Source organism: Thalassophryne amazonica, chromosome 19 (genome assembly GCF_902500255.1).
Source record: "Thalassophryne amazonica chromosome 19, fThaAma1.1, whole genome shotgun sequence".
In the NCBI taxonomy this organism is placed as follows: Eukaryota; Metazoa; Chordata; class Actinopteri; order Batrachoidiformes; family Batrachoididae; genus Thalassophryne; species Thalassophryne amazonica.
In genome coordinates, this window is record NC_047121.1 from 50,582,939 (window position 1) to 50,857,071 (window position 274,133).

The following is a 274,133-nucleotide window of genomic DNA, read 5'->3' on the forward strand; positions in this document are numbered from 1 at the left end:
CAGACGACCATAAAAGGTGCTGCAGACTGCCCGATCTCCAAATGTCTGGATGGCAGCCTGGAGCGCTGTTTTCCTCACGCACACGTGCTCGTATGTCTATGGTGCACGTGCGCTCAGCACACATGCGTGGGGCTGTAATTATCACTCAGCTGTGTGTGTGTGTGTGTGTGTGTGTGTGTATGCATAACACTGCATGGGCCACTAAGCATGCGTGCAGGGCACACGTGCGCGTGCCTGCCACAGCACAGCTTCGCTCTAAAGATTGCTGGCATTGGGCCATGCTGTTCCTCAGACAGCCTTTCCAGGGAACTTTCTTTTTTGCTGACTTCAGCAGCACAATGTAACTCTGGACACCGCGATGGTTGGATTATCACATGAAATTAATTTATTTCTTTTGGGTAAGAGGATTCTAACCGCAGGCTGCTCTCCAGGCTTTATGTCCCTGTCCTGTGAAACACTCCTGGACCGTTGTTGGAGGTAAGATGCATGTTTATTAATGGTGTAATGGCCTGGCACAAGCTCCATGTTATATCTCCTCCAGAGTTAGAAGGTGAACATTTATCGCTACGTGAGATCCGTCCAGCTCCGAGCCTGACGCGCACAATGAGGCATTACTGCACAGCACAAAGAGAGACAGCTGCCTGTGTTATGATGGAGACAATAGTTCACACTATTTACGTCGCCCATGGGAAGGAATGGACAAAAATATCTGTACTGGAAGGTCTATTATGGATGTAACAGCCTGTTCAGATTTGCGGCACCGTACATAATAATAATTAATAATTATTATCATGATGAAGCGTGCCACATACATTTCAACAGTTCCTTGCGCTCCGGGGGGTGGTGGACATTATTATACGTGGCACTGCAGGTCATACCAGCAGGCATACCGTGCCAGATGTATCTTGAGGTTCCCTCGTTTGTGCTCAAATTGTTTCGGATCCTGTTTTGCCGCCATCAGAATATGTAAATTGCAGTTAGATGTTCCTCAGATTACACATAGACTGCCATCGGATAGGTGTCCCATCTTGATGGCGCCCGGAGAATTATGAACACACTTGGGGCCACCGGCCGATTTTGACCAACTGTGTGGACGTCTGCAGATGGCTGTCAGAATGTTTTGGAACTGAAATCCAATACCTTTCGGATATAAATCCGACGCCACTCTGCGTGATTCCGGCTATGTATCACAGGGGAATTAGTGTTTACTGAGCTGCCCATGCTCCTGCTGTAAATAAAGAGAGAAATCTGAAAAGACAAAATTCTCTGTCTGAGGTCAAATACAAAATAAATAAATAAATCCTGACAACACGTTTGAGGCTGTGAGAGATGGAGGTGAGCCGGGTGGAGGAGGGGTGGCACCTCTGAGGCTTTGGAGATAATTTGAGGACCTTGTGATGCAAAACCAGTCCTTGGCAACAGACAGTTCCCATGGCAACTGCAGGCTGCCAAAGTTCCTTGTTGACAAATGATAGCTCCCCTCTCCTCACCAGGGAGAAGCAAGAGGTGAAGGGACAGATGCTGGAATTTTGTGTCTTTGTGAGGACCCAAATTCAAATGATGCATTCATTGTCATCTACATTACTGTGACAGTGACATGAATAACATCACCCTCATCTTAAACCTTAAGGACTAAAAACAGGCTCATTTAAATGATAACTTCACTTTTTATAATCTCAGCCATCAAGGCTCAGAGTGCGCTACACATCTTTGAAAATGGCTTTCTTTGTTACAAATCCTTCTTTGTATCTTTTTATCGAGTAGGTAGTTCAGTGGAATAAGGAGGTGGGCTAAAAATATGTAGAGCTAGGCTTGATTCCCAGTCATGATATCTGTGTTCAGGGGAAGTAACCCGCTATGGACTGGGTTAGCAGTCCATAGACAGTGACCATGCATAGATGGGCAGCCGGCTCTAGGTAGGGTCCTGATGGATCTGAACTTCTTCCATTTACAAATGATGGAGGCCACTGTGCTCATTGGGACCTTCAAAGCAGCAGAAATGTTTCTGTACCCTTCCCCAGATTTGTGCCTCCAGACCATCCTGTCTCAGAGGTCTACAGACAATACCATTGAATTCATGCTTGGTTTGTGCTCTGACTGTCAACTGTGGGACCTTATATGTAGACAGGTGTGTGTCTTTCCAAATCATGTCCAATCAACTGAATTTACCCCAGGTGGACTCCAATTAAGCTGCAGAAACATCTCAAGGATGAATAGTGGAAACAGGAGGCACATGAGCTCAATTTTGAGCTTCATGACAAAGACTATGAATAAGTATACGAGGGCTGTCAATAAAGTAACGGTCCTTTTTATTTTTTTCAAAAACTATATGGATTTCATTCATATGTTTTTACGTCAGACATGCTTGAACCCTCGTGCGCATGCGTGAGTTTTTCCACGCCTGTCGGTGACGTCATTCGCCTGTGAGCACTCCTTGTGGGAGGAGTCGTCCAGCCCCTCGTCGGAATTCCTCACTATGGACATTGTGCTGCAATGAACCATGAGAGTACAGGGTTTTGAGGTTTTAAATGTTACTATTGTGGTTCATGTTAGTTTAACAGTGTTGTTTGTGTTATTGTGTTTTTGTAGTTCAGTTGGTTTAGTCAGTTTAATTGTTATACTGCTGTTATCACGAGTGACTTAAGTGTCATGCTCCGGGTACCATCTGTGAAAAGGGTAGTGGTTTTAATGTCATCTGCCGCAGTCTCTGTTCGTCAAATCAAAAGCACCTGCTTACAGCAGAATGCACAAAAGGAAAAAAAAGCTGTGTGTGTGTGTGTGTGTGTGTGTGTGCAATTTTGATCACGCACAAACAGGAGAGAGTTGCCATTTGGTATGCTTATGTATTTTGGGTCAAGGATGAATGGTGCCAAAACTGAAAGTTGATGGGAGTAATATTTTTAGAGAAGCTACATATATTAGCTAACAACACTGAACAATGGGCACTGATATTTACATTCTGGACTCACACGCTAATCTAGCAAGGGGCAGTAAATCATCTATATACGAGGGCTGTCAATAAAGTAACGGTCCTTTTTATTTTTTTCAAGAACTATATGGATTTCATTCATATGTTTTTACGTCAGACATGCTTGAACCCTTGTGCACATGCGTGAGTTTTTCCACGCCTGTCGGTGACGTCATTCGCCTGTGAGCACTCCTTGTGGGAGGAGTCGTCCAGCCCCTCGTCGGAATTCCTTTGTCTGAGACGTTGCTGAGAGACTGGCGCGTTGTTTGATCAAAATTTTTTCTAAACCTGTGAGACACATCGAAGTGGACACGGTTCGAAAAATTAAGCTGGTTTTCAGTGAAAATTTTAACGGCTGATGAGAGATTTTGAGGTGATTCTGTCGCTTTAAGGACTTCCCACGGTGCGAGACGTCGAGCAGCGCTCTCAGGCGCCGTCATCAGCCTGTTCAAGCTGAAAACCTCCACATTTCAGGTTCTATTGATCCAGGATGTCATGAGAGAACAGAGAAGTTTCAGAAGAAGTCGGTTTCAGCATTTTATCCGGATATTCCACTGTTAAAGATTTTTTTAATGAAAGACGTGCGGACGGGTCCGCGCGTCGGGACGCAGCCGCCGCGACGCTCCGCCACAGGAAAAACACCTCTGTTGAAAGCCTTAAGGACAAGTTGGAACATGTCCTGCCTGTTAAACAATTTCTCATATACTCACTCCACTGAAAGCCATCAAAAGCCGCCTGGATTTTACAAATGGTTATCAACACGGAGGTGTTTTTCCTGTGCCACCGCACCGCGTCGGCTGCGTCCCGACGCGTGGATCCGTCCGCACGTCTTTCATTAAAAAAATCTCCTTTAACAGTGGAATATCCGGATAAAATGCTGAAACCGACTTCTTCTGAAACTTCTCTGTTCTCTCACGACGTCCTGGATCAATAGAGCCTGAAATGTGGAGGTTTTCAGCTTGAACAGGCTGACGACGGCGGCTGAGAGCGCTGAGCGACGTCTCGCACCGTGGGAAGTCCTTAAAGCGACAGAATCACCTCAAAATCTCTCATCAGCCGTTAAAATTTTCACTGAAAACCAGCTTAATTTTTCGAACCGTGTCCACTTCGATGTGTCTCACATGTTTAGAAAACATTTTGATCAAACAACGCGCCAGTCTCTCAGCAACTTCTCAGACAAAGGAATTCCGACGAGGGGCTGGACGACTCCTCCCACAAGGAGTGCTCACAGGCAAATGACGTCACCGACAGGCGTGGAAAAACTCACGCATGCGCACGAGGGTTCAAGCATGTCTGACGTAAAAACATATGAATGAAATCCATATAGTTTTTGAAAAAAATAAAAAGGACCGTTACTTTATTGACAGCCCTCGTATTAAAAGCATGTTAGTGATTGTGTGATTTTATGTAGCAAGTACATAATATAATTGTAAATACGTAAAAAAAACACACACACACACACACACACACACACACACACACACACACACACACACACACACACACACACACACACACACACACACACCCCCGAGAGGAGGTGATGGTCTAGTGGTTAAAGTGTTGGGCTTGAGACCAGAGGATCCTAAGTTCAAATCCCAGCCTGACCGGAAAATCACTAAGGGCCCTTGGGCAAGGTAATCCCCTAGCTGCTCCCGGTGTGTAGTGGCCTCACACTGGGTTGAATATGAGGCATTATTTGTAAAGTGCTTTGAGCATGAGATGGAAAAGCGCTATATGGACCAAACTGCCCAAAGTACAGTGCAGTCCATTTACCCAAGCATTTGTGCTATGAAATTAATAATTTGGGCACAATAGATACTCAAAGTACAGAAAGGAATGAGGAGGTGGGAGATCTGAGCAAAATGTCAAAAAGATGAACAAGAACGGAGGGACAAAGTGACAGCAGCATCCTGGAAATAAAGACAGTGAGGACAGATTCAAAGACACCTGTCATTCCGCCATCTCCTTAAAGCTGCAAGAATTGACAAATAAAAACTGACTCAATATTTTTTGAAGCATTTCTTTTACTGATACTTGTCACAGAACAACACATAAAATCACCAGCGCACACGTGCTCCTGTCTTGTTTTGAATAACATCCGGATTTTTGTCACAAACAGATTTTGCTTCATCAAATTCTTCCATTTGGACAATATCACCGATGATCATGGGGCCTTGTCGTTTCGGGTTCGCAGAACTGAGATCAAATATACTGTTTGTGGATCAGTGACACCGGCAGCAAAACAGTCATTATAGAAACAAGATTTAATTCAGCAGCTGAGAAAAAGGTAAAATGAGTAACAGCACAGCAGTAACAACCCATTGTAGCTGACGACACATCACAAAGCACTAACCTTACAATCTGCTGGCATTTAAATAGTTTTAAAAACTTTGGTTTGAGTTTGTGCAGTGGGGCAAATAAGTATTTGACCCCTTGTCAATTTTGCAGGTTTTCCCACCTACAAAGAATGGAGAGGTATGTAATTTTTATCCTAGGTACACTTCAACTGTGAGAGACAGAATCTAACAAAACTATTCAGAAAATTATATGGTATGATTTTTAAATAATTAATTTGCTCTTTATTGCATGAAATAAGTATTTGATCACCTACCAACCAGCAAGAATTCTGTCTCTCACAGACCTGTTAGTTCTTCTTTAAGAAGCCCTCTTATTCTGCACTCTTTACCTGTATTAATTGCACCTGTTTGAACTCGTTACCTGTATAAAAGACGCCTGTTCACACACTCAATCAGTCACACTCTGGCGCTCCATGCAAGATCTCACTTTGTGGGGTAAGGATGATTCTGAGAAAGCCCAGAACTACACGGGAGGACCTGGTCAATGACCTGAAGAGAGCTGGGACCACAGTCACAAAGATTACATTAGTAACACATGATGCTGTCATGGTTTAAAATCCTGCAGGGCAGCAAGGTCCCCCTGCTCAAGCCAGCACATGTCCAGGCCCGTTTGAAGTTCACCAGTGACCATCTGGATGATCCAGAGGAGGCATGGGAGAAGCTCATGTCGTCAGATGAGACCAGAATCGAGCTTTTTGGAATCAACTCCACTCGCTGTGTTTGGAGGATGAGAACAACCCCAAGAAAACCATCCAAACCGTGAAGCATGTGGGTGGAAACACCATTTTTGGGGTGCTTTCCTGCAAAGGGGACAGGACGACTGCACCGTATTGAAGGGAGGATGGATGGGGTCACGTATGGTGAGATTTTGGCAAACAACCTCCTTCCCTCAGTAAGAGCATTGAAGATGGGTCGGTCGTGACTGACAATGACCCTAAACACACAGCCAGAGCAACTAATGAAAGATTTCAAGGTCCTGGAGTGGCCTGGCCAGTCTTCAGACCTGAACTCAAGGGAGCTGAAACTGGAAACCTAAAAGATCTGGAGAAGATCTGTATGGAGGAGTGGACCAAAATCCCTGCTGCAGTGTGTGAAAACTTGGTCAAGAACTACAGGAAACGTCTGAGCTCTGTAGCTGCAAACAAATGTTTCTGTACCAAATATTAAGGTCTGTTTTTCTTTTGGATCAAATACTTATTTCATGCAAATAAATGCAGATTAACTATTTAAAAATCATACAATGTGATTTTCTGATTTTTTTTTTTTTTTCTTTTTGATTCTGTCTTTCACAGTTGAAGTGTATCGACGATGAAAATTACAGACCTCTCCATTCTTTGTAGGTGGGAAAACCTGCAAAATCGACAGTGGATGAAATACTTATTTGCCTCACTGTAGTTAGTAACTCAATATGCATGCCCGTATATAGAGGGGGTTCAGGTGGTTCAACCGAACGCCCCCCCCCGAGAATTCTGCTGATTTTTTTCTGATCTGGATATCAACGTTATGTATTTTCTTTTCATTGATAATAAGCAACAAGCACTGACTGTTACACAGCTATTATCACACACCCTCAAGTTTCAATTTCCTCTGCCAGAGTAATCCCTTAAGTGATGAAAGGGGAAACTGCTATATAAACTTTTCCCATGGGGGTTGAGAATTTTTGCTCCCTGGTCCCTATCCTCCTCTGATATCAAACAGATTAGTAGGCTTGTAAATACCCATGTAGACACACAATTACACTTGTCTGGTTTGTAAAAACATGTTTGTTGTATAAGCTGACAAAATAAAGGGAGCTTCTCCTTCCTGTTGCAAATACTGTAAAGGTGCAAATATTCGCGTGGGATTTATTATGGGAATTTCGCGAGTTAAACAAGGTCGCCAAATTAAATACCGCTGTTTTAATACATAACGTACATATACGTACATATTCATAATGTAAACGCAAATATTAATACTGCTAAATACGAGGTCTGTTAGAAAACTATCCAACCTTTTTATTTTTTGCAAAAACTATATGGATTTGAATCATGTGCGCTTGCATCAGCCAAACTTGAACCTTCATGCGCATGCGTGAGTTTTTTCACGCCTGTCGGTTGCGTCATTCGCAGCTGACAGGCAGGTATAAAGTTTGCATTAATGTTATCTTGGTTCTTCCTGGGTGATTCTTATGGCAACTGATCCAATCCCAAGCAAGGACTATTTGTATATAAAAATGTATTTCCTAAAATGATACATTTTGGGTTTCAAATGAAATTTATGTAGCTTTTTACCCCTCGAAATCCTCAAAAAGCTTCTGCCCCTTGTTGCCCCTCGACCCCACCGGGGGCCCTGCGGCCCACTGGACCCCCAACTCAAGGATTTGAACCCTCCCTTTCACATTCCTATATACAGCCCTGATATGCACAAGGGCCCTGATTTTAAAACCTTTTCCACATGCACGTTATGCATGAGTAAAGTGAATAAAACACTTTGAAGGTTCTTTTAATACTTGTTACTGCTGGCTGGGGTCAGTAAGCATTAATCATGTGGAATCTGTGACAATTAATTTCAGACTCACATCGCTTTTTCAAAGTCATCTTATTGGTTTCAAGCGTATGCAAAGTAAAGACATTAAGTGATACAAATCATGCATTTTGAAATAATAAAATGAAAAGTGTGTTTGCTTTCAAATTGTGTGATTTAAAGGGGACATACTGTGATTCTGAATTTTTCTTTGGTTTTAAAATGCAATATATCAGCTGTACGCAAAACACAACATCACAATTTGATGTTTACAAAAGAAATGTGTTCTGTTTGTACATATAGTTAATGAATAAATGATGCATCTTTCACCATTACACAGACACCAGCATGCTGTGAACAAAGTGTTTTGCCTACATATGGTAATCACATCCACATGTTGGTGTTGCCACCTGGTTTTCTCCTGTTTATCATCAAGACACATTTAGTTGCCATTATTTATATTGGTCTTTAATTTGGATTAACATGACTTTGTCTGGGAAACACAGTGGCTTAGTGGTTAGCACTGTTGCCTCACAGCAGGAATGGGATTGATACCCACCTGTGGCCTTTCTGTGTAGAGTTTGTATTTTCTCCCTGTGTTTGTGTGGGTTCCCGCTGGGTGCTCCGGCTTCCTCCCACATCCAAAGAAATGCAGATTAGGTAAATTCAAATCTTTAAATTATCCACAGGTGTGCGTGCGGGTGTGAATGTGTTTGTTTGTCTATAGACCCCTTGCAGTCATGTGACCTGGTCGCACCGTCGCCATGTTGCCGGGCTTGCGCAGTGCTTCCAGGATTATTTATACGAGAAACAGTGTATGTACTGCGAAGTGTGGGGAAAGCTTAGAGAGAAACTCATCAAGTCTGAACCTGATAATGTAGTAAGAGAACATACCACGCATCGTTCTGGTGCTTAATTGCAGCGGTACAAGGAGCAAATTACCGTTTTGTGCACTTGTGACCCCCACACAGCACCGGGTGTGTTGTTTTCTTTGTTGACTGCACCTGGAGCAACAAAGCCGGTCAGCGACATCATAGTGTACCTTGTGAAGAATCCTTCACCGTACACACATGCTTCTGTGGGATTGTGGAGCAAAACCCAGCAGTCTGTGTCCACTGGAATCCTGTAGAAGCTCACATTCTCCTTCTGTAAACATCTGTTGTGACAGTGAACTGCACAAGTCTCTGGCCTGATGTAATAGAGGAAAAAAACAATGAAAACAGAAGAAAAATGAGTTGAAATGGCTTGTTTACACAGCTAAATGTACTGTGACTGGCTAAACTTGACCTTCAGCCGTGCATGGCACCCCTTGCATGTGACCTGTGACGTCACGTGCAAAGCCTCTATATGTGTCCCTGTGACAGATTGGCGTCCTCTCCAGTGTGAACCCCACCTCACGCCCTGTGACTGCTGGAACAGGGTCCAGCCCCCCGTGACCCTTCACTGGGGATGCAGATGAGTGAGTGAGTGATGACTTTGCGCGAGTTATTACATGCTGCTGGTTATTAGTATGTCTGGGTAACAGTGGTGTCAAAAGTACACACATTTGTTACTTAAGTAGAAGTATAGATACTGCAGTTTAAAAACACTCTGGTAAAAGTTGAAGTATCAACTTGACCTCTTTACTCAAGTAAAAGTGAAAAAGTATGTGCTCCAAAACCTACTTAAAGTATAAAAGTATAAAGTAACCTTTAAAAAAAAAAAAAAAAAAAGGTAGATGCCACTATATGAATTGAAAGCTTAATTTAAAAACTGATTCGTTCTACATTTGGCCCCCCAACACCACCTGCACGAAAATGTTTCAATTCTAGAAGCTCTGAAATGCAATCTGGGACTATTCCAGACAATAAACTGGAGTGAGTGCAGCATCCATTTAGTGAAGGAAAAAAAACTTTCCTTATTCAAATTCATTCCGGTAGTATTCTGCTCTTATAAGGATGCAGCAGTTTTCTAGTTTGGCAGAAATTAACACATTGAAAATATGGTTTGTGTTGTGTGTTGGGGGGTTTGGCTGGACATTTTAGTGTTCTTTTCTTTTCTTTGCTCTCCAGGTGGTATGCAAACTGATTTATTGTCTGTGGAGAGGGTGCTGGCAGAGGAGTCCTTCACCCTCATCGGCGTGGTGTGCGGCACCTGCGGATGATGCTCACGTGCGGCCTTGGAGACTTTCAGCTGGGGCGGATGGTGGGATGGCGTTCTGCATTTGGGCCATGTGTGATTCGGGCAGAACTGCTGGGAACTCGACCTTGTGATGTTCGTTTGTGAGACGCTGAGGACCGCGCCTGGGTTTGACACGTCGTGCCTGTGAGGGAGGACGGGTGGGGGACACATGCTGTCGGCACGCATCGGAGGTGATTTGATTGTCTGAATGATTGTTAACAGTAGTTTGGTGTTTTGTTGCGCAGTGTATGTGAATATTGATGAGAGTTGTGCAGCTCGCTTCTCACGGCCGTGGCGTGAGGACAGATGATCCTCCGCCTGTTGTGGGAAGCTGCTCATTTACATGAAGCTTGAGTTCAGACCTGAATGTGTTGCTGATGGTGTGTGCCTTTGAAGGATGTTGGTTGTAGCTGCTGGCTTGCCTCGCCTTTTCTATCCTTCACAGGGTCGGTTTGTCGTGTCCACCTGGGGGGTGTTTGGCGGTGGGCGTGGGTCCAGGGGCGCCGGGCTTCGATCCCTTTGAGCGCTGGGGAGCGCGCCGTCCTTCACTCCGCCAGACAGATGCGTTTTATGTTTGTACACCGAGTATTGCACAAAAGGGGGAAAATAAATTGTTTTGTTATTGGAACCGCTTTCTGGTTATTTTAGCGCTGGGTTCAGTCAGACGCAGGTCCGCTCCTCAACCCGCGTCGACACATAACAGTTTGACTGAAACAAACTGTCATTAAATAAGACAGGGATGAAGTGGAGATTAAGAGTCACTAGGTGTTCACAGGAAACACTTATGTATGTATTTATTTATGTATGTTCATTGTTAGTTGCTTTTATATTTTCTGTTGTGTTTCTATTCAGGTTCTTTTTGCCTCTTTCTCTAAAACTGTATATAATAATCATTATTCATATATAAACAAAAATAGATTTAAGAAATATTACAATTTGAAAACAAATGCACCAGAACGTGATGAGAGCTGCTTAATGCTAACTTTTAACATTGAAAATGCCATAGACATGCTAATGCGTTAGCGTCGCTCCTGTTTTTAAGTTATAAAATACATCTATCAACTGTTTCAGAAGACCATAACAGGTCGGTTTAACATAGAAAAGATAAATAATACTCACAGACGTATGCTCTTTAGGGTTTTAGCGGGGGAAAATTAAGCAAAAGAAAGAAAGAATAAACGAAGCAATAGGTCGAAGCATTGCTTCAATCTGCGAACCACTGCTTGGATTTGTTCACGGTTCAAAGCAAAGCCGCGCTGCAGAAAAGTTGATTACAGGCGCACATGACGTGAAATATATATATATATATATATATATACATACATTAAACTGAAGCCAAGAGTAACGAGGCTGTTTGTTTTAAAAATGTAAGGAATAGAAAGTACAGATACTTGTGTGAAAATGTAATGAGTAGAAGTCAGAAGTAGGCAGAAAAATAAGTAAAGTATAGATACCTAAAAAGTGTACTTAAGTACAGTAACCAAGTATTTGTACTTCGTTACTTGACACCTCTGCTGGGTAACGTGGCTATAATGGTGGCCATCTTATGAGCTAGCTACTTCCATTCCATTTAAAATAATCAATGTTCACCCCAAACCCAAACAAACATAAAATTGTGGCAATTTCTTATACAAGATGGCAGTTGAAGATAGTGCCTCTGTTTTCATCTTCATTCTCATTATTGAGTAGTTCAGCAAATTAAAATGTCCACTCTGGGGTTTTTGTCCACTTCTATGGTATAGTCAAGAGGTGAGCGGTCATTGTCTGACAGCATCTGTGCTCACAGTAAAGGTAGCAGAACAAATTTCTAGAGACCAACAGCAGCTAACCAGTATGTGTTCATAATCAATGTATCTGAACGAAAGTGTTCTATTTCTAAATCATACAGTGCATGTGGAAAGTATTCACAGCACTTCACTTTGTTCACGTTTTATGTTACAGCCTTAATATGCATATGTCACAGACATGAATGAGCGAAGCTTTTTCAGCATCTCACCATGTCATTGAGGTCCTTCAGACTGTATTTTGAGCAAATGCTTCAAGGGAGCAATAGCATGGCTAAAACCTTTCAGGTTCTCCCCCAGATGTGAATTAATATTCCAACTAATATTCAGCTAGTTGACAGTAGGGCTGTACAATACGGCCAGATTATCTTATCTCAATAGTCATATCAATATGATATATGACTATGATTTGACACAAAGTGCAGCAACAGTGAAAATGAAACATTCTTAAACAAAACAATAATACCACACTCATTTTGCACTCATCATAAGGTTAGGATACTGTGCCCTCCAAAAGTATTGGAACACTTGGCATTTCACACATGTTAATTTGTTTATGCCATTTCAAATTCAAAAAAAAAAAAAAAAAAAAATCTCAAATTTTCTTCCATAAACTCAAAGTGAAAGCAAATCTCTCAAACTTGATAATACCTGTAAATAATCAGTTTTACCGCCAGTTTTCTTTAGACAAGTCAGGTGATGGAAACACGAACATTTCCAAGTCACTGAATATTTCTTGGACTTTATTTACATCAATTATGAAGAAACACAAGTTTCTTTCATCAAAACATCAAATCTAGTCTCATCTGAAATGTACTTTCTGTCAAATCGTAGCTGAACTTTCAGGTCTTCTTTTTAAGAAAATCCTCCTCTACACCACTTCATCAAGAAGCTGGATTTTAGATTTTTAATTAATTCATATCAATTTGAAGAGATTTGCTTTTAGTTTGACTTTAAGGAAGATAACTTTAGATTTATTTATCTAAAGTTGTGTCACTGGTGTGTCACTCAGCCAGCAAAATTAAGAGGTTATTGAATTGACAGCTGCCTGCTCGTTTAACAATCACTGGAAAAACACGTGTGTGTATATATATAAGTCAATCCGAATTGAAAGAGAAATGCCGCTTTTAACAACCTGGACCTCATTTCTGGCATAAAATATGGTAATTGACTCACCAATATAACTTTGGTGTCATTATTAGTCCACAGTTCAAACGATGTGTTCAGTTCAAATCTGAGTCAAACATTTTTCTTTTCCACTAAGGTGGATTAGAACGTTTTGTGGTACACAGCACCAACTACTGGGCAGGAGGATCCTAGCAGTTAACATGATTCACTGATTTCAAAATGCAGCTCTTTTCAACCAGACGTGCTCTGCCGTGACATGTCAATCATCTGTGTCCAATTAGATTCCAGGGGAGTCAAGTGCATCCCTGGCCTCCGCTCTGGCTCCACGCATGCCAGGAAGTGTTTAACATTTAACCTCACAACATCCCATAATGACAACATGAATTTTTTTTTTTTTTTTTTGGCAAATTTATTAAAAAACAAAACTCACATGTACATAAATATTCACAGCATTTGCTCAATATTTTGTTGATGCACCTTTGGCAGCAATTCCAGCCTCAAGTCTTCTTGAATATGATGCCACAAGCTTGGTGCACCTATCTTTGGGCAGTTTGGTCCATTCCTCTTTGCAGCACCTCTCAAGGTCCATCAGGTTGGATGGGGAGTGTCGGTGCACAGAGATTTTCAGATCTCTCCAGAGATGTTCAATCAGATTCAGGTCTGGGCTCTGGCTGGGCCACTCAAGGACATTCAGAGTTGTCCTGAAGCTGCTCCTTTGATATCTTGGCTGTGTGTTTAGGGTCACCGTCCTTCTGAAAGATGAACCGTCGCTCCAGTCTGAGGTCAAGAGTGCTCTGGAGCAGGTTTTCATCCAGGATGTCTCTGTACATTGCTGCATTCATCTTTATCTCATTCCTAACTAGTCTGCTGAAAAACATCCCCACAGCATGATGCTGCCACCACCATGCTCGACTGTAGGGATGGTGCCTGGTTTCCTCCAAACATGATGCTCAGCTCTACGAAGAGTCCTGGTGGATCTGAATGTCTTCCATTTACAGATGATGGCGGCCACTGTGCTCACTGGGACCTTCAAAGCAACAGAAATGTTTCTGTCCCCTTCCCCAGATTTGTGCCTCCAGACAATCCTGTCTCAGAGATACACAGACAATTCCTTTGACTTCATGCTTGGTTTGTGCTGACTGTCAACTGTGGGACCTTATATGTAGACAGGTGTGTGTCTTTCCAAATCATGTCCAATCAACTGAATTTACCCCAGGTGGACTCCAATTAAGCTGTAGAAACATCTCAAGGATGATCAGTGGAAATAGGAGGCACCTGAGCTCAACTCTGAGCTTCATGGCAAAGACTGAATACTTATATATACGTGATTTCTTTTTCTTTTTAAATAAATTTGCAAAAATCTCAGAAAAATTTTTTTTCACATTGTCATTGTGGTGTATTGTGTGTAGAATTTTGAAGAAAAAAATTAAAATAATTAAATGGAATAAGGCTGTAACATAAAATGTGGAAAAAGTGAAGCGCTGTGAATACTATCTGAATGCACCGTAATTATAAAACCAAAGATGTACAAATATGTCCCCTTTAAGGAATCCCCTTTTTTTGTATGCCTATGTCTTGCTTTCCTGAAATATACCAATTCGGAATGAAAAATAGCAACAAGCACAATTATATTAACACACAATATCCTATATTTGTAAAATCACCAAGGCACTTAACAGTTTCTTAGCAGAAACTGAATTTTAACAATTAAACATTTATGATTGTTGTCAGTTAAAATAATTTCAACAATACATATTCTGCCACCAGGCTGCTGCAGCACAATCACTCTCAGTTGCCTGATACAGGATGTAAAAATAATAGATGGATTTTTTTTTTTTTTTTTAAACCACTATTTATACTGGACATTGTTTGTCTGTGACCAAACTCGACAGGCACACATCATGTCTACCAATGGAAAAGCAACTGTTACAGTTTAGCTTTAATATGCACCCATAAGCACACCCTCAGGAGTATGTGCTGAATCCTTCCTTTCAAACGATAGTTTAGGGTCCTGAAAATAAGACCTCAAACCAGTGTTATTTGGTACCTTCAGTTTTGTGCTTAAGAGGTTTGAAAATGGTCTTACAGACAGTGCAACAGGGAACTTTAGTGTCTTAAGATCACAACACATGCAACCTCAATATGCGTTCACATCATAGCAAAACAACTTCACTCATGCAAGAGCAAATTCTCAGTCTCAGTGGGACCATAATACACTTGTAATTCTGCATGCATCTGAGCATTAGCTAAAGTGCATTAGCTGCTCTCAGTCCAGATTATTAAATGCTGTTTCCTAATGCAACAATTACTCCTGGCCAAATCTGATGCTGAGTTTTTTTTTTTCCGAGCAGTGCCTTGGCACAGTTATGTGCGTCCCGGAGGGAAGCTATGCTGCTAATCTATGCTGCTCAGCATAGATCAGCACAACTTGGGAAAGATTGGATAAACTCATGCCGGCTTTGAACATGTTTCAAGTTTCATAAATTCACAGCCCTATTGCACTCAGCCGACCTCTGGTTCATCTTCCAAGTTAACTCAGCCACTCAGCACGGTGCAGAATTGGTGCAATTCCACAACCAGTTTTCACATCAACACACAAAAAAACTACCCCAAGATATCACGAGTGGAGGACAAAGTGTACACCAACTTTAAATGGTGTTAAATCTAATTGCGCAGAGCCTGCCCTGTGTCATCCTGAACTAAGGACACATGGCGCCATAGTGACAGGATGCCCACAAAGTTAAAGCAGAAAAAAAAAAAAGATTTCTCCAGATTATTGCCAAGCAGTGTGCCTGGTTGAGAGGACTCTGCACCAAACAAAGCCAAGAGAGAGCTGCTTGGGGAAATCAGTCCAAGTATGTTGAATTGTAGTTTGCTCAGTTACGGCACAAAATGGTGCCAAACTTGGGCAGGTGTGAGAGCAGCTGAACAAACTTGGTAGCTACATCTGAAGGCTGCCATTTTATGATGCTGTTAACTGTGATGTGTGAACAATTGTGGGAACGCTAAACTACTAGTTTTTTGAGAATAGTCACTTCCTTGCAACATTTTCTGTGGGCACAATCATCAGTGTCATTCAGGCAAACTTTAAACAAATATGAACATTTAACGTGGTGCACATCATTGTGTAGTAATGTACAAGACTAGTACTACACACGACATACACAATAATGAAGGATGCATTTTACTGCGACATTATAAGCTCATGTCTTAATTGAGACATTTCAGTGCTAAAAGTGGCCAGCAATGTTCCATTTTCAATTCTACGCTGCAGATTCTGTACTTTAGGGGTTTCATGTCTAAGGAGAATTATTCTTGACATTAACTCTCAAAACAACTTCAAATGTAACAAAATTCTCAAACAATCACTGTCTGTGATCCCTGTGGTGACACATGCTGGCCTTGGGCAGCTGTCTTTGTGTAACCGTAGAGTCCCAAAGACAAGGTTTTATAGTTTGCTCCTCTTCCTCTTCCTCTCCATTCTCTTCTTCCTCCACCCTGTCCACCACACAACAGTCCTCCTTTGTCATGTCTTCCGGCTTCTGGTCAGGCAAGGTCCGAGTCCTACTTTTCCAGTTAAATTTTTCCCTACACACATAAAGGGAAGATCCAGCCATTCTTCTTTCATCATCATCTTCATTTTCTTCCTTTTCGTCATCTTCTTCATTCTCCTCCTCCTCACCATCTTCATCCTCGTCATCATGCTCTTCTATGGAGACTGTCAATCCCAATTTACTGTGGTTAGTTAGATGGAACAAGGGGGAGGAGTGTGGCGTTGATGTGCAGGAAGAAATTGCTGCATCATACATTGAAAACGGCAGGTGGAGGTAATGTCCTGCAGCTGCATAGATGCAGCAACATCTCTGAGAACAGTCAGGCCGAAGCTCCCCTTGATCTCCACGGACCATTCGAAAGCGCTTACGGAAAGGTGGCCCCGGTTGGGGCAGTAAACAGATCCGGGAGGGAACTGCCCTGTGGAATCCTTGGTGACCAGGGCTTGTGCTGGATGGCAGGACACAGTTGCTGGTGAATGCTAGGTTGGGTGGGAAGCACCAATCAGCACTCTGGAGCAGGATCTCAGCTCGGAGACGCCGAAGAAGATTGTTAACAAGGACAGAACGTCTGAGAAAGGTCTCAGGGTCATCTATGAATTGCATCTTCTCCAGGGATAGGCGCAGCACATGGGTACGCTCTTCCAAAACGGGTGCAACCTGAAAGGAATTATCCCATTAGACCTACAGAGCACCACTCAAGTAGTTAGAGAGCACAGAGATCAAGTATGAAGAAGACCAAGGCTACTGTTGAGATGAATCATCTTCAAACAACTGGGAGAGGTTATAAAAGGGTCCAAATGAGGACTACAGGTCAGTAATAATGTTGGGGGGTGATACTTATTCATTGAGGGGAATACAGGAGAAGAAGCTGGATGTAGCAGAAACACAAATGCTGAGATGGATGTGTGGAATTACAGTTCGGCACAATAACAAATGAGAAAACCGGGGGACCAACAAAAGTTGGAAAACTCTAAGAAAGTACATGAAAGTAGGTTGAGCAGGTCAAAGAATGTTGACAGTGGAACTATGGGAAAAAGAAAGAAGCATAGACAATGGACAACCTGAAGAACAGGGACTGCAGGGAAGAAGCACATGTATAAATTCTGTAAATAATTAAATGTGCCACAGGCATCACATTAATCTGCCATAAGTCAGTTTACATTACACCATAAAATTATGCATAATTAGGGGCATGATTGATCTGATTGGCACTTCAATATGGGTGTCTGCCATCCAAGTGCCCAGCCACTAGCACGTCGCTAGCTCCTTTCTGAACATTAATTATTACAAATATCTGAGATATGGCTTTGTGTGCAGATAATTGTTCTGAGTCATTCTATGAAGGCTGTGCTTCAGCATTTTCAGTAAATGAAATTTATTTCTTTGGCATGCTAGCACCATTAGTACTAATTTTCAAGAATTGACAGCTCAGTAACATTAGCAACACTGATGGTGCCACTGCCATACTCGCACCTAAGGCACGTGTTATATTGGAGCCACCACCCACAACACAAAATTATGCCATAATCAGGCCATACATATGAAAGAAGGCGCTGGTTCTACAAGTAAATACCTAAATGCCGCCAAAAGCTCCACATTTGACATCAAATTAGCATTTTACAAGTAATTCCATTGGTGTTTGGAATCTTCTGGAATGTTTTGTAATTTTTAAAGTGGCATTAAAATTATAGTCAAAGGTATCACAAACAACATGCGGGTCATCATCAAGTCCCAAGGTTCTTGAGAGTTTCAACCAAGGTGTATGCAAACTTATGCATGACTGTGGATTGCGAGTGTCAATTCTTACAGTCTGACAGTAACTCCTGATACTGAAGCGAGGGTCATCGTCATCATCGACAAACTTCCTCTTGAAGTACGCAATCCGTGACAGCGAAACATTATCAGGAACTCGTATACAGTGTGGTTCTGCACAGATGGAAAAAAGACACTGCAAATCAACAATTCCTGAACAGGGATGGGTATTGATAAGTTTTTATCTATATCGATGCAATTATCGATTCCGCTTATCGATCCGATTCCTATCAAATCCCTTATCAATACCCCTTGTGAATTTTCTGTGTACTAAAAGTAGGCTTTACAGGTTTTCTATGTCAACAACATTTTAAATTGGTCACTGGATCCTTGATCTCTGGACATAAATAAAAATAAATAAAATCTGTAGTTTTTGTCAAAAGCATTTCCTTTCAGACATTTTGGCATGAATGTCACTCCATACCCTCAGCCGGCTGCTGCACGACAGCGCAGGACGTTTCGTTTTTGGAGGAAAAAACATTTTGATTGATTGGAGTTTGTTTGTATTACAATGTTTGGAAAGATGTGTCATTTGATTGAAACAGCGTTTCGCTTTAAATTTATTCATTCTGACTGGACTCTCGTTCTAACTTGACTCGGCAGAGAGCCGCGCAGCGTTTGGAGCTGTGTGAACAAAACGGAGGAGTGACTCACGGTTGACATATTCAGGGATGAAAGTGGTGAAAAACAAAAAAAAAGCTGAAACCCAAAATTACTCCCAACATCACCCACAGGAAAATGTTTGAATTCTAGAAGCTCTGAAATGCAATCTGGGACTGTTCCATACAATAAACTGGAGTGAGTGCAGCATCCATTTAGTGAGAAAAAAAAACAACTTTCCTTATTCAAATTCATTCCAGTAGTATTCTGCTCTTAGTAGGATGCAGCAGTTTTCTAGCTTGGCAGATAGTTCTGGAGGAAATCACTGAAGAAATTAATACATTGAAAATATGGTTTGACTGAAACAAACTGTCATTAAACTTAATAAAACAGGGATGAAGTGGAGGTGTAAGTGTCACTAGGTGTTCACAGGAAACATTTATTTCTATATGTATTTATTTATTTTCATTGTTAGTTGGTTTTATTTTTCTGTTGTGTTTTGTTGCATCAGGTTCTTTTTGTCTCTTTCTCTAAAATTGTATTGTAACATTATTAGTCTATTATTATTGACTATTACTGTCTATTATGTAGACTATTAGTTGTTGCTGTTATTATCAATATATGAATAAAAAAAAAAATAAAAAAAATACAATTTGACTCTTTTATGACAGCGAAGGCTGAGCCATTAATTATACAGAAAACAAATCAACACAAACATGCTGATGCGAACAGCTTAATGCTAACTTTAACATTGAAAACGCTGTAGACATGCTAACGCATTAGCATCGGTCCCATTTTTAAGTTATAAAATACATCTATCAACTGTTTCAGAAGACCATAACAGGTCGGTTTAACATAAAAAATATTAAATATTACGCACAGACATATGGTCTTCAGGGTTTTAGCAGGTAAAAATTAGGATAAGGCAAATCCATGCAAATCATTGCTTCGATTGGTTCAAGGTTCAAAGCAAAGCTGCGCTGCAGAAAAGTTGATTACAGACCCACTGCAGGTCTGTAATCAATGTAGAGAAATTATCATTTTCCTGACAAACACCCCCAAAAACAACAGCCACTCTGAAGGACCAATAAGGGAATCGTTAAGGAAAAAGCTTATTGATGTCGGTGGATCGAATCATTTCTTAACGATATCCGAAAGGAACCGGTTCTTGATACCCATCCCTATTCCTGAATGTGTTTCACAATAAAAGCCACAAAGTGGCCTTTACTCTCAAACTGCTAACGCTGGAATTAGCTCACTACCAAACCCACATCTGAAAATTTGACGTTGTCCAGCTACTCGAGTTGTAGAGAAAATGGCAAGAGCCAGGATATGGTCCAAAATACCCCAAACTATTCGAGTAACTAATCTGATTTTTTTTTTTTTGAGTAATGTTGGGGATTTTCCTGCCCCCATTAGTTTAATGTGGGGAGCGAACTGAGAAGATTCAAAGACTGACAGGAAACGGACTTCAAATTCAGTTGTCATATTAAAGATGATGCCTTCACTGAACAAAGAGTTGCTATGACAGCTTGCAAGCCGTTGTTGGGCAGTGTGACCCATAACGCCGACAGTGTGTCTCATGACCATGTTCTTGGCCTAGCTTCATATCTCCTCTGGAAGGCCATAATGCGTACTGTTCTTTTGCTTACCACACTACACAGACAAAACAGTTTTACTTTTAGACATACCGTTTCAGATAATACAGTGCGAGCAGTCACCGCATATGAATGTCAAACGCAACACCTTTCACCCAATCACATAGATCCACTGATTTCAATTCAATTTCGATTTAATCAGCTTATAATGCGCCAAATCACAACAAAAGCCGTCTCAAGGCACCTCACACACAACAGTTCAACATCAAAATTTAAATAAATAAATCAAGTACATAATTATAAACAGAAGTAAAAGAATAAAACAGAAAAAAAAAATTAAAACTTCATAAGAAAGAGAATAAAAATAGGTTTTAAGTCTTGACTTAAAAAATGTCCACGGACTCCGACTGCTTCACGGTCGCAGGAAGACCGTTCCACAGAGCGGGTGCATGATTAAAAAAAAAAACCTCTGACCTGCTGACTTGTTCTTCACCCTGGGAACACAGAGAAGTCCCACATCCTGTGGCCGCAAAGCCTGGGCCGAGACGTAGGGTTAAACCGGATTGGCCAGATAAGACGGCACCAGTACATGAACAACCTTATAAATCAATAATAAAACCTTGAAATCTGCTCTCACAGAGACAGGGAGCCAGTGTAAAGATGCCAAAATGGGTGTGATATGTTCTGTTCAAACCTTCTGCTTCTTGTCAAAAGTCTGTCAGCAGTGTTCTGAACCAGCTCAAGACCCTAATGCTGGACTGCGGTAACCCTGAAAATAGGACATTACAATAATCTAGTCTAGAAGAAACAAAAGCATGAATCAGGGTCTCAGCATCAGCTATAGACAGGATGGGCTGGATCCTCGCTATATATCGCAGATGGAAAAAAGCAGTCCTAATAACAACCCTGATGTGGAGGTCAAAGGACAATGTGGGATCAAAAATCACCCAAAGGTTCCTAACTTTGTCCGTGTGATGCACAACCCCAATTCCAATGACGTTGGGACGTTGTGTAAAATGTAAATTAAAACAGAATACAGCTTTGCAGGTGGAATTCTTTCCCATTCTTGCTTGATGTACGACTTCAGTTGTTCAACAGTCCGGGGTCTCCGTTGTCGTATTTTGCGCTTCATAATGCGCCACACATTTTCAATGGGCGACAGGTCTGGACTGCAGGTAGGCCAGTCTAGTACCCGCGCTCTTTTACTATGAAGCCACGCTGTTGTAACACGTGCAACATGTGGCTTGGCATTGTCTTGCTGAAATAAGCAGGGGCGTCCCTGAAAAAGACGTTGTTTGGATGGCAGCATGTGTTGCTCCAAAACCTGGATGTAGCTTTCAGAATTGATGGTGCCATCACAGATGTGTAAATTGTCCATGCCATGGGCACTAACACACCCCCATACCATCACAGATGCTGGCTTTTGAACTTTGCGCTGGTAACAATCTGGATGATCTTTTTCCTCTTTTGTCCAGAGGACACGACGTCCATGATTTCCAAAAACAATTTGAAATGTGGACTCATCAGACCACAGCACACTTTTCCACTTTGCGTCTGTCCATTTCAAATGAGCTCGGGCCCAGAGAAGGCGGCGGCGTTTCTGGATGTTGTTGATGTATGGCTTTCACTTTGCATGGTAGAGTTTTAACTTGCATTTGTAGATGTAGTGACAAACTGTGTTAACTGACAATGGTTTTCTGAAGTGTTCCTGAGCCCATGCGGTAAAATTCTTTACCCAATGACATCAGTTTTTAATGCAGTGCCGCCTGAGGGATCAAAGGTCACGGGCATTCAATGTTGGTTTTCGGCCTTGCTGCTTACGTGTAGAAAGTTCTCCAGATTTTCTGAATCTTCTTATTATATTATGGACTGTAGATGATGGAATCCCTAAATTCCTTGCAACTGAACATTGAGAAACATTGTTCTTAAACTGTTGGATTATTTTTTTCATGCAGTTGTTCACAAAGTGGTGATCCTCACCCCATCTTTGCTTGTGAATGCCTGAGACTTTTGGGGATGCTCCTTTTATACCCAAACATGACACTCACAATTAGTGTCCTCAGTTCCCAAACGCTTATTGAATGTTGTTAGAAGGAAAGGTGATGTAACACAGTGGTAAACACTGTCCCAGCTTTTTTGAAACGTGTTGCAGGCATCCATTTCAAAATGAGCAAATATTTGCACAAAAACAATAAATATCAGTTTGAACATTAAATATCTTGTCTTTGTGGTGTATTCAATTGAATATAGGTTGAAGAGGATTTGTAAATCATTGTATTCTATTTTTATTTGCATTTCACACAATGTGCCACCTTCATTGGAATTGGGGTTGTATGACACACGAACCCAGGCTGAGCACCAGCTGGTCAAATGGATCCAGATGTCTCGCTGGACCAAGAGCCATCATTTCAGTCTTATCAGAGTTTAAAAGTAGGAGGTTTCTAGACAGTAGGAAGTTACTGTTCCACCTGGGTCGGCCCAGGACAGGCTTAAGGGCAGCTATAGCAAGGAAGTCGGGGAGCTTGGCCTCAGTGATGCATGAGACGTCTGTTGTCAAGCTCCCAGCGCTGTAAATGGTGACTCTCTTGTTCAGTGTGGGCATCTTTTAATACAGCATCTGGTTTTTAAGTCCATCTCCTGTCAATCTTTGAGTCTTTTGAGTTAATTCCCCACAACTTAAACATTCTGACCTTACACTGCCCTCCCACAGTGCTCTACCTACGTCTTCCAGCTGCTCTCAACCCACACCGAGCTAGGCGGGCCGTTGCCCTGTGGGTGGATCAGTAGAGCTATGTGATTGGTTGAAGTGTTGTATTTGACATTTATTTGCGGGTGACCTGCTCATGTTGTTTATCTGAAACGGTATGTGTAAAAGCAAAACTGTGTTCTGTCTGTGTGGCGTGATAAGTCAAAAGGCAATGCATCATGGCATCCGCCGCCCCAGAGGAGATATGAAGTTATCAAATAGACCAAGGACAGGGACATGAGACATACTGTTCAACAGTAACTTGGGGTTAAATTGAGTTTGAAGGAACAAGCAAAAAAAGGGAGTGTGCTTTTTTGTTTTTACTTTGTGTAAACTGCAATTCAGAGGTGTGTGGTGGGTCGGAGCTGGACAGGCAGATCTTAGTGCAGTGCTCCAGTTCCCATATGGTCTGATAGGCAGAGAGCGGAGGGTCTCCCTCTGGGTCCAAGAATGGATTCATGGACAAAACAAGGGTCATCTCTTGCGCTGATTCAGATCTGCAAACCAAGAAAAACAAAGTCCAAACAATCACCTGAAAGGCAAGGTTGGTCCATCACTGCTTCAGTCACAATTTTATCATCAAACCTCCAAAAGGTTGATAAAGTTAGCTGAGTTATATAAGTTAAATGATTACCTGTGACAAGGTGTTTGTATCATCACTCAGATTGGTTTGGTGGTTGGCAGGATTACACAAAAATTAGCCAGTATTTATTGCACTGGCTGGAAAAGAAGCATGGACCTTTGTGTCCCTATGGTGAATAAAAAGTCTGCAGGCCACAGAGCCTTCTCTTATCATGCACCTATGGAATGATCTCCCTGCTTCAATAAAACAGTCACTGTGTGGAGACTTCCAAGTCTAGATTTAGGATGCCTCTATACTCCCTTTCATATGGTTAGCATACTGGCATAGTATGTTACTATGCTTCTTGTCCCTTTAAAGTCATTTTATTTGCAGTAGAACAGGTCTCGGCCTCAACTTTATCTAAATTCTGGGTCTGTTAGTGAAGCTTAGGGTTAGCGGCCACAATCACCTTAGTAATTTCTCTGTTTTCCTGTCGACTTACTGCTGATGAATTAAATCTTGGGTGTAGTTTTTTCCAGCTGACTGATTCTGCTCTTTTTCTCTCTGTACAAGGTAGGGGTGATGTCACAAAGGATTGCAGTAATGACAGATCCCAACCGCAAGGAGCCGGACTGATTGTGAGAAACAAGGCCTGAAGCAGGTGCTGCATGCTGCTGTCACGAGAACAGGCCCACTCACGGCATGAGGAATGCTGGATGATCCCTGCCTGTGGTGCCAAAGCCTGAGTGGATTTCTAATCTTTTTTTTATATTATTATGTTGTTTGATTTCCTGTTTTCTGTTTCTTCAGCTTTGTAGAATTTTGCAAATCCTTGCAATTGTTAGAATGGCCTAAGCAGTGGGCCACCCCTTTCTGTCTGGTCTGCTTGAGGTTTCTTCTTCAATATCAACAGAAGGTTTTTTCTTTACCACTGTCAACTGTGTGCTTGCTCTAGGGGTTGGTAAGGTTAGACCTTGTGTGAAGCGTCATGAGGTATGAATGAAATTAACTGAGAACTGAAATGAAATCGAAACCAAGATCCAAAGTCAGGATCCTGTTTTGTGTCCCTGTACTCTGTATTTGGTACTGTGCAGACCAGAGTGTCATCACCTCCATTGAGCAAGCAGTATTTTTACACAGGTTTATCAGTCCACCTTCAGTTTGTTCTCTCTCCTTGTACACTTTGGCTCCTAGTGCAGCATTCTAAGTAACTGCTTGTTCTGACGTATTCCATCAACTAACATTTTTGTCCTGTATATATAGAACCTCTGTGCACACTGCCACTCCACTGGCAACTATCTGGACCCACCTGGCCTCCAAGAACTTCCAGTGCTTTCAACTCCATGCCACAGCCAAGACCACTCTCTGCCATTGCAAATTCAGCAATCTTCATTAAAATAAACCACTGTTGGTTTTATTCTCCACCTTTCACATTTGCATCCTAATCTAGGTTTTGCCTACTTTAAGAAATCCAAGGTTAGCAATTAGGATTATCAGTCAGTGTTAAGGTTCAAAGATTAGTGATCAGGATGAAAAATGAATGGTCACAATCAAAGCTCAGCAATCAGGCACAACGGTCAGGGTTCAGGAGCCCAAGATTCTCTATCCGCATATTTTCTTAAGTCCAGATGCAGTTAGTAATCCACATCTGGTGGACAGAAATATGTTAGGTGAGGGGTGGTCCACTGGAGTAGACTAAGTATTGGAATTTCGTTTGGGCCTTGTCCTAAATTAAAGCAGGCCCTGGGTAGCCCATTCAATTGATTGGTGGCTGTCTTAGATTTCCATCTGCAGTGTGGCCTTGTCAGTGTTTTGTCAGTTTCTCTTTTGATTTTGGTGGTACCCCTTAAAATTGTCATGGGGCAGAAATTCCCTGTTACAAGATTAGTAATTTTATACATTTTTATTGGTATGAATCTTCTGAGATTCATATTAGCGTGGTTATATACATACAAGGGAAAGAAGACATCAGCAGTCAGACGTCTTTGTCAGAGTCTCCTCCACTTAGTGGGGTGAACAGATGCCATCACCCACAACCACTCCTGACAGACTAAAACGAGGCAACACCATGTCAGCCTCACTCCTGTTGGGTGGCTGATTAAAACGCCTGCTTCAATAAGCTTCCCGCATCGCTTAGATGAACAGTTTTATTTCAACCATTGGCTTTTAACAGACTAATCCAACACATGTAGCTTGAGGAACACCACCGCCTGATGTTGTATAGCTATCGGGACCAACAGTATGATAAACTGAATCTAAGCTTATATTTACATAAGGTTATATTTTTAATCATTTAGCTGACATGCAAAGCCACTTATGACGTGAGCAGCAGAAGAACCATTAATTCCTTGTTCGGTACCATTCAAGCAACCACATATAACCCAGTGAGCACAAAACATAATTTCAACATTGATTTTTGGTTGAAAACAGGTTGATATCCATCTGAACGTATTTTCACTCACTTTTAAACCAATAAAAATATGGCTACATTATGAATGTCACAAAATGCAAATATCTTTCATCAAATGGGTGATTCATACAGTTGAAGGTTTAAACTGAGGTGATACGGATTATTGTGGTGAAATTTCTCCAAATTCCTTTTTCACTGGTCATTCAAATCTGGTTTACAAAACTACATGTTTTCAACGCATTTAATGTTTGACATAAAACACCATAAATACAGAGCTGTGTCAACTGCGTGCTTTCAAAAGGAAGTGTCTAGAAGACAATAATGTGAACAGATTCAGGGATTATTTTTAAATAAAAAATTACGCTTATGGTTATGATGCTAATGCATTGGTGGGCACAGATAACCAAAAAATTAACTTCGATAACAGATAATCAGATAACTGAAAAGTTATCTCTGATAAAGATAAACCGATGAACCACCCAAAAATGTATCGGAAGTTACAGATAACCAATAAATTCCACTATTGTCTCTGGTACATTTGCAACTGCTAACAAACTGAATTTGAGTTTAAACACCATGATCACTTTCGGAAGGATAAAATGCGACAAAAGACCCAATGAGTCAGTACTTCTATGTTTGAACATGCTGCCACCTTCTGGAAGCTACACGGCTACGGCACTGAGGTGCCCTGAGAGCAGCCACAAAGCCAGCTCTCTACCAATCACAATGCTCCGGTCAGGCGGAGGTCTTGAAAAATAAAGTCATACTGACGTATGGTTTTGTGTGAATACTGATAGAATAACTCCAGTAATGTCAATTCTGTCATTTGTACAAAGTTAAAATATAACATATATCTTTTAATGTTGAATAATGCACTAATTCTGAGGTTTTGTAACAAACACAGACAGATCGCAAAAGTAAAAGTGGGTAAAAGTGCCTCTGCTAAACACTGATTGGTTCAGTCATTCATTATGTAAACCAACACTTTAATGTGACGTGTGTCGTGTGTTGGTGTTTACAGATAAATGTGCTTTTTAAAAATATTACATTTTTTATTTGTAAAAACAGGCATTTTTATGGAGCCCTGGAAGTGTCATCGCAAAATGTTTTGCATGTGGAGAGAATGTGCGCACGTTTTATGTTGTAAAACGTGCACTCAATATTGTGTTGACACATAAATGTTGGCTTTACACTGTGCAAGTTTTGGTCCTTTTTCAGATGATTTTTCATTCGTGTGAGAAATTTCAGGTTAATCACACATCCTGCATCGTGTAGTGTACATGGAGTAACAAGCTGCATTCAACATCTCACGATCACCTCCTGATTGCCAATCGTATGGTCGAATGAAAATCAAACCTGTTTGATATTATTCTGGTCGGCAGTGTATCCTGAGTGAGTGTATCCTGCGCCTGAAGAGCTACAAGAGCTACATCCAACCGCTCGCACTGTGCCTGTGCAAACACCGCAGAGCTGTCTTGTAATGTTTTTTGCTGTTGTTGTTGTTTTGTTTTTAAACTTAATTTGTAAAAAAAAAAAAAAAAATTAGCACATTACTTTAAAACTAAAACATATATCTGATGTTTTCACTTTATAAAACTTCAGGCATGACAGTAATTTTAAATAACTTGTCCAAAATTAGTTTGGTTAAAATTTAAACCATAAGTTAAAAATGTATGCCTCTGGATGACTTGGGTGATATTGCCAGCATATCAGCATGATATTAAAGAAAATGACTTTTTTTGTGACCAGTTCTTCTTTGTCTGCAGAGGGTAGAGTGGTTTCTCCTGAAACTAGCTGACTTTTGTTTGCAGAGAACAGAACTATACATCTCTTAGGAAACTTTCAAGAGGTAGGTCTCAACTGATTTTAAATTTTAAAAATGTTTGCTGTTGTTCAGCTTGGTTTACTACCTTAACGGTCTAAAAGTTATCGGACGACAATTCATCGGAAGATAATTAGTCTGATAATGGTTTTTAAAGTTATCTAAAAAGATAATCCGATAATGAAAACATTATCTTCGCTAATTATGTTATCGGATTATCGGAAATGTGCCCACCACTGTGCTAATGCACGAACACAGAGTTGTTCATATTTTTGGTTGGTGTGCTCGCTGCACAGTGGTTGTGGGAGCCCAGTTTGGCGCTGCAATGTGGATGACTCAGAGAAATGTGAGACTTTTATGACTGTCTCTCAACACAACAAACCATAAATGTGTGCTGTTGCTTTTATTTTATGCCGTTCATGGTGGGAGCACCTGCTAAACTAAGGCTATCATGCTAATGTTAACTGAGCATAAATTATTAATCAAAAATGCCCTAAAACTACAACCCCTGGCAAAAATGATGGAATCACCGGCCTCGGAGGATGTTCATTCAGTTGTTTAATTTTGTAGAAAAAAAGCAGATCACAGACATGACACAAAACTAAAGTCATTTCAAATGGCAACTATCTGGCTTTAAGAAACACTATAAGAAATCAGGAAAAAAAATTGTGGCAGTCAGTAACGGTTACTTTTTTAGACCAAGCAGAGGGAAAAAAAAAATATGGACTCACTCAATTCTGAGGAATAAATTATGGAATCACCCTGTAAATTTTCATCCCCAAAACTAACACCTGCATCAAATCAGATCTGCTCGTTAGTCTGCATCTAAAAAGGAGTGATCACACCTTGGAGAGCTGTTGCACCAAGTGGACTGACATGAATCATGGCTCTAACATGAGAGATGTCAATTGAAACAAAGGAGAGGATTATCAAACTCTTAAAAGAGGGTAAATCATCATGCAATGTTGCAAAAGATGTTGGTTGTTCACAGTCAGCTGTGTCTAAACTCTGGACCAAATACAACATGGGAAGGTTGTTAAAGGCAAACATACTGGTAGACCAAGGAAGACATCAAAGCGTCAAGACAGAAAACGTAAAGCAATATGTCTCAAAAATCGAAAATGCACAACAAAACAAATGAGGAACGAATGGGAGGAAACTGGAGTCAATGTCTGTGACCGAACTGTAAGAAACCGCCTAAAGGAAATGGGATTTACATACAGAAAAGCTAAACGAAAGCCATCATTAACACCTAAACAGAAAAAACAAGGTTACAATGGGCTAAGGAAAAGCAATCGTGGACTGTGGATGACTGGATGAAAGTCATATTCAGTGATGAATCTCGAATCTGCATTGGGCAAGGTGATGATGCTGGAACTTTTGTTTGGTGCCGTTCCAATGAGATTTATAAAGATGACTGCCTGAAGAGAACATGTAAATTTCCACAGTCATTGATGATATGGGGCTGCATGTCAGGTAAAGGCACTGGGGAGATGGCTGTCATTACATCATCAATAAATGCACAAGTTTATGTTGATATTTTGGACACTTTTCTTATCCCATCAATTGGAAGGATGTTTGGGGATGATGAAATCATTTCTCAAGATGATAACGCATCTTGCCATAGAGCAAAAACTGTGAAAACATTCCTTGCAAAAAGACACATAGGGTCAATGTCACGGCCTGCAAATAGTCTGGATCTTAATCCAATTGAAAATCTTTGGTGGAAGTTGAAGAAAATGGTCCATGACAAGGCTCCAACCTGCAAAGCTGATCTGGCAACAGCAATCAGAGAAAGTTGGAGCCAGATTGATGAAGAGTAGTTTGTCACTCATTAAGTCCATGCCTCAGAGACTGCAAGCTGTTATAAAAGCCAGAGGTGGTGCAACAAAATACTAGTGATGTGTTGGAGCGTTCTTTTGTTTTTCATGATTCCATAATTTTTTCCTCAGAATTGAGTGATTCCATATTTTTTTCCCTCTGCTTGGTCTAAAAAAGTAACTGTTACTGACTGCCACAATTATTTTTCCTGATTTCTTATAGTGTTTCTTAAAGCCAGAAAGTTGCCATTTGAAATCACTTTAATTTTGTGTCATGTCTGTGATCTGCTTTTTTTCTACAAAATTAAACAACTGAATGAACATCCTCTGAGGCCGGTGATTCCATAATTTTTGCCAGGGGTTGTATTTTCACCACACATTTGTGTGCATTGTTTGGCGGCTAGTGAAACTGGCATTAAAACTAGCTATTTGTGTAAAAATGCCATTTTTAGGCCATTTCACCCCACAAATACAAGAAGGTCATGAGGAAGCTAACTGATGTGCTAACATCGTCATAATGCAGAAACTCTCTGATTAAATGTGCTGTATTTTTGCCCGAGGCCATCAAATATGGCCATTGGGTATTGTGAAGACTCTCCGTCCGTCCGTCTGTCTGTGCTCAGCAAAAATCTAGCAAAAATGGTGGCTGTACGAACTCTTTCCTGAAATTCAGGATCTGGACAATATTTTTTCTGAGGAAAGACTTCCCAGCTGGGTTAAGCACCCTGAGGAACACCTGCTGTCTGAACACCTGCGTGCTGATTAAGGATGGGTATTGATAAGATTTTATTGATATTGATGCCATCATTGATTCTGCTTATTGATCCAATTCCTTATCGATTCCCTTATTGATACATCTTATGAATTTTGTACTAAAAGTAGGCTTTACAGGTTTTCTATTTATTTCATTGAGTCTTAAAGTAAATAACTATGAAATTGGTCACTGTATCCTTGATCTCTGGACAAATAAAAATAAACAAAACGGTGTTTCTCTTTGAAGTTATTAATTCCAACTGGATTCTATCATTCTAACTTGACTCGGCAGAGAGCCGCGCAGTGTTTGGAGCTGCGTGAACAGAACAGAGGAAGATTCTCGTTTCTTTCTCGCAACAAGACAGGAGTCCCAGTTAGTAACTTTAATCTGCACAAAAGTGACTCACGATTGACATATTCAGGGATGAAAGTGGTGAAAAACAAAAAAAGCTGAAACCCCAAATTACCCCCAACACCACCCGCACGAAAATATTTGAATTCTAGAAGCTCTGAAATGCAGTCTGGGACTATTCCAGACAAACTGCAGTGAGTGCAGCATCCATTTAGTGAGGTAAAAAACCCAACTTTTCTTATTCAAATTCATTCCAGTAGTATTCTGCTCTTACTAGGATGCAGCAGTTTTCTAGTTTGACAGATAGTTCTGGAGGAAAATCACTGAAGAAATTAACACATTGAAAATATGGTTTGACGGAAACAAACTTTCATTAAACTTAAGACAGGGATGAAATGGAGGTGTAAGAGTCACTAGGTGTTCACAACAACAACATTTATTTCTGTATGTATGTATGTATTTATTTATGTATGTTCATTGTTAGTTGGTTTTATATTTTCTGTTGTGTTTTTATTCAGGTTCTTTTTGTCTCTTTCTCTAAAATTGTATATAATCATTAGATTAGTTATTATTACTATTATTGTTGTGCTTGCTATTATTAATATATAAACAAAAATAAATTAAAAAAATATTACAATTTGTAATACATTTGACTCTTTTACGACAACAAACGCTTGACAGCTTCAACTGCTTAATGCTAATTTTAACAATTGAAAATGCCATAGACATGCTAACGTGTTAGCATCGGTCCCGTTTTTAAGTTATAAAATACATCTATGAACTGTTTTAGAAGACCATAACAGGTCAGTTTAACATAAAAAAGGTAAATAATACTCACAGCCATATGCTCTTTAGGGTTTTAGCGGGGGAAAGCGAAAGAAGAAAATTTATCAACGAAGCAATGATCGAATCACTGCTTCGATTGGTTCAAGGTTCAAAGCAAAGCCGCGCTGCAGAAAAGTTGATTACAGACTCACTGCAGGGTCTGTAATCAGAGAAATTAGAATTTTCCTGACAAACACCCCCCAAAAACAACGGCCACTCTGAAGGACCAATAAGGGAATCGTTAAGTAAAAAGCTTATTGATATTGGTGGATCACATCATTTCTTAACGATACCCGAAAGGAAACGGTTCTCAATACCCATCCCTAGCGCTGATAGCGATTCTGACTAAAGCGACCTTGAAGATGATGACTTATCAGAGGCAGAGCAGTCAGCGCTCCAGAACACGGCTATGCTGCTGTTTAAAATTCAGGACTTATTTTTTGAGTACCAGGACGTCAGAGCAGACAGCAAGTTTTGTCGATAGTCGGTCAGCTCCGACAAACTGAGCCAGATGTTGTGACCGCAATTCCAGAGCTGGTAAACTTAAAGGTGTATTTCAAGCAGGACCAGGTTCCTCTGTACATTGAAGATCCCATCAATTTTTTTAAATCTGACATTTACACCGCCTGTTCAGAAGAACCACATTCTATCACTCTGTCTAATGCAGCAGTCACACTTCCTTGGTGGGCATCAGCACTGAAGCCGACCACACCTACTCAGCCTGAAAGACTGGAATCACATCCGTGCTCAGCACCAAGTCCGGCCTTATCCCAGATGCCTCCAAAGCCCACTCCACGGAAGCCTCGAGTGGCACCAGCATGCCCGCCACAGGCCCAAGCGGAGTCACTCACCACAGCTGAGACAGCTGTCTCAACCTCTCCGGAGCGTCCTCGTCAAGGTCTAGCATCTGCGTCGGCCCAGTAGATGACCAGTAAGGACATTAGCTGTGGGACGGTTAGTGGTTTTTCATTTCATGTGTAGGTTATGTTGTCCTGTTTTTTGCTCTCAGCATCTGGTTCATGTAGAAACCTGTTTGAGGGTGGTTTCCTCTAAAGTTTCACAAGGAATTAATGATGACCTTGTGTCTGATAATATGTTACAGATGAGATTTGTTTTTCATGTCCTCTCTGGGGTATGCCAGTATGGCTAGCATACTGGCATAGTATGGAACCGTGCTTCCTATCCTTTTAAATCTATACTGTAATAGCCACGTGTCCTCTGTGTGTGTGTATATGGCCTTGATCACGCAAAAACCAGGGAGAACTGACATTTGCCATTTGGTATGGTTAAGTATTGTGGGTCAAGGATGAACGCCACACACATTGAAAGTTGATAGGACAAATATTTTTGGAGAAATGAGCAATTGTAGCTAACCAATAAACAATGGATGTTGTGCTGCAATGTACCATGGGAGCTTTAGGTTTTAAATGTTATTGTGGTTCATGTTATTTTAACAGTGTTGTTAGTGTTATTGATTTATTGAGATTTGTAGTTTGTAGGTTTAGCCACTTTAGTTATGTTGCTGACACCATGAGTGAAACATGTACTGTATTGTGTTTGATCTCGATCCTGTTTGTGTCAACAGCTGTGCGTGCGTGCATGTGCGTACGTGTGTGCAACTTCAATCAGGGACAAACAGATCACAGCTGACATTTGCTGTTTGGCATGTTTATGTATTTTGGGTCAAGGATGAACGGCGGCAAAACGGAACACTGATAGCACTAATATTTTTGAAGAAGCTATGAATATTAGCTCACATAGCTAATTACATTTTGAACTTGTGCCTTTCCAGCAGGAGGCAGTAAATCATCTTTATAAAGGAAAAAAGCAGTTGGTGCAACACAGAAATAAGTGCTGAAAAATTTATTAAGGTGCTGAACAAACAAGAGGGACTAACGTTTCGATGTGAGCATCACATCTTCATCAGAGTGATTTGTGCATTTGGTAAGGATACCCCCTAGACGCCTCCCTAGGGAGGTGTTCCAGGTGCGTCCTTTGGGAGGAGACCCTGGGGAAGACCCAGGACTAAGTGGAGAGATTATATCTCCACACTGGCCTGGGAATACCTCAGGATCCCCCAGTCAGAGGTGGTCAATGTGGCCCGGGAAAGGGAAGTCTGGGGTCCCCCTGCGACCTGATCCCGGGTAAGTGGTTGAAGATGAGTGTGACAATTTCTAAATACATTAAGACAGTAAATTAACATTATATATATATATATATATATATATATATATATATATATATATATATATATATATATATATATATATATAATTAACGTGTTTTAAAAACATTCTGGACTCACACATCATTCCAACGCATTGCTTAATTTATTACCACCCTTGAAAAATGTCAGCAACCTATTTTATAAACACTACAATTCAATTTTTAATTTCAATTTTCATTTACATAGTGCCAAATCACAACAGAGTTGCCTGAACGTGCTTCGCACAAGTAAGGTCTAACCTTACTAACCCCCAGAGCAGCAGTAAGAAAAAACTCCCTCTGAGGAAGAAACCTCAAACAGACCAGACTCAAAGGGGTGACCCTCTGCTTGGGCCATGACACAGACACAAATGACAGAACAATTCACAAAATGAATATACAGGAAATGCTGTTGGTGCACAGGACAGGAGGGTCTCCAGCACAAATACCACACCCATCTCTGGATGGAGCTGCACCTTAAACAGAGAGAAAAAAAAAAAAAAAACAGAATCAGGCATCAGAAAGACAACAAATACAGTATAATTTGTCAGCATTAAACAACAAGAAAAACTGAAGAAATACTAAGATGATCGCCGGCCACTATCCCTAAGCTTCACTAAAAGACACAGACTTTAGGTAAAGTTGAGGCCGTGGCACGCTGTTTACTAATAAAATGAATTAAAAGAGTAAAAAGCGTAGAACTATACTATGCCAGAATGCGAGCCATACGAAAGGGAAAATAAGTGCGTCTTAAGTCTGGACTTGAAAGTCTCTACAGAATCTGACTTTTATTGACGCAGGGAGATCATTCCACAGAATAGGGGCACGATAAGAGAAACCTCTGTGACCCACAGACTTTTTATTCACCCTAGGGACACTAAGTAGTCCTGCACCTTGAGAATGCAAAGCCTGGGCCAGTACATAAGGTTTAATTAAGCCAGCTAGGTGGGGAGGTGCCAGTCCATGAACAAATTATAGATGAGTAGCAGAACCTTAAAATCTAATCGCACTGGGACAGGAAGCCAGTGAAGAGATGCCAAAATGGGTGTAATGTGATCGAACTTTCTCCTTCGTATCAAAAGTCTGGCTGCAGCATTTTGAACCAGTTGGAGAGCCCTAATGCTGGACTGCGGTAAACCAGAAAATAGAACATTGCAGTAGTCCAATCCAGAAGAGATAAACACATGAATCAGGGTCTCGGCATCAGCCATAGCCAGGATGGGATGAATCTTCGCTATAATTCGGAGGTGGAAGAAAGCAGTCCTAGTAATATTTCTAATGTGAAGGTCAAAGGACAATGTAGGATCAAAAATTACCCCAAGGTTCTTCACTTTGTCAGTGTGATATATAACACACAAGCCTAGGCTAAACGTTAACTGGTCAAATTGATGCCAATGTCTCAATGGACCAAGAACCATCATTTCAGTCTTATCAGAGTTTAAAAGTAGGAAGTTTCTTGACATCCAACTTCTCACTGATGCAAGGGAATCTTCTAAGGATTTTATATGAACTATATTACCAGCAGTTATCGGCATGTATAACTGAGTATCATCATCACAGCAGTGAAACGTAATCCCAAAACGCCACAATATGTGCCCAAGGGGTGCTATATAAAGGGAGAAAAGCAGGGGGCCTAAGACGGACCCCTGTGGAACCACAAATTTCATGTCATTAAGGTTAGAGGTAGTGTTACTATACAAAACACAGTGAGAACGATTGGTCAAGTATGACAGCAGCCATGCAAGGGCACTCCCAGTAATCCCAAAATGATTTTCCAACCTATCAAGTAGAATATGATGATCCACGGTTTCAAATACAGCACTGAGATCTAACAGCACCAAACCCGTAGTGGTGTCCGAATCCATTGCAAGCAGAAGATCATTCACCACTTTAGTGAGAGCTGTCTCTGTGGAATGACATTTTCTAAAAGCAGACTGCAGTGGCTCAAAGAGATTATTCTCAGTAAGATAGTCCACATGCTGCCGTGACACCACTCTTTCCAGAATTTTAGAGCAAAATGATAGATTTGATATCGACCGATAGTTTTTCAATACACTAGGGTCAAGATTAGGTTTCTTAAGTAATGGTGTAATCACTGCAGATATGAAACATTTAGGAACAGATCCAGAAGTTAAAGAAAGATTAATCATTTCCAGCACAGTCGGCCTAAGAGTGGGCCACAGGTCCTTAAACAGTTTTGTTGGTATAGAATCAAATAAATAGGTTGTGCTTTTTGTTGATGTTATGAGTTTCATCAACATGCCTAGAGAGATACTCTCAAATTCTGTAAATCTAGGTCAGGGTGGCCAAGTTCGACCCTTGAGATCTACCTTCATGACATTCTTAGTTGTCTCCCTGCTCCAACACACCTGAATTAAATTAAAGGCTCATTATAAGCCTGGTAGTCTTTCATTGGATTCAGGTGTGTTGGTGCAGGGAGACAACTAAGAGTATCAGGAAGGTAGCTCTCGAAGACCGAAGTTGGGCACCCCTGATCTAGGTAATACCTCACTACCAAGCAGGGTGTAGTGGCTGGCTGGAGCCATACTGGGATATGTTTAACCTAATGTCTTCTATTTTATTCTCAGTCCTGTGAAAAGCAGTTTATTGGCTTTGTGAGATAAGAAACAGCCAATGCTCCCCAGGCCGAAAAAAATCCCTCTGGAGGAAAAACAGTCGGGCAATTTGACCTTCAGGCTTGATAAGCCAGTAATGTTATGGTTTGAGCAGTGAAAAACACTTTTTAACAGTTCCACTTGCACAACCAAATCCCAATTATGAATTAAGAATATTCCCAATTATGAATTAAGAATATTCACTGGCCTCTGAAATCTTCAGCTTCAACTGCAAGGCACACATCTGCTCCAAGATGTCATCCAATTTGCGTCTGAGGTCAAGAGTCATCGCAGTCTGAGGATGCACTGCATTGCCAACCTCGTTAATCATGACGGACAAGCGAGAGGCCGTGGTTCTTGATGCCGCCGTCTTGCCAATTTTCTAGTAGATCAGGGCAGCACATAAGCCAAAAAGTACCTGCCCTGCTACCATGAGACCAAAAATGAAAAAATCCTTGACGTCCTCAACGGAGAAAGGCGCCAAGCATGCCACACGCCAGGAACTCCAGGAGTCAAGAACATAGCCCGCAGGATACGTTCCATCTGAGCAGGTAGGATCCTTGGTCCTGACCTTCTTGTAGAAAAAATGGTGACAACAGCGTTCAGAGACCAGCTGATCAATTCCATGGTTAAGCCAATAGTAGTCCAATAGATCCAGAATCAAATATAATTTGAGGAATTCACAGTCTTGTGAAGTAGGGACTTGAAGGTTAAAGGCAGAGAACAGAGATAAGGGAGAGTGGAGGATATGCGACCGCCCTCGTCGGAGTCCAAAATGAATGTCATATGATAGTCTAAGATAGCATCACACCACGCAAGGTGGAATACTTCTAATTTTGAACTACATCATTTCCGTTCTAGACCTCTAGCCTTATGCTTGAGGTCACACAGGTAGTCACTGAACCAAGGTGACTGTGTTTTGGGGGAGCATGGTTTCAACACAGGTGGCACAATCATGTTGACTGTAGTTTTGAGCACTGAGTTTAAACTATCCACAAGACTGTCTACTGATTGGGTATTTGCCAAATGTGATGCTAAGACATCAGGCAGTCTAGCTTCGAGTTCAGTCTTAGTTGAGGAGTTGTTGCATCGCTGTAGTGATGAATAAGGTTGTTGTTCCACAAAACACGGCAGCGAAACTGTAAACTTAATAAGTGATCAGAAACCACTGATGTAAGAGACATGATGTCAATATTCATGACAGAAATACCATGTGCGAGAACCAAATCCAGGGTATTTCCACTAATGTGCGTCAAGTCCCGAATGTACTGCCAAAATCCTAATGCATCCACAATTTCCATAAATGATTTGCAGAGGGGATCAGAAGACTTATTTATATGAATATTAAAGTCACCAATGATCAGAATGTTATCTGCACTAGTTGAGAAGTTAGAGATGAACGCACCAAATTAATCTAAGAATTCAGAATATAGGCCAGGAGGCCTATTAAAAGTGACAAAGTAATACAGTTGATTTTTTTCTTCTGACCTAGGCAATGCATAATATCCTGAGCAGAGCAGAGAATCAGATGTTCAAACAAGTTATATTTGTGACCCCTAACAGCTAATAAACTAAACCTGGATTTATAAACCTGATTTATAAATAAGAGCAACACCCCCACCTTGCTTTGCATCATGAGGGACGTCACTAAATGTATATGCTGGTGGGCAGGCCTCATTTAAGGGGATGACAGTTGTAGGTTTAAGCCAGGTTTCACATAACCCAATCATATCTAAGTGATGATCAATTATTAGATCATTAATCAACAATGATTTTGAGGATCGTGTTCTTATGTTAATGAGACCCAGACTAAAGACCTCAGTGGGGTTGACAGTTGAACTGTTTGGGATTAGGGGTGGTTCCAGAGTAGCATATATAAGATGCCTAGAAGGAGGTTTAGGTTTGAGACATTCCACACGCATTGTAGGTAGCAGACACAAAATATCTGCTATTGCTGGAACAACCACTGGGCCATCCTCAATTTCAATATCATCCAATGTAGTAATGGGTATTAAGTTTGCAAAGCATATCCCTCTGTGATTTTTATGGACACGTCTATGGAAGCAGTTCACAGTCTCAACTTGTTGAATTTTCCTCCCTGGCAGATAACCTGCACTTTCACCATAGTGGATTTTCTGCATTCATTTCCCCAGTAAGATAATGGATTCCACATCCACATTTGTCATAAGCCTTGCAGGGTCTCTAATCACCCAACAGTACCCAATCTAGATCCTGTGGATCCTCACAGACAACACGCTAGTTCATTTTATTAGCAATGGAACAGGTCTCTGCCTCAACATTATCTAAATTCTGGGTCTGTTAGTGAAGCTTATACTCCCATCATACATAGCCAGAATGAGGCCAAATGGCATCAGAATGATGATTTGGTGTACATCCGAAAAGTGTCCAGTTGCAGTTCGAAAATGGTCTGACAGCCATCTGCGATAGTTGGTCCCAAATGGCCAGCAGCCCCAAGTGTGTTGCACATGTTCAAAACCCTCCGGGCGCTATCAAGATGGGACACTTATCCGGCGGCAGTCCATTTGCAATCTGAGCACCATCTGACCGCAATTTACATATTCTGATGGCGGCAAAACAAGATCGGAAATGATTTGAGCACATACGAGGGAACTTCGAGATGGATCTGGCAAGGCAAAGCTTGCCGGTATGACCTGCATGTGCCAGGTATAATAATTCCACCTCCAATGCTGCCCTCTCCCCAGCGCTCCCTCCCACTCCGGTCTCGTGTTTGCCATCCAGACATTTGGACATCAGGCAGTCTTTTGCACCTTTTATGGCCATCTGACAGCAGTCTGTGTCATCTACCTGCTGTCCACATGTGCTTTGGATGCCATCTTGCAGGTGTGGACAATTAATCTGGATGCATTCTGACACTGCTGACCACACCTCTTTTCCTCCCGACTGTGTCGGATTATGGCACAGTCGGGAGGGTTGGGTTGGTTCCTGCACATTCTTGCAACGTGTGATGGGGGCTTTAGGACTAGCAGCCGGCAATCATCTTCATATTTTCTCTGCTTTCCTGTTAATTTACTGCTGATGAATTATACTTTTTTGGCCGACCAATTGTTTGACCGATTGATTGATTGATTGACCGATTGTTCTTTTTCCTCTCTGTCCGAACCATGAATAGCGGGATGACTGCTAAAGACAGGGTGCCGTTTTGGAATGGACACTGCCATGGGAACAGGCCCACTGACGGCATGAGAATTCTGGATGACCCCTGCCTGTGGTGTAACCACCTACGTGGACTTCTCATCAAATACATATTCTTTTGTTATGTTTTTTTGATTTCCTGTTTTCTGTTTCTTCAGCTTTGTAAAAACTTTGTAAAAACCTTGTAACTGTTAAAATGGCCTAAGCAGTGGGTCACCCCTCTAAGTCTGGTCTTCTTGAAGTTTCTTCCTCATTATCATCAGAGGGAGTTTTTCCTTACCACTGTCGATTGTGTTTTTGCTCTAGGGGTTAGTAAGGTTAGACCTTACTTGTGTGAAGCACCTTGAAGGAACTTTGTTGTGATTTGGTGCTGTATAAAACTAAATAAATTGAAAGTTCACTCTCCCCTGAAAAAGGGGACAGCAAATTGCTGCTGCAATATTAAAATTGTATATATTTTTAATGCTTGAAGACAGCGATGAGACATACCACAGGGATATATACAGATGGGGGGACAAAATAAACCAAACGTAGTGTTTGCAATGTGTGAGAACACGTTTTCTGTTGTGAAGATTCTCCAGACATCGTCGAGTTGATATGAGAAAGCAGCTCTACCATCCTCCCCCTCTCTGCTACATTTGTTTGGCCACAAAGAAACCAGCAAGAAACCACCACTTCTCATGTCCTCCACAGGGTCCTCCATCTTGACAGCCCCCCACATCCCCTTTACTGTCTCTTTCTTTTCCATCTCTGTCCTCATCAGCGGTCACAGTCGCTTCTCTAAACCAGGGGTTTAAGAAATGAGTGTCAACAGAGTGACTTTCTTACAGACAGAGAGGAGGAACAGAATAGGAGATGGTCTAGAGAAGGTTGTGAAAGAGAAGCAGGAAAACAGGGCAGAGGCTTCAGAAATAAAACAAGGAATGAGGAGAGAAAATCCTCCCAGGGGGGATAACGGCTCTCTACTTCTGCACTTGTGTCTGCAACTCTCAGGAATGTGGGAACGATTGAGAGCGTCCTGTGTGTGAGGCAGAGGAGAAAAATAAAATGTGCAAGCATGTTTGTGAGACACTTCAGTTCTATCGCACCTTCTGTTTTTGTTTAAATTTCACTCTTTGATAATGAAGTAATTGCAGCGCCGTCACTGTGGGAGGATGTTGAGATGTAGGGATGGATGGATGTAGCCGAGAAAGAAAAGTTAAGTGCCGTAGGAGCCTTGTCATGAGTGGAGGCAGATCACCCGCAGGGATGATTTCTGCTGCAATGATTGACTCGCTCCCTCCAGCACTGACGAATACTCAAACACTCTCAGTTTACAGAGTTCTCAATTATTGTATGAATCAAAAGTAGGCGCACAGATGCATCGGAAACACCAGTTTTAGGAGAATCACAATGGATGTACGAGGTCTATTAGAAAAGTATCCGACCTTATTATTTTTTTCAAAAACCATATGGATTTGAATCTCGTGTGATTACATCAGACATGCTTGAACCCTCGTGGGCATGTGAGAGTTTTTTCACGCCTGTCGGTTACGTCATTCGCCTGTGGGCAGTCTTTGAGTGAGGAGTGGCCCACCCTCTCGTCAATTTTTTCATTGTTTAGGAATGGCTCCGAGACTGCTGCTTTGTTTGATAAAAATTTTTTCAAAACTGTAAGGCACAACTGAGTGGACACCATTCGATAAATTCAGCTGGTTTTCTGTAAAAATTTTAACGGCTGATGAGAGATTTTGGTCTGGTAGTGTCGCCGTAAGGACGGCCCACAGTGCCTGACGGCGATCTGCGCTTCGAGGCGGCAGCGTCTCGCCGTTTCAAGTTGAAAACTTCCACATTTCAGGCTCTGTTGACCCAGGAAGTCGTCAGAGAACAGAGAACTTTCAGAAGAAGTCGGCATGAGGAGTTTATTCGGACATTCCATTGTTAACGGACATTTTGTAATGAAAGAACGTGTGGGCAGAGTCGCATGTTGGGCCAGACCCGACCGCGGGGGGTCGCGACAGGAAAAACACCTCTGTTGGAAACCTTAACGGGCAAGTTGGAACATGCCCAAGCTGTTAAATAATTTCTCAGTTACTCACTTGTTGAAAGCCATCAAAAGCCGCCTGAATTTTACAAATGGTTTTCAACACGGAGGTGTTTTTCCTGTCGCGGCGCACACAGATTCACCGAGTCGTCACGGAAACGACTCGGCGAATTTGCACGCACGTCTTTCATTACAAAATGTCCTTAAACAGTGGAATGTCCGCATAAAGTCCTCATGCCGGCCTCTTCTGAATCTTCTCTGTTCTCTCACGACGTCCTGGGTGAATTAAGCCTTAAATTAGGATGTTTTCAGGTCAAAACAGGCCGACGACGGTGCCTGGAAGCGCTGCAGGACGTCCCGCTCCGTGGGAAGTCCTTACACCGACAGAAACACCCCATAATCTCTCATCAGCCATTAAACTTTTCACCAAAAACCAGCTTAATTTCTCGAATAGTGTCCACTCAGATATTCCTCACAGGTCCAGAAAATTTTTTGATAAAGCAACGTGCGCCGTCTCGAGCAGCGTGTGAAACAAAGGAATTCAGCCGAGAGGGCGGGACCACATCTCACTCAAGGCCTGCCCACAGGGAAATGACGTCACCGACACGCGTGAAAAAACTCACGCATGCGCACGAGGGTTCAAGCATGATTGGTGTAATCGCACATCATTCAAATCCATATAGTTTTTTAAAAAAATAAAAAGGTAGGATACTTTTCTGATAGACCTCGTATATAGTTGTATGATGAATGTGTAGCTGTGTTCAATAAACCTCAGACGTCCAACCTCAAAGTTATGGTGGAGTAATAAATGCTCATCTACAGACATGTAGATGAGTACTGAAGAAGCAGAAGAGTTAAAAAGACACGTTTGCTTCATGATTTATTAGCCCAAGAATTAAAAAAAAGCTCTGATTGCTCTGGCAGTGATGTTCTGGATAACAAAATCACTTGGTTTCTTGATAAACCAACTTAAAACGCAGAACTTGGACTGAGAATCTTTTACAGAGTACAACGTCTCCCTTCTGGTGATGTTTTGAGATTTCCGAGTCAGACATTGGAAATGGATGATTTTCAAGTTGTGACAGAGCAGCGTCTACGCGCTTGCGTGATGATGTCACAACTCTGTCCAGTTAGGGACAGAGTTTCGTTCAACAACAAGAATTGTCAAGTAACTTTCTCGTCGCTGTTTGGAGTTGTGTGTAGGTAGGAATCACTTTTTAACGATGTCAGTCACACAAAGAAATCAAATAATGGTGAAAACATGTTCATTGCACCCAGAATGTTGGTATTTTGGTCGTTGAACTTTCCTTGTAACGAATGTAAAGCCCTGGTCACATGGCACTTATGAAGGGCACTGATGCCAAAACGAAATAAGAAAAGTGGACTTGCATTGACTTTCGGAGACATCATTTCAGCTTTGATCTGTCAGCCGCTCCGTGAGGCGTCATAACATCCGAGGTCAGCCGCTCCGTGAGGCATCATAACAACGGATTGGTTAGCTGCTCCATGAAGCGTTATAACAGCCAATCAGTCAGCTGCTCCGACATAACGGATCGGTTAGCTGCTCCGTCATAAAATCCGATCGTCAGCCGCTCCGTGAGGCGTTATAACAACAGATCGGTTAGCTGCTCCATGAGGTATCATAACATCCGATCGGTCAGCCGCTCCATTTGGCGTTTTAACAACAGATCGGTTAGCTGCTCCATGAGGTATCATAACATCCGTTCGGTCAGCTGCTCCGACATAACAACGGATCAGTTAGCTGCTCCGTGAGGCAACATAACATCCGACCGGTCAGCTGCTCCGTTATAACAACGGATCGGTTAGCTGCTCTGTCATAACATCTGATCGGTAAGCCGCTCCGTGAGGCATCATAACAACGGACTGGTCAGCTGCTCCGACATAACGTATCGGTTAGCTGCTCCATGAGGTGTCATAACATCCGATCGGTCAGCTGCTCCGTCATAACAATGGATCGGTTAGCTGTTCTGTCATAACATCTGATCGGTAAGCCGCTCCGTGAGGCATCATAACAACAGATTGGTCAGCTGCTCCGACATAACATATCGGTTAGCTGCTCCATGAGGTGTCATAACATCCGATCGGTCAGCTGCTCCGTCATAACAATGGATCAGTTAGCTGCTCTGTCATAACATCTGATCGGTAAGCTGCTCCATGAGGCATCATAACAACGGATCGGTTAGCTGCTCTGTCATAACAATGGATCGGTTAGCTGCTCTGTCATAACATTTGATCGGTACGCCGCTCCGTGAAGCATCATAACAACGGATTGGTTAGCTGCTCCGTCATAACATCCGATCGGTCAGCTGCTCCGACATAACAACGGATTGGTTAGCTGCTCCATGAGGTGTCATAACATCCGATCGGTCAGCTGCTCCGTCATAACAATGGATCGGTTAGCCACTCCGTGAGGTGTCATAACATCCAGCCGGTCACCTGCTCTGTTATAACAATGGATCGGTTAGCCACTTCATGAGGCGTCATAACAAGGGATCGGTTAGCCACTACATGAGGCGTCATAACATCCGACCGGTCAGCCGCTCTGTGAGGCGTCATAACAATGGATTAGTTAGCCGCTCCGTGAGCAGTCATAACAACGGATCGGTTAGCCGCTCCATGAGGCGTCATAACAATGGATCGGTTAGCCACTCCGTGAGGCATCATAACAATGGATTGGTTAGCCACTCCGTCAGGCTTTATAACAACTGGGAGTGACTATTGGCCCAGCGGCTGGGCACCCATAGTCGAAATTTGCTATTCGCCCGGCTGCTGTCTCTCTCTGGCCAGTGTGAGGGGTTTAGCACTCCTCTCACACTGGGACCACACTGACGAACAGTCTCTGAAAGAAGCTCCGCTCAGCAGAAGTCTGTCACGCTTCTGTTTTTTGCTGAGATTCGCAGATTGAGTGTTTCGCTTTATAATTTTTGCTTTTTTGGAGAACACACAATGCTTCACAAACAGTAACTGGCCCATAACAACTGATCGGTTAGCCGCAAGGCGTCATAACAAGCTGTTGATTCTAATGATGCCAAACACGTGAGCGAGAGGCTCACTAACCAGAAATCTCTACAGCGCAACTTTAAAAGTTTCCATTAAGAATTCCCATTTGCAATTGAATGCAGCACTGAGCCAACATACCGTATTTCCTTGAATAAATGCCTGACTTTGAATCGAAATCTGCCTCATTTAATGGTCAAAACTTTGTCTGGGAAAAAATAAACACCTGCCTTAAATAAGCGTTGGGCATTAGTAAGACCCTTCGGCTGCTCCCTTGTTTGCACTCGGGGTCGCCACAGCAAATCCAAGGTGGATCTGCATGTTGAATTGGCACAGGTTTTATGCCGGATGCCCTTCCTGACACAACACCACATTACATGGAGAAATATGGCAGGGTTATGTTCATTAAAAAGATTACATTTAGTGAAATCACTCTTTCTTCCAAGGCCGCTGCGGTGGTATCTTAAAATCCTAAAGCCTGATTTATTATTCTCCAACTCCATAACTCTGTGGTCATGTAATGACGATGTGCATGTGTAACCCACATTAAAATATGACATGAGTGAATGAGTTTGAAAGCAGTTTAAACAATAATAGTTTAAAAGCAGCATAAATAAATAAATAAATAAATAATTTAAAAGCTCCATAAATGAGCTTGAAAGTTAAAAATGATCCATTTAATGTAAATTAATTCATCAGAGTTAATTAAAAAATGTTCATACAACAATGATTTAAGGTTTAAGATTAAAAGTATGTTGACAGAAAATTTGTGTCACTGCCCCTTTAAGGGATTAGCGATGCTGCGACACGGCACCTGAGTGAAGCTCAGTCAGCACCTGAGAGAGAGAGGAGACACGTCGGAGTGAATGACGTCTGGCATTTTGCCACATTGTGCTTTTTTTTTTTCTTCCTTTTTGGCGGGGAGCTAACGTTAAAAACTTAGTTGTTTACAAAGAAATACTCCGTCATTAACTGGTCACGGTTAATATTTTGAGTTTATGAAGACTGAACGCTCTGAAAGATGTGTACAGTAGTTAATGTGGGAAATAGAGCTGTGATTTCAACGAGGCCGCTCTGCCGCCATTTCGAGAAAAAAAAAAAACTCGCAGTAATGTTACAACTCAGACTGTGAAATAGTTATTTGTGTAATTTGAGGATTTAAACAGATTTATTGTGTTCATGACCTGTTACACAGGTCAGGTTTTTTTTTCCTTGCTGGTTCGAAGCTCTGTCAAAGCCAGGATTGATCTGCTACGTGCGGGCGTGCACGTGTCCAGACGGGATTCAAGATGGCAAGCCAGACCCAGACCTTCAGCCCATCATCTTCATCACACCAGAGGGGGAATCTCTGTGCATGGTGACTTCTTGCCAGGGAGATGAGAGTATCAGGAATTAATTTTTTGAACTGAACCAAGAACTGATTGAACTATTAATTTTGAACTGAAACTTTTCACTGAACACGTGAACATTTGAACCTGAATTGCAGGTGTAATCCTTTTCTTTTCCATGTTGGATTTATAATTTTGAATGTGATTTGAAAAGATTGTGTTCGCTTTGATTTGACTGTGATACTGAAGGTGTTATCTTACACACAAAATAAAGAGGAAGCGCCAACTCAAGAAACAAACTAGAAATTCTAACATAGGTGCAACCTAGGAAAAAAGAGACTGGTCTAACTAACCTAAACTAGATTGGCTAAAATAACCCAGGAACAAAAAGACTGGTCTAATTCAACTTATTTTAGTTTTACTAAAATAAATTGGCTGAACAAAAGGATACAAAGAGGGTGAAATTATTATTAAATTAAATTAATTTCTTTTCAATATTAAGAACCTTCAGAATATAGTTTTTGTTTTGTGCTTTTTGTTGTTCAGTGTACAGTATTTTGCATGTGTTTTTATATTCAGTAAACTGTCAGCTTTCTGAATTTAAAGCAACGGTCTCTGGTGTAATCATTCTGCTCCCCACTCCTTAGAACCTAGAACTGGTCCAATAGTGCAGTAAATGGTGTGATACCGGTGCTACACGTGACCCTTTTAAAGTTCTCTGTCACACTGGTGGGTGTCGTACTGTCGGAATAGTACAGTGTGTGTGTGTGTGTCAAGGATGAATGCCACCAAAATGGAACACTGATAGGACTAATAGTTATGGAGAAGCTACGAATATTAGCCAACATTGCCAATTACATTTAGGACTCACACACCTTTCCAGCAGGGTCTAGTAAATCATTTTTATATTAAAAGTGTGAGTGTAAGTGCATATAACTGTAAATACATTAAAAATACATGACACCAGAAAGTGAAAACACTTATTTCCATTGTGGCAAAATGGCAAAATAGAAGTAATAATACAACAGTAATGATAATGATAATAATGTGTATATGATAACAACCTAAGCAATTTATAAATACATTAAGACAGTAAATTAACATTAAAAATTACATAATTAACGGGAAACAAATGGGTTGAGTTCCTCTTCTAAAAACTGTTGAGGTCTAAGGTTCTAAAAAGATTCTGGACTGAAACACCATTCCAACTCATTGCTTAATTTATTGCCACCTTTGAAAAATGTCAGCTACCTATTTTATAAACACTACCAAATCTAGAGCCCGTGGATCCCCAAAGGACAACACACTCGTATTAAAGATAATGCTAACTACAATTAAGGCAAATATGCAAATGCTGTTTGAGGACAGCCATTGAGGACACAGTTTGCATCAACCACAATTATATAACAGCTGAATGGATCCTTGACATTTGATTGGTGCTTTGTATGTCACGTGACATGGATTATTTGTCCCATTTGTGTTGCATTGCATGGGCCGGTATGAGATTTGGACAGTATGATAACTGTGGACAAAAATACTGCGGTTTCGCGGTTTCATGCATAGCTTTAAAATGTGCTTTAACAACTTTATGGCTATTTGCATATGAAGCGCGCGATTCAGGTGCACTAATTGAAGCGATGTCTACTGCTACGAGCACTATACCACTGATAACTTTAGAGAAAATACCAAAATAACAGTCACTCTTTTAGACACGTAGCATCTGCCCCGTGGGAAACATGACTTATTTGCTTAGGGAGAAACGTGGCTGGAATAAGGTCCGGAACTCCGGATGCTCAATACTTGGCCCAGCTTCACCAACAAAGTGCTCGAAATAGATCTATTTGTCCTTCTTGACATGTTTGTGGGAGAAATTTCATCAACCATAAGCACGACTCAAATCCACTGCTTGTATTTCTCAGTGGTTTCAGAGATGGGATAAAGTTCACTCCTTCCATGTAATCATTTGCAGGTATCTTGACTTGCTCTGCGTCCGACACGGGCCATAGCTACGGTGCTTTGGTGCCACCGGTTTTGTCTTCAAAGGCGCAGAAAATAAGACGAAAAAGCCAACTTGGTCCTTTTAGATGGAGAGAAAAGTTCAGTGCAGGTTTCGCCTCCTTCAGCCACGATGCAGAGCTAGCTAAAGTTAGCTGCCTGTTTGTAAACAGAGACCGAGGTGCGCGCCAGGGGGAAGGGCAGCAGCGGCTGCCTCCGCTCTGCCTGTCAAGAATTCTCATAACCCGCTCATACCGTAGGGATGGTATAACAGAAAATTGTAGTGGTTTTGATACTGTGGCTTTTTTATCCCGTGGTATACCGTGAAATCAGTTATCGGCACATGTCTAAACCTTTAGACTGTGAGCCAGAGGGGTTGGTCGTTACCAATAAAGTGGCAAAGACTACCATACCCTTTCTGAAAGCCTGGAATCTCAGCTTTTCAATGATATATGATGGCCATGTGACAAGAGTAGCTGTTAGAAGTTATGGCTCATAACATAATCAAAATAGTGAAGTAGTTGAAAAACTAAAAATGGTATAACAAGTGAGACATGGATTCCTATGTTTCTGGGTATGACAAACCCAATTATGACATTAGCATTGCTGTAGAAGGTCAAGGTCATGACCTTCTGGCAAAGTCAATGACATTTTTTGACATTTTCCACAAATTTTGTATTATCTCTCAATTTTCTCATCCTTTATTTTGTGAACAACTAATGAGAAAGGGATTCCTAAGTTTTTGTTTGTTGAATATCCAATTACAAAAATAACTTTGCAGTGAAAGGTCAAGGTCACAACCTTTTTCTCAGGCTGGCAACATTTTTAAGGTTTACTGCAACATGTTATTTTGTACATTTTACATTTGTTTTCCCACTCAGGTTTCTGAAACATACTGTGATTATTATATATAATTATTTGTGAAATCCCCACCAGTATATTGCTGTTTGTAGTGAAAAATAGCATCTATGTTTATTGGAATAGCTTGTGCTTTGTTGCAAATGTTTGGTTTCTGTACATAGAATACAAAGAAAAGACTCATATGCCACAACCAGACAAGAATCAGTTTTGTATAGCATATGGGCAAAGAGTGAGCACAACCAGATAACCTTAAGCCAGTCAATAATAAACACACAGAAAACCTTAAACCTAAGTTGGACAACAATGAAGCATTAACAAACATGTCAAGGAGTGGAAACGCACTCAGAATATCTTAAAAATCTAAAACAGTCTTGGATGAAGTACGAGAACATTATTAAACACGTTAAAATTTGAAAATACCTCAGTCAGAGCCGTTACAACTTTTCAACAGACTAGATCGTTTAAAGCTTTAATAACCTTGGATAGCATTTCATCAAATTAAATCCAAATCACAAGCCAAATCACAACAAACAGTTGCCCCAAGGCGCTTTATATTGTAAGGCAAAGCCATACAATAATTACGGAAAAACCCCAACGGTCAAAACGACCCCCTGTGAGCAAGCACTTGGCGACAGTGGGAAGGAAAAACTCCCTTTTAACAGGAAGAAACCTCCAGCAGAACCAGGCTTAGGGTGGGGCAGTCTTCTGCTGGGACTGGTTGGGGCTGAGGGAGAGAACCAGGAAAAAGACATGCTGTGGAGGGGAGCAGAGATCAATCACTAATGATTAAATGCAGAGTGGTGCATACAGAGCAAAAAGAGAAAGAAACACTCAGTGCATCATGGGAAGCCCCCAGCAGTCTAACTCTATAGCAGCATAACTAAGGGATGGTTCAGGGTCACCTGATCCAGCCCTAACTATAAGCTTTAGCAAAAAGGAAAGTTTTAAGCCTAAGAGAGGGTGTCTGTCTCCATGATCCAAATTGGGAGCTGGTTCCAGAGGAGAGGAGCCTGAAAGCTGAAGGCTTAGCCTCCCATTCTATTCTTACAAACTCTAGGAACTACAAGTAAGCCTGCAGTCTGAGAGCGAAGCGCTCTATTGGGGTGATATGGTACTATGAGCTCCCTAAGATAAGATGGGACCTGATTATTCAAAACCTTATAAGTAAGAAGAATTTTAAATTCTATTCTACAATTAACAGGAAGCCAATGAAGAGAAGCCAATATGGGTGAAATATGCTCTCTCCTTCTAGTCCCTGTCAGTACTCTAGCTGCAGCATTTTGAATTAACTGAAGGCTTTTCAGGGAACTTTTAGGACAACCTGATAATAATGAATTACAACAGTCCAGCCTAGAGGAAATAAATGCATGAATTAGTTTTTCAGCATCACTCTGAGACAAGACCTTTCTAATTTTAGAGATATTGCGCAAATGCAAAAAAGCAGTCCTACATATTTGTTTAATATGCGCACTGAATGACATATCCTGATCAAAAATGACTCCAAGATTTCTCACAGTATTACTAGAGGTCAGGGTAATGCCATCCAGAGTAAGGATCTGGTTAGACACCATGTTTCTAAGATTTGTGGGGCCAAGTACAATAACTTCAGTTTTATCTGAGTTTAAAAGCAGGAAATTAGAGGTCATCCATGTCTTTATGTCTGTAAGACAATCCTGCAGTTTAGCTAATTGGTGTGTGTCCTCTGGCTTCATGGATAGATAAAGCTGGGTATCATCTGCGTAACAATGAAAATTTAAGCAATGCTGTCTAATAATACTGCCTAAGGGAAGCATGTATAAAGTGAATAAAATTGGTCCTAGCACAGAACCTTGTGGAACTCCATAATTAACCTTAGTCTGTGATTCCCCATTTACATGAACAAACTGTAATCTATTAGATAAATATGATTCAAACCACCGTAGCCCAGTGCCTTTAATACCTATGGCATGCTCTAATCTCTGTAATAAAATTTTATGGTCAACAGTATCAAAAGCAGCACTGAGATCTAACAGAACAAGCACAGAGATGAGTCCACTGTCTGAGGCCATAAGAAGATCATTTGTAACATTCACTAATGCTGTTTCTGTACTATGATGAATTCTAAACCCTGACTGAAACTCTTCAAATAGACCATTCCTCTGCAGATGATCAGTTAGCTGTTTTACAACTACCCTTTCAAGAATTTTTGAGAGAAAAGGAAGGTTGGAAATTGGCCTATAATTAGCTAAGATAGCTGGGTCAAGTGATGGCTTTTTAAGTAATGGTTTAATTACTGCCACCTTAAAAGCCTGTGGTACATAGCCAACTAATAAAGATAGATTGATCATATTTAAGATCGAAGCATTCATTAATGGTAGGGCTTCCTTGAGCAGCCTGGTAGGAATCGGGTCTAATAGACATGTTGATGGTTTGGAGGAAGTAACTAATGAACATAACTCAGACAGAACAATCGGAGAGAAAGAGTCTAACCAAATACCGGCATCACTGAAAGCAGCCAAAGAGAACGATATGTCTTTGGGATGGTTATGAGTAATTTTTTCTCTAATAGTTAAAATTTTATTAGCAAAGAAAGTCATGAAGTCATTACTAGTTAAAGTTAAAGGAATACTTGGCTCAATAGAGCTCTGACTCTGTCAGCCTGGCTACAGTGCTGAAAAGAAACCTGGGGTTGTTCTTATTTTCTTCAATTAGTGATGAGCAGTAAGATGTCCTAGCTTTACGGATGGCTTTTTTATAGAGCAACAGACTCTTCTTCCAGGCTAAGTGAAGATCTTCTAAATTAGTGAGACGCCATTTCCTCTCCAACTTACGGGTTATCTGCTTTAAGCTGCGAGTTGGTGAGTTATACCACGGAGTCAGGCACTTCTGATTTAAGGCTCTCTTTTTCAGAGGAGCTACAGCATGCAAAGTTGTCCTCAATGAGGATATAAAACTATTGACGAGATAATCTATCTCACTCACAGAGTTTAGGTAGCTACTCTGCCCTGTGTTGGTGAGAACATAAAGAAGGAATCATATCCTTAAACCTAGTTACAGCGCTTTCTGAAAGACTTCTACTGTAATGAAACTTATTCCCCACTGCTGGGTAGTCCATCAGAGTAAATGTAAATGTTATTAAGAAATGATCAGACAGAAGGGGGTTTTCAGGGAATACTGTTAAGTCTTCAATTTCCATACCATAAGTCAGAACAAGATCTAAGATATGATTAAAGTGGTGGGTGGACTCATTTACATTTTGAGCAAAGCCAATAGAGTCTAATAATAGATTAAATGCAGTGTTGAGGCTGTCATTCTCAGCATCTGTGTGGATATTAAAATCGCCCACTATAATTATCTTATCTGAGCTAAGCACTAAGTCAGACAAAAGGTCCGAAAATTCACAGAGAAACTCACAGTAACGACCAGGAGGACGATAGATAACAACAAATAAAACTGTTTTTTGGGACTTCCAATTTGGATGGACAAGACTAAGAGTCAAGCTTTCAAATGAATTAAAGCTCTGTCTGGGTTTTTGATTAATTAATAAGCTGGAGTGGAAGATTGCTGCTAATCCTCCGCCTCGGCCCGTGCTACGAGCGTTCTGGCAGTTAGTGTGACTCGGGGGTGCTGACTCATTTAAACTAACATATTCATCCTGCTGTAACCAGGTTTCTGTAAGGCAGAATAAATCAATATGTTGATCAATTATTATATCATTTACTAACAGGGACTTAGAAGAGAGAGATCTAATGTTTAATAGACCACATTTAACTGTTTTAGTCTGTGGTGCAGTTGAAGGTGCTATATTATTTTTTCTTTTTGAATTTTTATGCTTAAATAGATTTTTGCTGGTTATTGGTGGTCTGGGAGCAGGCACCGTCTCTACGGGGATGGGGTAATGAGGGGATGGCAGGGGGAGAGAAGCTGCAGAGAGGTGTGTAAGACTACAACTCTGCTTCCTGGTCCCAACCCTGGATAGTCACGGTTTGGAGGATTTAAGAAAATTGGCCAGATTTCTAGAAATGAGAGCTGCTCCATCCAAAGTGGGATGAATGCCATCTCTCCTAACAAGACTAGGTTTTCCCCAGAAGCTTTGCCAATTATCTATGAAGCCCACCTCATTTTTTGGACACCACTGAGACAGCCAGCAATTCAGGGAGAACATGCAGCTAAACATGTCACTCCCGGTCCGATTGGGACCGGGAGTGACATCATGCTTCATCTTATCAGTAACAGTTTGGAACTTGCACAGAACATTTACTGATTACAAAATGACTTGTTCATTAAGCAAAAATCTACATCAACAGTTCAACACTTAAATCTAGTTTCATTACTGGAATGTGGACCAGACTGACAACTAACAATTAAGATAGATCATCAAGATAAGCAAATAATTACTCAACCTTACTATACAATCACGTTTGAAAATACATGGCCATGCTTGTCTTTACATTCAATCAAGGCTATGAAACTAATCAAATTCATCATCATCATCAGAGGAGGAATAGGACTGATCCTCATCAGCAGTGTCATCCTTCTGATTTTTGCACTGTCTTGCATGGTATAGGTCAGTGCAGGACAAGTTACTGGCAACACACTGACATGATTGAGTAGCACAGTCCCTTCTGCATGAACAGGACAGAATCTCAAGTCCTGCTTGTGGACCAGTGGGGACACTGAACCAGTCTACAGAGAGGTGCAAGTCACCATCTTGACCAGCTCTAGATCAACCATGCTCAACTGGGGAAGGAACCTCAGGGTTGTTCTCGAGGCATCTCCTCCAGATAGCACTTTGATAGCTCTGAGACAGTGCTTCCTGAGAGAATCTGAGCAAGGAGGTAACTGCCAGGATTCTATGCCTTTCTTTGCACAGAAAAGTGCATACCTCATGTCACTGATGTTGGTGATTCTGGACTTGGAGCTGTACAGTTTATATGTAAATAATTCTTGTAACCCTTCATACAACTCCAGTGACAAGGTCCAGTCTCTCCCCATCTTCTTGAAGGTCTCACAGAAGGTTTCTTTCCTCTGAAGCAATTTTAAGACTGACATTTTTCCACGACCTGCAAATGCACTTACTGTGTCTTCGAACACAGACAAAACAAATCCACTGCACTGTAAGCAGTCTGGAGGCATGTATACAAGGCAAACCCTGACACAACTGTGATCCTATACCACTAGCAAGCTGAGAGTTAGTGCGATATTTTTGTCCCTGTCTTCAGGAACAGGTCACACATGAGTGAATCACTGGTAGCTAGACATAGTACCAAGACATCAGTATCATCAGACACAAGGATGACAGATTTGTGACCAGTCCTTGAGGCATGGCAAGCATGGAGCAGAATACGTGTGTCAGCCTTCTCGAGTGGATGACAGGTCTGCTACCTCTTGCACTCCGTTGGCTCAGCTTGTAACATTGATCTTTGGTTGTTGTAAAAAAAAAAAAAAAAAACCTGGTGTCTACCTCCTACTAGGCTAATATACAAATGCTATATACCATTTAAAAGAGCATTTTGTTGGGATATAAATAAAGACATCTATCTACATGTCTTCACAAAATTATGGATGGAGAAAACAGAAAGAAAAATTATATAATTTGTACAAAAATGTCAAAAAAATGTCATTGACCTTGCCAAAAGGTCATGACCTTGACCTTTTACAGCAAATGCTAATGTCATAATTGGGTTTGCCATACCCAAAAACATAGGAATCCTTGTCTCACTTGTTATACCATTTTTAGATTTTCATCTATCTCACTATCCTGCTTTGGTTCATCAACAAAATGTTTTTCAACCTTAGATTACGTTTTGTACCATAACTTCTAACAGCTACTCTTGTCAGATGGCCATCATATATGATTGAAACGCTGAGATTCTAGGCTTTCAGAAAAGGTATGGTAACCTTTGCCACTTTTTCGGTAACGCTCTACGTATTTTGAGGTCCTGGCTCACGGTCTACTTATCAGGTTCGACAGACAGGACAGGCTGTATGCAAATGCAGGATACAGGAACACAGCTCAGTGGAGCAAAAAATGTTTACTGGGTACACAGGCTGTGGTCAGTACAGAAAGGCAGTCCAAGCAGAGCAACAGTATCAAAAACATCAGGCAAAAAGGTGTTGTCGATGTACACAAGCAGGTAGTCAAAAATGATGAGGCAAACAGCAAGGCAGAAATACAGGAACTGAGCTGGAAGGAAGACACAAGGCACATCAATCTGGCGTAGAGCAAACGCAAACTGTGATGCTTATAAAGCACCCAGGTGATTAACTGCAAATCATGAACAGGTGTGCGGAGAAGCTCCCAGAACCAGGGTGTGGCCAGATAGAGAGAGACACCCACCACCAAGAGCCAAGAGAGAGAGACAAGAAAAAGCAGGACAGAGAAAACCCAAGCAGAAAGACAGAGCAAGAGACAGAACACAAAAACAACCCCACAATCCAAGAACCTGACAAACCTGGCCAACTCTAATTTCCTAATTAGAGCTCGTTGGTTTTTCTGATGTTTCCAGACACTCTCTTGCATGGCTTCCATGTCGCTTGTGCTCCTGGTTCCATGACTATCTGCACCACAGCATGTTGGAACTCTCCAGCTCTGTTACAGAGTGCATAGCTCTGCCACGCTTCAGTTAAGTTCCTTCATGCTCTGTGAGAGCCTGCTCTCACACTGTTCCTGTCAGTTACTGTCCTTGACTAAGGAGTGGCTCCAAGAACTAGTACCAAGAACTATTTCCAAGAACTGTTTTCTGAGAACTGTATGAACTCTGTATGACACCTCTGAAGATAACTCATTAACTGTGAACGATTCCTGAACAGCAAACCTTATTTCCTAGACTGTGATCATTATTTCCAGAACTGTGAACATTCCTGTTTTAAGCCTTCAGTGAACTGTCTGTTGTTAAAGGCTTCAGTGTTACGAGTGCAGTCACTCACCTCCTCTCTCCCCCGTTCTCCTAGTTCCTGTTCTTGGCTCTGTGTGTCCCACCTGGCCCCGGCTCCAGTACCATATACTCCAGGATTTCAGTTCTCTTACAAGACTGGCAAGGGAACCTGCAACTCCCTAATTTCCACTACTCCAAGTGGACTGACTCTCCACTCTGCAGGCACCCCCAGTGCAGCATTATTATTTATCCAGTTATAGTAAATAAATATCTTTTCATCACAACCAGTTCTGTTCCTTGCTCCCAGCATTTGAGTTCATCACCAGGTACCGGCCCGGTCCCAGACCTCTAACCATAATGCAATTTGGTTCCATTTTGAGTGAAATTTGGTTCCATATGTCTGGTACCACTGCACGCTGTGAACCCTGCCCACTAGTGGGGGCAGCGTTTAGCTAAACATGCAGCATTTGTTTTGCTGACGGACGACGATTTGAAGGAGCTAACTGACTGTGCGAATTCTTCGAACACAGACAAAACAAATCCACTGCACTGTAAGCAGTCTGGAGGCATGAAGAGCTGTTAGGAAGAAGTTAGAATGAAAAGCTGGACTAATTTCTGACGTGATTTTTTTCACTGCACTGAGCAGGTACACATTTTTTTTTTTTTTGGGAAGTACACAAAGTTGGCGCACGGCATCAGACTGCATTATTTTGGGACTCCTATTTAAAGTTTGTGTTGGATTGTTGATGTCAAAGCAGCAGTGATGCACAAAAGCTGGACAAATTTGTGATGTGATTTTTTTCACTGCACTGAGAAGATAGTTTTTTTTTTTTGGAAGTACATGAAGTTGGCGCACAGCATCAGACTGCGTTATTTTGGGACTCCTATTTAAAGTTTGTGTTGGATTGTTGATGTCAAAGCAGCAGTGATGCACAAAAGCTGGACAAATTTCTGACGTGACTTTTCGCTGGAGTGAGGAAGTACAGGTTTTTTTTGTAAGTACACAAAGTCAGTGCAGTGACGCACTAAAATGTAAGTCCCTTTTCTGTTGTTTGTAAATTAATATAATATCAAATGACAAGGATCTATTTTAGCCGTAAAACAAATAATGAATGTTTTTACATTCTTTCAATGGAACGAATTTTTAATTTGGTGAAAGCTGGAATGTACCTTTCAACTCAGCTTTGCCTCATTGAAGGATATGTTCCAGCTTTCACTGAATTAAATATTCATACCATTGAACTCATAAACATTCATTATTTGTATATTAATGCTTACCACAGTTAGAGTTACCACACACGATCAGGCTAAACAAGGTTAATGCTGCTTAGTATTGACACAAACCACTTCCCTAACAATTATCCTCAACCACGGTTAGTGTGCTGGCATATGCCACTGCTAGTTGTAATTAGCACACGGCTTGTCACTAGTCATACGGTCGTCAACATTTCACTACATGGCAACACCAAAGGCTCGAAAACGTATCTGCTAATCATCTTCATTCTTTTATATGAAGCCTGTTATGGATGTTTTCAGGCTCCATTTACTCACCCTCACTCAAAAATTTAACACAAAGTGAACACAAAGAAAAGCAGACACATAAGTCAGAAGTAGGAGCAGAATTCATCTGTTATTGTGGGGGAGGATTACAGTAAATGTGTCTCTAATAAACTTAGACCAATCTCAGAGTTTCTTCTCTGTGGCCTTAGAAATGCTAATTGATCCTGCATGTGTTTGACAAAATGTACTGTGTGTGTGTGTGTGTGTGTGTGTGTGTGTGTGTTACTGTTTACTGGCTCCGTCATCTGCAAGATTTTTGCATTTCCAAGCCGCAGGGCAACAGATAGCAGCGAGCGGAGGTCACGTCTGTGGTTTTCACATCAAAATAGATCCCAGACTGCCTGAGACCACGCAATGTGTCACAACTTTGTAACTCCACAGAAACAGGAAAATGTTTTTTGGAACAGAGGAGTCTGCAGAGGATGATATGAGGTTGTCATTGAGATTTCATCCTGTCATATTACATTAGCACAAACACATCCTTGATACACCAGGAACACCAAAAGCATAACTCCATTTTAACTGCACATTCACTGTAACATCTCATGCACATTAGTAATCCTGGCATCATAATGCACGCCTACAGTGGTGCGTCCAGAAAGTATTCACAGCACTCCACTTTTTCCACATTTTATAATGCACTTGGTTTCAGTGCAGAAGGTTCCCGGTTCGAATCCCACCCCTACCACATTTCTCCATGTAATGTGGAGTTGCATCAGGAAGGGCATCCGGCATAAAATTTGTGCCAATTCAACATGCAGATACACCTTGGATTTGCTGTGGCGACCCCGAGTGCAAAACAAGGGAGCAGCCGAAGGGACTTACTTACTATGTTAACAGCCTTATTCCAAAATGGAGTAAATTAATTTTTCTCCCCAAAATTCTACTCACAAAACTCCATAATGACAACATGAAAAAAGTTTTTGAAATTTTTGCAAATTTATAAAAACAACAGCAAAAACATGAAATCACATGTCCATAAGTATTCACAGCCTTTGTTCAATACTTTGTTGATGCACCTTTTGTCAGGATGTGAGGTTCTGCCTGGTTTTGTTTTCATGCCTTTACTGTGGTTGCTTCTGTGTAGTCTTATTCTCTTGTCAGGGTTTTTCCCTGCTTGGGTTTTACTGTCCCTGTCTCTCTTGGTTGTATCTCCTGTCTCTTGGTGGTGGGTGTTTCCCTCTCCCTGGCCACACCCTCATTCAGGTGAGTTCCACGCACACTTGCTCCCAATCAACACCTCATCACTTGGGTGTATTTAAGATTTAAGTATTTTTTTGCCCTGTTACTTCACCAGAATGATGCGCTCTATGCCTTCTCTCCAGCCTTCTTTGTCTCGCTCTCGACCTGCTTGCTTCCCGTGTTCTTTGACCTCTCGCTTGTTTTTTCGACCACGCACCTGCCTGATGTTCTTGTTCTTTGCCTTGTTGGATTGCCTACTCGTGTACCAGACCCTGTTTTTTACCCAAGTAAACTGCTTTTGTCTACTAAGCGTTGAGTCCGAGTCCAGCATTTGCATCCTGTCACACTCGTTTACCAGTCTTGATAGTTCAATCTGGCCAACGATGGATCTTGTTCCTCCCTCCAAACGTTCACTACAGCCTTGAAGCAGGTCTTCCAGCACACAGCTCCGGGACGCGAGGCGGCGCGCTCCCTTCTAAGACTGAAACAGGGCACTCGCCAGGTGGCAGACTACGCTGTTGACTTCTGGGTCCTAGCTACCAAGAATGAGTGGAATCCTGCCGCCCTCCTCGATGCCTTCTACCAGAGGCTGGCTCCCAACATCCAGGATCAGCTTATTTCTGTCGATCTGGCCCCGGAATTGGATGATCTGATCGCCCTCGCCATCCGGATTGACCGGCGCTTATCGGAGCACTCGCGCCGCGAGCCTCGTCATGCTCCTCAACGCTTCGTAACACCAAATCCCGGACCACCAAGCACCCACCGCGCAGACATCAAGGCAACTCGTCAGGGCCACGACGAACCCATGCAGCTGGGCCAAACACGGCTGTCTCAGGAGGAACGGTGCCGCCGACGGGATGAAGGACTTTGTTTTTATTGTGGACAATCGGGGCATGTGGTCACTCGTTGTCCAGTCAGGGGTGCCGCAATGAGGTCTCAGGCGTCTGTGCGGGTGAGTCACAGTTCAGTTTCCTCCTCAATATCTCAGAATGTGATTACAGCTACATTGGAATCTGATCATTGTTCCAAGGTTGTGCATGATTTTGTGGATTCTGGCTCGGCTGCCAATTTAATGTTATCCTCTCTCACCAGGTCCCTGCACCTTAAGTTGTTTCACATCGGTCGCCCTCTGGTGGTCAGGGCAGTGGACGGCCACGAATTAGGACACATAACACTTAAAACACAGCTTGTCCGTCTCACAATAAATAGCAACCATGTTGAAACCATTAGCCTCCATGTGTTTGATCAAATGACTCACTCTGTGATCTTGGGGCATCCCTGGCTGCAACAACACAGCCCCAATTTCGATTGGTCTAAGGGAATGATTAAGGAATGGAGTTCCTCCTGTTCTGAGAAATGTTTAATCAAATGCGATTCCCAGCAACAACCTGTTTTTTCGGACCTCCAGGAGGTTCCTATTTGCTATCATGATCTAGCACCTGTGTTTAGCAAAGCAAAAGATAAATCGCTCCCGCCTCACCGTCCATACGATTGTGCAATAGACTTACTGCCCGGAACCAGTCCACCACGTGGTAAATTGTATTCTCTGTCCGTCCCAGAATGCGCCGCCATGCGGGAGTATATCCAGGAGTCACTCAATGCCGGACTGATACGGCCATCCTCCTCACCAGCTGGGGCAGGATTTTTCTTTGTTGAAAAGAAGGACAAGACTCTGTGTCCGTGTATCGATTATCGGGGAATGAATTAAGTAACAGTTAAGAACCGCTACCCACTGCCACTGATGTTGTCCGCCTTTGAATCGTTAGAGGGGTCCAAAATATTTACCAAACTAGATTTACGAAACGCCTACCATTTAGTCAGGATCAAACAAAGGGATGAGTGGAAGACTGCCTTCAATACCCCCACTGGTCACTGAGTATCTTGTGATGCCTTTTGGGCTTACCAATGCGCCAGCAGTGTTCTAGAACCTAGTTAATGACGTGTTGCGTGAATACCTTAACAGGTTCGTTTTTGTTTATTTGGATGATATTCTGATCTTCTCGCTAGACCTTGAAACCCACACCCAACACGTGTGAACAGTATTACAGACCCTCCTACAAAATGATCTTTATGTCAAGGCGGAGAAATGCGACTTTCATAAGTCAACAATTTCCTTCCTCGGTTTTGTTATTTCCGAGGGAAGGCTCCAGATGGACCCCAACAAGGTGGAAGCAGTGCGGGATTGGGCGGTGCCCAGTAGCCGGAAAGAGGTGCAGAAGTTTTTAGGATTTGCTAACTTCTACCGTAAATTCATTTGTAACTTTAGCTCTGTTGCCGCACCCCTTTACGATGTGACCTCCTCCCTCCGGGCATTTAAATGGACCCCGGAATGCGATGAGGCCTTCAGGGTCCTAAAGCAGCGGTTCACAGCCGCCCCCATACTACTCCTTCCTGACCCTGCATGGCAGTCTGTGGTGGAGGTCGATGCTTCGGATATTGGTGTGGGTGCCATCTTGTCTCAAATGAGTCCCACAGACAGCCGGCTGCATCCATGCACCTATCTGTCCCGTAAGTTGTCTCCAGCGGAATGCAACTACAGTATCGGTGACCGCGAATTGCTGGCGGTCAAAGTGGCCTTGGAGGAGTGGCGACACTGGCTCGAGGGGGCACAAATACCATTTCTCGTGTATACCGAGCACAAGAACCTGGCGTATTTACGATCGGCAAAACGCTTGAACACTTGTCAAGCTCGGTGGGCAATTTTCTTTAGTAGGTTTAATTTCGTCCTTACTTTTCGACCCGGGACTAAGAATGGCAAACCGGATGCGTTATCCAGACAATTTGATGGCCCTGACCCTCCTACAGAACCTGGTAGTATCCTCCCGGCTTCTTGTTTTGTTTCAGCCCTTACATGGGACATTGTATCAAGGGTTAGAAATGCTCACGGTAATGATGTTACTCCGGCAGGCTGTCCGGTGGGGAAGCTATTTGTTCTGGTCGCATTAAGAGGAGAAGTTATTGAATGGGGTCACAGTAGCTGGTTTTCCTGCCACACAGCTATCAAGAAGACCTTATTTGTAGTTCAACAGCGATTTTGGTGGCCACGGATGGTTGCAGACATTACCGAGTTTGTTAACGCCTGTCATGTATGTGCCATGTTTAAGACCTCCACTCGACCTCCCGCCGGTTCATTATATCCACTGTCTGTTCCTCGGCAACCCTGGACTCATATCTCTCTAGATTTTGTCACCGGTCTGCCGCCCTCAAAGGGTTACACTGTGATTTTAACTGTTGTGGACCACCTCTCGAAGATGTGTCATTTTGTGCCCTTGTTGAAACTACCCTCTGCTAAAGAACTTGCCGAAATAATGCTTACACGTCTTTCGTCTCCATGGCTTTCCGCAGGATATAGTCTCTGACCGGGGTCCGCAGTTTATTTCTGGATTTTGGAGGGAGTTCTGCCATCTCCTCGGGGCCACCTCCAGCCTTACGTCCGGTTATCATCCCCAGGCAAACGGTAAGTCTGAACGGTTTAATCAAGAGTTGTAGAAGGGTCTCAGAATTCTATGTTGACAGGAGGACGTCAACCTGGTCCTCACAAATTTCTTGGATTGAACTAGCCCACAACAGTTTACCATCAGCTTCTTCTGGGTTTTCTCCTTTTCATGTGGTTTACGGTCATCAACATTCTCTCTTCTCTTCCTCTATCCTTCGTTCCTCTGTTCCGTCTGCCCTTAGTCTGATTGTCAGGTGCCGACGAAACTGGGAGCGGGCTCGTCGGGCCCTGGGTCGCTCTTCAGCCCTTTATAAGGTGGCCATTGACCGTAAACGGTCGGTTGCCCCGACTTACTCGGTGGGACAGAAGGTTTGGTTATCCACCCGTCACTTGCCACTCCGTGGGGTTTTGCGCAAGCTGGCTCCCAGGTTCATTGATCCTTCCCCATTTCTAAGATCATAAATCCTGTTTCCGTCCGTCTTCGGTTGCCTCTGTCTATGCGTATTCATCCCACATTTCATGTTAGTCACGTCAAGCCAGTGAGGTCTAGCCCTCTGTGCCTTTTACTAAGAAGTGGCTTCCGTCTGTTCACTCTACCATACAGGCCTGATTGGTGGATTGCTGCAGAGATGGTTGCCCTTCTGGAAAGTTCTCCTGTCTCCACAGAGGAATGCTGGGGCTCTGACAGAGTGACCATCAGGTTCTTGGTCACCATCCTGACTAAGGTCCTTCTCCCCTGATCCCTCAGTTTAGACAGGCGGCCAACTCTAGGAAGAGTCCCGGTGGATCTGAACTTCTTCCATTTACAGATGATGGAGGCCACTGTGCTCATTGGGACCTTCAAAGCAGCAGAAATGTTTCTGTGGCCTTCCCCAGATTTGTGCCTCCAGACAATCCTGTCTCTGACAATTCCTACAGACAATTCCTTTGACTTCATGCTTGGTTTGTGCTCTGACTGTCAACTGTGGGACCTTATATGTAGACAGGTATGTGTCTTTCCAAATCATGTCCAATCAACTGAATTTACCCCAGGTGGACTCCAATTAAGCTGTATAGTGCAGCGGATAACTGAAAAAAAAATGCTTCAAATGGTGATGCAAGCACCAAATTTGGCACACATACTCCTTAGACATTACTCTTTTAAAAATGCCGGGTACCCACGTGAACTTTCAATAGGCGGCCAAGAAGGGGTCAATTGAAGTATTACACAGGGGTCAAAATTTAAAAATGCTCCAATCATATTGAAAGGTATTCCATATTATTTGTCTGATCATAAAGATTCCAAAAAGGTATAGTTTGGACTATCTGTAAATGAATGGTCTGGAGTTATGGGGTAAAAACAGCAAGAACACAGAGAAAGGTCAATTTCAGTTTGTACAGGGGTCAAAAGTTAAAGTTGCACTTTGGTGCAGTCACGGTGCAGCCGCTCGGCACAAAGAAACGCCGTTATGAAGCCTCACAGGACATGTTCTGGCATGTCCAGCTCATGCACAATCACAATCGGATATTCACACGACTGGAAAGCAACCGGAATCCATCTGAAATCCACCTGAAAGCTGTCCTGAGAGACCAACACCGAGGTGGTTTTGTCCCGCTTAATGAACGGCTCCGTGGCGCCTCCCTCCGCTTTTCTTTCCATGAAAAAAAACTCCTGTAACGGTAGAATGTGCCGGAGAAAGTGCTGATGTCCACATCTTCTGCCTTTTTGTGAATGTCAGACGAGGTCCCGGATCAACAAAGCCTTCACGTTGGAAATAATCTGGTTGCTTCAGCGGGGTGTCAGCCTATCGATGGGGGCTGGGAGCGCGCTGCGCTCTCAGGAGTTGTGGGCCGTCCTTAAAGCGGCAGTAACACTCCTTAATCTGTTTAATCCCCATAAAATCGTCCCTGAAAGCCATATTAATTTTTCGAACGGTGTCCACCTGGAGGTCTCTCAAAGTTTCTGGAAAAAAATTGATGCAGCAAAGCTCCAAATCGTTCAGACATTTATTCGCAATAAAAATCCGCCGAGAGGGTGGACCAGTGCTCACACAAAGCCTGCTCACAGGCGAATGACGCAACCGACAGGCATGAAAAAACTCACTCATGCACACGAGGGTTCAAGCTTGTCTGACGCAATCACACGTGATTCAAATCCATATGGTTTTTTAAAAAAAAATAATAAAGTCGGATACTTTTCTAATAGACCTCGTATAAATGAAAATCATTTGAAATTGAATTGAAAATTGTGTCTCCTGCAGTGTTTGTTTCATCTCGCACCCTTGTCAGGAAGAATCAGTGTAACTTGTATTCTGTGGAGGGCCAATGCTGCCACAGCAGTGTGACTAAGATGGGTTTAGAGCCCTCTGGGTTTCGCCTTGTGCTCTTGGTGCTGACACATATGTTGTGACAAGGCAGCTGGATGTGGCTGCTTTACAGCCTGTCTGCAGAAGGCTGCCGTGGCTGTGAGGGTTAACAGGCCGGAGCGCTCTGGGAAAGTCACTGACATTCTCCCAAAAGTGGATGCATCACATTAAAGAGAAAACAGCATCGCTACACAGTGCCACACTGTGTAAATAAGTGTTTTTCTGACACCGGAGGAGATTTGAGGAAGTTTAACACAAAGCATATTTAACTGTAAAAGGTAAATGTAAAAACAGGTCAGGTCTGAGACCATGCGCTGGTGCTACATGCTATCGCGTCCACCACACCATCGAACTGCCCCAGATCCTTGACAGCCACCACCCAGAGATAAAACAAATCCACCCCAATTCTCCACAGTAATAATTTTTCTGCTGTAACCAGGTAAAATGTGGGCATATCCATGGATTTCTGCAGCAGCTGAGCCACCTGTGTGCTGGATCATGCACAGAGAAACATGCCGCATGGCCATCGTGTCATTGCTGATGAACCCAAGGATCCACCAAAGACACCTAGTACCAACACAACATCTAGTACTGTTGTAGCCGAGAATCTGGTCTTGGTCTCAAGACCACCCTTTCACATACTCGTTCTCATCTTGGAATTTAAACCAGTTCTACTCTATCTTTACTCGGTGTTGGACTAGAATACATATCCACATTAATTAAAAATGAAAATTAATTAAAATTGTTTTGAATTGCGCTTTATTTGATAAAACAGCCAACAGTCCAATTAGTTGGCCCCAGTAAGCGCCACGAATGAACAAGCAATCCACTTGCATTTTGTTTCATCAATCACAAAAACTTAATCTGCAGCAAGAATTTCCAAAAGTTGTGCAGAAAGCAAGTTCTCCAAGTTCTTACTTGTGGTTTTTAGATATCTGTCTCAACTCCATTTCTCCTCTTTCAAAGACATGGTCTTGATTCACACCCAACACTTTAAGGTCTTACTCTTGGCCTTGACCCGGATTCAATATAGGTGTTCTTGTCCCCATCAATGAGCATTTTTACGTGACAAAAATAAACAGACTGTTATGGATGCAACCCCAGAGGAATGAGGATTGGACCCCAGGATGCAGGCAGCAGGACACAAGAGGTTAAGTGCAAAGACAAGGTGTTTAATGACCCAAAGTGATGGTGATAATACAATGGTGACAAAACTCTCCCAAGTGGCAAAATCTAAAAATGCATTGACAGACAAAGTGAACAAACCAATAACCAAAATCAGCAGTCTGAGCGCAAAATCAAAATGAGGTGCTAACAAAAAACAACTGTCCCAAAAAACAACTGCGAGAAGTTCACTTACTGACCATGATAAGCAGGTGCAGAAGGTGTCCCTGCTCAGGTCTTGTTCATTATGTTCTGTCAGTCTGTCTTTATGATATCTTTTATTTGCTTTTTTGATCATCTGTCTATTTTGCTTTTGTCACAGGTTGTTGTTTCTGTTCTCCACTCACTATAGCCACATGTTGAGTTCCATTCTTGTTTAGTTTTTGATCCAATGTCTTTGATTTTTGTTCATGATTGCTTTAGTCACAGCTTGTTTTCTGTTCATCACACTTCAGCTACATGTGCCATTCTTGTTTAGTTTAGATCCACGTTTTTGATTGTTTCATGATTGCTTGTGGCACAAGTTTGTCTGGTTTACCATGTTAGTCTTCAGTTGCATTATTCATGTCAGTTCCATTCTAGTTTCAGCTTTTGATTTTCTTGTTGCTTTTGCTTCAGTCATTTCCATTTGTTGTCTAGTCTAATTCTGTTCATGTTTAGTTTCAATGGAGCCTTTGGTTTTTAGTTCTCTCTAGATATTTTAGTATTGATAGTTTCTTAGTCATGTCCATGTTGTCACTGCACTCCCTGGTCTGTCCATTCTCATGTTTTCACCGCCAGTTTCATTTGTATCACTGTCTCTCCCTCTGTTCACTTCACTCTCTTGCCCTTCACCAGTACATTCTCATCTCTGTTGGCCAAGCCCAATTTGTTTGTTACCACCTCACCCACTTGTCATAACACTCTCTTGTCTCACAGTTGTCTCTCATCTCTGTTTCGTCTGTTCACACCTCCTTCACATCACATCCTACTTATCCACTGTGTATTTAAGCCCTGTGTGTTTGTTGATATTGTTATCTTCGTCCTCGTCTTCTTGTCATAGTCTCTTGTTCCCACGTTGTGCTCGACCTCGCTTTATTTTCTGGATCTGGATTTTTGTCTTTGCCCCATGTTACATTGATTTTCCGTGCTCTTGAACCCCACCTGTTTTTGACAACGCCTCAGTTTATCACCTGCCTGCAATGCTGACTGCCATTCTGTGTACCAGATCACCTGCCTGAATCATCGATAAAGCCTTTTTACTCAACCAACTGCCTGTGAGTCTGCATTTTTCACCCTACCACCTTCTGTGCCCAGAACGGATGAGCCCATACCAGGGAGCAGCAGACTTATCCACCAGCCATGAATCCGGACATTGCTGTCATTAAGGACATTTTTCAGAATTTTTTTTTCTTCAATTGCTTTCATTCCTGCTATACTCCGAAGCAAAAATTAGATTTTTGGATAAAGCCTGCCACCTGGTCCACTGCTTGCAGATGACGAGGCAGAATGGATTGACCTTGACGATGACACCTCATCAGATATGGAAGGTTTGGATCTACAGAACACTGCCACCGTATTTTTTAAGATTCAGGACTTATTCTACGAATTTTGGACAGTCCAGATCAGAAGGACAGGCGTTAAATTTTTTCCTCATTCGACCAGATCCTGCAGGATGAGCCAGAGATCGTGTCAGATTACCCTGACCTGGGTAACATCAAAGCTCTGTTCAAGCGCAGTCAGATCCCTCCATACATTGAGGATCCAGTGGACTTTCTTTCAGAATATGAACTTTATGATTCCTGTCTTGATACTCCATGAGTGATCACATTTTCTGCCACAGCCATCACACTCCCTCAGCAGGTCACCCCGACCACGCCTTGTCAGCCGCCAGCAGTGGTTCCTCTGTGTTCGTCTACGTGGAAACAGGCCAAGCAGAGTCTACAGCCTAGAGAGCCCGCTCCATGGTCAAGTGCTGCTCCTACGCCATTTGGGCCCACACCGGTCCCACAGAAGCTTCTTACACCCGTTAAAGCCTGCAGCCTCTATATTCTCTCCACCTGCGATAACTGAGGCTTTTATGTTGCTTGAATCCCCTGCATCTGTCACATCCTCTGCAGGGCCATCAGGAAAGTACACACCCACACTGCAGCCAGTGACACCTGCTCCGTGCTCATCGCCGCATCAGCTCCGGGAAACTCCGGTCCTGACTCCTCGACGCCACTCTCTGCAGGCTTTAGCAGCTTCACGTCCGCCTCTTGCTGTGCGCACACCACAATCAGCAGCAGCCTCGGTATGCCCACCTCCACAGCCCATGGCTGCACCAGCTGAAGCAGAGCCGGCGCCGCTCACTCCGTCCGGCCTGTCAGCTGAACCGCTGGAGAAATTCCCGTAGCCTCAACTCACAGTGGCGCTACCTGCATCTGAAACTTCTGAGGAGAACACATTACCTACGCCGTCAGCAACGTCAGCTGCATCAGGACTTGTAAGCACATCCCAGAGATCATCTGCCACTCAAACACCATCTGCGCAGCCACAGCTCCCGGCGGTGCCTGATTACTTGGAAACAACAGCAGCGTGCCCCTTCAACCCTCCATGACCTCAGCACCACCAGAAAGACCTCCGGTAAGGGTCAACCCACCTCAGCTCCTCTCGGTGTGCATGCAGTGGGAAACACCGCCTGCCACGCCTCTTGAAATGCTTCCTCGCACACAATCATCAGAGAAGCTCCCGAAGGTGACCTTGGGTGTCTCAACCTGCAAAACTATCAGTCTTGCTCTGATTTGTTTCTCAATGATGCTCCTTTTCCCCCCCCTCCTCCTGTTGTGCCCTCCAGACAAGCAGATCTGTGTCTCTTATTATAATCGGTTTTTGTTCCATTATGTCTGTGCAACAACTTTGATGGTTAGTTCTTTGATTTTGTGTTTCTGGGTCATAGTATTTTTCTGGGCCCCTACCCTAGAGTGTTTTGGTTTGACGCATCTGTTCCTCAGTTCGGATTTTGTTTGATTTCCTTTTTATATCTAATATTAAGTTGTCTGCTTTTGGTTGTAACACAAGTATATTTTGTTGGGTCTGTCGTGGTTTGCGTCCTCTGATTAAACTTTTATTCCCCATGTAATTTTTCCCTCACTTTTTCTTATTTTCACGGTTCTCTTTACCATACACTCAGAGCGGTTCTTCAGTTCATTTGGCTGTTAATCAAGTTTTTTCTTCATGTTTCTCCTCTGTTTGCACTTCTGTTTATTATTGCCTTCTTTTTTGGTTCTGTTGGATTAGGTACCGTTGGCATTGTTTTGCTGAACACTTTTGCTCATTGTTTTATCTTTTGTTCTTTTGTCTTCCATGGCCCTCATAGTGCTTCTGTTTTTGGTTCTTTGGTTAAGTATGTTAGGTCCTCTAATCTGGTTCCCGTTTACTGTTCGGCTGCTGGGTTAGTAGTTTTACGTTTTGTCTGGCATACAGTTCTCTTTTGGTCCTTTCACACATTACTATTGGGTTTTGGCAGGTTTTTGTTCTCTGTGCCACTCTCCGGTCCACTACCTACTCTGTGGCTAGGTTGGTTACTCTGTTTTCTGATTTACTGGGCTCTACAAGTTGGTTGTTCCTTTTTTGCACATTCTCACACCGCTTTAAAATTGGCTGGATGGTTGTGCTCCACTGTGGGATCTGCCCCAGTCGCAGGCGGGACACTGTGAGCCGCCTCGGCCACAGGCAGGTAGCCTAAAGGCACGCTGAAGCCTGCCTCAGCTGCAGGCGGACTGCCAGACGGCCTCTGGAGTTCCACCCTCACTGAGGGGCAGATGGCTGGATGGCATACTGAAGCCCACCTCAGCCATGGGCAGACTGTCAGATGGCTTCTGGAGATCCAACTTCATCGTGGGCGGATAGCCAGGCGGTACTCTGATGTCTACCTCAGCTGCAGACGAACGGCCAGACGGCTCAATAAAATTCGCCTCTGCCGTCAGAAGATTGCCAGGCAGCTCCTCCTGGATGACATCCGCAACTGGGGCGGACGGCTCCCCTGGAGCGCATAGGCCCTCTGACTATATATACAAGTAGTTTACACACACACCCACACACTAGAAAACATTAACCACAAAATTTGTAAGCACTGAAATTATATTTAAACTAGGTTTTCATTTTTCAAAAACAAAAACGCATGTTCATTTTTAAGTGACTTGCACAACACATCTGTGAACCACTTTTGGCTCCCATTCAAACTACTGAAATTTGTATACAAGTATAGGCAGTGGACGTGAACTTTAAAGTATTTACATTAATTACATTTATAAAGCACCAAATCACAACAAAGCTGCCCCAAGGTGCTTCACCCAAGCGAAGCCCCTTTCACACTGAGCTTACATACAGTTGCGGTGTGATGTGTATGGAGTACGCTGGAAAATTGCACAGCTTTTGGTGTAGCCTCTGTGTAGGCTGGTGTGTGATTGCATGTGATTAAGTTCCTAGTCTTGCTTTCAGTTGTTTACTGCCATATATGTAGCCCTCGCCGCTATATTTTTCTGTCCACTCCTGCCTACTTTTGTTTTTTGACAATGTGGAAATGCATTCCATTCTCAAAAGAGTACATGAGCGGCACTCACGTTGCACACAGGGAGAGAGAGAGAGAAAAAAAAACCTTGCAGGTGGAGGGGAGAGTGCTGCAGACTGACACAATGGATTTGATACAATGGAAAAAGTCAGAAGACATTATTTCCAGGAGTTAATGGACTTTAACGTGCCACAATTGTGAGAGAACTTAAGAAGGTGAAAGTGCCTGGAACAGCCGCTGGCAACCGCATGCGCTGTCAGTGCATGATAAGTGGACATGGACATGTCCTCTAACTGGCCATCCATCTATGACAAATTAACCTGGATGTGGAAATGTCTTCCCACTGGCGATTTGTCCATGAGCAGGAGTTAACTGACTTTACTTAACTTGCTGCAGTCGTGAGAGAACTGGAGGAGGTGAAAGCAAAGCGAAGCTGCGGCTGGCGGTTGAGCACATGATCCACCGTAAGAAGTGAACAGTGAACGGTGGATGTGGAAATATCCTTCTGCTGTAGATCTGTTCGTGAGGACATGTCCTCTAAACATGGAAGCTTGGCTCGCCTCTTCTTCTTCTGTGGTTTTGAAGTTTCACTGCCAACAAAGTCCAGCGGGATGAATAAAATCTATCAATTCAGGTATGTACTGATAATAGGATTTTTCGCCCTGGCATGTAGAATTGTAGAAGCTTCATGTACAGTAGAACAGTGTTGTGTAGATTTACAAACAGTTGTGGAGTGTTGTGTAGACTTGCTTAAAACTGTGTTGTTTCTGTGTCCAGTGCTCTACGCAGAAAAAAATTAAACGTTTAATTTTTTTGCATCCACCTCACGTAGCCCTCTGCATACTGCTGGGTAAGGAGGCAAAAACTCGGCACAGAGCTGCTTAAACTTGGCATAGAGCTGCTTAAACTCGGCGTAGAGCTGCTTAACTCGGCGTAGTCAGTATGCCGCAAAACGCAACTCTACATTGGCCCCCATGTGAAAGGGGCTTAAGGTCTAACCTCTTACTAACCCCTAGAATAAGCCCACAGATGACAGAGGTAAGGAATAACTCCCTCTGATGATACTGAGAAAGAAACCTCAAGCAGACCAGACTCAGGGGGGTGACACACTGCTTCAGCCATTCCAACAGTTACAATGTTTTTACAAAGTTTAACAAAGTTTTATAAAGTTTGGAAAAAACAAAACCTCAGCTGCAACAATTTTAGGCATGGAATCTAGCCATCAGTGCAGAATCCTGCTGTCCACAGAAACCACCCTTTCGTATTTCCCGCCGTACCTCGGACAGAGAGAAAAAAGCAGAATCAGTTGGCCAGAAAAGCCACACCTAAGGTATAATTTAATAACATTAAATCAATAGGAAAGCAGAAAAAATACTATGGCGATTGCTGACTGCTAGCCCTAAGCTTCACTACCCCAAATTTGCATAAAGTTGAGGCAAAGACCTGTTCTGTTACTAATAAACAGTGTTGCCACTGCTACTATGTAAAAGTAATCCAATTACTAATTACATGTTGAAAAAGTAGCTCATTTACTTTACTGATTACTCAGTTTTAAAAGTAACTAAGTTAGATTAATAGTTACTTTCTTAGTTATTTTCAGCAGCTGCTGACAACACCCCCCTGCCACCTCAACATGAAAACAATAACCTGTTTTGCCAATACTCACTTTATAGTCACCCTTTCTTGACTTCAATGAACATGGTAAATGGACTGCATTTATATAGCGCGGACTGCATTTATATAGCGCTTTTCCATCTGCATCAGACGCTGAAAGTGCTTTACAAATAATGCCTCACATTCACCCCGATGTGGACATAGATACCTTTTATTAAAAGTAAAATAACATCTTTCTTGACCTCATATTTAAATGTCAACAGCACTGTAATGGTAAAACTTACAATTTCTAACCAACACTGTTTATAAATGTAATTATGAGTAGCTCCTTGTCATTTGATTGGTGCTTTGTATGTCACATGACATGGATTATTTGTCTGATGTGTGTTGCATTGCATTTGGAGTGCAGTTTGGCTCCATTTAGAGTGTGAATTTGGTTCCATACGCTTGATACCATTGCACTCTGCACAAACACGCACACACACCCTTTTCAACCTATATTCAATTGATTACACCACAAAGACAAGTCAAACTCGTAGACTTTTTTGTTTTTGTGCAAATATTTGCTCATTTTGAAATGGATGCCTGCAACACATTTCAAAAAAGCTGGGACAGGGGCAACAAAAGACTGGGAAAGTTGATGAATGTTCAAAGAACACCTGTTTGGAACATTCCACAGGTGAACAGGTTAATTGGAAACAGGTGAGTGTCATGACTGAGTGTCCATAAAAGGAGCATCCCCAAAAGGCTCAGCCATTCACAAGCAATGATGGGGCGAGGATCACCACTTTGTAAACAACTGCATGAAAAAATAGTCCAACAGTTTAAGAACAATGTTTCTCAATGTTCAATTGCAAGGAATTTAGGGATTCCATAATCTACAATCCATAATATAATAAGAAGATTCAGAGAATCTGGAGAACTTTCTACAAGTAAGTGGTAAGGCCAAAAACCAACACTGAATGCCCGTGACCTTCGATCCCTCAGGTGGCACTGCATTAAAAACCAACATCATTGTGTAAAGGATCTTACTGCGTGGGCTCAGGAACACTTCAGAAAACCATTGTCAGTTAACACAGTTCGTCGCTACATCTACAAGTGCAAGTAAAAACTCTACCATGCAAAGTGAAACCATACATCAACAACATCCAGAAACGTCACCGCCTTCTCTGGGCCCAAGCTCATTTGAAATGGACAGACGCAAAGTGGAAAAGTGTGCTGTGGTCTGATGAGTCCACATGTCAAAATTGTTTTTGAAAATCATGGACGTCGTGTCCTCAGGACAAAAGAGGAAAAAGACCATCCAGACTGTTACCAGTGCAAAGTTAAAAAGCCAGCATCTGTGATGGTATGGGGGTGTGTTAGTGCTCATGGCAAACATGTTGCAGGCATCCATTTCAAAATGAGCACATATTTGCACACAAAAAAATTAAAGTTTATCAGTTTGAACATTAAATATCTTGTCTTTGTGGTGTATTCAATTGAATATAAGTTGAAGAGGATTTGAAAATCACTGTATTCTGTTTTTATTTACATTTTACACAACATCCCAACTTCATTGGAACTGGGTTGTATTTGAGAGATTTGAGACATATTTGGCGTGTTTCAAGTGTGTATTATTTTGGTGGAGTATTTAGCGTGTGTGGTTAGTGTGGTGGTGTTTTTTATGTTTTGTAAAAATGAGGCTTTTTTTTTTTTTTTTTTAAATTGGAGCAAGACGGAGTGTGCAGTGCATCATCAGAGTCTGAACCAGACAGTGAGGATTCTGATGATGACAGAGATGATCCCTCTTTTGTTGTGGATGAGCAACCAGAGCAGGTGGATCCACCGATGTGCGCACAGATCTCCACAGTGGGTCAGATCATGAACTTCTCTTCGCAGCTTCTCCAGAACTCAGGAGGTACAGAGCTCTGTCCCACCACTGAGTCCTGGAATGCAGAGTAGGATGCAGACACACAGTGCTCTGGCAAAGGCTGTATGCACCACAATGGTGTGAATAATGGCTATCATGTTCTTATTTACACCACGGGGTGTAAATAATGCCGCGTCACATCCTTATATGCACCACGGTGGTGTATATAGCCAGTCTGCATTGCTCCAGCAGTGGCTCCAGGCGCTTTTCGTTTAAAGTGTTGAGATCAGCGTTAACTTCGGTTTCGTTTCATTCCTCTTTCGTGCTCGATTCACAGGCTATTCTGTGATGGGAAAAGTGAAAGCTCATTCATCCACCTTTTCTCGATGATTTGTGAGCTTGTGACTTTTTTCCCCTTCATTCAGGAATCGTCGTATGCCGTGTGAGCAGGGCATAGATTTTAGCCATCTAAAATCTTTAGTCCAATTTCAGTCAACTGAGATTTATTTAACCAAGTACTGCTGAAAGAAACTGCTGTAACAGCCAAGTTTGTCTGTCCATGGTGAAATCTTCAAAACGCAAAGAAGAATCTCAGTCAAATGGTGAATAATCTCACTGAACTGTCCTCTCAAAACTGACATTATGTCAAGGTTATAGGTCTAAGGTCAAGATAGAATAAGAGGTCATCGTCTAAAGTCAAGGTTAAATCATAGGTCATCTTCTACTTTCCACATTTATATCTTCAAACTGCAAATACCGAATTCAATCAAACTTGATGGATAAACTTGGTGAACTGTCCTCTTGAAACTCAGGCGATGTCAAGGTCATAGGTCTAAAGTCAAGACAGAATCAGAGGTCATCATCTAAAATTAATTACCCCAGGAACTAAATGCAACATTGAAGTGTTCCTTCTGCTTTCTTCTCAGTGAAAAAAGTATCAAGATCTCTGACATCAATTACATTACATTACTTTAACAAAATTGCTCGCCACTGCCATCACCTGGATGCTTTAGGACCTTATGTCACAAAAAAGTGATCAGTAAACAAGTCAGAATTCTAACCGCCCTCCACTGTTAGATGATGTAATAACGGAGCGCACAGCTCAATTACTTTTATTTTTCTAACACTAAATTTAAAAAAAAAAGCCAGGTTCAGCCAAAATAAGAACCATTAAGCACATTTCCTTTGGGCTTCGGGAAATTAAATTTTTTCCCCCTTTATTTCTTGAAGTAAATGATAATTGATTGTTATTTAATAAATAAATAGCAACCCAAATCATTTGGTTTCACTCTGAATCCTTCTGTTCGATCAGAATAACAAATTGTCAAACCTGAAATTCAGGATTAATCGAATAACTGGTCAAACTTTTGCAGGTTTTAATGAAGTAGTTTCTCTTTAGCCCTACCTGTTGTTGTTCTTGTCGTCGTCAGCTGCTCCTCGGTTCCACACAGAATAAAAACCTAAAACCTGCCGCCGCTACTTCTTCTGATCTGACCGCACGAAGGACCTAATTCGTCCACGCCCGCGCGTGCGTTCGGGTCATTGTGGCCAGAGAAAAGGTTGTTTGCGTCGCACGCGGACACGAGGAGCGTTCACGGAGCCGATGCTTCATGTGAGCGAGGGTCGGAGAAAACAACAACGACACTGCTGTTGAGGCGTTCAGGTGCAGCTCGGAATCTTTTACGATCGTCAGCAGCATTACTGAAAAACACCAAACTTGTTAGAAGAACAGTAAGAAGATATTAACTTTGTATTTTTTTTAATGATTTAAATCAAAAACGGCTGTTTCACGAAATACAAAAGAACAAAACAGTACAATAATTCAATACTAAAATAAAATTTACTCCTAAAAATAGAGCTGATTTCTAACCAGTTTTAGTAAAAAGCAACCCATTACGTTGTTATGTCAATCAAAAAGTGAGGTTTGTTTTGTTTTTAACTTCATTTTATAAAGCAAAGGTGTGGCATTACTCTTCAAAATTTAAAAACATCCAAAAAATGTTTCAGCCACTTTCCATAACAGTTGTGGAGGGTTGATTAAAAATAATAATTTTAGTTTTGATCAGGGTCTGCATGATTTTTTTTTTTTTTAAGTATTTTGGGCTATTTAATCAAAATTTGATCACTTGCTATAAAAGTTTGGAGGGCTCGCCACATAACTTAAAATGGATCAAATTTATTTCAAGAAATATCCCATAAAATTTTGTTATTGGATGTTGACAAAGCATTGCTATTTGTTCCATAAAACAAAAGAGTAATTACTATCACTGATCTTATCAATACTCTTACAAAGAGACCTACTTAAATTTTGGTGTTATTCATAAACTAGCATTTTATCCACTGTCTACTTTGACCATTTCCCCCTCTTCAAAGAATAAATGGACTGCAAATGGGCTGCATTTATATAGCACTTTTCCATCTGCATCAGATGCTCAAATCGCTTTACAATAATGCCTCACATTCACCCCAATGCGAGTGTGCTGCCACACAAGGCACTCACTACACACTGGGAGCAACTAGAGGACTAGGCCCTTAGTGATTTTCCGGACAGGCTGGGATTTGAACAGAGGCTCCTCTGGTCTCAAGCCCAATGCTTTAACCACTAGACCATCACCTCCCCAAAGAATGGAGAGGTCTGTAATTTTATTGTAGGTACACTTCAACTGTCAGAGACAGAATCGAAAAAAAAAATTCAGAAAATCACATTGTATGATTTTTAAATAAAGTTGCATTTTAAAGCACGAGATAAGCATTTGACACAATCGGAAAAAAAAAAAACAGACCTTAATATTTGGTACAGAAACCTTTGTTTGCAGTTCCAGAGGTCAGATGTTTCCTGTAGTTCTTGACCAAGTTTTCACACACTGCAGCAGTGATTTTGGTCCACTCCTCCATACAGATCTTCTCCAAATATTTCAGGTTTGGAGTTTCAGCTCCCTCCAAAGATTTTCTATTGAGGTCAGGTCTGGAGACTGGCCAGGCCACTCCAGGACCTTGAAATGCTTCTTACGGAGCCCCTCCTTAGTTGCCCTGACTGTGTTTGGGGTCATTGTCATGCTGGAAGACCCAGCCATGACCCATCTTCAATGCTCTTACTGAGGGAAGGAGGTTGTTTGCCAAAATCTCACCATACATGACCCCATCCATCCTCCCTTCAATACAGTGCAGTCGTCCTGTCCCCTTTGCAGAAGAGCACCCCCAGAGTATGATGTTTCTACCCCATGCTTCAAGGTTGGGATGGTTTTCTTGGGGTTGTTCTCATCCTCTAAACATGGTCAGTGGAGTTGATTCCAAAAAGCTCTATTTTGGTATCATCTGACCACATGAACTTCTCCCATGCCTCCTCTAGATTATCCAGATGGTCCCTGGTGAACTTCAAACGGGCCTGGACATGTGCTAGCTTGAGCAGGGGGACCTTGCTGCCCTGCAGGATTTTAAACCATGACAGCATCATGTGTTACTAATGTAATCTTTGTGACTGTGGTCCCAGCTCTCTTCAGGTCATTGACCAGGTCCTCCTGTGTAGTTCTGAGCTTTCTCAGAATCATCCTTACCCCACATAGTGAGATCTTGCATGGAATCCCAGACCGAGGGAGATTGACAGTCATCTTGTGTTTCTTCCACTTTCTAATAAATAATCATAACAGTTGTTGTCTTCTACCAAGCTGCTTGCCTGTTGTCCTGTAGTCCATCCCAGCCTTGTGCAGGTCTACAGTTTTGTCCCTGGTGTCCTTAGACAGCTCTTTGGTCTTGGCTATGGTGGACAGGTTGGAGTGTGATTGATTGTGTGAACAGGCATCTTTTATACAGGTAACAAGTTCAAACAGGTGCAATTAATACAGGTAAAGAGTGCAGAATAAGAGGGTTTCTTAAAGATAAATTAACAGGTCTGTGTGAGCCAGAATTCTTGCTGGTTGGTAGGTGTTCAAATACTTATTTCACCCTATAAAATGCAAATTAATTATATAAAAATCATACAATGTGATTTCTTTTTTTTTTTTTTTTTTTGCTGTCTCTCACAGTTGAAGTGTCCCTACGATAAAAATTACAGACCTCCACATTCTTTGTAGGCAGGAAAACTTGCAAAACTGACAGTGGATCAAATACTTATTTGCCTCATTGTAGATGTGAATTGTGAATCTTTAATTTTTGAAATAATTTTAATCTTTATAAACTCATTTAGGATGGGGCTCTTGATCAATTTTTCATCAAATATCTGATTTCCACAAAATTTGGTGCAATGATCAATCATAGCATTCTTTAATATATGGTAATATATTAATTTTTATGATATTTTCATGTCATCACCACAAAACCTCGATGAGTGATCAATCTTACCAAGAAGAACTCTAACCTTTGGTGTTGATATGTATTTTTTTTTTTAAACGGAGTGAGATGCTACAATTTTCAAGATATCAGTAATTTGATTTTCAAAAATGAATCTGTTCATTGAGAAATACCTGTAAACTTTTAATTTATGCAACAGAAATAATGTTTCAATAACATTAGTTTTTGAGAAATTTATCATAATGTAAAAACTAACAAAAACTCTTGCAAAACTTAAAATCACTATTTTCTCAATCTTTTTTGGAGGTTGGCTGAGGGTCTGCTAAATTTATTTATAAATTTGGGTGATTACCTCAGTGGTTGAGGCAATGTATCTTGAAATAAGGCAGTCCGCTACTAAAGATGTAAATTCAGACCAACATTTTGGGTCTACATTTTTGGATCTCAAAAATCACGCTGCTCTCTTGATTATTAAAAAAAAAAAAAGAAAAAAGATAGTTTTCTGTTTATTTACTTCCTAGTGTTCTTTTGTTCACAGCACTGTCATTCTTGCTGGCTTGCTTTACTGTTGTAATACTTCCGACGTATCATGAACGCATCGTGAGACTTCTCCTCGGGTTTTGTTCGAGATCTGCTCTGCAGGGATGTGACCGACAAATAGAGGAGGGGAGGGAGTAAAATCCCTCATCTGTTCTGCATTTTGGCTTTTGATTCAGCAGCAGCCACGTCGTCTCCTTTTTATTCTCACTTCAGCTGCAAAATGTGCTGCACATAATTCTAATCTTTTTTAACTCCTGCAATAAGAATCAGATTTGTGCCAATGTGTCTAAAAAAAAAAAGGGCACCCCCCCCCCCCCCCCCCCATACAAATAAGTCATTTTTACGCCTTTAAACAAATTATCACCATTTCTCTGCTCGCTGCAAGAAGAAACAAGGTCAGATTGTGCAAGATATGGTGGAATCTACACCTGACAACATTTAAATTACTTTGTTTCTAATATTGTGCAAAACCAGGAGAATATTGTTGGTTTTTGTTTTCATCCTGCAGAGCTGAATTCTATTTTGTTTCCAGTGAATTGAGCAAACACACTGAAGGAGGTTTGACTTTAAAATGCTGCACTTTTACAAATTCCAGCATTAAATGTAAGGCAGCTAATGCAACTGTTAATATAGAGATTAAATATGGAAAATGTTTAACAACAATAAGCAGTGAAATGTAACCTTTGCTCCACCCGTTGGCTGTTTTTGGGCTAAGGTACAGTTTTACGTGTTTTAGGTTATGTTTAGGATGCATTATGTTACTGGCACCATTTTCCAACATACATTGCATCCAGAAAGTATTCACAGCGCTTCACTTTTTCCACTTTTTTTTTTTTATATTTCAGCCGTATTCTAAAATGGAATCAATTCATTCCCCCCGCTCAAAATTCTACTCACAATACCCCATAATGACGTGAAAAAAAAAAAATTTAAATGGTAAATGGACTGCATTTATATAGTGCTTTTCCATCTGCATTAGATGCTCAAAGTGATTTACACAACAAATTAATGCCTCACATTCACTTCGATGTCAGGCTGCTGCCATACAAGGTGCCCACTACACACCGGGAACAACTAGGGGATTAAGGACCTTGCCCAAGGGCCGTTAGTGATTTTCCGGTCAGGCTGGGATTTGAACAGAGGATCCTCTGATATCAAACCCAACGCTTAACCATTAGATCATCACCTCCACTAAATTAAATGAATTTAATAAGTAGTAATATTTTTTTTAAGAAAAATGTATTTTAAGAAAAACAAAACTCACATGTTCATAAGTATTCACAGCCTTTGATCAATGCTCGGTTGATGCACCTTTGCCAGCAATTCCAGCCTCAAGTCTTCTTGAATATGATGCCACAAGCTTGGTGCACCTATCTTTTGGCAGTTTGGTCCATTCCTCTTTGCAGCACCTCTCAAGCTCCAGCAGGTGGGATGGGGAGTGTCAGTGCACAGACATTTTCAGACCTGAATCCGATTCTCCTCTCTCCACAGAGGAATGCTGGAACTCTGACAGAGTGACCATCGGGTTCTTGGTCACCTCCCTGACTAAGGTCCTTCTCCCCCGATCCCTCAGTTCAGACAGGCAGCCGGCTCTAGGAAGAGTCCTGGTGGATCTGAACTTCTTCCATTTACAGATGATGGAGGCCACTGTGCTCATTGGGACCTTCAAAGCAGTAGAAATGTTTCTGTACCCTTCCCCAGATTTGTGCTTCGAGACAATCCTGTCTCAGAGGTCTACAGACAATTCCTTTGACTGCTTGGTTTGTGCTCTGACTGTTAGCTGAGACCTTATATGTTGACAAGTGTGCATCTTTCCAAATCATGTCCAGTCAATTGAATTTACCCCAGATGGACTCTAGTTAAGCTGTCGAAACATCTCAAGGATGATCAGTGGAAACAGGAGGCACCTGAGCTCAATTTTGAGCTTCATGATAAAGGCTACAAATACTTATGTACGAGGTCTGTCCATAAAGTATAGGTCCTTTTTATTTTTTTCAAAAACTATCTGGATTTCATTCATATGTTTTTACGTCAGACATGCTTGAACCCTCGTGCGCATGCGTGAGTTTTTCCACGCCTGTCGGTGACGTCATTCGCCTGTGAGCATTTTATCTGGATATTCCACTGTTAAAGGAGATTTTTTTTAATGAAAGACGTGCGGACAGATTGCAGCGTCGGCTCGCAGCCGCTGCGACGCTCCGCCACAGGAAAAACACCTCTGTTGGAAGCCTTAAGGACAAGTTGGAACATGTCCAGCTGTTAAACAATTTCTCATATACTCACTCCACTGAAAGCCATCAAAAGCCGCCTGGATTTTACAAATGGTTATGAACACGGAGGTGTTTTTCCTGTGCCGCCGCTCCGCGCCGGCTGCGTCCCGACGCGCGGACCCGTCCGCACGTCTTTCATTAAAAAAATCTCCTTTAACAGTGGAATATCCGGATAAAATGCTGAAACCGACTTCTTCTGAAACTTCTCTGTTCTCTCACGACGTCCTGGATCAATAGAGCCTGAAATGTGGAGGTTTTCAGCTTGAAACAGGCTGATGACGCCGCCTGAGAGCGCAGCGCGACGTCTCGCACCGTGGGAAGTCCTTAAAGCGACAGTGTCACCTCAAAATCTCTCATCAGCCGTTAAAATTTTCACTGAAAACCAGCTTAATTTTTCGAACCGTGTCCACTTCGATGTGTCTCACAGGTTTAGAAAAAATTTAGATCAAACAAAGCGCCAGTCTCTCAGCAACTTCTCAGACAAAGGAATTCCGACGAGGGGCTGGACGGCTCCTCCCACAAGGAGTGCTCACAGGCGAGTGACGTCACCGACAGGCGTGGAAAAACTCACGCATGCGCACGAGGGTTCATGCATGTCTGACGTAAAAACATATGAATGAAATCCAGATAGTTTTTGAAAAAAATAAAAAGGACCTATACTTTATGGACAGCCCTCGTATATGTGATTTCTTAGTTTATGATGATGATGATGATTATTATTATTATCATCAATAATAAGAAATTTGCAAAAACCTAAAAAAAACCCCCACTTTATTCATGTTGTCATTAGGGGGTATTGTGTGTAAAAGTTAGAGGAAAAAAATAATTTCAGCCATTTTGTAATAAGGCTGCAATATAACAAAATGTGTAAAAAGTGAAGCCCCACGAATACTTTCCAGATGTTCTGTATACAACTGGATCACTACAGAATGAGAAATCTGAAAAATGCTCCTGGGTGGTGCGTTCAAGTATTGCAGTAAAGATCTGACAGTAGAGTTAACCATGATGTTAGGTGGAACACAGAACAACAATGGTTCAATGTGGATTTCAAAGCAAATAATATCATAATGGGTGTGTATTTATATATTTTACTGAATTGTTTTATTTTTCAGAAAACCTGCCCTATCGTTTTATTACGCAAAAAGTATAAAATATGACTGAAACTTTGAATACATGACGTATTACGTTTCCCCAAATATTTCACATATGGAAAAGTTGATTTTAAAGAGTCTTTCAATTTTGACAAACCGGACAAAAAATGGTTCCATTTTGAAATTAACAGACGTTACTTTTTGTTCGTATGATGCTCGTACATGGGACATGCACACTAACATCCATAAGATGTTATGGATGTGCAGATGTGCTATCTGGTTTCAACAAGAGTCATCAGTATTTCAATTTCAATTTATTTTCCATTTATATAGCATCAAATCACAACAGAGTGATCGGTAGATGACATATCCCTCCTGGTCCCCATAAATCAGTAATACAATGTGTCAGGGAATCACCCCAGTACACTCTTATGCTAAATATAAATTAAATTGGTCAACTGGTTCTTTAAATATCACACTAACAAAGGTGACAATGACAATATCTTCAATATCATGCTGTGATCTTGAAATTGACCCCAAGGTCACCATAATCGACTAGTGTTGGGGGATCACCCAAGTACTCCCTTATGTTAAATATGAATGAAATGGGTCAATTGGTTCTTGAGATATCGCGGTAACAACCAAAAATGGATGAACAGACGGATGGATTGCTGATCACTATATCCCCTGATTTCAAACAGGGAGTTTTTAGATTTAGAAGTGTTTATTTCTTGCTAGCTTTTACAAAATATATGAGAAGTGTTGTGTGTTGGGGGGTTTGGCTGGACATTTGGGTGTTCTTTTCTTTTCTTTGCTCTCCAGGTGGTATGCAAACTGATTTATTGTCTGTGGAGAAGGTGCTGGCAGAAGAGTCCTTCACCCTCATCAACGTGATGTGCAGCATCTGTGGATGGTGCTCACGTGCAACCTTAAAGACTTTCAGCTGAAGCAGATAATGAGATGGCGTTCTGCATTTAAGCCATGTGTGATTCAAGCAGAATTGCCGGGAACTTGACCTTGTGATGTTCGTTTGTGAGACGCTGAGGACCGCGCCTGGGTTTGACACATCGTGCCTGTGAAGGAGGACGGGTGAGGGACACATGCTGTCAGCACACATCAGAGGTGATTTGATTGTCTGAATAATTGTTAACAGTAATTTGGTATTTTGTTATGCAGTATATGTGAATATTGATGAGAATTGTGCAGCTCGCTTCTCACGGCCGTGGCATGCGGACTGATGATCCTCCACCTGTTCTGAGAAGCTGCTCATTTATATAAAGCTTAAATTCAGACCTGAATGTGTTGCTGATAGTGTGTGCCTTTGAAGGATATTAGTTGTAGCTGCTGACTTACCTCACCTTTTCTATCCTTCGCAGAGTCGGTTTGTCGTGTCCACCTGGGGGGTGTTTGGTGGTGAACGTGGGTCCAGAAGCGCCGGGCTTCAATCCTTTTGGGCGCTGGAGAGCGTGCCGTCCTTCACTCCGCCAGACAGACGCATTTTACGTTTGTACACTTTGTATTGCACAGAAGGGGGAAAATAAATTTTGTTATTGGAACCACTTTCTGGTTGTTTTGGCGCTGGGTTCCGTCAGACGCAGGTCCGCTCCTCAACCCGCGTCGACACATAACAAGAAGCATAATAAACTTGCATAAATAAGCTGTCTCTGAGCATATTCCTCTATTGCATAAGCGAGCAGTCAGCTGACGTCACCGTTCATCTCTACTGTCATTCCCCGTCATCGTGTGTTTCCCAACATCCCTTGCGCAAGTCAGGGGAAGCCCCCATGTGATCTACACTCAACAAAAATATAAACGCAACACTTTTGGTTTTGCTCCCATTTTGTATGAGATGAACTCAAAGATCTAAAACTTTTTCCACATACACAATATCACCATTTCCCTCAAATATTGTTCACAAACCAGTCTAAATCTGTGATAGTGAGCACTTCTCCTTTGCTGAGATAATCCATCCCACCTCACAGGTGTGCCATATCAAGATGCTGATTAGACACCGTGATTAGTGCACAGGTGTGCCTTAGACTGTCCACAATAAAAGGCCACTCTGAAAGGTGCAGTTTTATCACACAGCACAATGCCACAGATGTCGCAAGATTTGAGGGAGCATGCAGTTGGCATGCTGACGGCAGGAATGTCAACCAGAGCTGTTGCTCGTGTATTGAATGTTCATTTCTCTATCATAAGCCATCTCCAAAGTCGTTTCAGAGAATTTGGCAGTACATCCAACCAGCCTCACAACCGCAGACCACGTGTAACCACACCAGCCCAGGACCTCCACATCAAGCATGTTCACCTCCAAGATCGTCTGAGATCAGCCACTCAGACAGCTGCTGAAACAATCGGTTTGCATAACCAAAGAAATTCTGCACAAACTGTCAGAAACCGTCTCAGGGAAGCTCATCTGCATGCTCGTCGTCCTCATCGGGGTCTCGACATGACTCCAGTTCGTCGTCGTAACCGACTTGAGTGGGCAAATGCTCACATTCGCTGGCGTTTGGCACGTTGGAGAGGTGTTCTCTTCACGGATGATGCGAAGGAGATGTGTTGCACTGCGTGAGGCAAATGGTGGTCACACCAGATACTGACTGATATCCCCCCCCCAATAAAACAAAACTGTACCTTTCAGAGTGGCCTTTTATTGTGGACAGTCTAAGGCACACCTGTGCACTAATCACGGTGTCTAATCAGTATCTTGGTATGGCACACCTGTGAGGTGGGATGGATTATCTCAGCAAAGGAGAAGTGCTCACTATCACAGATTTCGACTGGTTTGTGAACAATATTTGAGGGAAATGGTGATATTGTGTATGTGGAAAAAGTTTTAGATCTTTGAGTTCATCTCATACAAAATGGGAGCAAAACCAAAAGTGTTGCGTTTATATTTCTGTTGAGTATATGATATCACTATGGTTGCTATCATAGACTGTACAGCTCACTACCATAAGTAGCTCAAGGCCGTCTGTTCTTTTGAAATTTTCCCATTCAGCGGAACAATTTGGCTAATAAATAAAATTATAGCGGTGCGAAAGAGAATTCGTTGTAGGAGTTAAATCTTAAAAAACACAAAGGTCGTACATCAGTGGTGGGCACAGCTAACCAAAAATGTTAGCTTGGATAACCAGTAATCTGCTAACTGAAAAGTTAACTAAGTTAACGCTAAACCGATAAACTCCTAAAACAAAATTAGCCCAAGTTACAGCTAACTTTCAGTACTGACTTAGCACACTGTCAGCAACTTTTAGTGCCGCAGAGGCTTCTGAGTAAATTCAATACAGCACTTGTGTCTTTAAACACTCTGTCGTCTGCTGCAAAGACGTCTCTTACCTTTCACGGTGGCAGTGTAGATCAGATGCAAGGCACTTTCACTCATGGTTTCATTTATAAACGGAATTCAGTGGAACTAAATTTAGCAGAAGCTAATTAATTTGCTGATGGTTTTCAAAATTTTCTGAAAAGATAATCCGCTAACGAAAAAATTTGTTTTGCTAATGAGTGATTAGCAGATGAAAGGAACTGTGCCCACCACTGCCGTACACCTTTAATAGGGCTTCAGAATGAACAAACCCCAAAAGGACACCTGAAACGGAGGAAAAAGTAGTTTTAATTTCAATGCAAATGTGTTCGGAAATGGTTGATGCTAAGTTAACGTGTATGCTAACTGAATAGTGTGGGTGCAAAACATAAAAAAAGTTAAACATAAAAACAGTTAAATATTTCATCAACATACAAACCGTATTCATGTTCACATCGACAGCAAATGAATGAAGTTGTTTAAAAAAAAAGTCCAACACAAGCTTTATTCATCTTTTTTCTTTTTTTATAGACAATAATAATATCACATAAATTCTGTCTAATTTGAAAGTCATTTTACAAATCAAAGTTTAGCCTGGAATACAGAAGTACATCTAAGTGATGCTGAGTGAAGAACAGTAAGGCACCGATGCCCTCTGTGGCACAGGTTGGTCCTATTCTAACCCAGAAAAGAAATCAAACACCACTCAAATCTACAACTCAAAGCCAGCAGGTCTTTAAAACTCAAACTCAAAACTGCAAAAGCCTAAACCAGAGGTATTCAAGTGGTTCCAGAAAGGTCCAAGAGGGTGCAGGTTTTCTCCACCACTCCACCACGTGATTTCAATGATTAATATCAGTTTGAGCAGATGGAATCAGTTGAATACCTCTGGCCTAAACATTTGGTTTAAAGATAATCGGCGAGAACGCACCTTGTGAAAGATCAGCATAAGATTCTCTGGTTTTACATTTTAAAAGGTGTCATATTACAAACACACTGTATAAAGTGAGGGAAGCCACCAAGACAACTGTGACAACTCTAAAAGTGGAACACTTTTCAATGGGAGAAGCCAGTGTTGCCATCGTATTTTGTATTCAGAATGAATTCTGATTAATTTAAAAACAAAAATGGCAGGTTAAAAACTCACACTGGGGGAGGTGATGGTCTGGTGGTTAAGACGTTGGGCTTGAGACCAGAAGATCCTCAGTTCAAATCCAAGCCTGACTGGAAAATCACTAAGGGCCCTTGGGCAAGGTCTTTAATCCCCTATTGCTCCCAGTGTGTAGTGAGAGCCCTGTATGGCAGCTCCCTGACAATCGGGGTGAATGTGAAGCATAATTGTAAAGTGCTTTGAGCGTCTGATGCAGGTGGAAAAGCGCTATATAAATGCAGTCCATTTACCATTTAGACCACAAATGCACACTACAACGATGCAAACTGCACATTTTCACTAAAACGTGGATAAATGTATAATTCCATTCCACTGTAATGTGACTGTGGTGGGTATGCCCATCTGTCCTTTTGGTTATGGTTTTCTGTCCTGTATGGTTATATTATACGTTATGTTCTGTTTTCGGCTCGTGCCACCTATGTGGGTGTGTCTTCCCTTGTCGGCCGTGTTAGGCCTCTCCTTGCCTCGTGTGTGTGTGTGTGTGTGTGTCCTCTCTGGCCTGTCGTGTATGTACCGTCTGTCTCCTGGCCTCCTGTGTGTGTGTGTGTGTGTGTGTCCTCTCTGGCCTGTCGTGTATGTACCGTCTGTCTCCTGGCCTCCTGTGTGTGTGTGTGTGTGTGTGTGTGTGTGTGTGTGTGTGTGTGTGTGTGTGTGTGAATATACTGATCTTGTGTACTCATAGTTTCCATCACCTACAGTAGTGTGTTGTTGAGTAATTTGAATTTGAAACCACCGCTTTAAAAAGTTTACACCAAAGCTCCGAGACATCTTAATGTTGCTCAGTGTGATGACCCAAGGGTAAAGTTTATTTCCATTAGATGTTTTATTGTGCTTTTATTTTTGTACTTCCTTTCAACCCGGAAGTGTATCGAAAAGGATAGTGTCGGAAGGTAACTTGACACAAGGTAAAAAACGAGGAGGGTGAGCAAACGCAAGGAGAAACGTGATGGAGCTCAAATGGGGAGAGGAAGTTTAGTTTCAGTCGAAAGTGGCTACAAGGTACGGTAAATTTATCGAGGAATATGTTGTAAATAAGCATGTTATGTCTTTAGTAAAGAGTAGAATATTAAGTTAAAACCCATAAGTAGTCTGTGTTCTAATGTATTGTTTTATTTCTTTGCCCCTTTTTCATAGCTCTTACGTTGGTTTGAGAATGGCAAAAAATCAATAAAACCCTTAAACCATCAGTCCGGGCTAACTGATTTCGACTGGAAGCTACACTCAGTATCTTCAGCCACGTGCTCAACGAGATGGGGTGTGAAATAAGAATGTTGAGACCCTCCTGTCCTGTGCACCAACAGCATTTCCTGTATATTCGTTTTGTGAATTGTTCGATAATTTGTGTCTGTATCATGGCCCAATCAGAGGGTCACCCAACTACAGAAGCAGCAACCCAGGAAATGCTAGGTCTGACGCCTCGCTGGCAGAGGAGCTGAACCGCTTCTTTGCCCACTTCAAAGCAGACAGACCAGCAGCAAGTCTACACCTACCACGCTCCAGCACTAGTACGCTAACACTTCAGGAACACGAAGTGAGACGTGTGCTGAAGGCGGTGAACCCCAGTGGTGTACCTGGAAAGGTACTGAAAGCGTGTGCTGACCAACTGGCTGGAGTTTTCACCTGCATCTTCAACCTGTCCCTGTCGCAGGCCACCATTCCACCCTGCCTCAAATCCTTCATCATTCTAGTCCCAAAGAAGTCAGCAGTGGAGAGCATAAATGACTACAGGCCTGTTGCACTTACACCTGTGATCATGAAGTGCTTTGAAAGACTGGTCTCTCAGCACATCAGAGCCTGTCTGCCTCACACTCTGGACCCCCACCAGTTTGCCTGCAGGGCAAACCGCTCCACAGAGGATGCTATCACCACAGCTCTCCACACCGCGGTGAGCCACCTGGAGCACCAGGGGAGCCATGTGAGGATGCTCTTCCTGGACTTCAGCTCAGCCTTCAACCACATCATCCCGGAGATCCTGGTCCAGAAACTGACACATCTGGGCATCTCCACCCCCATCTGCCAGTGGATCAAGGACTTCCTCACAAACCATCCACAGTCCGTGAAACTTGGCCCCCACCTGTCCTCCACCATCATTCTCAGCACCGGTTCCCCTCAAGGCTGCGTACTGAGCCCCTCCTGTTCACCCTTTACACACACGACTGCTCTCCGACCCATCTCTCAAACACCATCATAAAGTTTGCGGATGATATCACCGTGATTGGGCTCATCTCAGGGAGGAATGAGACCGACTACAGAGACGAGGTAAATCGACTGACAGTGTGGTGTTCAGCTAACAACCTGCCGCTGAACACCACAAAAACAAAATAAATAATCCTGGACTTCAGGAAGGACAGGGCTGACCCAGCCCCGCTCTACATCCAAGGGGACTGTGTGGAAAGGGTCAGCTCCATCAGGTTCCTGGGAGTGCAGCTCTCTGACACACTCTCCTGGACTGCCAATACCACAATGGTGGTGAAGAAAGCCCAGCAGCGACTCCACTTCCTGAGGGTGCTCAGGAGAAACAATCTGGAGGAGAAGCTGCTGGTGTTCTACAGAGCCACCATCGAGAGCATCCTGACGTACTGCATCACAGCGTGGTACGGGGGGTGCTCAGCAGCAGACAGGAGAGCGCTGCAGAGGGTGATCAAAACGGCCCAGGGGATCACTGGTTGCTCTCTGCCCAGCCTGGAGGACATTGCCAGCTCTCGCTACCTCAGCAGAGCTGCCGGCATCAGCAAAGACACATCCCACCCCAGCAACCACCTGTTTGACCTGCTACCCTCCGGCCGACGGTATAGGTCAATCAAAACTAGGACAAACAGACTCAGGAACAGCTTTCTCCCCACAGCGATCACTGCTCTGAACAATAACAAATCACACTAAACCGCACATTCAAGTTTCTTGTGCAATATCTGTAAACCATGTGCAATATTCCCATGAAATATGATTTCACAGTTGTATATATTTCACGTTTTACATTACTTAGTCCACATTTCATTTTATTTTACCTTATGTTTATATTAGTTGTACATATACACTGAATAATTTACTGTTAAATTTCACTATCTTTTATTTGGCTAAAAATTACTCGCACCATGGAAAGCACCTTTTTGGAGTTGCACTCAAATCTCGTAATGCAAATTACAATGACAATAAAGGCGATTCTGATTCTTAAGTCTGGTCTGCTTGAGGTTTCTTCCTCAGAGGGAGTTTTTCCTTGCCACTGCTGCTCTGGGGTTGGAAACGTTAGACCTTACTTGTGTGAAGCACCTTGAGGCAACTCTGTTGTGATTTGGCGCTATATAAATGAAAACAAATTGAAAAGAAAAAAAAATCCTCCCTGGCCTGTGGTGTGTGTACCGTCCGTCTCCTGGCCTCCTTTGTGTGTGTGTGTGTCTCCTCCCTGGCCTGTTTTGTGTGTACTGTCCGTCTCCTGGCCTCCTGTATGTGTGTGTGTGTGTGTGTCTCCTCCCTGGCCTGTCATGTGTGCACCGTCCATCTCCTGGCCTCCTGTGTGTGTATATATGTGTGTGGGTGTGTGTGTGTCTCCTCCCTGGCCTGTCGTGTGTGCACCGTCCATCTCCTAGCCTCCTGTGTGTGTATGTGTGTGTGTGTCTCCTCCCTGGCCTGTTGTGTGTGTACCGTCCGTCTCCTGTGTGTGTGTGTGTGTCTCCTCCCTGGCCTGTTGTGTGTGTACCGTCCGTCTCCTGTGTGTGTGTGTGTGTGTCTCCTCCCTGGCCTGTTGTGTGTGTACCGTCCGTCTCCTGTGTGTGTGTGTGTGTGTCTCCTCCCTGGCCTGTTGTGTGTGTACCGTCCGTCTCCTGTGTGTGTGTGTGTGTGTGTGTGTGTGTGTGTCTCCTCCCTGGCCTGTTGTGTGTGTACCGTCCGTCTCCTGTGTGTGTGTGTGTGTCTCCTCCCTGGCCTGTTGTGTGTGTACCGTCCGTCTCCTGTGTGTGTGTGTGTGTCTCCTCCCTGGCCTGTTGTGTGTGTACCGTCCGCCTCCTGTGTGTGTGTGTGTCTCCTCCCTGGCCTGTTGTGTGTGTACCGTCCGTCTCCTGTGTGTGTGTGTGTCTCCTCCCTGGCCTGTTGTGTGTGTACCGTCCGTCTCCTGTGTGTGTGTGTGTGTGTGTGTGTCTCCTCCCTGGCCTGTTGTGTGTGTACCGTCCGTCTCCTGTGTGTGTGTGTGTGTGTGTGTGTGTCTCCTCCCTGGCTTGTCGTGTGTGTACCGTCCGCCTCCTGTGTGTGTGTGTGTGTCTCCTCCCTGGCCTGTCGTGTGTGTACCGTCCGCCTCCTGTGTGTGTGTGTGTCTCCTCCCTGGCCTGTCGTGTGTGTACCGTCCATCTCCTGGCCTCCTGTGTGTGTATATATGTGTGGGTGTGTGTGTGTCTCCTCCCTGGCCTGTCGTGTGTGCACCGTCCATCTCCTAGCCTCCTGTGTGTGTATGTGTGTGTGTGTCTCCTCCCTGGCCTGTTGTGTGTGTACCGTCCGTCTCCTGTGTGTGTGTGTGTGTGTCTCCTCCCTGGCCTGTTGTGTGTGTACCGTCCGTCTCCTGTGTGTGTGTGTGTGTGTGTGTGTGTGTCTCCTCCCTGGCCTGTTGTGTGTGTACCGTCCGTCTCCTGTGTGTGTGTGTGTGTCTCCTCCCTGGCCTGTTGTGTGTGTACCGTCCGTCTCCTGTGTGTGTGTGTGTGTGTGTCTCCTCCCTGGCCTGTTGTGTGTGTACCGTCCGTCTCCTGTGTGTGTGTGTGTGTGTCTCCTCCCTGGCCTGTTGTGTGTGTACCGTCCGCCTCCTGTGTGTGTGTGTGTGTCTCCTCCCTGGCCTGTTGTGTGTGTACCGTCCGTCTCCTGTGTGTGTGTGTGTCTCCTCCCTGGCCTGTTGTGTGTGTACCGTCCGTCTCCTGTGTGTGTGTGTGTGTGTGTCTCCTCCCTGGCCTGTTGTGTGTGTACCGTCCGTCTCCTGTGTGTGTGTGTGTGTGTGTCTCCTCCCTGGCCTGTCGTGTGTGTACCGTCCGCCTCCTGTGTGTGTGTGTGTGTCTCCTCCCTGGCCTGTCGTGTGTGTACCGTCCGCCTCCTGTGTGTGTGTGTGTCTCCTCCCTGGCCTGTCGTGTGTGTACCGTCCGCCTCCTGTATGTGTCCTCCCTGGCCTGTCGTGTGTGTACCATTCGTCTCCTGGCCTCCTGTGTGTATGTGTGTCTCCTCCCTGGCCTGTCGTGTGTGTATCGTCTGTCTCCTGGCCTCCTGTGTGTGGGTGTCTCCTCCCTGGCCTGTCGTGTGTGTACCGTCTGTCTCCTGGCCTCCTGTTTGTGTATGTGTGTGTGTCTCCTCCCTGGCCTGGCGTGTGTGTACCGTCTGTCTCCTGGCCTCCTGTGTGTGTGTGTGTGTGTGTGTGTGTGTGTCTCCTCCCTGGCCTGTCATGTGTGTACCATCCGTCTCCTGGCCTCTTGTGTCTGTGTGTGTCTCCTCCCTGGCCTGTCGTGTGTGTACCGTCCGCCTTCTGGCCTCCTGTATGTGTCCTCCCTGGCCTGTCGTGTGTGTACCATCCGCCTCCTGGCCTCCTGTATGTGTCTGTGTGTCCTCCCTGGCCTGTCATGTGTGCATACAGTCTGTCGCCTGGCCTCCTGTGTGTGTATGTGTGTGGGTCTCCTCCCTGGCCTGTCATGCGTGTACCGTCTGTCTCCTGGCCTGTGTGTGTGGGTGTGTGTGTGTGTGTGTCTCGTCCCTGGCCTGTCGTGTGTGTACCGTCCATCTCCTGGCCTCCTGTATGTGTCTGTGTGTGTCCTCCCTGGCCTCGCATGTGTGTACCGTTCACCTCCTGGCCTCCTGTATGTGTCTGTGTGTGTCCTCCCTGGCCTCGCGTGTGTGTACCGTTCACCTCCTGGCCTCCTGTATGTGTCTGTGTGTGTCCTCCCTGGCCTGTCGTGTTTGTACAGTCCGTCTCCTGGCCTGTGTGTGTGTGTGTGTGTCCTCCCTGGCCTGTCGTGTGTATACTGTCCGTCTCCTGGCCTCCTGTGTGTGTGTGTGTGTGTGAATATGCTGATCTTGTGGACTCATAGTTTCCATCACCTACAGTAGTGTGTTGTTGAGTCATTTGAATTTGAGACCACTGCTTTAAAAAGTTTACACCAAAGTTCAGAGACATCTTAATGTTGCTCAGTATCTTCAGCCACGTGCTCAACGAGATGGGGTGTGGAATAAGAAAGGAGGCAAATCGAGAATGGAAAAAGGACAATCAATCAATGCAAAAAGCATCTGAGGATTTTCACTTTTAGCCAGAATATAAATGAGGTAATGCATCTCTATAGTGGGGCCAAAAAGTATTTAGTCAGCCCTTGATTGTACAAGTTCTCCTACTTAGAAAGATGAGAGAGGTCTGTAATTTTCAACGTAGGTACACTTCAACTACGAGAGACAAAATGAGAAAAAAATTCCAGGAAATCACATTGTAGGATTTTTAAAGAATTTATTTGTAAATTATGGCGGAAAATAAGTGTTTGGTCACCCACAAACAAGCAAGATTTCTGGCTCTCACAGACCTGTAACTTCTTCTTTGAGAAGTTCTTCTGTCCTCCACCTGTTACCTGTATTGATGGCACCTGTTGGAACTCGTTATCTGTATAAAAGACACCTGTCCACAGCCTCAAACAGTCAGACTCCAAACTCAACCATGGCCAAGACCAAAGAGCTGTCGAAGGACACCAGGAAGAAAATTGTAGACCTGCACCAGGCTGGGAAGAGTGAATCTACAATAGTCAAGCAGGTTGGTGTGAATAAATCAACTGTGGGAGCAACTGTAACAAAATGGAAGACATACAAGACCATTGATAATCTCCCTCGATCTGGGGCTCCATGCAAGATGTCATCCCGTGGGGTCAAAATGATCATGAGAATGGTGAGCAAAAATCCCAGGACTACACGGAGGGACCTGATGAATGACCTGCAGAGAGCTGGGACCAAAGTAACAAAGGCTACACACTATGCAGAGAGGGACTCAAATCCTGCAGTGCCAGGCGTGTCCCCCTGCTTAAGTCAGTACGTGTCCAGGCCCATCTGAAGTTTGCCAGAGAGCATATGGATGATCCAGAAGAGGATTGGGAGAATATCATGTGGTCAGATGAAACCAAAATAGAACATTTTGGTAAAAACTCAACTTGTCATGTTTGGAGGAAGAAGAATGCTGAGTTGCATTCCAAGAACACCATATCTACTGTGAAGCATGAGGGTGGAAACATCATGCTTTGGGGCTGTTTTTCTGCAAAGGGGACAGGACGACTGATCCGTGTTAAGGGAAGAATGAACGGGGCCATGTATCGTGAAATTTTAAGCCAAAACCTCCTTCCATTAGTGAGAGCATTGAAGACGCAACGTGGCTGGGCCTTCCAGCATGACAATGATCCCAAACACACCACTCGGGCAACGAAGGAGTGGCTCCGTAAAAAGCATTTCAAGGCTCTGGAGTGGCCTAGCCAGTCTTCAGACATCAACCCCATAGAAAATTTGTTGAGGGATTGAAAGTCTGTGTTGCCCGGCGACAGCCCCAAAACATCACTGCTCTAGATGAGATCTGCATGGAGGAATGGACCAAAATACCAGCTACAGTGTGTGCAAACCTGGTGAAGACTTATGCCGCATTCACACCACATGACACGCAACGCCACAAATTCGCATCTCTCGCCTGGCGATGGATGCGCCACCATCGCCCGGTGTGTCGCTCTGCTTTCACTCCGAAAATTCGCCCCAATGCATCATCAAATAGGAGGAGATTCCATTCCACTCACTGTCAAGTCAACATGCCGAACCTTGATCACACGGAGTGAGTTGCTGTGCTCTATTTGTTGTGGAAAGCTGACAAACGTCGCCAGCGGCGCCGTCCCTGGGTTCATAGCATCCTCATGAGACGTTCCCAATTTGGGGAGTTTCATCATTTGCTGCAGGCGCTGCATCTGGATGACGGCCGTTTTCAGCGGTACTTCCACCTCTCCAGGACGCAATTTGAGGACCTCCTGTCCCGTTCGTGCGCGTATGTGAACAATAAAAAAAAAAAAAAAACTGGCTGCCGCTGCAGTTCCTCACTCTCCTCTCCAACTCTGTCATAATTGTGTTATAAACCAGTCACCATTTGTTTCATTATACATCTGTTTAGTTAATAAATAAAATAATTTTCACAGATGATATGTTCGCGTGCACGTGAAAAAAAAAAACAGCTGCTGCCGCTGCTGCTGCTTGTTCTCCCCTCAAGCTCTGTCATAATTGTGAAATAAAGGACAAAAAGGACATAAGTCCTGCTCACGGCTGGCTGCCAGAGACAGGACATGCCCACATGAAGTATAAACTCCAGACATCTCCACATCACTACATATCCAGTCCCTGATTGGTCATCGTGGTGCGACAAGATGAAAAACTTCAGATTTTTCAACTTGAGGAGGAGGGCAACGCGACGCAATATCGCGCCACAAATGCGCCAATTGCACAAAATCGCTTCATTCGTGTCACTTCATTTGCGTCCATCGCGTGGCTTGAATTTTTGGGCGCCACAACGCATCCTTCCATAGGGATTACATGGCAACCTGTCGCCGCCGTTGCTCGCGTGTTGTCCGGTGTGAACGCGGCATTGCAGGAAGCGTTTGACCTCTGTCATTGTCAACAAAGATTGTTACAAAGTATTGAGTTGAACTCTTGTTATTGAACAAATGCTTATTTTCCACCATAATATACAAATAAATTCTTTAATAATCCTACAATGTGATTTCCTGGATTTTTGTTCCTCATTTTGTCTCTCACAGTTGAAGTGTACCTATGATGAAAATTACAGACCTCTCTCATCTTTCTAAGTAGGAGAACTTGCCCAATCAAGGACTGACTCAATACTTTTTGTCCCCACTGTACATGCATATCAATGACAGATTTCCCCGGCGAGCAGAGGGCTGAAGCCTCCATATGATGTTCTCGCACTCAGCTGCTTCACCATGCAATAAACACACAGTTTACTATTGGACTTGTTTTTATTATTAATGCCATCTTTCACACGGCACGTGTCGCTGTTGTGCAAGAAACGATTCAAAGCTAACACTGAACCGCATAGATTCAGGGGTGGGCAACGAGGGCCGAGACACTGCAGGTTTTCCTTGCAACCAATTACATCAGCAGGTGGGTTGCTGATGAGCTTCTCCCTTGAACATAAACACCTGATCGTCAATGGAGCTGCTGCAGTGTCTCGGCCCTTCATGGCACATGACTGCCCAGCCCTGGATCAAGGGGAGATCTGTTAGTCTCGTCACATCATTTTCAGGCTCTGGGAGACAGAAAAAGCTGCTATGAGGACCACAGACATAACTGTGTTACATTCTCCTCTAAAACATATAAATATATAAAATAATGGAATGCAGTAGTAAGCTGGAGTAGTGTTGCTCACAGAGTGGATTAATAGTTGATCAACTGTTCTCTTCTGACACATTCTATCCCTATTATTGATACAAAAATAGATTGAAAAACAGTCACTGTATAGAAAGTTTATGTCAGACAATCAACAAGTAGTTACTTTTTTAATGTGTAAATTTAAAAACAACTACCTATATCACAGCCCCCTCACAGATATTTTCTACTGCACAAAGCTTTCACCACAACAACAGGAACAGCAAAGAGGACATGTAATTTCATGTCTATCAATTAAATGTGTCATAAATCAGATCTGCAGGTTTGTCAGCATAGATTGTGTGAAAACTTTACATCCTTGTGCTGCGTGTGCTTTAAGGAATTAATTGTCCAGGAATGTGTTCTCTGAAAATAAGTGACAATTTTTTAGATTAACACTGAAATATTTTTAGTGTTTGCTCTTCTAACATTGCACCATCATACTGTACTGCTTGGCTGCTTGACAGTTGTTTGATGACTGCCGCATTTATCACCATGATCTTAAATCTGCATCATAATTTCTCAGTTGCTCCAGTCCTGTGTTTGTATAGCACTTGTTTCCTGGCAGAAAAAGCACTGTCATGGCATTGTAACAGAATGCTTACAATTGATTTGGTTGTGATAAAAAAAAAAAAAAACACTCACCAGCAATATCCATCCAACTGCATCAACAGAAAATTAGAGGGACAGCTCACTTCAATCCTCTGGTACCCGTAATGCATATTTATTGCCACCTACTGTTGTGGATGTATTGATATGTAAAACTCTATACCCTGAATATAGGATGACAGTTTTTTCCAGATGTATTTCCAAGAGGGAAAAAAACATATTCAGAACAATACATTATTAAGTTACAAGATGAAAGCTGTATTATTTTCAGAATAAAACATAAAAAAATATTTTGAAAATCTATATTGTAGTCAAAAGTGAAATACAGATGAGCAGACAAGAAAACAAGCAGGTTGTGCATGAAAAACAGAAATATGAGAAATTTGTTAAAATACATTTTAGGTTCAACAGAGGAGGAAATATTTTTCTGGAACACAGCACTAGAGGGTGACACGAGAGTAGAATTTCACTCCTGTCCCGTCCCAATCCCAGGCAGAGTAAAAAAAAAAAGAAAAAAAAAAAATCCTGTCCTGTCCCACTACTCCTGGTAAAATGACTCCCACTCCCATTCAGAATGACTCCCACTCCTGTATAGCTCCCATTTTTTTTCCTTCTTTTAGTTTTTAGGCTTTAGTGTTCTGCAGTTTTATTTCCAATCCAAAAAAAAAAAAAAAAAAAAACTTCAGTAAAAGGCACAAAACATAATAAATAATGCATGGTCTGTGGTCTTATAGTTTTTCAAAATGTGGTGATGGACACGTAATGATCCTGACATTTACTTTGTCTTCTATTTCTGTAACTGCAGACTGTACGAAACCAACATTTTTCATGTTTTGTGAGATCAGCTTTATTTTTATTTAATTTCTGTTAATATATATCCATTCATATATTTAAGGCCTGCAGCATTTTCCAAGAAAAAAAAAAAGGTTGGGACAGGGCAGTTTATTCTAAATGTAAGAATTAATCATTTTTACAGCCAGTTTTCTTGAGAAATCAGAGGATGAATACATGAACATTTCCAAGATACTGAATATTTCTTAGACTTCATTTTGTTATGTGGGCCGCTGAAGAGGAGGTACTGCTGGCCCACCACCACCAGAGGGCGCCCTGCTTGGAGTGCGGGCTCCAAGCACGAGAGGGCGCCGGACCCTGAAGAAGTGACAGCTGTCATTCATCCCCTGCACCAGCTGTCACTCGTTCATCATCAGCATCACCATCTTAAAAGCCGGATCGGAACTCCACCTCCTCGCCGAGAAATCGACTACCGTAAGGTAATTTCTCTGCTGACTCATACGTTGAGTAATAACCTGAACTTTTGTTGCAGCCGGTATCCTGTGGTGTTCGCCCTTATCTGGGAAGTGGCGTGGAGCGTGACGACGACAACCGCGCTACAGATAAGTGGTCACACCAGGAGCTGCACGAGTGTGTGATTCGGAGGTGGAGGTTCTCCTCCTAACTGTGTACAGACTATAGACCACTGAGTGTAAGGAGTTACACTCATTCATCTTTTCTCTGCTTTCTGCCAGCAGTACCAGGGTCGACAGCCGAAGACAGAGGTCACCTGGGGATTCGGGACTTGGCGGCTCCGGTGTTCTTCAGACCGTTGGTGGTGGAGGCCGTGTGGGACGCGGTCTCTCTCTCGTCGGGGTCTTCTATCTTCGAGCCTGCCCACACGTCACCTGGTGTTAATTGACTTTGCAATTTCTGTACATTTCATTGTGTATTGTCACAACAGTAAATTGTTACCTTTTGGCTTACTCATTGTCCGTTCATTTTGCGCCCCCTGTTGTGGGTCCGTGCTACGACACCTTCCCAACACATTTATATCAATCATTCAGAAATACAAACAGTGTGGTACTTTATGATAAATCTGTGTCAGGTAGGCAGTTCTCAAAAACTAAATAGCCATGCCGGAAGAAGACAAGTGAGGGAAGCCACCAAGACAACTCTGGAAGAACTTTTGGCTTCTGTGGGTGTGAGTGGAGAAATTGGGAATATAACAATAGTTTTATTTTTATCTTCATTTTACATACAGTCCCTGCTGTTTTCATTTGTGGTTGTTTCTGTTCCATTTCTGAAATTAAAGAACTGCTATAAAGAAAAGTGTTAACATTTCAAACTTTGTAGAACAAACACAAACACCAAACTCTTATAAAGAAGGAAAAAAATACACAAATGTGCAGGGAAAACTGAACAATGCAGAGTGATTTGACTCATGATTTTTGAAAATAATAAGAGGTAACTTACTTTGAAATAAATGAAACTGCAGCCTAATAATTTTGTAAAATAACAAAAATCAGCAGCTAATATTTTTATTCAGACTGGAGTTCATTTCCTTTTTTTTCTCCTCCTCAGTCACATTTTGTACTTGAACATAAAACAACTACATTAAGTCATCTAAAATAAATATCTATGGAAAATAACAGCCTGTTAAAGTTCAGAGTTCTCAGCTGCTTTATGAGAAACCTTAAAAAAAAAAAAAAAAACGTGTGTGTGATTTTTATTCTGGCATTTTTATTATTGGCATTTTGACCATTTATTTCATCTCATAAATTCAGTATAACTGTCACCGACACACGCACATGGTGTGAACAGGACGTACTGTCAGAACACTCCGGGGTCTAATAAAGGCAGCACCACAGTTTTGTGTTGTTTTTCACTCTGTGCTCAGCGCGCACTCTCACTCTGCACTGACTGACATGGCCAGTGGTGGGCACAGATAACCAAAAAATTAACTTCGATAACAGATAATCAGATAACTGAAAAGTTATCTTTTATAAAACTAAATCGATAAACCACCCAAAAATGTATCGGACGCTACAGATAACCGATAAATTCCAGTATTGTCTCCGGTACACTTGCAACTATTAACAAGATGATTTGGAGTTTTAACACCACGATCGCTTCTGAAAGCATCAAAGGCGACGACAGACCCAAACAATGAGTCAGCACTTCTGTCTTTGAGCATCCTGCCCCCTGCTGGAAGCCCCTGTTTACAACATAACTTCCAGCACAGAAGCAAGCTGAGAGGAGCCACGAAGCTCAACTTTCTATTCAATCACAATGCTGCCGTGCTGAGTTATGGTTTGGTGTATAAATAAAATGAATACTCATAGAATAACTCCATTAATGTCAATTCTGTCATTTGTACCAAGTTAAAATATAACATATCTTTTATGTTGAAGAATGCACTAATTCTTAAGTTTTGTAACAAACAGACAGATCACAAAGGATTCTGGGTAAAATGTGCCTCCGCTAACACTGCTTAGTTCATTCATTATGTAAACCAACACGTTAATGTGACGTGTGTTGGTGTTTACAGATAAATGTGCTTTTGTGAAATATTCCAATTTTTTATTAGTAAAAAAAGTCATTTTCCAAAAAAAAAAAAAAAAAAGCCAAGTTGTAATTAGATAACCGTCTGCTATAACCGGTGTCAAAATAAATAGAACACTGCCATGATCTACTGGTGCCCAGATGTTCAGTACTTAAGCTGGGTTTACACTCTGCGAGTTTTGGCCCTTTTTCATCTGATTTTTCATTCGTGCGAGAATTTTTTGGATCGCACTGAGTTTCAGTTTAATCACGCGTCCTGCATCGTTTAGTATACATGGAGTAACGAGCTGCGTTTAACATCTCACGACCACCTCCTGATCGGCGATCATATGATCAGATGAAAATCAAACCTGTTTGATATTCTGGTCAGCCATCGTGAGGGTATCCCGCTGCTGAAGAGCTACAAGCGTCCAACCTCTCGCACTGTGCCTGTGCAAACACCTCAGACCTGTCTTGTAATGTTTTTTTGTTTGTTTGTTTGTTTTAACTTTGATGTTTCCCATTGAGAGTTTTTGTAAAAAAATAAGAAATGTAAATTAAATTTGAAAAAAAAAAGCTTCTGTTTACATTTTGCTTCTGGAAACACGAGTCTGACGTGTGGTTTTTGAACGTTCAATTGTGTGAGAACATAAATCGGGTGCTCTGAACTTTTACACTGCGCGGTTCTCTCGTACAGTTTGAGCTGGAACCGAGTACAGTGATTGAAAATATCATACAGTATCAGACCAGCTTCAGGGCCAATACTGCCATGAAAAATACTGGCCAGTAGATGGCAGTAGAGACCGTGAAAACTGCCAAAACAAAATTTCAAATAATCCGTGTCTGCTACATTTAAGATGCGTGGAATTTAATAAACTTCAGCTCTCCCTCACATCACAAAACATCAGGTGAGGAGGGAGCTGCAGAGGCTAAACATCAGAAAAGCAGCCGGTCCAAATCATGTGGGTCCCAGGCTGCTGAGAACTTGTGCAAACAAGCTGGGGAGTCCTCTCCAGTATCTCTTCAACGTGAGCCTACAGCTGGGACATGTTCCCTCCCTCTAGAAAACATCCTGTATTGTCCCACTACCTAAGGTCAGGCATCCCAGGGACAATAATGACTATCACCCTGTAGCACTGACCTCTCATATAATGAAGACCTTGGAGAGGTTAGTGCTGCAGTTGCTGAAGCCACAGGTACAACATGTCCAAGATCCTCTCCAGTTTGCATATAGGGAGAGAGTGGGGGTGGAGGATGCTGTCCTCTACCTTCTCCATCGCACCCTCTCACACCTAGATGAAGGAGGCTGCACTGTAAGGGTGCTATTTTTTGATTTCTCCTGCGCTTTTAATACCATTCAGCCTCACCTGCTGCAGGAGAAGTTCATTGGGATGGCTGTGGAGCCACTCCTGATGTGCTGGATCATGGACTATTTAAACAACAGACTGCAGCATGTCCGCATGGGACAAAACATCTCCAGCACCCTGAGCTGCAGCGTGAGAGCCCCCCAGGGGACTGTACTGGTTCCTGCTCTATTCACGTATACATCTGACTTCCGCCATAACACCGCAACCTGCCACATGCAGAGGTTTTCAGATGATACAGCTATTGTGGCCTGCATCAGAGAGGGAGAGGAGAGAGAGTACAGCCAGTTGGTGGAGGATTTTGTGGCTTGGTGCCAAAAGAACCACCTCCAGCTGAATGTCCAGAAAACTAAGGAAATGGTCCTGGACTTCAGAAGAAAGCTTCCAATGCCTCAGCTGGTAAGCATAGAGGGAAGTGATGTGGAGATGGTACCATCCTATAAGTACCTGGGAGTGGTGTTGGACAATAAGCTGGACTGGACAGCCAACACAGACCTTCTTTACAAGAAGAATCGGTCTCGGCTGTACTTTCTCTGAAAGCTGGGCTCATTTAACATCTGCTCTAAACTGCTGCACATGTTTTATCAGTCAGTGGTGGCGAGCACTCTCTTCTATGGTGTGGTCTGTTGGTGCAACACCAGTAAGAAGAACATCTCCCGCCTGAATAAGAGCATCAAAAAGGTTGGGTCAGTGGTGGGACTGAAGCTGGCTCCAGTGGAAGAGGTGGTTGAGCAGAGGACTCTGTCCCGGTTCAAGGCAATTCTGAACAATGCCTCACACCCTCTACACGAGGCTTTCAGAGAGAGGAGGAGTATGTTCAGCAGCAGACTGCTGTCCCACTGCTGCTCCACAGACAGACTGAGGACGTCCTTTGTGCCTCGTGCCATTAGATTGCACAATTCTCTGACCTAGCAAGAGAGTCCTTTGTCTTTATATGTTTGTATAACTTTATATGTTTTACAAACTGACAGACTGTTTTTAATGTAATGTTATTGTATTTTAGTAATTTATTTGTTGTGTGACTGATGTGTTTGTGAGCAGCGGGCCAAATGTAATTTCCTTCGGGATCAATAAAGTTCTTATCATCTATCTATCTATCTATCTATCTATCTATCTATCAATAACAACATATATAAACCCAGAGAATATATTCACGAGAGTTTAGGCACTAGAGTTTAATGCTGTTGTCTGTGGAGCCTGATCAGTGTCTGAAAGGCATTTCTCCTGTCGTGAACGTACTGAGATTACCCTATCCTACCCATAATGCACTTGGCACAGCATGTCCACACTAAAACCTTAAAAATTAGCGCATTACTTTAAAACTAAAACATATATCTGATATTTTCGTAAAACTTCAGATGTGATGTTAATTTAAATAACTTGTCCAAAATTAGTTTGGTTAAAATTTGAACCATAAGTTAAAAATGTATGCCTCTGGATGACTTGGGTGATATTGCCTGCGTATCAGTATGGTGTTAAAAGAAATTATTATTATTTTATTTTTTATTTTTTTTGGTAACCAGGTCTCCTTTGACTGCAAAGGATAGAGCGGTTTCTCCTAGAAACAGCTCGCCTCTGTTTGCAGAGGGTAGAACTACATATCTTTTAAGAAACATTTAACAGGTCGGTGCTCAACTGATTTTAAGTTTTATAAATGTTTGTAGCTGTTCAGCTTTGTTTACCACGTTAACGGTCTAAAAATTATCAGACAAAAATTTATCGGAAGATAATTAGTCCGAAAATGTTTTTTAAAGTTATCTGAAAAGATAATCCGATAATGAAAACATTAGCTTCAATAACTATCGGATTATTGGAACTGTGCCCACCACTGGATGTGGCTCATATAGCAAAATTGACTCCCATCCCGTGGTAATCCCGAAAGACCCGTGGGATTCCCGAAAAAATGTCAGCCTCTACATAGCACCACAGAAATATTGTGCAATAAACTGTCTATTTTGAAGGGGGAAAAGTTACTTTTTGCAACTGTGAAGGCTTAATGATTGTAACACAATATAATGCACGGATAATTACAAATTATTGTTTGCCCTGATTTTAGACTCAAGACTGCCTTAGTACTACCAAGATGAGTGCAAGCACATGTCCATGTTTTATTTAAGTCTTAGCCTTGGTCATTGTAAATGGGTTTTTTAGGGGTTTAAATTAGGGGTTATTCTGGGTTTTAAGGGATTAGGGTTTTTTACATGACCAGATCGACTCAGAAGCTTGTATCACTGGTCTTTTTAAAAATCTTTTTAACCAATTTTCGAATCACAGGTTAGTTAGCTGAGGATCCTTCTGGCTTGTACCTGCAAGCTCCCAGCTCATTTGCTGTTCATCATCCCTGTGGCGCTATTCAGGTTCCATCTGTGGACCTCTTGGGAGTTTTGGCTGCTGGTGTTTAAGGTCCGCTGCCTGATAAGACCCTCACTGTCAACCTCAGTGGCTGTTGACGGCTTAGGTCAGAGGAGGAGATCGGCTTAGACGGCTTAGGTCAGAGGAGGAGATCCTGCGGCCTGTTGCCTTGCTAACGGCCCGCTGTTGCCCTACTAATGGCCCGCTGGCTACCAGAGTTCCACTAGCTCACCAGCTGCTGAAGCCTGCTAGCCCACTTTCCCCTAGAGCCTAGTAATTGGAGCTACCGCAGCTCCTGAACCCGCTGCCATTGTAGCTGCTGCCGCCAAAGTCGTTGAGGCCCGCTGGTCCAGCTGCCGCTGGTGTAGTAAGGTACTGTTGTAGCTGCTAACGCTGGAGTTGTCAAGGCCCACTGGCCCACTCGCTGCTTAAGCCTGTCTGCTCCCATCAGTGTCAGCCACTGGTTAGTGGGGATGGTCCGAAACAGAGCTAACACAGCTGATTTAGTGGTTTCCCATCAATTGTTGTCCTACTACCTGTAGGGATCAAACCAACTGAACCTACTTTCTCTGATGTGTACCTCTATCCTACAGGGCAGTTTCACACACACATAAAATTCACTCACTGACGTGAAAATCTCCAACATCAACAACAAGGGCTCAATTCCTAATGTAAAGAGGACATGTTTTATTCTTATTCTATTGTCTGGCCATGCTCGGCCTAATCCAGGACCCTCACCCTCTCTGAAAACTATCGACACTCCTGATAGTTTCAGAGCCAGATCAGGCCTTGGCATCCTGCATTTGAATGTCACGGGTCTGCTCCCTAAAACTGATTTAGTATGAATCTGGGTGCAAACAACGGAACCTGACATCCTTGTGTTACCAGAGACTTGGTTGAGTAAATCATTCTCGGACTACGATATTGCTATCAATAGTTACAATGTTTTCTGCTGTGATCACCCCAGTAAAGGTGGAGGTGTAGCCATTTACATAAAAAAACCCCAAGTTTAATATGACTCTCCTTTCCTCTGTATATATTAGCAAACAGTTTGAATTTCTGGCATTGAAACTTGAATTCCAGCAGAGAGAATCTCTCACAGTCAGGGGCTGTTACAGGCCCCCCTCAGCCTGCTGCCAGGCACTAAGCTCCTTTAATAATTGTATCTCAGGGCTAAACTCTGGTGAGCTGGTGCTAGTGGGAGACCTAAACATTGATTGGTTGTCCTCAGACACAGACAGCCTATAATCCATCTGTGACTCACTGAATTTAAATCAGGTAATAGACAGTGTAACTTGGCGTAATGTCAAACGTCTCTCCGGATCGTCGCACCTCGACTTAATACAAGTTGGGACATTGTATAAAATGTAAAAAACAGAATACGATGATTTGAAAATCCTCTTCAACCTATATTCAATTGAATACACCACAAAGACAAGATATTTAATGTTCAAACTGATAAACTTTTTTGTTTTGCTTGGATGGCAGCATGTGTTGCTCCAAAACCTGGATGTACCTTTCAGCAACTTACCAAAACAAAATTCCAGATAATCCATGTCTGCTACGTTTAAGATGCGTGAAATTTAATAAACGCAAACTGAATTTCAAACATGTCATATATATATTACTATGGAACAAAGACGACAGACAGTGTTTGACATAAGCAGGACTCTAAAGAGCAAACAGGAATCAATTGCAATGATTCCAATTGAAAATAATGGAGTAGCAACCTGGGCTTCTTCTGGCATTTTTACATAAAAAACACAATAACGTCTATCAACCCAGAGAATATATTCACGAGAGGTTTAGGTACAATATACAAAGAGTTTAATGCTATTGTCCGCGTGGAGCCTGATCAGAGCATCTCAAATGCATTTCTTCTGTAGTGAATGTTCACACTAAAACTGTTGTGTGTTGGGGGGTTTGGCTGGACATTTGGGTGTTCTTTTCTTTTCTTTGCTCTCCAGGTGGTATGCAAACTGATTTATTGTCTGTGGAGAAGGTGCTGGCAGAAGAGTCCTTCACCCTTATCAACGTAATGTGCAGCACCTGTGGATGGTGCTCACGTGCAACCTTAAAGACTTTCAGCTGAAGCAGATAATGAGATGGCGTTCTGCATTTAAGCCATGTGTGATTCAAGCAGAATTGCCGGGAACTCGACCTTGTGATGTTCGTTTGTGAGACGCTGAGGACTGCGCCTGGGTTTGACACATCGTGCCTGTGAAGGAGGACGGGTGAGGGACACATGCTGTCAGCACACATCAGAGGTGATTGATTGTCTGAATAATTGTTAACAGTAACTTGGTATTTTGTTATGCAGTATATTTGAACATTGATGAGAATTGTGCAGCTCGCTTCTCACTGCCGTGGCGTGCGGACTGATGATCCTCCACCTGTTGTGAGAAGCTGCTCATTTACATAAAGTTTAAATTCAGACCTGAATGTGTTGCTGATAGTGTGTGTCTTTGAAGGATATTAGTTGTAGCTGCTGACTTACCTCACCTTTTCTATCCTTCGCAGAGTCGGCTTGTCGTGTCCACCTGGGGGGTGTTTGGCGGTAAACGTGGGTCCAGAAGCGCCGGGCTTCGATCCTTTTGGGAGCTGGAGAGCGTGCCGTCCTTCACTCCGCCAGACTGATGCAGTTTAAGTTTGTACACTTTGTATTTCACAAAAGGGGGAAAAAATAAAATTGTTTTGTTATTGGAACCGCTTTCTGGTTGTTTTAGCGCTGGGTTCTGTCAGATGCAGGTCCGCTCCTCAACCCGTGTTGACACATAACAAAAACCTTCAAAAGTAGTACATTACTTTAAAACTAAAACATATATCTGATATTTTCACTTTATAAAACTTCAGACGTAACGTTAATTTAAATAACTTGTCCGAAATTAGTTTGGTTAAAATTTTAACTATAAGTTAAATCTGTATGCCTCTGGATGACTTGGATGATATTGCCAGCATATCAGTATGGGGTCAAAAGAAATGAGCTTTTTTCTTTTCTGTGACCAGTTCTCCTTTGCCTGCAGAGGGTAGAGCGGTTTCTTCTGGACCCAGCTCTCATCTGTTTGCAGAGGATACAACTGCACATCTACTACAAAACATTTAACAGGTAGGTACTCAACTGATTTTAGACAACAAATGCTTGTAACTGTTAAGCTTTGTTCACCACGCCTGCAAAAATATGTAAGCGGTCTAAAAATTATCAGACCAAAACTTATCGGAAGACAACTGGTCTGATGATGGTTTTCAAAGTCATCTGAAAAGCTAATCTGATAATGAAAACATTAGCTTTGATAATTAGCGGAACTGTGCCCACCACTTTAGGCATAGGCATCCATTTCAAAATGGGCAAATACTTGCACAAACACAAAAAAGTCTATTAGTTTGAACATTAAATATCTTGTCTTTGTGGTGTATTCAACTGAATATAGGTTGAAGAGGATTTGCAAATCACTGTATTCTGTTTTTCACACGTCCCAACTTCATTGGCATTGGGGTTGTAATAACAAACACCCCCACAAGTACTCTGATGTTTTTGGGTAACAATTTGAGTGATCATTGTGTGACTGCAGTACTCAGGAATACCAAACTCCCCAAAACCAAACCATGCATCTTACTCAAAATAGATTTTAAACTTTTTTGTGAACAGGCTTTCTTGTATGATCTCTCTATTATCGATTGAAACCCAATATCTCTCCTTGCCGATATAGAGTTAGCCTGGCAGCTTTTCTATGATGAATTCCTGAAGCTAATCAATAATCATGCTCCATTCAATAAGCTCAGAATTAAGGGGCAGAACAACCCTTGGTTTTCCATCAAAATTGGTGACTTTTTTTAAAAGAAAGGAACTGGTCCAAGGCACGAAAAACTAAAATAGAGGCTGGTTGGTCAACTTTTCGTCAGCTCTGCAACAAATGCACCTTCCTAATTAAGAAGGCTAAATCTCAATATTATCTATCCAAAACCACAGAAAACTTAAAAGATCCCAAGAAGTTCTGGATGTCATGACTTGGCCCTGAGTGGGGCTTTGGTTCTGTTTTTCCCCTCTTTCGTTTCATCATCTGCTCCTGCTTTGTTTTATTAGTTATTTTAGTTATGGCGATGGGAGGGGAAGAGGTTAGTCCGTAGATATGGTTCTGTAATCATCGCTGTCCTCTGTCGATGTCGGTCACTCGATCCTCAATGCGGACATTGGTTCGTGCTCCAGCTGGCCGCATTCTTATACAATTTGGGTGTTGCAATGATGTTTTTAAGAAATGACATTTCTACCGTTACAAAAATGTATTACTGTGTGTTAGTATGAAACACAAACAAACTGACCAAATACAAGGTTATTTCTTTAACATTCATCTTTAAATGATAATGCTAAATATCAGTGTCACACAAAATGGATGAAAAAGTGCTATTTTGGGGGTAAATATTAGGGATGTCCTGATCCGATCACGTGATTGGAAATTGGGCCTGATCACGTAGTTTCAGACTTGATCAAAATCGGACTTTGCATCCCAATCAGGAATCCGATATAGATTTTATCCTTATTATTTTGACCAGTGCTATTTCAAGCTCATTATTGCAGATTAATGGGCCTTTCACGCGTCGGAAGCGTCAGAGGCGTCATGAATTGGTCCAAAAAGCATTATTTTCATTGAGACGCGTTGCTTTTTAGAGGCATCAAAAGCATTGCTTTAGCTCGACTTTTGACGCGACGCTTCTGGCGGGAGCGCGCAAGTTCAACCCACTTTTTTTTTTTTTTTTATTGAACAAAAGAAAAAAACAAGTTCAACCGGATATTCTCGCACAAGCGTGCGGCTGAAACCTATTCCAGAGGAGAAAAGGGAACAAGAGTTGCGCAGTGAATTTGGGAAGAAGAGATGGAATTGTAACCCGGACAGTGGTGGGGGGAGTTACACGCGCAAAGTTTCTTTCACAGAACTGCTGTTGGTGTGTTTACGCGCTCAGCCTGACGCCTCGATGGAATGACAAGAGGATGATGGACACTTTCCCACCGAAACTCTTGCTCAGTCATCCTTCCGTGCGCAGCAGGACCCAGTGCTGACCAAGTCCTCAGGACAACGATCTGTCATCTGATTACCAAAAAGAATAAAACAAATTGTCCTGTGATCGTTTGTCTGCAAAACGGAGTAAGAGATGGTGTGCGAACAAGCGACGTGTGCCCTCATCACATTTAGGAGCACTGAATTGCACTGAATTTGGTCTGACCACACTTGAGGGCTCAGTCAGAACATTCCAGGTGCAGTCGTTGCTTGGATGATTCTGGTGGCATTCGTGTTGCATTCAGGTACCACTTGGATGATTCTGGTGGCATTTGTGTCGCACTGGGGACTTTCTGGTCGCATTACAGGTACTTGCTTATTTTGCTGGCGGGATGGGGCTCGGCAGCACTCGGGCTGTGCTCCAGGTGCATTCCCGATCATTTGCAACATTCTGGGCATTCTGGCAGGTTCTGTGTTGGTTGCCCATTGTGGTATGTCACTTGAACCCCTTTAGATTGCTGTCAGACTGCACTCCAGCTGCCGTTTGATATTTTTCCACTTCGACTCCACCTCGGCTGTTTTGAACATGCAATATTCAGCATGGTCACACGACTATTCCCAACTGTTTAGACAGCTCTCCGAATGCTGTCCAACATTTTCAAATGCACCTCGACACTTCCGGAATGTGGGTTGAATTTTCATTCGGACTGGATTCGGGCTCATTCGGCCTCTAGTGTGACAGGGATATATGATCATTGTTGACAATTCCTCTAAGAAGCTTATGTTAAACTTGTATCAACTTTATGAATTTAATAACAGTTTGTTTGTTCAAGTCATAATACATAAAACAGTTTGGATTAATGCAATAGTTTTAGTTTAAGTACACTTAAGTGATCTAATTACATAATAAGTTTCACATCGCAATAAAATAATTTTAAAGCAACTAAACTTTTTCAAGTTTCACAATTTACAATTGTATTGCTTCATAAATGTGCAAGAGAGAGTGAGAGAGAACACCATCACCAATTTGGGGGGTGAAGATTCTGCCTTTATATTGCAAACTAGACAAAGAAATTATGTTTACACTTGTAGGCAAAAAAAACCCCTCAAAGAATTAAGGAAAGATTTTCATGACATTTAGTAGAGGGGCCAGCTTTAGGTCAAGAAATTACAATATTTATAAGTACAATATTTAGAGTCGACACAAACTAATTCTTGCTTAGTTCTAACAAGAGACTTGCATTGTTACTGGAAACAGCAGGAACCACGTCACCACATTGGTAGCACTGAAATGAATTGGGATGGTCCAAATTAACATTACAAGTAATATTTACACCAATTTGTTAACTTAATTTTTGACAAACAAATCAATGGAGTGTTATCAAGTGAAACAACTGAATTAGATTTTCCGCCGTCCCTATAGCAGCACCTATTTTCAGCAACCAGCTTTCTCAACGAGTGCATTTCTCTGGAGAATCCGGAGACGCAAAGCCTTTCTTCATGCAGTATGACCTCCTGCTCATCACACTGGGACCTCCTCCTCCAGCTCCGGTTCTAGTTCTTCTCGTCCATCTGCAGATAAACCTATGCAGCTGGGTCGCACCCGGCTGACCACTGAGGAGCGGCAGCACTGAAGAGACCAGGGTCTGTGCTTCTACTGTGGAATGCCAAGGAAGGGGTGCCCCCGTGCGGTCACAACCGGTACGATGGGTGAGTCAAAATTCCATTACTTCAGTTTCTCCCTAAAACGTGATCACGGCCAGCTTTATCGCCGATCATTCTTCCTGTTCCGTACTGGTATTTATTGATTTTGGTTCTGATGCTAATTTATTGCAATCCTCTCTCGCCAGGTCCCTACACTTTAAGCTGTACCGCATCTCACGTCCACTGGTTATGCATGGCGTCTATGGCCATGAACTTGGTCAGATCACTTACCACACCCAGTCGGTTCAGCTGATCATAGCCGGTACTCATTCTGAAACTATAAGTTTTCACGTATTCAATAAAATGACTCACTCCGCCATTTTGGGGCATCCCTGGTTAAAGAAACACTGTCTACAGATAAACTGATCCGAGGGACAAATCAGTTCTTGGGGCCCCTGTGCAGGGTGCTGTGTAGTCACATCCACAAAAATCACCAGTTCACCTAATCCTGATCTTACTGGGTGTTCCTCCGTGTTATCATGATCTCGCAGAGGTTTTCAGCAAAGCCAAGGCTAAATCGCTACCTCCACATCGGGCATATGGCTCAATGGCATCGACTGTGCCATTGAGCTACTTCCAGGTGCCAATCCCCCACGGGGAAAGCTGTTTTCTCTGACTGCCCCTAAATGCACTGCCATGAACGATTACATTCAGGAAACTTTAGAGGCTGGTTTTATTCGTCCTTCATCTTCTCCTGCAGGGGCAGGGTTTTTCTTTGTTGAAAAGAAAGATAAGTCACTCCACCCTTGTACTGACTATCGTGGACTTAAGGCCACCGAAACTCTTGCACAGTCATCCTTCCGTGCGCAGCAGGACCCGGTGCTGACCAAGTCCTCAGGACGACGATCTGTCATCTGATTAACAAAAAGAATAAAACAAATTGTCCTGTGATCGTTTGTCTGCAAAATGGAGCAAGAGATGGTGTGCGAACAAGCGACGTGCGCACTCATTACATTTAGGAGCGCATCTTAAAGAGCTTCCGTCTTCATTTACGTTCACTGTGCTGCTCTGAACTTGTTGAAAACTGATAAAGCATCAGAGGGGTACACTGAGAACTGTCAGGACGCAAATGTAAGTTTTTTTTCTTTTACTTTTCAAGTTGACTTTTGAACTTTCGACTCTCTGAGCTATGACATAGCTTCGTGCAGTCCAATAGGAACGATACGTCGGGCCAAAACACAGAAGACTAGTGGCAGAAACCACTGATCTATACAAAACAGATCGGTGCAGAAACCACTGATCTGTACAAAACATTAACGTGTCACAGGAGTGCTCATTTATAGAGCAGTTTTCTGAAGAAAAATCCTTGGAAATGTTTTTTGTTGTTTGTTACCTCAAAATTTCTGATTACTGTTTAAAAAAGTTTAGAACACTTGTAATTAAAATAGCTAAATCAATAAATGGTTCTTTAGAAACCTTTCATCTATAAATTAAAACCACCTGTTATTTCCGATTAGATAATTTCTTGTTTAACATAAGGAACCTTGGACATTTATTTTTAGACAAATAACATGGAAATTTGTACATTTTTTAAGTCTGGTAGATTGTTCAAGCTACCTCAAGGAGAAGTGCACTGTTTAAGTGATAAATAATAAAATAAGGTGATTAAAACGAAAATATTATATATTTAGCATTTGTTCATTGTTCATTCAGTTTTTTAAAGTATCGGATTGAGACTCGGTATAGGCAGATACAGATACTCAAAATCAGATGACTCGGAATCGGATCGGGGCCAAAAATACCTGATCGGGACATCCCTAGTAAATATCGTGCACATCTCTGGAACCGTGCGGAATTTTTCCATGAAATTTTCAGTACCTGTCAAACAGACGATAGGCAACTCACAGATACATCTGGATGGCGCTAAATAAAATAATGGCTTGTTCATGACAAATGCAATGCAAATCAGCAGTTAGACTTCATTATTTTTGAACTAGGCCTTAATGACGTTACTGTTAAGAACCATTATCCCCTGCCACTGATTGCTTCCGCTATTGAGCTACTAGAGGGCGCCACAATCTTTACAACACTTGATCTCCGCAATGCAGACCATTTAGTGTGGCTCAGACAAGGATATGAATAGAAAACTGCTTTCAATACTCCCACCGGCCATTATGAGTATCGAGTGATGCCCTTTGGCTTAACCAGTGCACCCGCTGTGTTTCAAAACCTGGTCAATGACGTTTTACATGATTTCCTGAATAAGTTAATGTTTGTGTACTTAGATGACATTCTGATCTTTTCCCCAGATGAAGGTGCTCACTCCCAACATGTGCGTTTAGTACTTGAGACTTTATTACGCAACCGTTTATTTGTCAAAGCAGAGAAATGTGAACTTCATAAATCTACTGTATCATTGTTAGGATTCGTTATTGCACCAGGGACAATCCAGAGGGACCCGGAGAAGGTAACCGCAGTGCATGATTGGGCAACCCCAAAAGACCATAGGGAGGTCCAAAGGTTCCTGGGCTTTGACAACTTTTACCGAAAGTTCATTCGAAATTTCAGCTCTGTGGCAGCTCCTCTGCATAACGTTACCTCATCCCTCCAGATCTTTCACTGGTTACCAGAGTGTGATGAGGCATTTCGGGTCCTAAAGAAATGCTTCACAGCAGTCCCCGTACTACTACTCCCTGACCTGCCCGACAGTTAGTAATTGAAGTGGACGCTTCTGATATGGGGGTCAGAGCCATTTTGTCCCAAACTGATCCTGATCATCAGACCCTGTGCTTTTTTGTCCAAAAAAATAATTCCAACTGAACATAATTACCATATCGGCGACTGAGAACTGTTGGCAGTCAAAGTGGCCTTGGAGGAGTGGCGCCACTGGCTCGGAAGGGACACAAGTACTGTTTTTAGTGTGGACTGATCATAAGAATCTCGAATACCTGCGCTCAGCTAAACAACTCAATTCCAGGCAAGCGTGGTGGTCAATCTTCTTTAGTTGTTTCAACTTTGTATTATCATACCAGCCCGGGTCTAAAAACAGCAAACCCGATGCCCTCTCCCGATGGGAAGACCCGTCGGAAGAACCGTCAGCACCTGCTACCATCTTGCCCACATCCTGCTTCCAATCCGCACTCACCTGGGACGTTGAGTGTTAAAGATTTTGTATATATGTTATCACTGTTAAACGTTTGTACATTTGTCTTCTTTCTCATGAGAACGGTGTTGTGCTGTTTTGCACTTCACCCTGAGAACGTACGTGTTATTCAACCTTGTTTAGCTTTGTCTTCTTTCTCATGAGAACGGAGATGTGCTGTTTTGCACCTGTCTTAATGCAATCCTGAGAATTCAATTTTTGTTTTGACGTTTGTGATGTGGTGTTTAGTGTGAAGGAGTGTGGAAGACAGGACACTTCAGGCAGATGCAGAACAGCTGATACCTGCAACAGACGAACGAGATGTGCTGACCTGAAGTGTTCTTCCTTACAGCTGCACTTATTGACGTATGCGTTTATGTTATGGGAAGAAACTTGTCTTGCGTCATTACCCCCACCCTTAGGACAAGTTTCTTGTTTATGTGATGAGGGCGTCTCTTAATAAAAAGAGCGGAAAAGCAGGCCAGACTTTAGTGTAGCCTTGGTGTACAGCCTGGCCGCACTCCGCGCGTAATATTTGACTTTCTGTCTCACTGGTGTTTCTTGACTCTGTTTGTCTTGTTAAAGGTTTTAAGAATGTTTGGAGGAGAAAATACCCAACATTGACTGGGGGCTGGTCCGGGATCTCAACAACACCGGAGGTGTCCGGCGGAGGTCGTCAAGTCCAGACGTAAATCCTTGGCCAAGATCTGATCGATCGATTGATCGTGTCTGCAATTGTCGACCACCGCTGGCATCGTCTGGCTGACGAGATTTTCCCGAAGAAGACAGACAGGAAGTCGAGTCAGTGAGTAAAATTTCTTTGTAAACAGTACTGAGTGAGTGGTGATCAGATCACATAAAACAGTTAAATTCCGCAAGCGATGATACAGAATCGCCTGTTAATGCAAAGCAGTTAAACTCTGTAAGGAGGGTGCGGACTCCTCTGTTTATATACGCGTACCGGTAGGGGATAAAAGTGATCACATAAAACAGTTAAACTCCATAAGCGATGATACAGAATCGTCTGTTAATGAAACACAGTTAAACTCTGTAAGGAGGGCGGACTCCTCTACGGTTGCGAGGGACGCAAGTAGTTAAATTCCGGAAGGAGGATACGGACTCCTCTGTTTTAATACGTACAGGAAATCCCGGGTAGAAATATGTGCACTGTAAAAAGGCAGTTAAATTTGGCAGGGACGGCGGAGTCCCCTAAGGCAGGACATTAGTTAAATTTCACGGGAGGGCGAGCTCCCCTGACATAAGAATACGCGTACGATTATTAGGAGTGTTTCTATGTGTAAATAGTGTTTTGCGCAAGTGTAAATAACTGTGTGAAAGTGTAATACTTTGGACAACGTTAGTGACAACCGTGCGTGTGGAAGCAGCAGGCAAGTGATTCCGCTTCCTACGGGGAGGTGAAAGGAATCAACCACACGACGGTAAATTAATTGTCACGTCCAAAGAAAGTGTGAAACTTCAGATTTAGAACACCCTAGGTGTGCCCCCGTCTGAAGTCCAAATTATAACAAGGGATAAAAAAAATATAATAAAAATGGGGGGTAAGACGTCTAAAAATAAGGAAAATTTATCAACTGACGACTGGAAAGTTATGGAGGCAAAAAATCCAAAAGCAACAAAGAAATTGGAGACCTGGATAACTAAACATGACTTTGACGGACGACTGAACCTGATCAGCATACAAAAGCTGAAGAAGGAGTTAGAACGGGAACATAAAGGTGATGAGAAAAAGATGCAGAAAGTAGGGGCAGATTTAGTGGCATTTTGGGAGGAAGAAGCAGAGAACAGACAGAAAGGAGCAGAGAAGCGACGATTAGAGAAAGCAAGGAAAAAGAAAGCTGTAGGTAAGGCAGAAGAAGATGTGATAATTCAGCACAGAGAGCCAGAACAGCCTCAACAATCACCGCCGGCTGGATCGTCGGTGACAAAGAGACCTTTATCTCCTCTACCAGAGGATGACGATGTACCGCCACCACAGTATGATTTGGCAGTAAAACCTAAGGTAAAAAGAGAAAAACCAGAAAAACCACAAACACGCAGTCAAGCGAAAGTGCCTACAGCCCCTCCCATGGTGGAACATAGTGATCAGGGAGGTGCCTATCCTATGATAGAAGTACCAAATCCTCGTGCAGGAACAGCAGGACAGCTACCAACCATGCTCGTTTATCGGACATGGAATGCTGATGATATCAAAGCAGCAGTCGACATGATACCATCGCCACATGTCGATATTGAGGGATTTATGCAGGATATAGAAAACATTAGAACATCTTACCACCTTAATGGACCTGAAGTCCAACAGGTGTGGATGAAAGCATGTGGCCCTAAATGGAGTCAGGTACGCGGAGACTGGAATCCTGCAGATCAACAAGGCGTACCACTGACACATGATGATCTAGTCTTGAAAACAAGAGTGGAAGCTATGATTACACGTGCAAAAGGAGTGTTAGGACCAAAGATAAATTATACTGAAATTACCAGGACAACTCAGAAAGAAGGAGAGCCATGGACAGAGTTTAGGTGCAGATTTGAGAATGTGTTTAGGGTCCATAGTGGCATATTGCCAGAAACACCTGTGTATGAACAACAATTGAAAAACGCTCTGATCCAACATTCCAATAAGGATATAAAAGCTTGGATACAGAAACATTGGATTGGATTGCCTACAGGCACATTGGAAGACACACATACACACTGCTGTCATGCAGAAGAAGTCTTAAAACAGAAAAAGACAAGAAACAGCGACAAAGGAGTGTATGTAGCACATGGAGATGATGAAATATATTACCAGCAGGGCAACTTAAGACAGCAGAAGCAGTGCAAACGCCCCAAAAAGCCATGGCAAAATAGACAAGGTGGACAGCCACAACGTCAAGGACCATGGCAACCACAACAGCAGGGAGGGCCACCACGTGGTCCCCTGATTTGTTGGAACTGTGGAAGAGAGGGACATATGTATAGAAATTGTCCAAATCCACCTACTGAGGGAGCAGCAGGGAGAATTCCACAACGGAATAATCCTCCGCAGCCACAGTATCCACAATGACTAGAATCCATAATCCATGATTCCATATCAGATAGGCAGTCTGAATCTGTATGTATGGATCTGTGTGCCTTGCTGGGAAATCCGGTACCAAAACCAGAAGTGACTTTGTTGGTAAATGGACGACCAGTGACATTCCTTTGTGATACAGGAGCATGTAGAACCACATGTAATGACAACATACCTGTCCATCAATTAAGCAACGAACTCTTTAGGGTTCGCTCTGCAAATGGACAAACATCAGACGTCCCTATCACCAAACCCATAACGTTGACAGATCCATTTGGCCTGACGTGTACTATGTCAGTGTTGAGCATGCCACAATGTCCAGTTAACCTCCTAGGACGAGACGGATTGACTGCATTGGGCTTGTCCATAATTGTGGAACAAGGGAAATTAGTTGTTGAACGCACAGGAGGCGTTAACATGGTAAGAGAAGAAAGCGCTGACCCCACATTCCACTATTACTATACATTTGACATCTCAGAAGAAGATGCTGCAGGATGGGGTAAAGATGTCGTCTTGCAAGCGACAGCCCTACTAAAAAATCCTGAACAACAGATGTCACCACCTGACCTGCATGTCACAATGTGGCATAAAGATCCTCCAGGTCCGGATGGTGACTATGAAACTAAATTGAAAAATGTTTCACCTGTGAAACTGACAATGACCGATTTGATTCATGATGGCAACTCAATAGCCGTCATAACAGTAACAGGCGCCACTGAAGATGTATCAAAATTGAAATTCACAGGTATGCCATTACATATGTCACTTTGTAAGCCATATTTGACAGAATGGCAAGAATTGGGACTGACAGTCATAACAGCTTTGTCAGCCTCTGATTGGAGTAGAGTTGGCCCACGAACGGAGTTCAGTCCATCAACCAAGTTGTATAAAGTGCTAGTTAATGTCTCATTGGTGCTGACAGCTGGAACACACATTGATGCGTCCACTTCACAATCCTGAGTGTTTCAGTTGAGTCCTGAAGAGGATGCTCTTCTCTCTTCAGTACCGTCAGGATTGTGGACAACAGGTCCTTCAGACGTAGGACTGATTAAAAATGCACAACCTGTAGTTATAAGGCCAAAAACAGAATACAGACCATGTGTAAGACAGTATCCATTGAAACCTGATGCAATTGAAGGAATCAGGCCAGTAATAGAGGATTTATTAGCAGCAGGAGTAATAGTGCCATGTCCAGATTCACCATGTAACACACCCATATTTCCTGTGAAAAAGGCTCCGCCCTCAGTGGGGTGGAGAATGATTCAAGATCTGCAGGCAGTAAATGCTGCTGTGATTAAAAGAGCACCATGTGTCCCAGATCCACACACCTTGTTAAATTCGCTGAGACCAAATTCTAATAGTTTCTCAGTAATTGACATAAGTAATGCATTTTTCTCTGTGCCAGTACATCCAGATAGTCAATTCTGGTTTGCTTTTACCTTTAAAGGACAACGATATACATTCACCAGATTACCGCAGGGTTACGCAGAGAGCCCAACTATTTATTCTCAAGTCATGTCAGCATGTTTAGCCAATTTCGTTCCACCGGCAGATAGCCAACTGTTAGTGTATGTTGATGACATTTTGATTGCCTCTGACACACGAGAAAACTGCATAACTGACACAGTAGCATTATTATGTTTCTTATTTGACAATGGCCACAGAGTGAGTAGAAACAAAGTTCAGTTGTGTAGGGATAAAGTAAAATATTTAGGACATGAGTTATCAGCCACAGGGCGCACGATCCTGTCTGACAGGAAGGAAGCAATTTTGCACGCTCCAAAACCACAAACCAAAAAGCAGATGATGTCATTTCTTGGATTGACAAATTACTGCAGGGCATGGATTCCTTGCTATGCAGAGTTGACTAGTCCACTTTCTGATTTGATGTACAAAGATGATATTTCAATGTCAACCGTGTTGGAATGGAACAAAGATGCTGAGGAAGCCTTTGTAAAAGTAAAACAAACATTAGTGTCATCCACAGTTTTGGCACTACCAGATTATAATAAACCATTCATTCAAACAGTTGATTGTAAGAATAAGTTCATGACTAGTGTTTTGGTTCAAGTGTATGGCTCAAAATTGAGGCCAGTTGCCTACTACTCATCTAAATTGGATGCAGTAGCAAGTGCTCTACCACCATGCGTACAGGCTGTTGTTGCAGCCTCTATGGCTGTTCAAAGTAGCAGTAATGTTGTTCTATTCCATCAGTTGACATTGAAAGTTCCACATGCAGTCTCTGCACTTTTGTTGCAGACAAACATGAGCCTTTTGTCCCCAGCAAGACATCTTTCGTGCATGTCCTTGCTATTATCACAGCCACACCTTACGATAGAGCGATGTACAACATTGAATCCCTCCACATTGATACCTTTACCTGAGGATGGTGAGCCGCACAATTGTCTTGATGTAGCAACAGTTTGTACAAAAGCACGCCCAGACCTCCGGGACACACCCATCCCAAACAGTACAATCGTGTATGTGGATGGTTCTTCCACCAAAAATGCTTATGGACAAGCGCAATCTGGATATGCTGTCGTCACAAATTCAGAAGTATTAGATTCTGCTTCATTGCCATCGTCATTTTCAGCACAAGCAGCTGAATTAGTTGCTTTAACTGCAGCTTGCTATCTGTTTAAAGGTACGGCTGTAACAATTTATACAGACAGCCAGTACGCTTTTAGCACAGTGCATGTGTTTGCAAAACTGTGGGAGGAGCGTGGAATGGTGACGTCGTCTGGAAAGCCAGTGACTCATGCCACTCTCCTAACTGCCCTACTGCAAGCTGTGAAGTTGCCTCAACAAATTGCTATATGCAAATGTGCGGCTCACACCAATGGCTCTGACAGTGTTTCAAAAGGAAATGATTTTGCTGACAGAGCAGCAAAAGAGGCAGCAGCAGCTTCTTCTATTTGTGTTGTACAGGAAACTACTCCAGATTTGCATTTAGGTCATACACTGCTTGCTGACATGCAACAGCAGGCAACTGACAGAGAGAAACAAATGTGGATAGCTAAAGGCGCTACGTATGCAAATGACTTGTACGTATGACCACAAAAGAAACCCATATTGCCAAAAAATATGTTTAAATGGGCAGCTATTATGAGCCATGGCGTGACGTATGTCTCATCAGGGGGTATGATATCGCAATTGCAATCTATTTTTTGTCTTTATGGGTTCGATGCATATGCAAAACAGCATTGTAGAGCATGCATGATATGTGCAAAACACAACTCACAAGGCAATTTGAGACCCCAAAGAGGTAAATTTCCAACACCACAATATCCCTTTCAAGTGATTCATATGGATTATATACAGCTGAGTAAACATGAAGGGAAGGAATTTTGTTTAGTCATAATTGATGCCTTCTCAAAATGGGTAGAATTGTTCCCTACAAAACATGCAGATTCACTTACAGTGGCTAAAGCATTATGCAAAGACATCATCCCACGATTTGGAATACCAGAAACAGTCTATTCAGATAACGGAGCGCATTTTGTTAATGCAATAGTGCAATACGTAGGAGAAGCACTACAGGTTAATCTAAAAAATCATTGTTCTTATCATCCACAAAGTGCCGGATTAGTGGAAAGGATGAATGGAACAGTAAAAAACAGACTTAGAAAGACAATGGAGGAAACAGGCAGACCATGGACGCATTGTGTAGATTTGGTAAAAATGTATATAAACATAACTAGTACCATGGGGTTGACACCGTATGAAACATTGTTTGGCAGAAAATATCGACTGCCATATTATGGACAAATTTGGAATGTACCTGAGGAAGCCAATTTGGCGGATTACATGAGAAAAATGTTAGAAGGACAACGAGGGAGAGTTCCAAACACTGATGATCCCATTTCTCCACAGGAGGACCCTAAAGTGGTACCTGGAGACTGGGTGTTGATAAGAAGCATCAAGAGAAAACACTGGCATTCACCTAAATGGGAAGGGCCCTATCAAGTACTACTCACAACACCCACAGCTTTGAAAATTGGGGAAAGAAGTACATGGATTCATTTAACTCACTGTAAGAAAGTCATTTCTGCAGACACAGACAAACAGTAAGAACAGTAGGACAAGACTAGTAATAGTGTGTGAGCTTGGTGTTAAGATCCAGGTTAGACACGAAAGCTAGCAGAAGACATTAAGAAGCCACTGTTCTGAACATAGGTGTGCTGTAGTGTGCAGAAATGGCGAAAGAAAAAAATAAAAAGAACGGGGGTTTCTGGACCCCACGGACAGTCCTTGTTATGCTACTTTTCTTTTTTGAATTGGGAGTATTATTAAAAGCCATGAGCACGGGACATGATAATAAGGATCACATCCGCAGATTGCAGAGACCAAAAAGAAGTAACAAAGACCCCAGTCCGATAATCAATGCCACAGTACATAGCTGTGATGGGAATAATGCATACCGATTTGGTGTACAGGCCTGCATTCCTAGAAATACTTCTGTGATCATCTCTGTACCATATAGTGCTCTTACCCATGGAATGCCGGATGGTGACAGAGGGACTAATTACGGCAATAGTTTCTCATGGTATATGACCAACGATCAACAAGATAGGAGATGGGAAACGTTGGTAGCCGATGAATGGAGTAGATGGACACCAAGATGGGCACAAACCGAGTGGGCTAAGTACCAGAGTCAAAGTCTCAAAATGTATCAAACAGATGATAAGCTGTCTATAGTGGTGAATACCACAGAAAAAGGAACCATATTCCCACCTGATATAGAGGGAGACTGTTGGTTGTTCCTCTTTTGGGTATACAAACAAGGAAAAGACCCGTATTTCCATTTCTTCCTCTGTGAGACAGATAGAGTACAGCAACCAATATTGACCGAATTAAGTACGTCAAAGGGGGTGTCTATACAAGCAAAGGGGGTGTCTGTACAAGGCACAAAAGACATGAAGGCAGATGACTGGTTCCTAGTAACTACAGGAATTAGTGGACAAAATAACAATTGGCTTTTAATGGCAGAACAAGCAGGACTAGCAGCAAAGAAGGACTGTGTTGTGTGTATGGGACCCAGACCTGTATTACAGGTAATACCGGCAGCATTACCCAAAGACTGTCTACTGACTGCTATGACACAGACATACATTACGGTAAACAACAAATGTTTTAAGTGGGACAAGATCTATCCAGTGACCAAATTAACTAAGATCAAACCTTTATTCTCAAGCAAAGTTGGGCATGCTAACCATACATGTGTACACTTGACAGGGACAAGTAAGACTTTGGGTAGCTTAAACCACACCGCCTGGTGTAAGAATGTGGTCCATAGTACTCCCACATTCAAACCTGTCGGGAGGAGTGACGTATGGTGGTGGTGTGGGGATAACAGAATCTTTGACAGACTGCCACGAAATGTGTCAGGTTATTGTGCATTAATATCATTATTGTTACCAGTTGAAGCCATACCCATGACCCCTGAAGACGTTACGACATATGCAGCCTCTCTTATTCCTGAAGATTGGCAGAAAGGCGTAGCCAGACATAGAGTGAAAAGAGATTGGAAAGGAGTGGGAAATCCAACATATATTGACGCAATAGGAGTCCCCAGGGGAGTGCCTGACGAGTATAAACTGGTTAATCAAATAGCAGCTGGATTCGAATCTTCCATCTGTTGGTGGTGCTCAAATAATAAAAACGTGGACAGAATAAACTACATCCACTACAATGTACAGAAATTAGGAAATTGGACTGAGGAAGGATTTAAGGCTGTCCATTCACAGTTAGAAGCCACGTCCCTTATGGCCTTCCAGAATCGCATTGCTCTGGATATGTTGTTGGCAGAGAAAGGAGGTGTTTGTGCCATGTTCGGAGAACAATGCTGCACATTCATTCCCAACAACACAGCTGCAGACGGCAGTCTCACTCAAGCCATTGACGGGCTGAGGACGTTGAACAGGAAGATGAAAGAGCACAGTGGAGTAAACACCGAAGGCTGGGATTGGTGGCTGGAAGGGATGGGAAAATGGAGGTCTTTGATTTCTTCACTATTAGTGTCTATAGCAGTATTTGCTGCAATTCTAACATTGTGTGGATGTTGTTGTATTCCATGTCTCCGAGGCCTTGTAAATAGAATGATAACCACAGCAATAAGTCCAGGACCAGGAGGGGGTCCAGCATCATATCCACTTCTGGGGACAGATGACGACAAGGAGGACGATGGCTCTCCTGACCTGTACCCAGACCAATGGAAGTATGATGACCCAGACACCGATGATGGTGACAATGATGACATCACCTCTGGGGTGTAAGCCTAGAGAAAACATACCATGATGAACCTCTTAGTGAAAATCTCAAAAAGAAGTGCTAAGCTGAGTGATGCCTACTGTATGTTTTAACAGGCGATAAACAGGAGGGGAATGTTAAAGATTTTGTATATATGTTATCACTGTTAAACGTTTGTACATTTGTCTTCTTTCTCATGAGAACGGTGTTGTGCTGTTTTGCACTTCACCCTGAGAACGTACGTGTTATTCAACCTTGTTTAGCTTTGTCTTCTTTCTCATGAGAACGGAGATGTGCTGTTTTGCACCTGTCTTAATGCAATCCTGAGAATTCAATTTTTGTTTTGACGTTTGTGATGTGGTGTTTAGTGTGAAGGAGTGTGGAAGACAGGACACTTCAGGCAGATGCAGAACAGCTGATACCTGCAACAGACGAACGAGATGTGCTGACCTGAAGTGTTCTTCCTTACAGCTGCACTTATTGACGTATGCGTTTATGTTATGGGAAGAAACTTGTCTTGTGTCATTACCCCCACCCTTAGGACAAGTTTCTTGTTTATGTGATGAGGGCGTCTCTTAATAAAAAGAGCGGAAAAGCAGGCCAGACTTTAGTGTAGCCTTGGTGTACAGCCTGGCCGCACTCCGCGCGTAATATTTGACTTTCTGTCTCACTGGTGTTTCTTGACTCTGTTTGTCTTGTTAAAGGTTTTAAGAATGTTTGGAGGAGAAAATACCCAACATTGAGCCAGGGTCCGGTCCGCGATGTGCAACGTTCCTGTTCCTTTGGGTTGCCATCCGGGGAGGCTGTTCGTGCCAGATGCATTATGGGGGGAGGTCATTTGTTGGGCTAATAACAGTCGTTTCACTTGTCATCTGGGCATCAGAAACACTGTTACTGTCATCCGGGAAAGGTTTTGGTGGCCACGATTACTCCCAGATGTAACTGAATATATCAGGGCGCGTCTGACCTGCGCTATGTGCAAATCCTAAACCTGACAACCTACCGGCAAGCTCCCTCCGTTACCTGTTCTTACACGACCTTGGTCACACATCTCAGTGGACTTTGTAAGATTGCCTCCGTCCAAGGGACATACTGTAATACTTGCTGTTGTTGACCGCCTACCCAAGATAGCGCATTTTGTACCCTAACCCTAAACTGCCAACCACAAAAGAAACCGCTGAAGCCTTATTAAACCATGTTTTTAAGCTGCATGGTTTTCCACAGGGCACTGTTTCTGATAGGGGTTCGCAGTTTGTCTCTCGGTTTTGGGGGGAGTTTTTTCAACTGCTGGGGGTCTCCTCCAGCCTCACCTCCTGGTATCATCCGCAGGTGAATGGACAATCAAAGAGGGTCAATCAGGAATTAGAAAAGGGCCTTCGCACCCTCGTTTCACAGCACCCAGCCTCCTGGTCTTCTCAATTAGTATGGATTGAGCTCGCCCACAACTCTCTGCCATCTACATCCACTGGCTACTCTCCGTTTTATGTGTCGCATGGTTTTCAGCCTTCTTTGTTCTCTTCCACAGACTTAACTTCACGTGTACCCTCGGCTCTGTCACTCATTCTCCACCGACGACGGACCTGGGAGCGGGCCCGTCGGGCTTTGCTGTGATCATGAGCAGCTTACAAGGATGCAGCTGACAGGAAGAGGCCACAAGAGCCCGTCTACTCTCCTGGACAATGGGTGTGGCTCTCCACCCACCATCTGCCCATCCGGGGTGTGCCAAGGAAGCTTGCTCCCAGGTTTGTTGGTCCATTTCCCATCTCAAAGATTATTAATCCAGTTTCTGCCCACCTTCGGGTTGCCCAGGCCTATGAGGATACACCCCGCCTTCCATGTCAGCCATGTGAAGCCTCCCACACCAGTCATTTGTGTTCGACTGTTCCCCCACTGCCCGCCCAGTTCATGGACGGTGGGCTGGTCTTTTCAGTGCGGCGCCTCTTGGGGTCTTGGAAACGTGGGAGGGGGGCACAGTATCTGGTGGACTGGGAGGGGTACGGGCTGGAGGAATGCTCATGGGTCCCCTCCCATTTCATCTTGGACCCGGACCTGATCACAGACTTCCATGCTTGGCATCCTGATTCCCTTGGGCCGTCGGGTGGCGCCTGTTGAGAGGGGTCCTGTCATGTACTGTGTTTTGTCCGGTTAACTGCCATGTTTAGTTTAGGTCTTTGTTTCATTTTTGTGCTGTTTGGGTTTTGTTTTTATTGTCTGCTTAGTTTAGATTTTGGATTGTGTGACTTCTCCGGCTGGGTGCTTCCTGCTTGGGCTTTATCTGTCCATATTTCTCTTGTATGTCTCTCTTAGAGCTTGGTGGGGGGCATTACACTCTGTTTGGGGCCACACCCTGTTCTGGATCTTTCCACATGTAGTTCCAATATGCAGCTCATTACTAGGTGTATTTAAGCTTCACTGGTTGCACTGGTTATTCGCCTGATTGTTGCACCTTGTGCCTTCACTTCTAGCTCTGTTTCATTGATTGTTTCAAGTCCTGCTGCCACGTTGTGTTTTGACCACCTGCCTGTTTATACTGACCACGCCATTTGCCCGATGATTCTGATCTGTTTGCTTCTTTTGGACTGCCTCTCTGTGTACCGGACCCCACTGATTTATTCAGTAAATGCCTCTTTGAACCAGAGCTACTGTGTCGAGTCCCGCATTTGTCTCCAGCCTTCTCTGTTCGACAAATCTGATAGTATCATGGTGTGGATGTGAAGAGAAATGGCATACGAGTCATTTTAAGGCAAGAGTATATTAAGGCCCCTTCAAAATACTCTTTCTTCACCCCACTACTTTGCTCTTATCAGGATTTCCCTGATCTGGGTTATGGTTTAATCCCCCCCCCCCCCCTTCTTTTGCCCATCCTCTGCCCCAGCTTTGATTTAATAGTTGTTTTTTGTCACTTGTTTATTCTCTGTTCTGTTGCTTTGTCACTTTGTTTCTTTGTTACTTTTCATACTTTGCCCATGGTTCAGTTCTGTTCTTCTTTAGTCAGTCGGTGTTTTCATTGTTTATCATTTGTTTATTTTGCTGTTCTCATTTCTGTTATCTGTTGTGCTTTAGTGTCGGGTTTTGTTCATCACTTAGTCTCTGTTTTACTTAGAGTTTGTTTCTTAGTCACTTCCAGTTTAGTTTTGTCTTAGTGTTTATGTTTTTTATTGTTCTCAGCTCTGTTCCCATGTAGTTTTTTGTCATTACTTATTATCTGATCTGTTCACTTTTCAGTTTTCATGTTCATGCACAGTTTGTTCCTGTTCATAGTTGTATTGTAATCTGTCCTCTGGGTTTGATTTATATATTCTCTTTATCATTTGTTTGTTTTCACTCCACGCCCCTGCACCTGCCATTGTATCTTCATCTTTCACGTTGGTTCTTTCTGCTTTGTGTTTCTACTCACTCACGCTCTTGGCACCCGTTCACGTGTCAATGTCATTTTCATCATCCAACCTTGTGTAGTCCTTCCTCACTGTCTTGCACCATGTATCATCTTTGTCCTCCAGTCACGCCCCTTTCTAGGTTATTCACATGCACATGCACCTTTTTAACATCAACCTATTTAAACTTCCTCCTTGCCACCACACCTCTGCCAGTTTGTTGTCTTCATGCACTTGCCAGCTCTCTTCAGGGTCCTTATTTGCCTTGTCATGTTTTTTTTATCCTGCTTTGTATTTTTGACTGAGCCTTTTGCCTCATCACTGATGTCTGTGTTTGCTCATGCCACTGAACCCTGTTTGATTATGACTGCGTGTTTGCTGATTGATAACCTGTACACCGAACCTAAGCCTGGAATAAAGACGACTACTTCTTTTACACTAACGCCTGGTCTGGGAGTCTCCATTGAGGGTCCACCCTCTTCAGGTGCCAGGCACCCTCACAGCATTACAGCTCTTTCTCTTCATTTTGGACAGTCACATGAATGGCAAAGAAAGAGTACTGGGATTGAGTCTACGAGTGTGTTGGAGGTTAACAGAGAGTCTGACAGTGTTTTGAGTGTGAAGATTGAAATTGAAAGTGTGATGATAAATGTCATCTGTGCATATGCGCCATAGGTAGGAGATGTAATCTAAAATAAATTGGAGACTGTAAGGCAGTGGCATTTGAAAATGATGACTTTAGAGGTGATGAAGAGAAAGAAAGTAAGAGCTCAACCAAGGATCAGATTGTGGAAGCTGAAGGAGGAAGACTGTGCTATGGGGGAAGGTAAGAATAGGCACTGCATGTAGATGAAGTGTATTTGGAGAACTGAAGTACTGCAGGTGTGGTGAGGAGGAAACAGGAAGGTACTGGGGGTGGCATCTAGACAGAGGAAGGAAGACCAGGAGACCTGGTGGTGGAATGAAGATCTTAAGTATAAAGGGCCTTTCACACCAGACACACTGGAAGCGTCAAAGGCGTCACAAATCGGTCTAAAAAACATTATTTTCAATGAGACACGTTGCTTTTTAGAGGCGTCAGAAGCGTCGCGTCAAAAGCCAAGCTATAGCAACGCTTCTGATGGGAATGCGCATTGCTGCTTGTCGACAGGCTGATGTGGTCAAAGTTCAACCCAATCCAACTTTCGCCGCTCTGAATTGTGACGTAGCTTCACGGTGTCGAATAGGAACGATGCATTGGGCCAAAACACGGAAGACTAGTGGCAGAAACCACTGATCTGTACAAAACAGATCAGTGCAGAAACCACTGATCTGTACAAAACAGATCAATGCAGAAACCACTGATTTGTACAAAACAGAAACGTGTCACAGGACTGCTCATTTATAGAGTAGTTTTCTGAAGAAAAGTCCTTGCAAATGTTTTTTTTACCGCAAAATTTCTAATTACTGTAAAAAAAAAAGTTTACAACACTTGTAATTAAAATAGCTAAAGAAAGAAAGAAAGAAAGAAAAGGTTCTTTAGAAACCTTTCTTCATCTGTAAATTAAAACCACCTGTTATTTCAGATTTGATAATTTCTTGTTTAACATAAGGAACCTTGGACATTTATTTTTAGACACATACAATAACATGGAAATTTGCATTTTTTAAGTCTGGTAGATTATTCATATCTCACTCAGACACGGCAAATAAATACAAAGGTTTATTATAAATGCATCAGGAGATAATTTAAGAATGACTGCAGTGTGATTGTAAAGTAGGATTTCTGACATAAACCTCATGATGATTTTTTTTAATTGACTCATTTCAACTTGTGATCAGGGCAGTCATTTTTAAAATATGAATTTGACTACTGATTATGAATGTTTTAAAATTGTGCACAATAAGGGGAGAGTTTCGACCTGTGCAAATGTCCTTTGACTTTGACTTCGTTGACCTTTTTAATGATCCATTAATTTATTGTTAAAATATAAAATGAAACAGCTTTTTTAAAAAAATAATAAAATAGTTGCTGTTTAAAGAGCCTTTCATTTAAAAGTTGAGCTTTTATGGTCTCCGAAAAAAGTTGTAGCTTTATTTGGTAAAAATAAAAAAACTGAACCATTTACAAATTAAAGCGTTCACTCAGATCAACTGTGCTAAAAGGCTAAGCTAATGTTAGCCGATCATTAAACCTTCACAGCAGTGCAGTAAAAGTCACATTTTACTTTTATATTATTCTTACCTCGATAAACCTGCAGAACGAAACTCTGTTGGTCAAACTGGGACTTCGCATATATCCAAAAAATGAGAGATTTCGGACTGAGTGGGTTTGCTCCATCACCCCGGCTCCCTGCCTTGTTCTTCCCAGGGATGATGCCTGAAGGCCGGCTTCTCCGTGCGGGTCGGCCCGCTGTCACAGTTCGATCGATATCCTACCAAGTCGCCAGTCCTCCTTCAGTCACCGTCACTCCGAAAAGTAGCTGAAAAAAAGCTTGTCCCAGCAGGGTGATGAGAGAATTGTTCTACAGCTGTTTTTTAAAGCTTTTTTGTGGTTCTACATATGCAAATGTAAGATGGCGATCGCCTTGACTTTTTTTGGGTTCTGAAAACAGCCAGAGTGTGACATAGCCGCAATCTCGGCCCCCCTCACCACTTCTGAAGTGAAGCGTCTGGCGTCAGCCCGATGCATTGGGAAGCATTGACGCGTCGGGCTGATGCTTCCGGAGTGAAAGGCCCTTAAGGAGAAAGGTGTGGCAAAAAGTAGGATAGAACTGAGTGATGATTAAAATAGCCAGGAGTAATAAGGAGATGTGGCATAAGGTGAAAAGAGATGTGGCAAAGGCTAAGATAAAGGCATAGAGCTGTCATGCCCGGCTTGGGCCTAGGCCTTTGTACTTATTTTGCCTCTCCTTTTGTCTCACCTCCAGCCCCAGCTTGGATGTATTAGTTATTTTTTCATCATGTAGTTATTCTGTTTTGATTTGTCACTTTGTTTCTTTGTTACTTTTCTTACTTTGGTCATGGTTTAGTTCCATTCTTGTTTTATTCAATCAGTCTGTGTTGTCATTGTTTATCATTTGTTTTTCATTGTTCCATTGCTTATATGATCTTTTGTGCTTTAATATCAGGTATTGTTTATCATTTAGTCTGTCTTATTTTCTGCTCTGTTTAGTTATTTTTGTTTCCTTAGTCAGTTCCTGTTTAGTTTAGCTTTAGTATTTATTCTCTGATTAGTTTTCAGGTCCATGCCTGGTCCATGGTACATTTTACTCTGTCCTCAGTTTCTGTTTTGCTCTGTTCAGTTCCCTCACATCCATCTGATTATACCATACCATACCCTTTATTTATATAGCACATTTCACAGTTTCCAAAGTGTTGTACAAACCCCCCCCCCCCCCACACACACACAGAGAGAGAGAGAGAGAGAGAGAGAGAGAGAGAGAGAGAGAGAGAGAGAGAGAGAGAGAGAGAGAGAGAGAGAACCACACCACGGTCTTTAGACAAGACTTAAAACACTCTACAGTGGTGGCTGTTCGGCTGATTATGGTCACTCCACGTCCTGCACCTGCCTTCATGTCTTCGTCCCTCACTTATATCTGATTAGGTTCACTTCACTGTACCTGCCCCATGTCTTTGCCTTTCTCTTTCTTTCTGTCTGCTTTGCGTTTTCATTCACTCATGCTCTTGGCACTTGTTCACATATCTTTGTCTATTACATCACTCCACTTTGCACACTCCCTTCCTCACTATCTTGTCCCATCCATACTCTTTGTTCACCAGCCACCCCTTTCTAGATCCTTCTCCTCACATGCACCTTGTTAACACTTGCTTATTTAATCTCCTCCCAGCCACCACACCTTTGCCAGTTTGTTATCGCTTCTTGCACACATCCCAGCCTTTTGTTCTCAGTCTTGTTTTTGCCAAGCCGTGTACCGATTATTGCTCTGTTCTCCTCGACCACGCCTTTTGCCTAGTCTCTGATTACTGTTTGCTCTTGCCTTGACCCCTTCTTGAACATGACTGCATTTTTGTCTGACCCCAAATGTACCTCTGCTCTGCTGCTTGACCACCTTGCAGTGAACCGAAGCATGAAATAAAGACCATGTTTTTTCCTACTCCTACGCCAAGTCTGGGAGTCTGCTTTGCGGGTCTAGCCGCTGCGATTGTCGGGCAGCCGCCCATCCTGACAATAGCGAGCTGTACATGAAGTTAAGCACAAAGAAAAAAGACTTGTATGGATTGGTCAGACAAAGGGACTGAGCTGGAAAGGCTGTGCAGCAGGTTAGAGTGATACAGGATGCAAATGGTAATGTCTTGACAAGCAAGGAGAGTGTATTGAAAAGGTGGACAGCATATATTGAGGAGCTGATAAATGAAAGAGGGTTAAGGTTTTCATATTTAAGAGTGTTATATAGGATGGTATCCTTTATCGACTGACAAAGTTTGATCCAGCTCTGATCCACATTACAGATTTTGCAGCCATTTAAATTTAACATTGAAAACCCCCATTTAAGGTATACTACCGCATTGTCCATGGGGATCCATGGTCTCTAGATTGGGTCATGTTTATAAAATAGGTAGCTGACATTTTTCAAGGGTGGTAATAAATTAAGCAAAGCTTGTATAATGAGTTGGAATGGCGTGCGAGTCCAGAATGTTTTTAGAACCTTAGACTTCAACCATTTTAGAAGAGGAATTCAACCTTTTTATTTCCTGTTAATTATGTAATTTTTTAATATTAATTTACTGTCTTAATGTATCTATACATTGTTTAGGTTCTTATTATATACACACTATTATTATTATTATTACTATTTTATTTTTACTTCCATTTTGTCATTTGATTTTTAAATGGACCACAATGGAAATAAGTGTTTTCACTTTCTTCTGTCATCCATGTATTTTTAACATGTTTAGAATTATATTCTGTTCCTACATTGAACTTTACTTACAATGAAATCACTAATATAATGACTTACCGCCCCCTGCTGAATTGGTGTGTGAGTCCGTAATGTAGTTAACAACATCCATTGTTCAGTGTTGTTAGCTAACTAATATCTATAGCTTCTTCAAAAATAGTAGTCCTATCAACATTCCATTTTGACGGCATTCATCCTTGACCCAAAATACGTAAGTATACCAACCAGCACGTCAGCTCTCCACAGTTTCTCTGTGATCGAAGTTACACGCATGCACAGCTGCTTTAGTTTGACAAAAAAAAAGGCAGTGACTGAAGACATTAAAACCACTACACATTTTACTCACTCATGGTAAGAGCAACATAACACTTAACTAAACTGACCTACAAAAACACAATAAATCAATAACACTAACAACGCTGTTAAACTAACATGAACCACAATAACAACAACATTTAAAACCTTAAACCCCCAAACACCCATGGTGCACTGCAACACAATGTCCATGGTTTACTGGTTAGCTAAAATTGCTAATTTCTCCAAAAAATTGATCCTATCAACTTTTTGTTTTTTCAGCATTCATCCTTGATCCAAAATATATAGATTAGATTAAATTTATTGGTCCCCGTAGGGAAATTTGTCTTCAATTTGTCTTTTATAATCATACCAAACAGCAAATGTCAACTCTCTCCAGTTTTTGCGAACCCATACACACGTGCACACACACAGACAGAGGCCACTTGCATATTATAATAAAGATTTTACATTATGTCTTAATCAAACGTGCCCCAATCTATTGGGCCATTATTGTAGCAAACGTATTTGCAACTGTGTATTTCTGTCTGTGTATGCAACCAGATCCTCAAATGTGTGAAAAAAAACCTGTGTGTATTTCGATCAGTGTGCGTAACCAGATCCACAAATGTGTAAAAAAAAAAAAAAAAATCTGTGCGTGTATTTCGATCCATGTGTGTGTAACCAGATCCACAAATGTGTAAAAAAAAAAAAAAAAAAAAATGTGTCTGTGTATTTTGATTCATGTGTGTAACCAGCTCCTCAAATGTGTAAAGAAAATAGGTGTGTCTGTACGTATATTTTGACCCGTGTGTGTGTGTGTGTGTAACTAGATCCACAAATGTGTAAAAAAAAAATCTGTGCGTGTATTTCGAGCCATGTGTATAACGAGATCCACAAATGTGTAAAGAAAATAGGTCTGTGTGTGTGTGTGTGTGTGTGTGTGTGTGTGTGTGTGTGTGTATTTCGACCCGTGTATGTGTAACCAGATCCACAAATGTGAAGAAAAAAAAAAAATCTGGAGGGGCAAGCAATATCATTGATGCTTGCGCCCCCTGGTGGTGTGAAGCTGTATAGTCATGGAGGCACAGACGTCTCCACACAGGTACAAATCACTGCACCCATTTGCAGATCTTCCACAGCACGAGTGTAGCTAAAAAGTCACATGTAAGAACACATCCAATATACACACAGACACACACACATTTTATTTTTTTTAACACATTTGTGGATCTGGTCTCTCTCTCTCACACACACACACACACACACACACACACACACACACACACACACACACCAAAATACACATTTGCAAATATTTTTGCTACAATAATGGCCCCATACATTTGGTGTACATTTAATGTACATTTTGCATTATATCTCAATCAAAAGTGCCTCAGTCACTCTCATTTTTCTGTTCTGGATTTACCTGCACCACCAAAACTGGATGGTGGTTCCAGTTTTCTGACTGTTTGTCTTCCAGTTATCAGCTGGAAACCAAGTGCCAAAAAGCAACGACAAACTGCACACAGCAGAGAAAACCAAAATTAAAATGATCTGATAAAGAATTCAGAAACCAAAAAATATGAAACAAAAAACCTGACAACACCACAAAAAAACTTTGATTCAAATGTATGAATTAAATACATCCTCCTGACATTTGATCACATCTAATTTAACTTGTGAAAAGTCACTTCCAACAGGACTTTGACCTTGAACTGTTTTTTATGGAATTGGAAACTAGTGTTGGCGGAGGTTTGCACTTTACGAGCGCGGTGCTCTAGGTTTTTTCTGAAACTTGGAGCACAAATTAGGATTTCACCAACATGAACTACAGTAGTGTTCAGAATAATAGTAGTGCTATGTGACTAAAAAGATTAATCCAGGTTTTGAGTATATTTCTTATTGTTACATGGGAAACAAGGTACCAATAGATTCAGTAGATTCTCACAAATCCAACAAGACCAAGCATTCATGATATGCACACTCTTAAGGCTATGAAATTGGGCTATTAGTAAAAAAAAAAGTAGAAAAGGGGGTGTTCACAATAATAGTAGTGTGACATTCAGTCAGTGAGTTCGTCAATTTTGTGGAACAAACAGGTGTGAATCAGGTGTCCCCTATTTAAGGATGAAGCCAGCACCTGTTGAACATGCTTTTCTCTTTGAAAGTCTGAGGAAAATGGGACATTCAAGACATTGTTCAGAAGAACAGCGTTGTTTGATTAAAAAGTTGACTGAAGAGGGGAAAACTTATACGCAGGTGCAAAAAATTATAGGCTGTTCATCTACAATGATCTCCAATGCTTTAAAATGGATAAAAAACAGAGACGTGTGGAAGAAAACGGAAAACAACCATCAAAATGGATAGAAGAATAACCAGAATGGCAAAGGCTCACCCATTGATCAGCTCCAGGATGATCAAAGACAGTCTGGAGTTACCTGTAAGTGCTGTGACAGTTAGAAGATGCCTGTGTGAAGCTAATTTATTTGCAAGAATCCCCCGCAAAGTCCCTCTGTTAAATAAAAGACGTGCAGAAGAGGTTACAATTTGCCAAAGAACACATCAACTGGCCTAAAGAGAAATGGAGGAATATTTTGTGAAGTGATGAGAGTAAAATTGTTCTTTTTGGGTCCAAGGGCTGCAGACAGTTTGTGAGACGACCCCCAAACTCTGAATTCAAGCCACAGTTCACAGTGAAGACAGCGAAGCATGGTGGTGCAGCATTAATGATATGGGCATGTTTCTCCTACTATGGTGTTGGGCCTATATATCGCATACCAGGTATCATGGATCAGTTTGGATATGTCAAAATACTTGAAGAGGTCATGTTGCCTTATGCTGAAGAGGACATGCCCTTGAAATGGGTGTTTCAACAAGACAGTGACCCCAAGCACACTAGTAAACGAGCAAAATCTTGGTTCCAAACCAACAAAATTAATGCCTCGCAGATGTGAAGAAATCATGAAAAACTGTGGTTATACAACTAAATACTAGTTTAGTGATTCACAGGATTGCTAAAAAAGAAGTTTGAACATAATAGTTTTGAGTTTGTAGCGTCAACAGCAGATGCTACTATTATTATGAACACCCCCTATTCTACTTTTTTTTTTACTAATAGCCCAATTTCATAGCCTTAAGAGTGTGCATATCATGAATGCTTGGTCTTGTTGGATTTGTGAGAATCTACTGAATCTACTGGTACCTTGTTTCCCATGTAACAATAAGAAATATACTCAAAACCTGGATTAATCTTTTTAGTCACATAGCACTACTATTATTCTGAACACTACTGTATATCTAGTCAATGAAGTTGTTTTTTTAAACTGGACAGACGGGGAAGTGTGTAAGCATACATTTATAATTTTGCTTGGTGATGTAATTCTGAGAAGAAAACTAGTAATCCTACCCTGTAGGTGTACTGTGAGCTGGATGTGTGGACACAAGGTAAGAAAACCAGCTGAGTGAAACAAGCACAAGTGAACTAGTGTGGACAAGAGAAACACGTACAATCTACAGAAACATAAATTTTTTTTACAAGACAATTCACCAAAGCAAGTGTTTTAACAGAAGAAGTAGTAAGTCCGATATAGGCCCCGAGCCCGACTGTTGTCAGTGTTTATCCCCAGATTACGGAGCGTGGAGCAAATGAGAGTTTATGATACCTCTGAATGTGACACTAGTCTGGTGCAGGTTACTTCCCCAGCCAAAGCTGGTACCCATTTACAGCTGGGCAGACTGGGACAATGCAGATGAAGTGTCTTGTCCAAGGACACACACACACACATAGCATTTAGTAGTCCAATTCCTTTTCCCACCAAGTTACCTGCTCTACGCAGTGATTTGACCGATGTGCCATAAATGCTTCATATGTGCTTCTCTTCCTCATTGCAGGTATCCCAGCAAACCTTATGAATTTCTTACCGCGTCCGCGATGACTCCCATTCTGCATACTTCTCCTCATCTGGATTTGTGATTCTTTTGCTGTTAGGACTCTAACAGACTGTGCCAGCGGCAAACCTGCTGTCCTTTCGACTCCTTCATCTGATTCCAATGAGTGAGCTCCTCCTCCCCAGAACTGTTGAGGCCAAGTGAAATCCAACCAATCATCTCCTTGCGCTTCATGCTGCGCTTGTTGTAGATGGACAAGATTAGCGTGACATCTGAAAGCTGGAAAAGGGCAACCTGGAAGATGAACGTCTCTTTGTAGGTTGGGTTGGGCTGACCTCGACAGATGGACGTCTTACACTTGGACATCTCGTGGCCCATGGAGTTCAGTAAGGTCAGCTTAACGTATGTATCTAATAACAAAGTGGTGAATGAGACAACTACAGAAAACCAGTATAAAGTAGGGATGTCCCAATCAGGTTTTTTGTTTTGCTCCCCAACTGAGTCCTTTAATAGAGTATCTGCTGATGCCGAGTCCTGGTCCAGTACTTTATATTTTCCTGTCTACTGCACTTACATAGAACAGAATGCAAGCACATTAAAGACAACATACTTGTCACTTTAAGTGTTCTGCCAGGCACTGAAAAAAACCCACTTTCAATCCAAGCTGCTCCTTCATGTTTATACGAGTATTCATTTAACTAATTTTTTAAATTAAGTTTTTTTATGTGATTCATCAATTCCACAGTGTACAGAATTGTAGTAGTTAAATTAGGACACTCAAGAGTTAAAGTGATTGAATGTTTAAGTTGTTAAAAATACATCAAATCCCATTGTCATTATTATTGTTGTAATCAAAAAATGTCTTAAATGCCTTCAAAAGTGGACTTTAACTCTGACAAGGGGTGGGTGACCCTTTCAACCCCTCATCCCTCTGGCTATGAGCCTGTACTATGTCTGTAAACAGTAGTAAAACGGCTACAATGACGAGGACAAACTTGTTTTTTTGTGGAAATTGGTACCTGATTGAGCAGTAAGAAGGGTATACCACATGTGCTGTCTGTCAGAAACAGACTTGGTTATGTATTTGAAGGGAAGGAGAGAGAAATGTTTTTAAAACATGCACAGTGGCAACACTGAGCTGCCTATTATCATTCCATACTTATTAACCAGAGCGAGACGAGCTCACTGTTGATGATCAGTGTGAATAAATAAGACTTGTGGCATATTTAAAGCAGAGTGTTAATATGCTTTTAAAATGTGCATTGCAGCACTGTAGTGAAGCAGCAGCAACAACCATGACACTCTGGCCAATACCAGTTAGATTCCATCAGATTGGGACATCCCTAATATAAAGTGTTTCCAACATTTTCCAACACAGACAGCAAAAAAGGCATAACATGTTCTCAGCTCAAGACATCAAATACAATTTGTCAGTCACATTTCAGCCACTACATGGTTCGTCCACACACACAACAGGTTACTGTTAGGAGTTGGTTTAATGTAGTTATTGAACACTATAAATTTTACAAAAACAAAAAAATGCCTCATCTCTGGTGCAATATCTAAAGTGCAGAGCGCAAACACATCTGGGGTGTGACCAACATCAATTTGCTGTTTCCAGGCTGCATAATAATTTTAGCTCAAAATATGGTGCAAAGGTGTTATATTTAGTAACATGAACTAAACCAATCAGATTATCATTTGTCATCCTCAAGAGAGTTATTTAGAGAGTAGACAGAGTGTTTCTGTCAAATTAATGGATCTGCAGCAATTCATTCATGCACACGAGCAGAAAGCAGCCCCCAAAGCTCCATGAAGTGAAGGTTAGGGTCACAAACCCGCCTACCTAAGGCGTTTGAATACTGCACCATATCAACAGCAGAAAAACTGCACCTATTTTCTGCTGTCTGAGCCTTGACAACAATGCACCAGCACTGTACCTGACCCCACCTCATTTCAAGACCAACATACCTATGGGGGCACAGATGAGTACAAGTGCACTTGTGATTTTATGAAAGTGGGCACTGGGTGTGACAATGACAACTGCTTTGGATTGAATCTCGTGTGCTGCTTTGTCCCAGGTGGACAATGGAGCCCATAATGTTAGAAACTTTAATTTTTTTTCCCCTTAACTTTATGCAATTCCTGTGTCATACCGTATCTTGGCTGTGTATTGTTGTGTACTTTTTATAACTGCCATTTATTCTTTTGTGATTTTTACTTATTTTGTTCAGCACTTTGATTCCTAGGACAGCCCTGTACAAATAGTTATTATAATTATTATTATGAATAAAGAAGACATGATATTTTGGTACATAAGTTGCACTGAACTATAAGTCACAGGACTTTCCATACTAGTAAACTTCATTCATTCATTCATTTAAAAAAAATCCCTGTTAGTTACAGTGTAATTTTAAATTTCTTTTGATTTTTCTGTATAACTGAATAATTATGATGATGATTTGCACACGTTGATTTGGACCCCTGATTACCTCAATCAAATGATGACAGTGCTGGTTATTCGTTTGCTCCACTGGTCTTTTTGTCTGCTTATGTTGCAATTTGTAGTTTACTGTATAAGTTTCAGGGGAGATAATAGTCCAGTCATGGAAGAGTTGAATACATTTTATTAATGATATAAATCTTGCTTCAAAACTGTTCCTATTTTCTTGTTCTTTAATTTGTTTCACAAAGATAAACACATTTATGTTTAAACTTGTTTTAACCATCCTTTCTTTATGGCATCATACAGAACTAAGAGGATAAAAGTCACATCTGACAGCCATTTGATTTTAGTTTGAGTTCAATAAAACATAAAAATTCAGGCCACAACCAAAAAGATGACAGCCAATCCTGTGACTCACACCGCTACATAATTCACATTTTACCATATTTTTCATTTAATTATGGTTGTATAATTACACATGATTAACTGAAATACATATGAAAGTGTGCACTGTGTGTCACGACATGTCTGTTAGATTTTTATTCCACTCAAAATCACAATTTCTTTCAGACCGAATTTAATCAGTTGTGAAAAATCCTCGTGTCTCTGCTACTTTCTCTTCAAACTAAAGCCGCATTGCTACCTGCTGCAGTTAAGTACGCCACTTTTTCTTATTGCAGTCACAGTAGGAGGTGCAGAAAACCATAACGACAAATAATGCATCCCTCTGCTGATCAAACGCAAAGCACAGCTGTGAATGTTCCTGACATCAAAAGCTCAAAAGGTGCAAGGCGTATCTTGTCAGTCTTGTTGCTATGCAACAAGGTCTAACCTGCAGTCAATAAAATGGACTCAAGAAAGTTGGTAACAGAGCTGCCTGTGCTTGGAGGATGAGGAGGCTGTTTTGAAACAGATGCTGTTGCTAAATTTAAAGCCCCTGCAGGAAGTGCTGCTATTTCGTCTGACGCTGACAATGTCAGTGACATGATGTAGATTCAGAGCTGAGCGCAGCGTCCTGAAACACGGCCCATCCATGTACTCTTTACTCCTGTAGTCACAAAAGCATTCATTATGAATAATATTACCGCAGCCAAAGACTTTATGCTTTCACACAGCTTTCACCAGTGATGCCGGTAACGCGTTACTTAGTTACGCGTTACTTAGTAACGCGTTACTTAGTAACTCTAATCTGCGTTACTCTAATCTGACCACTTTTTTTAGTAACGAGTAATCTAACGCGTTAATCTTTCCAAATCAGTAATCAGAGTAAAGTTACTTCTCCATGTCACTGTGCGTTACTATTATTTTTCATTGTGGGTTGATAGCAGCATTAAACTTGGTCCGTGGGCAGGAGGTCGGGGTTCGACTGAACTGACCACTTTAGCTTTTCAGAGCTTTTCATCCACGGATTTTGCAGCAGCTACGACTCGTCGTCACCTCTTAAAGCGTGGTGATCAGCACACCTGCACTGAGCTATACAAAGACATTTTTATACTTTTTTCCTCCTTTATTTAGAATTCTGAGCTGACCCGCTCTGTATCTGGTCGTTAAAAACAGCTGATCCTCCGCGACGTGTCAACAACTAACACTATTTTCCACTCAAATGCACCTAAACTCTCTTTCTGAGGACCACATGATGTGAAAACGCAATAAAACTTTCTTACCTGTAAATCTGGTCATGTTTTCTGCATAAATAAATGTTATCCATTCTTTGTGCTCAAACGCCAAAGCAGGGGCGAATCCAGATGGAATGGGGGCGTGGGGCAGGGATGTGCCCCCCCACAACACCCCTAGATTAAAGGTCCAGTTTTGAAGCTGTTTTTTACTACAACTACTAATACTGCTTAAAATAATAATTTCAACAAGTAAAATGTTTAGAGAGAATTTAAATGTTAGAAAAATGTTAGAATTTAATAGTTACATTTATAAACAATGTAGGTTCGAAATTGCAAGTTTTACTGTTACAGTGCTGTAAACAGTTAAATATGAGGTCAAGAAAGAGGTGTTTATTTTACTTTTTATAAAACAAGTATTTATTTTCATTGAAGTCAAGAAAGGGTGACTATAAAGTGAGTTTTGGCAAAACAGGTATCATTGTCATGTTGAGGTGGCAGAGGGTTGTTGTCGGCAGCTGGGAAAAGTAACTAAAAAAGTAACTAGTAATCTAACTTAGTTACTTTTACAATTGAGTAATCAGTAAAGTAACTAAGTTACTTTTTCAAGGAGTAATCAGTAATCAGTAATTGGATTACTTTTTCAAAGTAACTGTGGCAACCCTGGTGACCACGGTGAGAGGTGTGATACCACATCACGCTCTCAGAGCAGCGGAAGCAATTAAGTGCTGTACAAGTGTTCATAAATAAAGTTAAAAAAAAAATAAAAAACTAAGAAATCACACGTCCATAAGTATTCACAGTCTTTGTCATGAAGCTCAAAATTGAGCTCAGGTGCATCCTGTTTCCACTGATCATCCTTGAGATGTTTCGACAGCTTAATTGGAGTCCACCTGGGGTCAATTCAGTTGATTGGACATGATTTGAAAAGACACACCTGTCTACATATAAGGCCCCACAGTTGACAGTCGGAGCACAAACCAAGCATGAAGTCAAAGGAATTGTTTGTAGACCTCTGAGACAGGATTGTCTGGAGGCACAAATCTGGGGAAGGGTAAAGAAACATTTCTACTGATTTGAAGGTCCCAATGAGCACAGTGGCCTCCATCATCTGTAAATGGAAGAAGTTCAGATCCACCAGGACTCTTCCTGGAGCTGGCTGCCCGTCTAAACTGAGGGATCACGGGAGAAGGACTTAATCAGGGAGGTGACCAAGAATCCGATGGTCACTCTGTCAGAGCTCCAGTATTCCTCTGTGGAGAGAGGAGAATCACATTCAGGTCAGCCAGAGCCCAGACCTGGATCTGATTGAACATCTCTGGAGAGATCTGAAAATGTCTGTGCACTGACGCTCCCCGTCCAACCTGATGGAGCTTGAGAGGTGCTGTAAAGAGGAATGGACCAAACTGCCCAAAGATATAGTAGTGTTCAGACTAATAGTAGCATCTGCTGTTGACGCCACAAACTCAAAACTATTATGTTCAAACTGCTTTTTTAGCAATCCTGTGAATCACTAAACTAGTGTGTAGTTGTATAACCACAGTTTTTCATGATTTCTCCCCTTCCACTGTCCTTTTCTCCTGGTTTCTCCTGGGGCCCCACATCCTGGGCCCGTTGCCGTCGTCGCTCGTGGCTGGCCATATGGCTTCGACGTGGCGGAGTGGTCCATGTCATATGGTAAGGTTCTGTACTCTTGTCTTGGCCCAACACACCAGCCACAGTAGTGATCGGATATTTAGCTGTGATCTGGGTCTCTGTGTGTGGATGGTTGTGTGTTTGTGGCCATCACCACAATTCGGTTTTGGGGATTAACACTCTGGTGTCCTAGATTAGGCTATGGATGCTCACTAAGTAGACAGACTGTTGCTGTCACTGTTTGTTCATGTGTGGTTGTTTGTCCTGGTAGGTTGAGGCCCTGTCTCCTCGGTGTCTCACGTCACAGTTATTGTCTTCACCACTTGTCTTTCGTTCTTGTCTTCATGTTGTTTTGGTGGTCAGCCCTTCCTGATAGAAGTTGTCGGTTGGCTTTGAGTAGGATGTTGAAGGCTGATCAGGAAGGGTGGATGGGGGTCACACACACCACCACATTCACTCACGCACTACATACCTTCTGTCTTGCAAGAATAAATTGCATATATGGGTATTAATGTTCGTAAATGGTTCTGCCAGTGTGGCACTTACCATTACTATATATACAGACGGGGGGAAAAAAAAAGAATGAAGTGCTGTGACTCTACTGTTGCTCCGGTTGCTCCGATCAGGTTGTCTGATGAGCGCAGCGACGGCGCTTTTAATTTAAAGAGTCACAGCGCTTATTCAGGTTTGATCAGCCATGATCGATCAGGGCGTCTGATGAGTGCAGCCACATGCAGCGACGGTGCTTTTATTTTAAAGAGTCACAGCGCTTAGTCAGGTTTGATCAGACCTGATCGATCAGGGCGTCTGATGAGCGCAGCGACATCCAGCAACGGCGCTTTTATTTTAAACAGTCACAGCGCTTATTCAGGTTTGATCAGATCTGATCGATCAGGTCGTCTGATGATCGCACTGACATGCAGCGATTGTGCTTTTAAAGCATCACAGCGCTTATTCAGGTTTGATCAGACCTGATCGATCAGGGCATCTGATGATCGCACCGACATGCAGCGACGGCACTTTTATTATAAAGAGTCACAGCGTTTATTCAGGTTTGATCAGCCATGATCGATCAGGGCGTCTGATGAGTGCAGCCACATGCAGCGACGGTGCTTTTATTTTAAAGAGTCACAGCGCTTAGTCAGGTTTGATCAGACCTGATCGATCAGGGCGTCTGATGAGCGCAGCGACATCCAGCAACGGCGCTTTTATTTGAAACAGTCACAGCGCTTATTCAGGTTTGATCAGATCTGATCGATCAGGTCGTCTGATGATCGCACTGACATGCAGCGATTGTGCTTTTAAAGCATCACAGCGCTTATTCAGGTTTGATCAGACCTGATCGATCAGGGCATCTGATGATCGCACCGACATGCAGCGACGGCACTTTTATTATAAAGAGTCACAGCGTTTATTCAGGTTTGATCAGATCAGATCGATCAGGGTGTCTGATGATTGCACCGACATGCAGCGACGGCACTTTTATTATAAAGAGTCACAGCGTTTATTCAGGTTTGATCAGATGTGATCGATCAGGGCGTCTGATGATCGCACCGACATGCAGCGACGGCACTTTTATTTTAAAGAGTCACAGCGCTTATTCACAGCGCTGTCTGTACTAATAATGTAAAATCAGACTATTTTGCTCTGTCACATGGTACACATCAAGGTTGTCCTCTCTCCCCTTTACTTTTCCTTTAGCAACAGACAAACTATCAATGAGCCTGAGAACCTCTTCCTTGTTCAGTACAGACCATAGGGTTGCTTTGTATGAAGATGACTTACTTTTGTACGTCACAAATCCAACTAGCCACCTAACATCTATTATGGCAGTACTCCAACATTTTGGCTCTTTTTCTGGATATAGGCTGAACATACAAAAAAGTATATAAATGGAGCTGCACAGCAGCTCAGACAAACTGATCTTCCTTTCCATCTGACTCATTCTGGTTTAAAGTATTCGAGAGTGAATTTAACATTCACCTCAGGCTCTGCTGGCTGCACATTTTACTCCTTTATTGTCCAGCATAAGGTTGGCTTTTCAAAGATGGGCTAATATACCCATGTTTTTGTTGTTTGTTTTTTGTTTTTTTTTTTGTTTTTTTTAGGTAGGATCAATATCGTGAAAATTAATGTTTTACCCAAGTTTTTACACTTTTTTCATTGTATTCCTCTGTTCTTACCCAAAACCTTTTTAAAATCTATCGATCAAATGATTTCCTCATTTATATGAAGAAGAAGAGTTTCTTATTTAACGTGGGTAACAAACGAAAGTCTACGACAACGAAAGTCTACGACTTATTTCCAGAAGGCCCACAACACATGTCACTCCTCCACCCCAGCACTGATGTTAAGAGTGCCAGTCGAGAGTGTGGTTGCAATCGGGAAGTGAACCCGAGTCACTGGCATCAGAGTCCAAAGTGCAAGCTGTTACGACACCACCTCCCTGGAGAGGTAAAACTCCTAGATTTCATAAATTATTATTACAAAAAATTTGGCTCAGTGGAGGTCTGTCTGATGTATTATTATTGGGTAGCTAACATTCAAAAATAAATTTATTGGTTAAAAGATCCTGATACAACTTGGTGTCAGTTGGAAGCTCAGTCATGCTTGTTGTGTTGTGTTTTTTTGTGACTTATTTTTATTCATACCTCCATCACAGTGGAGGCCAAATGAGCCCGAATGACATGCAAATGAAAATTCTACCTCCATTCAGGCAAAATCGATGCACAATCAAAAACCTCCAACAGCATTCTCCATACAACCCCAATTCCAATGAAGTTGGGACGTTGTGTAAAGTGTAAACAAAAACAGAATACAATGATTTGCAAATCCTCTTCAACCTATATTCAATTGAATACACCACAAAGACAAGATATTTAATGTTCAAACTGATAAACTTTATTTTTTTTTATTTACATTTTACACAACGTCCCAAATTCACTGGAATTGGGGTTGTACATGCAAAACAGTCGGGCAAATTCCTGCGGCTGGCCTGAATGTTCATCACATGTTCTAAACATTCAAGGTGCAGACGAGGTCAAAAAGGCTCAAATAGCGGTCGAAGTGCAGTCTGATGTAACCTCTCTCCCCATGATTTAAGTCATATGTTTTTTCTTTGCCCCAAACTTCAGTCATATTGGATTTCGTATTCTGATGTTCTCTCTCACGTTCTTGGAGTCGGTCTGGACTCTTTCCACTGATCTCTGTTTTTGGAGTTCCTGGAGTCCCCACTGTGTCCCAAACTAATTCACAGGTGGATGTACAGTTGAGCTCAAAAGTTTACATACCCTGCCGGAATTTTTGTTTTTTTGGCCATTTTTCAGAGAATATGAATGATAACACAAAAACATTTTTTTCACTCACGGTTAGTGGTTGGGTGAAGCCATTTATTGTCAAACAACCAGGTGTACTCTTTTTAAATCATAATGACAACACAAACTACCCAAATGACCCTGATCAAAAGTTTACATACCCTTGTTCTTAATACTGTGTGTTGCCCCCTTTAACATCACTGACAGCTTGGAGTCTTTTGTGGTAGTTGTGGGCGAGGCTCTCTGATGGTGTAGCTGCCACTGAATATGTTTCAGACTTTATTTACAAGTGCCATATTGTTTGTATTTACAAAGAAATACAAACAATATGGCACTATGGGAAATCTGCATGGAGTAGACAATTCTCAAAAACTGAGTGACTGTGCAAGAAGGAGAAGAATAAGGAAAGCCACCAAGACACCCAGACAACCCAGAAGTAGTTATGGGCATTTTCACAATATTGTAGCGCATTCAGTCCCAAAGAGGTCAAAAATTGATGTCTTCAATTTTCTGTTTTTAGTAATTAGTTTATATCTCTAACCTTTATGGTTGCAGAAACTTTTTAAATTTTGGCTGTAACTTTATTTTCTCTCAAGTTCTGGTCTTTCAAAGTATAAATGTCCAAAAGGTTAAAAATACAAGAAAATTACCACTGTCAGTAATAGCCATATTTCCAAGTTAAAATAAGTTCAAGTTTCTTAGTAAAACTTACCTAGATTATTTATATCATTTACTGGATGACTAATGATGTAGAAGCTAAAATTTTCACTAAAAATGTGAGTCTTAGTGAAATATTCTCCTCTGGTGCCAAAATTTTCTACCCATAAGGGACAAATATGAGAGCTAAATGTTATTCTTTTGTATGAATAACAACAAATTATGTTTTTATTACAAGTATTAATTCATAGTTTCAAGAAAATATTAATACATGGCCTAAAGTGATAACTCTTGTACTGTATTCCAGCAATTTGTGCATCTTTTGTTGGAGTTTGGATAATTATATTAAGTCAATAGGCTGCAAAAAAATTAAAAGAATGTCAAGACTGTCAGGAATAGTTCAAAAGTATATAATGTCACAAGTGTCTTGATATATTAGAGAAATAAATCAATAAAATCAGGAAAGATTAATGATACAGGATACTTTAAGATTTGTAACAAATGGTTTCGGAGTGGACAAAATATTTTAGACACATTCCTTGTGGGTCTTATTCAAAATTAACAGCCAGTAATTTTCCAAGTGCATAATATGTATATTATGAAGTGAGTGGATATTTTTTATTACCTTGCCTTAGCAGAAATATTTACAGTGTTAACATACCAAGGACTTAAACCTGTATTTCGGAGTGGACACTTTTGGACGGAATGATGTTCACGCTTCTCAATATCAAGTTTCAGAAGATGGTTCATATATATTTTGCCCTAAGGTGACAAACATAGGTGCACTTTATTAAAAGTGTATCTGATTCACAAAGATATATTTCTTGTTAGAGCAACAGATGGAAAAGTCGGAGTGGACATTTTGGACGGAAACTTACTCATGCGGATTCAATTCTACCCTGTGCGGAAAAAATCCTGGATATGGCCACTATTGCATCATTTAGTAAAAGTACATATTCTAATGTATTTTACCAGTGAATATTTTTGTGGTGAATATTCTGCCTTGGAAATTATTCAACTTGGAAAACTGAATTTTTCGTATGGGAAAGTCTGGACATTTCTGTCCAAAATTCAACTGCTTGATATATTTTCTAGATAAACAAATAGTTTTTGTTTGTTATTTTTTTTATTTACAGGTTCTTCATTCTAATAAGGCCAGAAATATAAGGCCAATTTCGGTGCAACCCCAGCACTCTACGATACCGTGAAAATGCCCTTATAGGCTTACGTGGCTGTGATTGGAGAAATTGTGCACAGTGCAAGCTTTGCATTTTGCATCACTACTCTTAGCTTCATAGTGGAGTAGAGCAGAGAAGAATTTTCTTTCATCCAAACAGATCAAATCCAGGCTTGCATCTCAGATGTACCTTCTGGCAATTTGTAGCTAAACTTTCAGGTCTTCTTTTTATAAAATCCTCCTCTGTACCACTTCATCATGAAGATGGATAACTGGTGATACAAAATGCAACGCCTGCACTGTGCACAATTTCTGCCATATTGTTTTGTATTTCTTTGTAATTGATGTAAATAAAGTCCGAAACATATTCAGTGGCAGCTTCACCATCAGAGAGCCTCGTCCACAACCGCCACAAAAGACTCCAAGCTGTCATTGATGTTAAAGGGGGCAACACGTCATTAAGGATAGAGGTATGTAAACTTTTGATCAGGGTCATTTGGGTAGTTTGTGTTGTCATTATGATTTAAAAAGAGGAAACCTGGTTGTTTGACAATAAATGGCTTCACCCAACCACTAACCATGAGTGAAAAAAAAAGTTTTTGTGTTGTCATTCATATTCTCTGAAAAATGGCCAAAAAAACAAAAATTCCACCAGGGTATGTAAACTTTTGAGCTCAACTGTAATTGCCTTTACCTCATTGGTAGAACACTGCAGAATATTATTACTGTCAGGGCTTGAGTTTTGTTGCTTTTGTGTTATCAGGGTTTTGGTTTGTTTATTCTCTTGTTAGGATTGTTCTGCTTGGGTCTGTCTGTCTCTGTTTCTCTTGTCTCTCTCTTGGTTCTTGGTGATGGCTGTTTCTCTTTCTCTCTCTGGCCACGCCCTGCTTCTGGTGCTTTCCATGTGCACCTGTTCCTGATTGCCACCTGGGGTTTTATAAGCTCCCTGTGTGGTATTGTTCTCCTCCAGTTTGTCGTGCCTTGTGCCTGCATTCCAGCTCTGTAGCTGTATTCTTGTTCCTGCCTGCCTCATAGTGTGTACCTGACCTCCTGCCTGTTGCTTTGACCACGCCACTTTGCCTGATGATTTCAGTACTGCTTGGACTGCCTGCTCATGTACCGACCACTGCTTTCTCCTTCAGTAAAGATTACCAACATTCAGAGCTGCCTGCTAGAGCTGTGCATTTGTGTCCTACCATTCCTGAGCATCCCGCCTGTCAATTATCCTGGAAAGCTCCATGTCCCCCATCTATTTCTTTATGATTTAAAGATCTCATGTTGTTCTTAAAATCTGAAAAAAAAAAGCTTAGTCTTAGAGGGAGGACTGAAAGTGTGGCAACCATTTATTTTTTTTATCTTTGATCTTTGAAAAATATTGGACCTGAATGAAATGATCATCATGGGAACATGTTTTTCATTATTAATGAATTTATTTATTTTTATTTATTTTAATTATTTGAGGGCCTATGGTTGGTATATTGGTGTTGAGTATTTGTGAAGGTTCAGGTTGTGGCACATTTACGTATTTCTAATTTCTTTATGTTTTAACTTTGTAAGTGATGTGCAGGTATTTTGTTTTTTGTTTCTTTTTAAAACAAATAAATAAATAAATGTTTGGGGGGGAAAAAGAAGAAGATTTGAATTTTTTTTGTACATGCACCAAATACCAACCATTGAGAGGAACCCAGATCTGGCACAAAGTTGAGTGCTGCTCTAGTTTTTGAAAGACATCAGAAAGGGGGTACTACACAAAATAATGCCCTTCAGATATAAGAAAACTATAGAAAAGAGTGAGTAAGCAAAAGTGCAGTCTGAGCAGTTGACTTTACATTAGAGTCAGTCATTTTCATGTCTTGCTAAAGACATTGCTCTGATAGCGATTATATCAAAATACTTCATGATCATCAAACTAAATTGACACTGGCCTTGAGGCAGCTTTGCTGTGATTTGGCACTATATAAATGAAATGAAGATGAAAAAAATAAATATGGCCCATTTTTGAGCTGAATTGCTTCAATAGATAAATAATCTGACTCACACCCATCATAGAATTGGCCAAATTCTAGTCCAGAAACCCAAACCTGGCATTAACACGTGTTATCAAATCTGGACCAGAACGTATGGACGTTGTGACCCGCCTCACAGGATTTCTTTTTTATTATCAGCGTTAGGTTTTGTTTGATAACAATAATTTAGGTTGACTGCAGAACAGTTACGTTCCTGCTGATAAATGACATTCAACGTGTGTGGCATCCCCAACCATTCCCTCATAACGAGAATTTATGTCCTGAAAAGAAAAAAAAAAATCCCCCACATTTGTCGTGTTGACACAACTACAAAGAGCAGTGGAATACAAATCATTTTGGCGTGATTCAGCATTCACCATTTTACTTATTCAACTTGTTATTTCCACACAGATGTCGCAACATAAATGAAAGTCACAAATCCACCTGAAAGCAAACGAGGGAAGGACGGGCGATCACAATGCATCGTTCAGAGCATTTCGCCCTCATTCCCAAGCAGACTGGGTAATAATGTTGTGTATTATGCACTTGTCTAAGGGGGAGTGTGAGGAATGAATCAGTGAGGCTTTCATGCCATCGAGTGCCAGCTGCCTTGCAGCGCCGCGCTCACAGCCTTGAATCGCACATTGAGCTGCTCTCTTGACATAAAAGCACAGTGAAAAAAATAGCCTTGATTTCTTTTTCGACTGCCGCTGAATGGGCTGCACGGTGCCGTGGATGACTTAAGTGGTCAGCGGCAGCGTTGCATGGCTTTTTGCTATTGTTCCTGAATGAGAGGAGGTGCGACTGATAATTAACTTGACTTGCAGGCTGAGTTCTGGTTTGAAATGACAGAAAAAAGAGCTTTAAAATTGCATTTTTTCCTCCACTATTGAGGTGTAGAATGTCAATCAAAGCCTTGATAAGGATTTTGCACAAAGATCTTTTCAGTGTCAGCAGATGTGACTTTTTTCCTTTAAAATGTAAAGGGAAGTCAATACAGAGAGATGATGTTCAGTTCAGGAAGATACAAGGCTGCAAGGAAAGATTATTTCACCAACATTAGTCTTTACATTTAATAATTTATTCATTTAAATATGTTAAACAACAAACAGCACAAAATGCCAATAATTGTTTTATTTTAGAAATTGTTCATCTAACTCTGACTAATGAAATGTGTAAAATCTTATAACTAATTGGGTATTGAAAAATATGCAGAGCACAAATTCTTCTAAAACATTTCAAATATAAACTAGATACTTTTTGCTGCATTTGTTAAATCTGACTAAATTACAAGTAACATGGTCCGACACAAAAATATAAATGTCGCAATGTGGTTTTAATCATCTTTAAACAGATTTTCATTCACTTTATTTGCCCTTTGTAAGCTTGTTTGAAACAGTCATAAACCAGTGGTTAACTGATTTAAACTATGTAATTTTGGGTGAGAAGCTTGAATATCTGGGAGGGACTCTGAGTAGAGCCACTGCTTCTTTGCATCCAAAGGAGCCAGCTGAGGTACTTCGTGCATCTGCTGATGATGCCCCGTACTGATCTCGCTCAATCGGTCTTCCAGGCACATCCAACTGGGTGGAGGCCCTGAAAAAGACCCAGGACACATGGGAGGGATTATATTTCCCAGCTGTCTTGGGAAAGCCTGGGAATCCCCCAGGAACATTTAGAGAACTTGGCCAAGGATAGGGAAATGTGGAGTGAGCTGCTTGTTTACTGCCACTACAACCCGGATAAGCAGCAGAAAATGAATGAATGAATGTGTCTCTATTACACACACACACACACACACACACACACACACACACAAAAACAAGTTTGCCAAATGTATCCAATACTATACCTTTGGTTTAGAACTGTTTCACAAACAGTAAATTTAGATTAAAACCTGTTTAAAGCAGATTTAGAGCCATATTATCTTTAACTTTGTCACATTTATTAGCAGCAAAAATATCTGGTTTCATCATATTTGAAATGATTTAGAAGAAGATGATTATTTCTTTTGTCATTGTACAAACATAAAAAAAGCTACTTTTTTATTGAGGTTACCACAGTGGATCATCCATATCTAGTAGGAAATTCAAGACTTTTATGGATTGTACATCCATATGCAAACCACAGACACAAAGCAAGTTGTCTGTGGGGGACTGAAGCCAGGATTGTCCTATTGTTAGATCATTTCTATTTTACCAAGATTACAGACAGTGTAATGCTTTTCCATGTGATGGAGATCTGTGTAAATCAGTCTCTTTTAAACCAGTCTGAAGGAATTTAAAAGCATTTTAATCCCCTGTACTTGGTGTAGAACCATTTGAACCCAGTTGAACTCAACGGGCCTCATTAATCAATATCTTCTTAAGAATCTTCTTATATTTCTTCTTAAATTGTCCCTAAGAAGGTTCTTAAGAAAACTACATCAGATTCATCAACATGTTCTTAAACGGCAGAATTGTTTGCAGCTGTGTTCGTAAATTGATGAATCTCATCTCCTCGTAAACTGAAAGTGCGTGCACGGTGAGTTTAATTAACATATGATTAGCATAAGTAACAGCCCATCAATGCCCATAAAAGGGCATGAGACTGCACGGCCATGAGCAGATGCAGAGTTCACAAAGAGCAAACAAAATGCTGAAAGCAAAAGTCAAATCAATTTCAGCACAGCAGGCAAAGAGAAAAAATATCTGTGGCATTTCAGAGGGAGAGGTACTGCTACAGGAAATCAGTCGACAAGAAATCGTTCAATTTAAAATCCGACGCCAAAAAAACATGTGAAAATCCTGACGGGAGATGCAGCAGACTGGAGGAGGAACAGCAGACACCCAAAAGCTGTGAGAGTTGGAGCAGTGCATCGGGCCATCATCGGAAGACGGTACTCTCAGGTAGGTTATGGGAAAAATCTAAATCATTTTATATTTAATTTTCCCCCACCCTACTTTTCAGGAGTACCATCAACTTAGTGTCTGAATCCAGTCCTGCGCCCCGAGGCAGCGCTTCCATCCCCTCCCTGTGCGGCTGCTACACCACGTGATTAATGTTTAAAGCCCAGGTTACACATAGACGGTTTTGTTGGCGGGCAGTACGTAGACCGAAGTTCGTGGTAGTTCCGGCTGTTTTCACAGTGGAAAGGGGCGGCGCATTTCGCCGGCGTTTTGAGCGCCGTACTAGCCACAAATGCGCAGATAAAACGCCGCTAAATCCGCCGAATAAAGCGGCGTTTTGACGCCGTAGCATCCGGCACACGTCAGGCAATGGGGGTTAATACCCAGTTCTATCCTTTACAATCGCAGGTTAAGATGCGCGTGAGAATGGCGGTGTTCTGCTGCCGCCGATAATGCCCTGTGTACCGCTGGATTTATCCAGGCAAATCCTGCGTTACTCCAGGAACTTTTGCATATAGGCACCACCCCCAGAGTATAACAGGCTGAAGCAGCTGTCACTTCAGGGGGAGAGAGCTCATCTCTCAGCACATCTCTCAGCCTTTTATTCTCCTTTCCTTTTCCCCTCCTCAACGTGTTGCTCGTCTCCACTACAGGGCTCTCTGCTTCTGAACCAGACCTCTTGGTAAGTCCTTGCCGCTGCCAAATTTCTTTTAGGAGGCATACTGGAGCTTCTCTGCAAAAATATCTGGAGCTGGCCGCAAGTGAGAGAGCTGCATGCAGCATGCTAGCGTTTTTATACTGACCGCCACCTATCGGCCGTTTGGAACACCGTTAACCGGGAGGTGGCGTTTAGAATGACGTACTGTCCGCTAGCGCCGCCGTTTTGTCTGCCTCTGTCGCCGGTTAAAACGCCTTTGAGGACACCGATGTGGGCTCTATCGCCATTTTACACGCCGTTGGTTAGGGATACAATGCCGGCCGCCAATTACGGCAGTGTAAACTGCGGCACTACAGGAAGGAGCAGGATGACACGGTGATTAAAAAGTATCAAACGCCATTGTTCGCGTTGTCTCTGTCATCACGCGAATTCTCTGGGAGTGCTCCCGGAATTATTCGACATGTTGAATAATTTTTTCGACGATTCCCGGTAAAGCCGGAACTAAGCCACACCCCCTACTGCCGGCGTTGACAACGGCGTTTCATCCTTAAGACGGCCAAAAACTCTTCCGGGACGCTTCCGGGAGCTCTTACCGTCTATGTGTAAATGGGGCTTAAGTGTTGGTACACTATAAAAAGTGAAGTTCACCAGCTGCTGTGAAAATATGGGTTAATTTATCAGTTAACTCACCTTAAAGATGAGCCAAGACAACAGATAGCTTTAAGTTCAGATTTTGAAAACGTACAAACTTGAGTCCAATATACTAAACTTGCTATTACAAGTGGAGTAAATGAGAAGACACAAGTTCACTTAACTTAATGGGGCTATCATTTTTTACAGTGTACATTTAACTCATTTTAATATAAAAAAAATACTCTGTAAATTACCAAAACATAATACATAATAATGAACAGAGATATCATAGAAATATCACTGCAATATTGTATTTTAATGACCTTCACATAAGCAGACAACCGCAACCAATGTGACAAGTCGGCACTGAAACGTGCGTCAGAGTTCTCCTGAGTGTTGGTTGGATTTGTTCTTACCCAAGAACAAATCCTGGATAGGAAAACATTCATGAATGCTACAACCACGTAAAAAACCTCAAAGCAGGTTTTAGGAACAAATTTGTTCTTAAGAAGGGTTCGTGAATGAGGCCCAATGTGTTCAGATCAGACACACAGCAAAGAAAAAAATATCTACCAAACAGCATCAGTTAGACACACGACGTCAGCTACCTGAGGACACAGCGTCCAGGCAGGTAGGGACGTGGACACGGACTGAGCTCAACATGATGGTAGTCAGTGTGATGTCGATTGATCCAGGACGTCGTGAGAGAACAGAGAAGTTTCAGAAGAAGTCGGTTTCAGCATTTTATCCGGATATTCCGCTGTTAAAGGAGATTTTTTTTAATGAAAGACGTGTGGGCGGATTGCAGCGTCGGGACGCAGCCGCCGCGACGCTCCGCCACAGGAAAAACACCTCCGTTGGAAGCCTTAAGGACAAGTTGGAACATCTCTAGCTGATAAACAATTTCTCATATACTCACTCCACTGAAAGCCATCAAAAGCCAACTGGATTTTAACAAATGGTTATTAACACGGAGGTGTTTTTCCTGTGCCGCCGCGCCGCGTCGGCTGCGTCCCGACGCGCGGACCCGTCCGCACGTCTTTCATTAAAAAAATCTCCTTTAACAGTGGAATATCCGGATAAAATGCTGAAACCGACTTCTTCTGAAACGTCTCTGTTCTCTCACGACTTCCTGGATCAATAGAGCCTGAAATGTGGAGGTTTTCAGCTTGAAACAGGCTGATGACGCTGCCTGAGAGCGCTGCGCGACGTCTCGCACCGTGAAAAGTCCTTAAAGCGACAGAATCACCTCAAAATCTCTCATCAGCTGTTAAAATTTTCACTGAAAACCAGCTTAATTTTTCGAACCATGTCCACTTCGATGTGTCTCACAGGTTTAGAAAAAATTTTGATCAAACAAAGCGCCAGTCTCTCAGCAACTTCTCAGACAAAGGAATTCCGACGAGGGGCTGGACGACTCCTCCCACAAGGAGTGCTCACAGGCGAATGACGTCACCGACAGGCGTGGAAAAACTCACGCATGCGCACGAGGGTTCAAGCATGTCTGACGTAAAAACATATGAATGAAATCCATATAGTTTTTGAAAATAAAAAGGACCTATACTTTACGGACAGCCCTCGTATTTAAGAACCTGCAACAAGTCAAAATTGTGGCATTTTTTTATGTAAAAAACTTCATTATTAAAGTGCTCAAAATAATTTTCTTTCATTCAGCTAACATCTTTTAATTACAACTGTACTATAAATTATATTAAAACGACATCTGCGAACAGAAGAAAGAGTGAAATAACTGCACAAAACACAATCATTTGGCATTTACATGTAACTCTTTGCAGCGACAGCGTTCATCCTTGTTTCATTTACTGTTAGCGGAGGTGAAAAATGTCGCTGAAGGCGTGTTGAAGGATGTTTGGCGGCAGTATGCCACAGCTATAGGAGCTAGCCACGAGCCAGCAGGCAAAATGGATTAAGTCAGCATGAAAAGTGAAAACACCAAAGTCTTTCCAGGCATCAGAGAAGCAAACACGATGGCAAGAGACCACTGAGGACACACTAAAAGAACCGCATGCATAACAGCAAAAATACAACAACCGTCTTCATGGATGAGTGAAATATAGACACAAATTATCATTGATTATGTATCATTTTTACTGATTGGTCATTGAATAAAATCCAACTTTTACAAGATTCCTCTAGATTACTTCCCCCATCCATGATGGTTAAGAGGGGCACCTAGTTTAAGAGGAAAAAAAAAAAAAGCAACCATTGTGTCTCTCCATTACATTGTACTGCAGGACAAATATCCTCTACATGACAGCCCTCCGCTGGGTTCAAAGAAGGTCAAGTCAGGTCTGGGAGTATGCACTTATACCGTCCAGTGCCAGAATCCACCACACTGCAGAACCACCTGAGGGGTCCTGGATAGTCCACAGGCAGATCACTGATCCATGTAAACCTCCCGAAGCAGGCATCTACAGCAGTGTTCAGAATAATAGTAGTGCTATGTGACTAAAAAGATTAATCCAGATTTTGAGTATATTTCTTATTGTTACATGGGATGTTTCCCATGTAACAATAAGAAATATATGCACATTAAGATAAGATATATAAGATATATGCACATTCTTAAGGCTATCAATTGGGCTATTAGTAAAAAAGAAAGTAGAAAAGGGGGTGTTCACAATAATAGTAGTGTGGCATTCAGTCAGTGAGTTCGTCAATTTTGTGGAACAAATAGGTGTGAATCAGGTGTCCCCTATTTAAGGATGAAGCCAGCACCTGTTGAACATGCTTTTCTCTTTGAAAGTCTGAGGAAAATGGGACGTTCAAGACATTGTTCAGAAGAACAGCGTAGTTTGATTACAAAGTTGATTGGAGAGGGGAAAACTTATACACAGGTGCAAAAAATTATAGGCTGTTCATCTACAATGATCTCCAATGCTTTAAAATGGACAAAAAAAAAAAAAAAAAAAACAGACACGTGGAAGAAAATGGAGAACAACCATCAAAATGGGTAGAAGAATAGCCAGAATGGCAAAGGCTTACCCATTGATCAGCTCCAGGATGATCAAAGACAGTCTGGAGTTACCTGTAAGTGCTGTGACAGTTAGAAGACGCCTGTGTGAAGCTAATTTATTTGCAAGAATCCCCCGCAAAGTCCCTCTGTTAAATAAAAGACGTGCAGAAGAGGTACAATTTGCCAAACAATACATCAACTGGCCTAAAGAGAAATGGAGGAATATTTTGTGGACTGATGAGAGTACAATTGTTCTTTTTGGGTCCAAGGACTGCAGACAGTTTGTGAGACGACCCCCAAACTCTGAATTCAAGCCACAGTTCACAGTGAAGACAGTGAAGCATGGTGGTGCAAGCATCATGATATGGGCATGTTTCTCCTACTATGGTGTTGGGCCTATATATCGCATACCAGGTATCATGGATCAGTTTGGATATGTCAAAACACTTGAAGAGGTCATGTTGCCTTATGCTGAAGAGGACATGCCCTTGAAATGGGTGTTTCAACTAGACAATGACCCCAAGCACACTAGTAAACCAGCAAAATCTTGGTTCCAAACCAACAAAATTAATGCCTCGCAGATGTTAAGAAATCATGAAAAACTGTGGTTATACAACTAAATACTAGTTTAGTGATTCACAGGATTGCTAAAAAAGCAGTTTGAACATAATAGTTTTGAGTTTGTAGCGTCAACAGCAGATGCTATTATTGTGAACACCCCCTTTTCTACTTTTTTTTACTAATAGCCCAATTTCATAGCCTTAAGAGCGTGCATATCATGAATGCTTGGTCTTGTTGGATTTGTGAGAATCTACTGGTACCTTGTTTCCCATGTAACAATAAGAAATATACTCAAAACCTGGATTAATCTTTTTAGTCACATAGCACTACTATTATTCTGAACACTACTGTATGTGCTGCAGCCAGGTCAAAGGCCGGCATTGTTGGAGACCTCAACACTAAACTGTCTGAGTGCACCACATGACCAAAATGTCCTAGATTATATTCCTTCACAATGCAAGTAGCCTCATGAGTCTCCCCAAGCAACCATTCGTCTGACAAACACTCACCAGCCGCTTTATTAGGTACACCTGCTCAATTTCTTCTTAACACATAGTTAATCAGCAAATCACATGGCAGCAACTCAATGTCTTTAGGCACCTATATGTGGTGAAGACAGCTTACTGAAGTTTAAACAGAGAATCAGAATGGGGACAAAGGGGGATTTAAGTGAGTCTGAAGGTGGCGGGGTTGTTGGTGCCAGACAGGCTGGTCTGAGCATTTCAGAAACTGCTGATGCACTGGGATGTTCACACACAACCATCTCTAAGGTTTACAGAGAATGAACTGAGGAAGAGAAGATATCCAGTTAGTGGCAGTTGAGTGGGTGAAAAGGCCTTGTTGAGGACAGAGGTGAATGGACAGTCTGGTTGAATGGATGACTGTGTGATGCCGTCATGTCAATATGGCCAACATCTCTGTGGACTCTTTCCAACACCTTGTTGAATCATGCCATGAAGAATTAAGACATTTCTGAAGGCAAAAGGGGACCCAACCCGGTACTAGAGAAACTGGTTCAGAGCCACATCACAACAAGCCTGCCACCCATACTTGACCCACATCAGTTCATATACAGAGCAAACTGGTCCACAGAGGATGCCAAAGCTACAGCCCTCCACACCACAATAACACACCTGGAACAGCGAGGGAGCTACAACTTCAGCTCTGCTTTTAATACCATCACACCAAACAGACTGGTCACAAAACATCTGGACTTAGGACTCTCACAACACATCTGCTGCTGGATCAGAGACTTTCTGACAGACCACCCTCAGCAAGTCAGAGAAGGACTCCATCTCTCCTCAGCACTGGCTCCCCTCAGGGCTGTGTGCTAAGCCCCCAACTCTACACTCTGTACACCCACAACTGCACTCTCACCCACCTGAGTAATGACATCATTAGGTTTCTGATGACACCACCGTGGTGGGGCTCATCTCGGGAGGGGTGGAGACTGTATACCAGGAGGAGGTCTGGGGGCTGTCAGTATGGTGTGCAGATAACAACCTGATCCTCAACACATCTAAGACAAAAGAACTAATAATAGATTTCAGGAGAAATAAACTGGACATTCAGCCAATCTGCATGAAAGGAGAATAGGTGAAGAGGGTCTCAGACTTCAGGTTCCTGGGCACTGACATTAAGGAGGACCTGATCTGGATAGCAAACACCATTGTGCTCCTGAGAAAGGCTCAACACAGACGGTTCTTCCTGAGACGTCTCAGGAAGAACAAACTGTCAGAGCGGCTGTTGGTGGTCTTCTACCAATGCAGCGTGTCTGTCCTGACCTACAGCATGACGCTGTGGTTCACCAGCTGCACTGTTGCTGAGAGGAAAACGCCCCAGTGGGTCATCAACATCGCCCAAATACTCACTGGTTGCCCTCTCCCTCTCTTGAGGCCATCTACAGGCATCCTCAGAGACTCCTCCCACCCTGGTCATCATGTTTGAACTGTGACCCTCAGAGAGAACCATCAGGTCCAAAACTACCAAACTGAAGAATAGTTCTTACACAGTGGTTAGTGGTTAAGGTGTTGGGCTTGAGACCAGAAGATCCTGGGTTCAAATCCCCGCCTGACTGGAAAATCACAAAGGGCCCTTGGGCAAGGTCTTTAATCCCCTATTGCTCCTGGTGTGTAGTGAGTGCCTTGTATGGCAGCACCCTGACATCGGGGTGAATGTGAGGCATTATTGTAAAGCACTTTGAGCATCTGATGCAGATGGAAAAGCGCTATATAAATGCAGTCCATTTACCATTCTTACACCAGAGCTATCACTGCACTGAACAAACTAAATAATACTTCAACACTCAATACAGATGTGCAGTATTCTTTAGTGTTAATTGTATAGTTTTTAAACTTTTTATTAATAACTTAGAGTCTGTTTGTTGTATATTTGTTTTTATTTGTTTTTATCTCTGGTGTCTCTTGAACAGCACTGAAATGGAGTCTCTACCTCAATTTCATTGCACTTTTATACAACCCCAATTCCAATGAAGTTGGGGCGTTGTGTAAAATGCAAATATTCAATTGAATACACCACAAAGACAAGATATTTAATGTTCAAACTGATAAACTTTATTGTTTTTTGTGCAAATATTTGCTAATTTTGAAATGGATGCCTGCAACACATTTCAAAAAAGTTGGGACAGGGGCAACAAAAGACTGGTAAAGTTGATGAATGCTCAAGAACACCTAACTGGAAACAGGTGAGTATCATGACTGGGTATAAAAGGAGCATCCCCAAAAGTCTCAGACGTTCACAAGCAAAGATGGGGTGAGGATCACCACTTTGTGAATAACTGTGTGAAAAAAATAATCAAACAGTTTAAGAACAATGTCTCTCAACATTCAATTGCAAGCAATTTAGGGATTCCATCATCTACAGTACATAATATAATCGGAAGATTCAGAGAATATGGAGAACTTTCTACACGTAAGCAGCAAGGCCGAAAACCAACACTGAATGCCCGTGACCTTCAGTCACTCAGGCGGCACTGCATTAAAAAGAGACATCATTGTGTAAAGGATCTTACCGCGTGGGCTCAGGAACACTTCAGAAAACCATTGTCAGTTAACACAGTTCGTTGCTACATCTACAAGTACAAGTTAAAACTCTACCATACAAAGTGAAAGCCATACGTCAACAACATCCAGAAACGCCGCCGCCTTCTCTCGGCATGAGCTCATTTGAAATGGACAGATGCAAAGTGGAAAAGTGTGCTGTGGTCTGATGAGTCCACATTTCAGATTGTTTTTGGAAATCATGGACGTCGTGTCCTCTGGACAAAAGAGGAAAAAGACCATCCAGACTGTTACCAGCGCAAAGTTCAAAAGCCAGCATCTGTGATGGTATGGGGGTGTGTTAGTGCCCATGGCATGGACAACTTACACATCTGTGATGGCACCATCAATGCTGAAAGGTACATCCAGGTTTTGGAGCAACACATGCTGCCATCCAAGCAACGTCTTTTTCAGGGACATCCCTGCTTATTTCAGCAAGACAATGCCAAGCCACATTCTGCACGTGTTACAACAGCGTGGCTTTGTAGTAAAAGAGTGCGGGTACTAGACTGGCCTCCCTCACTCCAGACCTGTCGCCCATTAAAAATGTGTGGCGCATTATGAAGTGCAAAATACGACAACGGAGACCCCGGACTGTTGAACAACTGAAGTCGTACATCAAGCAAGAATGGGAAAGAATTCCACCTACAAAGCTTCAACAATTAGTGTCCTCAGTTCCCAAACGCTTATTGAGTGTTGTTAGAAGGAAAGGTGATGTAACACAGTGGTAAACATACCACTGTCCCAGCTTTTTTGAAACATGTTGCAGTCATCCATTTCAAAATGAGCAAATATTTGCTCAAAAACAAAAAAGTCTATCAGTTTGAACATTAAATATCTCGTCTTTGTGGTGTATTCAATTGAATATACACTCAACAAAAATATAAATGCAACACTTTTGGTTTTGCTCCCATTTTGTATAAGATGAACTCAAAGATCTAAAACTTTTTCCACATACACAATATCACCATTTCCCTCAAATATTGTTCACAAACCAGTCTAAATCTGTGATAGTGAGCACTTCTCCTTTGCTGAGATAATCCATCCCACCTCACAGGTGTGCCATATCAAGATGCTGATTAGACACCATGATTAGTGCACAGGTGTGCCTTAGACTGTCCACAATAAAAGGCCACTCTGAAAGGTACAGTTTTGTTTTATTGGGGGGGGGGGGAGATACCAGTCAGTATCTGGTGTGACCACCATTTGCCTCATGCAGTGCAACACATCTCCTTCGCATAGAGTTGATCAGGTTGTCAATTGTGGCCTGTGGAATGTTGGTCCACTCCTCTTCAATGGCTGTGCGAAGTTGCGACGACGAACTGGAGTCAGGTCGAGACCCCGATGAGGACGATGAGCATGCAGATGAGCTTCCCTGAGACGGTTTCTGACAGTTTGTGCAGAAATTCTTTGGTTATGCAAACCGATTGTTTCAGCAGCTGTCCGAGTGGTTGGTCTCAGACGATCTTGGAGGTGAACAAGCTGGATGTGGAGGTCCTGGGCTGGTGTGGTTACACGTGGTCTGCGGTTGTGAGGCTGGTTGGATGTACTGCCAAATTCTCTGAAACGCCTTTGGAGACGGCTTATGGTAGAGAAATGAACATTCAATACACGAGCAACAGCTCTGGTTGACATTCCTGCTGTCAGCATGCCAATTGCACATTCCCTCAAATCTTGCAACATCTGTGGCATTGTGCTGTGTGATAAAACTGCACCTTTCAGAGTGGCCTTTTATTGTGGGCAGTCTAAGGCACACCTGTGCACTAATCATGGTGTCTAATCAGCATCTTGATATGGCACACCTGTGAGGTGGGATGGATTATCTCAGCAAAGGAGAAGTGCTCACTATCACAGATTTAGACTGGTTTGTGAACAATATTTGAGGGAAATGGTGATATTGTGTATGTGGAAAAAGTTTTAGATCTTTGAGTTCATCTCAAACAAAATTGGAGCAAAACCAAAAGTGTTGCATTTATATTTTTGTTGAGTAGGTTGAAGAGGATTTGAAAATCATTGGATTCTGTTTTTATTTACATTTTACACAATGTCCAACTTCATTGGAATTGGGGTTGTACAATGACAGATATTCTGATTCTGAATAGTAACGTGTACCTAATAAATTGACCAGTAAGTAAGTAAAGTTTATTTACACAGTACCTTTCAAGATAAAAATCACAAAGTGGTTCACATAAGGACAGAGAAATTAAAAACAGCAGAACATAATAAAAGCCAGCCTAGCCAACAGTGCCCAAGGTTTGTCCGAAAGGACCAAATACCAAAAAACAGCGTAATGAGAGAGGTTAAGCTCCAGTAATTATGAAAGGTCTTGGAAATACGTAATTGCAAAAGATTGAGTGTTTTTGTTGACCCTGGTGCACGAGGTAAACAAAAAAAAAAAATGCTGACTAGTTGAAAATAGACTGTGTTGTGATGAACTACATCCATGAAGACCATCTGAGAACATCCAGAATTCAACAGTGATAAGCACAAAGACTCACCTCTGATTATATACACCTGTCCGCCTATCAAATGTTTTAGGCAACAGAACAGCCCATCTGACAACAAAGGTTGGACAGCAGTAAGAAAAACAGTGGACCAAGATGTCACAACGAGGCAGAAGGGCAAGAGAATTTCAGAGGCAGACATAACAGGAAAGGCAAGGAAAGACATAGGGTTAAAAGATAAACATTTGTTAAAGTTCATTCACAGGGTCTTTTTGTTTTGGCTTGTTTGATTATTGGCAAGTAATGAAGGAAGCTGAATGGAAACAACAATTAGTGAAACCAAAGCAAAACTGCAAAGCTTTTATTTACTACAAGCTGTTCAGTTTTTCTATAGTTTCTATTTAATAACTGATCCATCACACTGACTCATGTTTTTTTTTTCTTGAATTTTCCACATTTAGAAATGTGTACAGTTTTCTCAGGTTGTTACCAACAAGTTGTTTGTAACAATATTTTAATGATATTAACCATAAGTGTTACAGAATTACATTGTTTTTACAATACACACAGTGGTTCTGGTTTTATCTCAGAATAAAAGATGACATAAAAGCAGGTTTTTGGCTGAACCAAAAACAGATATTGGTGAAAAATTATTTACTTTTTTTCACAGGAGTGCAATTGTACAATTCCATGCAAAGTAGCGTTTTGTCTTATTTATTTAATATGGGTTAGGGTTAATATTTAATATTTGGATTGGATGAATAAAGGGGTGGAGCCAGGAAAATTCAGAATGGTATTCTAGATACAACCAGAGTACTTACAGTAAATGGCAAAATGCATTGCATTTATATAAGCGCTGTGCAATAATGCCCCACATTCTCTCTCTCTCTCACACACACACACACACACACACACACACACACACACACACACACACACACACACACACACACACACACACACACACACACACACACACACACACACACACACACACACACACACACACACACAGAGTGTGCTCAACTGCACACCAGGAGCCACTTGGGGACTAAGGACCTTAAACAGACTGAAGATCAGATATCATTGCATATATATAAAACTTTTGGCTCTTTTCTGAAATGACAAAGGGTACTTACTGGGTGGCTTGTTGGCAGTCAGGTTTTTGAAGTGGATGCCTTTGATGACCTCCACAGAGAGACGTCCTGTTGTGGCGTTGTATTCCAGACCCACCAGGATCTCCGGTGTGGAAGTCTGACTGGCTGACTGGAACGACAAGGCGCTTTCACTATACGTCATATCAGACAGGCTGACCTGGGAGTCCCCACCCTGAAATGTTGACAGCCACTTAGAAGTCTGCCTTTACTGCACTCACATCTGGTGCTGTGATATCGAGCCTGCCATAGAGTATTAACATGTTCTGCGTTTTGATCAGGATATGTCCTTCAATGCGCATATTAAGAAAATATGTAAGACTGCTTTTTTGCATTTGCGCAATATCTCTAAAACTAGAAAGGTCTTGTCTCAGAGTGATGCTGAAAAGTTAATTCATGCATTTATTTCCTCTAGGCTGGACTATTGTAATTCATTATTATCAGGTTGTCCTAAACGTCCCCTGAAAAGTCTTCAGTTAATTAGAAAAGCTGCAGCTAGAGTACTGACAGGGACTAGAAGGAGAAAGCACATCTCACCCATATTGGCCTCTCTTCATTGGCTCCCTGTTAATTACAGAATAGAATTTAAAATTCTTCTTCTTACTTATAAGGTTTTGAATAATCAGGTCCCATCTTATCTTAGGGACCTCGTAGTACCATATCACCCCAATAGAGCGCTTCGCTCTCAGACTGCAGGCTTACTTGTAGTTCCTAGGGTTTGTAAGAGTAGAATGGGAGGCAGAACCTTCAGCTTTCAGGCTCCTCTCCTGTGGAACCAGCTCCCAATTCAGATCAGGGAGACAGACACCCTCTCTACTTTTAAGATTAAGCTTAAAACTTTCCTTTTTGCTAAAGCTTATAGTTAGGGCTGGATCAGGTGACCCTGAACCATCCCTTAGTTATGCTGCTATAGACTTAGACTGCTGGTGGGTTTCCCATGATGCACCCAGTGTTTCTTTTTATTCACCTCTTTTTGCTCTGTATGCACCACTCTGCTTTTACGAGGGCTGTCAATAAAGTAACGGTCCTTTTTATTTTTTTCAAAAACTATATGGATTTCATTCATATGTTTTTACGTCAGACATGCTTGAACCCTCGTGCGCATGCGTGAGTTTTTCCACGCCTGTCGGTGACGTCATTCGCCTGTGAGCACTCCTTGTGGGAGGAGTCGTCCAGCCCCTCGTCGGAATTCCTTTGTCTGAGAAGTTGCTGAGAGACTGGCGCTTTGTTTGATCAAAATTTTTTCTAAACCTGTGAGACACATCGAAGTGGACACGGTTCGAAAAATTAAGCTGGTTTTCAGTGAAAATTTTAATGGCTGATGAGAGATTTTGAGGTGATTCTGTCACTTTAAGGACTTCCCACGGTGCGAGACGTCGCTCAGCGCTCTCAGCCGCCGTCGTCAGCCTGTTCAAGCTGAAAACCTCCACATTTCAGGTTCTATTGATCCAGGACGTCGTGAGAGAACAGAGAAGTTTCAGAAGAAGTCGGTTTCAGCATTTTATCCGGATATTCCACTGTTAAAGGAGATTTTTTTAATGAAAGACGTGCGGACGGGTCCGCGCGTCGGGACGCAGCCGCCGTGACGCTCCGCCACAGGAAAAACACCTCTGTTGAAAGCCTTAAGGACAAGTTGGAACATGTCCTGCCTGTTAAACAATTTCTCATATACTCACTCCACTGAAAGCCATCAAAAGCCGCCTGGATTTTACAAATGGTTATCAACACGGAGGTGTTTTTCCTGTGCCGCCGCACCGCGTAGGCTGCGTCCCGACGCGCGGATCCGTCCGCACGTCTTTCATTAAAAAAAATCTCCTTTAACAGTGGAATATCCGGATAAAATGCTGAAACCGACTTCTCGCACTGTGGGAAGTCCTTAAAGCGACAGAATCACCTCAAAATCTCTCATCAGCCGTTAAAATTTTCACTGAAAACCAGCTTAATTTTTCGAACCGTGTCCACTTCGATGTGTCTCACAGGTTTAGAAAAAATTTTGATCAAACAACGCGCCAGTCTCTCAGCAACTTCTCAGACAAAGGAATTCCGACGAGGGGCTGGACGACTCCTCCCACAAGGAGTGCTCACAGGCGAATGACGTCACCGACAGGAGTGGAAAAACTCACGCATGCGCACGAGGGTTCAAGCATGTCTGACGTAAAAACATATGAATGAAATCCATATAGTTTTTGAAAAAAATAAAAAGGACCGTTACTTTATTGACAGCCCTCGTAATCATTGGTGATTGATCTCTGCTCTCTTCCACAGCATGTCTTTTTCCTGATTCTCTCCCCTTAGCCCCAACCAGTCCCAGCAGAAGACTGCCCCTCCAGAGCCTGGTTCTGCTGGAGGTTTCTTCCTGTTAAAAGGGAGTTTTCCTTCCCACTGTCACCAAGTGCTTGCTCACAGGGGGTCGTTTTGACCATTGGGGTTTTTCTGTAATTACAATATGGCTTTTGCCTTACAATATAAAGCGCCTTGGGGCGACTTTGTTGTGACTTGGCGCTATATAAATAAAATTTATTTGATTTGCTAGCCTTCTAATGAGTCGGTATTAATTAAGTGGCAGTGGTGACTCTCAGATTGTGAAACTGGCACATTAAATCAGACAGGCAATTAATGTGAAGCATTGTGAGCACACTATTCATTAAAGACCTGCTTTGATCATACTTACTGGGAGTCCACAGCATGCGTCTAATATGACAGGTACAGACATTTTGCCCTGAAGGTTGAGCTTGGTGAGGTAGAACACCTTTTCTCCAAGCACTTTCTCCTTCATCCGTCGCATGCTGTAAAGGCGGAATCGGAGGGCGTAATTGCTGATCATCTCAGACTCAACATGGCTAAAACAGAAGGTCTCAGTGAAGATGGGACAAGGGCCTCTCTGAACACCTGTCTTTGCCCTTTGCTTTTTGGTGGGTAGCAGCACCAGGTGAACCTGCCAGGAGATGCTGCCAATGTGTTTAAGGCCGGGGAGGTCTGTTATGGCCATGATTGTTACCGCCAGCTGCTGCTCCTCTGGGTCATAGTCAAACACCACGTCCAGGGTGCCATATTTTGAAAACGGATCTGGATCATAAGCTTTCGGGAGCTGTGCTGCTGAACCATGGGCTGATATGTCCTAAAAAAAAAACAACAAGATGTTCAACACAATGTAAACACTGTTTTTAGTCTCTGATTTTCAAAATGCTGAAACTACTGGCTTGTTAACTTTTACATGCACTTATTTAGAAGTGTGAGTTGTTTTGCATCCCACTTCAGTCTGACTCCAGTTACCTCTGGACTAAGTATGGCAGTGCTGTCGCTGGGTACATCCTCCTCGTACCCCTTGTTGAGGTAACTTTCTGTTTCGTGTCCATCACTGCCTTCACTGGGGCACTTGCCGAAGGAAAGGTGGGGACTACCGCTGGTGTTGGACATGTCGCACTTTGCGTCGCCCAGATCAGACAGCGTGCAGGACATGCGCGGAGATCCATTCTCATCCTGGTAGGGTGGTGGCTGTAGTTCATCCAATGGTGGTGTTCGCCTCATCCTCTGGATGCAGTTGACTATTTTTGGAGAAAGTGAAGAGAAACATCAATTATCACTCCAATGCAACTTACAGCACTATTAAGAGCAGTCTTAAAGCATCCCGTTTTGACCAACCTTCCAAGTCAGGCTTCTAGAGGATTCCTGGATTATAGAGCCATAGGCAGAGACTGCTGGGGAAAGACTTACTACAACCCCTGGCAAAAATTATGGAATCACCGGCCTCGGAGGATGTTCATTCAGTTGTTTAATTTTGTAGGAAAAAAACAGATCACAGACATGACACAAAACTAAAGTCATTTCAAATGGCAACTTTCTGGCTTTAAGAAACACTATAAGAAATCAAGAAAAAAAGATTGTGGCAGTCAGTAACGGTTACTTTTTTAGACCAAGCAGAGGAAAAAATATGGAATCACTCAATTCTGAGGAAAAAATTATGGAATCACCCTGTAAATTTTCATCTCCAAAACTAACACCTGCATCATATCAGATCTGCTCGTTAGTCTGCATCTAAAAAGGAGTGAACACACCTTGGAGAGCTGTTGCACCAAGTGGACTGACATGAATCATGGCTCCAACACGAGAGATGCCAATTGAAACAAAGGAGAGGATTATCAAACTCTTAAAAGAGAGTAAATCATCACGCAATGTTGCAAAAGATGTTGGTTGTTCACAGTCAGCTGTGTCTAAACTCTGGACCAAATACAAACAACATGGGGAGGTTGTTAAAGGCAAACATACTGGTAGACCAAGGAAGACATCAAAGCGTCAAGACAGAAAACTTAAAGCAATATGTCTCAAAAATCGAAAAATGTACAACAAAACAGATGAGGAACGAATGGGAGGAAACTGGAGTCAACGTCTGTGACCGAACTGTAAGAAACCACCTAAAGGAAATGGGATTTACATACAGAAAAGCTAAACGAAAGGCATCATTAACACCTAAACAGAAAAAAACAAGGTTACAATGGGCTAAGGAAAAGCAATTGTGGACTGTGGATGACTGGATGAAAGTCATATTCAGTGATGAATCTCGAATCTGCATTGGGCAAGGTGATGATGCTGGAACTTTTGTTTGGTGCCTTTCCAATGAGATTTATAAAGATGACTGCCTGAAGAGAATATGTAAATTTCCACAGTCATTGATGATATGGGGCTGCATGTCAGGTAAAGGCACTGGGGAGATGGCTGTCATTACATCATCAATAAATGCACAAGTTTATGTTGATATTTTGGACAATTGAAAGGATGTTTGGGGATGATGAAATCATTTTTCAAGATGATAATGCATCTTGCCATAGAGCAAAAACTGCAAAAACATTCCTTGCAAAAAGAAACATAGGGTCAATGTCATGGCATAGGGTCAATGTCAATGAGCAGATCTGATTTGATGCAGGTGTTAATTTGGGGGATGAAAATTTACAGGGTGATTCCATAATTTTTTCCTCAGAATTGAGTGATTCGATATTTTTTTTCCTCTGCTTGGTCTAAAAAAGTAACTGTTACTGACTGCCACAATCTTTTTTTCTTGATTTCTTATAGTGTTTCTTAAAGCCAGAAAGTTGCCATTTGAAATGACTTTAGTTTTGTGTCATGTCTGTGATCTGCTTTTTTTCTACAAAATTAAACAATTGAATGAACATCCTCTGAGGCCGGTGATTCCATAATTTTTGTCTGGGGTTGTATGATGCATTCAGCATCTCCTCCTTTCCTCTCTACCTTTTTATGTGCATATTCTAAGTTAGAGCTTTCCATCCTCCTACATTTGTTTTACACAACCACAACATACATTCATGTCATTTCAAATCAGATTTACATATGTGCATGTCAAGAGGAAAATAACATGTTTTGGCTGCTCCTGTTATCTTTGCTTGGGACGCCAGCAGCAGATTCATTATAGACGCATAAGTTGATTTGGCACTGGATGCCCTTTCTGACAGCTTGAGATGTACACAGGTAGCCTTGAACCAGCAGGGACCACCTGTTTGGGAGGCAAACTCGGCAACTACTTATGCCACTGCACTGCCAAGTAATAGTGGCATATAGTGACCATATGGCAAGTCATGTCTGAGAGCATGCACTGGTGCTACACTTCGCTGCAGCCACAACATGGCAGCGTGCCTAGTCGCAGTGGTTCTTAGCTCCTCTAGTTTTCAGTGCGTTTTTCTATCCTTTTTTCTATCCTTGTGCATCTGGATGTTTTTCTTATGCTCGTCCTGTTGTGCGGACACCAGCTACAGCCAACAGGATCTCCTACGGATTGGTTTACGGAGTGAACAACGCGCAACTGCAGACTTCATCCGTGGTAACAGCATACCACAGGACATCACCCAGACATCGGGCTCCACATGGATAGTGATCCCCACAGACAAGAGAAGGAGACGGCAGAAGGAGAGGAAACAAAAGCGGGGCGGTCGGGCCGGCGCCCTAGCATAGCTGCGGAGACGGAAGTACGAACCACAGATTCCCAGTATTTTCCTCTCCAACACACGATCCCTCACCAACAAGATGGATGAGCTGAGGCTGCAGAAAACCGACTTGACGAGACGGCTGCATTCTGCTGATCACAGAGACCTGGCTTCACTCCTCCATTCCAGACATGGTTATCGAGCTAGTGGGCCACATAGCATGCCGGCACGACAGGAACAGCGACTCCGGTGGGGGGGGTCTGCATCTACGTTAACAATAGCTGGTGCATGGACGCCACCATTATAGACAGCCCTGCTCTCCAGAGCTGGAGTTTGTGACCGTAAAGTGCAGACTGCTGTACTTCCTGCATGAGTTTATGGTCATCGTGGTGACTGCTGTTTACATTCCACCAGATGCTAACACAACCATAGCCCTTAGCCATCTGGAGTTCTTTATCAACCAGCACCAAAATAAATATCCAGAAGCAATGCAAGTGATCTCAGGTGACTTTAACCACGCTGATCTGAAAGTAGTGCTACCAAAACTACACCAACACATTAAATGTGGAACCAGCGGAGCAAGGACCCTGGATAAAGCCTACTCCAATATCAAGTGTGGATACAGGACTATACAGCTGCCTCACCTGCCTCACCTCTGACCATATGTCGCTGCTTCTGATCCCAGCATACATCCCACTCACAAGGAAAATCCCCCCCAACAGCCAAGACTGTTAAGTGCTGGCCTGATGGTGCCTCCCAGCAGCTACAGGACTGCTTTGTCAGTCGGGCTCTGATGCTAGGCTATGTAATCAACTCACAGGCCAGCATTACCGAGCCTCTTCCTCTCCAAAGCTAGATCCATCACCCACAAAATGGACGAACTGGAGCTACAGATGTCTACAAAGAGCTTTGTACGGAACTGCAGCATTATTTTCATCATGGAGACGTGGCTTCACCCGCTGATCCCCGACGCTGCAGTCGAGCTAGCAGGCCGCACGCTACACCAGCAGGACAGAACCAGTGATTCGGGTAAGTACAGAGGTGGAGGGCTCTGTGTTTATGTGAACCGCGAGTGGTGCTGTGGCAGCAGGGTCATTGACTCTCACTGTTCTCCTGATTTAGAGGTGCTGGCAGCCGCGTGCAGACCTTTTTATCTCCCAAGGGAGTTCACAGTAGTCATTGTGTTTGCTGTTTACATCCCACCCGATGCTAACGTTAGCACAGCCCTTAGCCTCTTGCTTGCCTGTGTAAATAAATAGCAGCTGGCCCACCTGGATGGCGTCTGCATTGTTGCTGGTGACTTCAACAAAGCGTGTTTGAAGACTGTGCTCCCTAAATACGTCCAATATGTGACGTGTGACACCAGAGGGAAAAATACTTTGGACCATGTTTACTCAAACATAAAACACGCGTACAAAGTCACTCCCCTACCCCATCTTGCTGGATCTGATCATCTCTGCCTGTCCCTCACCCCTACCTACACCCCCCTGCTAAGGCAGACAAAGTCACAACAGAAGACAATCCAAACCTGGACAGAGGGAGCGCTCTTCCAGCTACAGGACTGCTTCTCACGGACTGTATGGGATTTATTTTCCAGCCACAACCTGCAGGAGGACACCGACACCGTAATCTCTTACATTAAGAACTGTGTTGACACTGTCACAGTCAACAAAAGGGTCAAGGTTTTTCCCAAACCAGAAACCCTGGATGAACAGCATAGTCCAGTCCCCATTAAAAAGCCGCAACACCGCCTTTAAATCAGGGGACAGGGCCCTGTACAGCGCGTTCAGGTCCGACCTGAAATGAGGCATCAGGGAGGCCAAGGATGCCTACAAGAAAAAGACAGAGGACCACTTCGCTGTGAATGACCCCAGAAAGATGTGGCAGGGAATAAATCATATAACCAACTACAGAAGCAGCAACCCAGGTAATGCTAGATTTGATGCCTCGATGGCAGAGGAGCTGAACTACTTCTTTGCCTGCTTCAAAGCAGACAGACCAGCAGCAACTACACACCCACCACCCTCCAACACTAGTACGCTAACACTTCAGGAACACGAAGTGAGACGTGTGCTGAAGACAGTGAACCCCAGGAAGGCGGCTGGCCCCAATGGTGTACCTGGTACTCAAAGCGTGTGCTGACCAACTGGCTGGAGTTTTCACTTGCATCTTTAACCTGTCTTTGTCGCAGGCCATCATTCCACCCTGCCTCAAATCTTCCACCATCATCCCAGTGCTACTTTTTTTGTTTATCTCCTTATACATTGTACTGCGCACACTGTAAAATGACAATAAAAGGAGTCTGATTCAGATTCTGACAACACCGTGGCAACCACCCAGAGAAACAACTGGTCCATTCCCACATCTCTAAAATAACTATTTACAGCAGCCAGGTGAAACGTGATGTCCCCTTGGCCTTCTCCAGCCACTGGGGTCCTCAACACTCAGGCACCTCCATGCTGGATCGTCCACAGTGAAACATGCCACATTTATTATTTATTAACCTTTATTTAGCCAGATAAAAAAAAAAAAACACTGAGTTCAAGACTTCTTTCACAAGAGTGACCTGGCCAAGAAAGACAGCAGCACATGTCATAATAGACAAACAACAGCAAGCTAACCATTAAAATATATAGCATACTGGCAATTAAATAGAACAATCATTTATATCACAGTATATACAAGTTTAAAAACACTGTTCAAAAGATTTCTATTTCAGTTTCTTAAAACAGATCGGAAAGCCTTCAGAAAAATCAACCCCGACAGTTTCAGTTCAGATTGAAGGACATTCCAAGCAAAGAGAGCAGAAAAACTAAAAGCTTTCTTTCTGTTTCAGTGCGAACATGAGGTACACGAAAGCACAACATGTCATTCAAGCATAAATCATAACGGCTTTCAGATCTCTGAAGAAAATTGGATAAATAAGACGGAACCAACCCAATAAGACTCTTGTAAACCAGAGTCATCCAGTGTGTATATCTTCTTACATGCAAAGAAGGCATGCCAGCATTAACGTACAACTCACAGTGGTGGGTGAGACGCCTACAACCAGCGATGAGTCCCATGGCCAAAATGTCACAGCTAACGCTCCCTCACAATGCAAGTGATACTCCTCATCTTAGTCTTTCTCAGTAACTGCTCATTTGACACAAAGTCATTCCAGCTGTATCCAAGGATCCTTTGAACACATTTAGTACTGAGGACAAATATCACAATAATTCTGTGATATTTTAATAAATTGGTAGTACAGCGTAAATGACAATTGTTTATGTCAGCTACATTATATTTGGTGGACATTATGTTAAAGCTAATATAAAGTTAACTTGTGATAAACTGGTGGACCTAATAAATGAGTCAATTTTAATGTAAAAAGTTCAACTCAACAACAGGGATATATTGTTAAACTCCAAATTATGGTGCTCTGTTTTTATTCGTTAAGCATTTTATTTTGAAAGACAAAACGGAGCCTCCAATGTATTATTGTTTTTATATATATATATATATATATATATATATATATATATATATATATATATATATATATATATATATATACATATATATATACATACACACACACACGTGTGTTTGTGTATGAAGCTTTAGGCACCATATATTACCCTCTGGTATAGAAACACTACAATAAAATGGTTAGCGCTGTGTGTTCCTTCATTGACTCGTCTTTGTCTGTACACTTCTCGTCTTGTGTAGAATAGAGCGTTTATTGTCGTTGCACATATATACATACAACAAAATGTGTTCTCTGCATTTAACCATCCTAATTACAGTTTGACACAATCCAGCCACTATGGGCAGTGACAGCCACAGTATGGCACCTGGGGACCAACTCCAGATATACTAGACTAGACACTGCCTTGGTCAGAAGCAGAGAAAGGAGCACACCCTAAATAAGCATGTACCATCATGGAAGTCACATTGTTTCTGACAACAACTGTTGGCGGATGAGTGATGTGTGCAGGAATGAACAGTAAGGCCAGTATGAGAGGCACATGGCCTGAAACACACTTGGCACCTGTGTGCTGTCTCATCAGCCGCTTCAGGGTATGAAAAAAAATTCCTCGACTGCAAAACGGGGATAATCAGTCATCAGAGGCTAGCTGACTGGGTAAAAGGGGCAATCAATGTTTGCAGTACTTCTCTAACCCCTTCCGCCGACTGTGGAGAGCTGCTCTGACATCTTGTATAAAGAAATGTGAAAAATATAAACAAAATGGAATAAAAAAATATTGCTGTTTCATAAACTTGTGTGAATTATTATGGTGAGTGTTAATATTGTGATGCACTGCGGAGCCCCAATATTGAGGCTGTGTTTCCTCTCTATTATTGTGGAATTTTGGGAAATGCAAAATTAAGCAAAGTATTCAGTGGTTACTTAAATCATATTTCTTCAATTTCAAAATTTCTTTTAGGAATAGACAGTATAATTCTACAGTTAAGTGATGAAAGCAGAGATTTATTAATTCTTTACAGTCATGTAAGCTACAGTATAACAATAGAAAAATGAGTAACATGAATATATTTGTTGATTTGTACAGAGCCCGCTTAGGGACATAGTGGTTAATTTTTTTGGCCCAGATTATTGCGTTCCCTTGCAATACCTTTTGAGTCCATATTTCCAGCCTGGCAACACACAGGTTTGTTGAATCATTTGGAAGGATTGCACATCATGGATAACCAGAACTTGATTGAGTTTTACCTTAACCTGGGACTCACATACAATAATATACTGGAGGCTTTGTCTGCAAGACACAAAGTGATTACAACCCCTGGCAATAATTATGGAATCACCAGCCTCGGAGGATGTTCATTCAGTTGTTTAATTCTGTAGAAAAAAAGCAGATCACAGACATGACACAAAACTAAAGTCATTTCAAATGGTAACTTTCTGGCTTTAAGAAACACTATAAGAAATGAGGAAAAATAATTGTGGCAATCAGTAACGGTTACTTTTTTAGACCAAGCAGAGGGAAAAAAATATGGAATCACTCAATTCTGAGGAATAAATTATGGAATCACCCTGTACATTTTCATCCCCAAAGCTAACACCTGCATCAAATCAGATCTGCTCGTTAGTCTGCATCTAAAAAGGAGTGATCACACCTTGGAGAGCTGTTGCACCAAGTGGACTGACATGAATCATGGCTGCAACACGAGAGATGTCAATTGAAACAAAGGAGAGGATTATCAAACTCTTAAAAGAGGGTAAATCATCACGCAATGTTGCAAAAGATGTTGGATGTTCACAGTCAGCTGTGTCTAAACTCTGGACCAAATACAAACAACATGGGAAGGTTGTTAAAGGCAAACATACTGGTAGACCAAAGAAGACATCAAAGCATCAAGACAGAAAACTTAAAGCAATATGTTTCAAAAATCGAAATTGCACAACAAAACAAATGAGGAACGAATGGGAGGAAACTGGAATCAACGTCTGTGACCGAACTGTAAGAAACCACCTAAAGGAAATGGGATTTACATACAGAAAAGCTAAACAAAAGCCATCATTAACACCTAAACAGAAAAAAACAAGGTTACAATGGGCTAAGGAAAAGCAATCGTGGACTGTGGATAACTGGATGAAAATCATATTCAGTGATGAATCTCGAATCTGCACTGGGCAAGGTGATGATGCTGGAACTTTTGTTTGGTGCCGTTCCATTGAGATTTATAAAGATGACTGCCTGAAGAGAACATGTAAATTTCCACAGTCATTGATGATATGGGGCTGCATGTCAGGTAAAGGCACTGGGGAGATGGCTGTCATTACATCATCAATAAATGCACAAGTTTACATTGATATTTTGGACACTTTTCTTATCCCATCAATTGAAAGGATGTTTGGGGATGATGAAATCATTTTTCAAGATGATAATGCATCTTGCCATAGAGCAAAAACTCTGAAAACATTCCTTGCAAAAAGACATATAGGGTCAATGTCATGGTCTGCAAATAGTCCAGATCTTAATCCAACTGAAAATCTTTGGTGGAAGTTGAAGAAAATGGTCCATGACAAGGCTCCAACATGCAAAGCTGATCTGGCAACAGCAATCAGAGAAAGTTGGAGCCAGATTGATGAAGAGTACTGTTTGTCACTCATTAAGTCCATGCCTCAGAGACTGCAAGCTGTTATAAAAGCCAGAGGTGGTGCAACAAAATACTAGTGATGTGTTGGAGCATTCTTTTGTTTTTCATGATTCCATAATTTTTTCCTCAGAATTGAGTGAGTCCATATTTTTTCCCCTCTGCTTGGTCTAAAAAAGTAACCGTTACTGACTGCCACAGTTTTTTTTCCCCATTTCTTATAGTGTTTCTTAAAGCCAGAAAGTTGCCATTTGAAATGACTTTAGTTTTGTGTCATGTCTGTGATCTGCTTTTTCTCTACAAAATTAAACAACTGAATGAACATCCTCTGAGGCCGGTGATTCCATAATTTTTTACCAGGGGTTGTATGTACCTGAAGACTCTGAAGTGTATTTTAAAGAAGTTTCGGCAGAGATATGATGCACCAGAAGATGCCGTGCACTTTATTCGGGGGGAACTCCAAGGCTCTGGAAGCCTGCATGGGTACCGATTTCCAGGTGCTACTACGTTCCATCACTGTTGTATAAATAAATTGTATTTCATACAGTTGTGCAAGTTGTAGCAACTTACTCCCTTACTTTTCATTAGTTACTTCATCCAAACCACCAAAATGTTTATTAGACCCCATTCCTACCAGGCTGCTCAAGGAAGCCCTACCATTATTTAATGCTTCGATCTTAAATATGATCAATCTATCTTTGTTAGTTGGCTATGTACCACAGGCTTTTAAGGTGGCAGTAATTAAACCATTACTTAAAAAGCCATCACTTGACCCAGCTATCTTAGCTAATTATAGGCCAATCTCCAACCTTCCTTTTCTCTCAAAAATTCTTGAAAGGGTAGTTGTAAAACAGCTAACTGATCATCTGCAGAGGAATGGTCTATTTGAAGAGTTTCAGTCAGGTTTTAGAATTCATCATAGTACAGAAACAGCATTAGTGAAGGTTACAAATGATCTTCTTATGGCCTCGGACAGTGGACTCATCTCTGTGCTTGTTCTGTTAGACCTCAGTGCTGCTTTTGATACTGTTGACCATAAAATTTTATTACAGAGATTAGAGCATGCCATAGGTATTAAAGGCACTGTGCTGCGGTGGTTTGAATCATATTTGTCTAATAGATTACAATTTGTTCATGTAAATGGGGAATCTTCTTCACAGACTAAAGTTAATTATGGAGTTCCACAAGGTTCTGTGCTAGGACCAATTTTATTCACTTTATACATGCTTCCCTTAGGCAGTATTATTAGACGGTATTGCTTAAATTTTCATTGTTACGCAGATGATACCCAGCTTTATCTATCCATGAAGCCAGAGGACACACACCAATTAGCTAAACTGCAGGATTGTCTTACAGACATAAAGACATGGATGACCTCTAATTTCCTGCTTTTAAACTCAGATAAAACTGAAGTTATTGTACTTGGCCCCACAAATCTTAGAAACATGGTGTCTAACCAGATCCTTACTGTGGATGGCATTACCCTGACCTCTAGTAATACTGTGAGAAATCTTGGAGTCATTTTTGATCAGGATATGTCATTCAAAGCGCATATTAAACAAATATGTAGGACTGCTTTTTTGCATTTACGCAATATCTCTAAAATCAGAAAGGTCTTGTCTCAGAGTGATGCTGAAAAACTAATTCATGCATTTATTTCCTCTAGGCTGGACTATTGTAATTCATTATTATCAGGTTGTCCTAAAAGTTCCCTAAAAAGCCTTCAGTTAATTCAAAATGCTGCAGCTAGAGTACTGACGGGGACTAGAAGGAGAGAGCATATCTCACCCATATTGGCCTCTCTTCATTGGCTTCCTGTTAATTCTAGAATAGAATTTAAAATTCTTCTTCTTACTTATAAGGTTTTGAATAATCAGGTCCCATCTTATCTTAGGGACCTCGTAGTACCATATCACCCCAATAGAGCGCTTCGCTCTCAGACTGCAGGCTTACTTGTAGTTCCTAGGGTTTGTAAGAGTAGAATGGGAGGCAGAGCCTTCAGCTTTCAGGCTCCTCTCCTGTGGAACCAGCTCCCAATTCAGATCAGGGAGACAGGCACCCTCTCTACTTTTAAGATTAGGCTTAAAACTTTCCTTTTTGCTAAAGCTTATAGTTAGGGCTGGATCAGGTGACCCTGAACCATCCCTTAGTTATGCTGCTATAGACGTAGACTGCTGGGGGGTTCCCATGATGCACTGTTTCTTTCTCTTTTTGCTCTGTATGCACCACTCTGCATTTAATCAGTGATCGATCTCTGCTCCCCTCCACAGCATGTCTTTTTCCTGGTTCTCTCCCTCAGCCCCAACCAGTCCCAGCAGAAGACTGCCCCTCCCTGAGCCTGGTTCTGCTGGAGGTTTCTTCCTGTTAAAAGGGAGTTTTTCCTTCCCACTGTAGCCAAGTGCTTGCTCACAGGGGGTCGTTTTTGACCGTTGGGGTTTTACATAATTATTGTATGGCCTTGCCTTACAATATAAAGCGCCTTGGGGCAACTGTTTGTTGTGATTTGGCGCTATATAAAAAAATTGATTGATTGAAATTGATTATTGATCTCACGGGATCCCATTCTCTCGTGAATCCTGTTGCTATCTGCTGTGTGTGTGCGCGCACGTATGCGTTCAGTCTCCCCCACCTGATTCCACTCACTGTGTGCTCTGATAGGCATGAACTTTAATATAATATTAGGTTATTACGAGGAACGCAAAAACTATTGCGAGGGAACGCAATAATCTGGGCCAAAAAATGTAACTACCATGTCCCTAGACGGGCTCCGTAAATTTGAGCAAATTCAGGGGTTTATGAATTCTTTCCGAGTTGTTTCCAGCATATTTTCACAGAAATGGCTGGTTGTTGCTCTCGTGAGATCTGATAAAAGTGGCAGTTAATCAGGTTTGTAAAAATAGTGCGACCGGGTTATGGTTTGTCACCACTTATAAAGTGTTTATCACCAGTTTGGTTTTCACTCTGACAAATGATTTTTTTATGCAGCCCTCATGAGCACACGCCACTCGGTGAGATGACAAATAAATAAAAGATCACATATGAACCATTAAACCACTGAAGGAAGCAGTTCTTAAAAGTGCCACAGAATCCTCTCACCTCTCCAAATGATTTGGATGTTGAAGCTGCAGAGGATAATGAAGCACTGCGTGTCTTCTGCGTTTATAAAGAATCTTGGACAACGTAGTCGTTGCACTCTCCATTCTGCCTCCCTTGTCTAATTTGGAGTCACAAAACCCACAAAAGGCAATGATGCCAACACTCCCACAGGGACACTGGGGAAGAATGCGAACCTGGTCCCTCGCATAGAGACAAAAATAATAACTCGCTGTCTTCTAACTTCAATAAAGCCAATTCTGTGATGATGTAATCCGCTCCAAATCATTGTTCCAGTTTCTCCAGAGTTCTTGAAACTTTCTCTCTTAATAATGTCAGGGAGACGTGGCTTCAAAGTGGCACAATATCAGTGGCAAGATGGAGGCAAAGGAGTCTTAACTAAGTGTCATGGAGGTCTTGACAAAAACAGAAAATCTACTCTGAGCTACTTTTTTCCCTGCTGAGCCGGGGGCGGTTGATTTGATGGAAGCCATGGCGTAAAAGCACTACTCTCTTCTCCAGCCCACTAATTGGGATGGTTACTATCCCTCTTCCTATCTATCCTCCTCCCACAGGCACTCAGCACTGCCAGTCCTTATTTACATCTTTGTATTCTTAAGGGGGAAAAGCAGTTGATATTTTCAGAATTTTCACTCTGCAAAAATATCTTAGGTCAGATTTTCATAAACTTTATTCCCCGCAGTTAGCAGGGCAAGCGTAGGATCAATGGTGTCCATCAGTCACTGAGCAGGTTTGCACAATTCCTGTAAGTTACTATGTAAAAACAACTGCACAGTCAGCGGTGAGGACCAGCAGACCTCCTACTTTGTAAAATGTTGGCATCTTTTAAGATGAACAATGAGTGGAACATAAACCTAGTTCCATCAAGTTGCTTGTTAGCCGTTGTTGTGAATTATAGGGTCTTGACGTCCTCTAAGGTCACTGTTGCTGGTGCTGTCAAGGACGAATGAACTGTCACATTCCTTCACTGAAGCCCCCCATCCAAACTATGAAAAATCACACATGAATTTTGTAGCATGAAATGAGAGTCTGCACCTGTCCCTGGACAGGACACCAGTCTATCACTGGTTACTTCCCCAACCAGCTGGGTGGGCTGGGACAATGCAGATGTATTGTCCTGTCCAAGGACCAAGACAGGTAATGTTATCCACAATCAAGTCCAGGTCTACATATTGAAAGCCCCCGTCCTCATCACTAACAGAATAAGTGCAGATCAGGTAGCTCTGTGGAACAGGAGTTGAACTACTTATATATAGATCGGGGTTTGATTCTATTTGTGTGTGTGTGTCCTGAACAAGATACTTAATCTGCATTGTCCCAGTCCACCCGGCTGTAAGTGGAAACCAGCCTTCAGCTGGGAAAGTAATCTGCAATAGACTAATGTCCCATCCAGGAGGGAGTAAGACTCTCATCTGTTTCATGTTACCACACCACTGGATAAGCATCAGCACAAGGGACTAAATGTTGTGTGTTGGGGGTTTGGCTGGATGTTTTTGTGTTGTTTTCTTTTCTTTGCTCTTCAGGTGGTATGCAAACTGGTTTTTGTCTGTGGAGAAGGTGCTGGCAGACGAATCCTTCACCCTCATCAACATTATTGGCTGCACTTGTGGAGGATGTCCATGTGCAGGCCTAATGACTCGCAGCACCTGTGGATGATGCTCGTGCAGACTTAAAGACTTTCACCTGAAGCAGATAATGAGATGGCGTTCTGCATTTAAGCCATGAGTGGTTCAAGCAGAATTGCCGGGAACTCGACCTTGTGATGTTCGTTTGTGAGACGCTGAAAACCGCGCCTGGGTTTGACACATCGTGCCTGTGAAGGAGGACGGGTGAGGGACACATGCTGTCAGCACACATCAGAGGTGACTGATTGTCTGAATAAGTGTTAATAGTAATTTGGTATTTTGTTACGCAGTATATTTGAACATTGATGAGAATTGTGCAGCTCGCTTCTCACGGCCGTGGCATGCGGACTGATGATCCTCCACCTGTTGTGAGAAGCTGCTCATTTACATAAAGCTTAAAGTCAGACCTGAATGTGTTGCTGATAGCGTGTGCCTTTGAAGAATATTAGTTGTAGCTGTTGACTTACCTCATCTCTTCTATCCTTCACAGAGTCAGTTTGTCGTGTCCACCTGGGGGGTGTTTGGCGGTGAATTTGAGTCCAGAAGCGCCGGGCTTCGATCCCTTTGGCCATATATTATGTTGTACACAATTATTGCACAGAAAGGGAAATAAATGTTTTGTTTTTGGAACCGCTTTCTGGTTATTTAGCGCTGGGTTCAGTCAGACGCAGGTCCGCTCCTCAACCCGCGTCGGCACATAATACTAAAGGGTATGTAGGATGCAATTCTTAAAGAAAGAATGCCAAAGAAATAGGATACTAGGATATAGGAAATGGGATACTAAAGTGAACATTCATAGGCACATCACTGGCAAAATTTAGGCAACTCTTCCCTGACCAAACCCTAAGCCTTTTTGAGAATTCTATATTCACAAAAAAAAAGCAGACGCAGCAGTGGCAAAGCCTCTGCAGAATGCATTGCAGTTGGTGGAGGTAATTACCCACTGGGTGCTGGAAAAAGTTGTTACAGCCGGGGTTGGTAGTGGGGACAAGCTCCCAGTACCTAAAAAGTGCTCCCATGACGTGTGTCTCAAATAGCCTCTGGCAACCAAGCCCAGCTCCTGGCATGCTCTTGTGGTTTAGCATCTAAGTCCGGCGGAACTGCTTCTACTGACAGAAGGGGTGAAGGCGGGTCTCTGGCACCTCAAAACCAGTTGCTTCAGGTAGCTGTAACTCTTCAGCCTAGGAAGGCATTCCATCTAGGACAGAGGTCTCAAACCGGTTCCAGAAAGGGCCAAGAGGGTGCAGGTTTTCTGTGCAACCACCTACTCCAGCAGGTGATTTTACTGATTAACATCATTTTGAGCAGGTGAAATCAGTTAATCAGTGAAATCACCTGCTGGAGTGCGTGGTTGCACAGAAAACCTGCACCCTCTTGGCCCATTCTGGAACCGGTTTGAGACCTCTGATCTCAAACCTCCGCTGACTTGTGGCCACATCCAGTCTTGGACAAGGTTTTCAGGAGTACACCTTGAATGAATGAATGAATGAATGACCCTTACACCAGTTACTATACACATTTAAGCACACGCATAACGACAAGTACCAATCAGTAAAACAATCATTAGTACAATGTGCAGATAAAGGAACAGCCATGAAGTCAGTTCACCTAATTTTGCGTACTATAGTAAGAAGTTTTGTTGTTTTTATAAAGTCTTTTAAAGCCAGCCATGTACCAGATAATTTAATACTATCAGAACAATTATTCCAGATTTTAATACCTTTTACAGAAACGCAATGACTTAACAGTAGTTCAAATCTTTCTTATATCGAATATCAGTGTTCCTCGAAGATGATAACAGGACTCTCTCATTTTAAACAACTCCTGAACATGTTGAGGCAAGAGTTTATTTTTATCTTTATACATGATCTATATCGTAAAATAATCAACCAAATCCAGAAATTTCAAAATATAGAAACAAGCAAACAATGGGTTTGTTGGTTCATATGATTTTTAATTATAACTCTTATAGCTTTCTTTTGTAACAGAAATATTGGATTTGTTTTTGTTTTATATGGTACAGCGTAACCATGGTATGATACAGCGTAACCAACGAATGCTGGGAGAGGAAGTATTGTGCTTTGTACAGAATGGCAATAACTTTTGAAATTTTAGATTAAACATAATTTATGTGAGTTTTCCAACTTTATCATCAATAAAAACTCCAAGAAATTTGGTTTCAGATACAATTTCGTTTTCAGCATTGTTCAGTGATAAGTTTCTACTTAAATGACTGGGCTTATTTCCGAATACACTTTGTTTTACCAAAATTAAGTGATAATTTATTAGAGTCAAAGCAATATTTAAAATTCTGTAATTCCCTCTCCATCGTGTCAAAAAGTTGTCTCAAATGATCGTCGTGAGTGGACGGTCGGCGTCTGGGTAGACGGCCGTACCATTGTACAACTTCGATCAGAGTCCATGGGCCGCCGAAGGCCCCAGCCAGGACCAGGCGCATTGGTGGACGCCATCAGCACGCAGTTCGCCGGAGACCCAGCGCGGCCGCAGCTTGAAGGAGGCCGCCATCAGCCCCGCAGCACGCCGGAGCCCAGCAGGACCGTCTCACGAGGGAGGCTGCCATCAGCCCGCAGCTCGACGGAGATCGTCACCAGCCCTCCACCGCCGGAGACACAACCCGGGGCGCCGACTCATCGCGGCCACAATTAACATCAGCAGTCGGCCTGTCGGCCCCGCAGGGAAGCCGGGATGTCGCAGGCTAGGCTAAGCCAGCCTGGTTTCGACTAACAGCTAAAAGCTAACAGCTGTTGCACAACAAACAGCTGTTAAATAAGACAGTGAGAAAGGGGCCAAAGAAAGCACCCGTGACGGAGGATCTGGAGGATATTAAGAAGGTTCTAGATACTCTCACGGAGGAGGTTTGTGCCATAAAAACTCAGCAGAAGGAGATACTGGCACTAGTGAAGGAAGTTAAGGACCTGCGAGGCCTTATTGAGCAGAAGGACAAAAGGATCGAGTCGTTGGAAAGAAGGGTGACTGAGATGGAGCAGTACACGCAAATGAACGATGTTGTATCTGGGCTCTACATCAGACCCAGACCGTATGCTCGGGCAGCAGCCTCTGGTAACGGGGGAGCCCAACGAACAAGACGAACGCTCCACAGAGCAACAAGTTGCTGCGTTTCTACAAACAAAGGGGATCGATCTGGATATAAACACTATTCAAGCGTGTCACCAGTTAACCAAGGAAGAATTCATCAGACAAACCTACAGTCATAATAAGGTTTGTTAACAGGAAAGACAAAACAACTCTGCTGAAACAAGCATATAAACTTAAAGGATCCAATGTTTACATAAATAAACATTTCACTAAACACAATGCAGATATAGCAAAAGAGGCAAGATACTTGAGAAAATAACAAATAATTCAAAACACATGGACTACAAACTGTAAAGTATTCATCAAACTGAACGGGTTTCCAGAAGAAGCCAAAGTGTTGCTGATCAGAAGCATGAAGGAATTGGCAAAATATGAATAAAACATGGTAAGTGAACGCAACCAACTTTCATAATGACTGACAAACATACAGACCATTCATCGGTGCTTCTGAACAGTAATAGTATAACATCATACATGGTTATGAGAATGTGGAATTACAACCTTTTAAGTATACTGAGCATCATATACAGGATCTGGAATATGAGATACATCCGGACAATCATTTCTATTCCTTCATAGACAGTAAATGTCAGTATTACACAGAGGAACAATACAATAACTGCATTTCAAGTGACGGGAAACTGACAATAATCCACTTTAATAGCAGGAGTCTGTACAAAAATTTTGGGAGTATCAAAGACTATTTAAAACAATTTTGTCAACCATTCAGTATAATTGCCATAACGGAAACACGGTTTACAGAGGGTGATGACACAAACTATGAGCTGGAGAGTTATGAATTTAATCATCTGAATAGACGAAATAGAGGAGGAGGAGTGGCTTTGTATGTTGACAAAAGGATTAACTACAAAATTAAAGATCAAATGACTGTGAAAAATCTTTTGGAATCCATCACAATTGAAATAGGTAAGGCAAAAGACAGAAATATAATTATTAGCTGCATATATAGAGCTCCTGGCTCTAAAATTGAAAAATTTCAAAATTTGACAGAGAAAGTGTTTTCACAGATGGGTAATAAGCGAGTATTTGTTTGTGGAGATATAAACATTGATCTCTTAAACCCGCATCAGCATACAGTAACTGAGGGTTTCATTAACACTATGTACAGTCTAAATCTATATCCAAAAATTACTCAGCCTTCAAGAATAACTTCACATTCAGCTACTCTCATTGATAATATATTTACAAATGATAGATACCAAAACACTAAGTGGCTTATTAATTTATGATATTAGTAACCATTTACCAATTTTTATAGTAACTGATCTGAAGTTTAATAAAAAATGTACTGAGAAAAAACAATATTGCAAGCGCCTGTAATCTGAAGAAGCTAACACTGCCTTAAAAAAATGATTTACTTTTACAGGATTGGAATCCCATTTACAATAAGCAAGATGCGAATTTAGCATATTCCAAATTTGAAAACATATTTCTTAATATATATAACAAAAATTGTCCAATTATACAGTATAATAAAAATAATAACTATAAAGCTAACCCATGGATAACAAAAGGCCTTCAAAAGGCTTGTAAAAAGAAAAATAGGCTATACAGAGAATTCATTAAAAGTAAATCAAGAGAGGCAGAGGTTAAATATAAGGACTATAAAAATAAACTAAACTATTTTGCGGAACTGTAAAAAAAAAAATCATACTTTGTAAAAATACTAAACGATAATAAAAACAATATAAAGCAAACATGGAAAATATTGAATAGTATTATAGTAAATAAACCCAAATCAAATAACTATCCAACATACTTTACTTATGACAACAAAGATGAATATAACATGAGCCAAGTAGTGAATAGTTGCAATAAATTTTTTGATAATGTTGGGCCAGATCTGGCAGCTGAAATCCCACACAGTACATGGGAAAATCAGCAATTAATTGCCAGAAATCTGCACACAATGTTTCTCAGCCCAGTAGATGAAAGGAAAATTATTAACATAGTTAGTACATGTAAAAGTAAAAAGTCAACGGATCATAATAAGGTACATATGTCCTTAGTAAAGCGAATAATTACTGAAATCGCAAAACCATTATCATATATTTTTAACAAATCATTTCAAACTGGGATTGCTCCTAACAGTATGAAAGTGGCAAAAGTGATACCTTTATTCAAATCTGGCAGCAAGCATCTTTTTACTAACTACAGGCCTGTGTCTCTACTGTCACAATTTTCAAAGATACTGGAAAAACTTTACAACAGCAGACTGGATAAATTTATAGATTGACACAACTTGCTTGATGAAAGTCAATATGGTTTTAGAGCAAAAAGGTCCACGACACTGGCATTGCTCGATTCCATAGAAGAGCTCAATAAACATGTGGACCAAAGGGTAATAGCTGCAGGTTTATTTATTGACTTAAGAAAGGCTTTTGACACAATTGATCACAATATATTATTTCAAAAGTTGGAACTGTATGGGATCAGAGGGGTTGCTCTGAGTTGGATTAAAAGCTACTTACAAAACTGAAAGTAGTTTGTTAAACTCGGGGAATACTGTTCTTCATATCTGGACATCATTTGTGAGCTACCACAGGGTTCTGTGTTGGGCCCAAAATGATTTATTTTATACATTAATGATTTATGTAAAGTCTCAGATCTGGTTAAAATTGTGCTCTTTGCAGATGACACAAACCTGTTTTGCTCAGGGGAAAATCTGCAACAATTATTATCTGATTTAGGAACAGAAATGATAAAGTTAAAGAGATGGATTGATATTAACAAATTATCATTAAATTTGTCTAAATCTAAATTAATGTTATTTGGAAAATGACATACAAATTCAGTTAAATATACATGGGCTAAACATAGAACGTGTCAAAGAGAATAAGTTTTTAGATGTCATTATCGATGAAAAAATTAATTGGAAAGCTCATATTTAGCATATTCAAATGAAGGTATCAAAAAGTATTGCAGTATTAAATAAAGTAAAGCATGTTCTTGATTGCAGAGCACTACATACTCTCTGTTGTTCACTGGTTGCACCCTACTTGACTTATTGCTTAATATTAAATATTTATGTAGACGAAGACACGGTGTTCACTTGATATGTTTATGATAATGGGATTTGAGTTTGTGTTGTTAAATGTGTTGTAGCATGGCCCAAGCAGAGGGTCACCTCTTAGAGTCTGGTCTGCTTGAGGTTTCTTCCTCAATACATCAGAGGGAGTTTTTCCTTACCACTGTCGCCTGTGTGCTTGCTCTGGGGGTTGGTAATGTGTATATATGTATGTTTGTATGTATATAACGGGTGGGCTGTTTCTGTGTAGGCTCTCAGTTGTCCAGGTGGTTTCCATAGTAGGGAAGCTTGAATCTTCGACTGGACTGGGTTGCTTGGCGTGAGGGCGTTTGGCTTCAAATTGCAGAAGCTTCCTCAGCTAAAATTCTTGCTCTGGAAGTCTGACTTCTGTCTGACTCTTGTAGAGAAGAATAAAACAGAAGCCAAAAAAAGCTGGAGTTTTAAACCTAACCAGACCCCTCCTACTGAGAGGCAGACTGCTATAGGCTAGTGACTAAACAATAGCTCTAATTAGCAACTATTGTGCTGTAGTTAGCACACCTAATGGCAGGACAGCTGTCCCTCTAATGATGGGATGGATGCCTTTCTGATGGCTCCCTTGATGACATGAATGACTCATTACCATGAACAAAAGACTGAAACTCCTTTGACCTGAGTACGCCATTGTAAACAGGGGATAAAGTGTGTCTCAGACCCCCTCCCCGGTTAAGGCTGGGTTTCAAACGTTTCACAAAGAATGCCTCCTTGATCCCTCTCTCAAACCATTTCTTCTCTCTGGCTAATATTTTAACTTCCTTGTCCTCAAACGTGTGGTTAGTGTCTTTAAGGTGGAGGTGAACCGCAGACTGAGGTCCACTGGCGCCCTCTCTGCGGTGCTGGTATAGCCTTTTGTGTAAAGGTTGCTTCATTTCACCTATGTAGTGTTCGTTACAGTTTTCCTGACATCTGATAGAATACACTACATTGCTCTGTTTGTAACTAGGGATCATGTCCTTAGGGTGAACTAATTTCTGTCTCAAGGTGTTAAACGGTTTAAAGTAAACTGGGATTTTGTGCTGTGTAAAGATCCTCTGTAAAGAAGATCCTCATTAGCTACCTCCAAAACCTGGAGAAAGAGGGACTCATCGACAGGCAGACATACTACAGACTGTACCCTGGGTACGCCACTCCGTGCATCTATGGACTGCCCAAAATCCACAAACAGGACGTGCCACTCAGGCCTATTGTATGTAGCACAGATTCCATCACATACAATTTGGCCAAGTACTTCAAGGGGATTTTGGCTCCTCTAGTGGGTAACTCAGACCACCATGTGGAGAACACACAACATTTTGTGAACAAGATCAAGGACCTACAGCTGGAGGCAGATGAAACTATGGTGTCATTTGATGTGACATCGTTGTTCACCTGCATCCCCACTGCTGAGGCCATCTCAGCTGTGAGGCAGAGACTGCTGGAGGATGTGTCTCTACTTGAAAGGACCAAACTCACACCAGACCACATCTGCCAACTCTTGGAGATCTGTCTCAACACCATGTATTTCCTGTTTAGGGGGAATTACTACAGGCAGATTCATGGTTGTGCGATGGGGTCTCCGGTATCCCCCATTGTGGCCAATCTGTACATGGAGCGAGTGGAGAAGACAGCCTTGACGTCTTTCACTGGCATCTCTCCCAGTCACTGGTTCAGATATGTTGATGACACATGGGTCAAAATCAAGCAACAGCAAGTTGAGGACTTTACAGAACACATCAACTCGGTGGACGCCAATATCAAGTTCACACGTGAGGATGCCAGAAACAACCATTTAGCCTTCCTGGACTGTGATGTTACGATTGGAGAGAAGAGGCAGCTCCAGACAGGGGTTTACAGAAAAACCAACTCAGACTGACCAATATCTGCTCTTCGGCTCAAACCACCCCCTTGAACACAAGCTCGGGGTGATCAGGACGCTTCAACACAGAGCCCTACAGGTGCCCACAACTGCAGAGGAAAGGGCTAAAGAACAACAACGTGTCCGGAAAGCCCTCACAGTATGTGGGTACCCACGATGGTCCCTGGACAAAGTGCAGAAGTCCCAGAGAACAAAGAGACCAGATAGACAGGAGACAGAGACAAGAAGAAGAGTGTCTCTCCCTTATTTAGCAGGAGTAGGGGAAAAACTACAGAGGATCTTCAGACAGCACAAAATCCCAGTTTACTTTAAACCGGTTAACACCTTGAGACAGAAATTAGTTCACCCTAAGGACATGATCCCTAGTTACAAACAGAGCAATGTAGTGTATTCTATCAGATGTCAGGAAAACTGTAACGAACACTACATAGGTGAAACGAAGCAACCTTTACACAAAAGGCTATACCAGCACCGCAGAGAGGGTGCCAGTGGACCTCAGTCTGCGGTTCACCTCCACCTTAAAGACACTAACCACACATTTGAGGACAAGGAAGTTAAAATATTAGCCAGAGAGAAGAAATGGTTTGAGAGAGGGGTCAAGGAGGCATTCTTTGTGAAACGTTTGAAACCCAGCCTTAACCGGGGAGGGGGTCTGAGACACACTTTATCCCCTGTTTACAATGGGGTACTCAGGTCAAAGGAGTTTCAGTCTTTTGTTCATGGTAATGAGTCATTCACGTCATCAAGGGAGCCATCAGAAAGGCATCCATCCCATCATTAGAGGGACAGCTGTCCTGCCAGTAGGTGTGCTAACTACAGCACAATAGTTGCTAATTAGAGCTATTGTTTAGTCACTAGCCTATAGCAGTCTGCCTTTCAGTAGGAGGGGTCTGGTTAGGTTTAAAACTCCAGCTTTTGTTGGCTTCTGTTTTATTCTTCTCTACAAGAGTCAGACAGAAGTCAGACTTCCAGAGCAAGAATTTTAGCTGAGGAAGCTTCTGCAATTTGAAGCGAAACGTCCTCGCGCCAAGCAACCCAGTCCAGTCAAAGATTCAAGCTTCTCTACTATAAGGGGTGGGCGTTAATAAGCTTTGCTTCTGCTCACCCCCTTTTTGGTCACACATGTCACGGTGGAATTGTTTTGTATATCAGTTTTTGTTGTGCCAAATAAATAAGTTCAAGTTCAAATGATCTCCACTACCAAACACAGTCACGTCATCAGCAAACAAAATACAACTCACAGACTTTGACACCAAACCTATATCATTAATATACAACAAAAACAGTACCGGCCCAAGGACTGACCCCTGAGGCACCCCACATGTAATCCTCAATAATTCTGAATTTATCCCACCAAAATGGACACACTAATAAATAACTAGTTATCCAATCAAGGGCCAATTCTCTAATGCCGTACTTCTGTAGTTTGACCAATAGTAAAGTATGATCTATGGTATCAAATGCTTTCTGCAAATCAAAGAAAATCCCTACGGTGTACTGCTTCTTCCTCTCTACTGCATTAGTAACTTGTTCAACAAAATCAATTAAAGCTAGAGAAGTAGTACAGTTTTTTTTCTAAAACCATACTGCTGTTCAAGTATGTGATGTTTAGTTATGAAGTCATTCAACCTCTTTACAAATTTTTTTTTCCAGAATTTTAGAAAACTGTGGTAACAATGAAATTGGCCTGTAGTTTGAAAAGACATACTTATCACCAGATTTAAATAGTGGTATCACCTTAGCTATTTTCATTATAGAAGGAAATTTCCCAGTCGTTAGCGACAAATTACAAATAGAAGTCAAAGATTTAATAATACAATCAATAATATTTTTAATCAAAAACATATCAATGTTATCACTGTCAGTTGATTTTTCCCCTTTTAATTTCTGAACCATGTTGATTTCATCTGCATCTACTTCTCATATATACATTGAATCCAGAAGTGTTTGTTAATTTGCTGATGTGAATAGAATGCGTTTTAGAGGATACAATTGAATTTGATACATTTTTACCCACATTAACAAAATAATTGTTGAAGTGATCTGCAATAACTATTTTCTTTTACAATTTTGTCAGAATCTATATAATAATAAGATGGATGATCTTTAACTACTTTTTTTAAATTGATAATTCATTTAAGAGCTTCCAGGTGCCTACACAAACGCATGATGTTCGTTAATTTTTTTTTTTTTTGTATATCTTATATTTACTTTCAGCCTCATTAGTTCTGCATTTTCTAAACTGCTTCTTAGGGCCCTGTTCCACTGGCGTTTAGGATTATTTGTGTATGGATTGCACACAAAATTGGCCCATATTCGCCAAACATCCGCAATATCCGTGTAACATGCCTGTATGAGTCGGCCGTCATCTGAACACGCCCGTGATCATCCGCAGAGGCACGCATGTCCGCAGCCAGGATTTTTGAACTGTTCAAAAATCTGAATGCGGATAACATCCGCCTTACATACTACATATATACTCAATTCATACACAATACATACTCACTCTATGCGCTGTATATCTGCCGTTAACCGCTGATATCCGCAACTGACGGGGATTTGCGGCTTAACAGCGGACCGGGACAGTGTGTAAAACAGATATATATCGTGCCCATCATGTCCACATCACAAACTAAAATATGTCGTAGCGAATGCATACAAATTGGCCACGAATAAAGCGTTTTTATTACATCTGCTTTGCAGCTGATTTGCGGACAATCTGTGAATGCATAACAAACACTTCACGTAAACCCAAAGTGTGGCAGAAAGCGACATACCTGCCAGTCAGTGCCGGTCCAGCTGTGTAAATCCACAAAGACGTAGCTGCTGCAATCCAGGACTTTTATTTAACACCAAAGGAAGAGTTGCTGTTTAGCCACAACTCACTCAAAAAAAAAAAAAAAAAAAAACCCGTCTCACACCCCAAGCAGCTTCCCCCCTCCCGTTCCCCAAACTCATGAACAGTTAACCCTCGCATGACAAAATGAACATTAACTCTGTGATCAAATTGTCCAAGTCCAGCAAATGCTACAGAGGCTGTATTGTTGGTGTGAATAGTGATGCCGATGGCCCGAGTGCGCTTCTTTTATGACCGCAATGCAGATGCCGTGCACGCGCAACACGTGCGCGATGCATTCTTAATACACCTGTAATACTACCGTGATAATCTCAATGTGTCAGATCAGTTTCCTCACTACATGCGTTATATAACCGTGATTGTTCATCATATATTTGCTATATATTATTAATATATCCATAATTCATACTGGGACATTTGTCATTTTTGGCCATTTTTGTTGCGGACGACAACGAACGTCCGTACTTTGTATACTCAATTCATGCGCAATTAATCCTCTTAAAGACAAACTAACAGGTCTGTGAGAGACAGAATTCTTGCTGGTTGATAGGTGATCAAATACTTATTTCATGCAATAAAATTCATATTAATTATTTAAAAATCATACAATGTAATTCTCTGATTTTTTTTTAGATTCTCATCAGTTTAAGTGCACCTACGATAAAAATTACAGACCTCTCCATTCTCTGAAGGCGGGAAAATTTGTAAAATAGACAGTGAATCAAACACTTATTTGCCTCACTGTACGAGGTCTGTTAAAAAAGTATCTGACCTTTTTATTTTTTTCAAAAACCTGATGGATTTGAATCATGTGTGCTTGCATGAGCCAACCTTGAACCTTCGTGCGTATGCGTGATTTTTTTCACGCCTGTCGGTTGCGTCATTTGCTTGTAAGCAGCCTTTGTGTGAGGATGGGTGGAGTCTCTCGTCGTTTTTTTCTTTGAAAGGAAATGGCGACTGGAGCAGCGCGACTGCATCAAATTTTGCCAGAAACTGGGCGACAGCCAGGTGGAAACCATTCGGATTATTCAGAAGGCTTTCGGTGACGATCCTATGGACATCACACAGATTAAGGAACGGTACAACTGTTTTAAAGATGGCTGCTTGCGCCATTCAGAAGATTCAGACGGCTTTCGGTGGCTTTTCAGTCATGTGACTATCCGAGAAATTGTGGACGAGCTGGGCATGTCCCAACATGTCCTGTGAGGCTTCATCACGGAGGCGCTTTTGCTGCACCATCAGCTTCGTGCCGATGAATTTCGCTGCAACTCTTTTCATGGCATAATCTTCTGTCACAGTGGAATGTTCCAAAAAAGTGCTGATGTCCACCTCTTCCACAATTTCTTAGATAGTCACACGACGGTCCCACATCACCACAGCATTCACTTTGGAAATGATCCGGTCATTTCAGCGTGTTGATGGCCGCCTGGAGCGCGGCTCGCTCTCCACCGTTGTGTGGCCGTCTTTAAACCGGTTGTACCGCTCCTTAATCTGTGTGATGCCCAGAGGATCGTCACCGAAAGCAGTCTGAATAATCGGAATGGTTTCCACCTCGCTGTCGCCCAGTTTCTGGCAAAATTTGATGCAGTCATGCTGCTCCAGTCGTTCCGCCATTTCCTTGCAAAAGAAAAAACAACGAGACTCCACCCATCCTCACACAAAGGCTGCTTACAAGCAAATGATGCAATCGACAGGCGTGAAAAAAATCACGCATGCGCACGAAGGTTCAAGGTTGACTCATGCAAGCACACGTGATTCAAATCCATCAGGTTTTAGAAAAAAATAAAAAGGTCGGCTACTTTTCTAACAGACCTCGTATATTTCAGACCCTTGCAACAGACAGGATTAAGATAATTTATGGATATGCAACAAAACTAAGCCAAGTTTGTGTGTAAGGTTAAGTTTATTTTAATTCACAGAAATCCTTCAACAAAAAGAAACATGACTTTTGTATGATTTCTTCTGTATTTTACTATTATGCGCAAAAGTGACAAATGCAATATGATAAAACTTGAATTTAAATTTGATAATTACAGTAAATCTAAGAGTTTGCTGTGAATTACCATCTGCTGCTTTCAATGCCATTTCAGTAATTCATGACATTAATCAATACATGGAGAACAAATAAAAACTGTGGCCAGTGTCAAAAAGACAAGAAAGAAAGCTGATCCAGACAAACCTCAGCTTCTTTCTTTCTATTTTGGGAGCCTTTGTTTCTGCAACCTCTGCACAATCCTCCTCATGTATAAAATATCCTGTATGCCCTGAAGATAAAGCTTGTTCATGCTTCAACACAAGCAGCAGTTGGATTCCACAGAAAATAACATGGGTGCCTCAGAACTTTCAACACTGCTTGCTTGAAATAATGAAATGTACTGTGGAAGTAAATAAAAGCCCACTGGAAGCAGTTATCTCAAACTTTTTTAAAGGCCAACACTCTTCTGTTTTGGAAGAAAAAACATTGATGCAATGTTGGTGGTTTGCAGGGCGACTGATCTTTAACGCAGATCAATGATGGATTTCTGGGATCCTTGACAGCTTGGTGGAAACTGCAACCATCAAAGCTTAGAAAGAGAAAGACCAACCCTACGACTTTCAGTCAAAGATGAATAATATGGAATTGCATTTGTGTCCAAATTAAAACTTCATAAATACAGTAGTGCTCAGAATAATAGTAGTGCTATGTGACTAAAAAGATTAATCCAGGTTTTGAGTATATTTCTTATTGTTACATGGGAAACAAGGTACCAGTAGATTCAGTAGATTCTCACAAATCCAACAAGACCAAGCATTCATGATATGCACACTCTTAAGGCTATGAAATTGGGCTATTAGTAAAAAAAAAGTAGAAAAGGGGGTGTTCACAATAATAGTAGTGTGGCATTCAGTCAGTGAGGTCGTCAATTTTGTGGAACAAACAGGTGTGAATCAGGTGTCCCCTATTTAAGGATGAAGCCAGCACCTGTTGAACATGCTTTTCTCTTTGAAAGCCTGAGGAAAATGGGACGTTCAAGACATTGTTCAGAAGAACAGCGTAGTTTGATTAAAAAGTTGATTGGAGAGGGGAAAACTTATACGCAGGTGCAAAAAATTATAGGCTGTTCATCTACAATGATCTCCAATGCTTTAAAATGGACACAAAACCAGAGACGCATAGAAGAAAATGGAAAACAACCATGAAAACTGATAGAAGAATAACCAGAATGGCAAAGGCTCACCCTTGATCAGCTCCAGGATGATCAAAGACAGTCTGGAGTTACCTGTAAGTGCTGTGACAGTTAGAAGACGCCTGTGTGAAGCTAATTTATTTGCAAGAATCCCCCGCAAAGTCCCTCTGTTAAATAAAAGACGTGCAGAAGAGGTTACAATTTGCCAAACAACACATCAACTGGCCTAAAGAGAAATGGAGGAATATTTTGTGGACTGATGAGAGTAAAATTGTTCTTTTTGGGTCCAAGGGCCGCAGACAGTTTATGAGACGACCCCCAAACTCTGAATTCAAGCCACAGTTCACAGTGAAGACAGTGAAGCATGGTGGTGCAAGCATCATGATATGGGCATGTTTCTCCTACTATGGTGTTGGGCCTATATATCGCATACCAGGTATCATGGATCAGTTTGGATATGTCAAAATACTTGAAGAGGTCATGTTGCCTTATGCTGAAGAGGACATGCCCTTGAAATGGGTGTTTCAACAAGACAATGACCCCAAGCACACTAGTAAACCAGAAAAATCTTGGTTCCAAACCAACAAAATTAATGCCTCACAGATGTGAAGAAATCATGAAAAACTGAAAACTGTGGTTATACAACTAAATGCTAGTTTAGTGATTCACAGGATTGCTAAAAAAAAAACAGTTTGAACATAATAGTTTTGAGTTTGTAGCGTCAACAGCAGATGCTACTATTATTGTGAACAGCCCCTTTTCTACTTTTTTTTTTTACTAATAGCCCAATTTCATAGCCTTAAGAGTGTGCATATCATGAATGCTTGGTCTTGTTGGATTTGTGAGAATCTACTGAATCTACTGGTACCTTGTTTCCCATGTAACAATAAGAAATATACTCAAACCCTGGATTAATCTTTTTAGTCACATAGCACTACTATTATTCTGAACGCTACTGTACATATGAAAAAATGAATTGGCTGATGGCACCAAATACCCATCTCCAGGATTGAAGGGACAGCTCTAACTAGCTTATAGTGCAAGTGTGCTGTATGATAGACAGATGGTCTAGAACAGACCAGTTCAAAAGCTGGCCAAATTAACCAAGAACTGAGGAGAAGTTGCAAACTTTTAGCTCACTGCAATAAACACAGAAAAGTCTTCAAACAACTCTCAAGCAGCCAAGAAATCTGATGTGACTGAGGGTAAAGTTAGAAGATGGCAACCCCCCACCAAAGATTCATCAGTATTTACTGTACTTTTAATTTGAAAATTATATCCATTAAAACATATTTCATGCCTGTCTTGTTTCATTTAATGTCCTTTAATTACTGTTATTTTAAAATAACTTTCTATATGAAACCAAGATTTGGTCTTCAGAAAGTCTTTTCCCAAAATAAATCTTGAAAAAGAGGGTCGTCTTATAGTCAGGGATGACATATTTTGGAACATAACGATGATAATTTTGATAAATCCTGTGGCCCCTTTATCTGAAACCATCTGTAAAGTATGTAGCCCAGGAAAAGTGCAAACCTGAGCTCAAAGGAGACAAGTTTATACATTTTGACAGTTAGCATGAACATCAGCAGCAGGCCAGCAGAAGTTTATCAAACATAAGAAATGAGATCATTCAGACTTGAAAATTATGTTTCATTTAAATGTACAGCACTTTTTTTCCTAACAGCTACTGGTTGTTTAATGAAAACAGAAACCTGAGTTTAAACTGGTTGAGCAACACCACCTAGCGGTTTTAAACAGATGTGCAGCTTTTGCAGCACTTGCATTTCAGATGAAAGCAGTGTGATGCTCAAATGCTGACATTCAGCTCTGGATGTGTTATCTTATGTAAGACAAAGCTGGTTTATACATGAGTCGAAGATTTATTAGTTTATGTTTTTGAGCATTGTCACACAAACATGATCAATTCCAACATTTTAATGAAAACTATAAAGACAAAATAAGGAAATCTATGTGAAAATAACCAGGTGCCTCTTTTACAAATATAAATAACTTCTTAATACCTCTTCATACCAGAGCTGATAAATACAGCTTCTAGGTTTCTGTTTTATTGTCATTATTTAAATTCAAACGGTGCTTTGTAACACAACACTGTAATAATTGACCTTTCTTCATGAAATGTAGGAGAAATGTTGGCTATTATAAAATAAAGAACAATAGCTTTTTCATGATGATTTGGATATGAGTGAAGTATTTCAACATGGAATACTAAGGAAAAATGCAGCCAAATGGTTCAATACATTGCCACTAGAGGGGAGTGTTTATCCATTGTTGATTCCTTCAATGATGTAATTTCTGTTTAGTCTCACTTTCGTATTATCAAAACACATGCTATTTTCCAACTCAAAGGTTAATGTTTTGTATTGTTTTTTTTTTTTCGAAGGCTAATTAGCAGATAATTACCAAATAAGCAGGGTGTCAAAATCCAAACCGTCATCTGTGTTGTGACACCTGTGTAATGTGTCAAGTAAGAGGTTGCCTGTTGGGGTTAAATACATTGGTGCCCTTGTGTAGCCAGTGGCCGCTACGGTAACCATGAAGGTCCAACAGGCATCCTGAACACAAGACGGCCAATGGGGCTCTGGTGAAACAAGTAGTCCTCAACTGTGGCTCAGGCAGAGGAGGTGATGACTGAAGGTGGCTGGAGTCTGTAGCAGGTCCCCAGATGCTGATCGTCTGGGATTTCCCGTCCATCACACCAGGCTAAGGATTTGTCAACGACTGTGTTTACAGGTGTGCAACGACATTCGCAAGTTACACAAATCCACGCACAGACATCTCTAGAGCAACCATGGATGTAGATTTTCTCCAGGTCCGCCAACCCTTCTAGTGTAACAGTTTATCTGCCAATCGAAACTAAGTACTGAAGCACAAATGTAAAAACGAAGTGGGATTTTAGCACAGTACCTTTGAATACATATTCCTAATACACAAAGCACTGCTAAATTTTATGAGTCAGACACCAAATCAGTCATCTTGGCAGTGCAGTGGCATTTTCATCAAATGTGTGGTATTTCAATTTCAATTTATTTTCATTTATATAGCGCCAAATCACAACAGAGTTGCCTCAAGGTGCTTCACACAAGTAAGGTCTAACCTTACTAACCCCCAGAGCAGCAGTGGTAAGGAAAAACTCTCTCTGAGGAAGAAACCTCAAGTAGACCAGACTCAAAGGGGTGACCCTCTGCTTGGGCCATGACACAGACACAAATGACAGAAACAATTCACAAAATGAAAATACAGGAAATGCTGTTGGTGCACAGGACAGGAGGGTCTCCATCACAAATACCACTCCTATCTCTGGATGGAACTGCACCTTAAACAGAGAGAAAAAACAGAATTAGGCATCAGAAACACAACAAATACAGTATAATTTGTTAGCATTAAACAACAAGAAAAACAGGAAATACTAAGATGATTGCTGGCCACTAGCCCTAACCTTCACTAAAAGACCCAGAATTTAGGTAAACCTGAGGCCGCGGCACGCTCCGTTTACTAATAAAACGAATTAAAAGAGTAAAAAGTGTAAAACTATACTATGCCAGCCATACAACAGAATCTATATGACAAATAAGTGTGTCATAAGTCTGGACTTGAATGTCTCCACAGAATCTGACTGTTTTATTGATGTAGGGAGATCATTCCACAGAACAGGGGCACGATAAGAGAAAGCTCTGTGACCCACAGACTTCTTATTCACCCTAGGGACACAAAGTAGTCCTGCACCCTGAGAACGCAAAGCCTGGGCCGGTACATAGGGTTTAATTAGGTCAGGTAGGTAGGGAGGTGCCAGTCTGTGAACAATTTTAGACTAGTAGGAAAACCTTAAAATCTTATCTCACTGGGACAGGAAGCCAGTGCAGAGACACCAAAATGGGTGTAATGTGGTCAAACTTTCTGCTTTGTGTTAAAAGTCTGGCTGCAGCATTTTGAATCAATTGGAGAGCCCTAATGCCGGACTGTGGTAAACCAGAAAATAGAACAATGCAGTTCTAGTAACTTCCTACTTTTAAATTCTGATAAGACTGAAGTGATGGTTCTTGGTCCAGCGAGGTATCGGCATCAATTTGATCAGCTAGCGCTTAGCTTAGGTTCGCGTGTTATAGATCATACGGATAAAATGAGGAATCTTGGGGTAATTTTTGATCCTATGTTGTCTTTTGACCTCCATATTAGAGATATTACGAGGACTGCTTTCTTCCATTTGCAAAATATAGCGAAGATTCGTCCCATCCTGTCTATGGCTGATACTGAGACTTTGATTCATACATTTGTCTCTTCTAGACTGGACTATTGTAATGCTCTATTCTCTGGTTTACCGCAGTCCAGGATTAGGGGTCTTCAACTGGTTCAAAATACTGCTGCAAGACTTTTGACACAAAGCAGAAAATTCGACCACATTACGCCCGTTTTGGCATCCCTACACTGGCTTCCAGTCGCTGCAAGACCGGATTTTAAGGTACTGTTATTAATTTATAAGATTGTTCATGGACTTGCACCTCATCTGGCTGACCTGGTAAGCCCCTATGAACCAGCTCGGGCCCTGCGTTCTCAGGGCGCAGGACTTTTATGTGTTCCCAGAGTGAATAAAAAGTCTGCCGGTCACAGAGCTTTCTCCTACTGTGCCCCAGCTCTGTGGAACGATCTCCCGGCACACATATGGCAGTCGGATACTGTGGAGACTTTTAAATCACGTCTAAAGACTCATTTGTTTTCCTTGTTTTATCATTAGTGTTATGTGTTTTTATTCTTGTGTTCTTTTATGGTTGTCTTTTTATTGTGTTTTTAAATTTTTAATTCAGTTTTTTCTGTTTTTATTATGTTGCGTGAAGCGCCTTGAGACAATTTCATCGTGAATTGGCGCTATATAAATTAATAAATTTGATTTGAAAATTTGAAGCAGAAGGTTTGAAGATTTGAAGCTCTCCAATTGATTCAAAATGCTGCAGCCAGACTTTTAACACAAAGCAGAAAGTTTGACCACATTATACCCATTTTGGCGTCTGTTCACTGGCTTCCTGTCCCTGTGAGATCAGATTTTAAGGTTTCGTTACTAACCTATAAAACTGTTCACGGACTGACACCTCCCTACCTAGCTAACCTAATTAAACCCTACATACCGGCCCGGGCTCTGCGGTCTCAGGGTGCAGGACTACTTTGTGTCCCCAGGGTGAATAAGGTCACAGAGCTTTCTCTTATCGTGCCCCTGTTCTGTGGAATGATCTCCCTGCGTCAATAAAAGAGTCAGATTCTGTATAGACTTTCAAGTCCAGACTTAAGATGCACTTATTTTCCCTTTCGTATGACTAGCATACTGGCATAGTATGTTACTATGCTTTTTACCCTTATAAATTCATTTTATTAGGAAACGGAGTGTGCCGCGGCTTCAACTTTATGTAAATTCTGGGTCTTTTAGTGAAGCTCAGGGCTAGTGGCCAGTCATCACCTTAGGGCCCTGTCCCACTGGCGTTTAGGAGGATTTGTGTATGGATTGCGCACAAAATTGGCCCATATTCGCCAAACATCCACAATATCCGTGTAACATGCCTGTATGAGTCGGCTGTCATCCGAACACGCCCGTGATCATCCACAGAGACACGCATGTCCGCAATTTTTGTCCAGGATTTTTGAGCTGTTCAAAAATCTGAATGCGGATGACATCCGCCTTACATACTCCATACATACTCAATTCATACACAATACATACTCACTCTATGCGCCGTATATCTGCCGTTAACCGCTGACATCCGCAACTGACGGGGATTTGCGGCTTGGCAGCGGACTGGGACAGTGTGTAAAACAGATATATATCGTGCCCATCATGTCCACATCACAAACTAAAATATGATGTAGCAAATGGATACAAACTGGCCACAAATAAAGTGTTATTACATCTGCTTTGCGGACAATCTGTGAATGCATAACAAACACGTCACGTAAACCCAAAGTACTATATGTGGCAGAAAGCGACATACCTGCCAGTCAGTGCCGGTCTGGCTTTGTAAATCCACAAAGACGTAATAGCTGCTGCAATCCAGGACTTTTATTTAACACCAACAAAAGGAAGTGTTGCTGTTTATCCACAACTCACTCAAAAAAAAACACACCGTCTCACACCCCGAGCGGCTTCCCCCCTCCCGCTCCCCAAAGTCATGAACAGCTAACCCTCGCATGACAACATGAACATTAACTCTGATCAACTTGTCCAAGTCCAGCAAATGCTCCAGAGACTGTATTGTTGGTGTGAATAGTGATGCCGATGGCCCGAGTGCGCTTCTTTTATGACTACAATGCAGATGCCGTGCATGCGCAACACGTGCGCGATGGATTCATAATACACCTGTAATACTGCCATGATAATCACAATGTGTCGGATCAGTTTCCTCACTACATGAGTTATATAACCGTGATTGTTCATCATATATTCGCTATATATTATTAATATATCCGTAATTCATACTGGGATATTTGTCATTTTTGGCCATTTTTGTTGCGGACGACAATGAACGCCCGCAATTTGTGTACTCAATTCATGCGCAATTAATCCTCTCCCCAGTGGGACAGGGCCTTTAGTATTTCTTCTGTTTTTCTTGTTGTTTAATGCTGACAAATTATACTGTATTTGTTGTTGTTCTGATGCCTGATTCTGTTTTTTTTTTTTTCTTTCTGTTTGAGGTGCAGGTTCATCCAGAGATGGGTGTGGTGTCTGTTTCTGAAACCCTCCCATCCTGTGCACCGGCAAAATTTCCTGTATATTTCTTTCTGTAAATTGTTTTGTAAATTGTGTCGGTAGCATGGCCCATGCAGTGAGTCGCTCCTTTGAGTCTGGTCTGCTTGAGGTTTCTTCCTCAAATCACCAGAGGGAGTTTTTCCTTAACACTGTCACCAGTGTTCTTGCTCTGGGGGCTGGTAAGGTTAGACCTTACTTGTGTGAAGCGCCGTGAGACAACTTTGTTGTTATTTGGCGCTATATAAATGAAAATAAATTGAAATTTGAAATTGAACTAAATTGAATAATCACTGAAAGCACTGGAACAATTAAAGAAACAATTAGTTTAAGGATTCCATTCTTTCATGAGGGATGAATTGTTGACAAAACCATCTGCTAATATAAGCAACAGGTTGGTCATTATCATGTTCCACAGGAGCCTGTACTCAAGGTTCTTGAAATGGAGCAATATCTCCAGCTGGTGGACATTTACCACAGCCTCTGTGCTAGTCTTTGTACTTTAAAGAAATGATTAGTAAACTCAGCAGCACCTACTTAGGTGTCAGTACTTGTGTGTCTTACTAAGTATTTCATTATTATAAAAAAAAAAAAAACAACAACAAATCATACAACTTCATGTCTTAGATGGTTAAACAGCCCTTTGGTGTGTGTGTGTATATATTTGAGATGGGACAATGCATATTAATGAACATTGTTACATGTAAATATGCTGGATGATAGCAGGATGTTAATTTCCATCCGTAGTCCCAGTAACATAGAAACAGACTAAGACCACACAACATACCAAAATAAATTAATCATGACAGAAAAACAATTAAAACAGAATATACATACAGATATTTACAATTTAAAGTAGCAATAATTGATAAATACGAGTAGCTGACAGGTGGAGGAACCAAAAGAGTTTCATGATGGGTGTTGAGGTGCATAAGTACTGTATTAAAGTGACAAGTGCTAAGGTGCTTCAGTGCCTGGTTGTAATTGCACATTACAGTACTAGGTTGTATTGCACGATGCCCAATACACTCATTTGCACATGCAAAAGTGTAAATATTGCACAGGGTGTCATACACAAGTTTACTGTGTAAAGACTACTAATCCATTTAATAAACAAGGGCATTGTGTACATATAACTGAAAAAGAAACTTGAGTGGTGCCTCCACAGCTGAATTGTGTTTTAGGCTCCACATGGTTGCATGCCTGATTTGCCAGTAACCAAACTTTCAACTGTCCTTTGAAAGTAGTGAAAGTGGCGCTCTCCCTGATTGTGACTGGGAGGTTGTTCCACGCTTGCCCACCTTTTATGGATAACACATTCTGACCAAAGGTGGTCCTTCTATGAGTAATCTCACAGTCACCTCTTGTACCATACCCTGTGAATCTTTTTATGTGTATGAATTCTTTAACAGGAGTTGGTGCTGGTCCATGGAAACATTTGCATATGAAGCAGGCATATTTCAATACCTTCAGATTTTGGGCCAACTGGGAAAGTATTTATTGTACTGTGTTTTATAAGTACCTCCATTAACTGAAGCTTCACTGCTGTAGCCATCATAGGTCAGAGGGCTGTACTTCTGACAACTGTCCCAGGTGAGTCCCGCTAATTGTTTGGCCTTGGAGGCTGAACCTCCGCGGAGGACTTGGGAGCGGCTGACTGCTTCCTGATACTGACCCATCAGCTCATCTTCACTGTCCGATGAAGAGTCTTGCAGGTCAACATCAGAGTAGATCTTCTCTGTTAAAAAAAAGAAAGGAAAAAGAAAACCTTGTTACTCTTGAAACCTAGGTCAACTGAAAAAATTTACGCAAAACATGATCAGCTTAAGTTGCTCAGTCTAGTTTGGATGGATGTAAACAAGCTAATTAGCACGTTCAAATAATTAACTTGATCTTTGGTTTGTTTATTTATTTTACCATTAAAATTGGTCATCACTTCTCAAACTACTCTCTCAGAGTAAATTTGTTGCATTTGTTGCTGGAAAAAAAAAAAACTTCACTGTCGACTGTTTGCTGTTTCTGTACTCTGGCAAAACAATTTCCTTTGGGATAAATAAAGGTGATCTCATCTTATCTTAAAATCAAATAACTTCTCAAGGCCAATGGGTGTGCATGTACAGAGCACGGCACATGTAGACTTTGCAATCAGGATTAATGATCAGATCAATGCAGCAGCAGTGATTGCAGGTGAGAAACAATTTAAAAGAGGGTAAATCATCACGCAATGTGCAAAAGATGTTGGTTGTTCACAGTCAGCTGTGTCTAAACTCTGGACCAAATACAAACAACATGGGAAGGTTGTTAAAGGCAAACATACTGGTAGACCAAGGAAGACATCAAAGCATCAAGACAGAAAACTTAAAGCAATATGTCTCAAAAATCGAAAATGCACAACAAAACAAATGAGGAACGAATGGGAGGAAACTAGAGTCAACGTCTGTGACCGAACTGTAAAAAACCGCCTAAAGGAAATGGGATTTACATACAAAAAAGCTAAACGAAAGCCATCATTAACACCTAAACAGAAAAAAAACAAGGTTACAATGGGCTAAGGAAAAGCAATCGTGGACTGTGGATGACTGGATGAAAGTCAATTCAGTGATGAATCTCGAATCTGCATTGGGCAAGGTGATGATGCTGGAACTTTTGTTTGGTGCCGTTCCAATGAGATTTATAAAGATGACTGCCTGAAGAGAACATGTAAATTTCCAGTCATTGATGATATGGGGCTGCATGTCAGGTAAAGGCACTGGGGAGATGGCTGTCATTACATCATCAATAAATGCACAAGTTTACGTTGATATTTTGGACACTTTTCTTATCCCATCAATTGAAAGGATGTTTGGGGATGATGAAATCATTTTTCAAGATGATAATGCATCTTGCCATAGAGCAAAAACTATGAAAACATTCCTTGCAAAAAGACACATAGGGTCAATGTCATGGCCTGCAAATAGTCCGGATCTTAATCCAATTGAAAATCTTTGGTGGAAGTTGAAGAAAATGGTCCATGACAAGGCTCCAACCTGCAAAGCTGATCTGGCAACAGCAATCAGAGAAAGTTGGAGCCAGATTGATGAAGAGTACTGTTTGTCACTCATTAAGTCCATGCCTCAGAGACTGCAAGCTGTTATAAAAGCCAGAGGTGGTGCAACAAAATACTAGTGAGGTGTTGGCGCGTTCTTTTGTTTTTCATGATTCCATATTTTTTTCCCTCTGCTTGGTCTAAAAAAGTAACCGTTACTGACTGCCACAATTTTTTTTCTTGATTTCTTATAGTGTTTCTTAAAGCCAGAAAGTTGCCATTTGAAATGACTTTAGTTTTGTGTCATGTCTGTGATCTGCTTTTTTTCTACAAAATTAAACAACTGAATGAACATCCTCCGAGGCCGGTGATTCCATAATTTTTGCCAGGGGTTGTATAAATGAAAATAATTTGAGACTTTACAAATGTTTTTAACTGTTAAGCTTCATTCACTATGCCCGCAAAAATATGTTAGCGGTCTAAAAGTTATTGGAACTAAATTTATCGGAAGCTAATTGGTCCGCTGATGGTTTTCAAAGTTACCTGAAAAGCTAATCCGCTAATGAAAACGTTAGCTTCGATAATTAGTGGTTAACGGATTAGTGGATCTGTGCCCACTACTGTGTATAAATAGCTAGCTATCCAATCTTGCCAATCCCCTGATACCATACCTCTTTAGTTTATCCAGTAGCAAAGTATGATCTATAGTATCAAATGCTTTCTGTAAATAAAAAAAAAAACAGTATATTGCTTACTTTCAATTGCATTTGTAATCTGTTCAACAAAATCAATTACAGCCAGTGAAGTAGTGCAATTTTTTTCTGAAACCATATTGCTGCTCCCTAAGTAGATGATGTTTAGATATAAAGTCATTTAACCTCTCTGCAAATACCTTTTCCAACATTTTTTAAAATTGTGGTGAGATTGGCCTATAATTTGAAAAGACATGTTTGTCACCAGATTTAAACAGCGGTATCACTTTGGCTCAGGGGTTTTCAAAGTATGGGAGAGTGAGCTCCCCCTCAGAACAAATGAATACCTGTGCTCCCCCCCCCAACACACAAACACAATTTCAACATCTTTGTGTGTTTCCTATTCTTTTACACATGTTAAACACATTTTAAATATATTTATGTGTGTTTAAGGAACTGTCTATGTATTTACACATTTATAGCTTTTGTAAACATATTTTTAATGAACTTCCTATTCTTTCCAACATTTTACACCCTTTAAAAACATTTTAAACATGTTTTTACAAAACTTTCTATTCTTCTATTTTTACCTTTTGTCATATTTTAAACATCTTTTTTTAAACATGTAAACATCTTTGTATGTTTTTAAACATCTTTGTATGTTTTTAAATGTCTTTGACATAACTAACATTTTAACATAAATATTACTAAAACTTTTAGACATATTTAGTCTCATCTCATCTCTTGTTTAGTGTGAACAATGAGTATGGGTCTTTGACGCGCACAGGCGGCTGATGCGGGGATGCACTGTGGAGAGGAGCAAACCAAGATCGTCCTCTACTTTCTTCTTTTTTTTTTGGTTTCCCTAAACTCTGTTTTCTTACTGGTAGATTTATGCACTAATAATGGATCTATTTTGCTCCTGGCATGTTAGCTAACAATATTTTCTTTTTTCTTTTTTATTGGTTAACAGTGTTTACAGTTATTTTTTTGTGCCCCCACCCCCGAAGAACTTCCCACACACCCACAGTTTGAAAACCACTGCTTTACCTAATTTCATTCTGAAAGCAAATTTCCCATTCATTAGTGATAAATTGCAAATATACATATAAGGTTTCACAATACAATCAATAATACTTTTAATCAGAGATATCAAAACTATCAGATGTTTTTTCCCTTGAGTTTATAAACAATTATTTTTTATTCATCATTTTCTTCAATTAACACTGAATACTGAATTTTATTGTTTTTGTGTGATCCAAAGAGTACATTTTAGAAGATACAACTGAATTTGCTCAATTTTTACCCAGATTAACAAAGTCATCATTAAAGTGATCTGCTATAGCTTTATTTTCCAGCAACTGTATCTGTGCAAAAAAAGCAGGATATTCTTTAGCACTTTTTTCTTATTTATGATTTCATTTAAAAGCTTCCAAGTACCCTTAATGTTTATTTTATTTTTTACAATAAATCACTATAATACTCCCTTTTACATAATGTTAGTTTGCTTTTATATGCCATATCTTTTCTCAGCATCAAATATTCTTAGCTTTAAAAACTGCTCAAACAGAAAAAAATATTCTTTTTACATGCATTTTGCAGTCCCTTAGTGATCCAACTTTTAACTAATTTCCAACTTTTAACACCAAAGAGCGATGTTTATTATATAAATTGGAAATAATAGATATGAATAATTCATGAAATTGAGCAATGTCCTCAATATAAATATCACTCCATTAATAACAACCGTCTGACAGACAACAGGATTTTTCACATCTTAAAAAAGCGTACATTAAAAATACAGCTGTATAAACAAAAAAATTATAGTTATTTTAATCAAGTCTTGATCTCTTGAAGGTATTTGACACTGTGTGTCACAGACTCTTGTATGAAATTCTTTACAAACACGGTGTCTCTACACAAGCAGTCTCTTGGTTTGCAGACTATTTGGCAAGCAGGACTTGGTGTGTTCACATGGCTGGTGCCTTCCTTGAGGGAACAAAAGTTCTCCCTCAAGGCATAGTTTTGGGACCCATTTTGTTCACACTTTATACTACTGACCTGTGTGCATACCTATCAAATTCCTTCTATCATCTGTATGCTGATGACACTGTAATCTATTGCTGCTCAAACTCAGTGACACAGGCATTTGAATTTTTGCAGTCTGCTTTTGATGTGGTGCAGAACCGTCTGGAGAAATTCAAACTAGTTTTGAATGCAGAAAAATCCAAAGTAATGTTTTTCTATAAATCACCTGTTTCCTTGGAGAACATACAATCAATCAAAACTGCCTTAGGTAATATTCTTGAGCTGGTCAGCACCTACAAGTATTTGGGATTGACTATTGACACAGAGCTCTCTTTTAAAGTTATAAACACCTGATCTCCAAATTAAGGGTGAAGCTCGCCTTTCTTTACCGAAACAACTCATGCTTCTCCTTGAAGTGCTGGGAAGCTCCTGATAACTGCAACCTCCCTGCCCTTATTGGACTATGGCGATGTAGTGTATAGTTATGTTTCATCAGTCCCTGACCTGCTGTATCAGTGCGCTCAGATTCATCACTGGTTGCAGCCGCCTCACCCACCACTGTAAGTTGTACGCCAAAGTGGGCACGCCCTCTTAGTCTCTCAGGTGTTATACACACTGGATGATTTTGGTCTGGTTCCATCCTATTTATCCAGTTTGCTTCAGAGATCTGAAAGCCGTTATGCACTGTGATCAAATGCCGCACTGAAGCGGGAAAAAAAGCCTTTCATTTTTCAGCTCCCTCTGATTGCAACATTCTCCAGTCCAATCTGAAACTGTCCAGACTGACTTCCTTGAACACTTTCCGATCTACTTTATGAGCTCATGAATTCCTTTGCACAATGCCTGTGTTTATACTTTCTAATCTGTTTGAGACTTGACATTGTTACAGTTTTAATACAACCCCAATTCCAATGAAGTTGGGACGTTGTGTAAAATGTAAATTATAACAGAATACAATGATTTGCAAATCCTCTTCAACCTATGTTCAATTGAATACACCACAAAGACAAGATATTTAATGTTCAAACTGATAAACTTTATTGTTTCTGTGCAAATATTTGCTCATTTTGAAATGGATGCCTGCAACATCTTTCAAAAAAGCTGGGACAGTGGTATGTTTACCACTGTGTTACATCACCTTTCCTTCTAACAACACTCAATAAGTGTTTGGGAACTGAGGACACTAATTGTTGAAGCTTTGTAGGTGGAATTCTTTCCCATTCTTGCTTGATGTACGACTTCAGTTCAACAGTCTCCGTTGTCGTATTTTGTGCTTCACAATGCGCCACACATTTTCAATGGGCAACAGGTCTGAACTGCAGGCAGGCCAGTCTAGTACCTGCACTCTTTTACTACGAAGCCACGCTGTTGGAACACGTGCAGAATGTGGCTTGGCATTGTCTTGCTGAAATAAGCAGGGACGTCCCTGAAAAAGACATTGCTTGGATGGCAGCATGTGTTGCTCCAAAACCTGGATGTACCTTTCAGCATTGATGGTGCCATCACAGATGTGTAAGTTGCCCATGCCATGGGCACTAACACACCCCCATACCATCACAGATGCTGGCTTTTGAACTTTGCGCTGGTAACAATCTGGATGGTCTTTTTCCTCTTTTGTCCAGAGGACACGACATCCATGATTTCCAAAAACAATTTGAAATGTGGACTCATCAGACCACAGCACACTTTTCCATTTTGCGTCTGTCCATTTCAAATGAGCTCGGGCCCAGAGAAGGCGGCGGTGTTTCTGGATGTTGTTGATGTTTGGCTTTCACTTTGCATGGTAGAGTTTTAACTTGCACTTGTAGATGTAGCAACGAACTGTGTTAACTGACAATGGTTTTCGGAAGTGTTCCTGAGCCCACACGGTAGATCCTTTACACAATGATGTCGGTTTTTAATGCAGTGCCCCCTGAGGAATCAAAGGTCACAGGTATTCAATGTTGGTTTTCAGCCTTGCAGCTTACGTGTAGAAAGTTCTCCAGATTCTATGAATCTTCTGATTATATTATGGACTGTAGATGATGGAATCCCTAAATTCCTTGCAATTGAACATTGAGAAACATTGTTCTTAAACTGTTGGACTATTTTTTCACGCAGTTCACAAAGTGGTGAACCTCACCCCATCTTTGCTTGTGAATGGCTGAGCTTTTTGGGGATGCTCCTTTTATACCCAATCATGACTCTCCTGTTTCCAATTAGGTGTTCTTTGAGCATTTATCAACTTTCCCAGTCTTTTGTTGCCCCATCCCAACTTTTTTGAAATGTGTTGCAGGCATCCATTTCAAAATGAGCAAATATTTGCACAAAAACAATAAAGTTTATCAGTTTGAACATTAAATATCTTGTCTTTGTGGTATATTCAATTGAATATAGCTTGAAGAGGATTTGCAAATCATTGTATTCTGTTTTTATTTACATTTTACACAATGTCCATACTTCATTGGAATTGGGGTTGTATGACCAAGAGGACTGTATTTTATTTTTCACCAGGGTTCTCATGTTGATGGTAACCTGTCCATTATGACGTGTGCTGCTGTCTTTCTTGGCAGGTCACCTAATTATTACATCATCTTGTCAGGGCCCCATCTGTTATGAGGTTTTATGTGGTCTAGTCTCCCTTTTGTCAGCCTCTGTTTATATCTGTTTTCACTGCGCTCAGTTACACTGTCTTAGTTTGTTTCTGTTCACTCTTCTTCTGCCCTCATCTACTCTGTCTGCCTCAGGCCCTGATTCCTCTGCTTCTCTTGAGCTCCCTCTGGTGTTCTGGTGGCTTTCTGGTGATCTTCTGGGTGTGTTACGACCTTGGGCTTTGAGCACCTGTTGGAGTCCACACCTACACCAAATAAATCCCTAATCTACTGGGTTACTTGAGTCACTGTCTTTCCTTAGTGTGGGTCCATTGCTCTTTGCTTTATGCATTTGCAGCAGTCACATGGTGGTTAGCTTCCGGCTCCTTTCCATGTCCTGTCAATTCCTCCTTTTGTCTAGTTGTCTTGTGAGTACACAGTTTTTGCGGCTCTTTTATCCCTTGTGTTTATTGTCTGGAGAAGATCGGTATTTTGCATTTTCCCTTTGTTTGAAGAAAGAAGAGTTATGTCTTTACTCTCCCTTTGTTAAAGCAACTGCTGGACTTTGTTTTTTGAATGCTTTTGCCCCAGAAGAGTGAGCGTCTGTTTTGCTGGTGCACTCCTTCTTGACTAGAGTTAGTGTTTGGATGAACTGTCCTTTGAGGAGACAGCTCTTCAGCCTGTTGGCTTCGTCCCATCCTGTCTATGGCTGATGCTGAGACTCTGATACATGCATTAATCTCTGCTAGATTGGATTATTGTAATGCCTTATTTTCTGGGTACCGCAGTCCAGTACTAGGAGTCTTCAACTGGTTCAAAATGCTGCTGCCAGACTCTTGACACGAAGCAGAAAGTTTGATCATATTACAGCTATTTTGGCATCCTTTCACTGGCTACCTGTCTCTGAGGCTGGATTTTTTCAGGTTTTGCTATTGGCCTATAGAGTTGTTCATGGACTGGCACCAGCCTATCTGGCTGATTTAGTTAAACCTTATGTACCGGCTTTGCGTTCATGGGATGCAGGACTGCTCTGTGTCCCAAGGGTGAGGAAAAAGTCTGCAGGACAGAGAGCCTTTTCATACAGTGCTCCTGTTTTGTGGAATGCCCCCCCGGCCTCAGTGAGACTTTCAGATTCTGTGGAGATTTTTAAGAGAAGACTAAAGACACATCATCTTACCCAGTCTTATGGCTAGCATCCTTTTTAATTCTTTTTAATTTCTTTTAAGTTCTTTTACTTTTTGTTGTGTTTTATTGTGAACTTTTAATTGTCTTTTTGATGTTTTAAATTTTATTTTACATTGTTTTTATTATTTTATATTGTTTTTGAGCTGTTTTTATGTGAAGCGTTGTTATCGCGATATAAATTTAATTGTTGGAATCAACACCCAAGGCTGATATTGCACCGATACTAAAAGACAATGTTTGAGCTTCTTGTCTACCTTTGAAAGCTGAAGTTCCTGAGTTATTCTGTACCGATACTAAAGAACAATATTTGCATTTTCATCTGCATTTGTAAGAAGTTACTCAAGTTATGCATGAGAAGTAACCAGAGTTTTGTCAGCACCAATATTAGGACGGGTCGGAAGTTCGTGGTTGCACTTCGACACCTGAGGTTGGGCCTGCACCACTGCAGTGGATGAAGCCTGGGTTGTTGACTGCACCTTGCATACAAGAAGCCTTAGTTCCTCTGCACTCCTGACAAAGAAGGAGTCCTGAAATTTGACTGCCCTGTCATCTTATTTATTCCACTGGTATCAAATAAACTGTTTTCTCCATCCTGTTGTCTCGGCTGCTCAGCATTATAGGGTTATCAGTCTCTGTTTCTGGCTCCACCACCAAACTGTGACACATCTGATACATTCATCAGTCTTAGATTAAATGCAATTATAATTCTGATTTCTTCCAGCAGAGAGCAGCAGATCTTTGAATTGAACCCACTCAGAGCTGTAGCATTAAGCAACCTGGCAGAAAATAACTAGTTTTATTTGCAAAATGTAGGTGGTTTCAGAGCAATAACCACTGGAAATGCAAGAAAGCATGTTTTTTGTTAGAGTGCAGCACAACACTGACTTACCTTAAAATGATGTCTTCTCATACTTCTAATGTGCCCAAAACAACAATGTGCCTCATGACTTGGCCCAGTAATTCCCATTTGTTTTTAAATGAATGTTTGCCATGCTGGTCTCTCGTGGCCCCTGTGGTCTCCCTGGGGCCAGCAGGCTTTCTGAGATTTGTGAAGCGCTTTGAACAGATGACAAACAGCGCATCTGTCAGCAACAGTGATTTCATTTGTAGACTGACAACAGCCAGTGCCAGCGGAAATGTGTCTACACATAATTGGCATCAGCTGGCAGCTTTCAGGAACGGCTGAAAAATGAGCGCTTTGACTCCAGCTTTCGTAAAAGATGGAAATAGTGATTGTCAGAAATAATACAACAAACCCTGACAGGAGAACTGTCTTCATGATCTTGACAAGACATGATTCAGCCTTCAAATCAGTATTTTCCTTGATTTATTACAAGGCTAAAGCTGTCCTGCTGACCACACGCCCCACTGAGTCAATTTATGTCAGCTTTTCCTTTAATTTGTCACCCTTATGCTGTAGTCAGGGGTAGAGTCCCTTCATTGAGGAGAGTAACGTCAACTGAGGCACCATTTTGGTTCCAACTGCGCTGAACTACTGAATGAACCGTTTTGTTTTAAACATTTTTTAAATCATTTAACCACATACAGCAACACATCCAGGTAAAGGTGCTATCAAAATAAATACAAAAAAAGTTAAGCTACCAAATTTACATACATTTAAAACTTATGTATTATTTAATTAAAGCCTGATTCATGCTTCTGCAGCTCTGTAACTCTGTGTCATCTCCAAATCAAAGGTAAGCCGTACAATTTCATCTTTTACCGACTTTGTGCTGTAGAGTTGTGGACATTTCTGATCTGGAGAGCTCAAGCACAAACCACGTCCAATCATTGTCTTACATCACTGGTTGGAGTCCAGGTCACTCTTGGTGACCAGCACTACCACTCTGAACACTTGGACCTTTAGTGTCAGCATAACCCTACACCTGTGTCCAATGAGTGCCGTAATCTCAGCCCAGAAATCATTCAACCTCAAAGGCCAAGCTCCTAGAGACATGAAGGTCCCCGGTAAGGTAAGTCAGTTTCAAGACATTCAACACATACAGACACATTGATGGTGGCTGAGTCCAGGAAGTTGTTGAAAGTCTTGATCTTAGTCTTGATCCAGGATATTTTCCAGCCTCAACACTGTTTCATCATGTAGCTTCTAGAAAGCTCCAACCAGGACACCCACTGAATCCACAAAGATCACAGCATCATCTGTAGGTTAGTGAACATTTCCAAAAACCTCCCACGTCACTGAACTCCACGACCTTACGCCAACACCTGATCCATTCAAGCAATGAACACAGCTGAGGCCCGAACATACCCCTGATGGACCCCAGAGTTTTTTCTAAAGTCAGAATGCACAGCACAGTAACAATGTCCCAGCAAGTCACAATGTCACAATTTCTCCCAAATTTCGAGCAGGTTTGTCCTGTTGCAAAAGCTTTAGTGTTGTGTTGAAAGAGCATGAACATGCTAACTATATGACACCTCAGGCTCACCTTGAAGATCTGAGCTTTTCCTGAAGTCATCAAGGCACTGAAGGCTCCCTGGGTTCTTGACTGCCAACTTGTTATTAATGTACCAAAACAGGAGGGTCATAAGGATGATGAAGATTCCAATAGCTGACAGGAAACCAAGAACTTCTGGAGAGACTGAGAGAGAAGTTTAAATTAACATTGCCACCAGTCAGAGCTTGGACCAACAATAGATACTGACAAAATAAATAAATAAAATATGTAACATTGATCCATTGTCATCATAGTGACATTGTCAGTGATTCATTGTTGCACAAACGTATTGATTTGAAAATATGAATTCAACGTAAAATCCAGTCAGTCTCAGATTTACTGCATTTTCACATTTTGTTGATTATGGGCTCAATATGAAAAATCCATATTAATATTCCTTCCAAAAGAGCCCAGAAAGGGGTGTGTGGCACATTTTGGGATTGGATGCCGATACTCTTCCCAATTCTGAAAGTTTGCATCTCTAGTTACCTCAGCAGCCAAGTGCATGTTGACCTCAACTGAAAATTTGTGGTATTGGACTTATGTTTGCATCTGAACCCTTCATTTCTCACTTCAGGCAGGGGACGTGGCAAAGAACAGCTGCTTTAAACAGCTGCATGAAACAGCCATGTTTGTGTTGTTGCTGCCATCTGTCAGTGCCTTGTTTTTGTTTGTTTTTTAACGCAAACTGTTTTTAATTTTGATGTAAAGACAGCAATTATGACCTCAATGCTCAAATTTAAGTTTAATTTAAATTTAAGTGAAGCATGTACTTGGATATTTCACATGTGACATTTGGAGCAGGGGTGTGGGGGGGGGGGGTAGAGACATAAATCAGATGAACTTCAATAACAGACACATGTGCACTGAAACTACTGAGCCAGGCTAAAAAAAGAAGAGGTGAGTTGTCACCATAGAGATGCAACTTTTTGGTTGCTATAGCAACATGCTCAGGCGCAGCATCACTCCAGACACGATGATCCCTCTGATCTCATGAAATATAACGCTGAGTAACACAGAGCAGCAAAAAATGAGTTATTATTAACTAATCAGCCAGGATTACCTAAACCAGACTGAATCTTGACGATAAATCCAGTCAGACCTTGACCAGTGAAAATCTGTAGTTCACATATAACCTTATAACCCCTGCAAGGAAGTGCGATTACACCACAGGAGCAAATGCAACCACAGCGCCATTAGTCTTATATTTTATTTAAAGCCGTCGAGTGGATTGACCTTGTGACATTTTCAGGTTGGAACCATGAAGTACTTTAGCTCCAATTTGCTGTAATTCAATGGGTGTGACTGGCTGGAGCCCAGAGCAGCATTCTGTCACGTGTGCCACATGTGGGAGCAGCAGGCATGATCCTGTGGGAATATCTGCTCACAGAGTACAAGCATTTTTATGTTGACTGAATTATTCACAGCACAGATGGACAGGGATCTGCTGCGTGTAGTGTCTATACTGGCTCAAACGTAGAGAAGACTTTAAAAAACTGATAGACTCTTTCTTTCATGATCCAAACAGGAACTAGATTTTTGGAACTGATACCAGTGCTGTAATATCGTACAAATGCACCATCTGTTGCTTCTGTCACATTAAAGACTAAAATGGAAGCTTCTTGATGCTAAATTTTCTAAAATGATGCTGTTCAAACTCACAGTGAAAACAAACCTCAACAACATGACATAAATTTCATGCATTAAATCTGCATCATTCATTATGGCCCCTTCACACATAGCACGAATGAGAAGGAATCACAGCAAACGAGCCTGAATGAGCGAGCCCCGAAAACATCAAGCCGACGTTAGGAGGGACACACGGTCGGGCAGGCATGAATAGGGATGGGTATCAATATCGATACCATTATCGATCCGATTCCTTATCGATTCCCTTATCGATACCTCTTGTGAATTTTTTGTGTACTAAAAATAGGCTTTACAGGTTTTCTATGTCAGCGGATCAAAGAGCTTTTTCTTATTGTACACCCGCTCTGTGGAACGGTCTTCCTGCGACCGTGAGGCAGTTGGAGTCCGTGGACATTTCTAAGTCAAGACTTAAAGCCTATTTTTATTCTCTTTCTTATGGATAGTTTTTATTTTTTATCTGTTTTATTCTTTTACTTCTGTTTTTAATTAGTATGTACTTGAATTTTTATTTATTTATTTAAATTTTTTTATGTTGAACTGTTCTATGCGAGGTGCCTTGAGATGGCTTTTGTTGTGATTTGGCGCTTTTAAGCCGATTAAATTGAAATTGAACAACATTTTATTAAGTAAGTAAGTAAGTAAATAAATATGAAATTGGTCACTGGATCCTTAAACTTTGGACATAATAAACTCTACCTGGTGCATCCTTGATCTCTGGACATAAATAGAAATAAACAAAATCTGTAGTTATTGTCAAAAGCATTTCCTTTCAGACATTATTGGCATGAATGTCTTTCCATACATCTGAGCTCAGCTCTTGCAGCCGGATGTGCTGCACGTCAGGATGTAATTTATAAAGAACGCAGCACGTCTCATTTTGGGAGGGGAAAAAAAAAGTTTTAGTCAATTGTAGTTTATTGTCTGTATTACAACGTTTAAGCGGTGTCATTTTATTTAAAGTGGCAATTCGTTTTGAAGTTATTAATTCCGACCGGACTCTGTCTCGGCAGAGAGCCACACAGTGTTTGGAGCTGTGCCAACGGAACGGAAGACGATTCTCGTTTCTTGACTGCAACAAGACAAGAGTCCCAGTTAGTGACTTTAATCCACACAAAAGTGACTCATGATATTTCAAAGGCTTTGAGAGGGGTTAAGAAGCAGACTTGCCATTTCTGAAGAGCAGCGAATCAAAGAACCAACGAGCTAGTGGATCGAAGCATTGTTTCATTGGTTCATGCTTCAAAGTGGTGTCGCACTGCAGAAACGGTTGATTACAGAGCCGCTGCAGGGTCTGTAATCAACATAGAGGAGTGATCATTGGCTGCTCTGAAGGACCAATAAGGGAATCATTAAGCAAAAAGGCTATTGATGTCGGTGGATCGAATCATTTCTTAACGATACACGAAAAGAACCGGTTCTCGATACCCAACCCTAGGCATGAATGATCCCGCGCAATGGTTTTGTGCACACACATGAGCGTGTGTGCACAAAACCGTCGCAGCAGGAACATAGTGCGAGCAGCTGGAATGTGTGGAACCACATCGCACCGCTGTTGTAGAGGAAAAAATAAAGATTACATGCCACTTGCATGATTCGAATCTGCAATTTACAAAAGCTCTGATTAACAGACGGAAACCATCGCTGTCTTATAACAGGAGCGTAAAATGCCTGAAATCAACAAGGAGATAAACGTATTAAAAAATTAGACAATGCAGATGAAGAGGAAGTTTTCGTCATCTTTACTTATGGCGAAAAGAGTGCCGTAATAACTGACAAAACGGTATATGTTACGGTGTATTTTTGGCGATACGTGATACTTTTTGGTGATTGTTGGACTGTTCTGCAACAGACTGGCATCCTGTCCTGGGTGCACCCCACCTCGCGCTCTATGACTGCTGGGATAGGCTGCAGCCCCCCGCGACCCTTGATCGGACTAAGCAGCTGAAGATGAGTGTGTGTGTTCTGCACTGTTGGCTTGCAGTTCTGTGGCGCACCGCTCACAGGACACGTGTGTCCTGTCAGACAGATGTGACATTCAGATCGCCTGCTGCGTAACAACATGATCTGATGGTCCGTTTCACTTGGGACAGCCTGCCTATGCACGTCATGTGTTTGCTCACTGCAGCCATCACAAAAGCAATATGTTTTTATGTATTTCCACGTGAGGACAGCAAGCAGACACACATGTATCACAGTAGACAGTTGTGAAGACAGCCACACCTCCTGTCTGTTCAGCACAAAGACCAATGTGTCACCCTCTGTTTCTGTGTTATGTGATTTTTTTTTGTTGTTGTTGTTTTTAGTTATTTTGTTATGTAAATGTGTAGGTACCCTTAATTTACTGGATGATAAGCCACTTCACATGGTTTGAACACTGCGGCTTTGACAATGATGCGGTCAATTTATGGATTTTTACAGGCTTTCTCAGAAGTCGAAATACGTCAGTTGGATCTGTCAACTGATTTCCTGAAAGCTGTGGTCCTCATGTGGTGTAAATTCACACAAAGTGTAAATATGAGGTCTTACCTGTTCGTTTTAGCGGATTAATCATTCTTTAATTCCTTGTAGTGGCTGAAGAAAAGTCCCTATCCAGCACTTTGCCACAGAGTTCCGCCGTCAGATCAGTTAGCGGAGCGGAGCCTTCTCCCCCCAACCTTCCATACCGGTTCTCTGTCTTGGCGCAACAAGTCAAAAAAGTCACAGCACCTCATTAACGTCTAATTTACCACAGACTCCATCCATTCCTGGCTGCACGCGATGAAATCTTAAGAAAAAGTTAAAATTACTCAGTTCTCCGTGTGGAGCCGTGCGCGCTGGATGACGTGCACGTCAATATTTATGTGTAACACTTCAGGGAAAAAAGATCTTTCTGTGTAAATATCTCATGTTACAACGTGGAGACCAGCGGCTTATAGACAAGTGCAGCCTATTTATGTACAATTTCTTTTTTCTTTTTTTTGTGATCAAATTTTTATTGAAAAATACACATATACCCCACTTTCTTTTCCGCATAATGAGTGCAAACAGGAACCGTCATTTCTACATTTGCAGGGAAATAACAATATTAGAACCCCTATACCCCCCCACCCCCTCCCTAAGGTGACTCCCCATGAACTCTCCCAGAATCTCTTCCCCCAATAAAAGTATAACAGAAAGATCAAGGTCGGCCATGCTGCACCCTTTCTTTAAATTGTGTGCTGCCTCCCAGGCCTGCACTAGTTTGGCTCCATGCATACAGGTGACGGACCACTCCATCAGGGCAATTTCCAGAAACGTATTGGTCCACTGCTGCCAAGTCAGTGAATGTGGCGGTTTCAACCTGAGCATCAGCATCTTCTTCGCTGCTGTGAGACCAGCTCATAGAATGCGCCTCTGCTGCAGGGACACATTTAAAGAAGAATCATCACTGAGCAGAAGTAAAGTCGGGGAGACTGGAATCCGGATCTTAAGAATGTCACTTGAGAGATATGTCCTTCCAGAGTCTAACCACGCCAGGGCACTGCCAGTAAACACGCAAGAATGACCCCTGGGCATCGAGTGGGCAAAGATCGCAATATGGAGATGTCGTAATTTTCATAGAATAACGCCTCCTAGGGGTGAGCTACATCCTGATAGTATATTAATTGATGGTTGGGGTATATGGATGTACCATTGAGATTCTTCCACACTGTGTCCCAGCAAATCTCTATTATTTACCACATCTATAGCTCTATTCCAGATACCCTCTACTGGTAAAGATTTATGGGATCCCAAAATTAACTTGTAAAGTTTAGGAACCATCCCCCGTGTCGGCCCTAATGAAGCAAGTAATTTGCGTAGAGGGTGTGTGGGACGAGCTGCTCCCCACGCGACACCATGTGTCTTTCCTCACTGTTCTCCTTCTTGAATGGTCACTCAGTTTTTGAGAACTGTCTACTCCACACAGATTTGCCATAGAGTGCCATATTTGTATTTCTTCATAACTGATGTAAATAAAGTTCAAGACATATTCAGTGACTTGGAAATGTCCATGCATCCATCCCCTGACTTGTCTGAAGAAAACTGGCAATTAAACTGATTATTTACAGGTATTATACCAAAGGGGCTGATTACTTATGCAACCCATCATCTTGGCTTTTATATTTTTAATTAATTTATATCAAGCTGTAGAGATTTGTTTTCAGTTCGAGTCTAAGGAAGATAATTTTAGAAAATTTTATATTGAGAAGCCTGATTTACTTTTTGTATCTGAAATGCCATAAACAAATTAAAATGCGTGAAATACCAAGGGGCCAAATACTTTTGCAAGCCACTGTATATTAGCATACACCAGATCTTGCAGTGTGTGAGGAAGTACAAGATTCTCCTCAATAGGTCTCCAAGAAACAGAGGAACTAGGATTGAACCATGTAGACAGAGGGCAAAACACATAAGACCAGAAGTAGATTTTGAAATCTGGAAGAGCTAGCTCCCCTCGTGTCTTGTCTTGCTGGAGAGTTGCAAGTTTTACGCGCGGTCTCTTTCCTTTCCATATAAATTTAGAAACTAGTGATTGGAGTTTATCCCAATATCCCAAAGGGGGAGCAAGAGGGATCATAGAAGAGTAGAAATTAACACGAGGAAGTACATCCATTTTAATTATTGCTATTTGGGCTTGAAGTGAATTTAGAAGATTCGTCCAATGCTCAAAATCCTTCTCTATTTGATTGTATATTGGAAACTTTCAACTGCAATTGATGATGTAGAGGGAAAAAAAAAACTCCAAGATATTTAAAACATTTAACTAGAGAGGGTAAAGGAACTTGAAGTGCAGCTAAATTTGAATGCATCAGCGCTGACTTTGTCCAGTTAATTTTGTATCCAGACAGAGAGCTGAATGTATCAAAAGAAGAAAGCAGATGTGGTACTGAGGAACCAGGACTGCCTACATAAAGAAGGATGTCTGTTGTGGTTTGCCTGTCTGTGTTTCCAGGTGAAGTTGAGGTGAAGCGGCCACGGGTGTGTCAGTTATGGATTACTCTGCTCCTACCTGTCATGTTACTCATGGGCCCCGCCCCATCTGTCAAGTCAGCGCATGGAGTGACAGAGCGACGTCTCACAGCTGACTTTCATTCTGCTGAGTGGAGCCTTGCAGCTTAATCTGATGGCAGCTCATCGTTCTGCATTTAACCTTGGTGCTTCGTCCGGTTCGGGGCCAGATTCTTTCCTCACCTTCCTCACCATCTCCTGAAGAACCTTCGTGTTCCTCCTGTTCGGAACCGGGTTGCCACAGGTGCCAGCTGTGCCATACCATCGCTCTCAGCCGGTAACCTTTATCTCCTGTTTTGTTTGGTGTTCCGTCGCCACTACTGAAGCTCTGAGTTTTTTTTCCTACTGTGAACCTCCAAGCTCTTCATTTTTCCAGACTGGAGTCTCCGCACTCCATACGTACTGTCGAACTCCTCCGCTGTGGGCTTCCATGACCAGGCAGAATATAATTCCTAGTATATCTTCACAGCCGCTTCCAGGCGCAGAATGTATTTCCTCGTGTTTTTTTCCCACTGCCGCTTCCAGGTGCAGTTTATGACTCATCGTGTTTTTTCCTCCCGTGGTATTCCAGGCTTAGAGAGCACTAGAGTGGAGCTTCCAGGTCTCTGGACTAAATTAATTGTGTTTTCTCAGTTAAGCATTCAGACTTAATGTAGTCTTTATTTCCTCCATGAGTTTTTCAGTCTAAACTGTTTATCTATTTCTTTGAGCATTTGGATAATAATGTTTAAGTTATCAATAAGTATTCTTTTACTGTGTAAGTTCTAGCTCGACATCTAACTTCTGTGTTTAATGTGGATCATTCAGGTTAATTCCAAGGTCACGTTCCATCTGCAGTAAGTGTTTAAACTTAGATGCTTCTGCTGAATTCCTCCTGTGTTCTTTCACCCGCTGTGTCTCACATTAATCAGCTGCAAATTAGCAGCTTTTGATCTATTCCGCATCGCTAAGTGATCAGCAGATATTCTATAATCACGGTTAACCCCATCAGTGCCGGTTCTGGAACAGTGAGCACTGAGAAGTACTTTTTCCTACTGACTGAACTGTTTAACCATTTGGTGCCTTCTGTGAGCAGATCCACTTACCAAACACCTCAACAGCTAAGGTCCTGAGACAAATGAAATTGGTTATCGGAGTGCAGTACAGAAAGCCTAAACACAGAGACTTGATCCTGAACTGAACTTTGGTTTTGAACTATATTCTCATCATTTGAACTTTGACTTTGAACTGAACTTTGGATTTGAACTCTGTCATCTTTTGGAACTCTGTCCCTGAGCTGCAGCTGAAGGAACTATTCAAGTTAATGTTGAGTTTCATGTCTCATGGTGCACTTGCACATATTCATCAGCCTTCTCATCTCCCTTGTAGTTCATCCAGCCCCAGTAGCTCCACAGGCTCACCTGGTCCCTGTCCAGTCAGTCCCGGGTCCCAGTCCTGTCCGCCCTTGTTTGGTCCTGTTGTCCTTCTGGTCCCAGTCTTGTTATTCCCTGGTTCGAGTCCCGGTCTCTGGTTGGTCCCAGTCCAGTCAGTTCCTGGTCCCGGTCCAGTTGCCCCATCTGTCCTGTCTACGGTGCAGTCTCCCCTGTTTGGTTAAATAAACTTTTGGTTTCCTCCAGTCTTTGTCTTACTGCTCCTGCACTCGGCTCCAACACGCAACCCGGCCCTCAACCGTAACAATGTCATCAGCATACAGGGATATACCATGTTCACTGTTACAAAAATCAATGGAATGTATTGAAGGATGTTGTCTTATTTTCTGCGCTAATGGCTCAAGGGAAAGAGCAAAGTGTAAAGGTGAAAGAGGGCAACCGTGGCTGGTACCGCTTAATATTGGAAACTGGGCAGAGCAGATGTGGCCAATGCAGACCATTGTGGAGGGATTTGCGTACAAAACCTTAATCATAGCAACAAATTGCATACCTAGCCCAAATTTGTCCAAAGTAGTCTAGAGATATTCCCATTCCAACTGGTCAAATGCTTTTTCTGCATCAAGCGACAAAACAGAGAAAGTGCGATCAATACTACTAGCTGCATGAATAATGTGTAACAGGCGATGCACATTATCAGATGCTAGGCGAGCTCTAATAAAACCAGTTTGGTCAATGTGTATACGTTTTGTAAGATATGCCTCCAACTGGGGTTGCAAGTACTTTTGCATATAGCTTAACATCCCCGTTTAGGAGAGAGAGGTCTATAATTACCACACTTACATCTTTATTAGGTTTGGAGAGGACTGTAATTATGGCTGTATTAATGTATAAATCATTGGTTGTCTGGATCAGCAATTTCTGTTAAATATATCATATAGCAGACAAAGTGATATTTGAGAAGAGAAATTGTTTATAGGATTTACAGAAAATGTGCAATCATTTTTTAAACAAAATCAAGCAGGTGCATAAATTTGGGTACCCCAACAGAAAAAAATAACTTAAAAAAATCAATATTTAGATCCTTCTTTTGCAGAAATAACAGTCTCTAAATGCTTCCTATAGCTTCCAATGAGAGTCTGGTTTCTGGTTGAAGGTATTTTGGACCATTTTTCTTTACAAAACATCTCAGATTTGTTGGTTTCCGAGCATGGACAGCCCGTTTAAAATCACACCACAGATTTTCAATAATATTCAGGTCTGGGGACTGAGATGGCCATTCCAGAACATTGTACTTGTTCCTCTGCATTAATGCCTTAGTAGATTTTGAGCAGTGTTTAGAGTCATGTCTTGTTGAAAGATCCAGCCCCAGCGCAACTTCAACTTTGTCACTGATTAATGAACACTGTTCTCAAGAATCTACTGATACTGATTGGAATCCATGTGACCCTCAACTTTAACAAGATTCCCAGTACCTGCACTGGCCACACAGCCCCACAGCATGATGGAACCACCTCCAAATTTTACTGGAGACAGCAAGTGTTTTTCTTGGAATGCTATGTTCTTTTTCAGCCATGCATACCGCCCATTGTTATGTCCAAATAACTAAATTTTAGTTTCATCAGTCCACAGCACCTTATTCCAAAATGAAGCTGGCTTGTCCAAATGTGCTTTAGCATACCTCAAGAGACTCTGTTTGTGGCATGTATGCAAAAAAGGCTTCCTCTGCATTACAGCATCATACAGCATCTCTTTGTGCAAAGTGCGCTGTATAGTTGAACGATGCAGAGAGACACTATTTGCAGCAAGATCATGTTGTAGGTCTTTGGAGCAGGTCTGTGGGTTGACTATGAATGTTCTCACCATCCTTTGCTTCAGCTTATCTGAGATTTTTCTTGGCCTTCCACTTCAGTCCTTAACTAGTACTGTGCCTGTGGTCTTCCATTTCCTCACTATGTTCCTCACAGTGGAAACTGACAGCTGAAATCTCTGAGATAGCTTTTTGTTTCCTTCCCCTAAATCAAGACAACCAATGTTTGTTTTCAGGTCATTTGAGAGTTGTTTAGAGGCTCCCATGTAGCCACTCATTAGAAGAGATGCAAAGAGGAGAAACATTTGCAGCTCAAACTGTGCGACAAAACCGCAGGGTTTAAAAGTTCAGAGCGCATGATTCATGGTCTCACACTGTACGGCCCGATGCTCTGATGCGATCTGACTGTTCACATTGTACGTTCAAAAATCACACGTCGGGGTCGCGTTTCTTTTAAAAAAAAAATTATTTCATGCCTATCAGCGTGCACAGTGAGTGAAATCAGGTGGGGAGACTGAACGTATATGCGCACGCGCACACACAGCAGACAGCAACATGATTCATGAGAGGACGGTAAAAAAAAGAAGACAAACATTCATAACAGGTGTTGGTACTTACACTGTTGTATAAATAAACTATATTTCATACGGAGTGTTACAGCTGCAAAAGGTCTAGCAACTTATTCCCTCATCTGTCGTAAATCCTGTTGTGTGTGTGTGTGTGTGTATATATACGTTCAGTCTTCCCCCACCTGATTCCACTCACTGTGCGCGCTGATAGGCATGAACTTTAATATTATATTAGGTTATTGCGAGGGAACGCAATTAAAATAAACACAAGACTTTACATGAGATCACTGTTTCCTCTCTCCGGTGTTTGCACATGCACAGTGCGCAACGTAATCAGCACATAGACGCTTGTAGTGCTGCTTCAACAGCACGGACCCCTCACAAGTCACGACAGCCGACCAAAATAACGCACAGGTTTGATTTTCATCCGACCATATGATTCCCATCGGGAGGTGGTCATGAGATGTTAAATGCAGCTCGTTACTCCATGTAGACTGCACGACGCAGGACGCATGATTAAGCTGAAACTTGGCACGATCCAAAAAATTCTCGCACGAGTGAAAAATCGGCTGAAAAAGGGCCAAAAATCGCACAGTGTAAGCCTAGGTGGTGCACTGGTGAGTTAACAATACCGTTCTTGTTTTAACTAACTAACTTTTTCTTTCTATTATAAGCCACACAATTTTCACAGTCAGTCAGCACATAAATGCTGGATTTAAATGCCACAGCAGAACTCTTATTATCTCTGTGCACTGGCTGAAAAATGTTTCCAGCACGCCCATGCTTGTGTCTCTAGTTGGGTAAGAGTATTCTCTTGTTAATCTACTTTTATTGAGGTAAGATGAAAAGTAGATTCAGGAGTCTCTAATACAACCCTTTATAGCACTCCATAAAGATCTAGAATCATCTACTGAGCCTGCATTAATATCTATAAAGGTTTTTAATGTTTCTTTGAGAAAAATACAAAAACCTAATTTTTAAGGAGTGAAACACTGAATGGCCAATGTGGAGCTGTAGTAGTGTAAACTGTGCTGCAACAATACTATGATCTGATAAAGAACAAGGCTTGATAACAACATCATGTATTTCAGAAAAGGAAGCAGTTGAGGTTAATATAATCTACTCTAGAACACTCTGGTGCCTTTCTGAATAAAAGGTGTATTGTTTTGATAGTGCAGTAAAGGTCTGTTAAACTGAATGCTAACAGAAAATTCTAAAAGTCTTTTGATGCTTGTAGCTGTGAGACCGTGAAGCGCTGAACAGATTTATCCAATGTCACGTTTACAACACAATTCATGTCTGCCCCAAGAATGAGTGAGAATTCCTGAAGTTGTAGTAAAACGTCTGTCAAGATGGAAAAAAACTCTGGTTCATACTGGGATGGAGCATAAACTGAAATAAAAGCAAATTTGCATCCAGATATAGTAGACTTAATATAAATCCTATCATCCTCACTACCAAATTGTCCAAGAATTGTTATTGAGAGGCTATGTCTCAGCACCACTAGTGACCCCCTAATTTTGGTATTCAGTGATGCCGAGGCGGCCACATAGTAGTGTTTGTTTGAAATGGACATCAATGTCCTTAAGTGAGACTCCTGTAAAAAGTAACATCAACATGTCTGCGTAAAATCCAAGTACGCTTAATTTGACACCATTCAGCCACATTTACATTCCAACTAATTACATGCATACTATTCATAATAACTAATAAAGGCTAGTGTTGTGATACAGACAAACTGCAGAACAGAGAATCAGGCTGTTTGCCTGTTCTTTTGAACTAGTGTTTGCTCCCCCCAGCACGCCAGATGTGTTGTGGAGGGGGAGCGGGGGAACGCAAACACCTGTGATACACACGCAAGAGCCAATACCCGGCATGACACATGTGTGGCACTTAGACAAATTTCACATCCAGCTCGAAAGTGGTCATCTGCTCACTATTTTCGTGCTGACAGTGCGAACGGACACACATTTTCTAAGCGTCCTGCGAGCGTTGTTGGATGTTTGTGTGCCACCTGGAATTTGGCAGACACCTGACGCGAGAGGGATTGAATGGCTCTCACAGGCACTCTATCTTCGGCCACTGGTGTGCACAAATTGGTTGTAATGACAGGTGTACAAGGCGTTAGAGGCAGCACCTATTTTTCAAGAATGGCATGCAATTCCTCTTGTGCGCGAGTTGACTTCAATCATGTTATGTGTGAAGGGGCCTTTAAGAAAGAACAACAGTCTTGCACTGTGTGCAAGAAGAACTAGTGGAGGCAAGCCACCAAGACACCATCACAAGCCTGAAGGCGTTATCGCCTTCTCTGAATCTGAGGTGCAATGATTAATCAAAAGCTGATAGGCAACTAAATTAATCGCCAGCTACTTTCAAAATGATTAATCATTTGTGGGCATTTATTGAAAAACAAAAAGTCCAATTCTCAGATTGCCGCTTCGAAAATGTGATTCTAATCCAATTACATTTTTCCGCAAATCTGATTATTTAATCATGTGAGATTTCAGGCCCTAAAATATCACGTAAACTGTGGCAAAATATTAAAATGCTTTGCATTTAATGTGTACTCCATGCTATGTGTGCACGCGTTGCTACGCAGATGTCAATAATGGTACTGTCAGCTGAGAGCCATTAACAGACGAAGAAGAGAAGAGTGAAAGAAACTGGCAGAGCAATGACACTGAAATGGATTAATTTAAGCTTCTATACAAAATGTAATGGAAAGCTGTGCCATCATCTCAACATCCTAAGGTAATCAAGCAAAAGTCATGAAATTTCTTTAAAAGGAGAAACTCAACACAGCAAGGCCTGATATATCTCCAGGTGTCAAAGGGAGACCCTCCCAGACACAGGATGGCTCCCACCCTTTCCAGGATTAAGACCCCCCAAAGTGCATTCCTAATGGAGCTGCGAATTACCTTATCAAGATCCCAAACCAGATGTGCTAGTTCCTCTCTCATAAAAAGAAACAGACCCCAGAAAGACATATCTGCCCCAAAAGTCCTAAAATATGTCTTACAACCAGATTCAAGAAAATAAACATCTCACTGAGAACTGCCAACTTGTTGATCACAGTCCAGTTTCTATTGAAATCAACCTAGTATTGACCTCGTTCACATTTTGTGGGGAAATCCAAATCCAGTCCATGGAACAAGAGTGACCCCTGTTGGACGAATTGGGGAAGGGCATGGGACCAACTCGTGCAGATTTAAAGTGTAACCACGTTTAAAAAAAAAATTGCATTGTATTGTTGTAACAGAAAAAGAAAAGAAAACAACAACATGTAACTATTTAGCCTCACGCATGAAAGTGATTAGATCTGGTATTTTATGCTCTGCTCATTGTGGAAAGTTTATCTCGGTGTGTTTCATATATACGAGGTCTATTAGAAAAGAAACTGACAGTTTTGTAAAAAAAAAAAAAAAAAAAAAAAAAAAACTACATGGATTGAATCACGTGCGATTACCCAGACATGCTTGAACCCTCGTGCGCATGCGTGAGTTTTTTCACGCATGTCGGTGACGTCATTCGCCTGTGGGCAGGCTTTGAGTGAGCACTGGTCCAGCCCTCTCGGCTGAAATCCTTTGTCTGAGACGCTGCTGGAGACGGCGCGCGTTGCTTTATCAAATTTTTTCAGGGCCTGTGAGGGATTATCCGAGTGGACACTATTCGAGAAATTCTGCTGGTTTTCGGTGAAAAGTTTAATGGCTGATGAGAGGTTGTGGAGTTTCTTTCGCTTTAAGGACAGCTCACAAAGCGTCGGCACGGTGCGGTCGGAGGTGGCGTCCGTCTGGCTGTTTCGAGCTGAAAACTTCCTAATTTAAGGCTCTGTTCACCCAGGACGTCATTAGAGAACAGAGAAGTTTCAGAGAAGTCGGATGAGAGAGTTTATGCGGACATTCCACTGTTAAAGGAGATTTTGTAATGAAAGAACGTGTGGGCAAATTCACCGAGTCGGTTCCGTGACGACGACGCAAATCCGTCTGCGCCGCGACAGGAAAAACACCTCCGTGTGAAACCATTTGTAAAATTCAGGCGGCTTTTGATGGCTTTCAACAAGTGAGTATCTGAGAAATTGTTTAACAGCTGGGCATGTTCCAACTTGTCCGTTAAGGTTTCCAACGAGGTGTTTTTCCTTTCGCGAACCCCCGCGGTTGGGTCCGGCCCAACATGCGAATCTGCCCGCACGTTCTTTCATTACAAAATCTCCTTTAACAGTGAATGTCCGCATAAACTCCTCATGCCGACTTCTGAAACTTCTGTTCTCTGACGACGACCTGGGTGAACAGAGCCGGAATGTGGAAGTTTTCAGCTTGAAACAGCGAGACGACGCCGCCTCGGAGCGCAGATCGCCATCAGGCGACGTGGGCCACCCTTAAAGCGACACTCAGACTAAAATCTCTCATCAGCCATTAAAATTTTTACTGAATGGTGTCCCTCAGTTGTGCCTTACATTTTTGAAAAAGTTTTTATCAAACAAAGCAGCAGTCTCTGAGCCATTCCTAATCAATGAAAAAAATCAACGAGAGGGTGGGCCACTCGCGCCCACAGGCGAATGACGTAACCGACAGGCGTGAAAAACTCTGCATGCCCACGAGGGTTCAAGTATGTCTGATGTAATCACACGTGATTCAAATCCATATGGTTTTTGAAAAAAATAAGGTCGGATACTTTCTAACAGACCTCGTAATTGTGTTGTGTGCATTTCCATGGAAAACCATTTACAAGAGTTATCCTACAGGACTTGTTTGGTTTCAAAGTGGAAATTCAGGAGCAGACACTGATTTTATATATATATAATATATATCTATATATATATATAAACCAGACAAAGAAACTCAGGAAAAACTACAGTGCCCAGAATTCTTGGGGGTGGAGCTTTTAACCCTTTTAAAAAGCCTGCGCCCCGGGAACTGGCTCTCTTACGCCGTTCTCTTTGCAATTCGCTTTTCTTTTTCTTGAGTCTTAGACGCTGTCTAGCCGTCATCAAGATTTACGACTGTTTGAAACTATGTGTTGCTTAAAACTTATTTCTTTTTGTGCGCACCAACAAGAAATTACTTTTCCTTTTTTCGACAAATAACTTTGCTCAACTTTTGTAAAGTTAAACACGCAGGCGCATTTAATTCCTTTTTTTTGATTTCAAATTAAAACCTTTTTCTTCTTCAACTCCAAATTCCTCTCATGAGCATTCTCAAAGTCAGCTAGTTTTGTATTGAGTTTGATTTGACCTGCTTCCAAAGACCACGACGAAAGATGAATTTTGATTTTTGTCCCGATAGAGAATAAACACGCTCAAACCTTTAATCTGACGGCCCAGACTACGGAGTGCTGCAGACATAAAATACCCACCTCAGCTGAGACGTCAACGCGATTTGAACCAACTGTTGCAAGTTACAGCATAACAACGGAAAGCGTTCCTGGTTACCAACAAAACCGGGCGGGTTTGACAGGCAGAGTCTCTTTGTCAAGGTCCCTGAAGCAGCTGTGTGACAGACGGAGCATCGACTGAAAAGGAGATGATTCCAGCACCTGACCAACGGAGACCGATCTGCACAGCGCCTCCAAAGTAAGACCGGGCTAAGGTGTCAGATAAAAAGAGAGTCGCTTTATTTAACTCTATCCAACAAAATCAATCTTCTCTCATGTTAATAAATACCAAAGTAAATTTCCTGCTGAATAGGACAAATTTAAATCCTAAACTCCCGCTAGGAAACCAAATTATCTGAATGTCATAATCATTGCTCATTGAATTTCATCATCATTAAATTGCTTACTGTGATATGTCCGTTACTTAACTCCTGCCTGAATTAAATAAATATCTTAAACGTGTGAATTGTCTGTGATTTTGTATGGTTTTACAGAGGTTGTTGGATCTGACCCACAGAGCTTACTCCTGAAGTTTGAGACTGATTTTAATATTTCCTATCGACTGACCCTAAAATCTGTGATATTATAACCTTATTATAATATCACGCAGTGATGGGTGGTGCCCTTTTTGAGGTAAATTATCCATAAGTGACAATTTCAAATATCCTAAAACAAATATTATATTCTTCCTGGTTCTGCTACAAAAGTACTGATGTGGATTCTGCTCTCAGATTTTCCAGTTTGGCATGATTCTGTTGCTACGGTAAGCTTTGATGAGCCGACCACACTCTTTCTAAGTAACATTTTTACCAAACTATTTATTATGTAGATTAAGATGTAGCCTTCAGTGGTGGACACAGATCCTATCAGGCTGGACAGATGGAAATGTCTGGACAGTGGACACAATTGCAGGACTCTCTCTCTGGTTAGTAAAACATTTACTGAAGTATCAGTGGGGTCCGGTACACAGCACAGAGTCAAAATGAGCAAACAGATCCAAACATCAGGCAAGGCGTGATCGGTACAAATAGGCAGGTGGTCAAAACAACGTGGTAGCAGGACTTGGAAACACAGAACACAGAGCTGGAAGTGAAGGCACAAGGCACAACGATCTGATGGGGACAAGTGCAACCAGTGAGCTTAATAACACCCAGGTGATAAGCTGCAGATTAGAAACAGGTGCATGGAAAGTTCCAGAACAAGGTGTGGCCCTGACAGAGTGTGATGCCCACCACGAAACGACTGACTAGACAGAAACAGACAGACCCAAGCAGAAAAACGCAGCAAGAGACACACAGACGAACCTAAACAAAACGAGAACATATATACATACACACTATATATATATCTAATATATATAATATATAATATATATATATTATATATATATAGATATATATATATATATATATAATATAGATTACACACACGAGTTCAAGGGCAGATCTTTTCACAATGCTGAGTTTTAATAAGTTAACTTCAAAAGCAACTTACTACATTTCTGAGCATTCAAAAAATTTTTGGATTGGAATCCTTTGTTGGTTTTTGAAAACAGGAATACTTATCAGGTACGTACATATGGCCATGTGCATTCATGCATACATCAACTAAAAGTGCTTGTTTTGTGGGGGTTTTTTCCATCCTTGTTTGTGCTTGATCACTGCTTCCATTTCTCACATCTTTTGTTGCGATCTGCCTGCATGGAAACGGTTGCCATGATGAATGTCATAATGCTTCAACTATCAGAGAAACACAAAAACTCCCACGCGCTCCACGGGCAGTGCACAAGCTCTCTCACCAGCATGCCCGTACCGATGCCCCTCATGTTCACATCGTGCTGAGAAGTACAACTGGATTGTCCAAATGCAAAACCTTCCCAAGCCTTTCGGTGGCTCACGACACCATCTTTGTAAAGCCCTGCATTGATCCGCTTTAAAAGTAATTTCTCTCCAATGTTAATGCTGAGAGAGCGGCACTCTGAGCTCGACCCAAATGTGGGGGAAGGATTACTGTAACAAATGTGATCATTTTAAACTTGTTTCAACTTCAATTCAATTATAATGCACCAATTGTGACAGCGTCGCCTCAAGGTGCCTCACACAAACAGTTCAAGAACATTAATAAAATTAAAAGCTCAAAGTACAATTAAAGTTCAAAAGAACAACAAAGTAAAACAAAACAAAAAAAAATACCAACACATTCTAACCATAGGACTGAGTAAAGAGGCCTGTCGTCGTTACGTAACAGTCTCCACAGAAATCTAATACTTGAGGCCAGGAGACCATTCCACAACACGGGCATGTATAAAAGGCTCTGCCCGCAGACTTTTTTCGCCCTTGGAACACAGAGTAGTCCGGCATCCGATGATGCAACCGGCCGGGTAGGGAATTAAATCAGCCAGAGATGGTGCCAGCCCATGAACAATTTTAGAGCCAATAGCAGAACCGAAATCTGTGAGCTCACAGAGACAGGAAGCCAATGAAGAGATACCAGAATAGAGTGTAATATGGTCAAACTTTCTGCTTTATGCAAAAGTCTGTCAGCAGTATTCTGACCAGCTGAAGACCTTTAACGCTGGACTGCGGTAACCTGAAAGTAAAACATTACAGTAATCCAATCTGGAAGAAACAAACACATGGATCAAGGTCACAGCATCACCATAGACAGGATGGGACAATTCTTCACAATATATGCAGGTGGAAAGAAAGCAGTCCTCGTAATATTTCTGATGTGGAGGCCAAAGACAACATAGGATCAAAAACACCCCAAGGTTCCTCACCTTATCCATAATGTATGACACACAACCCAGATCAAGCGCTAGCTGGTCAAATTGATGCTGATATTTGCTGGACCATGACCATCATTTCAGTCTTATCAGAGTTTAAAAGTAGGAAGTTACTAGACATCCAGCCTGTCACTGATGCAAGGCAATCCTTTAGTGTTTTTATAGAAATAAGATTACCAGCAGTTGTCGTATGTATAACCGAGTATCATCATCATAGCAATGAAAGGTAATCCCAAAAACGCCTCTAACTGCAGAGTTTACATAAAACTATTAGGTACACCAGAAGAAGCTAAGGTACTATGCATCAAAGAAGAACATCAACTGAACAAATACAATTGAAAAATGAAATATAATAAAAAATCTAGATAGTTTTACCTTCAATTCAAAATGACAAATTAAACATTAACAATTCCCTGCCCATAGAGGACAATGAAAGTACAAAACCAAGAATGCAATTTAAAACTTTTGAATGTAGTGAATCTAAAATGCAACATGTTATAGATGAAGTTGACCCGGATATAAACTTTTATAATGACATAAAGATGACTGCATGTATTATCAAGACCAGCAAATACCAACTCAGAATAAACCTAATGAGATGTTGTCAATTGTCCACTTCAATAGTTGCAGCCTTCATGCAAATTTTGAAAAGATAAAGATTACTTGAACCACCGACACCCCCAAGTCACACTAAATGCCAGAATGCTCGTAGCACGGGCCGAGGCGGAGGATTAGCAGCAATCTTCCATTCCAGCTTATTAATTAATCAAAAACCCAGAGCTTTAATTCATTTGAAAGCTTGACTCTTAGTCTTGTCCATCCAAATTGGAAGTCCCAAAAACCAGTTTTATTTTGTTTTCTATCCTCCTGGTCATTACTGTGAGTTTCTCTGTGAATTTTCAGACTTTTGTCTGACTTAGTGCTTAGCTCAGATAATATAGTGGGCAATTTTAACATCCACACAGATCCTGAGAATGACAGCCTCAACACTGCATTTAATCTATATTAGACTCAATTGGCTTTGCTCAAATGTAAATGAGTCCACCCACCACTTTAATCATATCTTAGATCTTGTTCTGACTTATGGTATGGAAATTGAAGACTTAACAGTATTCCCTGAAACTCCCTTCTGTCTGATCATTTCTTACATTTACATTTACTCTGATGGACTACCCAGCAGTGGGGAATAGTTTCATTACACTAGAAGTCTTTCAGAAAGCGCTGTAACTAGGTTTAAGGATATGATTCCTTCTTTAGTTCTCTAATGCCATATCCAACACAGTGCAGAGTAGCTACCTAAACTCTGTAAGTGAGATAGAGTATCTCGTCAATAGTTTTACATCCTCATTGAAGACAACTTTGGATGCTGTAGCTCCTCTGAAAAAGAGAGCTTTAAATCAGAAGTGCCTGACTCCATGGTATAACTCAAACTCGTAGCTTAAAGCAGATAACCCTTAAGTTGGAGAGGAAATGGCGTCTCACTAATTGAAGATCTTCACTTAGCCTGGAAAAAGAGTCTGTTGCTCTATAAAAAAGCCCTCTGTAAAGCTAGGACATCTCTACTACTCATCACTAATTGAAGAAAATAAAACAACCCCAGGTTTCTTTTCAGCACTGTAGCCACTGACAAAGAGTCAGAGCTCTATTGAGCCGATTATTCCTTTAACTTTAACTAGTAATGACTTCATGACTTTCTTTGCTAATAAAATTTTAACTATTAGAGAAAAAATTACTCATAACCATCCCAAAGACGTATCGTTATCTTTGGCTGCTTTCAGTGATGCCGGTATTTGGTTAGACTCTTTCTCTCAGATTGTTCTGTCTGAGTTATTTTCATTAGTCTTCATCCAAACCATCAACATGTCTATTAGACCCCATTCCTACCAGGCTGCTCAAAGCCCTACCATTAATTAATGCTTCGATCTTAAATGATCAATCTATCTTTATTAGTTGGCTATGTACCACGGCTTTTAAGGTGGCAGTAATTAAACCATTACTTAAAAAGCCATCACTTGACCCAGCTATCTTAGCTAATTATAGGCCAATCTCCAACCTTCCTCTCAAAAAGTCTTGAAAGGGTAGTTGTAAAACAGCTAACTGATCATCGCAGAGGAATGGTCTATTTGAAGAGTTTCAGTCAGGTTTTAGAATTCATCATAGTACAGAAACAGCATTAGTGAAGGTTACAAATGATCTTATGGCCTCAGACAGTGGACTCATCTCTGTGCTTGTTCTGTTAGACCTCAGTGCTACTTTTGATACTGTTGACCATAAAATTTTATTACAGAGATTAGAGCATGCCATAGGTATTAAAGGCACTGTGCTGCAGTGGTTTGAATCATATTTATCTAACAGATTACAATTTGTTCATGTAAATGGGGAATCTTCTTCACAGACTAAGGTTAATTATGGAGTTCCACAAGGTTCTGTGCTAGGACCAATTTTATTCACTTTATACATGCTTCCCTTAGGCAGTATTATTAGACGGCATTGCTTAAATTTTCATTGTTACCAGATGATACCCAGCTTTATCTATCCATGAAGCCAGAGGAACACCACCAATTAGCTAAACTGCAGGATTGTCTTACAGACAGACATGGATGACCTCTAATTTCCTGCTTTTAAACTCAGATAAACTGAAGTTATTGTACTTGGCCCCCAAATCTTAGAAACATGGTGTCTAACCAGATCCTTACTCTGGATGGCATTACCCTGACCTCTAGTAATACTGTGAGAAATCTTGGAGTCATTTTTGATCAGAATGTCATTCAAAGCGCATATTAAACAAATATGTAGGACTGCTTTTTTGCATTTACGCAATATCTCTAAAATTAGAAAGGTCTTGTCTCAGAGTGATGCTGAAAAACTAATTCATGCATTATTTCCTCTAGGCTGGACTATTGTAATTCATTTTATCAGGTTGTCCTAAAAGTTCCCTGAAAAGCCTTTAGCTGCAGCATTTTGAATTAACTGGAGTACTAACGGGACTAGAAGGACAGAGCATATCTCCCCTATTGGCCTCTCTTCATTGGCTTCCTGTTAATTCTAGAATAGAATTTAAAATTCTTCTTCTTACTTATAAGGTTTTGAATAATCAGGTCCCATCTTATCTTAGGGACCTCATAGTACCATATCACCCCAATAGAGCGCTTCGCTCTCAGACGCACTTGTAGTTCCTAGGGTTTGTAAGAGTAGAATGGGAGGCAGAGCCTTCAGCTTCAGGCTCCTCTCCTGTGGAACCAGCTCCCAATTCGAATCAGGGAGACAGACACCCTCTCTACTTTTAAGATTAGGCTTAAAACTTTCCTTTTTGCTAAAGCTTATAGTTAGGGCTGGATCGGGTGACCCTGAACCATCCCTTAGTTATGCTGCTAGACTTAGACTGCTGGGGGTTCCCATGATGCACTGAGTGTTTCTTCCTTTTTGCTCTGTATGCACCACTCTGCATTTAATCATTAGTGATGATCTCTGCTCCCCTCCCAGCATGTCTTTTCCTGGTTCTCTCCCTCAGCCCCAACCAGTCCCAGCAGAAGCTGCCCCCCTGAGCCTGGTTCTGCTGGAGGTTTCTTCCTGTTAAAAGGGAGTTTTTCCTTCCCACTGTCGCCAAGTGCTTGCTCACAGGGGGTCGTTTTGACCGTTGGGATTTTACGTAATTATTGTATGGCCTTGCCTTACAATATAAAGTGCCTTGGGGCAACTGTTTGTTGTGATTTGGCGCTATATATAAAATAAAAAAATAAACCAATTGGGTACTTTGTTTAATGCATTAGCAATTTCAGAAACTTGGATAAAAATGATGAAACAAACAACTTTATGTTAGAAGATTATGAGATGTTTGCACAGAGCAGAAACAAAAAAAATGGAGGTGGTGTGGCATATGTGGATGAAAACTTACATGCAAAACAGATTGACAACATGACATTGGCTATTGATGATATTATGGAGTGTATAACAATTGAATTGATAATGGAAAACAAAAAATATATTGATTACGTATGTTTACAGATCTCCTGGATCAAGTATTGAAATGTTTAAGGAACTAATGCATAACTTGTATACGAAAATGGAACATAAAGATGTTTTTATATGCAGGGATTTTAACAGATTTATTAAAAATGAGTACACATAAGCCTACAGAAAATTTTATAGATACTATGTATAGCTTGTCATTCCATCCAAAAAAACTAAACCAACCAGAATCATTGCAGAGTTCATTAATTGATAATATCTTCACTAACATATTAAACAATGACATTTCCAGTGGCATATTAATAAACCATATAAGTGACCACTTACAAGTATTTTTAACTATGAAAATAAGTTATAACTATAGGAAAGCCAAGATAAAAAAAAAATATTAAGATTACTAATTTCATAAGAGTAAAAACAAATGAATCAATAATGATATTCAAACAAAGTCTATTAAAACAAGACTGGAAAGTAATATTAGATGAAACTGAGGTTAATTTGGCTTATAACACTTTTTTGAATAAATTTTTGACTCTCTATGATCAATGTTGCCCTGTGAAATCAATCCAAATCAAACAACAAGCTAAAACCAACCCATGGATGACAAGCAGTTTAATTAATGCCTGTAAAAAGAAAAAATGGCTATACAGGGTATTTATTAAAGAAAGAACAATCGAAACAGAAAATAAATATAAAATATATAAAAATAAGTTGACGTGTATTAAGAAATTGTAAAAAGATGTATTATAAAAACACAACTAGAACAAAACAAGGGAAATATTAAGGCCTCTGGAATGTAATAAATAGTGTCATCAGGAAAAAGGAGAACCATAGTACCTTGCCGGACTATTTCATTGACAGTGATAAAAAGATCTATAACAACGATGAGCTAGTAAATGCATTTAATCATTATTTTGTCAATATAGGGCCAGAATTGGCAGCTGAAATAAAAATGCCATATTCAGCCTCAGAAATAGGTACTGAACAAGTAAACTCAAATTCATTCTTTCTATCAGCAACAGACGAAATGGAAATAATAACACTGTTAATGATGAAGGCAAAAAAAAAAAAAAAAAAAAAAAAAAAAAAAAAAAAATCAGTAGATTGCAATAAGTTGGACACTACAATAATTAAACAAGTCATTAATGAAATTGCAAAACTTCTAAGTCATATCTATAACTTATCTTTTATTAATGGAGAGTTTCCAAGTCAAATGAAGATTGCCAAATACACCTATAATAAAAGTGGAGATAAGTATCTATTCTCAAATTATAGACCTATATCTGTGTTATCTCAATTCTCAAAAATTTTAGAAAAACTATATACAGTACGGTTAGATCATACATTGAAAAGTTCAAGATATTAAACGATAACCAGTATGGTTTCAGAAAAAATAGATCAACAACTTAGCTTTAATTGATTTAGTGGAAGAAATAAATATAATAAAAAACATGTTGGGTAAGTGTCGTGACACGGACCCACAACAGGGGGCGTTAATGAAGGGACAATGGAATAGCCAAAAAGTAACAATTTAATGTTGTGAAGGTGCACAACGTGATACAGACAGATACAAATATGCGTTATATCAATCCAACAAAATGTGACGTGTGGCAGTCTCGAAGATAGGAGACGTCCGGTGAGAGAGAAGCCGGAACCCACACAAGCCTCGCCACCAACGGACCTGAAGAACACCGGAGCCGCCAAGCCCTGCGCCCCAGGTGGCCACTGTCTTCAGCAGTCAGACCCGGTACTGTTGGCAGAAAACAGAAACAGTTCTGGATGAGTGTGAGTCCGCACACTCAGTAATCCCACAGTCCGTGTTCAGTTAAGGAGGGAGAACCTCCACCTCCAATCACACACTCGTGCAGCTCCTGAGATAACCACTTATCTGGGTGGGGTGTGAGGCAAAGCCATCGCAGTCCACACCAAACGCCAACTCCGCAGATAAGGCACACCACAGGAAAACGGCTGCAAAAAGAGATCAGACTAATACTCAAAGTTAAGTCAGCAGAGAAAACTACCTGTATGGTAGACGATTTCTCGGCGAGGAGGTGGAGTTGCAGTCCGGTCTTTATAGTGGTGGTGATGGGTGACAGCTGGTGTTGATTGATGACAGCTGTCACCTCCAGCGGCTCCGACGCCCTCTCGTGCTTGGAGCCCGCACTCCAAGCAGGCGCCATCTGGTGGTGGTGGGCCAGCAGTACCTCCTCTTCAGTGGCCCACACAGAACATACAATGGCGATCTTCATTGACTTAAAAAAGGCGTTTGATACTATTAACCACAACATATTATTACGTAAATTGGAAAAATTGGCATAAGGGGTATTGCACTAAATTGGCTCCAATCGTATTTAAACAATAGGCAACAATATGTACAAATAGGAGAATATAAATCTTTGTATAAACGATACATTGTGGTTCCACAAGGGTCCGTTTTAGGACCTAAACTTTTTTTAATTTATATTAATGACTTGCAATTCATCTCTGAAAAACTGAAATTTATCCTCTTTGCTGATGACACAACGATAGTATGTTCTGGGGAAAACCTGGAACAACTTGTGATCAAAATGCAAATAGAAATTATTAAATTAAAAAATTGGTTTGAGAGTAATAAATTGTCACTTAATATTTCAAAGACAAAATGAATGCTCTTTGGAAACCGAGAAATGAAAACAAAAGTAAATCTTAAAATTGACATGGTTCCTATTGAAAGGGTTAACCAACATAGATTTTTAGGAATAATAATCGATCACAGGATGTGCTGGAAACCTCACATTGCTAGCATACAATCCAAAATGGCCAGAAGTATTTCCATAATGGGGAAAGCCAAACATTTCTTAGATGAGTCCTTATATATTATTTATTGCACATTAATATTACCATATATTAGCTATGGCATTGAGGTATGGGGTAATACATATAAAAGTAATGTAAACAAACTTTTTAAGTTACAGAAAAGGGCAATAAGAATCATCCATAATGTAGGCTTCAGAGATCATACGAGTACACTGTTTTTACAATCCAAAATACTAAAATTTAGAGATCTTGCAAAATTGAAAACTTTACAAATTATTTTTAAAGTGAAACAAAACCTACTATCACATAACCTCCAAACATTGTTTAGTGAAAGAGAGGGAGATTACAATCTAAGAAGGAAATATAATTTAAAAAAAACAGTGTGCTCGTACAACAATGAAACAAATGTGCCTTACGAGACATGGGGTGGATTTATGGAATACCTAACTGAGGACATCAAAGTATGTACTACAGTACAATCAATTCAAAAGAAATTTAAAAACTCAAAATATTAAAAAAATATGAAACTGAATAACATAATTCTCAGTATACATACAGGTGTGCATGTTTGTGGATCTAAACTGTTATATTATTTGGTCATAATGGGTCAAATGTATGGAAAATATGAATGCACACGAGTTGCCCATGATACATGTGTGTGGGAAAAAAAAAAACTGTTATATTATTATGTCATGTTGAGTACAGGGAAACGTGCATGCATGCATGGTCATGGGTTGCCCACGTGTGCATGTATGTGGATAACATTGTTATATTATTAAGTCATATTGAATACACGGAAACGTGCATGCAGGCGTGGGCGCGGGTTGCCCATGGTGCATGTATGTGGGGAAAAAAAAAAAAAAATTATTATATCATCAAGTTTAATTTAATATAGGTAAATGTGCGTGCATGCATGCATGCATGTTTGGGTGCCCATGGGTGCATGTATGTGGGTTAAAAGTGTTATATTGTCAATCTCATTGAATCTAGTGTGTGTATTGGTGTATGCAAGGGTATTTGTGTATAGAGGTAGTGTATTTATGTAAATACATGTTGATATGTATATGCAAGGTGTGTGTTTATATAGGTATATATGATCTCAAAATTTTTTATTTAGTCTTGTCTGCGTAGTCGAAAATAAAACATGTGAAAGGGGGTAGAAAATATAAGTTTTACTTCATTCTACTCCCTTTGAGCAATGTACGGATTTTCAAAGATGAATGTGCGCAATATATAAATGTTTTTAACTTGCTCAATAAAGTTTTTTAACTAACTAACTAACTAACTAACACCGCAGTATGTGCCCAAGGGGTGCTATATAAAGGGAGAAAAGCAGGGGGCCCAAAACAGATCCCTGCACATCCCAAATTTCATGTTACTAAGGTTAGAGGTAGTGTTATCATATAAAACACAATGAGAACAATGAGACAGGTGTAGTGCCATGGCCTCAATTTGCCCTTATTAAATAAATACATTAATGCTGTCTCATCAAAACCTGAGTTTTGAACTGCAGACAAAGACTGTGTTTTCCCTCACAGTTGAGAAGTTCCTAAGTCATCTGGAGATCTTAAGCTTGGATACATCCCCCATGGGCCAACATTGGGAACAAAAACAAAACTGTAATTCAAAGTTCTTAAAAGGGGAGCCCTTGCCTTTTTAATCAGTGAATTTTTGGTCATTATGAATTACATGACATGACATTATAATGGCTTCACGTCAGAATCTGAGCTTCTCCAGGCCAGGAGAACCCAAATGTTATGACCTCACGGCAAGGCCAAACCCTCTCAAGACTGCAAGATGATATCCCTTCCACAACACAGGGCCATAAACTTTGTCTTGATAACAGCTATTATCTTTAGGTTTAAGTTAAGAAATATTCTTTTAAAATAAAAAATTGCATCAGTATTCTTTGATTCATATATCTAAAAACGTCTAATGTTGTGTTGCTTAATCAAACAAAATGCTTTGCAATAATAATTCCATTGTTATTGACATGTGTTATTATAACTGATATGCATTAAAGTGTGATCTTTCTGCCTTATCCATATTGTTGATGGCAAACTATTCTGGTTTATCCAAGAATGTGTCTGGCTATTAAAAATGTGTATTCATTTGAGTGTCTCAGAACAGATAATGTCAAAATAGTTAATGTGTTTAAATTATTGAATAATTGTGTCTGCACTGTGACCACATGAAGTTTCTGTGAAAACAGTCCCCCTTTAAAAAGTTAGAACAGAGTGTTCGGCTTCTCTCTCTCCTCGGCAATGCTTCTTTTTCTTCTCTCTCTTCTTTGTTAATGTTTAATTTTTATTCTTGGGCCAAGGCCCCATTGCTAAGCTAAGTTAGAACTACCACGTGGCATTCATTCTTTGTTAATTTTAACAAGTGTTTAACCTGACGCTTAAGGTGTGGCAAGTCTTTTGAATTTTTAAGAGAACGTCTGAGCTGAACTTTTCAAATTATAGCGAATTTACAGAAAAGCGACTCTCCTTTTCTGTCGGCTATTTTGTTTTTTTCAACGCTTTTAAAGTTTTAACCTTTTTCCTAAATTCACAATGATTTTTAATCTGGCTCCAACAAACTTTTTAAAAGCTACCAGAAACCATTTTCAACAAACTCCTTCCGTCTCTGGGTTCCTGCAAGCTGATGACAGTTCTATTTCAAACAGTCAGCCATCTTGTCAGTAAAGCCGACACAAGCCTTTGGGATCACCTGGGGAGACTGCTGGGTTAACCCCTTGACTCAAGTGAGCACGACGGGCGGATGGATCCTTCCGAACCACCTTTTCAACGGACTAGCTAAGTGACCCAGTTAAAGGTTCCAGAAAAAGGGTTTGTTGTTAACAGATACAAAGTTGCTCCTCATTATTAACCTTCCTTTTAAACATATTCATATGTTTAATATTTTTCTAAATAATTGGCTTCAAATTTCATCATTAAATTCTAATCAGATCAATTCACTTAAAGTGTTGAAGCTTTATCTCTCTCTCTCTTTCAACGTCTCACGAGTTAGTAAGAATTGTGTCCATCAATGAACTTATTTAATCATTGTCCATGAAAACGCCAGTAAACTGTTCATTACTTGTAAATATTTCTGCTGTGGTTCATTTTGTGTTCAGAAGGAAACCCTTTGTCAACCATACTGTGAATTCAGACTTTCATATCAGAGATTGATTAATTCATTTGAGACAGATAAATTAATGAATGTTTAAATTAAAGTACCTATGCTATAAATAGGTGGTGCCCCGAGTAATAATTAAATAATAAGTATTAAACCCTAAATTGTTAATTATTTTGGTGACTCATCAGATGGGGTTTAATCCAATCTAATTCAATTTGGGAGTTTAACTGCTTATTCACTACCCTCTTATGGTGCTCCGGTGTGAGCCGATCTCAATTTAACTAAATGGATACATCTTTTGGTGCTTCCGTGTGAAGTCTGAATATCTGTAAATTTGCTACATCTTTTGGTGCTTCCGTGTGAGGCCTAAATATCTGTAAATTTGCTACATGTTAGGCAGCACGGTGGCTTAGTGGTTAGCACTGTTGCCTCACAGCGAGAAGGTTGTGGGTTCAATTCCCGTGGCCTTTCTGTGTGGAGTTTGCATGTTCTCCCCGTGTTTGCGTAGGTTTCCTCCAGGTGCTCCGGTTTCCTCCCACATCCAAAGACATGCGGGTTAGGTGGATTGGAATCTTTAAAACTGTCCGTAGTGTGGTGTGTCTGGTGTTTTTGTCTGTTTGTGGCCCTGCGACAGACTAGCGTCCTGTCCTGGGTGTACCCTGCCTCACGCTCTATGACTGCTGGGATAGGCTCCAGCCCCCCGCGACCCTTAATTGGACTAAGCGGTAGAAGATGGATGGATGGATGCTACATGTTACATCTTTATGGTCCCCCGTTGCGAGGCTTTGTAACATGTTACAGAGGTATGACGTCAACCATGCAAGGGCACTCCCAGTAATCCCAAAATGATTCTCCAGCCTATCATATTTGGTTGTGTTCACTGAACCTGTCTCGTTTCTTTCACTCACACGCTTGGCACCTGCTCACAGGTGTTTGTCTGTTACTTCACTTTGTGCACTCACCTCCTCATAATCTTGCCCGTGTATAATCTTTGTTCACTAGCCACACCCCCTTCTAGATCTTTCCTTGCGTGCACCTCATTAATGCCACCTGTTCCTGATCTTGCATCCTGACTAGTCCACCTGTATTTAAACCTCACAGTCCTTCACTTCACTGCCAGATTGTTGTCTCGTACACTTTCCAGCGCCTTTACAGTCCCGATTTTGTCTTGCTGTGTATTGAACTACTGCTCTGTGTTTCCTCGACAATGCGTCTTGCCTCATCCCAGATGTCGGTGTTTGCTTGTACCTCTGACCCCTGCTTGTTCATGACTGAGTCTCTGCCTAATCCTGCTTGTACCTCTGCTGCGCTGACTGACCACACGTGTACCAAAACCAAGCATGGAATAAAGACCATGATTTCTCCTACACCTAAGCCTAGTCTGGGAGTTTGCACTGCGGGTCCAGCTGCCATGGTAGCCGGGCAGCCACCCCGCCTGACAGTACGTACATTTTAAGCACTAGAAAGTTCCTTTTAAATGCATCATATCTGCACATATTTAAAAATGCATCGTATCTTCATGTTTTTAAAAATGCATCGTATCTGAACATTTGCTATAAACCATCTTGGTGCCACCTAACTCCCTGCAAAAAAAAAAAAAAAAAAAAAAACAAAAACTGCAGCTAAAGCACACAACTAAAGCTCTGCAAACCTGTAGCGAGGACATCTAAACAGTGGAGCAGTGAGGCTGTAGAGGATCTAAAGGCATGTTTGGAAACCATGGGACGTGTTCAAGACTGATGCTGTGACCTCATACATCAGCTTCTGTGAGGACTGCTGCACACCATCATGAACCATGGTGAGGTATAACAACAACAAACACTGGTTTAGTCCTAAACTCAGACAGATGAAGCTGCTGAAGGAGGAGGCTTTCAGCAGTGGGGACAAGGTCAGGTTTAAAGAGTCAAAGAACAGGTTTAGGAAGGTGGTTAGGGAAGCTAAACAGCTATATACTTAGAAACTTCAACACAAGTTCTCAGCCAATGACTACTTCTGTCTGGAAGGGACAAAGCCCCAACAGCCACAGATGACAACACTGGTGATGCCAACAATGAAAAAAATGTACACGAGGGGAAGGTATAGTGGGAGGTTTGGAGTGAGGTCAAAGGGTCAACCATCCTGATCTGCCCTACCTTTTCGGATGCAGATCAGCTCATGTACTCCACAGTTACGCTCGCCACCTGCAAACATAATGCATTTTCAATGAACCTGGCTGTGAAGGACACACAAAACAATGTGGAAAACATTTACACATTCAGACAAGTTGTCATGAAAACACAAGGACAACACGGACACGAGACACAGAGTAACACAGAAAGGTCAACACGCCTTTGTACTGAGGCATTAAGGCCCTGTCCACACGGAGATGGGTTCATGTGTATCTGAAAAAGTTTGTATCGTACGGTGCATCTGGAAACATCTTAATAGCACTTTGCTTTTCCACATTACAGCCTTTTTTACAAAAATGGATGACATTAATTTTTTATTAAAAATTCTACATACAATACCCCATATGCCAATGTGAAAAAAGGTTTTTTATTGTTGTAATTTACAAAAACAAGAAATCACGTGTCCATAAGTATCACAGTCTGCCATAAAGCTCAAAATTGAGCTCAGGTGCCTCCTGTTTCCACCGATCATCCTTCAGATGTTTTTACAGCTTCACTGGAGTCTGGGGTAAATTCAGTTGATTGTACATGATTTGGAAAGACACACACCTGTCTACATATAAGGTACCACAGTTGCACCAAGCTTGTGACATCATATTCAAGAAGACTTGAGGCTGGAATTGCTGCCAAAGGTGCATCAACAAAATATTGAACAAAGGCTGTGAATACTTATGGAAATGTGACTTCTTAGTTTTTTATTTTTAATAAATTTGCAAAATTTCAATAAAAACATCTTTCATGTCATTATGTGGTGTTGGGAGTAGAATTTTGATGGAAAAAAATGAATCTACTCCATTTTGGAATAAGGTTGTAAGATAAAATGTAGAAAAACTGCAGTGCTGTGAGTACTTTCTGGATGCACTGTTATGACATTTTGTTCACACAGAAGTTTCTGAAAACGGGTCAAAGAGTGGATAAATCTGAAAATGTCCACATGAAGATATGAATCTGGCAAGTGACATTGAGAATTTCTGAAACAATGATGTCATAGCACCACCTTTCTATCAGCTGCTCACAATGGACAATATGTTGTTAACAGTGTAACTTTTTTTTTGCCAAGAGATGTCAAGTCAAGATGTTTGTCACATGCAAATATACAATATGTAAAATGCAGTGAAAAGTGTCTTTGTACCTGCGCTGACAAAAATAATAACTAACAACAGCAAAAGCACAAAATCATAAACACAAAAGTAAAAGTTGCAATAAAAGTGAACTAACATATACACACACACATACATCAAATATTATTACAGATGTACAAATATGCAAGATGAGTTGTGGGGGGGTTAAATATGCAAAGAAAAACTGAAAACTGAAATTCCCTATTTCCAAATCAATAAACGAATGGCCTGGGGAAGAAGCTTTTCCTCATCCTCCTCGGTATTGGTTCTCAAGCAACGGAACCGACGACCAGATGGCCAACCGAGAGAGGAGGGAATGACCAGGGTGATGGGGCAAGCTAAGGATCTTCTCTGCCCTCGACCTGCCAGATTTGGGATTTATTTTCATTGTTAACAGAAAGCTGGCGAGACAAAGAATGCCTCTGGTAAACACTGATGGTGAATAAATGGAGTGCTGTGATGCTAATAAAATAACTGTTTTCAGCTTTTAATACAAGTTATTTTTCTTTTTGTTGGTGGGACAAAGTGCCAGTGTCCTCCAGCTCCATCTGAGAAATATACCCGGAGGACACAAACACAAAGGACCTTCTTTAAAAACATTGCCATTTATTCACAAGCAATTTCCCTGATAAAGAATTAAAGTATTTCCGGACGACATCTTTCAAAACAAGGGCATCTTATGTGGATGACAGTTTGCAGCTGTGATGAGCTGGCTGAAAGTACGCAGCAGGTCAGATTAAAAGACTTTATATTTACACTATGTGGTGCTTTCTTAAGTTTCACGCAACAGTAACCCAACTTGGTTTCAAGATGTAGGCAAAATAAAGTTGCTGTAAATTTTGAAAAAACCCAAATGATCTGCACAGCCACAGTGCTCCCAGTCAGAAAAAAATTTTATTTAACAAAAAAAAAAAAGTAACATTTCGAAACGTTACTTTTTTTTCCCCCCACTCTGATATGCTGTTGATCCTACACGCCTCTTCAGGTGTTTTGGATGTGCGTGTCTCCATTGCATTATCTGCAAATTTTGAAGACATCTTAAAACCTTGACACTAATATAATTTTTTTTTTTAACTTTGTCTTCAAAATCCTAAAGGGTTCCTTTGATAAGTAGAAAGTGTTTATCTGCTTTAACTGCCCACAAATGGCCTCCAAATGTTTAAACAGCAGCTGCTGACAAGTATGTGTACTCCCAATATGATTAGTGGCCCTGTGAGGCCAGTCAAGCTGCATCAGGAGTCTGATTGTGTGAAGGCCTCTCAGTTGTCCAGGTGGTTTCCATAGTAGAGAAGCTTGAATCTTCAACTGGACTGGGTTGCTTGACGTGAGGACATTTCGCTTCTAATCACAGAAGCTTCCTCAGCTAAAATTCTTGCTCTGGTAGTCTGACTTCTGTCTGACCATTGTCGAGAAGAACAAACAAGCCAGCAAAGCTGGAGTTTTAAACCGAACCAGACCCCTCCTACTGAGAGGCAGACCTGCTATTGGCTAGTGACTAACACTGCTGTAATTAGCACCTTTTGTGCATCTAGTTAGCACCCTCCTAATAGACAGGGTAGCTGTCCCTCCATAACGATGGGACTGACACCTCTCTGACGACGTGAATGACTCTTACCATAAACAAAAGACTGAAACTGCTTTGACCTGAGTACCCCACTGTAAACAGGGGGCAAAGCGTGTCTCAGACCCCCTCCCCGGTTAAGGCTGGGTTTCAACCGTTTCACATACAAAGCTTCCTTCACTCCCCTCTCACACCATTTCTTCTCTCTGGCTAAGATTTTAACTTCCTTGTCCTCAAACATGTGGTTAGTGTCTTTAAGGTGGAGATGAACTGCAGACTGAGGTCCACTGGCGCCCTCTCTGCAGTGCTGGTATAGCCTTTTGTGTAAAGGTTGCTTAGTCTCACCTATGTAGTGTTCGTTACAGTTTTCCTGACATCTGATAGAATACACTACATTGCTCTGTTTGTAACTAGGGATCCTGTCCTTAGGGTGAACTAATTTCTGTCTCAAGTTGTTAACAGGTTTAAAGTAAACTGGGATTTTGTGCCATCTGAAGATCATCTATAGTTTTTCCCCTACTACTGCTAAATAAGGGAGAGACACTCTTCTTCTTGTCTCCGTCTCCTGTCTATCTGGTCTCTTTGTTCTTTGGGACCTCTGCACTTCATCCAGGGACCATCATGGGTACCCACATATTATGAGGGCTTTCCGGACATGTTGCTGTTCTTTAGCCCTTCCCTCTATAGTTGTGGGCACCTGTAGGGCTCCTGTAGGGCTCTGTGTTGAAGAGTCCTGACCACCCCGAGCTTGTGTTCAAGGGGGTGGTTTGAGCCAAAGAGCAGATATTGGTCAGTGTGAGTGGGTTTTCTGTAAACCCCTGTCTGGCGCTGCCTGTTCTCTCCAATCGTAACATCACAGTCCAAGAAGGCTAAATGGTTGTTTCTGGCATCCTCACATGTGAACTTGATATTGGAGTCCACCGAGTTGATGTGCTCTGTAAAGGCCTCCACTTCCTGTTGCTTGATTTTAACCCATGTGTCATCGACATATCTGAACCAGTGACTGGGAGAGATGACCGTAAACAACGTCAAGGCTCTCTTCTCCACTCGCTCCATGTACAGATTGGCCACAATGGGGGATACCGGAGACCCCATTGCACAACCATGGATCTGCCTGTAGTAATTCCCCCTAAACTGGAAATACGTGGTGTTAAGACAGATCTCCAAGAGTTGGCAGATGTAGTGTGGTGTGAGTTTGATCCTTTCAAGTAGAGACGTGTCCTCCAGCAGCCTCTGCCTCACAGCTGAGACAGCCTCAGCAGTGGGGATGCAGGTGAACAACGATGTCATATCGAATGACACCATAGTTTCATCTGCCTCCAACTGAAGGTCCTTGATCTTGTTCACAAAATCTTGTGTGTCCTCCACATGGTGGTCTGAGTTACCCACTAGAGAAGCCAAAATCCACTTGAGGTGCTTGGCCAAATTGTACGTGATGGAACCTGTGCTACATACAATAGGCCTGAGTGGCACGTCCAGTTTGTGGATTTTGGGCAGCACATAGATGCGCGTCCCCAGGGTACAGTCTGCCTCTCAGTAGAAGGGGTCTTGTTAGGTTTGAAACTCCAGCTTTTGCTGGCTTCTGTTTGTACTTCTCTACAAGAGTCAGACAGAAGTCAGCCTACCAGAGCAAGAAATTTAGCTGAGGAAGCTCCTGCGATTAGAAGCGAAACGTCCTCGCGTCAAGCAACCCAGTCCAGTCGAAGATTCAAGCTTCTCTACTATCAGGAGTCTGAGTGCAGACAAGAAAGAACTACGGCATTGATTCAGACTTTAAGTCTTGTTCAATGGGGGTGTTATCAGTAAAAATGAGTTATGTGTTAACCGATGCACAAAATAAAGAATTTGTCCACTTTAAATGCCAAATTTATGACAAGCTTCAAGCACTGAGTACATTTTACTGACATGGGTGTGAAAAAAAAATCTCAAGAAACCAATTTTTTAGATATCTGTTTCATTTTTGTGGCATTATTAGCAGAAATAGTTGGTTTTTGATTATAACATTTTTAAATATCATGAGGCTACGTATAAGAGGGGGCGGTCACTAGCCCGGCAAACCAGGTGATGGACTCATACCCTAGTCCCTTAAAGAAGGGTATACCTCTTATTTCCAACTCATCCTGTAATTATGCTGTTACATCCCCAAACCCTACCTTGGTAGGAAGGGATGGATTGATAGCTATACAAGACAATAGAGTTAGTAAATGTGGTAGTAGTAAATGTCAAACTTGCAAATAATAGTAGAAGGAAATAACTTCAGGAAGTACACCACAGGTAGGCAATACAAGGTCAGCGTCAAGTGAAAGACAAATGACATGCCAACACAAAAATATAATTTACTTGATCAGCTGCAAAAAATGTGGGATTCACAAGTGGGGCATTCTCTATATGCATTTTAATAGCAGAAGCCCTTTCTCTGATTTTTTTTCCAAATTAGGACTGCTTAAAAATCACTAATAAATATTTTTCAGTTACTGAAATGTATTGAAAGATGAATATATTGATGCTGTCCCCTTTGAGGGTTAGGATTTTTGTTTTTTTTTTTTTTTTTTTGCCCAGAAATAGGGGAAATAAACAGGGTTGTGGTGTGGCTCTTTATGTCAGATCTAATCATTACTATGAAATTGTTCCAATGTCATTTTGTCATCATGGTGTTACGGAATCTGTTACTGTGGAGATTACATGTGAAAAAATCAAAAAACATAATTATAAATTGTATTTACAGAGTTTCCCAGATCAAATATAAACATTTTTGTGGAGAAATTGACTGAAATGTAAAAATCAGTTAAAATCAATAAGCTTTTATTTGTTTGTGGAGACTAACAGATTTTCTAGATCCCCGCAGCCATATACACATAACAGAATTCTTAGATTCCGTGTTCTGTATGGGATATATCCAGCAATAACACACCAAACAGGATATACTACGAACACATCGACACTCATTGACAATATATTAACAACGTTATTGTTGGGAATTTAACCGGTGGATTACTGATTAGAGACATCAGTGATCCCTTGCCGGTTTTTGTTGTTGACAATTCCTTAGTTGATAAAGTCGACAATATTAACACTCCAAATTTTAAAAGGAAACTAACCGAGGAATCTATGGCCAATCTTAGAACGGATTTATCGCACCAAAATTAGTGTGACATCTACACTGAAGACATCAACCAATCATATGAATAATTTATCTCCATTATCTCCAATTTATATGTTAAACATTGTCCTTTGATAGGAAACAATCGATATACTGACAAACCCTGGATCACTAAGGGACTTTTTGTACAAACAATTTTTAAAATGCAAAACAATTGAAGCCGAGTGTAATATAAGACATAAAAAAAGGTGACAAAGACTATGAGATCTTGCAAAAGGCAGTATTACAGTGATTTGTTAGAAAAAAAATTAAAACAAACATCAAAAAGGTACATGGAAGCTCTTAAATGAAATCATCAAAAAGAAAAAAAGTTGTCAAGACTATCCAACATATTTTTACTTAAATTGTGATACAACAAGTTATAGATAATTTTAATGATTATTTTTGCCAATGTGGGGAAAAAATTCAGCAAATTCAATTGTACCTTCTAATACGAGCTCTTGGGATAACAGATCAATGAGGACTAACCTTTCAGATCAATATTTAACCAGAGAAACTGATGACTATGGATATAATTGACATCATAGATAAACTAAGGGGGGGAATCAACTGCATTCAAAATAATTTTGCTATGTCTGATAAAATATAATTGATTGTGTCATTAACCTTTAACTTATATCTGTAACTTGTCATAACGACTGGGATATTCCCTCCAAATTAAATAGCTAAAGTTGCTGTTCAAATCCAGTGACAAACACGTTTTTCAAACTACGGGCCAATCTCACTGTGACCTCGTCATTAAGAGGCTGGATGATTTTATATCCAAACATCACATACTAAATGAACAGCAATATGGATTTAGGAAAAATTGTACTACTTCACTGCCGGTAATTGATTTTGTGGAATATGTCACAAATGCAACTGAAAGAGAATACACCGTAGTGTTTTTTTTTTTTCTCAACGTACAGAAAGCATTTGATACTGTAGATCATACCGTATTATTGGATAAATTATGGAAGTATGGCAGAGGATTAGCACACGATTGGATAGCTAGTTATTTGTACAACAGGTATCAATGTGTTCACTTGGGTGGGGATAAATTCTGAATTCTGAGGTACACTTGTGGGGTGCCCCCAGGGCTCAGTCCTTGAGCCTTTGCCGTTTCTTTTATACATCAATGACATATGTTTATTTTCTAAGTTTGTGAGTTGTATTTTATATCCCAACTACAAAACACGACTTTGGTGCACTGCTGCTTGCACGTTTGTGTTTTTGAAATTTTAGTTCAAGGATCAATTTATACTTTGTATTAGTTTTCATGGGTATATGTAGAGTTTTATGGTAACTTCCCAGTTGGTCTTCTCTCAGAAATGTAGAGTAGTGCCATTTCATCTACTCTCAATTTTCCTGATGTTTTCTTAATTATTTACAAGATTTTGAATTATAAGAGGTTGTAATGATTAGATAAACCAAAAATACCCCCAATTTTCAAATATATTTTTTTCAGCATTTTTATTTAGGTTTATCCTGGAGTTTCTTTAGTATTTGTATCAGTTGCTATATTTAAAAGACAAAAGTAAGTCATTAATATTACTCTTAGTTTATTTAGAAAGACAGGTTTTAGGATATTGTAGAAGTTAAATTCCTTAATTTCATTTTCATGCAAAAATAGAAACTATCGACTAAAAGTTGAATTTTAAGTTTCATTTGCATGAAAATCCCAAACAAAATGGAAGTAGACAAAATGGGATTTATGTACTTTCCTAAGAGAAGACGAACTGGGAGTAGACCAACTGGGAATCTAGCTGTAGACGAACTGGGAATAGACCAACCGGGAATAAACATATACATATGTATCATTTTTATCTTTGGTTAAAGGGGTAGGCATTTACAAGCTTTTGCTTCTGCCTACACCCTTTTGGGCACATGGTTGGATTATTTTCTCTTTCTTTCTTTGTAACTTTTTTGTTGTTCTGGATCTGTGTGTGCCGAATAAATTAATTAATTCATATCACTGCAACGTTCTGGCAGCCGTACACAGCAGGTACACTAATTGTAAAAACGCGTGCTTTAACTCATACGCGGGTGTGTCCTGGCCCGTTCGGATTGTAATATACCTTTATTTAACCAGGTAAAAACTCATTGAGATTAAAACCTCTTTTTCAGAGTGACCTGGCCAAGACAGCAGCACAAAAGCAAAGTGGTTACATCCAACAGAAAACACACACATTCAAAAAACAGAATTCCAATACATAATTACAAAGTGTAGTTACACAATCCAATTGTTCTTATTTCTCTGTCCTTTGATTATTTTAAATTCACCCAAAGTTACAAGATGTCTCAATTTCAAATCCTTCTGCAAAATGTTCCATGTGGACAGAGCAGCAACGTTAAAAGCCTTTTTGCCCAATTCAGTTCTGACTCTCTGGACTTGCATCAGTATAACGTCCCGAGAACGCAGGCCATAAGTGCTGGGGTTTCTACACATATGTGAACACAAATACGTATGAAGGCAGAAGGCCAATAATAGATCTATAGATAAAAATCAGCCAATGAGAGCATGTACGAACTGACAAGCTGAACAATGTGCGGCGGCATACAATGAGCAGTGATTTACACGATAGCTGCAACCAGTAATAAAACATAAAGCACAATGGTACACAGTATCCAGTTTCAATCAAAACTGATGAGGAGCATTCATAAAAAGGTCTCCAACAAGGGCCGAAAGACTGTGTTGATCAGTTTTTTTCTAGCATGCAAAGAAAAACATGATTTATATTCTAAAAAAGAAACCCAGTTTCAATTTCAGTTTAAAAACAAATTTGTCAATATGCAATTTAAAGGACAAGTTCTCATCAATTAAAATGCCCAAGTTTTTGTAAGATGTGACCATTTCAATTTCTGCTCCATAAATGGTTGACAACTTAGGAAGGGGAGATGGAAGCTGTTTGCCATTTGAAAATGGCATTGTCTTTGATTTGTCTGCATTCAGCACCAACTTGAGCTGTTTGAAACGGAGCTGAACAGTGACAAAGGCCGACTGCAACAACTCGAGTGATTTTAAGGCTGAGGAACAGTAAATTACAGTGTCATCAGCATAAAAATGCGTAATTAAAGTGCACCCTAGCCAGCCGCTACTATGTAGTAAGTAAAGTGTGATGCTGCTGCCTGACCTGAGTACCTGTGAAAATAAGGGATCCAGTGAGCGGGTCGTGATCTAATGTATAAGGCTGACCTCGTGTGTGTGTGTTCACGCATGTATGCTTTCAACCTGAAGGCCCCACTGACCTCCCCCTTGGTGTCCCCCATCACCATAGCAAGTTTGATGTTGATTGCTTAATTACTGTGGCTGTGCATAGCGAGCGAACAAACACACACACACACTATATATATTAGATGACAGGCCTGCAGAGCACCAACGGGATAAAAGCATTAAAACAGAGTTTTCCTGTAATTTAAACAATCTGATCCATTTGGATTATAAACTGTTCCAAAGACAGACTGATACAGTTTGCAGTTAATTGTAATAAAAGAACAATACCATTCACACATTTCTTTTGTGTAATTGTACATTTTTATTTTCGGATGCGCTGATGTTGCTAACTAGCCTAGTCGATACAACGGCTGATAAAAATAGCTAGCTTGAACACTTAGAAAGCAACTCGCAAGAAAATGATCCTGATGAGCTCATTTGTTAGCAAATGTATGCTGATTATGTGGGTTTGTTTTGTCAAGCGATTTGTTTTTGTGTTAATGTGAGGCTGGCCTGAACATAAGCCACCTCACACTCTCAGGTGACGCACTGCATTGTGGGAGAGGTGAGAGATCATCTGATCCAAACACAGCCAATGCATGTGAGCGGCTATTTCAATTCAAGTCATTTCTCTCCGTTTATCAGTATTTTGTGTCTGTCTGTTGCCAGCAGTCACACTAATTCCAGCTCTAATAGCATATCTTGAAGTTGCAAGTTGCTGCAGTTAAAAAGCTTGTAGTTGGATCTCGATGCTCTTAGCCAAGTGTCCCGCAGGGTCCACAGCGTTTTAAGGCTTTTATTAGCGCAAAACAGAACAAATGAATACAGTGCCAACTCTGAGTATCTATGATAAAGAATCAGATGTAACAACAAAGCAATGATAGCCCTCCAAAGAAAATACAGTCTGCATTACACCATCTCCTCAATCAGTCAGGTGGATTGTATCAGTTATGTTGTGGTTTGAAGTGTTTGCTTTGAAAATTACAGCGTTCAAAGCAGGCTGGGTCACCAAGATATCCCAGCTAGGAATAATGGAATAGGACTGCGGTTCTATTTTGTGGGTTTTCTCCTCTTAACTGGGACCATGATAAAGAGGGACAGCTGGGGGTATTTGTATTGTGCCGCTAGAGATGAAATTATTGGACCAAGAATGTTTTCATTAATCAAGAACGAAAGTCTGAGGTGCAAAGACGACCAAATACCATCGGAGTTCCAACCATTAAGTGATGCCAATTAACGATCCGGCAGCGTTATTCCCGTGACCCGCCTGGCAGCATCCAGTGTACTGGGAAAACGGAGACAGAACGGCACCGCCAGGAGCCTAAGGATTAATTTGACTCAACATGGGAAACCTCACTGGGCCAGACATGGAAAGGATGAACAGATTGATCTCTTTGGCTCCCACCTACTCCTGTCTGTGTTTATTGTCACCGTTATTAATTGGTGGAGCGATTTGTCTGGTTAATTCTGATAACGAACAGAAACTCCGGCATGCTAACTAGTTATGGGGTCCCGTGTGGTTGGCGTCAACTTCTTAGAGGGATAAGTGGTGTTCAGCCACACAAGACTGAGCAACAACAGCAATCAGAGATTCCTGATGTCTGCTATTCAGGATCACCTCTAAAATTCAGTGGAGTCTTTCATGCCCTAATATCCACAGTGAGGAAAATAAGTATTTGAACACCCTGTGATTTTGCAAGTTTTCCCACTTAGAAATCATGGATGGGTCTGAAACTTTCATCTTAGGTGCATGTCCACTGTGAGAGACAGAATCTAAAAATAAAAAATCTGGAAATCACAATGTATGATTTTTTTTAATAATTTATTTGTATGTTACTGCTGCAAATAAGTATTTGAACACCTACCAACCAGCAAGAATTCTGGCTCACACAGACCTGTTAATTTTCTTTAAGAAGTCCTCTTATTCGGCACTCTTTACCTGTATTAATTGCACCTGTTTGAACTTGTTACTTGTATAAAAGACACCTGTTCACACAATCAATCACACTCCAACCTGTCCACCATAGCCAAGACCAAAGAGCTGTCTAAGGACACCAGGGACAAAACTGTAGACCTGCACAAGGCTGGGATGGACTACAGGCCAACAGGCAAGCAGCTTGGTAGAAGACAACAACTGTTATGATTATTTATTAGAAAGTGGAAGAAACACAAGATGACTGTCAATCTCCCTCGCTCTGGGATTCCATGCAAGATACGTAATCCTTCAAAGCCTATAAAAATGGAAATCTTAATCCAGAATTCGGATCCGGTTTAACAGTACAGCTTTCCCACCCCTGGATATCTTCTCCTCAAACCTGAAAGGCAACATTCCTACAGGGCAGCACTGATTAAAGCTTATCCAAACCTTGATAAGGCCCAGACAGAATAGAGCAACCTTTAAACTCTATATTTCAGGAATGTTTCATGATCCCAGATGAAGCACAGTTTGATTGACAGAGAACGATATTGGTATTCTTCTTGTATGTATCTATAACTATCTACAATAGTAATATTTCCTATTGAAGTATCCTTAAATCCCCCTTCCAAATATACGGACCTTGAAATATAATCGAACATCTGTCCATGACGGGGTGGGGGGTAAGATATCGTGACATGGATATCTTCCCCTCCCGCTCCCACATCAAGAATTCCATATAATATATCACTAAATTCAGCCCAACACAACTTTGGCAGTGTTAAACAATGACAAAGCAACCTTCAAACTATATTCCAGAATACTTTACCGAAGTCTCAGGTCTATTTTAGCCTTACTTAGAGATAATTAACTGATAGACACCTTTTTTTAAAATCAACTTGGGGCTAGCTGCCGACTCACAGTCAACTAAAAGCTCCAGCCCTGTGTTACCGACCCCTATTTGAGCATACCCTGCTGATAAAGGTATCCAATTCCAGCTCTCATGTTCTATTGAGAACACCCATCCACGATGGGGTGGGGGGTAAGATATCGTGACCTGACCATCCCCACCCCACCCCAATATCAAGAATTTAGTATTATATTCCCAAATTCAGGAGGATCTTGCTTCTATTGCCAACCTTTGTGCATCCACAAGTAGATATGTGTTCAAGATGGGAATAGGTTTTCTATCAAATGGCCTACAATCAGTCCAGGGCGAGACCACATCATTGAGACATAATATCAATGTTTCCACTGTCATCCATGTATAAATCTGGGTAGGCTGAAATGTGCAATAATACTGCAGCAGACTTGCAATGCAAGGGTGGGGGGATAAACTGGGAGACTGGCTCACCTCCAAAATTTAGACGTTTTGACCAAAGAAGAAGTTTTGACATAATCCTTCAAAGCCTATACAAAGTGAAACTTGATCCAGAATCCGGATCACCTCCAAAATTTAATGGATTCTTCCATGGCCTAATATGTATCTGTGGTGAAAATTTCATTAAAGTCCGTGCAATAGTTTTGATGTAATCCTGCTAACAGACAGACAGACAAATAAATGCTGATGATTTTATGACATCCTTGGCGGACGCAATAACATGAGTAATTGTGACACTAGTGAAGAAGAAAGCAGACACGCAAACTCCAGCCGTATTGTTTAAGCCTGCAACAAACCATTGTTTGGACCGCGTGGCCGTTGACCCAGAAGTGCTATAGGTTTTCCCAGGCATGCACACTCAAAACCGTGAGAAGGCTTATTAGCCTGTTGAGCTGATTTGTTATCAAATGTATCCAGATAATATGCATATTTGTCCGTTTTTGTTCTTGTTTTTGAGTAATGTGAGGCTGAGGATGCTAATAACATAACTAGCCTCGTCCCATGAATATAATGTCTGACCTGGACAGCTAGTTTGGCCACTGAGAAGGTAGTTGGCTTGAAAATGAACCCACTGAGTTGACTTGTCAACAAGTGTATCCTGATTGTATATAGGATTTTTGTTTGTTTTATGGCAAATGTAAGGTTGAGGTAACTAATAAAATAACGTGCCTGTGAATATAACAGCTGACCCAGACAGCTAGGTTTGACAAGTGCATCCTGACAGTATGAAGGATTTTCTTTGTCTGTTTTTGGCTAAGGTGAGGCCGCTTGATTTTGTTCAGTAATTTAGCATTGGAGTTTTGGCATTAGATATTTATTAACTGCAATTAGTGTCACACTGACAATACAAGAAATTACTATCTTTTAGTACTTTTTGCAATGCAAAAATAGGTCATAGTAAGCCCAGTTTTTCATCATATTTTAACCAGTCTTTGGAAACACAGCATGTTCCCAAAGTGTGGAAAGATGCTGTTGTGGTCCCTGTTCCTAAATGATTTTAGGCCTTTTGCCCTAACATCAATTTTGATGAAAATTTTTGAGAAACTGGTACGGTCTGAAATGCTAAAATACACTATGTATGCACTTGATCCGTTACATTTTACTTCCAGGCCTAACAGAGGAGTGGAGGAGGCCACACTTAATTTGCTTTTTAGACATCTGGAGGGCAGTGGGTGTCACGCCCAGCTTTTATTTATTGACGTCTCCTCAGCTTTTAACACAATTCAACCTTGTATTTTAACCCAAAGGCTTTTAGAACATTTTAAACTAAGCAATAATCTTGTGGGCTGGATTTTACACTTTTTTAACAAACAGAACACAGAAAGTCAGAGTGAACGGGCTTTTTTTCAAACAAAGTGTGTTCTTTCACTGGCTCACCACAAGGGGGTGTGCTCTCACCTTTGTTACACCAGTATGTGTCAGAGCACTTTTAAAACATGTTCATTTTGAAAAAATGCTGTTTCAACAACATTTGAAAGTGTCTCTGAGCTCATTTTATTGTACATTCAAAGGTACTCGTATATCCAATTGTGACACAGAGAGGGTGAGAGTTGTGTGGGAGAAGGAATTGGCAGTAAACGTAGATGAGGAAACACGGGATTCAATTTGGTCTAATGTAAAAAAGATTTCGATTTGTACACGTTCCAGAGTGATGCAACTTAAAATTATACACAGATTACATATTTCTCCACACCGAAGGTATTTTTTTCAATCACACACTCTCACCCTTGTGTCTTAAGTGCAAAACTAACGTGGGAACCTTAACTCATTGTTTCTGGTCATGTTATAAAATTCAAACATACTGGTCTGAAATTCTTGGTGAAATAAGGAAAATTATTCATTAACATTGAGCAGGGGTGGTGGCCAAGTGGTTAATGCGCTTGGTTTCAGTTTGGAAGGTTCTGGGTTCAAATCCCACCCCTGCCACATTTCTCCATGTAATGTGGAGTTGCGTCAGGAAGAGCATCCGGTGTAAAACTTGTGCCAAATCAACATGCAGATCCACCTTGGATTTGCTGTGGCGACCCCGAGTGCAAACAAGGGAGAAGCCGAAGGGACTTACTATTAACATTGAAATGGATGCTGTCACTGTGATCCTGGGACTTCCACACAAAAGTTTGAAAAGATCAAGTGTCATAAGGCTGTTCAACATTCTAACCTTTGCAGCCAGGAAAAACATTTTCTACAGTGGATCAGTGACAAAGTCCCTACTGTAAGTGGTTGGCACAAGATAATTTCTGAGATGATTCCCCTTGAATGTCTTACCAGCATCATCCACAGTAACGTAGACCAGTTCTACAGAGTGTGGCGCCCGTATTTGGACTACATAGGACCGGACCTCTCCCACATCGTTTTAAAAGGACTCTAATGCAAGTAAATCTTGTTTTGTTTTTAATCTTTTTCAGCCTTTGACACTGTTGACCACCAAATCTTATCTCGCCTTGAATCGTGCGTTGGATTAAATGACACAGTGCTCAAATGGTTCAAGTCCTATTTGACTGGTCGGTGCTTTTCTACAAACCTTGGTCCCTTTGCGTCACAGAAAGCCCCTTTGACTTGTGGAGTACCTCAAGGTTCAATTTTAGGGCCAATTCTATTTTCGCTCTATTTGCTTCCTTTGGGATCAATTTTTAAGAAATATAACATTCAGTTTCACTGCTTTGCTGATGTGCAGATTTATCTACCTCTGAACCTTAAAAACAAACTCATCTGCCATCCTACAGACTTGCTTTCAAGAAGTCAAAGACTGGATGTCTTTAAACTTTTTGAATCTAAATGAAAGCAAAACAGAGATTGTGGTCCTTGGTGACCTTGACCTTTCTGCCCTTGGTTCACTCGCCTCCTACTGTCGTTCATCTGCCAAGACCCTTGGTGTTTTTATAGACAGCTCTTTTAAATTCGAGAAGCAGATCAACACAGTGGTCAAAACAAGCTTCTTGCAGCTTAGACTTTTAAGTAAAATGAAGCGTTACCTGCCCCCAAAACAGCTGGAACAGGTTGTGCACGCCTTGATCGCGTCTCGTTTCGACTACTGCAATTCTCTGTATGTTGGTCTTAATCAGTCGTCTCTGCATCTCCTCCAGATGGTGCAAAATGCAGCTGCGCGTCTGCTCACTGGAGCCAAACGGCACCAACACATTTCTCCTGTTTTATCTTCACTGCACTGGTTACCTGTTGCTTTTAAGATTTTGTTGCTTGTTTTTAAATCAATTCACGGTAAAGCCCCATTCTATTTATCTGATATGCTGTCATTGCACACTCCAGGAAGAGCTCTGCGCTCCACGGACCAGAGTTTACTGGTCTGTCCCAGGTCTAAGCTGAAGACCAGGGGAGACAGAGCCTTTGCTGTTGCGGGGCCCAAGCTCTGGAACTCTCTGCCATTGAATGTCCGACTGGCTCCTTCAATTGACTCTTTTAAAGACACATCTTTTTCCACTGGCTTTTAACACAAGATGAGCTGAACACTGCCACATCTTTTATTGTCTTGTTGATTTATTTTGTTCTTGTATTTAACTAAATATAATTTTAATTCCTTTTATTGTACAGCACTTTGGGGCAGTGTTGACTGTTTGTAAATGTGCTTTATAAATAAACCTGACCTTGACCTTTTATAAATGTGTTATTCACAGTGCAAATACAACCCACCACTTCCTGTATTTTAATTTTATTATTAAGAGCTGTAATATTTTATTTATCTGGTGTGTTTGGTGTCTGGTGACACATTTGTTTGTTTTATGAAAATGTAAAATAATAAAAATTATGAAAAAAATTCAGGTTCATTTTAAAATACGCGGATGACACAGCGATTGTCAGTCTGCTGCGGGACCGTGAGAGCAGCCGGGGCCCTGTAATTGACCGTTTTGTTAAACGGTGTGAGGACTCATATCTTCAGCTTAATACATTAAAAACCAAAGATAAGATCATTGATTTTAGGAAGTATGCCAGCACAACAATTAATGGTCAACCAGTTGAAATTGTGCAAACTTATATAAATACCTTGGGACTATCATTGAGTGTTTCTTTCTCTTTTTGCTCTGTATGCACTACTCTGCATTTAATCATTAGTGATTGATCTCTGCTCCCCTCCACAGCATGTCATTTTCTTGGTTCTCTCCCTCAGCCCCAACCAGTCCCAGCAGAAGACTGCCCCTCCCTGAGCCTGGTTCTGCTGGAGGTTTCTTCCTGTTAAAAGGGAGTTTTTCCTTCCCACTGTCGCCAAGTGCTTGCTCACAGGGGGTCGTTTTGAGCGTTGGGGTTTTTACGTAATTATTGTATGGCCTTGCCTTACAATATAAAGCGCCTTGGGGCAACTGTTTGTTGTGATTTGGCGCTATATAAATAAAATTGATGATGCCTCAAGAAGCTGTCCGACTTCCACATCGGCCGAACAATGTTCGTCACACTCAGCAAGAATGAACAAGCCTAATCAGGCAGAATGTTAAAAAAAAACAAACAAACAAAAAAAAAAAACAAACAACAACAATTTGTGCCACATCTGGGAGGGAATAAGAATGGCGGGGGACAGCCATCCAAATACCCAGACTGCGCTCCACCACCCGGACTGATTCGTGCACATTCTCCATGCATCAGCTCTCAACTGCAGTCCAAATGTAGTTGGAACACTGTACGAATACCTAGAATGCTGTCAGTTGGCAGTAAGAATATTACGAATACACCTCGAATGCCGTACAACTGTGGTTCCAACGCCACCTGACGTCAGAGGTGTGCAATTAAAGGGAGGAGCATGAAAGAGCGAACGCTGCGGTCTGTTATCCTGTGGAGACCTGCACTGTGTCTCTGCTGGATGTCGAATGACATCCATCCTATGAATTGATGATGTAAAAAAGGGTCTACAGACTGTCACATCACCGTAGTGCATGTACGAGGGCTGTCCGTAAAGTATAGGTCCTTTTTATTTTTTTCAAAAACTATATGGATTTCATTCATATGTTTTTACGTCAGACATGCTTGAACCCTTGTGCGCATGCGTGAGTTTTTCCACGCCTGTCGGTGACGTCATTCGACTGTGAGCACTCCTTGTGGGAGGAGTCGTCCAGCCCCTCGTCGGAATTCCTTTGTCTGAGAAGTTGCTGAGAGACTGGCGCTTTGTTTGATCAAAATTTTTTCTAAACCTGTGAGACACATCGAAGTGGACATGGTTCGAAAAATTAAGCTGGTCTTCAGTGAAAATTTTAACAGCTGATGAGAGATTTTGAGGTGATTCTGTCGCTTTAAGGACTTTTCACGGTGCGAGACATCGCGCAGCGCTCTCAGGCGGCGTCATCAGCCTGTTTCAAGCTTAAAACCTCCACATTTCAGGCTCTGTTGATGCAGGACGTCGTGAGAGAACAGAAGTTTCAGAAGAAGTCGGTTTCAGCATTTTATCCGGATATTCCACTGTTAAAGGAGATTTTTTTAATGAAAGACGTGCGGGCGGATTGCAGCGTCGGCTCGCAGCCGCCGCAACGCTCCGCCACAGGAAAAACACCTCTGTTGGAAGCCTTGAGGACAAGTTGGAACATCTCCAGCTGATAAACAATTTCTCATATACTCACTCCACTGAAAGCCATCAAAAGCCGCCTGGATTTTACAAATGGTTATCAACACAGAGGTGTTTTTCCTGTGCCGCCGCGCCGCGTCGGCTGCGTCCCGACGCGCGGACCCGTCCGCACGTCTTTCATTAAAAAAATCTCCTTTAACAGTGGAATATCCGGATAAAATGCTGAAGCCAACTTCTTCTGAAACTTCTCTGTTCTCTCACGACGTCCTGGATCAATAGAGCCTGAAATGTGGAGGTTTTAATCTTGAAACAGGCTGATGACACTGCCTGAGAGCGCTGAGCGATGTCTCGCACCGTGAAAAGTCCTTAAAGCGACAGAATCACCTCAAAATCTCTCATCAGCTGTTAAAATTTTCACTGAAAACCAGCGTAATTTTTCGAACCATGTCCACTTCGATGTGTCTCACAGGTTTAGAAAAAATTTTGATCAAACAAAGCGCCAGTCTCTCAGCAACTTCTCAGACAAAGGAATTCCGACGAGGGGCTGGACGACTCCTCCCACAAGGAGTGCTCACAGGCGAATGACGTCACCGACAGGCATGGAAAAACTCACGCATGCGCACGAGGGTTCAAGCATGTCTGACGTAAAAACATATGAATGAAATCCATATAGTTTTTGAAAAAAATAAAAAGGACCTATACTTTACGGACAGCCCTCGTACACCTGTGTGATCAGACTACAATGGCCATCAGATCACTGACACACACACAGGTTATTACTGGTGTGGCAATGATAGCCCTCAGCCCGCAATGCATCATAGTACACCCACAATCAGGAGAACCTGGACTACATGTATCAGGCCATACAGTAGTGCTGAGAATAATAGTAGTGCTATGTGACTAAAAAGATCAGTCCAGATTTTGAGTATGTTTCTTATTGTTACATGGGAAACAAGGTACAAGGTAGATTCAGTAGATTCTCACAAATCCAACAAGACCAAGCATTCATGATATGCACACTCTTAAGGCTATGAAATTGGGCTATTAGTAAAAAACAAAAAGTAGAAAAGGGGGTGTTCACAATAATAGTAGCATCTGCTGTTGACGCTATAAACTCAAAACTATTATGTTCAAACTGCGTTTTTAGCAATCCTGTGAATCACTAAACTAGTATTTAGTTGTATAACCACAGTTTTTCATGATTTCTTCACATCTGCGAGGCATTAATTTTGTTGGTTTGGAACCAAGATTTTGCTGGTTTACTAGTGTGCTTGGGGTCATTGTCTTGTTGAAACACCCATTTCAAGGGCATGTCCTCTTCAGCATAAGGCAACATGACCTCTTCAGGCATTTTGACATATCCAAACTGATCCATGATACCTGGTATGCGATATATAGGCCCAACACCATAGTAGGAGAAACATGCCCATATCATGATGCTTGCACCACCGTGCTTCACTGTCTTCACTGTGACTTGAATTCAGAGTTTGGGGGTCGTCTCACAAACTGTCTGCTGCCCTTGGACCCAAAAAGAACAATTTTACTCTCATCAGTCCACAAAATATTCCTCCATTTCTCTTTAGGCCAGTTGATGTGTTCTTTGGCAAATTGTAACCTCTTCTGCACATGTCTTTTATTTAACAGAGGGACTTTGTGGGGATTCTTGCAAATAAATTAGCTTCACAAAGGCAGCTTCACAAAGGCGTCTTCTAACTGTCACAGCACTTACAGGTAACTCCAGACTGTCTTTGATCGTCTTGGAGCTGATCAATGGGTGAGCCTTTGCCATTCTGGTTATTCTTCTATCCATTTTGATGGTTGTTTTCCATTTTCTTCCATGCGTCTTTTTTTTTTTCCATTTTAAAGCATTGGAGATCATTGTAGATGAACAGCCTATAATTTTTTGCACCTGCGTATAAGTTTTCCCCAGAGTTAATACACACGGCTGCCACACTTGTGGCAGGTGCATGTGTGGTGGCCGCATGTATAATCCCCAGCTCAATCTGAACCAGCAGTAAGGATCCAAAGACTCATATTCATTAGGGATCTTCCACACAGAACTGTCCTCCCTCATCACCTCTGCTGGACAGCGGAAAGGTCCACTGTCTGCTAAAGGGCTGATGTCCTGGAGAGAGAGGGAGAGAGACAGAGGGCAAGCTAGTGCTGTCTGGACATGGCGCCATATGGAATAATTATTTCAGACTGGACGATGCATCTGCCCTCGGCATGGCTGGTGGGCACTGTACGTTGGGAGGCACGTCTAGAGCTATTTCAAAGGTGATGACTTTATCTATATTGTAGTGCCTTGGTAAATGGTTGCAACATCGGTCCTTCTACTGGTTTAGATAATATATCGGCCATTATATGTTACTAGAGCTGTGACACCCCATTCAGAAGTGCTGTACAGCATTGCGCCGACCCGTTGAGATGCAAAGACTTGCTGTGGTGCAGCAGCGGGTCTGAACGGGATGTTACAGCCATGATAACATAGTATTACAGATACATCTTCTAAATCATGAGGTGAACTGACAATGTATCTGTAATATCATGCTTATTATGGACATAACACCCCGTTCAGCTGCATGCACTACTCCGCTTCCAAGAGAAGCATCGACCCACAGTGTTACTGGGTTTGATTTTGCAATGTTCACGTCTAGTTCAGAAAGTGAATGCGTACCACAGACATTGCACATTACAATATTTCCTTTGGGCACCCCAAATGGGATGGATTGGTGGTGCTGTATGGCGGCTTCAGTAGCCATTTGGCACATACCAGCAGGAGTTGATGTGCCTGACCATGGCAAATGTTTCTCAAGTGCAATCACATTGTTCCAAATGCTGTTTTGATGCCGTGAGAGTATTTAGACCGCAGTCAGACTGCAGTTAGAGTCCATTTCGACTGCCGTTCCATATTTTTCCACTCTGACTATGCCACAACTGTTTTGAACATGAGCAAAACATTCAAGGCAGCTGCAGGACCATGCCTAACTGTTTACACTGCTCTGAGAATGCTGTCCAATGTTTCCGAATGCACCTCGACATTTCCGGAATGTGGACTGAATTTTCATTCGGAAGGAATTCAGCCTCGTTTGGCCTCTAGTGTGACAGGGGAAGGGGAAGAAGTGAGGGCAGTTATGAAGAGGATGAAGAGTGGAAAGGTTGTTGGTCCAGATGACATTCCAGCAGAAGCATGGAAATGTCTAGGAGAGATGGCAGTGAAATTTCTAAGCAGATTGTTTAATAAAATCTTGGAAAGTGAGAGGATGCCTGAGGAGTGGAGATTAAGTGTGCTGGTTCCTATTTTTAAGAACAAGGGTGATGTGCAGAGCTGCAGTAACTACAGAGCCATAAAGTTGATCATCCACAGCATGAAGTTAAGGGAAAGAGTAGTAGAAATTAGGCTTAAAAACAGGTGAAGATCTGTGAGCAGTTCTAGGCAGAGAAACAGCATCACGATGCAATATTTGCTCTGAGAATACTGATGGAGAAGTATAGAAAAGGCCAGAAGGAGTTACATTGTATGTTTGTGGATTCAGAAAAAAGTTTATGACAGGGTGCCAAAAGAAGAGTTGTGGTATTGTATGAGGAGGTCTGGAGTGGCAGAGAAGTATGTGAGGGTGGTGGAGGATTTTTTTCAATTTATTTTCATTTATATAGTGCCAAATCACAACAGAGTTGCCTCAAGGCGCTTCACACAAGTAAGGTCTAACCTTACTAACCCCCAGAGCAACAGTGGCAAGGAAAAACTCCCTCTGAGGAAGAAACCACAAGCAGACCAGACTCAAAGGGGTGACCCTCTGCTTGGGCCATGATACAAACATAATTTACAGAACAATTCACAAAACGAATATACAGGAAATGCTCTTGGTGCACAGGACAGGAGGGTCTCCAGCACAAATACCACACCCATCTCTGGGTGGAGCTGCACCTTAAACAGAGAGAAAAAAAAAACAGAATCAGGTGTCAGAAAGAAAACAAATACAGTACATTTAGTCAGCATTACTCAACAAGAAAAACAGAAGAAATACTAAGGTCATCACCGGCCACTAGCCCTAAGTTGAGGCTGCGGCACACTCTGTTTCCTAATAAAATTAATTAGAAGAGTAAAAAGCGTAAAACAAAACTATACCAGTATGCTAGCCATACGAAAGGAAAAATAAGTGCGTCTTAAGTCTGGACTTGAAAGTCTCCACAGAATCTGACTGTTTTATTGACGCAGGGAGATCATTCCACAGAACAGGGCCATGATAAGAAAAAGCTCTGTGACCCGCAGACTTCTTATTCACCCTAGGGACACAAAGCAGTCCTGCAAAGCCTGGGCTGATACGTAAGGTTTAATTAGGACAGCTAAGTAGGGAGGTGCCAGTCCGTGAACAATTTTATAGACTAGTAGCAGAACCTTAAAATCTGATCTCACTGGGACAGGAAGCCAGGGAAGAGACACCAAAATGGGTGTAATATGGTCAAACTTTCTGCTTTGTGTCAAAAGTCTGGTTGCAGCATTTTGAACCAATTGGAGAGCCCTAATGCTGGACTGCGGTAAACCAGAAAATAGAACAATGCAGTAGTCCAATCTAGAAGCAATAAATGCTTGGATCAGGGTCTCAGCATCAGCCATAGACAGGATGGGACGAATCTCCGCTATATTTCGCAGGTGGAAGAAAGCAGTCCTGGTAATATTTCTAATGTGGAAACCAAAGGACAACAAAGGATCAAAAATTAGCAAAAGGTTCCTCACTTTGTCAGTGTGATGACACGAGCCTAGGCTGAGCATTAACTGGTCAAATTGATGCCAATGTCTCACTGGACCAAGAACCATCATTTCAGTCTTATCAGAGTTTAAAAGTAGGAAGTTTCTAGACATCCAACTTCTCACTGATGCAAGGCAATCTCCTAAGGATTTTATGTGAACGAGATTACCAGCAGTTATCGTCATGTATAACTGAGTATCATCATCATAGCAGTGAAAGGTAGTCCCAAAACGCCGCAATATGTGCCCAAGGGGTGCTATATAAAGGGAGAAAAGCAGGGGGCCTAAGACAGACCCCTGTGGAACCCCAAATTTCATGTCATTAAGGTTGGAAGTAGTGTTACTGTACAAAAAACAGTGAGAACAACTGGTCAAGTATGATGTCAGCCACGCAAGGGCACTCCCAGTAATCCCAAAATGATTTTCCAGCCTATCAAGTAGAATATGATGATCCACGGTATCAAATGCAGCACTGAGAGCTAACAGCACCAGACCCGTAGTGATGTCCGAATCCGTTGTAAGCAGAAGATCATTCACCACTTTAGTGAGAGCATCTCTGTGGAGTGATATTTTCTAAAAGCAGTAAGATAGTCCACGAGCTGCTGTGACACTAGTTTTTCCAGAATTTTAGAGCAAAATGATAGATTTGATATCGGCCAATAGTTTTTCAATACACTAGGGTCAAGATTAGGTTTGTTAAGTAATGATTTAATCACTGCAGATTTGAAACGTTTAGGAACAGATCCAGAAGTTAAAGATTAATAATTTCCAGCACAGTCGGCCCAAGAATGGGCCACAGGTCCTTAAACAGTTTTGTTGGTATAGGATCAAATAAACAGGTTGTGCTTTTTGTTGACGTTACGAGTTTCGTCAGCATGCCTAGTGAGATACTATCAAATTCTGTAAATCTAGGTAATACCTCAATAGTAGCACCCAGCTCAATAGCAGGGTGTAGTGGCTGGGTTAAGGCACATTGGGATATGTTTAACCTAATGTCTTCTATTTTCTTCTCAAAGTAATCCAGGAAATCTTGTGCTGTAAAAGGAGAGTGAACTACAGGTGGCTGTCCATGCATAAATTGTTGCCACCATGTTGAACAAGAACTGAGTTATGCTTGTTTTTGTTGATCAAATCAGAGTAATAGGTCCGCTTTGTAGCCAGTAATGCATACTTACAGTCTAAGATAGCATCATGTCACGCAAGGGGGAATACTTGTAATTTTGAACAACGCCATTTCCATTCTGGACCTCTTGTCTTATGCTTGAGGTCACGCAGGTAATCATTGAACCAAGGTGACTGTGTTTTTGGGGAGAGCGGTTTTAACACAGGTGGCGCAATGATGTCGACTGTTGTTTTGAACACTGAGTTTAAACTATCGACAAGACTGTCTACTGATTGGGTATTTGCCAAATGTGAAGCTAAGATATCAGGCAGTCAAGCTTTGAGTTCAGTCTTAGTTGAGGAGTTGATGCATTGCCTTAGTGATATATAAGGTTGTTGTTCCAATAAACTCGGCAGCGAAACTGTAAACTTAATAAGTGAGTGATCAGAGACCACTGATGTGAGCAGCATGATGTCAATATTCATGACAGCAATACCACATGCGAGACCCAGATCCAGGGTATTTCCACTAATGTGCGTCGAATCCCGAATGCATTGCCAAAATCCTAATGCATGCACAATTTCCATAAATGATTTGCAGAGGGGATCAGAAGGCTTATTTATATGAATGTTAAAGTCACCAATGTTATCTTCACTAGTTGACAAGTTAGAGATGAACACACCAAATTCATCTAAAAATTTAGAATATGGGCCAGGAGGCCTATATACAATGACAAAGTAATTCGGCTGATTTTTATACTTCTGACCTTGGCAATGCATAATATTCTGAGCAGAGTGGAGAATCAGATGCTCAAACGAGTTATATTTGTGACCCCCAACAGCTAATAAGCTAAACCTAGATTTATAAATAAGAGAAACACCCCCGCCTTGCTTCGCAACACGAGGGCTGTGACTAAATGTATATGCTGGTGGGCAGGCCTCATTTAAGGGGAGGACAGCTGTAGGTTTAACCCAGGTTTCACATAACCCAATCATATCTAACCCAATCATATCAATAATTAGATAATCAACAACGATTTTGAGGACAGTGATCTTATGTTAATGAGACCCAGACTAAGGACCTCAGTGGGATTGACAGTTGAACTGTTTGGATTTAGGGGTGGTTCCAGAGTAGCATATAGATGCCAAGAAGTAGGTTTAGGTTTGAGACATTCCACATGCGTTGTAGGTAGCAGACACGAAATCTTTGCCTTTGCAGGAACGACCACTGGGCCATCCTCAGTTTCAACATCATCCAATGTAGTAATGGGTATTAAGTTTGCAAAGCATATCCCTCTATGATTTCTATGGTCACGTCTCCAGAAACAGGCCACAGTCTCAACTTGTTGAATTTCCCTCCCTGGCAGATAAACTGCACTATCACCATAGTGGATTTTCTGCACTAATTTCTCTGCTAAGCTAATGGATTCCACAGCCACATTTGTCATAAGCCTTGCAGGGTCTCTAATCACCTGCTCTGTGGCCTGCTGTAAATTCTTAATGTTACCCTCCCTGTAGAGCTCTATCTATGCTCGCAGACAAGATGGCGGCACCTTCCCCAGTAGGATGGAGGCTGTCCGGCATCAGTGAGCTACGGTGGCACCAGAACGAAGGCCAGTTATCAATAAAGCTAAAGCCTTGCTGTCTAAAAAATTAAGCCAGCCACCTATTTAACGATGTCAGCCTGGTAAACGCCTCATCAGTACCCCAGGAGGAGAGGGGATTAGAGACTATTAATCGATGCTGACACATCTTTCTGGCAAAGTCACAAGTCCTCTCTATGTCCATTTTTGTAACCTCTGAGTGCTTCATCCTGACATCATTGGTGCTGATGTGAATAACTATACAAGGGCTGTCAATAAAGTAACGGTCCTTTTTATTTTTTTCAAAAACTATATGGATTTCATTCATATGTTTTTACGTCAGACATGCTTGAACCCTCGTGCGCATGCGCAAGTTTTTCCACGCCTGTCGGTGACGTCATTTGCCTGTGAGCACTCCTTGTGGGAGGAGTCGTCCAGCCCCTCGTCGGAATTCCTTTGTCTGAGAAGTTGCTGAGAGACTGGCGCGTTGTTTGATCAAAATTTTTTCTAAACCTGTGAGACACATCGAAGTGGACATGGTTCGAAAAATTAAGCTGGTTTTCAGTGAAAATTTTAACGGCTGATGAGAGATTTTGAGGTGATTCTGTCGCTTTAAGGACTTCCCACGGTGCGAGACGTCGCGCAGCGCTCTCAGCCGCCGTCGTCAGCCTGTTCAAGCTGAAAACCTCCACATTTCAGGCTCTATTGATCCAGGACGTCGTGAGAGAACAGAGAAGTTTCAGAAGAAGTTGGTTTCAGCATTTAATCCGGATATTCCACTGTTAAAGGAGATTTTTTTAATGAAAGACGTGCGGACGGGTCCGCGCGTCGGGACGCAGCCGACGCGGTGCGGCGGCACAGGAAAAACACCTCCGTGTTGATAACCATTTGTAAAATCCAGGCGGCTTTTGATGGCTTTCAGTGGAGTGAGTATATGAGAAATTGTTTAACAGCAGGACATGTTCCAACTTGTCCTTAAGGCTTCCAACAGAGGTGTTTTTCCTGTGGCGGAGTGTCGCGGCGGCTGCGTCCCGACGCGCGGACCCGTCCGCACGGACCCGTCCGCACGGACCCGTCCGCACGTCTTTCATTAAAAAAAATCTCCTTTAACAGTGGAATATCCGGATAAAATGCTGAAACCGACTTCTTCTGAAAGTTCTCTGTTCTCTCACGACGTCCTGGATCAATAGAACCTGAAATGTGGAGGTTTTCAGCTTGAACAGGCTGACGACGCCGCCTGAGAGCGCTGCGCGACGTCTCGCACCGTGGGAAGTCCTTAAAGCGACAGAATCACCTCAAAATCTCTCAGCCGTTAAAATTTTCACTGAAAACCAGCTTAATTTTTCAAACCGTGTCCACTTCGATGTGTCTCACAGGTTTAGAAAAAATTTTGATCAAACAAAGCGCCAGTCTCTCAGCAACTTCTCAGACAAAGGAATTCCGACGAGGGGCTGGACGACTCCTCCCACAAGGAGTGCTCACAGGCAAATGACGTCACCGACAGGCGTGGAAAAACTCACGCATGCGCACGAGGGTTCAAGCATGTCTGACGTAAAAACATATGAATGAAATCCATATAGTTTTTGAAAAAAATAAAAAGGACCGTTACTTTATTGACAGCCCTCGTATATCATGTCATGTTCCTTACTCTGTCTTCCCTTCTGCAGTGCCAGCACCCTAAGATGGGATGCAATGTTGGGACCTCTGGCCCCAGGAATACATTTAACGTCAGCCGGCATCTGTAACCTGACTTTGCGGGTGATAGAATCCCCTATCACTGAAGTCTGGTGTTTTGGCCTGGAGCCAGGAGTGGAAGTCAGTTGTGGGCCCAGAGAATTCACATCAGGCAGTTCCAAGGGGGAGAACCGATTCACAGTGGCGAGTGTGACGGCGTACGTGACGGGGAGTCGACCTAGCTAGCGAAAGCTAACTGCTAGTGATTCACAACAGGACTGTAGTTAAATAAGGTTCAGAGTAGATACACTCAACCATAAGAGTGCTAAACAGAAATAAAAGAAACATATACAACCATGTAAAGTTCAGAAGAGCGTCACAACAGCAAACAATCCATAGGAAGCAAGTTGCACAAGGATAGTGTAACAGCAATGAGATCCGCAGTGGGATCAAGAGCATTGCGCCCATAGAGCGCAAACCTCCGCCAACACCAGTTAACAATTCCACAAAGTTTGATCTTGGAAACAATTTAAGGTCAAAAGTCCTGTTACAAGTGGCTTTTCATAAGATAAAAGGTTTGGACATGTGCAGGAGGGACCCAGGATTTATAGGGAGAAGGATGCTGAGGATAGGGCCATGAGGCAGGAGGAGAAGAGCAAGGCCAAAGAGGAGGTTTATGGATGTGCTGAGGGAGGACATGCAGGTGGTTTATCAGACAGAGAAAGATAGAGGACAGGGTCAGATGGAAATGATTGATATGCTGTGGCACCCCCTAATGGGAGCAGCCAATAGAAGAATCTTTAAATACTTTTTTGCGAGGAGGAGCAGACTGTGTGTTGCTGGTCATTCGTGTGTCTGCTGCACAGGCCTTAAAAGTCAAAACTTGGTATTTACGTGTTCCAAAAATGAAAAACAGCAGCAATGCAGAATTCAGGTTCAGAAATTTGTGGCTTTTTTCGAAATGTCACCTGATAGTGTCAATATTGCTATAGATTTGTGAGCATGGCAGAAAGACCAACATATTTTCTTCACAACAACAGGTTTTAAATTTCTGCATTTCACAGATACTGATTTTTCCACTTTCCACAACAGAAAAAAAAAAAAAAAAAAAAACATCTGAAAAGACTGACATCTTCAAAAATATCCACAACAGAAATAAGAAAAAAAGGAAATAGGTGTTTTGGACTGTTCACATTTGGATGTGTTGGTAAGCAGCATCTGAGTGAAGTCATGGCTCCAGTCTCAGATCGTTTGCAGGACTCGGCGCTGATGGAATTTTTGCTGTTGTCCGGGAGATGGATACAACAGCTGCGTGTGGGAGGAAGCGCGCGGCACTCTTTCACGCGGCACACTCATCCAAAATAACATTTTCTTACACATGATCCAGAATAAGGTTACACCAGAAACAAATTCACCCGAAGATTAAGTTTATGTCACACACATCATCGATACTATTCCCTCATTGGTGACAATTACATCATTGACCAAAATAATAAAAAAAAAATTCCAAACATCTTGCTTCAAAAAATGAGATTTCCTGATTTCATCTCAGTATTGCTTTCTACCAAAGATAAATAAGTTCTGATTCTTGAACTGGTTCAGCTCGGCCTCTGGGGAACCAGCCCACATTTCCACTAATTTGCAGTTGAACCAACACTTCCCTCAAGAAGCTAAATGCAAAACAGTTTATTTCATGATGAAGACAAGAGCAAACAGAGATTTCTGATGTCCACCAATCCGGATCTGGAGCACCTCGAAAATTTTATGGAGTCTTCCATGGCCTAATATGAATCTGTGTTAAAAATCTCATCAAAATCCGTGACGTAGTTTTGACTACTGAGAGGGTCGCTGGGCGTGACCCGTTCTGGGGACAGTGGCAGATGGCGAGTTTGAGTGGCGGTATACCTATCAAACGGTAACGCGCACGAGTTCAGGGGTGGTGCAAAGTGCAGTCATGATCCCACAGATGGTAGCTGGTTCTATTGACTCTGTACCCAAGCACATACAATACACCAAATCGTGAAGAAATTCACACTTTGCAGCATGTGCATTCACATTTTGGGAGCTATTTTGTCAGTGTTCATATTTTGTCATTCATGGTCTGCAGATAATTTACAATTTGCAGCTGATTCACGTTTTGGGCTTTCACAGGATTAAATAGATCCTGACAGTCTATTCTGGAGCAGGCTACCTCCACAGAATAGACCTCCGTGGTGTCTTATGCCATAACATATACCAGTTTCCAACTTTTGTGCAACTGGATCACGGCTAAAATGAGCCAAGGCAGTGGTGGGCACAGTTCCGCTAATTATTTAAGATAATGTTTTCATTATCGGATTAACTTTTCAGATAACTTTGAAAACCATCATCGGACCAATTATCTTCCGATAAGTTTTGGTCCGATACGTTTTAGACCGCTAACATATTTTTGGAGACGTGGTAAACAAAGCTTAAAAGCAAACATTTATTAAGTCTAAAATCAGTTGAGTACTTACCCATTTTGTTGTAGATGTGCAGTTCTATTCTCTGCAAACAAAGGAGAGCTGGTCACAAAACAGAAAAAAAAAAAAAAAAACTCATTTCTTTTGACCCCATACTGATATGCTGGCAATATCACCCAAGTCATCCAGAGGCATACAGTTTTAACTTATGGTTAGAATTTTAACCAAACTAACTTTGGACAACTTATTTAAATTAACGTCACGTCTGAAGTTTTATAATGTGAAAATATCAGATATATGTTTTAGTTTTGAAGTAATGCACTAATTTTAAAGGTTTTAGTGTGGACATTCTGTGTCGAGAGGTGCATTATGGGTTCCCTCAGTACATTCATGACAGAAGAAATGCATTTGAGACGCTCTGATCAGGCTCCACACAGACAACAGCATTAAACACTTTGTATATTGTGCCTAAAACTCTCGTGAACATATTCTCTGGGTTTATAGACGTTTTTGTGTTTGTACGCATCTTAAATGTAGCAGACACAAATTGGAATTTATTTTGACACCGGTTATATCACACGGTTATTTACTTACAACTTTTTTTTTTGCAAATGTACAGAGCCCGCCTGGGGACATGGTGGATCTTTTTTTTGGCACAGATTGTGTTCCCTTCCAATATTATTGCGTTCCCACGCAATAGTTTTTGCGTTCCCTTGCAATAAGCTAATATCATATTAAAGCTCATGCCTATCAGAGCACAGGGTGAGTGAAATATGCATGCACGCACACACAGCAGACAGTAACAGGATTCACAAGAGGACAGTAAAAAAATAAAAATAAAGAAAAAAAATGTTCATAAGGAACACTAACAGGTGTTGCTACTTACTACCACTGTTGTATATAAATAAACTATATTTCCATACGGAGTCTTACAGCTGTGCAAGTTGTAACAACTTACTCATCTGTCGTGAATTCTGTTGCTGTCTGTGTACACGCATGTGTTCAGTCTCCACCCACCTGATTCCACTCACAGTGTGCTCTGATAGGCATGAGCTTTAATATATTAGGTTTTGCGAGGGAACGTAATAATCTGGGCCAAAAAAAAAAAATTACCACCATGTCCCCAGGTGAGCTCTGTACAAATGGCTTTTTTTTTCCTTTTTTTTTTTTTACAAATAAAAAGATGGCATATGTTACAAAAGCACATACATACATACATATATAAACACCCAACACACACACACGTCACAATGTGTTGGTTTTTATGAGGTCTATTAGAAAAGTATCCGACCTTATTTTTTCAAAAACCATAGGGATTTGAATCACGTGTGATTGCGTCAGACAAGCTTGAACCCTCATGGGCGAGTTTTTTCACGCCTGTCGGTTGCGTCATTCACCTGTGAGCAGGCTTTGAGTGAGGAGTGGTCCAGTCCCCTTGGCGGATTTTCATTGTCAGGAAATGGCGGAATGATTTGGGCTTTTTTTCCCCATCAGAATTTTTTCAGAAACTGTTAGAGACTGGCAGCTGGAAACCATTCGAAAAATTTATCTGGCTTTCAGTGAAAATTTTACGGGCTTCACAGAGAATAAGGACTGTTACTACAGCTTTAAGGATGCGACGCGCGGAATTCCTCCACACGTCTGTCTCAATGTGCCGATGTCCACGTCTTTTCACAATTCCTGTGCTAGTCAGACGACGTCCCGGATAAAACACAGCGTCCAGTTTGGAAATGAATGGCACATTCCACGGTTACAGGAGTTTCTGTCATGGAAAGAGGAGCGGCGGTGCTGCATGGCGCACAGCAACACCGTGATGAAGCCTCACGGGACATGTTCTGGCATGTCCCGGCACATCCACAATTTCTTGGATAATCACTCGATGGAAAAACCACCGACAGCTGTCTGAACGCCATCTCAAAGACGTCCTGTGAGACCAAAACGGAGGTGTTCCTTTGTCTCTCCATCAGCAAATCGGTCGTGACGCGCGAAGCCTCCGCTCGGCTTTCCATGACAAAATCTCTTGTTAAAAGTGAAATCTGCCGGAAAATGGTTGATGTCCAGCTCTTATGATAACCAGAGAAAGTGCACACGACGGTCCCGGCTCCACAGAGCCATCCGTTTAGAAATGATCCGGTGGTTTGTGGCTCTTGATGGCGGCACTGAAAGCCAGATAAATTTTTCGAATGGTTTCCAGCTGCCAGTCTCTAACAGTTTCTGAAAAAAATTCTGATGGAAAAAAAGCACAAAATCATTCGCCATTTCCTGGCAATGAAAATCCGCCGAGGTGGCTGGACCACTCCTCACAGGTGAATGACACAACCGACAGGCATGGAAAAACTCACGCATGCGCACGAGGGTTCAAGCTTGTGTGACGCAATCACACGTGATTCAAATCCATATGGTTTTTGAAAAAAAAAAAATAATAAGGTCGGATACTTTTCTAATAGACCTCATACATAGAATGAATCAACCAATCAGTGTTTAGCAGAGGCACATTTTACCCAATAATCCCTTTCTCAGTCTGTGTTTGTTATAAAACTTTAACATTAAAAGATGTTATATTTTAACTTCGTACAAA

The 274,133-nt window shown here is 41.6% G+C and overlaps 2 protein-coding genes and 2 long non-coding RNA genes across 5 annotated transcripts; 2 read left to right on the forward strand and 2 right to left on the reverse strand.

Annotated features, from left to right (window-relative positions):
* Nucleotides 1-14,292: 14,292 nt before the first annotated feature.
* LOC117500973 (SERTA domain-containing protein 4-like) lies at nucleotides 14,293-75,148 on the reverse strand. 2 transcript variants are annotated; one of them, XM_034159765.1, is made up of 4 exons: nucleotides 74,922-75,148; nucleotides 23,537-23,709; nucleotides 18,264-18,382; nucleotides 14,293-17,113 (listed from the first exon to the last, which is right to left on the reverse strand). In XM_034159765.1, exons 2-4 carry the CDS (start codon nucleotides 23,688-23,690, stop codon nucleotides 16,268-16,270), a joined length of 1,119 nt encoding a protein of 372 aa, XP_034015656.1. In that variant the 5' UTR covers nucleotides 23,691-23,709; nucleotides 74,922-75,148; the 3' UTR covers nucleotides 14,293-16,267. The 2 variants fall into 2 exon arrangements, with proteins under 2 accessions (XP_034015656.1, XP_034015657.1); XM_034159766.1 differs by lacking the exon at nucleotides 74,922-75,148 and having other exon boundaries at nucleotides 23,537-24,132.
* Nucleotides 75,149-126,596: 51,448 nt separating this feature from the next.
* LOC117500869 lies at nucleotides 126,597-144,197 on the forward strand. Its single transcript, XR_004557876.1, has 3 exons — nucleotides 126,597-126,671; nucleotides 132,966-132,968; nucleotides 144,187-144,197. It is a non-coding gene; the product is annotated as an uncharacterized LOC117500869 (long non-coding RNA).
* Nucleotides 134,839-242,188, reverse strand: syt14a (synaptotagmin XIVa). The gene is made up of 8 exons (XM_034159651.1): nucleotides 242,140-242,188; nucleotides 211,556-211,708; nucleotides 201,131-201,346; nucleotides 165,279-165,550; nucleotides 164,677-165,123; nucleotides 161,991-162,180; nucleotides 160,906-160,962; nucleotides 134,839-135,193 (listed from the first exon to the last, which is right to left on the reverse strand). The coding sequence occupies exons 2-8, from the start codon at nucleotides 211,653-211,655 to the stop codon at nucleotides 134,880-134,882; spliced, it is 1,596 nt and encodes a 531-aa protein (XP_034015542.1). The 5' UTR covers nucleotides 211,656-211,708; nucleotides 242,140-242,188; the 3' UTR covers nucleotides 134,839-134,879.
* Nucleotides 196,906-208,994, forward strand: LOC117500868. Its single transcript, XR_004557875.1, has 4 exons — nucleotides 196,906-196,917; nucleotides 201,146-201,155; nucleotides 205,644-205,652; nucleotides 208,867-208,994. It is a non-coding gene; the product is annotated as an uncharacterized LOC117500868 (long non-coding RNA).
* Nucleotides 242,189-274,133: the final 31,945 nt, after the last annotated feature.

What these genes read in the sequence shown, in the direction of transcription:
- LOC117500973 (XM_034159765.1), bottom strand. Translation starts at nt 23,690, where the DNA reads ATGACCCTTGTTTTGTCCATGAATCCATTCTTGGACCCAGAGGGAGAC. An exon ending in TGAATTGCAGTTTACACAAA is followed by an intron (nt 18,383 to 23,536) that starts GTAAAAACAAAA and finishes CCATCTGTGCAG; the next exon opens with AACCACACTGTATACGAGTT. An exon ending in TCAGGAGTTACTGTCAGACT is followed by an intron (nt 17,114 to 18,263) that starts GTAAGAATTGAC and finishes AATTCCTTTCAG; the next exon opens with GTTGCACCCGTTTTGGAAGA.
- syt14a (XM_034159651.1), bottom strand. Translation starts at nt 211,655, where the DNA reads ATGACCCTCCTGTTTTGGTACATTAATAACAAGTTGGCAGTCAAGAAC. An exon ending in TGAAGCTTCAGTTAATGGAG is followed by an intron (nt 165,551 to 201,130) that starts GTACTTATAAAA and finishes CTCCAAAAATAG; the next exon opens with TCAACTGCATCCAGAGGATG. An exon ending in ACGCATGCTGTGGACTCCCA is followed by an intron (nt 162,181 to 164,676) that starts GTAAGTATGATC and finishes TCAACATTTCAG; the next exon opens with GGTGGGGACTCCCAGGTCAG.